The sequence below is a fragment of the Macrotis lagotis genome, chromosome 4, assembly GCF_037893015.1.
Source record: "Macrotis lagotis isolate mMagLag1 chromosome 4, bilby.v1.9.chrom.fasta, whole genome shotgun sequence".
In the NCBI taxonomy this organism is placed as follows: domain Eukaryota; kingdom Metazoa; phylum Chordata; class Mammalia; order Peramelemorphia; family Peramelidae; genus Macrotis; species Macrotis lagotis.
Genome location: NC_133661.1, coordinates 165,013,650 through 165,302,007, shown reverse-complemented (window position 1 = coordinate 165,302,007; position 288,358 = coordinate 165,013,650). Strand labels below are relative to the sequence as shown.

The window sequence follows — 288,358 nt, the reverse complement described above, 5'->3', positions numbered from 1 at the left end:
GCCCAGTGCTCTATCCACTGTGCTACTCAGCTGCCCCCTAAAAGGAGCTTTTGTGACAACAGCTGTTGAAGAGGATGAAGAAATAGAGAAATTCTATGGAGAAGTAGATAGGACTTTCCAAATTGAATCAACCTATATGTTAATACTTGATGGCTTTGAAGTAAAGGTAGGCATGGAGGAAGAGGAAAAATATATAAAATGTCACTCAGGATTAAAAAATGAAAAAGGTCAAGGGTTTCTAGGCTACACAAAAAAACCTCACATCTGCTTGAATATCAATTTCAAGTAAGATATAGAAATATTTAAGATATATATGTATATTTGTGTTTGTGTGTATCTAAATTTTATTAATGTCCTTTGATTTTATGTAACATTTAATTCCAAATAATTCTCCATCTAATGAGTCTTCTTTTAGTACAAGAATTTATTTTTAAAGTTCAACAACATCAATCAAAACTTTGTTTCTAAAGGCTTGTGCAAATTTCATGCCAAAAAAATTTGGGCCTCCTCTCCCTGCCCCCAACCTACATTGAAAGGAGGGATATGTATTTTTCCCAACTCTTTTCTGAAGCCCAGCTTAGTCATTGTAATTGTGCAATGTCTAGCTTTCTCAGTTCTCCTTAAGCCCTCAGTGCTTCTGAAATTATTTCCAATTTATCCAATATATTTCCTGTTTGTATTTAGTTGTTTGTATGTTGTCTCCTCCATTAGAATGTAAGTTCCTTAAGAGCAGAGACTATTTTTTCATTTCTATCTCTAGTGCTTAGCATAGTTCCTTGTTGGGTTAATTTGAGGAAGACCTTGGTTTTATACAACTTCTGATACTAAATGGTTAAAAGACTATGGACAGGGGCAGCTAGGTGGCATAGTGGATAAAGCACCGGCCCTGGAGTCAGGAGTACCTGGGTTCAAATCCCTCCTCAGACACTTAATAATTACCTAGCTGTGTGGCCTTGGGCAAGCCACTTAACCCCGTTTGCCTTGCAAAAACCTAAAAAACAAAACAAAAAGGCTATGGACAAATCAATGGACTCAATTTCCTTATCTATAAAATTAGGATAATAATAACAGTAATATTGTTCTTACCATATTTTTATGGGCTTTAAAATGAAGGCCCATAAATGAAGGAAAATACTTTGTGAACTTTAAAAAAAGATATATAAATATCAATGAATATAATTATTCTTATTTTTCTCTACTTATTAACAGACTTGCTATTGAAGCAATTCTTGAACAAGTTAGTGTTTTATGTTTGATGTTCAGCAACCTGTCACACAGGTAGGATAAATGATATTTCTTTTAGTAATTCAATTATTCAATCAATGTCATGTAAGCTCATCTTTTGCAGACTCACTGAAAGTATCTTTTTGTACAAATCCAATAGCAGATCAGATGATGAAATGTACTTCCTCTTGTTCCTATAAGGCTTCTATTTCTTCTGTTAGGTCTCTTGAGAGCTTTCCCTTCTACATATTCATCATGGTGGTGTCTATTAAAGGATTGTCCTCAAATTTAATGAGTGATCATTATTATCTCATCATTTTCATCTTTTAAAAAAGGGATTCAGATAGAAATGTTCTTGAGACAAATCACTCTACTATTGCACATTTAAATTTATTGTCCTAGAGATTGATTGCACAGGTGTATAAAATGAACTTCTCTTATTAATACATAGTGGATGCTAAATAAATGCTCATTTACTCATTTAAACCTTGAAAGAACTCTAGATACAAATCCTGTAGTAAACAGGACAGTAGGAATGATCTAGGTAGTTCATTCTCTTCTCATATATTTTTGATCTTCTCTGATAGGTCCTTATATTTTGAAGGCTTTTCATTCCATGTAGCTTGGAATTCATGCATGTTAGTTCTGGTGGCATCTATTAAACCTATTAAAACATTATTTTTAAGTTTTAAAAATGTTTTTATTTTTAATTTATGGAATACAACAAGCATTTCCATGGCTTGGTAATAAAATGATGATCTCACGTAAAAGTGCCAATCTATTATATACAACTGCTTTTCTTTTTAAATATGTAATAAAGTTATCTGGTAATTTCTTTTTTTTTCTTCCCTCCCCATCTCCAGTCTTAGAGATATCTACCATTATATGTTTATATTCATATATATTTTCATGTATATATGTATTATATATCTATATGGTATACACAAATATATGTGTAAAATTATTCTATACATATTTGTATTTAATCAGTTCTTTTTCTGGATATAGATAGTGTCTTTTTTCATATGTCCTTCAGAGTTAATTTGGGTATGATAATAGTTAAAATGACTTAGTTACTCAAAATTGTTTTAAAAATAATATTTCTGGGGCAGCTGACCTTGGAGTCAGGAGTACCTAAGTTCAAATCCGGCCTCAGACACTTAATAATTACCTAGCTGTATGACCATGGGCAAGTCAATTAACCCTTCTGCCTTGCAAAAAAACCCCAAAATAATATTGCTGCTTCTGAATATAGTGTTACCTTGGTTCTGCTCATTTCAGAGAAAAATTTTCATTATTTCATGCAAATCTTTTCTTGTTTATCTAAGATTATTGAGCTCATAACTTCCTGTAACAGAGTAGCATTCCTTCACAATTATATTACAGAACTTGGTCAGGCAATCCTCAAATTTCTAGCTCTTTGCCTCCATAAAGAGAGCTGCTATAAACAGTTATAAAGTATAAGTTCTTTTCCTTTTTCCTCAATCATCTTTGGAAATTGGCTAAATAGTAATATTGCTAGTCAAAAGGTATAGGTAGTTTAATAACTCTTTGGGCATAATTCTGGATTGCTCTTCAAAATGCTTGAATCAGTTCACATTCCACCAACAAATGAATTAGTGTCATAATCTTTCCATCTCCTCCAATATTTACACTTTCCCTTTCAATAATTTTAGCCAATTTGGTGTATATATATATATATATATACATACATATTAGGTTTTTAAATTTGCATTTCTCTAATCAATAATCAATAAGATTTGGAACACTTTATATGCTTATAAATTGTTTTGCTTCCTTCATTAGAAAGCTACCTATTCATATCCTTTGACCATTTACAGATTGGATAATACCATGTTGAAGCATAACAAATTCTACTCCAACCCTCCATTTTAATTCTATTTGTATCACATATTCTTTTTTTTGTATATTTTTTTTTAGGTTTTTGCAAGGCAAATGGGGTTAAGTAGCTTGCCCAAAGCCACACAGCTAGGTAATTATTAAGTGTCTGAGACCGGATTTGAACCCAGGTACTCCTGACTCCAAGGCCGGTGCTTTATCCACTATGCCACCTAGCTGCCCCTATGTATCACATATTCTTAAATGTGTTTGCTGTAAATAACTTATTATTGGATCCAGATTTTCAAACCAATTAGGTATCTACTTCCATTTTATGGGTGAGTTCACCCCATTCACATTCAGAGTTATAATTTTTATGGATCAATATTATGTGCAGATGTTTATGTGAAAGGATTCAGATAAGGATAATGTTCCAATTCTAGTCACTTATTGATTGAATCTTCTAAGAAATTTTGAAATCTGTGTTTTTGTCATTGGTTACTCCATGAAAAGTAGCAAGACTTGGATGTATTATTTTATCTAAGAGGTTTTGATTTAGTAGGTACTAAAGTTTTTCAGCCTGCCTTGATATATTGCATAACTTTCAATATTTCTTTGATCAGAAGAGTTGTGCTATTCAAGAATAATATCAAAAATTTCTAGTAACAACAAAGTAAATAATCTTGGTTGTCCTTACAAACTATTTCCACAAGCAAATACACAAACCTCAGATATTTGTTCTATCCTTTTTTGTTGACATATTGATGACTGCATGCCTGTGGATATTGCCCATGGATGGCTTTTGCTTAGATCTTAGTGGTTTCATGGATTTTGTTTTGAAATCATCCACTTTCCAACAAATCTAAAAGTGTGTAACTGTTATCAATCTTTTTTTTTGCTTTTTCATCAGTGTTACCTAATTCAAAGATTTTCTAAAGATTTTTGACCTTTTTATCATGTGCTCTAAAAAGGTCTACTCATTCTCTTCCTTTGGTAAGACTGCATTAATCTTTCTATATTTGTTTAGTTGATGGGACCCATGTTTCATTTTTTTATGGATTTTTATGAGGACATTTTCCATATTTATTTTACAGTTCCAAAAGAGTGTACAATAAACTTTTGCTCTTTTCAACAATCAGTGAACACAAGAACTATAAGGTTGCCCACAGAGTTATCATAATTATTTTTGTATTTTTTGCTTGTTTGTTTTTGCAGTATTCATTTGTTCATTTGTTATGATTTTTTGGATTCAAATACTTATGAGAAATAAAGAAAATAAATTCCTACAAAAAGATTGATGTTGCATACATAGTAGTTGCTTAAATATGTTCTTCCCATTTATCTTTTATTTCAGGATGTCATTAAGTCTCTTCAAGTATTCAGTCACAGCTTGTGGCCTGCTTTATGCTTCATGTGTCTTCCCTGTAGGAAACCAAAGTAGTTGTTTGGTTCATCCATTGATTCAGCATGACCTCTGGATTAAAGCTTAAACCCTTTATTCTCTATCTTTCCTTGGATATGTTCAGAATTTATACTTACCTTTGGAGAAAGTTTCCATGAGAAAAAGAAGTTGTTTCATATTTTTTTGGTGGAGTTACATAGTTTGATGACATCCACGTATATTGACTGATTAATATGTTTTGATTCCTTTATGACTTTGGAAGACATGAAATTCTGTTTAGGAGAAATGACAATCAATTTAATTTTAGATAGAACCATTATGGGCTTAAACTGACTCTGAAAAAATGTTACATTTTATATTGTTCTTGATATTGTTTTAGTGGAGTATTTTAACATGTGGACATCTAATATTCTAATATTTTCTTTATATTTGAGTCTGTTTAATATATTTTCAATATATGAATAAGCCATAAATGTGAATCAAAGCCTGTGTGAAAATCAACAAAAGTCAAATAAAAATTATAGCACTTTCAGATATTTTGTCAGTAATTACTGAATTAATAAATAATTCTTTACTTTTTACAACCCTTTGACACATTCATTTTAGTCCTGACACTATATTGTTTCCTCACAAATGTCTAGAGTCTTTATATATATATATAAAATTGCTGGTGTTCTATATATTTGTGATACTTGTTAAGAAAAGTGATTTAAGGTTTATAATTCAGGAAATCCAGTTATAGTGCTTTGCTATGAATTTGAACACCACTGTACACAAAAGCTACTGAATCAAAAATATGCATTTTATCTGGCCCTGGCACTTCCTCCTTTTGCTGAGAAGATAGAGTTTCAGTTATGAGCTTTGACAAAACTACTCTGTTAGTCATTTATACTGATAGTTGTCTGAACCAACTTTGTAATGGATCAAATATTTAGTTGGACTTTTTGTGATCATATAGATGATTAGAAATTTTCCACATCCTCCTTCTTTGATAATTTTCTTTTGTCTCTGATTTCTATCCTTTTTAGTTTTTTGTATCAAAGTTTCTTATTGATGTTGAATTACTTCAATATCTTCAATATCTTCAAAATCTTCAATAATTGAAAAACTTCTGCCATGGTAGTTTTGATAGGTTTAATTTTCTATTCTCTTTTTCTCCAACAATATCAATGGGTCTCATAAATCTTTCTTTCTTTCTTTCTTTCTTTCTTTCTTTCTTTCTTTCTTTCTTTCTTTCTTTCTTAAGGTTTTTGCAAGCCATTGGGATTAAGTGGCTTGCCCAAGGCCACACAGCTAGGTAATTATTAAGTGTCTGAGGCTGGATTTGAACTCAGGTAATCTGAGACATTAATTCACTGTTGGTGGAGTTGTGAACTGACCCAATCTTTTTGGAAAGCAATTTGGAACTATGCTCAAAGGACAACCAAACTGTGCATACCTTTTGATCCAGAAATACCACTACTGTGTTCCAAAGTTATCATATAAAAGGGAAAAGGACCCATTTATCTATCTATCTATCTATCTATCTATCTATCTATCTATCTATCATCTATCTATATATTTGTGGTAGCTCTTTTTGTGGTGGGAAAGAAACAGAAATTAGGGAGATGCCCATCAATTGTGAAATAGTGGAACAAATTGTGGTATATGGATGCAATGGAAAACTATTGTTTTATAGGAAATGATGAGTAGATGGATTTTAGAAAAACCTGTAAAGACTTATATGAACTGATTTTGAGAGAAGTAAGCAGAAGCGGAACAATTTTATACAATAGCATCAATATTGTATGATGATCTAGTCTAATAGCTTTAGTTCTTCTCAGCAATGCAGGTGATTAAGGACAATTCTATAAGACTTGTGATGGGAAATCCAGAGAAAAAACTTTGGAGTCTGAATACAAACCAAGGCATACTATTTTCACTTAATTTTTTTTCTTTCTCATGGTTTCTCCCTTTTGTTCTGATTTTTCTTTTACATGACAAATATGGAAACAAATTCATATCAAATTATTATGCTGTCTTGGGGAGGACAGAATGAAGGGAGGTAGGGAGAAAAATTTGGAACTCAAAATCTTACTAAAATGAAAGTTGAAAACTATGTATATAAATGAAAAATACTATTAAGTAAATAAATCAATCCACATAGAAATAATAAAATAGAAGAATTCTTGAGTTAGTCTATCAATAAATTTCCATGCCTTGGGCAAGCATCTCAAATAGACAATGATGTGATATCAGAACCCAATAGGAGGAAGAGATTAGACTTGCTTGAATTTAGAAAACTGCACAATACTTTAAATCATTCTGACATAATATCTCAGTCTTTTAATATCTGTATTTTTCTCATGATGCTATATGGCTATGAATCATAAATATCACTGTTGCCAGAGGATCAATACTGTGGGTCATACAAATGTCGGTAAGATTATATTTATGGTGACTATAGATAATCTGTAGCATTCTATCAACTAGGGTTCCCAAATAGAAGGTGGAATAGCAAAAAAAGATTATCCTCCAAGAGGAAAATCAACAATCAAGTGCTTCATTCATGCCAATGTAATGGTCAAAGATCCAAGGAATAGTTCTCATGTTATCAGTAATTTCAGTTATGTCCAATTCTTTGGGACCCCATTTTTTTGGCAAACATAATGGAGTGCTTTACCTTTTCCTTCTCTAATTCATTTTACAGATAAGAAATTGAGACAGACAGGGTTAAATAACTTTCCCAGGGTCACACAGATATAAAGTTTCTGAGGTTAAATGTGAACTCATGAAGGTGAATCTTCCTGAAGTATTTCCCTATTCTCTTAAAGTAGGAAGATATTGCTTACCCTGTCAAACTTAAACTGCTTGGGTAATGAATTCTTCAAAGTCGTAATATGTTCTCCCCTCTCAGATAATAAGTGTGCTTTCCAATAATACCTAGACTCAAAGAATAGTTTCAGTGAAAAGAATTTTAGACATTATAGCAGGTGAGTAGGAGAGATAATTTTGGGCATGATAAATAATGATAACTTTGGCATTGGCATTACCATGCTAGTAGTCACCATTCCTGTATATGAAACAGGAAAGGCAGAGACCATATGATATAATCCCAGAGACAGCATGGTACAGTGTAAAGAACTTTGAATTTGTAGTCAGATAACTTGGATTCCAATCTTCATTGTGCTATCTGGGTGACTTTGGGCAAATCATTTAAATGACTTTTTTGTATCTGTTTCTTTGTCTGTAAAATTATAGAGGTATGGGATAAATTATACTATAATTAAACTATACTATTTTCCAGCTCTAAATTCTCTGATTGCTAGGTAGTGTTGGAAGTCAAGTTCTAGACCCTTGATTCATGGTTTTATTTCCCATGATAAGCAGTAAGTATGATATTTTCAGGAGTAAATAACAGGCCCAAAAATGCAAGTTCCAATTCCTAGATTTTAGATACATCATTCTGAGATGGAGAAGTAGAGGCATATCCTTAGACCCTGAGTAACCTAACAATTTCATTTCCTTATCTTCATAAAGAACAAAAGTGTTCAGATCATCCTATTAACACGGAAAGTCAGTGCTGAAAGGGACCTTAGAGATCTTCTAGTCTGACTTCCTCATCTTATAGATGCAGAAGCCTAAGTGGTACTTTGGTTTTTAACTATAGAACATATATAAAGCATAATGATAGTATGCTTTCAACTATAATTTTATAAACATTTAAATTCCTACATTTGCATTTAAATCTAAATTGCCCCTACCTTATAAGAAAGAACTCATTCTTTGGATCTAGATAACTCTATATCTCAGTATGAAGGGGTTCCCTAGAAATCCACAATGGAGATGAAGACAATGGAGAAAAGAGGGAAAACTAAAATGTTTTGTAACTTTTATTTGTGCCATATCTACTATAAATTCATTAACAGATTGATTGGCAATAGGAGACTGGCAGCAGAGCATGATAACTGAAAAATCTGAAACAATTATAGAGGCATTGCTGACACCTTGTGCATTCTATAACTTGGCATGTTCCTCTTCTTGCTGAGAGCTTTCCCAAAGTATAGGCAAATGATCACCTTTTCTCTCATTCTTAGTGCTAACATATTTTTTTCATAGTAGTCAGTTGAGAAACTGATTCAACTGTCAAAATCATAAAGAACTCCCCTTAGAATTAATAACTCCATTCTTCTAGGCTAGAATCAAATGTATGAAAAGTAAAGAGCAAGAGTGTGTTTGTTATCCTTTATATTTTGCTGCCAGAATATTAGTGTCCCAGAAGGAAATTAGGTAATGGCCATATTGGTTTGGTGGCTCATTTAACAATGATAATTCACCATATTCTGTATGAAAAAATGATGAATTTAAACCATGTTAAAATGGATTATGTGACAGGAAGGTGAGCAGTATAGATCTTCAATCATTTTAATTCCCAAAGTGATTTTTATAACTTACCCTAAAAAACCAGATCTCTGAAGCATTAGTGAAGCAATAGTCCTGGATAGAGTGTTGGCTCTGGAGTTCAGAAGAGCTGGATTCAAATTGTTTCTCTGTCACTTACTAGCTATATGACCCTTGGGTAATTGCTTAACTTTGCTAATCCTCAGTTTCTTCATAAATAAACAAAAGAGATTAGACTAGATGGTCTCTAAATTCCTTCCATCTCTTATGATCCAATTAAGACATGGGAAAGTTTCCACCCAATAGAATCCTAAATGTCCTTTAATTTAAAGAATTTCTGATCAAAGATATAAAGGCATTCCCCCATGAAATTTCTCCTGTCAAAAACAAGACAAAAACAAAAATAGCCACACTATTTTTCCAAACTAGTTGGCATTGTCACCAAGTATTTTGAGTTTAAAGTAAGGTTCATCTTGGAGTTTTCAGTATCTAAGTATAACCTTGGCTTTTTCTTTTGAAGCATGTCCTTTGAAGTTCAAGGTAAAGGGACCATGTTTACTCAAGAAGATTGCTAATCCATGGAAGGATGCTTCTCTGTTCCATCACACATTTGTAATGTTAACATGAAGTTAACAAAACAAATGGTTTTGACTGTCTAACTCAGACCTTCCAGCTGAACATCACTCAAAAATGAGAGGAAACCCAACAGGGTTTGAGATTATGCCCCATGGAGGGGTCTTTATGATATAGTGATTCAGAGTCAGGGTTGATGGTCTCCATTTGGTTGATACATTTTAACATCCAGGGTTTTTTTCTATTTTCACAGAGATTACTCTCTGGAATTTCTGTCATATGACTATTTTCTGAAATTTTTTTCCTTCTTTTAATATATGAGGCCAACTATATAGAGGAAAACACAGGCCATCCCAACAGAATATTATATAATCCATATGAGGGAAGAAATACTGCAAATGAAGACTTTGAATTTAAAGTGATTTCCAAATTTATTTATTGCATAATGTTTTATCTTTTGAAATATATTGATGAGTTTCATAAATGCTAGGGTGGAGTTCCAAGAATTTAAAATAGTTCTCAAAAAGAAAGTGGTTACAGAAATGTTGGAGCACATAGAGGAAACCAAGTGAATTTTCACATCCCAAATTGCTGCCTGTAATGACTATTCTTAATACATATTAAATTTAATTTGTTAATATTCCTAAGAGAAAATATCACTGGCGTCAACATTTCCTCATGGAATTTACTGATACATGAAAGACAATTTGAAAACCATTGCTTTAAACAGAAAATGGGTAGAAAATCCAACTTTCTCTGAGTGATTTCTACTCTTAGAAGTATAGAAATAAAGGTGGGAGTTCAATCTCTAAATACTATATTGAATCTAAAACAGTCTCAGCACTCATCCCACTTGAAATCTTGATATATGGATAATTTCCAAGTGAAAGAGTAACTAGACCATCCCTCAAGTAGCAAATGACAGTGTATGAAAGGCAATCAATGCAAATGTCCATCCAATTCTTCTGTACACTTAAAAAACATTCACAAAGGAAAGCTAAGGCACTAAGAAAATGAACATCTAGTGGGAAGAGATAGTCAATATCTTTTTGGTTTTCTCCTCACAGGCTCACTTAAGTGGTAAAATAAATACCAGAGAAATATCTTTTATAATTTTCCATTTATATATAAATTCATTTATGTAAAGTTTTTTCTCTCCAACCCTTTCCTCCCCCTACCCTAGGAAAGCATCCTGGGTTACCCTAGGATAACCTGATATAGGCTATGTATGTATGTATAATCATGTTACACATATTTCCATATGCCACACTCACATTTGATTTCAAAAACTTTTTTCTACTTGGAAAGAATGACATGATCAGTTCCTTGTAAAACTGAAAATACAAGTTTAATCAAGACAGTTTAGTCAAATACTTTGTGTTTGCTCTTTGAGTGACCCTCACACAGATCTTCTTCATTGTAATCAATTATATCATGGGTCTTTGAATAGATGTTGCATATGCTCGCCACCAAATGGCCTTTCTCTGAGCACTGAAGGTCACTTGTTTGGTTAAAGTCCTTCTAACCTCTGTTGATGTTTATCTCTTGTCCTAATGCAGTGGGCTGTGTCTGCTTCACTTTCTTTCAAAGACTTACCACCCAGAGTTAGGAGATCACTAATGAGTTTGGGTGGGGGGTAGTGGAAGAAAAGGAAAAGCTTTTATTATTTCAGCAAAATAAAGAAATAGACTCTTCTGAGACTAAAATCAGAGAGATTATGGAAATTTGCTCCTCCTCCACTTAAAATCATAGTTTTCAAGCCCTCTTTAACCTGGTTTGTGTTGTTCAGGTTATGTAAGTATGAGTAACAAGAGGAGTCAAGAGGGATCCTAAATAATAATATGTGTGTTGCATTTTATACCTATTGGAGCAGCTTCATGTACAATATCTCTTGATAGATCCTGGCAAAAAATCCTAACAGGAAGAGAGGTCTAGGGATCCTTCCAATTCAATAGTTACTTAGATACCTTTAGTGATTTGGGTTCATTTTGATACTGAAATCAGTTGGGACTTTATACTTATCCTGGAATGGGAGTGACCCAAGATTAGATGAAATTCAGGGTTCAGTTCTCAGCTGAAAGGAGTGGGGAATTCCTTTTGTCCCCTTGCCCAGATGTTTCCCCAGCTGGTTTTGTGGACTTGTCACACCAAAGTCCTTCTGGCCTCCTCACCCTTCATGTGAATGAATGTTCTTCAACTAATATTTCAAAAAATCTGTCAAGGGAAAGGAATTGATAATCAGGGCTGAGCCTGGGTGTGCAAATGATGTGTTCACCATTTGGCTGCTTCAAAAGATGTTGGTTCAGCTGTTTTGAGAAGTAAGGGAGTGATATGTGGAGTGATATAGGGTCAAAGTTTTCCATTATTTGTGAAGTTGGATAGTGGTCCTCCTCCTAATAGCTTGATTTTTGTGACAGAAAGAAAGTGAGAGAGGGGAAAAGAATGAGAGAATAGATTTTTTGGAGATGTTTAATCTAAATCAAACAAAAAATGACCAAAGAAGATCCCAACCACAAAAACTTTCAGCAGAACTATTGGCTCTTTAATTCAGGCATCCACTTGATGAGAAAAATGTCTAATATCAGAATTTCAAGAACAAGTGATTCTTAAAGTCATCATTGTATTGCCCAGAATTGTGTTTCAATGGATCTGCAGGAAGGTTGTGTTGGATCCATTCCTATGAAGATCAACCCTTTGTATTTGAAGAATTGATTTCAAAGACTCCATGAAAAAATTTAAATTATAGATAATGGAATTTTGACAATTCTGTATCTCTTGTTTGTTAGCTCAGGACAGGTTTCATTTCATTTATTTAAATATTTTATGTTAATCTTGCACAAGAGCATGGTCCAATTGCACTTCTATTATTGTTTGTTTACTTTGTTTGTCTTGACTCAAAAAGCCAATGAGACAGACACTAGTATCATTAATGGGTCATAAATGTAGAACAGAAAGGAACCTCAAAGGTCATCTTATCCAAACCCTTCTCTTTATATTATTACATAGAGAGTTGGCCCTAGAGTCAGGAAAATCTGGATTCATGCTCATACAGCAACACAGCCTGACTTCGTGTCCTTGGGAAATAATTATAACTCTTGGTGTCCCCTGCACTCAAAAAAAAAGTTGCATAACAGGTGCACATTTGAAAAAAAAGGAAAACATTCTCACCTCAGATTTAGTGCTAGTACCTCCTGTCAAAATTATTTCCAATTTTCCATGAATTTATCTTGTTAATACTATTTTGCTTACATATTACCTCCTTCATTAGATTGTGAGCTCCCTGAAATCAAGAACTATTTTTCTTTACATATATATATATATATATATATATATATATATATATCCCTACCAACACAATGTACATAGAGGTTGTTAATAAATTCTCATTGCTTGACTAGAACTCCCTACATGGATAAAATTTCAGATCCATTTTTTAAAAAAAGGATAAAAACATATCTTGAAAGTATCTTGAGAAGGTCCTCCAATGATTAAAATGACTCAAATGTGGGCAAATCAACAGATGGGGATTTTTCTGCTTCTGTAGAATAACAAAGAAGAACTTAAAAATTTCCCTAACATGAGGAAGGTGATGTATGGAATAAATATAAAATTTAAGACTGTTTTGGGTAGGGAGAGGGAAGAAATGCAAATATGCATTTAAGATGAGCTTAATAGAAGTAAACACACATGCATATCAGATAGTTAAACATTTGGAATGTGTTACTCTGAGGAGAGGGGAAGATGCTAGATGGTATAGTGGATAGAGTCTTCAGTCTTGACTCAGAAGACTGGTCTTCCTGAAATCAACTCTGGTTTCAAATACTTACTGTGTGACCCTGGGTAAGTCGTTTAACTCTGTTTGTCTCACTTTCCTCATCTGCAAAATGAATTGAAGAAAAAAAAATGAAAAATCATTACAGTATCTCTACCAAGAAAATTGGGATCACAAAGAATTGGACACAACAGAAACAACTGAACACCATGCCCTAGAATATGGTATGATGATCCAGTCAAATGAACCTCTCTATTCCTTATCCTTAGTATTCCATCTCTCTGACCAGAATACTTTCTTCTTTACAGAAATCCTCTTTGCCTTTAAGGTGCACCTCAGAAAAAGGTGTACCCCCCCATTACTAGTACCTACCCAAACAGCCTTATATTGTTCTATTTTTCATTTATGTTTACTTAATCTTCAAAAGCACCTAAGTGACATGGATAGTATGTTGCCCTTGGCAGCTGGAAGAGCTGAGTTCAAATCAAAGTTGTTTAACAACAAGTTTAACAAATAGTTCTCTGAAAGTTCAGTTTGCTTTTAAGTTTATCTGCATTAACATTTTCCCCATCACATTCTTAAGTCTCTAGAAAATCAAGAAATAGATCAAGCCCTGATTTATAACATTTTCTGATTTCCAAGGTATAAATATCCACTCTGAAAATTTAACAATTAGTTCTTGAAGATAATATGAGCTGGTTCCAGCACACCACTGTTTCAAATCCTGCCTAAAATACTAGCTGTGTGGACAAATCACTTAACTTCTTCCAGCCTCAGGTTCTTTATCTGTAAAACAGGGTTAATAATAGCCCTAAAATGAGACTGTTGCAAGGAATATATGAGATTATATATGTAAAGAGTTTTGTTAATCTTAAGGTGTGCTGCAGGATCTCCTAAAAGTCTTGTAAAATGCTTGCCATTATTGTCTTTTTAAAAATTTATTCTGTATTTAATAATAAGAATTGTCTCTCTCATAAGAATGTAAGCTCCTAACAAGTATGGATAATTTCACTCATTGTATTTGTAATTTACTTTTAATACCTGGCTAAGTTAGGTAGTTAATATATACTTGTTTATTGGTAGTGGAAACAATGCTAGAGTTAAGAGGGACCTGAGTCAAAATCCCAATTCTGACCCTCATTCTATGATATTAGTCAAGTCATTTCAGTAAAGCAGATCTCAGTTTCCTCATCTGTAAGATGAGTAAAATAATATTTGCAATGCTTGTCTCAGAGACAGTTATGAGTAAAGTATTTTGCAAACTCTACAATGTAATATAAATGTGATTTGTTAATAATAGTCATGATAATGATGTTGAAGCAACTCCTAAAACTTCAATATAATATTTTGAAAGAGGATTTATATACTCAATTTACTTTATGAAAGGAAGAGTTGTAGAATATATTACCCAGACATCCATCTGATATAACCAACAGAGTAGCCACTTGTACTTAAAGAATATTCATCAGTTGCTGGATGCCATTTTAGGGCAAACACTGGTTATGTGACATTATCATGAATGAGAAATGTGAATAATGCTTTCCTACAGTCCCCCTTTCCATTGGAGAATCTATTTTAAATGCGGCTCAGATACAAAATGCTTCATATGTTACACTCATATCAGCTCCGCAGTTCCAAGAAAACAATTCCACATGTTATATCTGTCATTTGTCACAGCATAATGATTCTGTAATATGGCATGGCATAAGTTTTTTTTAATGTTTTGCCAAGCCATTTCCCAATGACAGAAGTTAGACTGGACAGGCATGTAGGGGAAAGAGCTCCACACCATGGTTTCTGTTTTGGGAATAATGTGAAAAGCCATTGTCTCTGTTGCAAAGTGAGAATTTATAGAGGAGACAAGATCCATGCTTCTTCAGTATTGAAACTGTATCCTCAATAGCAATTTACCAAAACACTTTCTCTGAGGCAAAGGAAATTCAACAAAAAGATGGAAGGGTATATTCCCAAATAATGCTTAAAATCTTTAAACCCTTTCTAGATGCCAGATAAAAGGAATGCACAATCAATGCTTTTCATTAATAAAATAAAGATCTAAGCTTGGCTTTAGAGATTGGCAAATAATATTGCAGTGAATCAGTAGAGCTGATTTTAGAATTAGGAAGTCCTAGGTTCAAGCACCATCTCTGACACATACTGGCTTTATTCTTGATAAATTACATGAACTCTTAATACCCCCAGGGAATTCTTTAAGACTATAAATGGTAAAAAAAAGTTGCCAGGCTTTATTGTTAGAGTATATTGCCTCACTTGAGAATTCCCTACATGAATGAAATCACAGAACTGGACTTCCCCCAAAAACTGAATGTCTGTAAAGAACAAACTTAAAAAAATGGGCAAATTAATTTATTAATTTATCTCACTGTCTGAAATTCATTTGTAAAATAAGAAGAGTAGACTATTAATCTATAGATTAAAATATTGATCCTTCCTATCTACAATGGTTATTTCTACTACTAATTTACCCAAAAGAGGGGAAATGTAGTAGAATACAAAGTAAGCTGATCTTGGAATCAGGAAGAACTGAATTCACTTTCTGCCCCTGACTGTGTGACCCTGAACAAGTCACTTAAACTTAAGTGCCTTAAAAGGAACTCTGTAGAATAGTGCCCTAAATCAATATAATCAAAGTCCAAAAAAAATAACATTTTGTAATTTGAAATGATCCAACAAACATAAGCATGTCCATATCCCTAGCAGAACAAGAGATTATACATGAAACTGTGAGTCTCTTATGTTGATCTTGTTTTTCAAGTTTATGATATTCAGTATCAGGATAAGTCCCTCTGAGGTGACAGCTTGCTGAACCCTTTTGGGGGCTATTCAGCTACCTTTGGTATTCACCTTCACCCAACTCTTCCCTGCAGCAGCAGCAAGAAGCTGTAGGATGTGCTGTTGTCACACCTGAGATGGGCAAACCCATTGATGAGTTAGGGGGATGTCTACCCCAAGCTTGTGAAAGCTTCTGGTAGAATGAGCAGATGAGAACAATTTGTCCCAAAAGCCATGAAAATGGCTGAAGCAAGCTCTGTGGAGTGCTTAGAGCTCGGTAAGACTTGGAAGACATCAAGATCACCCACTGAATCTGAACCATCACAAATAATTCTGAATTTTGGCCTACCCACTGAGTGAGGCTGACAATTTTATGCAACTCTGCCTCACTTAAATCCAATTCACTTGCAAATCAAGATATCACTCCATGATTTCATTGGTCTTCTTCAAAAAGGAGGGACAAAGAATAACATATTTATTTAACATGTAACCTTCCAAACTATTCTTTTTATTTATGACTCCTTTTGTAAAGGTTTTGGTCCCCTGCACCCTGGTATGGTATCTACTCCAAGTTCTGACCAGAGTTGACACTACTTAGCTTTTTAGATTAAAGGAGATCCAGCTAGTATTACTGGAGACTAGTAGGTTTTTAGTTGATACAGTAGATAGAGTTCTGGGCTTTGAGTCTGGAAGACCTAAGTTCAAATCCAACCTCAAAAACCTCCCTAGCTTTGTGACCTTGGGCAAGTCATTTAACATCTGTTTGCCACAGCAGGATGAAAAGGCAAATAATTCTAATATCTTTGCCAAGAAAATTCCATTAACAGAGGTCCATGGTAAGCTTATCATATGGTTTAAAGAGCAAGATGGAAGAATTTTATAGACAACAGAAATAGGTCAGGAATCCCAGATAAAAGCAATTGTACTGGTACTGTGGAGGCGGCTTGGCTAGACCACAGTTGATCTGAAAGCAATCTGGGAATTTTAGGGGATGCTAAGCTGAATGTGGGTCAGTAAGTAGTATGATATGGCAGCCAAAAAAGCTAATGTGCTCTTGGACTGCATTATGAGAGGAATAGCTTCCAGGAATAGGGAAGTGATGGTCACATTATGCCAAGGATTCTTAATCTTTTTTGTATCAATGATTCATTTATAAGTCAGGACCCCTTCTCAGAAGAATATTTTTAAATACAAAAATAAAATATATGGAATTACAAAGGAAGCAATTATGCTAAAATATAATTATCATAGCATTTAAAAACAAATTAATGATAAAATAAAATTGAATTAAAAGCACAATCAATGAAAGCACAGTTCTAGAAGACTCATGCCATCCACTCCAGGTAGAGAGGTAATGGACTTAGAGGGAAGACTGAAACATTCTTTTTGGGGGGGATGTGACCAAAGTAAGAGTTAGTTTGGAGTGGTTATACATAGTTGTAACAGGACTTGTTTGTTTTATTGCTTTCTCACAGAGTTGGGGAGGATATAGGGGAGAGAGAATATGAAAATCAACTAAATTAAATTTTTTTAAAAAATTAAGATGAAAGAAAAGTTAAACACACAGAACACTAGTCTTTCTTTATCCTCATCAGATCTGATCTAGAGTATTATGTTGAATTTTGGCAGTGAAAATTTAAGAAGAGCATTGTTAAGTTGGAGAGTGTACAAAAAGACAGTTGGCACATATGGTAAAGGGCCTTTAACCTTTATTTAGCAAATAAACATCAGTTGAAGAAATTGTAAATATTTAGCCTAAAGAAGAGAAGCTTTGGGAGGAGCTGAGGGTTAGAGGGACATTATAGCTGCCTTTAAATAGCAGAAGGGCTATCACATGAAGATGGGGTTTGACTTGTTTTGGGGGCCTCAGATTCCAGGCCCAGAAGGAGTTAAAAGTTTCAATAAGACCAGTTTAAACTTGTTATCAGGAAGAAAACTTTCCAACAATTTGATCGGTCTAGAAGTGGAATTGGGCTGCTATGTGGCACAGTGAATAGAATGCCAGGCCTGGAGGCAGGAAGACTGATCTTCCTGGGTTAAAATCTGGCTTCAGATACTTCTAACTGTGTGACCTTGGGCAAGTCTCTTAACTCTGCTTGTCATCCAGAGTCATCTCCAATCATCCTGTTTCATATCTGTTCATTGGACCCAGATGGCCCCAGAGGAGAAAGTGAGATTGGTTACTTAGCATAGTTCCACCTCATTTGAATCCAATTCATGTGCTTGTCATGGCATCACTTCCCTGATGTCATGGTCTTCTTCAAGAATAAAGAACAAACATTATAACCATTCCTTGAGTATATTCCTTGAGTATATGATGGTGAGGATTCCTTTTGTATTTGGCTTCTGAAGTTTCTTCCAACCCTCAAACTCTGTGATTTTCTAAATATAGAAGTAATAGTATAAGGGGTAGATTTTCACTCTTACCTTCTCTAAGCCTGAGTTATATTATCCATGGCTTCTAGGATTGCCCTCTACTCCTACTGACTCCAAATTCTCCCTCTAACAATCATTTCTCTGAGTTAGACAACACAGGGGAGAGCAGTGTCTCTTTGATGTTAAGATATACATATATAATCTTGGAAGGGATGTGAAGTAGAAAAATAGAAAGCCCCTCAAGGGATAGAACTTCAGATGTGTAAGTTCTGACAAGGAAGGAAGAAAGGCCTTGAGAATGAGTATCACCTAGATAGACAGTCAGACTATTGTGGTTAAGAGAGCATTGGATTTGGAGTCTGAAGATCTACCTTTTATGGAAACTCTGTTATTTACTCTTAATGAGACTTAGAGCAATTTACTTCAACTTTCAGACCTTCAGTTTCCTTATCTGTATTGTTTTCTGGTTACCATGGTTTAAACAAGATAAGCAAGAGATTGTCCAGAAGAGGGCAGCCTGGAAGATCAATTGAAAAACACAAACAAATTAGGAAAAGTCTCAAGGAGATGTGATATCTCTCTTCAAATATCTGAAGACCTGTCATGTGAAAAAAGGATTAGAATTATTCTGTTTAGTAAAAGACAGAAGCTGAAAAAAAGTCAAATTCAGGCTTCAAGTCAAGAAAAACTTCCTAACTTTGAAAGCTGTCCAAAGGTTGAATGTGTTGCCTAGAAAGGTAGTGACTTTGCCCTCCTTGGGAGTGTTCAAGAAGAGGCTGGATGACTACTTGAGTATGTTATACTGGGGATTCCTTTCATGTTTATGCTGAATTGTCATCAAAGTCTCTTGTATCAATTCTGTGATTTATAAAATGAGAGAGTTTGAATATTTCTCTAAGATTCTTTCTAACATTAAAAATGCATGATTCAATAATAGCAGGTGTCACTACAATGTGAGGCCTTTGGCATGGAAGGGTGAGATGGAGTGAGATTAAGGAGGTGAACATACCACCTAGAGTGGACATATAGGTGGAGGTCAGAATGGAGATGGGGGATGGGGTTTGCTTAGTGTTAGGTGGGAAAGAGAGGAATCATAATGCACCAAAAGGGAAGGAAGAGACAACCTTCTTCACAATCTATCCCTGTCTATGATCTCTGGAAACACTTGGTCTCTTTTAAAAGTATCCCCTTGAAGATTAGATTATTTAAGTAAATCTTAGAGCAAGATCCCGAAGTGATTGAAGTGGGTAGGGATCCTAAGCTCCTAGTGACTTCAGGGCTGAGAGTATTTGTGACATGCTGGGCTGAAGACTATCAAACCCAGCTGCCAGCATTGGTGGACAACTTAGATCCCCATGCCTAGTCAGCATGGAGTCTCTTGGTACCAAGGACTGTGGAGATCCCTGCTGAGGGACAAGCCAGATACCAATCTTAAGACTCACACCTCTTATCTCTGACAAGTTCATGAATATGCTAAATGGAAGCTAACAGTTGCTTAGAACAAGTATCCCCAAGAGTCCCTGCTATATAGACCAGGAAATTACCTTTTGTCCACATCAAACGAGAAAAGAAGTTATTTTGGGTATTCATTTTGGAAACTTTAGACTATAGCAGTATAGGATTGTAGATCCAGTTATGGAAGGGATTAATGGTCATCTACCCAACCCTCCTCATTTTACAGATGAGGAAATTAAGAATTTAAGTGACTTATCCAAAATCTTAAATATCCAAGTAAATATCAGTGTGGGATTTGAACCCAGATCCTATATGGATGGGCAGTCTTATTAGTCTTGGATTGGAAAAGTATAGCAGACATTTTAATATGCAATAGGATTTTTAGAAGCACTTTACTTAAATTTATAAATGGGGAAGTATGTCTGCTGAACATGGGCAGGTGGGTGAATGCTGCCATCCTCATGAGGAGTATGAGTTCATTGTGACCTGGGTTCAAATCAAAGTTGTTATGAAAAACTTATCTCTGGATTCTAAAGAAAGGAATAGAGGTGCAGCTCCCTGCACCCCTCACTAGTAGCTGCAGATAGACTGTCATGGAACTTTGGAAGAGGACAAAAATGTGCAATAAGGACAAGGCACCTTGAGGAAGGGTAGAGGAAAAAATCTCTTGTTTCCTACAAGAGGTCAAAAGGGATGATATCTGGAAGACTGAGCAAAAGTTTTGGTGAAAAGGGTTGGTGGGGGTGGCTAGGTGGTGTAGTAGGGGCGGCTAGGTGGCATAGTGGATAAAACACCAGCCCTGGAGTCAGGAGTACCTGGGTTCAAATCTGGTCTCAGACACTTAATAATTACCTAGTTGTGTGGCCTTGGGCAAGCCACTTAACCCCATATGCCTTGCAAAAACCTAAAAATAAAAGGGTTGGTAGCCCACACACCTAAAAGAATAAGGTTATTTTCTCTTATGTTTTTCTTTCCTATCTCATGGTTTTATTTCTTTCCCCTTAGTCCTAATTCCTCATGCAGAAAATGACTAATCTGTAAACATGTTTAACACAAATGTATATGTACAATGCTCATCAGACTGTTTGCTGTTGGGGGAGGTGGGTGGGAAGGGAGGGTAGAAGGAAATTGTCTAATTTATAAATATGCATATGCATGTGAATGAATGAATGTTGAAAAACTTTCATAACATGTAATTGGAAAAATAAAATACCAATTATGAGAACAAGGTTGGTCTCTGAGTTTGGCTCCACCTGCACTAGCCTGGGTACCATTGGACAGAAATGTATAGGTTCATAATCTCATTCTTCTTTGCAACCAGGGAACAAACATTATATCTATGGTGTCCAACATAGTCAAAGAAGCATGATAAAGAGCTGAAGGCTTATCCCTTAATGCTGAGGCTAACTCTTACATCCCAAGAATCTTTAGACACCAAAGAGTTAGACAAATAAAGTAAACAAATATGAAGTAAATAACAACAGATTGAAAGAGAAGCACTGAACAAGTGATAGATTCACGTGAATTTGCCTATGGAAATAGAATAGTTTAAGATGGTAATTTAGGACAAAGTCATTACCAATACAATTTACAGAAAGGTTATCTTTAAGGAACCTGGACTTAGTGAACTGAGTAACTTATTGAAGAAATGGTTGAAAGAATGCAAAAATTTAACACCTACTGAATATTTAGTAATATGACATGGTAGCTAGCATCATATATCAGAAACTTGCTAGCTATCATGAACTGACAGATGACAGCTCTCCATTATATAAATATAGATCTCCTAGAAAACTCAACAATTAAACTCCTAAAACCAGAACATTTTCACAGACTGAATTGTTCCCAACAATTGTCCAGATATGATGTTTATCCACTAAAAACTTAATGAAAAAATGTTTTAAATATGTCAATGTACCAAACATTTATAATTTCCAAGCTATGTGAAATGAAAAACTTTTAAAAATAGAGACATAGCAGGAGCCAACAAATGCATGAGAAACCAAAATGAGAAATATTTCATCTCAACCATTCTCTTTAGAGTTTCAAAAAAGCCTTCAGAGAGCCTACAGATGATGAGCATATACCGTACTATCTTTTTCAGCTACAAAAACTTATTTTATCCACCTGTACAATAGTTCCTAAAATATTAAATACAAAGGAAATAACTTTTCCCTTATAATCTTTCTATCTACTCTTCATAAAACTAGACAAACTAAAGAAGGTGGCGGAGGAGGAGGAGGAGGAGAACAAGAACAATTGTTGGGTTTTGTATATTTAAAGTTATACCCTTTAGAACTACTTCACTTGATGATTAAATTAGATTAATTGTTGAATAAGGATGAGTTTGGGGATATATCTTGAATGACTATCTAGAGCAGGGGTGCCCATGGGATACATGTAACCCACAATACTTACAAGTGCTACTCATATCAGATTAAAATGTAATAGGGAAATATTTAACAAAATAAATAAAAATATAATAAAACATATATGTTACCTATGATATTATATTTTTTAAAACTCAATATATTCCCACTCTGGTGGATTACATTTACTACCTAGTCTAAGATATCCTGTGGTCAAGGAGCCAGTATAACTGCTGTCACAATGCTCAGCTTTGATTGCTAACCTCATAATTTTTATAACAACTTTCAGGAAGTTATATTGTGTTATGGTACCCTGAGAAGTTAATCAAATTTTACCTTTAAAATATATGCCTTTATGGGGCGGCTAGGTGGCGTATTGGATAAAGCACCGGCTTTGGAGTCAAGAATACCTGGGTTCAAATCTGATCTCAGACACTTAATAATTACCTAGCTGTGTGGCCTTGGGCAAGCCACTTAACCCCATTTGCCTTGCAAAAACCTAAAGAAAAAATTTTTAAATAAAATATATGCCTTTAAAAATAAATAGGCCCATGCTACCCTCTGTGACACACACACACACACACACACACACACACACACACACAAATGTATATGGAGAGGGGGGGGCTATATGGACTTAAAAATGCTTTTAAATAGTAATATGTATGGGTTTTGTGGCTCCATTGATCTAAAGTATAGTGGCACCCAGAAATGAATCACTTATACCTTCTCCTAAATTGATTTAATGTAAGACCAATTAACTTATCAAAGTTCATGCTACTGAATAATTTCTCATTATCAACTCTTGCCTGTGGAATTTTTCAGTATTTTCAATTTAAGGGAAAAAATCCATTTTGGAGAAGGAGACTATGACAATAATGGTCTTTTTTTGAGAGGTGGCAGAAAGAGGGAACCAAATTATAAAACATTTGTGAAAAAAATCAGTTTGAAATAAATTATAAAAACTCATCACTATACAATCATTTATATCCTTTCAACAATGTTGCAAAGTCACTAGTGCAAATATTATTATCCTTAATTTTACAGATGAAAACCTGAGACTCAGTGAATTAATTGACTGGTTGAGGATCATACAGCTATTAAATGTCAGCACTAAAATTCAAATCTAGAACTCACATTTCTGAGCCTAGTGCTCATTTAGCTAGAAGATATCTGTCTCTAAAAATAAAATTTATCTGTGGAAAGTTGTTTTCCTTAAAAAAACACAACTCTAGTATATAATTCAAACACACAGCCTTACTTAAAGTAGTGTATGGGAATCTCCTTCTCTTCTCCATTTCCCCCTTCGCCCCCTTCCCCCACCCCGGGAAGGACTATTGATCCACTAGGAGGAAGACACAAAATTAATAAGATGGGGGGTGGCTAGAGGGGGGAAGAAACCAAGAGACTAGGTAAATTCTGAATGACTGCTTTAATTTGAAGTATTATAGAACCTTGAAATTTTAGACGTTACTCATTTTACAGATAAAGAACATGAATCTTAGAGGTTAAGTGACTTGTCCAAAGTCACATATTTATTTAGTGGAAGAGTTAGATCACAGAATCCAGGTTGCCTTCTTCAAAAATCCACTGTTTCCACTGCACCATGACCTGAACAAATTTCTCTGGTCACATGTTGCTATTGACTTGAGCTATTGGCATCAGATGAAGTTATCATGCCTTTTGAAATTACATTTAGAACATTCCTTTCCTCATTGCCTTGTCTGCTTTTGTTTTCAACCTTCAAATTTTATTTTTGAAGCAGAGGTTTATTTTCTCCCAGAATTCCCATGGAATGTCTGTGGAAGAATAACTTAGGTTTTAAAAATTTATTCTGGATTTTTGGTGTGGTCAGTCAATTTACTGGCTGACATATTCTAAATGCCCCATTGGTTGTCAAAAGCTGTTTTTAGCGTTTATTCTTTGATAGGATTTGCAATGTTGGAAAGCTACATTAGACACTCAGAATATGTATCATTGTTCTTAGTCCTTTTCTCTTCAGCAATGAAACTGGGATGGGGATAGGAAATGTAGGAGGGGAGTGGAGAGAGAAAGATTTAACTGGGCTCTGGTGGGGATAATATAGCTGTCATTTATATATCAATTTAAGGTTTTCAAAACACTGTATACATGCTATTTCATTTAATATCATAGGGGACAGGAACTGGAATTATAATTTCATTGGTTGAAGGAACTCCCATATGAGGAAATTCCTTCTACCAGAGCAGGTTGGCATCTTCTCTGAAACGTCTAGCCTTAGAGAGTTACCTAGGGGACAATGAAGAGTTTACGTGATTTGTTTGACTATCAACACAGTCAATATTGTGTCTAGAAGCAGAACTCACACCCTGATCTTTCTGGTTTCAGAGGCAGCTTTTAGATAACCCTGGTGGGGGGGGGGGGCAGAGAAAGAGGGTAATATAGCTGGAAGAAATCTCAAAACACACCTGAAAACCCTTCTGAAAGAAATGAGTTAATCCCAATTTTCACTTCAACTGCTCTTATTGAGCATTAAGCAAATTGGCTCTGATATGGTTACACATAGTAGCTTACAGAATTAAAAACTATTCTGTATTAGCTAGGAGTATATTTTTTCACATATTTTTTGATTGTGGGAAATGGTTTTAGAACTTTTGCCTGGTTGTCTATTACACAACAGAATGTTTGCTTCTAAGTAATGCATTTCCATCAGATTTTTTAAAAATTCAAAATGATTGTTATGGCTATATTAAATGTCTTAATGTAGGATGGTGAAGCAGACAAGTGTTTTTCAAATTCTTCACTCATGACTATTCAGTAGGCGTTGCATACCTGATGAAAAAGTTTAAAAATATTTTTATAACAAATTCTTATTGTAAATCTATGGCATGTATTTCAAAATCTTCCTGTGCCATGACACTTCTCACAGCAGCGAGGTAGTACAATGGCTAGTCTAGAGTTGGAGTCAGGAGAAACAGAGTTTGAATTCTGACTCAGAAACTAGCTGTGTGACCCTGAACAAGTCACTTAACTTCTCATGATCCTATGAGACCCCACCTCAGAGACAGGGAAAAACTTGGGTTTAGGTGTCCCCACTGACATAAATTCTGGGAGAGTCACTGAATATCTCAGTGCCTAGGCAACTCTCTAAAGACTACATATTGCTTATAGTGACCCAAGACAATGCTGAAGGACTTATGAAGAATGCTGTCCTTCTTCAGAGAAAGAGCTGATTGTGTCTGAATACAGATTGAAGCATACTTTTATTATTCCTGAGGTTTCTTTTTTTGAGAAGGGGAATCTGCTTTCTTTCATGACTATTATGAAAATGTTTTAAAAAAATGACTATACATTGCAGAGAAGGTGCCAACTTGAATTGGTTGAGGAAATTTCTCTTCACCATTTGCCCATATGTCCCTGATAACACTGATCATATTTAATGATCAATTTTCTTGGAATTTAGAGAAGATAAAAACCTGCTAATGGTGTTGCATATCTATGAGAAAATATAATAGGAATTTCTTTCTATACTGTTCACATAAGAAAACTCTTCTTTACTTATGTCTACTATATCTGACCTTCCCCCATCCCTTGTTTTTTAGTTCTCCCCAATCTGAAATTTTACTTTTTTATTATCTTGTGTGTATATATATATATATATAACTACAATTTGGAATCGGGTCTTTTGATTCTAAATCAAGTCCATTTTCCAATTAACCTTGAAAAGTAGGGAAACAGAAGAAACTTCAGAGATATTCTCTTCTTTCTATCTAAAAACATGAAGAGAGTATATGCTTAAGACAAAAAGTTGAAATATAGGGGGTTTTTTTTGTTTAACTAAACATTGTAAAGTCAATTTCTTGGAAACTCTGATAATACACACTTATCAGAACCCAAAGAAATACAATGAGATAATTATAATCTCACTATGATCTTTTAAAAATCCCTGTCATATATCATGCATGCATTTGTTTTATTTTGTTTGGTTTATTTATTCTCTTGTTTATTTTTGGTATTAATAGTTAAGGTAGTTTGAGAAATTGTGATCATAGGCCAATGCTGGCTAATATGTCTTCTCATACTCCATGGTTAAGATCTCCTGGCTTGTTGCCCATGACATATTGCCTTTGTTACTGAAGAATAAAAATATGCAAGAGCATTTCCTCCAACAATCAGAGCTTTGGTGCAAAAGTAGTGACCCAAGTGAACTGTGAGGAAGGAAAAGGTGAAGGGTATATTAGAAATGCATTCCTGAGCAGAATGAAATAAATCAACAAATTTCATCCACACATCCCCTCACCCAAGGCCACAATCAGCAATAATTTCATAGAAATAAAACAAATATATTGCTGCATTCCTACATGTCTATTATACTTTACTCTTCATTGAAAGAGTTACTCAGAACCAAAAAATTGGATAACAAGTTGGCAGGCTCTGGTGTCTTTATTGTTTTTTTCTGCTGCAGCTGCCAAAAAAAGAGAAGGAATGGCGATGGGAAGGGAAAGGAAGGGAGAAGGGAAGGGAGGAAAAAGAAAGAGAAAGGAAGGAAAGGGAAGGGAATTTCCTAAAGACAAATTCTGAAAATTTCCATATTTCTTTTTAAAATGTGTAGCTATAGTAAGGGTAACTATTTTTAAAGTTATAGAAGCTTAGCATAAAGAATCATAATATAAATTCAAATATAGGATTATGAACCTAAAATTAAAAGGAACCTTTAAATCACCTTACATAATGCTCTCGTTTCCAGATAAGACCTAGAGAATTAAATAACTTGCCCAAGTCACAAGCAGTAATACACACACACACACACACACACACACACACACACACACACACACACATATATATATACATAGCTGGAATTCTAAACCAGGCCCTGCAGATCATCTAGTCTAGCTCTCTGTTTAATAGATAGATAGAAAGATAGATATCTTTTTCAAAGATCAAGCATTTACTCTCTCTCTCCTTCCCACCCCCACCCCCAACTGAAAAGGAATAAAAACAAACCCTTGTAACAAATATGCATAGTGGGGAAAAGTCTCATATTGGTTATATTCAAAAGTGTGTTTCTAATTCTTCATATTTATTTCATCATCTCTCTGTCAGATGGATAGTATCCTCCATTACTGGTCCTCTAGAGTCATGTTGATCATCATGTTTGATTATTTTTACAATGTTGTTATTACAATATATAGTCCTCCTGATTCACTTCTCTCTGTATCAGTTCATGAGTATGCATTGTTCTTACATGTTTCCCTAAAACTATTTCTTTCATAATTTAATAGCACAATATATATAGCCATTCCCCAATTGATAGGTTTTATTCCACACTCCACCTACCCTACAAAACAGTTTGAGGACCTTTAATACTCCAAATAGAATTACTATAAATATTTTGTACATATTAGACCTCTTCCAATCCTCTGTCTACCAGAGTAAGAAATTGAGTTCTTTTTTTTTTTTTTGCAAGGCAAATGGTGTTAAGTGGCTTGCCCAAGGCCACACAGCTAGGTAATTATTAAGTGTCTGAGACCAGATTTGAACCCAGGTACTCCTGACTCCAGGGCCGGTGCTTTATCCACTGTGCCACCTAGCCACCCTAGAAATTGAGTTCTTGAAGAGGAAAATGACTAACAGGAGGTCACTCATGATCTTCACAAGTTCATTTTTCTTAAATTCACATTTCTTGAATCCTCAATACCTGAATTGTGGTTTCATGTCTAGGGCAATGAATCACTCAGAAATGAGGATTCTGGGAGAAGGATGTATGTGTGTGTATAAATTCCTTTAATAAAAATATATTCTTTAACTTTCAGGTAAAAGCAGTCTACAAAGAGGTAAAAACAGTCCATAAGAAGGTTAAGGTAGGTAAAATTCATGGGCAAGGAAATAAAACAATTGGCAAGGAGTTTCCTGAGTTCTCATTGAGTTCCATCTGCTAAAGTCCTAAAATTGTCTTTATAGTCTTCTTGGCAAAAGGACCCACAGCTGGGTCTGAGATCGATCTACCTGGGGACAAAGTTACTCAAATTGCCTCAGGTCTGTTCCAGAGTCTTGGCTTACAACTGCTGGTTGGTGGTGTGGAAGTGTGGGAGTTCATTCAGGCTGCCCCAATTCCACTGATGTCCTGGCCCCATAACACAAGCCTAGTCACAGAGTGCTTTTTCCACCACACCGGCTGTTTTCCTGTATGCATTTACATATGCTGTACATTTAACTAATTCCCTGAGGGTTTTTGTTTGGTTTTGATTTGAGATTTAGAATTGTTTCCTGGAGGAAAAACCATGGTCTCTGAATTGGTTCTAACTCTGTTTAATTATTTTTCTCCTTCAGTATTTATTTAGCATTAACCAAATGCTAAAACACTAGCAATCTGCTTGTTTTCTTGTAGTCTGTTCCCACGTGGGATAATAAATGTACATTAATATTGCCTGTGACAAACAAAACCTTTTCCACAATCCTTGACTTTATACATAATATATAAAATCTTGGCCTGAGTTTCAGTGTAGATAATTTGCAAACTCTGGCAAATATTAGCAAGTTTTGGGATATAGACATGTTAAATATGTCACTATATTCAAAGGTATGACCAGGAATTTTTTTCAAGTGAGGCAAAAAGAGTTGGGAGTGGGAATGAGAACTACTGATAGTAGCAGTAAGGAGAACAGAAAAGGTGATGGGTGCAGGACAGGTGCTCAGGAAAAGGTGTTTCTTTACTATATCTTGACACATACACCCTCTTATTCTCCATTATTCCAGGAAGGACATTGTGGTATCACTCTCTCCTAGAGTTCACCTTATGCCAACAGATCTCCAATGTGAAAGGCATAAATGTGGCAGTCTTTGGGTCATCCAAGGTCCAGAGCAGAGCCCCAGGTGATCCATTCAAGTTAGTGCTTTGTCTAATACTGTTTTAAAATTTTGCTTTGCAAAAAGATTTGTTTTTAATCCATGTCTTAAAGACCAGATTTTCTTGGTGGAGTATAGAGAACATCAGTAGTGAAGACTTGAGAAGCTGCTGTCACACTGTTGGCACAGGCACAAAAAAAAAAAATTCTACAGGAGTCATAAATGAAAATGTTCTGTCCAAAGTCACCATTGTAATCTAATTACCAAACCTATTCTTTTTTAGTCTTCATTCTTCTTGACCTCTCTGTTTCACTTTGACACTGGTGAACCATCATCTTTTTTTGAATATTCTCCTTCTGGGTTTCCATGACTCTATACTCTGAGCTTTCCTCCTAATTGTCTGATCCTTCTTTTTCTGTTTTACTTACTGGCTCATCATTTACATAACACAGGACTGTCCTAGATCCTCTTCTCCTCTCTCTGCACTATCTCTCTTGACAAATTCATCAGTTCCCTTGTATTTAACATTCATATCTATGCAGATGACTCCTATTTCTATATATATCCAGATATGTAGAAATGTATATATCTACATGGGAGTGTGCATGTATTTTCTCTGAGCTTCAGTCCTATATTGTATTTTTCCTTTTTGGCATTCAGATTATGTATTCATCTTAAATTCACTATGAATAAAATGGAACTCATTATCTTGCTTTGCTATTTATTTTTATATGCTTACATAATATGTACATATTGTCTCCCCATGTAGAATGTAAGCTCCCTGAGGGTAAAATTGCCTAATCTTTCATCTTTGTATCTCTACTACCATTCCTTTAGCAGATATTTAATAAATGGTTGTTGTTTGATCAATTGATTGATATGATCTCCTCCTTAGCCCAGCCTACAATATGATCCTTTTTTCTAACATCTGTTTCTATTTCTAGAACTACATTCTCCTACTGAAATGGACTAGAAAACTGAGCTATCCCTGATTCTTCCCAATTCCCTCAATAGTTTCCTCATCTATAAAATGAGTTGGAGAAAGAAATGGTAAACTACTATAGTATCTCTGTCAAGAAAACTCCATGGGGTTGTAAAAGAAGAACCTATATTAGATTGCTTTCTGTCAGGGGAGGGGACAGCAAAGGGAGGGAGGGAGAAAAAATGTAAAACTCAAAACCTTGCAAAAATAATTGGCAAAAGTTATTGTTGCATGTTGTTGGAAAAACAAATAAATAAAACATTTAAATTAAAAGAAAATGAAAAGAGGAGGGGAAGAGGAGGAGTGGGGAAAGAGCATTTCTATTCATTATATTTATAAGAAATGAGAATTTGGAGTGGCTAGGTGGTACAGTGGATAGAGCACTGGCCCTGGAGTCAGGAGTACCTGAGTTCAAATCCAGCCTCTCAGACACTTAATATTTACCTAGCTGTGTGGCCTTGGGCAAAGCACTTAACCCCATTTGCCTTGGGGAAAAAAAAAAACCTTAAAAAAAAGAAATGAGAATTAATGTAATGTTTATGAAGGCTGTTCCTGGTGGGAAAATTGCAAAATATCCCTACTCTATACATCCTTTTATAATTAAAAAAGGGGTTACTAAGAAAAAAGAAAAAAGGAAATCCCAAGAAAAGAATTGATAGACTATGATCCATGAGTTCATGAAGAGTCAAACATGACAACAATTGACAAACATCAAGGACTTTCTTTTTAACAATCAACAATTCACATTAAACTACTTCAGAATTCATCCCTTTCTTCCTACTCTCAATGCTAGGTTTTTACCTCTCACTTAGATTATCCCCCATACTTCTTCAACATATTTTCTTAATGCACAAGTCTTTTTGAATTGCCTCTTTTTCTCTCTTCTTAAAAACCTTCCATAATCCCCCCCTAATTAATACTGAATAAAACACAAATTCTTTAACCAGGCTTGCTAGGTATACCAGAACAAGATATCATCTAACTTACTCTATAAAATAGCTTTATCATAATGCCTTTCACGATTCTATGCTCCGGCTAAAGTAGATGATTTGCTCTTCCTCAAACTCATCCTTTCCTCTCTTGGTTTGATCCTTCAAGTCTGAGAATAGATGCCTCTCTAACCCATAATTTTGTATTATTGATGGTTCTTCTAGGTCCAGCTTGGATGCCAGTTCCTCCATGACACTTCCTTTGGCCATCTCTAGTTAGAAATGATCTTCCCATTTTTTGAAAGTCACATGCCCTGTAAAATCAAGTAATCCTTATTCAGTACAATATTTCAAGTACTAATAACTTGGAATACAAAGTCTAAAATGGAACAGTCTCTACCATCAAGAAACTTGTCATCTAACTTGGGGTGACAATAAGCACATTTGGAGAATCTCCTTCTTTGTTGAAGCAATTGGAGTTAAGTGACTTGCCCCAGGGTCACCCAGCTAGTAAGTATCAAGTGTATGGGGTTAGATTTGAGCTAAGTTCCTCCTGATTCCAGGACTAGTGCTCTATCTGCTGTGCCACTTTGTTATCCCACATGTGGAGTTGTGTACAAGATGTATACAAAGTGATCTTGGATGAAAGACTAATAACTTGTGGGAATTGGAAAAGGATGAGATGGCATTTGAGCTGAGACTGGAAGAAAACTGGGGGTTCTAAAAGACAGATGTAAGGATGGAGAACATTCCAGATATGGGTGACAGCCCACATAGCAACATGGAAAGAGGGTCATCTATAAGAGGCAGCAAAAAGCCTAGTTGGAATGGACTGTACTTTATTTGAAGGGAAGCAATGTAATGAAGCTGGAAAGGTAGGCTGGGTCAAGTTGTGAAGGGATTAAAATTCAATCAGACTTTTAATTAACACTTGAAGTACTAGGGAAGTCTCTGGAGGTAGGGTAAATTGAGTACTTTAGGAAAATTACTTTGACTGCTTTGAGAAAGAACTAGAAAGGGAAACCATTAAAGAAGTTATTGCCAGTGTCCAGGAGAGAGGTAAGGAGTGTCTGAATCACATTCTGATTTGCATCACATTTATTTACATACCAATGGTACCCTTTATTAGAGTGATATTAGAGTGGTGACTCCTCATGCATGCATTCAAATCTCACCTCAGACCCTTACTAGTTGTGTGAACCTGGGCAAATCACTTAACCCTGTTTGCCTTAGTTTCCTCATGTGTAAAATGAACTAGAGAAGGAAATGACAAACCAAGAAAACCCAAATGGGATTACATTGGATTTGATTGAAAATGACTGAACAAGTAATAAAGGGTAAGGATTATATCCTTTTATCTTAATATAACTAATGCCAAGCCAGTAAGTGGTATGTGAGTAACAGATGTTTATTTTATTATATTGAATTGAATTTTTATTTAAGAGAATCAGAATTTCATTTAATTACTTTTTGTATTAGCAATAACTACTCTGCTCTCAAGGAGGTTAATTATTTGACCTAAGATTCATAAAACCTGAAAGCTGGAAGAGATTCTAGTGTGCAATTTAATTTTATTTTGCAAATGAAGTATCTGACTCATAGAGGTTAAATAAGTCTCTTACAGCTACCTGGTGGAAGATCCTTGCCTAGACTAGAACACAGATTCTCTCTTAGACAACGTTTCTTAAGATTACCTAATTCATTCTCCAATATCACATCAGTCTCTTAGCCTAGGGTGTATTTAGATTTGGACACAACTAGCCCTTGTAATGCAGGAATACCTGAGTTCAAAACCTGCTACAGATACTAGCTATGGGACCCTGGGCAGGCCACTTATTTCTTTTTGCCTCAGTTTCCTCATCTGTAAAATGAGCTAGAGAAAGAAATAGTAAACTACTCCAGTATCTCTGTCAAGAAAATCCCATGGACAGCATTGATATACTTTGGTCCATGAAGTCTTGAAGTCAGACATAACAACTGAAAAAACCACAAGTCACTTAAATACTTTTCTCCTTTATTCATGTGCAGTGGTTGTGATCTATACTAATAGATGTTGTCCCTGACATCATAGAGAATATGGCTCAGCAGAAAGAGTACTGAATTTGGAGCCAGAGAACCTGTATTTAAATTCCGATTCTACCTATGCAAACTAGACAAGTTATTTAACCTCTCTGGGCCTCTATTTCCCTAAGTGGCCCTAATAAAGAGATTCTACTAGATGACTTTTAAGATCCTTTTTTCACTCCTGATTTATGATCCTTTATTTATTGAGAAGGTGATAACATGACAATGCTTAGAAGTTATAGCTATCAGGGGCAGCTAGGTGGCATAGTGGATAGCACTCTGGCCTTGGAGTCAGGAGAATCTGAGTTCAAATCTGCCCTCAGACACTTGATAATTACTTAGCTGTGTGACCTTGGGCAAGTCACTTCATCCCATTGCCTTGGAAAAAACAAAAAAAAGTTATAGCCATCAGGAGAAATGTTTCCTCTAGCACAGAAATTCTATCTACAAAAGAGAAATCAAGCATTTTTGTTGAATAAAGATATTATTATTATATAAACAAAAATGTCCTTTATAAGTAGAGTTTTCCTATTAGAAAAATTTTTTTCTGATAGAAATAATTAGAAATTCACTGGATAAGTCATTGATTTTTAGAATTAATATTCAATTCTAATATCATTACTAAAGTCACCTTAGACAAAAATAACATGGCAGTTATTCAAGATTTCCCATATGATTCCAGGCCATATTTCTTAGGGACATCTTTCTCATAAAGATATTTTTAGGGGCCATAAAATTAGTTATTGCTTTTATTAATTTAGAGGCAGTTGATCTTACATTCTCCAAAAATGCTATTTCTACGGCTTTTTATTCTCTCTTTTCTTGGAGTCCTGGTATGTTAACTATGTTAACTGATATATCATTTATATCACCAGTATTCAGAGGAAATGCTTCACCTCAAGGCACTAGGTTTTTTTTCAGCCCTTATAGCATTTTTCTTTGGTTTCCTACCATTTCTATGTCATATATTCGTGTCATGATCCAGTAATATTTCCATGTTGTCATTTTAATAATTGAATAGCTGGTTTAATGACTAGTCAGCAACATTCTCTCTTATGACTTGGAATTCAATTGATCCCAGAGATTTAAAGGTCATAAAGTCATTCTGAATGACAACTTTGGAATCTTCCCAGGATGCCATTTTCTCTATGTCTACTACCTAAACAGTAGACTGCAAAGGGGTTTTCATATGATTAAAAGAATAATTTTTTAAAAAATAATCTAGCCTCAAATCCTTATGAGGAAATTGAGTCCCAGAGAAGGGAAATGATTTGCCCAATATTTTCAAATTGCCAAATTAGGATTAAGACTCTTTGAGGACTTGGATCTCTTCCCACCTGATGTAGGAAACATGCTTTTTGGAACTATAGAACAGTAATACCCACTCCCATTGTACCTACACTTTCTGAATGACTGGTGGTAGTGTTAGAGGGTGACAGAAAGACAATATAGAACTGATTAACGAAGGGAAATGTAAAAACACAGATCAGAAGCTGGTAAATGTTTAGTCACCAGACATATCACCCATCTAGGACTTGACTTCTGTCCTTCAGTTTTAGGGATCATGTAAATTATCCTCTCTTCTTCCAAGAAACATGCTGTGAAGGAACAATGTTCATAGTCCAGATCTGTGTCTCAAAGGGTCTGATGTTCAAACTCTTGAATTTAGGAACCCTTGAAACCATTAGGCAACCCTCAAGTTTGGCACTCCCCAGGAAAATCTTCCTTTTCTGTCAAGAAGTATGAATTAAGGGATTACAATGTAGTTAAAAGCTCCCTCTCTTCATCTTTCTCTACATAGGAGGTGAGATTCACAAACACTGTCAATGAATTATGCTTTCAGAAGAAGTGAATAAGAATATCTAGTTTTGACATATGTATCTGCAAGAACTCTTTCAATGGTTTTCATGCTGATATCTCTTGTGCTAAGCAAGTCAACTCTTAGAAATTTTAGTCTCTGACCTGTACTTGAGCTATGGGAGAGAACATGCAATGATATACTTCTTCCCTTTGGCAGTCTTTTCTGGTTTTGATGGGTTGAAGGGTGACCATGAACAGTTCCTCACTTCTCAACTCAAAAGGAAGATCTGCTATGATCTATGTGCTCAACAGAGAAAAAGAAGAGAAGGAGAGAAGGAGGAAGGGGAGGAGGAAGAGGAGGAGGAGGAGGAGGAGGAGGAGGAGAAAGAAGAGTTAGCTCTTTGGAAAACAGAGATTAGTTTTGGAAAAGTAATCCACTGCTGATACCTAGATTTTCCTTTTACCTATTCATCTTTTAATCTCTTGACATCTTTCTTTCATACTGAAACACTCTCCCAAAGATCACTAATGACTTTCTAATCGCCAAATATTGAAAGTACTTTCCCCCTTTGTTAGTCCCTATTCCTCTGAATCTTTCTTTCTTCCTTTTCCTTCCTTCCTTCCTTCCTTCCTTCCTTCCTTCCTTCCTTCCTTCCTTCCTTCCCTCCTTTCCTTCTTTCTTTTTCTTTTCTTTTTCTCTTTTTCTTTCTTCCTCTCTTTAATAATTAATTAAAATAGGAAGCTAGAAGATGAAACTTTATTCCCTGGGCATCCAAATTTAGACCTGCTTGATCTTATGGTGATTTTCCTCTCTTGCCCTGGGCTCTTTCCTATACTTTCATCAATTAATTTAATATTTCATATTGCTTGATTCTAGGGCAAAATGACTAGTTATGGTTTTTCTGCTAATTATCCTTTCTTCTTACTAGTTCATAACTTGGAATGCCTTATATTCTACCTTTTTTTAGGAGGGATAAATTTAACACCAAGATTTTAACTAAAGATTGGAGATAATAAATAGGTGGGTGGTTGAAGGTAAAGGGTCTTAGAGACCTAAGTAGATCTTTCATTTACATGTACAGGTGCTATGTTTACATGATTATTTGCAAATTGTCTCCTCTATTTGAATGTGAGCTTGTTGAGGGCTGAGACCTAGTTTTTGCCTTTCTTTGTATCCTTGGAACTTAGCACAGTTCAATAAATGCCTTTCATTATGATAAATGATGATGATTAAAAATTCTGAATTCTGGTGAGATACTCCAAGAACTCATTAAATAAGACTTACTTTCACCTGCCCCATTCAGAAAAATATCTCTCTGGATGTCAAATAAAAATATGCCTGACATTCTCTCAACAATCCATTTCATATAAATGAACTACAATTCAAGGCGATATATATATTATCTTAGCACCATTTAGATGCTGAAGGGATCTCAGAGATCATTTAGTCCAAGTCAATGCTCCCTTCCAGCACTATTCCAGACAATCTAATAGTGTGGAAAGAGAAGGGAAGAGGATAGCAATTCTGTGACCATATTTGAAAAGGAAGAGGAGAAGGGAAATGTAGGTTTGAAAGACAATATAGAACTGATTAGAGAATGGAAATATAAAACAAAAATAGAAAAAAGGGAGAATAGGAGTATGCTGGTAAATATTTAGTCACCAATCTTGAATGTATACATATATATATATATATATATATATATATATATATATAAAATATATTTATGTGTGTGAACATATACACACACAAATATATAAAAAATGTACACTTTTAAGTTTAATCTGCATTATAAACATTTCTCCTTCACTTTTTTAGGTGTATTTTTTTTGCAAGGCAATAGGGTTAAGTGATTTGCCCAAGGTCACATGGCTAGGTAATTATTAAGTGTCTGAGGTCACATTTGAACTCAGGTCCTCCTGACTCCAGGACTGGTACTCTATTCACTGTGCCACCTAGCTCTTCCTTTTCCTGTACTTTCTAAAGTCTAAATAACCAACAAAACAATAAATCAAGTACTTATTTGTAGCATTTGATGATTTCTGAGGCATAAATATTCACATTGAAAATTTAACAATTGCTTCTCATAATCTGGTTGGAGTTGGTTCCAGTATATCCCTGAAAATGGAGTATGAAAGTATTTGTTAAGAAAAAAGGAAATGTAGAATTGTGGTGGGTTGAAGGAGTAGCTAGATGAAAAGGTTGATAGAATTCTGGGTCTGGACTCAGGAAAACTCACCTTCTTGAATTCAAAATTGACCTCAGATAGTTACTAGATGTGTGACCTTGGGCAAGTCACTTAACTTTGTTTGCCTCGGTTTCCTCATTTGTAAAATGAGATAGAGAAGGAAATGGGAAAGCTATCCAGTATCTTTACCTAGAAAACCCCAAATGGGGTCATGAAGAGTCAGACACACTCCAACCTGGTCAAATTATTATTGTAGTTATCTCTGAATCTTCAAGTTGCTGTTCTTCTTTTGTAGTAGTTCAAGATCTGGCTTACAGTTTTCTTCTCCACCCCACCCTGTAGCTCCATCAACCATCTTCATATCCCACGTCTTTGACATTCTTAACTTCCAAGATTTTTCTATCCAGTCTACTTCACAATTGCCCATGGACATAGTGATTTTTTTAAAAAAAATTATTTTTAACAATCATTTTTTCAAATTTTGAGTTCCAAATTCTCTCCCTTCCTCAAACCTTCCCCTACTCATTGAGATGGCAAGCAACACAACATTCATTACACATGAGAAGTCATGCAAAGCATATTTACATAGAATAGTCAGACTTTAGACTGATCCTACTCTATACCACTCCTACATTTTAAGTTGTCACAAGGGGCAGAATTTCTCCTTTTAGTTCTGTTAAGAAAAGACTTGAATTTCAAATTATAGAAATTCAAAATAGGAAGGGTACTCTGAGTCTAGTCCAAACCATACCCAGGTTTGGGTACTGTTGCTATATATAGGATACACTCTAAAATTTTATCTGCATTATTAACATTTTTCTCCATCACTTTCTTAAGTCTAGGAATTCAACCAAACAATACATGAACAGTATGTCTGATTTGAATGTAGCCTTTACCAATTTCTAAAGTGTAAATACTCACACTGAAAGTTTAACAACTGGCTGTCATAAATTGATTCAGGCTCAATTCAACTCCTGCCTATTCCCAAATAAGAAACACTTTTAATACATCCCCTGGCTCACTTAGCCTCTGCTTAAGGACTTATAGTGATGAGGAACCCTCATTTCATCAAGGCAAGTCATTCCACTTTGGACAACTCCAATTGTTAATTCCAGGCAAAATATTTTTCTCTGTCACTACCATATATTACTCCTAATTTTCATGCCTACAGGCCAAAGAGATTAATACAGCTTCTTCATAAGTTTCTTACAATCGAAGTTGGTCAATGCAAGCCCTTCTAAGTCTTCAGATTAAAGATCCCTAGATTAAGACTAAAGGAATAGTTTGTCAATGAGAAATGGCAAATTTATTAGAAAGATCAAAAGGTTATAGGTTTAGAGTGGGAAGAGACTTTAGAGACCATGTAAAATATTTTCCTCATACAGACAGATGAAGAAACTGGGGCTTACAGGGGTCATGTGAATTGTCCCAGTCCACATAGGTAGTTAGTAACAGAGGCAAGAATTAAGCTCAGGTCCTCTGATTCCAAAGTCAGTATATTTTCCATGGTACCATGATTGTTTTTGTCTTAGTCACTACCTTGCTCCTTCTGCTGAAAGAGTTTTAAATGTTATTTAGCACAGAGACAAGCAAAAAAACAAAGACTGGTCACAAGACATTTTAAAACAGGGCCCCATGTGTTAAGAATGTATTTTAAAGAAACAGATATCATCAAAGTGGGTAAAAGACAATCCTCACCATCAGTGAAGTTCTTTATCAAGTTAACACCTAGTTAAAACATATAATAGAGGCTACATAAATACAAAATACAGACTCTCAGTAAACTTTCCTCCCACCAGATGTGGTTTGAGATATACCAGTCTAGAAAACTGAGTACCATAAACCCTCTGGGAATCATTGAGAAGTCATATAACCATTCTATTCTCAACAGTCACTTGTCTTTTGCATTATCCTACTGGCTTCCGCCTGGCTACAGGTATTAACATTAATCTATGCCTAGCTAGCAGAATGAATTTTTCTAATTTTCCTCTAGTCACTTTTGGAAATGGGGATCAATACACTTATCTTTCAGAAATAATCTGAGAGCCAAAAAATGCCTTAGCATGATAAATTGCAGGCTCACCACGAGTACCTAAAAGCTTCTACTCTCTTAAGGTTATTACAGCAAATACCAAGGGAAGTAATAAAGATTTGTCGTTTATTGTAAAGTGAGGGCCAGTGCATTAACTGAACATCCTTTTAATCTCTCTCCTTTTGACTTCCTCTGCATCCTCCATTCCAAGTGCTCTGAGTCAAAGAAATGAAATCAAATGTGAGATGCCCTTGTCTCAGACTCTCAGAAAGTGACATTTTATCTGAGTGAAGTAAGAAGGGGCCAAAATGCTGTGGTCTCCTCTTAAGTCAATGGAATGAACAGAATTCAACTGAGGCTGTGCATTATTTGGACCAGAGAGAGTTGGCCAAGCTTACACATAGGAAATTCAATTGTATTGTTTATGTCAGTGATGCACTGTGAAATATAATGATCAAATCTGGTTTGGAAAATAAAAGTGAGTAAAATAGACTGTGAAATACAATTGCCAAGCTAGACTGGGAAAAAAAGCAAAGGAAGCAAAAGAAACTGTGAAACTATATGCATTGGGAAATGTTTGTATATGTGACCGAATGGATCATATCTAGATTATTGTTAGTTCCAGACTTCTTTCTATGTTGTTTTCTTGATCTCAGACAGACTAGGTGTTCCTTAACTTGGTGATGGGGAAGAGAAGCAGGATCCCTTCAACATCTGGCCAGAGCATGTTTACACATAATTAGGAGAATCAATCTCCTCTCTTGCACAGGTGGCTGTCTGGCCACAGAATATATGTGGTGCCTCCTGAACCTAACCCAGAAAGGCATCTCCAAATTCTGTACTGCTCTGCTCTGTCTTGGAGAGAATAGGGAGAATTGGAAAGTCAGTTCCTTCCTTTCTGTTGGATAGAAATTTGGGTGAAAGTAAAAACTAGAGCTAGTCTCACTAATCAAACCTTGTTTTCAATGTATGCACATCTGTCTATCCATCTATCTCTCTGTGTATCATCTATCATCTGTTTATCCAGAAGACATACACATATCTGAATTGGAAATGTGAAACAGAGATCTAGGTAAACTAATTTGTGAATTTCATCCACAAGGCCAATCTAGCTTGTTCAGACCAAACACTCTTTTTTTTCTTTAAAGGCAGGTCTTTAGTATTAGGATTATCTGTGTTATTAATTTAACTGTCCAATCAGTTGTGTGTGTGTGTGTATGTGTGTGTGTGAGGGAGAGAGAGAGAGAGAGAGAGAGAGAGACAGAGAGAGAGAGAGAGAGACAGAGAGAGAGAGGGAGAGAGAGACAGAGAGACAGAGAGACAGAGAGACAGAGAGACAGAGAGATTTTGTTTCTTAATCACTTCACCTCTTATTTCTTTATTACTATAACCAATGAGAAACACGTTGCTGAGATTTCTGTCATGGGTATCAAAACTACCTGGAATTTTCTGTTTTTGAGTTTTCAGATTAAAAAACACTTATCTATAAATTCTTCTCTTTTTCCTTCTCTTTCTCCTATTTTGCTCTTTTATCCTTCTCCTTTTATTTCTTCCCTTTTATCTCCCCCTTTTCCCTTTTCCCTTTCTCCTCCTTTTTTTGTTCTTGTGTCTTCTTCTTGATTCTGTTCTTGTTACTATTTTTCTTTTTTTCTCTTCTTTTGCATTCTTCATGAATTTATAAAAAAAACAGAGACACATAGAGATACATGTATACTTTTTTAAAATAACGAGTTTTTATGCTTAAAATCTGATCTCTTGGTTACCTCTGATTCATTCTCCGAAGTTAGAGATAGTCAGAATAGCATTACATGCCAAAAAAAATCACTCTGGAGGAGATTAGTACATCTTTTGACAAAAGGAACTTGAGAGTTAACATTTTTCTCTATCAAAGAGAGACTCCTTCCAAGATCTAAATTCAAGTTATCTATCACAAGTAGTATCCTATCATAATAGTTGCTTGTTGCTCTCGATTATGAAATATATTTCTCTAATTCAAGTTTATCAGACATCCTCATGTTCCTAAGACTTTTCTGATTTTTTTGATGCCCATATCAAGTGGGCAGATTTCCCTGGGGAAGGTTTGGAAGCTCTTTTTTGGGACAATAAGGATTCTATATGCTGCCATAGATAAACTGAGAAATGTTTTCTTTTTATTCTATAAATTGCAAATTTAATAAAAGTTATAGTGAGGGAGTTGGCAAAATATGATGCCTAAACGAATTGGCAAGATGGTAGTTCAATGTGCTGAGAATCTTGTCTGTAGAATGATTTTAGAATTTTTACCCTTGGGAAAACATTCCCTCTGGTCTTGCTCTTAGCATAGAAGAACATAGGGGACTAATCTCAACTGGAATTGGTACTTTTTTTTGCTACCATAGTTCTAGATCTTCTGGCCAAAGTTGCAATGGCCATTTGTTCCCAATTTGTCTCATCAGAAAACAATATTTTCCAAGGCCAATGGTCTTTGACTTTCTCTTACTCCAAGGAAAGGAGGAAAGAAAACCAGGAAAAATGAGAGGAAAAAAGTTAAGAATAGAGTGAGGAGGGGTGGCTAGGTGGCACAGTGGATAAAGCATCGGCCCTGGAGTCAGGAGTACCTGGGTTCAAAACCGATCTCAGACACTTAATAATTACCTAGCTGTGTGGCCTTGGGCAAGCTAATTAACCCCATTTGCCTTGCAAAAACCTAAAAAAAATTTTTAAAAAGGGTAGAATGAGGAAATCCTTCTCTTTTCTGCTACATTTTGCTTCTCCTTAAAATGTTATTGAAAGACCCATATGTTCAATATATTCCTTTCCTTGTGGTTTCCATGCCCCTCCTTTGTTCCCTGACATTTCCTTCTTAACAAGAGATGTTGGTTAATCCCCAGTGTTAGCAATAATACTTTGTAACTCTTTGTGATCATTACAAACTTTGATTGTTGTATTTCTAGTTATTTGTTAAAAGTGGTCTTTCTTCTCTCTTTCTTCTGGAACTGACTGGGAATAATAACTATCTTCTTCTTCCTTCTGTATTAGCCCATAATTCTCCAAATGATGCTTTAAAGGAATCCTTAAGAGAATTCACCATTCTTTGGAATCCAGACCCCACTCTAATAATGAATGATCTCTCTAGGGAGGTGACATTTACCTTTATATTATGATTATAATGTATTTTAAGATATTTATAAAATTATATATATGTATATATATATATATATATATATATATATATATATATATATATATATATATAACTTATAAAGTTAGCCCTATAAAGGCTGAACTGCTACCAAAGAAATGGTGATACTTGATTTGTATTCAGTAGTTGAGATTTATAAAGTGATTTCCACACAATGGATAAAAGATTGAAATGCTTTGAATGAGATTTGAATTTCTTCAACCATGGATTAAATGTCTTCATCTGTAAAATGAGCTGGAGAAGGAAATGTCAAATCACTCTGGCATATTTGCCATGAAAACCCCAACTGGGATCACTAAGAGTTGAACATGATTGATTCAACTTGCCAATACCACCACCATCAACAATAAGGTTTAAAACATAGGCTCTTGTCTAAACATAGAACATATTTAACAAATATAAGGATTGTTATGAGTCTGATCAAGAGATCTTTAAATTGAAAATGGGACAAGGAGAGAATTCTGGATCCACTGCATTAAGCTGACTGAAGAAGGAAAAGAAGTTTATGAATAAAGGAAGACAACTGCCAACAAAGGAAAGCCTAACTCTGATCTAACTGTCCAGCTGACATGGAATTTGGGGGGACAGCATAGAGATGAGGTTTAATGTAACAAAGGCTATTCAGCAGTCTCCTAATATGCTTTGTATTCTGACAAGATTTAAAATGTTAACTTCTGGGGTGAGTCTAACAACAACTACATATTCCTCAGTGAAAATGGAAATTACCCTAGCTAGGTCCAGCAGCAGTTTTGATTGTTACAGTCACATAAGCAAACACTTTTTTTTTAACAACTAAGAATTATTCAAAGGGAAATGGAGTGCCTTGGGAATTTATGGATTCTTTTTTACATGGAAGAATTCAGTGACCATTGGTAGTCTCTTGCCAAAGTTGAGGCAGTTAGATAGCACAGTGGATAGAGTGGTGGTCCTAGATTCAGGAAAACTGGAACTCAAATTCAATCTTATACATTTTCTAGTGGCATGTCAAGGGACAAGTCACTTAGACTCTGCCTCAGTTTTGTCAACTGTAAAATGGGGATCAGAGCACCTACCTCCAAGGATTGTTTTGAGGATCAAATGAGATAATATAATTGTAAAGTGCTTACTTAGCACAGTGTCTTAAGGGTTCTAGTTCAGGAACATGTTTTGTTAGATCATCTTTGAAATCTCTTCCAATTCCAATTCTGATAACTTTCTTGGAATTGAAATTGATTTTTCCTCACCTCATATCTTCCTGGATAATATTTCTCCTCATTCTTGCACATCAATCTCCATAACCTTCCTTTGACTCCAAATAGATTTGTGCTTCTCTTTGGATTTAACCTTTTATATTTTATTAGCACATGAGTCATCTCCTCTGCTAGCCTGTAAATTCCCTTAGACCAGGGATGAAATCCAGAATATTGTCGTGTAGTAAGAACTTAATTCAGTTCAATTAATTTCAAATTAATTGGAAGAGAAAACAAGTAAGAATCTAGACACTAAACAGGAAAGGAGAAGAGGAAGTATGTATGGAATTTATATGACTGAGGCTGTCCTTACTCATAATGGGAATAAATGATCAGTCCAGAACTGGATGTTGTATAATTTGGAAAGATACCTTAATTTTTGCTTATAATCTAAAATTTTTTATTTAATAATTTTAATTTAAAATTTTTTAAATTGAGATTGATAGATCTTTTGATCACTTATTTAGCAGCTCCTCCAAAGCTTTGTACCTTCTCAAGTCTCCCCCTGCTTTCACCCTTTCAGCTAAGTATCTTACTTCATGTCACCAAAAAAATTGAGACCATTTGCCCAGAGCATTTTCTCTTTTCTTCATTACACATCACTAAGAATTTTTTTCCCCACTATCTCCTCCTTCCCTTTGTCTTTCATGCAAAGATGACTCATTTATTGCCCAGGCCAAGTGTCCTTGACCTCATCCTCTCTGGTCTTCTCCAGCAGATTGTCTCCATCATCTCCACTCCAATCTGCAGTTCTTCCCTCTTAGTGCCTTCTTTGCTGCCTATGAACACTCATTTTTTTTCCTACCAGTTGAAAAGAATATCTTGATCCAGCCATCCCTCATAGATCTCATGCTATGTTTCTACCTCCTTTCTTAGCTAATATTATTGAGAAAGTAATTTATACTAAGTGCCTCCAACTCCATTCCTTTCAATCTCTTCTAACTCTTCCGCTAATTTCCAACCTCATCATTCAGTAGAAACTCCTCTCTCCAAAGTTCCCCCGATCTCTTAATTGCAAATCTAACAGGTTTTGCCAACTCCTCATCCTTCTTAAGTTCTTTTCTGCCTTTGATATTGTTGATCATCTTTATCTCTTGGTTTACCAGGCTTCCTTCAAGACTATGTTTAAATTTCACTCTGTGAACGAATGTCCTTTCTACTGCTCATTCTTTCCCTCTGTTATTACTTTCCATTGACACTCTGTATATGTTGAATGCATACAATTATTTGCATGTGATTTCTTCCTTAGAACTAATTTTTGGTTTGGTTTTTTTTTCGCCCTTTTGGAAATTCAACCCATAGCAAATAGCCCTTCCTGGAAACAAACCAAAAAAATATCTCAAGATCTTCATTTTCTTTCAGCCAAGAAGTTCAAGGATTGAGTGAACTCTTATCTTTTGTGGATAATTGATAAATTACTAATTGCAATTTCACAGTGACCTAGGAAGAAATTTTACTTTTTTTTTGTTTATTTCAAGTCCTGGGACAAATTCACATGGGAAGGGAAGATGTTCTAAGCATAGATGTACAGAGGGAAGAAAATGCAAAACTTACTATTGTCTGGAACCTAAAATTTATGGAATTTGACCAAATAGTCTCTAGGAAGAAGTCATAAAAAAGCAGAGCAGTTGAACTTTTCCCTCAGGTGCTTCATAGAAACAACTAATCTTACTGTTTTTCCCAGAAAATAAGAATGGCTTTTATGTTCATTTTTGCTCCAAAAGATACTTAGCTGAAAGGGTGAAAGCAGGGGGAGACTTGAGAAGGTACAAAGCTTTGGAGGAGCTGCTAAATAAGTGATCAAAAGATCTATCAATCTCAATTTAAAAATTTTTAAATTAAAATTCTTAAATAAAAATTTTAGATTATAAGCAAAAATTAAGGTATCTTTTGTCTTATTTTTCCATGTATAACAATCTACATTTATTCATTTATTCATATCATCATTTAAATTATTATGGCAATAGTATTATTTATTTATATTTAATTATATATTAATATTATTATTTTATACTTCAATACATATAATGTATTGTATTTTGCAATGGACATACCAAATTCATCTGTCTGGCTGATAATCTTAACTGGGTTTATTTTAGGGGTAGGGTTTATATTATGAATATCCTGAAAAAATCAGTAGGACTTAATTTCAGGGAAATATGGCAATACCTGGTTTTAGAACTAAGAATAATTCATTTAAAAAAGAAATTATCAGATAAAGTTGCAGTACCCTAGGTAAGTTCCCTCTAGGTAAGGCCCTGCTCCCATACTTTCCTGTGTCTTCCAGTAAGACCCCAAGGTCTCTACATATTTTCATGCCACTTGTCTCTGGTCTCTGTTTTGATCTTTGTGCCCCCCCCATTCCTTCAATATCTCTATGCCCAGGTTTTTTGGTAGCTCCAATACTGGATGTTTGTGATGCTAATGTATTAATATATTATACTGTTATGTACAATATAATAATTTTATGTCTCTCTATAAATTACATTGATGTCCTATTATATACCATTCTATGAACAAAAATTAGGTCTTTATCCTGGCTACCCATATTATTTTGATTCACAAAATTATGGGTTGTACCCAAAGAATACAACTGAATTTTGCTATTACAAAATTGCAGAACCCTAGCTCTAAGTTTGTGAATTTAACTCCAGCTGTTTGTATGCAGCATCAAATGTGTGTCTGTTGGGGAAAGAGAGAGTTTGGCACTTTGGGTTTATTAATATGCTTTTCACAAGGGAACACACCAGCTGGAAGAAGCAAAAAAAAAATCTCTGTGAAAGAGAAAGGAAGGATGGATGGCAACACCCTACAGCCAGAGGTGGGGGAACAATAAGAGGAAATGCTTCTATCAGGTCAGCATCCCAATAGGGTTTCTCAGCTTTCACCTTCAGGCTTCTCAAAGCATCCCTGCCTACCTCCTGCTCCCTAGGACTTACTTTTTTGGGTATATCTGGCTCCAGGCCACTAGCATGAAAAAGAACATTAAAAAAAAAACCCAAAATCTTCAACAGGTGCAACAGCCCAGAGAGTATCTTCTATTCAAGACCACAGACACTGGCCTCTACTGAGCAGATGCAGGAGAGATATAACCCACATCATCCTGATGCACAGATGTGGAGTAAGACAATAGCAGAACTCATAAAAATGCTGCAGAATTCATTTGCTGGAGATGAACTTTCCATGATCTCATGGGATACAACAGACGTAAAACATATTTCATGGGGCAAAGTTTGCTTTAGAGTAAAGTAAGCCAGCATCATTAGGATAATGATATTTTAATAGATTCTTGGCACTGATACAATTGTGGCCCTATTCAAATGTCTAGACTTTTTTGCATCTTTCACTTCTCCTGTGGAAGAAATCTCCACTAATCCAACTTTGCTAAAGATTATTAGAAACTCATAAGAAGTTCTCTGAGAAGGGGAAGGATAATTTGGGAAATGTAGGTGATATAAAAACAAAAAAAATAGTAATTAAGTTTTTTAAATTCACAATTAAAAATAATCAAAACACTCTCTTTTGCTCCTACAATGATGTTGAATATACCACTGTGACAATTAGATCTTTCCCAATTTATGCTCTCTAATCCCAACCAGGATTTCACTGCAGCAAGACTTTTATTCTTTATTGATTAACTCTCTCACTTCCCTCAACAACTGTTCCCAATTCTCTTTCCACTTAAGTTTCCTCTATTTCCTGATCCCTCCCTCTAAGCTCATCAGTTTCCATTTTATTGAAAAAACAGAAGCCATGTACTGTAAACTCCTCTCCTCTTTTGTTGCATATCTTAAAACTCCTCTACATCTTGATCTGTTCTTACCTTCTTTATTCTGTGAAGTAAACAGTTCAAGACAAGACCAACTCCATTTCTTCCATTCTTTTCTTTAGATTTCACCTTTGACTATTGCTCCCCCCCCCCCTTTTGTGTTTGCTTTTCTACTATCTAGGGCTGCCTACAAATTTGTCTAGGTCTCTCCCATAATCTCCCAAACAAACAAAAAGTTCTTCACATGATCTTGTCATCCTCCAGTCTCTTGCAAATTTACCATTCTATTTCTCTCTTCTCCAACATTACCAGCTAACTCCTAAAAATCATTTATTCTCATTACCTCCACTTTCTTATTATCTGATATCATTCAAGTAAAGTTGCAATTCTCACAGTGATGTCTTAACTATTAAATCTAATGACCTTTCTCAGTCCTCATGCTTCTAGATATTTTGAGGTCACTTTTGATATTCTTGATCATATTCTCTTCATGTACATTATTTCCTCTAACATGACACTATTTTCTGATTATTCTAGCTATTGAACCACTTCTTTTCAGGCTCCTTATTGCTTCATAATTCTTATGTTGCCCCTTAAGTATGAGTATCCCTTAAGGAGTCTATTTTTTCACTCTATATTCTCTCTCATATTGATTTCACCACCATCCATGTTCAATTGTTGACTTTATGTCTCTCAAATCTGGTTCTAGTTTCTCTACTGGATTTTAGATTCACGATGCCATTTTAATGTTTTGTCAGCCTCTCAATCTCAACATGCCCCAAACAGAAACAGCAAACTCAAAGAACCTTCTACATTTGATTGGGAAGGCAGTCTCTTAAAAAAATGAAGAAATAAATAAAAAAATTAGCCTTGTTGTAGTTTAGAATTTGGAATTTAAGCAGAGAACCATAAGGACTTTCTAATTTTAAGTCAGAGTGAAACCTTTTAGAGATGCTCTTGGTGATTGGGAAGTAGAGTTTTAAAAAGTGATTAAACCTGAAGGCATTACTTAATGTTGTCTAATGTTCTAACAGGAAATGACCATTCTAGATAGTCAGGGTCAGAGAAACAAACAGACCATCTTTGTCACCATTAATATTTGGAGGAAAAAAACAAAGCAGGTGAGGTTTTCCCCTCCCCAAATCTCATGACTGTGTGTGTTAAGATTTTGCTTTCCTTAAAAAACAAGACAAAATTAAAAAAAAACCCATAGCAAAAGGCTTCTGCATGTTTAGCTAGAAGAGTAAAGGCAAGACTCACCCCTCCTTTCCCAGTGAAGTACATCAGCTGGGGATTCAAGTAGAAGCCAGAAGCTGAAAGTGAGGAGAAGCTCTATTTCTTCACGCCCAGTGGAACCATGCCTGGCAGGGAATTGGCAGCAACTGTCAGACCAGCAAAGCAACATTACAATGTCAAGAAATTCCCATGTCTGTTTTAGACTACATGCTGCATCCACATGTCCACAAGAGAATGAACGTTATGTGAAATACGCAGGAAGCAGGTTCAGGGACAGCAGCCTGATGACATCACCAGAAAATTGGGCTCTAACATCAGAGGTTTAAGTTGCCCCTAAGTTTATATCCACTATCTGTATGCTCCACCGTACAATTTATGTGTCCTTTTTTCTAAATTATGTTATGATTCTTTATGGAAAAGTGTGTCCCAGGTTCATGGGGACCTATTTCTTCTAAGAAACTAAGCAATTTCTTTAAATGCCTTTGTTTTAAATTAATATAATCTCTGTCTGACTAGCAAAAGTAAAGACATTAGTAGGGGTTCATGAACTATGGTTTTGAGTAGATGTGGTCCTACATAATACATTGAAGTGGGATGGACTGTGTAGGTTGGATAGAGTGTCCTCAGGTTCCATATATGAGAAAGTGAACATCTTGAGCTCAGAGACTACTGTTTTGGTCTTTGTATTGCTGATACTCTTAATGGTGCTTTATACTTTTATATAACAGTGCTTAGTAAACTTTATGAATTGATTTTTGCTGGCCATTCAGAAATGGAAAGAAGAGGAGTAAAATGAAATATAAGAAAGGTGACCTTCCCTGTTAGACTGATAAATTTGTTGTTATCTTCTCTTCAAACTCATTTTTCTTAGGCATTTGAGGAAGAAAAAGTATAAAAACCAGAGATGCTGGGGTCATCAAAAATGAACTTTACATACTTCATCATTTTGTCCAGGGCTATACCTGTTATTTCATTTTCCAGAAACTTAACAGAGAATGATTTTTTTCACTTACATTAAAAACAGTTGAATAGAAGTCTATCATAGTAGTTACATAGAGGACAGTCCAGTCTGATCATGGGCAGAGTTGAGTAAGGAGAGGGGGTAGCCAATCTCCCACAAGATCTGACCTACCAGGAGTCTTGAGGGAGAAGGCAGGTAGGATGAAAAGAGGGGTGCCATGGTGATGGAATCTGGAGAGTGGTATCCTAGAGTTAGAGAGGAAGCAGGATCAATACATAAGCTGAAAGGTTGATTGTGAGGCAGAGAGATAACAGTCTCTGGACCACTTCAGAGAGAAAGTCTGACACTGCCCCCCCCCAGTAAAGTATATTTCCCTGATGTTGGTACCCTGATGCAAAGATCCAGCTGTGCCTCCTTAATTATATCTCTTTTTGCTACTAAGGCACTATCCCCAAAGTTCTACCCCCAGGCTTTGTATGTTGCCCTTGTTAGATCCATATGTTTGGCATTTATCCTTGAGTTGTGCCCCACCTCTAACCATGGAAGTGTTTTCCCCCATGTTCCTGGAATGAAAGACAATAGTGATTTCATCAGAGCTCCCAGGGAAGGAGGTCCCTCAGGCTTACGGCCTTTTATTTCCTCCTGCTGCTCCTGCCTTTCTTCTGATTTGGTTCTCATTGTCATATCCACTTTCTCAGTCCAGAGTCCCATGTCCTGCACTCCCCCATCCCCCCCCCAAATCTGGCCTCCTCTAATTCTCTCCAAAACAGAAATCATTTTGCACATTTTCTTTCCAAGTCCAAAAATAGGAAAGGAGAAGGAACAGCTAATCTAGTACAGCTGCTGGTTTTGCCACTTAACAGAAATGTTTTTTTTTTTAAATAGTATTTTTCTCTCTGGCTTCTCTTCACAACTGCCCTCAGAGGCTCCCCTCCTCTAAGAATTCATTTCATCCATAGTCTAAGATCTTCTTCATTATCTGTTTGTGTCTTGTGCTACCCCACCCAGAGTCCTACTCAGAAGTACATGCTCAGACTTTTGACTCCTTCCCACTCATTGAACACAAGGACCTTTGTTTGCAATTTTTCTCTTCAATTCAATTCAATAAGCATTTATAAACTGCCTACTATGTGCCATCTCCAGTCATCCTGATCTGTAACTTGCCACTGAACCCAAAGGCTCTGGAGGAGAAAATGAGACTGGTGACTTTTGCTTAAATCCACTTCACTTGCATGTCATGACATTACCTCCCTGATGTTATAGTTTGTTGAGAATGAAAGATAAACAAGAAGAAGAAGAAGAAGAAGTCAGACACTGTGCTAGACACTAGGGATATATGACAAAAGACAGTCCCTGTCCTCTAGGAGTTTATACTGGGGAATAAAACACACACATACACACACACACATATACACACAAACACACACACCAGGCTACATACAAGATAAGATGGAAATAATATATAGAGAGAAGACATTGAATTTAAGAATTAAGAGGGATTGGGGAAAGCTTCCTGTAAGAGGTGGGATTTTAGTTGAGATTAAGGTAAACTAGGGAAGTAAGTAGTTGAAATGGAAGGGGAGAGCATTCTAGGTAAGGCAGACAGTCAGAGAACCTGTCTAGAGCTGAGAGTTGGAAAGGCCAATGCCACTGGACTCATGATTATAAATAGGGGAATAAGGTGTAAGAAGACTAGAAAGGTAGGAGGAGGTTTGGTCATGAAGGGCTTTAGCTGCCAAACAGAGCATTTTATATTTGGTCTTAGAGGCTATAGGTAATAACACAGGGACAAGTAATTCTTTGCTCTCAGGCTTTAACAAGAATATTGACAATAAGAAGAGTGAAATACAATGAGCTACTTCCTTTGGTCTAAACAAAATCTAGTTATAGGGAATATTATTTCTTTAGTATACAGATGACTTATGTGGTTTTCTTTCCCCTCTCTTTTTTGACTTTTGCTACCTAGAAGTAAAGAAAGAAGACTTCTGAAAAAAAAAAAGTGGAAGGGATTTATGTAAATAGCAGGCTATGAAAGTGTACAGCATAGACATAAAATACCTCTATCAATAGAGAGAACTACAAGAGCTTCTATTGCCAGTGACCAGAAGTCCCAGAGCTGTGTATAGCATTATTGTTTGATTCCAAGATTCACTTTAGGTTACAATGAAGTGTCCTAGCTAAGGGTTAAATTAAATTGTAATTGATATATTTTTTTTAATTTTTGGAGACAATATGGTTAAAGTGACTTACCCAGGGGTCACACAGCTAGTAAGTATCTGAAGTCAAATTTGAACTCAGGTCCTCCTGAGCCCAGGGCTGTACCACCACCTAGTTACCTTTCTGTGATCCATGCATTTATATAGTACTTTAAAGTTTCTAAAACATGTTAGAAACATTACCTTTTAAAATCTTTAACATTTTTGAAGATAAAAGCTAATATCTCCACTTTACAAATGAGGCAATGAGGTTTAGAATATTGACTAGGGTTCCACAGGTAGTAAGTATCAGAGGTAGGATTTTGAACTCAGGTCTTCATGGTTCCAGGCCTTGTGTTCCATCTACTTTGGTACTTTACTGTTTTTATGTAAGTATATATATAAATGCAAAATAGTTAAATAATAGGTAATTTGAGTGAAAGAAGAGCTGAGGTTAGTGTGATTGTTCAAATAAGAATAAAAATTAACAATAACAATTTAGGACAATGGGGGAAATACATCACAAAGCAATATAAAATTAATTGTAAAATGATGAATATAAAAATAATAATTGCTATTGAAGTTAAATGGTCATTTAAATCCATGAATTTAAAGAAAATCGAGTTTGTGCTAAGGCTTAAAATTGGATTTGATATGGATAGGCAGAGAGGAGGGGGAATGATAATTCAAAGTGGGTGGAATGATGACCCAAATCAGGGGGCAGAGAAAGAACAATGTTGATATGGAAAAAAAATCAAGTTTGGTGGAAAAAAGAGGGTTCACTTAGAGGTACAAAAAGAAAGAAAAAGCTGAAAAGATAACAGACAGTTGTATGTCTTAAATGCCAGGCTAAAAAGTATGAACCTTATCTACAAGCCATTGGAACTCAGGAAAGGGACAATGAAAATTACTGAGTAGGTGATTTAAATGATCAAAGCAGAATTTTAGGAAGATTTAATCTGGCAGTTAGAATGTGCTATTTAACTAAATGAAACAAATGGTGTGGCCTGGTGGCTAGACCAACAGATTTGAAGACAGGATGATTTGCTTTCAAATCCTCCCTCAGACTGCTGACTGGTGTATGACACCCCCCCCTCCCACCCCAGGGAAGTCACTTAATCTCTCTCTCTCTTTCAGTTTCACTTTCCTCTTGTAAAATGGGGATACTTGTGGCACCTTCTTGAAAGTTATTGTGAAAATCAAATGAGATAATATATGTATCATATATTTACAAACTTTAAAAAGCTATATAAATGTTAACTTTCATTATCACTATATAGCTTGGTTTGTATTTATGTTTGTATGTTTCTCTCCCTCTTCCCAAAAGAGTGTAATACAGCTTCTTGAAGGTTGGAGTTATCTTTTGTCAATTTTTATACTCCTTTAAGGTCTGCAAAATACTCTACAAATATCTTTTTTGAATCAGTATGTTTTTAAAGTTCTTAAAAAAATCTTTGCAAAATAGCACAGTACCTGGCTCATATTAGATGCTAATAAATGTTTATCAAATGAATATTCCAGTAAAAAGATCATATTTTCATTTTTTTAAAGATGGAAAAGTCTCAAGCAAAACATCCCTGTGGCATAAGCAAAATTATCAAAGACTACATCATTAGGATGGAGACATTACTGTCTCTTGGTGGCAGCGTACTCTAATTGTTACTAAAAAGTTTTATATTTTTAGGGGGAAAAAATAACAGCCTCTTAGGGGCAGAAACTATAAATTAACATCCTGAAATGAGATTAAATGTTACAGTTATATGATGGAAAGGGACCTCCCCTAGGAGATGAGGAGTAAGAGTCATGATATTATGCTATTCCAACTTATTCCTTTAAGGCAGAGGTGGGGAACCTTTTTTTTCCGCCAAGGACCATTTGGATGTTTATAACATCATTTGCAGGCCATACAAAATTATCAGCTTCAAAATTATTCTGCTATATTTGGTCAAACATTTAATTAATTCACCCCTAAAAAGTTCCTAGACTTATTGAATTTCAAGTTCCAAAGTATTAGGCCCTCAGGCTATGAAGTTCTCCAGCCCTGTTTCAAGGCATGGCAGTCTACTCTTTTCACTTCCTTCTTGTGTACTTAGATGGTAAAAGATTCTAAATATCAGAATTTGAAAATACAGAATTATCTTGCTAAACTAGGGAATGAAGTAGAAACCTGGAATCAAAAAATCTGTCATTAGATAAATATTATCTGCATGATAATAAACAAAGTTAAGTCACTTAACCTTCTTAAGGGCTCAGTTTCTGCATCTACAAAATGAGAGCAAGAATAGTGCCTACTTTATAGGGTTATTCTTCTCAAATCAAGTGAATTTCCTTATGTAAAGTGCTTTGCAAATCTTAAAACATTATATATAATTGTTATTGTTATTACTCAGTCCAGCCTCATTTCAAATGTCAGAATCTCCTCTACATTGTCCCCTAGCAGATAGCCATTGAGTCTTGTTTATATATTTTCATGACAGAGAACTCACTAATTAATGAGGCCATACATTATTAAATTAATAAACAGACCCTCCTTTGAACTTCTTAATTGAGTTTTATGGATACTCTTAGATCATCTGTAAAACAGATTTATAAAAATTTATAAAAATCCAATATGATCCGATTCAGTTCCGTTCATTTGAATTCATCAAGTAACTGTTAAATGCCACATTCGATTCCAATTTTTTTATGAGTTTGTCTATGAGAATCTTTGATCCTACTGAGTGACTCAATAAATTATTTATCTCCGTAACAGTTCTTTAACCTTTTTTCCTTGATCTTGCTCGATCATTCCTACTCTACCTTGAGAGCTGAATGAACTGCAAGCATTCTAAAGTAAACTCAAGAGTACCATGTCTCCATGGAAGACTGGGGAAAAGTTCTGCCCAGGTTATTTTTTTCCTTGTAACAAATGGATCTAAATTTGTATTTCTTTAAATGCCAGTCTTTAATAAGAGAGAGAAGCTGGGTCAGCTGATGAGGGTGAGGAATTCTTAGTGAGAATTACAATCTTTGAAATTCTTTCTGAGATAAATTCTCCAGGAATTTAACAGTAATTAAAAAAAAATCTCCCAGGCTGTTTTAAAGAAATTATTGATGGAAAGAGTTGATTCTTGTCTTCGCTTCAATGACCTTTCACTTGAGGAATCCAAACTTGATGAAGGTCATCAAGATAATATTGTAACTGGACCTTTTTTTTTTAAAGACCTTGATTATTTTTAAATTTTACCGTGTGCATCTGGCAAGCCAGCTGAAATCCAGAAAAGGGTTATCCAAACCTAAATTCAGCGTGGACTCTCAAAACAAAGGTGGCAACTATTTTCTGTTGTGAAGTATCCTTGGGCTGTTGTGAAGCCCTTGGGCTGCCATTGGTCCAATTAAGTCAGGGGGTCATGCTGAAGGATCCCAACTCCAAAGGTTCAGGCTTCTATAACTCTACCTCTTATCTCTTCACTCTATTACTTCTTTCTCTTCCCTCTCTTTCCCCTTCCCTTTTCCCCTCTTCATCTCTCTCTCTCCTCAACTATCTCCTCCCTCTCCCCTCCTCTCTCTCCCCCCTCTACTTCTGTCCCTTCTCACTCCATCTCTTCCCTCTCTTTTCCTTCTTCCTTCTCTCTCTATCTCTTTATCTCCTCTTTCTCTCTCTCCTCTTCTCCTCTTCTTCTCCTCCCCTCCTCTTTCTATCTCTAGCATTCTTTCTGCTTCATTTAACAGTGGCACTCTTTTCTTACAAGTTAACTCATGGCAGCTGATACCCAAGTTCGAAATTTTTCAGCCTATTAGCTTACCACTAAAGTTAGAAAGATCATTTCTCAGAATTGCTGGTTTATCATCTGTGCTCTGAGGAGGAAATATAAAATTTTATCCAAGTTCACATAATCAAGCAGGTAGTATAACTAATTGTGCTTCTGACTGCCATTAGCATTGGTCAAGGTGGAGGGTAGAAAAGAAATACCCCACTCACCACCCTACTGTAAATCCAAGAAAAGGACTCGAAAAGGACACTTTCTTACTCTTCTCATGGGCCACAGAATGGTTGACTTAGGCACCAAACATCTTCAATATAACCTATCCACTACCAAGTCCCACTTTCAGTCACAGAGACTAAAAATGAGTTTCCATGATATTGCAGAAAATTCAGATCCTTCAGCAAGGGACCAGGACACATGTCTAACTGAATTTAGGCCCAGGTCCTGAAATATCTTCAACTGGGATTCCCTGATAAGCATCCTATTATTTGGTCCTAGATGATCAGTTCTCAAATTTTGTTCAGTTGTTTCCAGTAGTGCCTGACCCTTTATGACACCATTTGGAGGTTTTTTGGGCAAACATAGAGTGGTTTGCCATTTCCTTTTCCAGCTCATTCTACAGATGAAGAAACTGAGGCAAACAGGGTTCAAGGACTTACCTAGGATCACACAGCTAGTAAATGTCTGAGATCAGAGTTGAACTCAGGAAGAGCCTTCTGACTCCAGATCCAGCATTCCATCCATCGTACCACCTAATTGGTATACCTTCATACAAATGCATAGATGAAGACAGGAGTAAATTAATAGGCAAATGATAGAGTTATTATGAATAATGTTTTAGAATTACTATGAAAATTACTATTACTTGACCCTGTAGACCTCACCTCTCATCCTCACCCAGGAGTCCTTGTACCATATTTTGAGAACCACTTATCTAGATCCATTGTCCTCCTGTCTTCATTACCTGTTCCCTCCCTCCCAATCTTTTCTCAATGCACTGTTCTCTGTCAGACATTTATATGGTATTTTGTCTGTGTTCATAGATCTAGAACCTAACATACATACTGGCATACTGTACTCAATAAATAGTGATGAGTTAATTAAGAAGAAAACCACTGTTCTATCTAGTGGCACATATTCTTTTTGAAGAACTTTTATAGCCATTATCTTAGTGGTTCCTCACATTACTTCTGCGAATTAAAGGGATCTGGCAGATCTAGAAGATTGTGGATGATAGAGTGAAAAGAGTTGAGGTGACTCTAGGTCATTGAAAGTTAGCAAAGAGTTTTAGAGAGATGATCTCTTTGAACCACCCCCCAGCCACCCTATAACTTCAATACTAGAGTTTTATCATCCCATTAAAAATTTAGAAAACTGAAGCTCTTAGAGGTAAATTGACTCCCCCCACCAAAGTTCCACAACCACAAATAGCAAAGCTGATATGATAACTGCTCAGATTGTTCATTCTGCTTCCTAGGTTCTGTTTACTGTGATCTTGAGAATCAGAGAGAACTCTAGCGGTCAGGTGAGTACAGACATACAGTTCACTCCCCCATACTAGTGAGAAGCAAGTTTGGGTTTAAAGACTCCCTGATAAGATGACTCTATGGACTAGTCTCTGATAAATCAAAGTATCAAAAAGTCATCTTTCTCTACAACCAAAATTTGTCCTATTAAAATTTAAGGCCATTCCTTTAAACTTGGGTGGTTACTGGGCCATCCTCTGTGGAGATGGAAAATAAACCTTCCCCATAAGCCTCATAAGAGGCTTTAATGTAACTTTGAAAAACAACAATTTTTTTTAAGTGGAAAAGTCAGACAGCAATGGTAAAAATGTAAACTTTAAAACTGCCCACGAATAAAAGGCACCATCACTCTAAGTATCTGAAAATAATGTGGAAATTATTTATAGAAGACACAAACCTGACTGGCTTTCCTAAATTATGTAACTGGGTAATAATAGCCATTGTGTGTGTGTTTTGCACTTTATAAATTCTAAGGGGGTGGCTAGGTGGCGCAGTGGATAGAGCACCACCACTGGAGTCAGGAGTACCTGAGTTCAAATCCGGCCTCAAACACTTAATAATTACCTAGCTGCGTGGCTTTGGGCAAGCCACTTAACCCTGTTTGCCTTGCAAAAACCTAAAAATAAACAAATAAATACATTCTAGTCATCAGTTTATTTGATCCTTTTTACAATACTATGAGACTTGACCAAGACTCTACTGCCTTCCCAAGCTTCAGTTCTCTTAACTATAAAACTGGTATAAGATGTTTGCCTTCTTTTTCTCACTGAAGAGAAGAGACTAAAATAAAGAGGAGCTGGAAGGCAGCTAGTTAGTGGCAGAATCAAGGGTAATCCATGTTTCCTAACTCTATAAATCCTCCCCACTGAGCTAATTTCAGCTTGGCATAATGCTTACAAGAATCTCAGTGAAGACTACAGACATGAAGGCAAGGCTGCCAACCAGTGGTATTCAACTGTTTGGGGCATTATTTTATTCATTTTCTTCCTTTTCATACCTTCTGCACTCCAAACTAATTTATTTGATGTTGCCAATAAATAACCTTTCATTTCCCATCTCCAAATCTTTGAACAGGCTGGATTGCATAATTTTCTCACCTCCATCTCTTAGAATTCTTATCCTTCTTTAAAGAAAATCTCTGCAGATGTCTCTTACGTAAGGGCTTTCCTATGCTATTCAGGCTTTTCCCCTCTCTCTTTTTAGCTGAAAGATCTGATTTCATTGGTATAAGGAGTGAGAAGTATGGAAATTCCCTCCACCAATATAGATCAGCCACTCATCTGAAACTGTATTAGTTTCCTTCAGAAAAGAGAGATCAAATGACTTGTTTAGGGTCACACAGATTTACTCTATCCAGTGTACTACATTGCTTTCCTATTGTTCTTGACTCCTTGACTTTAATTTGTATCACATTATGTACTTATGTCTCTGTGAACATGAAAAGTTTATGAAACTCAGAATAAGATGATCTATTAGTGATCTACTATTATGTTTCCTTAAGTGGGAAAATGCTTGCACTTTTCTTTATCTGTAAACTGAGAGAAATGAGCTAAATGATCTCTGAAGTCATTTCTAGTTCTAGATTAATTCATTCATGTATCCACACTTCCACAGGTTATATGATTCTTAGCCATGAAAAAGGTAAAGGCTAATTCTTACCCATCCATGGGAGCAAAACAAAGATGGGGGTGTGTGGAGAATGTAATATGTAAGCAGGTAAGTTTATAACATGATAAAGAGGCAAAATGAATAGATAAGCCTTGGAGTCAGAAGTCCTGAGTGCAAGTCCTAGACTCTTCTGAGAACATCCCTGGCATTCTTTGACCATTAGAAACATTCTGATAAGGGGCGGCTAGGTGGCACAGTGGAGTCAGGAGTACCTGAGTTCAAATGTGGCCTCAGACACTTAATAATTACCTAGCTGTATGGCCTTGGGCAAGCTACTTAACCCCATTGCCATGCAAAAAAAAAAAAAACAATTCTAATGAACCACACAATCTGTCAGCTATTAAATACTTTTACTTCTTAACGAGTCTTCTTTTTATTTTTTAATAATAGTTTATTTCCCCAATTACATGTAAAAACAATTTTAGCATTTGTTTTAAAAAAGTGTTACATTCTAAATAATATCCTTTCCTCCCTCTCTCCTCTCCCTCATCCCTTAGATGGTAAGCAATCTGATATATATTACATATGTACAATCATGTAAAATGTATTCCTATATTAGTCATTTTGTGGAAGAAAACTTGAGGGAAGGAAGGAAGGGAGGAAGGAAGGTTAAAAAGAAAGAGACAAATTCAGTCTATATCCAGACTCCATCAGTTCTTCCTCTGAAGGCAAATAGCATTTTTCATTTTGAGTCCTTTGGGATTGTTTCAGATTATTATACTGCTGAAATAAATCATTTCATGATATTTCTGTCACTGGTATAGTGCTCTCCTGGTTCTACCTACTTTACTCTGTATCAGTTCATGTTTTCACAGGTTTTTTTTGAAATCATCTTATTCATCATTTCTGATAGCACAATAGTATTCCAATGCATCTTCTTTTTAATTCATAATTTCTTTGATTACATTCCTTGGTCTTCCTCTCCTTTGTTAATGTATAAACTACTTCCTCACACCCACCATGACTTCTCCATTGCCCTCTTGGGCATCCTAACTTTCATTTTTTTTTTTTTTAAATAGGAGTGGTCTGTGCCTCCAAACCATACTAGACATGAAAGAATATTTTCTGAAACAAAAGCTCTAAAGTATTATACTATTTTAAGGTTCTAGGCATTTTTCAGAGTATAATAACTATAGTTCCTTGAATGACAGTTATCAAATAATTTTACTTTCTTGTCTACATTATCTTATCTTTATAATAAATCTGAGAAACTGGGGATCAGTATTTCATCTTATAGATCAAATTTAAGTCTCAGAAAGCGAAAGTCTTATCAGGTTATCTTTCTAGTAAATGAAAAAGGGATCAGAACATAAGAATCATGCTACCCCCTTTAAAATGAATTTACTTAGGGGCGGCTAGGTGGCACAGTGTATAGAGCACCGGCCCTGGAGTCAGGAAAATCTGAGTTCAAATCCAACCTCAGGCACTTAATAATTACCTAGCTGTGTGGCCTTGGGCAAACCACTTAACCCCATTTGCCTTGAAAAAACCTAAAAAATGAATTTATTATGAATTCATATTTAATATGAATTTACTTGAGTTCTTGTTGACTCTGCCTCTTAGACCCTATATGAACTTGGGCAAAGCTATATACTTTCATTCTGAGACTCAGGGTACTCATCTATAAAATAGAGTAAAATGGGAAATAGGTATTTCTAAGGTCTCCTCTAACTCTATATTTTATGACCCTATACTTCTACCTAGGGGCAGAAAGGTTGTACAGTGAATAGAGTGCTGGATCTGGAGGGAAGAAGACTCATCTTCATGAGTTCAAATCTTCCTTCCAACATTTACTAGCTGTGTGACCTTGGCAAATCACTTAACCTGTTACCTCAGTTTCCTTGTCTGTAAAACGAGCTGGAGAAGGAAATGACAAATCACTCTAATATCACTACCAAGAAAATACCAAATAGGTCCTCAAAGAGTGAGACACAACTAAAAACGACTGAAACACTGACAGAATGTGTGTGTGTGTGTGTGTGTGTGTGTGTGTGTATCTGTATGTGTGTTTCCCACCTAACTAAGCTGCTGTTGATATTGAAAAAGGTTCTTCCATCTAGTAGGGAAAAAATGAATCATGAATATTGGACAATTTTTTTGTTCTGTCTGCATTCTTTACTTCCAACACTGGTAGCATTTTTTCTATCCATGGGAAATGCATAACACATTGGAATGGGTTTCCTTTTTCATACAAGATGTAGACTTAAAAGCAGGAATGTAAAACAGGTTCCATAAAGGGTATTAAAAGATATTTACCACCTGGTTGCAACCTACCTTTCCAGCTTCATTGCACATTATTCCCTTCCATGCACTCTCTAACCCAGCCAATCTGGCCTTCTTGTTGCTCTTAACACAGAACATTCCATCTCTTTTCTCCATGCTGTTTCATGGACTAGAGAGCAGTCCAACCTCACTTCTGCCTCTTTAGAATCTCATTTCCTCCAAAGTTCAGTTCAAAAGGCTCATTCTACTTGAAGTCTTTCTTGATCCTCTAAGTTGTTAGTGCCTCCCCCTTCCACCCAATTGTCTTGTATTTCTATGGTATCAACTTAAATGCATATATGGTATTCCTCCTTCTCCCAACTACCTAATACAACTCTTAGCTCTTTGAGGACAAGAACTATTTTCTATTTTTCTCCTTATATTCTTAGTCCCTTGCACTTGTTGGCAAATGTAAAGCAGTAATACATTGCTTGATGATAGATTAGATGACCCATATCTACAACTTTTTCTCATCAAAGACAACCAAAAATGTAGCTGAAATATTGAGAATTTTTGTAATGCTGTGGTCTAGACAGAGATGAGCAAACTAAAGTTATTTTTTTGTGGTAAAAACACATGGAAAATATTTTTTTCTTCAGAAGTCACATTGCCATGTAACTTGAATCTCCTATTTCATTGCCCATAAACATATGAAATTATGACAGGAATTGTAAGAAAACTAAACTACCTGTGCTTATCCTATTACCATGGTGACAGTATATCATTTTAGGTGAAGGAGAACCCTAGCTCCACCATTAGCAAAGTTGTTAAACCGAGTCAATCAAATTCCTTGAGTCACAGTTTTATCTGTCTAATGAAAGGTTATTTAATAATTGGAGCATAAATATGGATGTGAAAGAAATCTTAGAGGCCATTGATTACATTTTGCAGATAGGAAAACTGAGGCACAAAGAGGTTAAATAGCTTTCCTAAAGCTGTACAGCTTTAAGTATCTGAGACCCTGTTATAAAGCCAGTCCTTTCTGATGCCCAGTCTAGTCCTCTATTCACTAGGCAATGGTATTAGGGAAATTAGGTGGCACAATGAATAGAGTACTGTACTTGAAATCAGGAGGATGGGAGTTTGAATCCAAGCTCTTGATGTTTACTAGCTGTGTGACCTTGTGCAAGTCACTTAACCCTGACTGCCTCACATCCAGGGCCATCTCCAGTCAACCTGATCCATATCTGGCCACTGGACCCAGATGGGTCTGGAAAAGAAAGTGAGACTGGTGACTTAGCACAGCATCCATTTCATGTGCTTGTTGTGGAATCAAATCCCTGATGTCATGGTCTTCTTCGAGAACAAAGGAGAAACATCATCATCATCATCATCATCATAGTCATCATTAGGCAATAGTATTAAACTGAAAGACTGGGTGCAGAATCAAAGTATCATAGATTGTTTCTACTGGAAGAACAAATGCCAGATTGCCAAATAGTTCCATAAAACAAAAACTTTCAGATCCCTATTCTAGTCTAATTCCTTCATTTTAGAGTTGGAGTAATTGAGGGATAAGAGAGCCATAGTCTTATGTCCAGTAATGTCAGAGCCAAGACTAGAATCTAGGTCGATGGTCTTTCCTCACTGCTCCTTCAGAAAATGTTCAGTTGAATTGAATTAAATATCTTTTCTTAAAAAGTAGAAAAGTAGGGGTGGCTAGGTGGTGCAGTGGATAGAGCACCAGCCTTGGAGTCAGGAGTACCTGAGTTCAAATCCAGCCTCAGACACATAATAATTGCCTAGCTGTGTGGCCTTGGGCAAGTCACTTAACCCCATTGCCTTGAAAAAATCTAAAAAAACAAGTACAAAAGTAGGGAGTACATGATATATTGAAGATTACTAATAAAAGTGTTCAAATTAAGTCCAGGTACCCACAGGGAGTTAGAGTCTGGAAAAGACACCTGTGTGAAACCAATTCTCTTCAATGATGTCAAATGAATGAATGATTACTATCTGCTGAAACATTATGGCAAATCTTTGAACATAAAAGCATATAGCACTTAAACCTGCTGTGAGAAAAGAAAGGAAAACTATAACCATGGGGCTAGGTTTCAAGATGTGAACTTTTCCAATATGTCTCATTTAGATGATGATGATGATGATGATGATGATGATTATATTTAACTAATGAAGGTCAACAACTTTTCTGCTTCTTATGACTAGAATTGCATGGTGGGGTGGGGGGATTCTTTAAGCAGTAAAATGATTTTCTCAGGGTCACATAACCAGGGTAACATATCTGGAATGTGGGACTTGAACCTAGGGCTTCCTGACTCCAAGGCTATTTATCCATTCTGTCTCTTTATTATATATGTGTGTGTATGAATATGTATATATACATATTATCTAAATCTAAATATGATTATCTGTTTACATATTAAATTCTCTACTTCTTTCCCAAGTATAGTGTAGTGTAGATTTTTGGAGGGCAAAAGCCAATTTCCATTTTGTCTTTGCATATTTACTTCTTTGCATACTTACTGCTTAGTTTGTTGAATTGGACTGTACTGTATTAAATTGGAAACAAACAGTTGATCCATGAGATGATCTATGCCACATGTCATTGAGGTGATGTTGCATCCTGTGTTCCAACTTGCCCCACCTAAAATGAGCGTGTCTATAGGGGCAGCAGGGTAGAATGGAATTCAGAGGATCTGGGTTCAAATTCTCACTTTGTTTCTTTTTATCTATTGAACTATGAGAAGTTTTTCTAATCTCTTTGAGGCTGTTAAATGAGGGGATAAGATGAGATGGCCTTAAAGATTCCTTCTAAATCCTTTCTGCTTCTAGCCTCAGGAATAAAAATTCCTTTGTATAGTTCCAATGATTAATTAATAGAAATTTATTAAGCTCCTACTATGTGCAAATAATTGTACTGAGTAGCCGGAAGGCACATTTTAAACTTTTTACATCATCTAAGTAATTTGGAGAAAATGCAAAACCATATTGACTCCCAGAGTGGGAATTAGAAGTGGGCTCCACCTGGGCAAAGAGAGTATGCATGGGACCTATTTACTGCTTTCATCACATGGCTCCATGGGACGCAGTCACATCTGGACCCCATTACCATTATGAAAGGTGCAGGCTTGTGCTTGCTCCAAAGCTGGACTCCTATTTCACAACAGGCTTGGAGGAGCAGGGCTCAAGTACAGACTTCCTGTCCCATTTGTAATCAATGTGCACTTGACATCAATAAACTAAGATAATTACATTATCATTATCATTACCATCATCATTATTATCAGCCACGAGTGAGGAAACATTAATAGAGAATTCTGCAGACGACTCTGGAGGGATTTGGGACTGAAAACCAAAAAAAGGAGGGGGGAAATGCCATTGTTTTTTCTTTCTAAGTCCACAGAGATGATGGAGTGTTTTTGAAACTTACTCTCTGACAGATGGAGGAAGTTCATCTGATGAGTTAATAGTTGATTTATCTCACTTGTTTCTTCTATAAGGCAATGCTTTTACCTCAGTTTCCCAGATCACAGAATGTTAAAGTAGGCAGCAACTTGATCTGATGCAACACTCTCAGTTTACACTGAAGTGACCTGAAATATAGAGTTAACCTGACTAGTCCAAAGTCACAAAGTTAATTAACAATGGAGCTGGAACTAGAACTAGGTCTTTCTCTTGACTTCCTTCACAGGCTCTTTCTTTTTCCTTCCTTCCTTCCTTCCTTCCTTCCTTCCTTCCTTCCTTCCTTCCTTCCTTCCTTCCTTCCTTTCCTTTTCCCCTCTTTCTTCCTTTTCCTTTCCTCTTCTTCACTCTCCCCTTCTCTTTTCTCCTTCCTTCCACCCTCTCTTGCTTCCTCCCTACTTTTTCCTTCCTTCCTCTTCCCTTCTTTCTCCCTTTCCTCTCTTTGTTTCCTCTTCTCTCTTCTCTTCTCCTCCTCCTTTTCCATCTTCTTCTTCTTCTCCTCGCTCCTCTTCTCACTTCCCCCTTATTTTCTTCCATGTGTCAGTATACATATTAATGTACCTTTAAAATATACTGTCTTCCCACTTTACCAATCTCATCTTGGTTGTCCCCTCATAGCTGTGCATGCACCTTTTAATTATTTACCAATTCTCTTTCCATTAAGAAAATACAATTCAATTCAACATACATTTAAGATATGTCCACTTTGAGCAAGGGTGGCTAGATGGCAGAATGAATAGAACCCCAGACTTAGAGTTAGGAAGACCTGAGTTCAAATCCAGCCTTGGGCACTTACTTAGCTAATTGTTTCCTCACCTATAAAACGAGCTGAAGAAGGAAAAGGAAAACTACTCCAGGATCTTTGTCAAGAAAACTCCAAATGGACTCATAAAGAGGTAGAAAAGATTGAACAGTAAAGGCCTTACACAGAATTTTGAGATTGCAAAGCACTTTTCATGACAATTCATGAGGTAAGTGAGACACAAAGAAATTAAATAACTTGCCCAAGATCACACAGCTAATAAGTGTTTGAGATAGGATTTGAATTCAAATCTTTTGGACTCTAAGCCACAATTCTAACTTTCTAGGTGATTAAGACACACAAAAGAAGACTTAAGAAGGATGTATTAACAAATAAAGAAACAAAATGATAACTCATTTCTCATTTTGTGGGGCTGTTGAACAGATCCTGGATTGGATTTTCTTCCTCTAAGTATAGGATTTTCCTGAAGGTGGTCATTCTTTCTTCTGAGAGGAAGTACTGTTTTCAATGCTAGACACTTGTTACCCAATGAGAACCTTTCAAACTTAGAAAATAGAAGCCATTGATAGAAAAGTCTATTTCTCAGGGCTATTCTCTTGCCTGTACACAGGGAAGAAAATAGAAGGCCTGAAGGAAAATCCAGAGACTTGAAATTCAATCTTGGTTTCAATTAGGATTATAATACTTCACACACTTTTGCCATGCTTGTGGGGAGATAAATCCCTTCCTCCAGTGATCTGAATCAATGTCCAAGGGGGAGAAAAATCTGGAAGAGTTTCCAAAAGTAAAACTCTCAAAAGAATAAGAAAGATGGAGTCATTTCCATATTTCTCATGCTATTGCTGTTCTTCATTCTTGAAGAAGACCATGACATCAAAGGAGGTGATATCATGACTTGCAAGTGAATTGTATTTAAGTGAGGGAGGGCCAAGTAAAAACCCTAGTCTCTCTCTCTCTTCTGGAGTCATCTGAGTTTAGTGGTCAGATATGGATTAGGAATCCTGGAGATGGCCCTGAATTCAGGTCTTTGACAGGTCTTAGTTTGACTGAGGCAAAGCCCATTCAATGATTAAAGAAAGAAAAAGATGATGCAAAGAACAGCCTCATGTCTTCAAGGTGTTTGCTGACTTCTTATGGGAGCAGAATAGATCCTGTAAACAGATAAATTTGTATTTCTCATGGGCAACCAAAGAGAGAAGATTGGAGTGAGTTTATTCTTATTCAATTGCTAATCATCACCAAAACTTCACTGCCCTCCTCTCATCATTGTGTCTCCTCAGTAAGGTGCTTCTGATTTAGCAGAGGGCTTAAGACTGTGTCCCATACCAAGAATCTCCTCTATTATAATCATTGAGTACTGTCTACCCCATATATAGTTATATACCCCAGTGTTGTCAAACTTAACCAGAAACAAGGGCCTGTATATAAGGATTCCTATGGGCTGCATATTGACTTAGAAAATCACACATTAACATTATCTATATTCTATTCTAATTTAATTTATTTTATTAAAAATTTCCTACCATGAGGATTCTGCATGCTATATCTGTTGACCCTTCCTGATTAGCCAGAAGAGTCAGATCAATCTGTCATCTTCTCATATTGTCCATTTTCTAGATGTTCATAATTTCCATTGAGTTCATATCCTTCATTTTGGTCTGCGAGCTTCTGTGATTTCATTATGTGATATTAATATATGCATGTGTGTGTATGTATGTATGTAAAGAAATTGCTTGGTAAAAGTTGACTTTCATACTCTTCCCAAAATGCAGAAAAATTGGAAAGTGTTTTAAATGGCAGTGGGGGGACTCAGATCTGTTCTAAAGAAAAATTTTCCTAAAGAGGGGTTGATGGGGCAGCTAGGTGGCACAGTGGATAAAGTACTGGCCCTGGAGTCAGGAGTACCTGGGTTCAAATCCAGTCTGAGACACTTGATAATTACCTAGCTGTGTGGCCATGGGCAAGCCACTTAAACCCATTGCCTTGCAAAAAAAAGGGGGTTGATAGACATTTAAGTAAACTACGATCAGAATTATTGTTGTAATTTATTTTATGGGAAGTCTTAAACATTAAATTATGTTTTCATCTGTCTTAAATAAAGGTAGCAAGATCCAAGGTGTGGACTAATCAATGTTTTCTGACCTTTTCTAGTCAGTGGCACTTTGATTGTTTAGTTATGTTTAGATTTTTTGTTTAGTTATGCCTGACACTTTGTGAACCCATTTGGAGTTTTCTTGGCAAAGATATTGGAGTGATTTGCCATTTCTCTCTTCAACTTATTTTATAGATGAGGTAACTGAGGCAGACAGGGTTAAGTGTCTTGCCCAGGATCACTCAGCTGGTGTCTGAGGCCAGATTTGAACTCAAGAAGATGAGTTTTCAGGGCAGCTAGGTGGAGCAGTGGATAGAGCACTGGCCCTGGAGTCAGGAGGACCTGAGTTCAAAATCAGCTTCAGACGCTTAATAATTTCCTAGTTGTGTGACCTTGGGTAAGTCACTTAACCCCCCAACCCCCCCCAAACCAAACCTAACCCCCCCAAAACCCCAAGAAGATGAGTTTTCCTGACTCTAGGCCCAGCACTCTATCCATTGCATGACCTAACTGCCCCCATAAAACTCATAGGAAGTTTATTTTTCACATTGGAGAAAAGGATAAGGTGAGAGGGGAAAGGGAAGTGGGAATGGAACTTTTGTTCCTTCCAATCCTAGGTACATTTATTCCCCATACTCTTTCCAAATATCATGTCTTCTTTCCCATCACGATTCCCACCAATCAACTCTATCTTCCAGGGGGAAAAAATCAACTAAGGACAAAAAAAGAAAACCTCTTTGACTTCATGGAGCAACTAACAATAAAAGCTAGATATATTTAATACTTTAAGGTCAGTAATGAGCTATTAGCTCATTTAATCTTCAAAAATACTCTGTGAACTAAGTTCTGGTATCATCACCATCACTGACAGGTAAGGAAATAGAGGTTAAATCACTTTCTCAAGGTTGGTAATATCTAAAAGGATTTGACCTCAGTTCAATCCTGACCCTAAGGCAAACGTTCTAAACAATTTACCACCTAGTTACCTAAAGAAATTTCCTATCTAACTGAAGGTCTTGAGCAGGTCAGTGACATAACCTTTGTCTGCTTCAGTTTCCTTAACTGGAAAATTAGGAGAGTAATATCATTTATGTCCCAGGGTTGCTATGAGGATCAAACAAGAAAATATTTGTAAAATGCTTGGCACACTCTACAACACACAGCTGTAATCAGTGTAGCATGACTGGGCATCAGACATATTTGAGAATACAACAGAAACCAGTTAAAAATGCAATTAGGAAATACTCAATAAAATAAATAGTAGAACAAAAATCATGTTGTAATAATATGTGCTGTTCTAAGTCAATATAGGACCTGCAGGGATCCTTATTTACACTTTAGTAATCAGCTAAGTAGCAGAGTTGGCATGATAGCATGATGCAGTCAGACACAAGTGAACAACATTTTTATTTGAGTTTGATAATTGGACCAGATAATCTCTTCAGACAACTTCCAATCTTGTTTTTTTAGGATTATTTCTTGAAGGGGATTGTTGACAAACAAATCTTTACATTGAGACATCTTCATTTAAAAAAATATTTATTTACTTTCATCCATATGCACATGTATATTTTTAAGTTACAAAATTTCCTTCCACCCTCCTTTCCCACCCCTTCCCCTCAGTGGCAAATAGTCGGGTTGGCATTGAACATACATATTTTTGATAAACATGTTTGCAGATTAGTTATTTTCAGTATGAGGAATTAGGATTATGGGAAAGAGATACATAAGAGATAATTTTTATAAAGTGTTCATCAGATTCTGATTGTGTGTGTGTGTGTGTGTGTGTGTTTTGTTTTGTTTTGTTTTGTTTTTCTTCCTCTGGAGGGGATACCTTTGCCCAGTACAGTTGTCCTAGCTCTCTGAACTGCTGAGAGGAGCTACTTCTGTCAAGGTTGTTCATCTCACAATGTTGTTAATGTGTACATTGTTCTCTTGGTTCTACTCCTCTCACTCAGATCCCATAAGTCATTCCATGCTTCTCTAGAGTCTGACTATTTATGGTTTCTTATGGAGCAATAGTATTCCATAATATTCATGTACCATAACTTGTTTTAACTATTCCCCAATTGATGGGCATTCCTTCAATTTCCAATTCTTTGCCCCAACAAAAATTGCTGTTACGAATATTTTGGAACATGTAGGATTTTTCCCTTTTTTTATAATTTCTTCTGGATATAGACCTAGAATTGGAATGTCTGGGTCAATGGGCATGATTCCATATTGCTCTCCAGAAAGGGTGGATCTGTTCACAACTCCACCAACAATGTATCAATATCCCAATCCTCCCACAACCTCTCCAACTTTGATCATTTTCCCTTTTTCTCATCTTGGCCAGTCTTCTCAGTCATTTCTCACTTGGGCATTGTCTTGGAGAGCTCCTTAACTTGTGAGAAAAGACAGCATTTTTATTTAGGATAAGGAACCAAAAAAGCAGACAGACCCAGACAGACCCCCTGCTCAGCAGAATTGGTTTTTAGAAAAAGAGAGGTCTGTCCTCCAAATTCAGCCCCAGGCACATTTCATTCAATTTGTTCACCTCTTTTGTATGAAATGACCTCCTGATTTTATTTAAGGATATTGTAAATACGGGATATTTATAAGAAATTCTCCAGGAGGGATAGAAGAATTGTGTAATAGCCTCCCCAGAGACAAGGCTTAGTACTTTAACCCTTCTCCCCTCCAAGTCGCAGCAGAAACAAAGAATAAAATCTCATTTAACTGTTTACTCAGTCCAAGTAAACTTGACTTCAGGGCCTGCCAAGTTTTTATTGTGCCAGCATCCAGGGAAAGGGAAATCCAAAAGGGAAAGGATGAAGGAGATTTGTAGAGTGCAGGCTGAAGAATGAATGGAAGGATTTTAGCCCCTGGAGCTTCCTGCCTCCTTGAGAACTTCTTTGTTGAAACCAGAGCTGCTGGCACCACCACCCCCCTTCCCTACTAAACATAGCCTAGATGCAAAACCAACATTAAAAGAAATACCATCAGGCAATTTCCTTAAAATCTCAACTGTTACCAGGAAGAACAGGTGCAAGTGAAGCCATAGGTTTCTACTTTTCCATTTTCTATAAAATTAATTTCATAAAAGTCTTGTATTGAATAGGAACATGAAGAAGTCATTTGATGGAATTTATCTCCCAAAGGAATTGTTTCCTGGTGTTGTCTTGGAAGATTCTAAGGACAGAAGTGATTTCATCTCCCTTTCTTATCATATGTTTCCTGGATGATATCCTTTGTGTAACTTCTTGCAGACCAACTTATTGTTAATATTACTCATAATAACACACTAAACTCTACCATGGATTTCTTTATTGGCCTTTGGGCTATCTATAGTTTCATTTCTTTGAAATTGTGGTATTCCATTCCAACCCCCGCCCCATGCAGTTTTATCTAAAGAATATCCCAGTCCTCCATTGGACCTATGATTTCATAAATGTGGATTTGCCCTCCAATAGTGAAGATAGCAACCAAACTGCCCATCTTGTATGACTTTCTTCAATTAGTCAGTTATTAAGCAATCATCTTCCATAAGTCTATTTATCATTTTAGGCTTATTTAATGCTAACTTTTTTCAATTAATCCAAATCAATTTTCTTTTCCTCATACCTTCTCCTGCCCTCTACAACAAATGTCATTGAATATCCACTGAAGCATTAAAACATATAGATATCATAAAGCTAGACACTGTTTAGTACAAATACTGAATCCCAAGAAGTGATCACATATACTCAAGTTTGCATAATTCAAAATTAATAAAATTATATAATATGAAAAATTGGTTCCAACTCATGGAGCTACATAGTACAGATTCAAATAATGCTACTCCATCACAGGATTCATGATTAGTATAAATAGGAAGACAGCTGTAATCATAAATAGTAGGTTAGAAGCATGTAGATAATGAATTCACTTAATTCTTCAGTGAAAGCCCAGGAGAACTAGATGTCAACAAGGACCTTCTAACTTCCTCCTTTGTGGACCCCTTTGTTCTTGGTCTGATTTACCACAAGTCTATCTCAGTGAGTTTAGGGATTACCAATCCCATCCCTCCTGAGGCTGTATGCTTCATATACTTTCATATACTTCCTCCTGTCGACAGAGAATGAGCTAGTGAAATCTATCCTGGGCTTCAAACCAAGTCAATGAGTGGTTTGCAAAGTTAAGGACCAGATGGGAGTTGTTTTTTTTTTTTAATGCTATCAAAGTTAAAAAGAAAAATGTACCTGTCTAAAAGCAAACCTATTAAAAATGATTATGTATTTAAACACACCATCTTTTTCTTCTATTTTACAACATTAATGATACTGTACTTTTCTATCAAGATTTATAGTTTCCATGGAGTGTTCACACATAATGGTCTTCACAGCAAAGATACAAAATAGTTTGAGCAAATATTGTCCCCATTTTAAAGATAAGGAAACTGAAGTTGAAGAGTTTGGGGTGAACATGGGCAAGATATTTAATTTCTCTGGGTCTCAGTTTTCTCAAATATAAAATAGGGGTATTGGACTAGATTACTTTGAAGTCCCCTCTGACTATCAATCAATGATCCCATGATCTTTGTATTATCCTGAAAATGGCATGGTTTAAGCTTCTGTTATGTTATACATCATTGAGCATACTTCCTCTTTCTTCCAACCCCAAACCTTCAGAAAAATTTTATTATGATGTCTAATTGTGGAACAATCTTAGCCTGGGTTTTCGAAGGTTTTACCAGCAAAATTACAAGCTCTTGTGGGTTCTGTCAAGTTGGGATGTCTTTGAGTAGGTGACAAACTACCAGTAGTCCAGGATCAGTTTAGTTAAAATGAAGAAATCAGTAGTGTGGCCATATAACAATGCACTTTTTTTAAAGCTAAAATAACCCCCCAAACAAAAGAAAAAGTAAGTTTTCAGTCTTAGGATACTTTTTTGCTCTACAGTGCCTATAAAGGAAGCAGAGGATTCTAAGTCACATTTTAGACTATCTATAAACCTAAATTTAACTGTTGTTACTCAGAATAGGGAAAGTAGCCTGATATGGTAGATAAAACACTTGCCATAGAATTAAGAAGACATGGCTTCAAGATCTGCTCCTGACACAAACTACATGCGGCAATTTACTTATTTTCTCAATATCCCTCAAAAATTCTGACTATAAGCTACAGACTAATTGTATATATGCATTGATGGAAGGAATTTGAATACTGGGAGTTTCTGGGGTGGCTAGGTGGTGTAGTGGATAAAGCACCGGCCCTGGAGTCAGGAGTACCTGGGTTCAAATCTGGTCTCAGACACTTAATAATTACCTAGTTATGTGGCCTTGGGCAAGCTGCTTGCAGAAACCTAAAAAAAACTACTGGGAGTTTCTACTCTGATGAAATCACGGTTTTATTCCAGACTCTATATGTAAGATCTTGTCCAAGGGTCATCAAGCTGACATTCTGATAGAGGAAATAATATATAGCAACATTGACATTCTTGCTACAAATGAAGCCAGACAACATAAGGAAATTACAGTTAAGTGACAGAATGCTTTACAGATTCTTTACGGAGAGACAAATAAAAAGAGCTGGCAAATTTGATTTCATTGTGAGCCAAGAGGCAACTAGAACCATCATTTCATGGGACATTTGGTCATTTTGCCTTGTAGCGTTCAGGATGGACATAAACAAATAGACCACCATGAAGATAATTGCAGGTTATGGGCCAACATCTGTTGCAAAGGAGAACAAGGTAGGAAAAAAAGTGTATGTATGTGTCCACTTTATATTACATTTCGTGTGTGTGTGTATATATATATATATATATATATATATATATATATATGATTACAGCCACATAACATAATCTTACATTACATATGTGTATGTGTGTGTGTGTGTGTGTGTGTGTGTGTGTGTGTGCGCGCACATTAATCCCACCCTCTATAGAGAATTCTTTTCTCTTTGGACTCTACAAAGGGTGCCCTTAAAGACAATGATAAATGCTTCTAGCAAGCATATAGTTTCCTATTTTGTGCTTTACTTCATGTTGATCATCAGAGGACAACTGAACAAACTAATATTTAAGGTTATACCTATCAGAGAATCTTGGATTATGTAAATAGGAAACACCTTGTTAGAGAAAAGTCTTTAAGTATGGGTTTTTTCTCAATTTTTATTTATTGTAATTAATGAACAATAAACATGGCAAAATCTTGAGTTCATTGTACCACTTGGCCAATTATATGACTATTGGAGGAGTCTGCTACAGAAATCCATTTGTGAAAACCTGTTTTCTTCTACTTTCATTAAGGCTACACTTAACACAGGTATAGATCATGCTGGTAAAGAATTTATGAAGATGTGAAAGTAGGTATACAGAGTGGTAAGTAGTGATTCCCTCAATAATTTTAAGGTAATAATATGATTTGTAATTTTTCCCTAGTAATTTGATATCATTTCCTCTTTTGATATCTTGCCTACAAGAGCCCTCAGTGTTTTCAGCTAGAGACCTGATTGCTGTTCCTCACCTATATCATTCCATTTCCCATCTGTGTGTCTGTTTGCTGACCCAGGTCGGCACTTCTTCTCCCTTTTAGAATTTCTGTCTGTTTTCAAAACTCCATTCAAGGTCTATGGTCCATAGAAAGTTTTTCTGCTCCCCTTATCTGTTAATGCATTTCTCTTTTATGTCACTTTCCACCTCATTTGTATGTTTGTATATATGTGTGACTATATTATGTGACCTTATATATTATGTATAAAGGTGTATCTATGTAAGGGTTTATGTATTATGACTATACATGCATATATATGTAAATATAAATATGTATATATGTACATGTATATATATTTATGTGTGTGTACATATGTATGTACATATATATATGTATGTATGTATATATATATATATGTATATATACTCCCTGAGGACAGGGACTATTTTTACTTTTCTTTGTATTTCCAGAACCAGCATATAAAAGGTACTTTAATAAATGTTAGCTGATTGTTTAGCTCTGAGACTGTGATGCTCTATGGTTCAGAATCAAATAGGACTCATGGAAAATACTGATTTTTTTAAAAGATTTTATTTATTTTGAGTTTTACAGTTTTCCCCCAATCCTATTTCCCTCCCCCACCCCCGACCCCCTACAGAAGGCAATTTGCCAGTCTTTACATTGTTTTCATGGTATGCATTGATCCAAATTGAATGTGATGAGAGAGAAATCATATTCTTAAGGAAAAAACATAAAGTATAAGAGATAGTAAGATCAGACAGTAAAATATCAGGTTTTCTTTCTAAATTAAAGGTAATAGTCCTTGGTCTTTGTTCAAACTCCACAGTCCTTTCTCTGGATACAGATGGTATTCTCCACTGCAGAGAGCCCCAAATTGTCCTTGATTGTTGCACTGATGGAATGAACAAGTCCATCAGGGTTGATCATCACCCCCATGTCACTGTTAGGGTGTACAATGTTTTTCTGGTTCTGCTCATCTCGCTCACCATCAGTTCATGCAAATCCCTTCAGGTTTCCCTGAATTCCCATCTCTCCTGGTTTCTAATAGAACAATAGTGTTCCATGACATACATATACCACAGTTTGCTAAGCCATTCCCCAATTGAAGGACTTTACGTGATTTCCAGTTCTTTGACACCACAAACAGGGCTGCTATGAATATTTTTGTACAAGTGATGTTTTTACCCTTTCTCATCATCTCTTCAGGGTATAAGACCAGTAATGGTATTGTTGGATCAAAGGCTATGCACATTTTTGTTGCCCTTTGGGTATAGTTCCAGACTGCTCTCCAGAAAGGCTGGATGAGTTCACAGCTCCACCAACAATGTATTAGTGTCCCAGATTTCCCACAACACTTCCAGCAATGATTGTCCTTTCTGGTCATATTGGCCAGTCTAAGAGGTGTAAGGTGGTACCTAAGAGATGCTTTAATTTGCATTTCTCTAATAAGTAATGATTTAGAGCAATTTTTCATATGACTATTGATTGCTTTGATCTCATCTGTAAATTGCCTTTGTAGATCCTTTGACCATTTGTCAATTGGAGAATGGCATTTTTTTTTAAATTGACCCAGTTTTCTGTATATTTTGGAAATGAATCCTTTTACAAAAAGGTCGTTTCCCAATTTGCTCCATTTCTTTTGCTCTTGGTTACAGTGGTTCTGTCTGTGCAAAAGCTTTTTTAATTTAATGTAATCAAAATCATCTAGTCATAAACTGCTTCCTTTTCCATATATCTGACAGGTAAACTAGTCCTTGATCTTCTAGTTTGCTTATAATATTGTTTTTTATGTCTCAATACTGTATCCATTTTGATGTTATCTTGGTATAAGGTATGAGGTGTTGGTCTAATCTAAGTTTCTCCCATACTAACTTCCAATTTTCCCAGCAGTTTTTATCGAAGAGTGAGTTTTTATCCCAATAGCTGGACTCTTTGGGTTTATCAAACAGCAGATTACTATAATCATTTCCTGCTATTGCACCTAATCTATTCCACAGGTCCACCACTCTATTTCTTAGCCAATACTAGATTATTTTGATGACTGATGCTTTATAATATAATTTTAGATCTGGTAGGGCTAAGCCACTTTCTTTTGCACTTTTTTAAATTGAATCCCTGGAAATCCTTGACTTATTTCTTTGTATGAATTTACTTACCACTTTTTCTAACTCATTAAAGTAAGTTTTTGGAAATATGATTGGCAGGACACTAAACAGGTAGGTTAGTTTTAGTAGAATTTTCATTTTAATTATATTAGCTTGACCTATCCATGAACAGTTGATGTTTTCCCAGTTATTTAAATATGTTTTTATTTGTGTGAGAAGTGTTTTGTAATTGTTTCCAAAACGTTTTTGAGTCTGCTTTGGCAGGTAGACTCCTAGGTATTTTGTATGTCTGAGATTACTTTGAATGGGATTTCTCTTTCTAGCTCTTCCTGCTAGTTATTTATATATATATATATATATATATATATATATATATATATATATGAAGAGAGGGGGGGGGATAAAAGTTGAGGGTTTATGAGGGTTTATTTAACATTCTGCTACTTTGCTAAAGTTGCTAGTTGTCTCCAGTAGCTTTTTGGATGGTTTCTTGGGATTCTCTAGGTATACCATCATGTCATCTGCAAAGAGTGAGAGTTTTGTCTCTTCCTTCCCAATTCTAATTCCTTCAATTTCTTTTTCTTCTGTTATTGCTGAAGCTAACATTTCTAATACAATATTGAATAGTAGTGGTGATAATGGGCATCCTTGTTTCACCCCTGATCTTATTGGGAATGCCTCTGGACTATCCCCATTGCATATAATGCTTGTTGATGGTTTCAGAAAAATACTGCTTATTATTCTAAGGAATAGTCCATTTATTCCTACACTCTCTAGTGTTTTTAGAAGGAATGGTTGCTGTATTTTGGTCAGCAGCCTTTTCAGCATCTATTGATATAATCATATGATTTCTGATAGGTTTGTTGTTGACTTAATTATACTAATAGTTTTCCTAATATTGAACCAACCCTGCATTCCTGGGATAAATCCTACTTGGTCATAATGTATTATCCTAGTGATAACTTGTTGTAATTGTTTTGCTAAAATTTTATTTAATATTTTTGCATCTACTCATCAGGGAGATAGGTCTATAATTTTCTTTCTCTGTTTTAGCTCTTCCTGGTCTAAGTATCAGCACCATATTGATATCATAGAAAGAGTTAGGCAGAGTTCTCTTTCCCTATTTTTCCAAAGAGTTTATATGGAATTGGAACCAGTTGTTCCTTAAAGGTTTGGTAGAATTCACTTGTGAATCCATCAGGCCCTGGAGATTTTTTCTTAGGGAGTTCAATGATGGCTAATTGAATTTCTTTTTCAGAGATAGGGGTTTTTTAGGTATTTAATCTCCTCTTCATTTAACCTGGGCAACTTATATTTTTTTGTAAATATTCATCCATTTCACTTATATTGTCAAATTTATTGGCATAGAGTTGGGCATTATTGGGAATTATTACTTTAATTTCCTCCTCAATGGTGGTGAGTTCACCTTTTTCATTTACGATACTAGCAATTTGGTTTTCTTCTTTCTTTTTTTAATCAAATTGACCAGAGGTTTATCAGTTTAATTGCTTTTTTTCATAAAACCATATCTTGGTTTAATTTATTAATTCAATAGCTTTTTGCTTTTGCTTTTATTAATTTCTCCTTTAATTTTTAGAATTTCTAATTTGGTATTTAATTAGGGGAGTTTTAATTTGTTCTTTCTCTAATTTTTTAGTTGCATATTTAGTTCATTGATTTCTTCTTTCTCTAATGTATTCATGCAACCATTTAAAGATATAATATATCCCCTAACAGCTGCTTTGAGTGAATCCCATAGGTATTGGTATGTTGTTTCATTATTGTAATTATATAGGTTAAAATATTTAATTCTTTCTATAATTTGTTGTTTGATCCACTCATTCTTTTTTTTTAGGTTTTTGCAAGGCAATGGGGTTAAATGGCTTGCCCAGGACCACACAGCTAGGTAATTATTAAGTGTCTGAGGCCAGATTTGAACTCAGGTACTTCTGACTCCAGGGCCGATGCTCTATCTACTGCACCACCTAGCTGCCCCCATCCTCTCATTCTTCAAAATGAAGTTATTCAGTTTACAATTAGTTCTGGGTCTATATCTCCTTGGCCCAATATTGCATATGATTTTTATTGCATTATGATCTGAGAAAGATGATCACTACTTCTGCCTTTCTTCAATTGATTATTAGAGTTTTATGCCCTAGTACACGGTCAGTTTTTGTGTAAGTGCCATGTACTGAAGAAAAAAATCCTTTCTATCCCCATTCAATTTCCTCCATGAGTCAATCATATCTAGGTTTTCTAACAATCTATTTACCTCCTTAACTTCTTTCTTGTTTATTTTATGATTCAATTTATCTAAATCTGAGAGGGTGAGGTTGAGGTCTCCCACTAGTAGAGTTTTGCTGTCTATGTCTTCCTGTAGTTCTTTCAGCTTCTCCTCTAAGAATTTGGATGCTATCCCATTGGGTGCATATATATTCAGTATTGAAATCACTTTATTATCTATAGTACCTTTTAGGAGAATATAGTTTCCTTCCTTATCTCTTTTAACTCTATCTATTTTTGCAGCTGCTTTGTCTGAGCTAAGGTTTGCTACCCCTGGTTTTTTCACTTCAGCTGTAGCAAAATATATTTTGCTCCAACCTTTTGCCTTACTCTTTATGTATCTCTCTACTTCAGATGAGTTTCTTGTAATCAGCATATTGTAGGATTCTGGTTTTTAATCCAGTCTGCTATTCGCTTATGTTTTAAGGGGGAATTCATCCCATTCACATTCAAAGTTATAATTACTAATTTTTTTTATTGCCTTCCATGCTATCTTCCCTCTGTTTGTATTTTTCCCCTTTCCCTCCATTTTCCATATTCTCCAGTATTTTGTTTCTGAATACCACCACCTTCAGTGTTTGCCCTCCTATATCCACCCCCTCCCTTTCTTTCCCCTTTCCCTTTTTCCCTTTTCCCTTCCTTTCCTTCTGTTAGTTCCTTTTCTCTCTCCCTGTCTCCATCCCCCAACCCCTTTTCCCCTTTTAATACTTAAAAGGTAAGATGTTTTTTAAGTTAATTGTGTGTGTGTGTGTGTGTGTGTGTGTGTGTGTGTGTGTGTGTGTAAGATAACTTTAAGCCAGGCATAATGAGAGGAAGATTCAGGTGTTTCTCATCTCCTTGCTTCTTCCTCTTTATTACAAAAGGTCTTTTGTACCTCTTAATGTAATGAGATTTACCCCCATTCAATCCCCTCCCTGCTCCTGTCTCCTTCCTGTCCCCCTTTTTAAGGAGGAAGTGTTTTTAAATTATTCTATCTAAATCATAGAAAATCCTGAGTATCCATCACTTCTGGCTAAGTATATTTTCTCTAATAGAGTTACAATTTTTGAGAGTTATTAGAGTCTTTCTCCCAAATAGGGATATAGCCAGTTTCATCCCATTGGGTAGCAGTCTCATGGATAAGTCATCACTTCTGGTTAAGTATATTCTCTCTGATAGAGTTACAATTTTCAAGAGTTGTGGGAATCCTTTTTTTTCCATGTTGGGATATAGTCAGTTTCATCTTATTGGATAGCAGTTTTTTTCATTACCCCTCCCCCCTTTTTTACCTTTTTATGTGTCTATTGAACCTCCTGTCCAAATTTTCTATTTAGCTCTGATTTTTTCATCAGGAATTGTTGGAAGTCTTCCATTTCATTAAATGTCCATCTTTTCCTCTGAAACAGAAGGCTCAACCTTGCCAGATAGTGGATTCTTGGCTGCATTCCAAGCTCCCTTGCTCTTCAGAATATCTTGTTCCAGGCCCTTCGATCCCTTAATGTTTATGTAGCCAGGTCCTGTGTAATCCTTATTGTGGCTCCTTGGTATTTAAATTTTTACTTTCTGGCTGCTTGCAGGGTTTTCTCTTTTTATCTGATAGTTCTGGAATTTGGCCACAACATTCCTTGGTGTTTTCATTTTAGGATCTCTTTCTGGAGGTGATCCATGTATTCTTTCAATAACTATTTTGCCTTTTGGTTCCATGATATTAGGGCAATTTTCCATCACTAAATCCTGTAATATTAAGTTCAGGCTTTTTTTTTCACTTCAATGTTTTCAGAAAGGCCTATAATTCTCAGGTTGTCCCTCTTTGATCTATTCTTGAGGTCAGTGGTTTTGCTGATGAGGTATTTTACATTTTCTTCTGGTTTTTTTTTTTTTGATTTTCTGGTTTTGTTTAAGACTCTTGCTGTCTCATGAAGTCATTAGTTTCCACAGACTCCATTCTTTTTTTAAGAGAAGAATTTTCTTCATTTACCTTTTGCAACCCCTTTTCCAATTGGTCAGTTCTATTTTTGTAAGAGTTTTCCATTTGACCAATTGAGGTTTTGAGATAATTTGAGATAATTTTTTTTCTTGTTGCAAGGTGTTCATTTTCTCTTCCAAATTTTCCAATTGATTTTTAAATCCTTCCTTATTTCTTCAAGGAAGTCTTTCTGTGCTGGAGACCAGATCATATTCTCCTCAAAGGTTCTAAGTCTCTCTGAGATAGTGTCTTTTCTTTCCATGAATTTTTCTATAGACCCTCCTTTGCACTGGCTTTCTTCATTAACCTAAAACCTTGTGTTGGGTTGGGGCTGGTTCACAGGGGTTTGGTGTTGGGATCCCTAGAGGCTTTACTCACTGAGTGTAATACCTCCAGCTGACCAGTAGGGGGTGCTGATTGCTTTCTCTGGAGTGTCTGTGACCTTGATTGAGGTCCTCCCCTTTGGCCTGGAGGGAGTGGTTGAAGCTGTTAAATACTTTTATCTTTGATCAAGGGTGGGTTCTACCCTGGGGTGAAGGTGATCACTCTCCCTATTGTCAGTTGAGGTGGTTCTGCTGCTGGGCCTTAGCCTGGGGAGAAGTGGTCTGTAATTGTGTTTGTTCTGGAAAGAGGATTCAGCTGAAATGGAGGTGTGGACTCTGAATTCCTCCTGACCAAAGGAGCATAGGGAGGATGTCTGCAGCTCTCCTACTCAGGAACTCTCCCTCCAGCCCTTCTGGCAAGCTCTGGAGGGTCAGCCCCACCACCTATGCCTCTGCTCCCTAGTTGACCCAAGCCCTCATGTTTGATGGCCGCTAATCAGGTTAATCCACGGCTGATTCAGGCTTCCAAGCTCTCACCAGTCTATGCTCCCACCAGAGTCTGCCCTCTGTGCCTGGACTCACGCACGCTTTTCTTTCTGGGTTTTGTCAATTGGATTTCTGTTAAGAGGTTTGTTTCATATTATTGATGAAGGAAAATAAGGAGACTTTAGAACTGTGCCTGTCTGGGGGCAACTGGATGGCGCAGTAGATAGGGCACTGGCCCTGGAGTCAGGAGTACCTGAATTCAAATCTGGCCTCAGACAATTAATAATTGCCTAGCTCTGTGGCTTGGACAAGTCACTTAACCCCCCCACTGCCTTAAATAAAAAAAAATTTTAAAAGAACTGTGCCTGTCTTCTCTCTGCCATCTTGCCCAAAAGTAAAAAATACTGATTTTTTTAAAACAAGCTTTGTTGTTGTTCCATCATTCTAACTCTCTGTGACCCCATTTGGAGTTTTCTTGAGAAAGATACTGGAGTGGATTGCCATTTTTTTTCTCCATCTTATTTTGCAGATGAGGAAACTGAGGCAAGCAGGGTTAGGGGACTTAGGTCACCAATAGTAAGGAAATTCGTCTTGCTGAGAGTTTTACACTCTATTCACTGTATCACCTAGGTGCTTTTGAAAAGTCAGGCTTTCCCAATTTTTTTTTTTCCTTAAAGCAGAAATATATCCTGTGTAAACCTGGCCTGATCTAACTTCTCACCTTTATACATGCTAGTCTATTTTCTACTCTGCCATCAAAGTGATCTTCCTTAAAGCAGTTCTGGTCATTTTGGACTTCTAATTGTAGAGTTCATGGAGGGAAGTAAGTGTAAGAAGATTTAAAATGTACCTACTGGGCAGTGGAGAGTTCTATGAGAGGAGTAAGTAGATGACAGCTGTTTGCCAATCATAACCTATGTGCAAAAAAGTGACCTATAAAATGTTATTTTTCCATATAAAGGTGCAGAGAAGGAAGTGGAACATTTTTGTAGTGAAAGTAAAGAAAAATACATGATCATCCCAAGTACTGTACTAGTCCCCAAGGAATAATAAAAGATTTAGAGGAAAGTTTATCAATCAATCAACAGATAGCATGTTGGATAGATCCCTTGCAGAAGATTTAAGGGAGAAAATGGAGGAATTTCCCTACATGCATCTTTAGAAATAGAACCCACTTTGATGAGGTAAGGTATTGGAATACACAAACCATGTGCTCAAGCCTACATGCACATTCCCACAAATCTAGTGCAAACTTTTCTGGGGAGATTCCCTATCAGCTAAAGAGATGATTTCTAGTAGAATGAAATGATCATTGTCATAGATAGCAAAGAAGTCAAGAATGATGGAAGATCCCTCAATAAATAACAAATTTGGGGATATGTAATTCCAGTATATTGGAGGGGACTTACATCTAATCTGTAAGATTTAAGAGAGGAATATGATAAGTGATTTGCTTTCTGAAAATGAACATTACATTTTTTATGTTTAATTTGTAATCTTAACATTTTCCCCAATCCTTATGTCTAGAAATCAACAAAATAATCTCATCAAGTTCTAATTCAAAGCATTTGTCAATTTCCAAAAATATAATTGCTCACAATAAAAATTTGACAACTGGCCCTCGTGAACCAATATGAGCTACTGTCAGCATACCCTTGACTTAAGAAGATGGGATAGTGAAGTGGATGCAGCAACTTTAGATAAATTATTCAAGAAGTTTTTCAGTGGAAGCAAGAGGAGCATAGTAATTACTGGGGTAGGAGAGTCTAATGAAGGATTTTTTTGTTTTGTTTCATTTTGTTTTTAAGTGGATAAAAGTTGAGATAGCTAGGAGCAGAGGGGATGAAGCTGGGGAGATTAAAGGAATAATTTAGCAACAAGAAAATAAAACAAAACAAAATAGAAACATCAGCTTATGACAGAGAAAGAAGGTCTGCTCCTTCGACACAGGTAGATACTGATAAGTTTTGTTTGTCTTCCTATTCTGCCTAAATGGGAAATGTACCAACCAACCACTCATGTACCCACTGTTGATCCACATAAAATCTTTGTCCTGCTCCATGGTTCACCTATACTTAGATAGCTTGGTGGATTCCTGGTTCTACATCATATTGGTACTGGTCTAAGTGCCAATTATTATTAATATTATCAATTTAGCCCTCCTGCAGGTCAGAGAGATGCACAGTCTCAGCCTCCTCTAGCAAAATGGATTTTAAAAACAGACTGCTATACCCACAGCAAAAGAGAAATTTAGAAGTGGAAGTGGAAGGAATTCAAGGGAGCACACACCTGAGAATTTTTCTACTCAGCAAGGCAAAGAGATTTGTCACTCAGTAATAGGAGAGAGAGTAGAGAGTAGAGAAAAGGCAAGAAAGATTAGACAATGAAATAATAATACTTATTATAATAATAATTATAATTATTGAACTCACACTAGCACTAACATAGGTAATACAGACAGTAAAGTGGCAGTGGATAGAGTTCTAGCCTCAGATACTACTAGCTATGTGATTTTAGGCAAGCCACTTTAACGTATGTTTGCCTCAGTTTGCTCAACTGCCAAATAAGATTTGTTATATTTGAAGAGGGCCAAAATGACATAATTTTATTGGGCTTAATTTATGGTATTTCCAAATGTAGCTGATCAGATAAATACGAGCTAGGAAGATTCTACTATAGATCAGAAACAAAGTCCCTAAGAACATTTAGAATCGAATGAGGACAATAACAGCACCTACTTTCCAGGACTGTTTTGTGGAATAAAATATTATTTGTAAAGTTTTTAGCACAGTGTCCAAATACAGTAGGAGTTTAATAAATGCTTATTGATTGAATTAATCCATCTAATCCTGTCTAGGCTAAGTAAGGTGTATAATGTTAATTACATTTCTAAGGTAAAATTTGAAAAGTGTCACAAATCCTATTGTCTTCCAATGTCTCATCTAGCCCTTTGCCAAAAGGCAGAAATCACCATTTTCTTAAAATAAAAACATTCTAACTCCAGAAATCAGTAGTTAATATGAAAATACATTTCTTGGGAGAGATTAGCATCAGCATGGATTAATTTATTGGAATAGGTAAAAGAGATCAGAATACTGAGGGAAAAGGAAAAAAGACAGACAAAGTTTGAAAGGAGAAAGAGGTTGGAAAAGAACTATACAGCAGAAATAAATGGAAAAAGAACATGTGGATTGAGTTTAGCCACAAAAAAAAAAAAAACAAGCCAAAACAAAACAAAAATTATGCCATTAGCACAAAGGTAACAGGGTCCTTAAGTAGAGATTAGAGAAGAAAAGGGGGAGATTCCCCAAGAGGAAAAAGGGTAGCTCCCCAAGACAGACCTGGTCTGCTTCACAATTGGTCTGGGTCCACCTTCTGTGAATGTTCTTTTATGTTCTGGTAAACACTCAGGAAACTATGGGAAGCTAGCTGCTGTTTAGAAGTATTCCTTTCATGGGGAAATAAAACTAAGACAGTCAATTAGAAATGTCCTAGACAAGTGCCTAAATCCAAAAACTTCTACCCTGTGATCAAAATATGCTACTGAGGCCAGAGAAATGGAGATTTGAATGTACTCTGTCATGTCCTATTCAATTCAGTGAGCATCTACAGTGATATATTCTAGATTAAAGAAGGTGGGAGGAGGAGAGGAAGTTTGTCATTTATCTAAGTTGTCTGTGATTCTTGGATAGTTTTTTCTCATTTTTAGGCAATGAGGTTGTTGTGTTTAGTTTTTATTGCCTCCCCAATCAGAGCTCTTCAAGATGAGGTGAAATAAGAGAACTCTACAATCTTGGGTTCATTTTGTTGTTTTTGTTGTTGTTATCTAGAGTCAGGTTTCCTGTTGAATTTGAAATTAGAGGACAGAGACACATATTAAGGAAATGGTGGTCATCACTCTCAGCTGGAGATTTAGGTATTTGAGAGAAGATTTTCTCTAGACATTAGTTTATCTGAATCAACTTTGGGTACAGAGCAACTTTACTGAGAAATATAATATCATCCAAAACAAGGAAAATGATTTGAGGGAGTGGAATTTCATTGGTAAGGGGAACTCTTAATGAGTAAAATCCCTCCACCAAAGCTAATAGGCATCTGCTCTACAACTTAAAACGATTAAAAATAAGAGATATATACTTCAAATACTTCAAAAATGTAGTTCATGTCAAGTTCACCTTTTTAGCTACTTGAAAGAAAAAAGGGTGGATGGGATAGATATGTACCACTTCATGTGGTGACTGCCCACCAGAAGCCTGGATTCCTTCAGATTGTTAATGCTTTCTCTATCTGGATATTTCTTTGCAATGCTCTTTATATAATTTGTGTTAACTTACCTGGGTTCATTTCAGATCCTCTGTGACCCTGGATAACTCATTCAATCTCCCTGGGCCTCAGTTTTCTCTTTCACAAAATGAGGGCATTGGACTTGTCAAAAGTTATGATTTTATATTGATTAGTATGATAGTATGATGAATTTAATAATAATAATTTAGTTTCTAGAGGTTATTTTTACAGGCAGTCTCTGGGACCGGAAAAACAGTGAAAATAAAGTAACAGAAGTTATATGTCAATCATGACAGGTCCTGCCCTAAACTGTTTTTGTCTGTGTTAAGTGAAGTGTATCAGTAAAATTTGTATTGGACTATAACCCCCAAACTATACTATTAACCCAGTTGTTCCCATAGAACTCCTACTTAGATGGTCACAAGTGATATAATTGTTGTATTGCTCTGCATGGTGGGTTTGTCCTGGGAAGAGTACTCAAGCCTCAAATTTCATTATTCTATGATCCACCTTCCCACTTATGATCATGTCTAAGATATCTGATTCCACAAAAGCAAGGTAGAGCTCCAAGGGATGGAGTTATCCCATGCTTTACAAGTTGCTTTCTTATAAAGAAAATAATTATTAAACTGCTATCTCATTTACTGGTACTCTGTCTCTGGCCTATTTTGTCATGCCCAATTTAGAGACTGCTCAGTAAAATCCTGGTTAACAGACTGGATGGTCTTTGAAGTGATTTTCAACTTTAAAATCTATGATCTTATTATCCTAAGTGACTTGTGAATTGAATTGAATGAACTTTCCATTGATTTAATAGAATCATAGCATATTAGAGCCATGTACATTAGAGATGGATACTTCTTTTACAGCTGAAGAAACTGAGTCTCAAAGAGAAGAAATTACTTGACAATGATCAGTCAGTGTGCACTGTCAACTAGGTCTATCAGTCCAACCTCAATTTAGGGAGTAATTTATATTATTGGGCACATAGCCCAACCCTGTGTTAAGCATTGGGGAGTATAAATGAAATAAAAAACCTTGTCCCTGACCTAGGAGATCTTACAATCCTGTTGGGGAGCTGGAACTCAAGCACAAGGAAATAGAGTATAATAAAAGTCAATCTATAATTAAGTGCGGGAGTGCTTGCTACAACCAGTTAGCAGGCTGGGTGGTTTAGAAGGGGAGAAATCAGTGCTGGCTAGAGTGGTGATATAAGGTTTCCTGGAGGAGAGCATGAAGTGAATCTTCAAGATAGAATAAGATTTGAATAGGATAGAGTTGTGAGACAGGTATAAGAGTTTAACAGGTCTGTGAAGACTCTGTCAGGGGAATAAGCATGAACCATATGTAGTAGGGAGATGTGAAAAATAAGATGGAACTTAGATGATTAGATGGTGAGAGCTTTGGATGCTAAAATGGGGAATTTGAACTAAGTTGAAGAGGAAATGGGGAGTCACTTTTTGTCCTTTTTAATATATTTTAGTGGATATCTTTTGTTTTTATATTACCTAGATATCCTTTTCTATTCTTCCCCCCTCCCATCTCAGAGAAAAAAAATTTCTTAAATAAAGGATGTTTTTAAAGAAAAAGAGAAGAGGGAGAAAAATCTGCAAAACTGATCAATATATCTCAAATAATCTTATAGTATATGTAATATTTCATACCCGTAGGTCCCCACATCCCCAAACATTGCAAAGGAGTTAGAAGACTCATTTCTCTTCTTTGGAGCCAAGCTTATTTTTTATTTTTTCTTAACATTCATTTTTAATTGATTTTTCATTTACAATGCTATAGTTATTCTATATGTTATTTTCCTGGTTCTGCAGATAGACTGTACAGTGGAGGGCACTGAGTATAGAGTCAGGAAGATCTGAATTCAAATGTGACCTCAGATGCTGACCAACTGGATGTCACTTAACCTGTTTGTCTCAGTTTCTTCAACTGTAAAATGGGGATAATAATAGTCCCTACTTCCCAGAGTTGTGAGGATCAAATGAAAAAATAAATAAAATGCTTAGAAATTGCTTTATTTTGGGTATACAATAAATATTTGTTTCCTTCCTTCTTTTCTCTCTCTATTTCACTTTTTAACAATTCATGTAGGTCTTTCCAAGCATTCTATTTTCATCAAGTTTATAATTTTATATCACATTTTTTTTTACTCAATCAATAGGCATCTACATTGCTTCTTGTTCATCACAATCACCAAAGTGTTTAATTATATATTATGGTGTATGTGGATCCATTCTTCTTAATAATGACTCCCTTGAGGTATGTGCCTAGCAGTGAAATCTTTAGATCAAGAATATAAGCATGTTAGCCTCTTCATTTGCATAATTCCAAATTATTTTCTAGGATGATTATACAAATTCAAACCACATTATACAGATTCATAACTCCTTCAACAATGGATTACTGTGCTTGAATTTCCATAACTCCTCCAATATTGACCATCTTTTGTCATCTTTGTCAATTCTCTGGACATAAAGTGAAACTACAGGGTGGTTTTAATTTTCATTTCTCTTATTATTAATGATTTGAAGCATTCTTTCTTGTGGTATTATTATTTGTTCTTGATTGGGTAAGTGTAGGCAATCTGGTCACACTAAACTGATTATTGGGCTAGGAGTGTGCAAGTTGGATTTTGGAAAAAATCAAAATGAGAGAGACTAGATCCAAGACTATATTATTATTATAGTCCAGATGTGAAGTAATGACCAAGCTGTATGGTGAATAAAATGGAGAACTTGACGAATACAAGATATATTGTAAAGGAAGAAATGGTAAGACAATGATAGATTAGTTAACAGGTATAAAGAGGGAAGAGATGAAAAATAATATGCTTTATTATTCCAATAACTAGAGACTGGACAACTGGGAAATAATAGTATCATTAACAGGCACAGGGAAGTGGAGTTTTGGGAAAGAAAATGAATTCATGAGAAGGAGACATCCACATGGAGAATTCCTGATCAAAACTAGAAATACAAAGCTGGCATCTGGATGAAACATAAAAATTAAAAATTGAGACTTTGAGTTAGGAAGGAGAGAAGGAAGGAAATAAACATTTATTAAGAGCCTACTATGTACACAATGCAAAATAGGAACTAAAACCATACCAGTGGATCAACTCTTCAAGGGAAAGAGGATTTAGAGACATCAGAGAAACAAGCACCTGGAGAGATGTAAAGAGTGGTGAATAATACAGAGTCTAAGTTCATTTGCCAATCTACTTTAACAATGATGCAAAATCATCAATATTAAAATTTGGCTTTTAAAATCAAATTGCATTGAAACTTTAAAAACAAACTAACAAATACAAAAATTTGGTTAAGCTTGAATCTAGTTTTGCCAGGCAGTCCAGATCTAGGCAGGATCATTCAAATATTTAAAGATAGCATGGGGGCGGAGCCAAGATGGCAGGGATTGAGTCTTAGGAGCTCTCTGATAAAAACTCATAAACTAAGGACTCTAACTAAACTTTCGAGAGACAGAACCCACAAAGGGACCCAGTGAGGCAGTTCTCCTACACAAGGTAACCTGGAAAAGAGCAGAAAGGCTCTGCTCCCCTGGCCGTAGGGGTGGCCCACCAGAGGGGTGGCTCGCCAGAGCCAAAGAACTTCAGCCTCCTGGAGGCAGCCCCAGGGCTCTGGGAGCCTCAGCTCACAGCAGCGTGGGAGTCTCCTGAGCTGCACTCCGGGGAGCACTGGCACAAAGTGGGGGAACAGCGGGGGACCTCTGCCAGAGCAAGCAGGCGGAGCCCAGCCCTCAGGGCACACAGCCAGCAGCCTGGTCTTTCAGCTGCCTAGACCTGGAAACAGAAGCAGGTGGAGCCTGTAAACAGGAGCCCCCAGGGCATGAGCCCATTGAGCTGAGGGAGGGGAGTGAAGAGAGACTGCAGAGCTCTGTCCTCTGCCCCTGGAACAGGACTCTGGGGCTCTGACCACATTCAGATCCTGATCTCAGTCTAGGCCCCCCCATAGAACAGCAGGGCCCCCCCCCCACCTCAGCCCTGTGGCAGAGGGGCGCTTATGGTCATTCACAGACCAGGAGGGAGGACAGAACCTCACACACTGAGACCCTTGTGGGAGTGTCCCCCCCAAAACAGGCTTAGGCTGGGAAAATGAACAAAGAAACAAGAGGAAGACCATTGAGAAATATTTTTCAAATGAGCCCAAGAAGGATAAAAATACTCAGTCTGAAGATGAGGAAGCACAAGCTCCTGCATCTAAAGACTCCAAGAAAAACAGAAATTGGGCTCAGGCTATGATAAAGCTCAAAAAAGACTTTGAAAATCAAATGAGGGAGTTAGAAGAAAAACTGGGAAAAGAAAGGAGAAAGATGCAGGAAAAACATGAAAATGAAGTCAGCAGCTTAGTCAAGGAAATCCAAAAAAATGCTGAAGAAAATAGCATGCTAAAAAACAGCTTAGGTCAAATGGATAAAACAGTTCAAAAAGTTATGGAGGAGAAGAATGCTTTAAAAAGCAAAATTGGCCAGATGGAAAAAGAGATAAGAAAACTCTCTGAGGAGAATAAATCCTTTAGACAAAGAATAGAATTCAGGGAGATTGATGAATTTACCAGAAATCAGGAATCAATACTTCAAAACCAAAAAAATGAAAAATTAGAAGAAAATGTGAAATATCTCATTGAAAAAACAACTGATATGGAAAACAGACTTAGGAAAGATAATTTGAAAATTATTGGAATGCCTGAAAGTCATGATCAGGAAAAGAGACTTGACATCATTTTCAGAGAATTACTACAGAAAAATTGCCCTGATATTCTAGAAGCAGAGGGCAAAATAGAAATGGAGAGAATCCACCAATCCCCCCCAAGAAAGAGATGCCAAAAAACCAACCCCCAGGAATATTATAGCCACGTTCCAGAACTCCCAAGTCAAAGAGAAAATATTACAAGCAGCCAGAAGGACACAGTTCAAATATCGTGGAGCTGCAGTCAGGATCACACAGGACTTAGCAGCAGCTAAATTGGAAGTTTGTAGAGCTTAGAATGCAATATACTGGAAGGCAAAAGAGCTTAGAATGCAGCCAAGAATGAACTACCCAGCAAGACTGAATGTCCTCTTCCAGGGAAAAAGATGGACTTTCAATGAACCAGGGGAATTTCAAAGGTTCCTTTTGGAATGGCCAGAGCTGAACAGAAGGTTTGATCTTCAGATACAGGACTCAGGTGAAGCATGGAGATTGGAGGAGAGGGGGGAAATATGAGGGACTTAATGAGGATGAACTGCATGTATAGAAAAATGATACTGATAACATTCATATGAACCATCTCAGTTAATAGAGCAGGTAGAGGGAGCTTTTATAGTTGAAGCACAGGAGAAAGCTGAATTCGAAGATAAAATATGGTGTAAAAATGGAGTCAATAAGAAAAAAAGGGAAATGGAATGGGAGAAAGAAAAAGGAGAGGGGGAATAGTCCAAGCTATTTCACATAATAAGATTTTTTTTTTTATTACAATGAGCTATTGCAATGATATGGAAGGGGGGAGGCAAGGGGGAATGAGAGAACCTTTGCTCTCATCAGAGATGGCTAGGAGAGGAAACAGCAAATACACTCAATGGGGTATAGACAACTAGAGTAAGAAGGAGGGGGGAGCAGGAGGAAGGTGTGGGGATGTGAATAAAGGAGGGGAGGATGGACCATGGGGGGACAGTGGTCAGATATAACACATTTTCTTTTTTTTGCTTCTTGCAAGGGGCTGGGATTGGATGGCCTGCCCAGGACCATAGGGCCAGGTGGATTCTGGGCCTAAGGAGTGGTATGGGGGCTCAGGGCTTCTTGGCCCCAGGACCAGGGATCTGTCTGCTGCACCACTCAGCAACCCTACAGCAGAGTCAGAGTGAAAGTAGAGAGAAAATATAGTACATAGTAGTAGAGAAATAAGAAAGGAGGTAGTTGCGATCAGCAATGGCAACGTTGGAAAAATATGGAAGTAACTTTTGTGATGGACTTATCATAAAGAATGTGATCCACTCACGACAGAGTTGTTGGTGTTGGAACAAAGACTGAAACACATTTTTTGTTATTATTATTTGGGGGAGGGTACAGGGCAAGTGGGGCTGGGTGGCCTGCCTGGGGCCACATAGCAGGGTAATCATTGGGTGCCTGGGGCTGGATTCGGACCCAGGTGCTCCTGGCTTGAGGGCCATTGCTCTGTCTGCCACCCAGCCACCCCTACTATTATTACTATTTTATTTTATTTTGGGTCTTTTTTTTTTCTTCTTTTTGGTTTTTGCAGGACAGTGGGGATCGGGTGGCTTGCATGTCACATGGCTGGGTGATTATTGGGTTTACGAGGCTGGATGTGGACTCGGGTGCTCGTGGCTCCAGGGCTGGTGCTTCGTCCATTGCACCACCTGGCCATACCTACAATTATTACTATTATTTTTTAATTTTAATTTTTTTCTTCCCCCCCTTTACTTTTTTGCCCAAGCAAGTCTATCTATATTCATGGGGGGAGGGGTATTTTGTTTACTTGTAAACAAGTATATTTTATTAATGTAAAGAAAAACATTTGTACAAAATGAGAATAAAAAATAAATTAAAAAAAAGAAAATAAAAAAATAAAAAAGATAGCATGGCATAAATCTGTTGGAAAGATTCAGATACATTTTTAGCTGAAATGTTTAGTGAAAACATGTGTGTAGATGGCTCTTCTCTAGGTTGGTGCAAGCCAACTCATCACAAGCTACATAGCTGGTTAAATCGATCAACTGGCACTTTAAACTCTTGAGAGGTTTCCAGGATCCACAATACCACCCTCAGAGGTGGCGGTTGGTCAGTGTCTCTAATATGGAAATCATAAAAGTTTCTGAGCTTTCTGATCAGCTAATAATATTTTCCCTCCATTGGACATCACGTAACACTTTTTCTTGTACTTCTTATATAGCCTATAGATATTATTTCATAGTGTCTGTTGTTTAGTTGTTCAATAATATCTAGTTCTTTGTGACCCCATTTGGGGTTTTCTTGGCAAAGATATTAGAGTGGTTTGCCGTTTTCCTCTCCAGTTCATTTTACAGATGAGGGAACAGGTTCTCTATCCACTATTACAACTAGCTGTCCCCCTTTTACAATACAGATATCTCTATCTCTATCTCTATCTCTATCTCTATCTCTATCTCTATCTCTATCTCTATCTCTATCTCTATCTCTATCTCTATCTCTATCTCTATATCTATATATATATATGCTGTTTTCTTACTATTTTGTAAACTCTTTGAAGTCAGGAACCCTGTGGCATACAATAAAGAAAATTCTATGAGGGAAAAAGCCTGTTTCATTTTTTGTTATTGTACCATAGCATATAGTGCCTTAAAGTTTTTTTTAAAACCATGTCAGTCCTTTCATTGGCTTAGAAAACTACTATTAAAGAAATTTATAATGCTAATAACAATGTCCCACATCCAGTGATGGGGATCAGCCAGTTCACACCAATTCCATACAACCGATACCTAATTTTATGTTAAGTTCGCCGAACTGGTTGTTAATTTATTTGAATCCTGCTACTGCCCAAAACCATTACAAGAAAATCTAAATTTGTGAATGACTCAAATAACAACAGAAAGATGCTTGGTGGACATAATTAAGAAACAATAGGCTTTGAATAATAACATACACTGACTGAGAATCAAAAAATGTCATCCCTGACATGTATGACCAGAAAAGAGTCACATGTATAGTGGGTATATGGCTGGTAAAATTGCTGGTTGTATAGAAAGGGAGAGAAATGATAACTCAAGTGCTAGATAACTTGTTATCCATGAAATATTAGAAGATTCAAAGGGAATTCTCCAATGCATTGGAGAAATCCTTTGTGGAAGATTTATGGAAGAACATATAGAAGAATCATACTGGGTAAGAAGGTACAGACAGATTATGATTTCCAGCAATAGGGGGAATATCTAGAGTATATTGGAAAATATTTAACAACTAAAAGATAACGAGCGAGAGAGAGAGAGACAGAGAGAGAGAAATAGAGAAATAGAGAGATAGATGATAGATATTGATATTTATGTTTAATCTGAATTATTGATATATTCTCCATCACTTTTTAAAATTGCAACAATCAAAACATTAAATCAAGTCCTGACTTGTATTATTTGCTTATATTTGGAGTGCAAATACTTACACTGAAAACTTAACGATCTATAGCCAGTATGAACCAGCTCAAGTTCACTAGCAAGGGAGACTTAATCATTTATTCATTAAAAGTATCAAGATGTAAGGCTCATCCTGCCACTCCAGAAGAAAACATACTCCAGTTTGAGGTCACCTAGATGGCATCTGTAAGATACTTGGGACTAATCCAAAAAACATCTTGAGAGTCCCATGTCAAATTAAAACTCAGAATCCCTAAAGTGAGTTCAGAAGCAGTTTCTGTCTGTCAAGTTAGTTTTCTTATTATCCCAACATTCCATGATCTTCATAAATTTGACATTGCTTATGCTATACCCACCCCACCCTCCACATTGCAATCTTCTCCCTCTTCTCTGCCCCTATCTAAATTGAACAACCTAAAGCAGGTCACATCTTCTCTAAGAGAACTTCTCAACAATTCCATTATAGACTTCTCTTTTCACTTTCCTGAACTCACACATTACTTAGAAGTCTTTAATGCATTTTGCAACCTTCTCAGATTTTTATCATTACCAAATTTATTCAAATTTGTGACAGACTTCTGCAACTAGCCACCTCAGACTCCATAGCCAGAGCCATAGGTAAAGTGCCTATCTGTAGACTTATGGAAACAGACAGGTATTAACAGTGGTTATAGAAGTCAGTGGCCTAGGTTGTGTAATGTGAAGGGCCCCAGGAAGCACCTCCCTCTGCCTTGGTCCATTTCTCCAGACTATTTCTCTAAAACCTACAATTCTTTCTCAAAAAGTCCATTCTTTTAAATTGTGAACCTTCTTTGGTCTTCACCAGACGGCTATTAAAGTGTAAACATCCCTCAAAGTACAAAGGCCATGCGCTCTTATCAGCTAATATTTTTAGTTGGGGATTAGTTTAATAGAGCAATAAGAGCAAGAGAATGGGACCCTGGAGAGGGATGGGTGGTAGGAATGAACTCCTGGAAGGGGAAACAAGCCAATTACCAAAGACAAACTTTCCTAACAACAATTATTCTCTGGGTTGATTTACCTTAGAGCTATCAACATTTACTACCAAAATGTGAGTTTCCACTGTGAAGAGACTGAGTCTGGATTTTGGGAACATTTGATAAAGCTGATCCCTTTGAGTGACAGTCCAAAAGCCAAGGTTCTTGTACTTACAAAGTACAAGAGCACGTTGTAGCCCACAGCAGAAAATGGGAAATGGAAAACAGAAATTGTTGTGATAGGCACAGAATGGAGAGGACCCAGGGGAACAGACCTGGTGAGCAGGGTCACCTCATTTCATGAGGGCCAGTCCCAAAGGACACTCCTAAGGCCTAATTAAAGCCAGCAGGAGTATGTTTGAAGTGAGATGTGCAAAACAACTAGAGAGGCCTATGCCAAAACTAGCTCCACCCTGTTGAAAACTGAACTCCAACAAGGGTTTAAACCCAAGCAAGACCGGGATGAGGAATAAAGCAAGGGAAAGATGGGAGACCAGGTGTGCATTATCACAGTAGGTAAGATGAAGGATCATGGGGAAGAATGAAAGGACAACAACCATAAGGGGAAACTGCCCTCCAGGGTACAGATCTTGGTGATTTTATGCTTCACTAACTTGTAGAGAAAATCCAGTTTAGAAATAGAATGAAACATGTGAAAGTAAGCTTTCATTATTAAGGGGAGTAGGGAATAAGAAGTTATTGAGCACTTTCTATTTGCCAAGTGCTTTATAAATATGATTTCATATGATTCTCACAACAACCCTATGAGGTAGGTTTATGATTATCCACATTTTACAATTGAAGAAACAGAGTCAAATAGTTTAAGTGACTCATCCAAGGTCACACAACTATTGTGTCTGAAGTCAAAGTTGAACTCAAGTCCTCCCAACTTCAAGGTCCAGGGCACTACCTACTGTGTCTTTGAGGTGCCCCTATATAATTGTATATTAACACAACAGACTATTTGCAAATTAGTATTGAGTATGAGCATACAAAAATATATTTATTAAATACTGCACAGTGGAAAAAAAAGCAGAATCAGAAAAGTAAAGCCCATACTATCTACAATCCTACAACTAGAGCTATCTCCAGTCTCCATGATTCATATATGGACAATGGACCCAAATGGCTCTGGAGGAGAAAGTGAGTCTGATGACTTAACATAGCACTCCCTCACTCAAATCCAATTCATGTGCTTACTGTGGCATCACCTCCCTGATGTCATGGTCTTTGAAAATGAAGAGCAAAACACCATCATAATATCACTATCTATTCCCATTATGAAATATTGAAATTGCTTCTATTTTAATGCAATTACAAATAAAGACTGCTGTGGAAAAAAATTGAAAAGAAAGATTTTATTTGTTTTATTTCAAAATTTCAAAAATGGAATCCTTGAGTCAAATACTATAATTACCTTTGTAACTTTTGTTTGTTAAGTTCTACTAGATTGGTCTCTTAAAAGACTCAACTAGTTTAAACTTAATTTGCAAAGAAATAGTGCGTCTGTTTCTCCTCAACGTCACCATCATTAAGTTTGTTGCTTATTTCATTTTTCTCAATTTTATGGGTGTGAGGGCAGATACTATCTCTGCATCAAACCTAGAATACATGCCCTGGGTAAGGGATGGACTTTGGAAAGCCAGGTCAAGTTGCATTCTTCATGAAATATTGCCCTTCTGCTTCAGTTCATAGTACTCTCTCCTCCCTCTAAATTTCTGCAATATATCTTATCTTTATTTTACCACTTAAAACATAATGTTTTATTTAACTATTGAGGATAGCAAGTCAAGTCAAAGTGTTTGAAGAATGGGGGAGATCCTAGAATGTTTATAGACTGCAATAAAGGTTAAGGAGAAAATGAAAAAAGTAGAAAACTATCAACTGATGAAGATCTGGGAAAAGAAAGGTAAGGAAAAGTTGTGTCATGGTCAAGATGATCACTCCAGGTAGAAGATATACCTTTTTTGTAAGAAAGGAAGGATGGAAAGAAGGAAAGAAGGAAAGAAGGAAGGGAGGAAGAGAGGGAGGGAATGGGGGAGAGAAGGGAAATGAAGTGAAAAGAAGATTCATAGGCTCATAGATTTAGAGATACTTTGCATAGAGTCTATTGAGTTTAAAAGAAGGAAACTGTTCCTTAAAAAGAAATATTCTTTCCCTCTTTTCTGAGGTGTGGAGTAGAGGAAAAGAGAATTCAGAGCAGATAATTTTGGTTTCTGTCGAGGGAAAGCTGGGAAAGGGAGACGTTAAACACTAAGATAAAAGAAAATAGCTAATGCTGAAAAATAATTCCTCTTTCCTTCCCTTTTTTTCTAAGATTCTCCTTTCTTCCCTCTGCTTTTCTAAGTTTAAATCTAAATCCCTTTCCTCAAATTCCACCCCCCCAGACTAGTTGAGAAGGTATTTAAATATTTATCTGTGTTTTTATGTTACTTGATACTGCTAATAAATTATATGTTCATTAATAGTTATTTACCCTAAGCCGATAAGTTTGCTGTTTAACATTGTGAGAGAGAAATATATCCCTTGAGAGGAAATATTTTCCTTGTGCTATTCCAGTGTCAGGGCTGAGTAAATTAGAGCAAAAATTTCTGCAATTGTGGTAAGGTACTGATTAATATTCCAGAGTATCCTCACAAGACTGCCCCTGAACCAAGAGAGAAAGAATGAATACGGAGAAGAACCAGTCAGTAGCAGAAAGGAATGGGCGATGTTACAGTGGCACCTGAGTGCTTTCAAAAAACACTACATCATCCACCCCCCCAGAAAGTTATGCTTCCTTAATTCATCTCCTCTTTTCTCCTCTCCTTTCCTTCCTTTCTTTCTTCTCCTCCCTTTCCTTGCCACCTAAACCTTGATCAGGAGTTCTAGTTTTCAATGGATTGTATTCATCACTTTTTTTTTAGCAATTCATATTTCTATTTTCTTTCTCTTTTGAGAAACTCCCTTCGAAAACAATATCTTGCCTTTGAGAGCCTCTTGTCCCTGAATAATCTTCTTTAAGATAGCCACTCTAGCTTCTCCACCTGTAAAATGGGGTTAAAGCATAAATGTAGCAAGACTATTTCTCCTTTGATTCTAAGGCTTTCCACTTCCCTAGGTGAGGGATGGACAGATTTTTTGCTTCCTTCTCTCAAATGAGCAAACCTGCCAGTATTTCTTACTTGTATTTTTTTAAGGCCCTGAGTTAAAAATTCAGCTCATTAGAAATAAGAAAGAGTCCTGAATAGTTTTTCAGCATTTTTGGAGGTAAATTACAGACATAATGAATTTTTATTTCTAGAGAAGTTTTCTTTTTAATTGCATAATTTTCATATCCTTTCCTAGAAACACAATATTCTTCTTTTAATCAATTCAGGGACATGATTAGGATTTTTTTCACTTGGGACATATACAAGAGAGACAGAGACAGAGACAGACACACACACACACACACAGAGAGAGAGAGAGAGAGAGAGAGAGAGAGAGAGAGAGAGAGAGAGAGAGACAGGACAAAGACAGAGACAGAAAGACAGAGTGACAGAAAGACAGAGTGACAGAAAGACAGAGAGAGACAGTGACAGAGATAGAGACAAAGAGTGACAGAAACAGAGACAGAGACAAAGACAGAGAGAGAGAGAGAGAGAGAGAGAGAGAGACAGAAATAGAGAGATAGACAGAGACAGGGAGAGATTTGATAGGAGAGGAAGTTAGTGATAACAGCCATACAAAGTAGTTCTACAATGAATAATTGTATCAAAAGAGTGAGATGCAGGCCCAAAAGAAGGGTACTGTGGAAATGGTGGTAATGTGGAAATGCCCAATTGCAGGCATCCACAAAGGAGAACCTCAAGGTAAGAGTTTGGTGGTCACTAAGCAGAAAGAGAAAGAGTATCCATCCCTGAGAAGGAAGCACAAGTCATCTTCCCTTTCCCAAATCTTGACGTTGCAAAATTCCTTCTGGCATATGCAAACTAAGACCAAATCTACTAACTGTATACTTTTAAATACCTGAAATTTGCAGGTGGTCCAGATTCTGAAACCATGTGTGCCTTTTTTTTAAGTAAGATTACTTCATGGACATCAATGAGATGTTGCTTTCTGGTCAAACACAAACGAACCCCCAGCATCTGGGGACTTGGCTTGAAATTTTAAATCTCTTAATACTGCATATTTTCCATTTATAAACTATGAGACATTAGACTGAAGGAACCCAGATTGTAGAGGAATGGATTTTATTTTCATCGCCCATACTGAGGTGCTAGAAAGTCTTGGCGATGACCCACTTTCTAAATATCAGTTAACCCATCTGTGAAATAGTTAGAGGAAACTATGTGTATCTCTCACAATAAGGCTATGATAAATAATTAAACAAACATTGCAAAGTGTTTGTATGTGTAAGTTCATCTGAAAACCCATTTAAATGGTTCTCTCGGGAGCAACAACCAGACTTTTACAAGTTCACAGTTACTTAACTAAGATCAGGTGATGATATTTTGTTTTAGGAAAAAAACACACCATGTGTTAGCATGGTGACCCATGTGATGCACTAGGTTAGAGATGATATAGTGAAGTAGTAATACTGGCCTTGCATTCACTAAGCACTCTAGGCAGAGCATTAACCCCTTAAGGTTCCATCCTGAGGTCTCTGGATTGAAAGACCATCAATGGAATTGGACCTAATATTTTTCTAAGTATTGTCCAGCTTCAACATTCTATGTTTGGCTTTATAGGCTAAACAATATCCTTATTGGTATTTTCATTTTCTTACAGCACTCTGTTCTACATGATTTCCTATTCTATTTTTTCCATTTTTTTGAGTTCCCCCCCCTTTCCTTCATTTTTTTTAAATTCATTTCCTCTTTGTCTTCCTTTTGTTTAATAAGAAGTTGCATAGGGTTTAGGAGAGTAAGTTGGGCTTGAAGCCATGAAGACCCAGTTTCAAGTCCCACCTTGACTATTCTCACTGTAATACCTGGACAAATCACAGAGCCTCTCCATGATCTAGGTCAGGGATGGGGAAAGTTCAGACTAAAAAGGCCTCCCAAAATTATTTGGTCTGGCACTGTCGAGGCAACAACAGGTGGGACTCGAAAATCTATGAGCTTTTAGGGGTGAATTGATTCAATGTTTGACAAAATACAGGAGGCTAAGCTGTATTTTGACAGAAAAAAAGGTTCCCCACCCCTGCTCTGGGCAGTGCTCTAAGATTCAATAACAGAGAAGGTCTGGATCTTCTTTAGCAAAGTCGGTTCTCTGCTCCAGGTGTTTCCAAAATCAGTAAAATCACAGATTCAGTTCCTATCCTTAACAAGTTTTAAAAGAAAAATATCTGAAAATTCTCAAAATATCAAAATATTCAATTTTAAGTGGCTTCAACACCAAGCAGGAAGTGACCCAGACAATACTAATAGGTCAACTCTTGCTCCCTGATTTTACTCCATTTCTATAAAATATGTCCCTAGAATACTGTGAGAAGATATACTCTGAACTTTGTAAAGCCCTTAGCACAATATGAAAAAAAGGTCACAAGCCTCGCTATAAATTCTGATTCAGTGTTAGAATGTATTAAATGGGCAGATATTTCCAGGCAAAGTATCAGCAGATTTTTGCTATGTATTTTCTTTTCTTTCTTTTCTTTTCTTTTTTTTGCAAGGCAATGGAGTCAAGTGCCTTGCCCAAGGCCACACAGCTAGGTAATTATTAAGTGTCTGAGGTCGGATTTTAACTCAGGTCCTCCTGACTCCAGGGCCGGTGCTCTATCCACTGCACCACCTAGCTGCCCTGCTATGTATTTTCTACATGTAGATTTAGACAAATTATGAAGTCCTAGAGATTGTTTTGTGAATCACTCCAGTTGCATGCAAATTGATAACAGTACTTTCTACATTTCTTTGTAATATAGATAGATGATAGATAGATAGATAGATATAGATATAGATATATAGATATATAGATATACATGTAATTTATTTCGCTTTGCAATTGTTCTATGGCTTGGTCCTGAGAAAATGTACCTACTAGTTTAATTGCTTCAGAGACTAAGGGACAGATTTTTGGTGTTAGATATGAAACTAAGATTATGTAAAGTGGGGAACCACATAGTGTATTATATGTTTAGGGATGCAGTAGGGGACTCTTCTAATACTACCAACTTCAAAAGATCTGTGATCTCATTGAGGTAGGTACTTCCTCCAATGGTATAATTCCAAACTCTCAATGGCATTTCATCCTGAGTGACTGTTGTGTATATTGCCTCATACATGCTAGTGGCATCCCAAAAGATCTCTGGTCATTGAATGAATTCCATGAATATGCATTCTTTCCATTGTTTATCCCTCACTTTCACAATAGGATTGATCTACTGAAGTCCTTAATGTTATTTCTCTTGGACTCTTCTTCACTGGTAATTTTATTGACTTCTTGTAGCTCACCCTACTTCTCTCCATTGCCTTTTGGGTGACCTGCAGCTTAAATTCTCAGAGATTACATTTGTAGTCAATTTGTATCACCAGAATATTAATGTTAAAAGATAGATCTTTGTTATAGAGAGGAGTTTGAGGTCATTAAAAGCATTAAACCATTTACTAAAGACAATCCAACTCATTATTGTCCTGATCAATTCTATATCTAGCTTTATGGACACACAGATAAATGTACACACACACATATATATCTGTATCTATTTATACATCCAGATATAAATATACAAGGTGCCCATCTGCTGTTTATATATACTTCAATAATTACATTCACATACAATGGATCAGGTCTTTGAGTTGTCCATGAACTGAATATCATAGTTTTGAAAATAGAGATTATTCATCTACTTGGTTTTTCCATTATGGATAGTTTATTTGCATCATTTTGAGTGATCAAAGATTTCATTTAAAAGGTTCTTCAAGATTTTAAGAATTACAAGCAACAGCATGAGAAGGACTTCATCATTTATAAAAGGAATAATATTTTCTATTTGTACCTGCATGGGTCATACTCCATAAGGTCAGCAAACATTTTTGCCTGCCTTGCTTGATATTAATAGGTTATTAAGTAAAGTTAACTTTGTTGTCATATCTGTTAAGGAATCTTCAATGATTTTGATATTTGCTCAGAAGATATTTTGTTTAAGGGAATTTTGTATTGTAATTAAATCAGTTATTAAATTTTTAAAAATATAGAATAAAACTAATAAGTTTAGTGGAATCTTGTAGTCTATACTTTTCAGGGTTTTGTATAACTGAATATGAGGTTGGTTAAAGAAAATTACTTGTTGAAGTCAGCCTATTCCTTTTTCATGACTTAATTAAGGATGCAGCAGTGTTGATTTTTAATATTGTATTTTATAAAATAAGGGCAGCATAGAATAGTGGATAGAGAATCAGCTTTAGGACTAAGAAAAATTAATCCTACCTTTCCAAGCATCTACTATGGAACTCTTAGTAAAATCATTTAAAATTTCAGGATTCTAGGCTAGTGGTGTCAAGTTCAAATAGAAATGAGGTCACTAAACTTTACATAAGGATCCATGCAGGCAGCATATTGACTTCAAAAACCACAGACTAATATTATGTACATTCTATTGCATTTTTATTTAATTAATTATCTCCTAATTACATTTTAATCTGATTCCTGTGACACTCATTAGTGTTGTGAACTGACTATTTGACATGTCTGCTCTAGACAACTAAGATTATAAGTTGCAGAAGGAATTTTCTCATCTAAGAATTTCCTATAGTAATAAAATTATAACTTTTATTCCTATATTCAATATACTCATTTACACATATATGCATATGTACATACAAATATTCATACAACTATGTGTGTTGATATATGCATATGTATATATGTCAAAAATATTGTTCTTGTGCATATAACCATTTAGTTGCAGTAAGTGAATTCCTGTGTCAAGGAAACTTAATTTTCCAGTGGACAGTAATTCACAGAGTAGATATTGAGTTCATGTTAATGTCTTTACCACCTCTACCTGTTGCTACTCCTGTGCATGGATATGGGGATTATGAGGAAAGAATAAGTATAAGTAGTTCCAAAAAGCCATTGTGCTGTCCTTGGCAATACCCTTCCTCTTGCTCAGGCACCTCCAGGAAAAGAGGAAGTGGCAAGAATAAGTATTGATATACTTTTACCATAAGATACTGATCCTCCTGTTCCACAATAGTTACTTATAGAACTTTGGCTAATTAACTACAGAATAATAACTATAGAATAAAAGATTGATCCACTAGCATTTCCCTTTGTATCCCTGCTGAAAAATGTCCACTTGGGTTTCTTGGAATCATTTGTAGATATGAAGACTGCCATTGATCTAAGAGAAAGGACTGGTACTCCAATACTCTGATGGGTCTTTATATGGATACTTCCCTGCACCCCTAACCCATGCAGATAACAAACCATTCATACTTTCCTAACTTATCCCAACAAAGTAATGACTTTTATTCTTGTCTTCCTAAATGTCTGCCACTGAGTGTTCACCAAACCTGGTGAAGGCTATTGTGTAGATTTCTCAATGTTATGTGGATACCAAAAGAATATGCTAATAGTTCAATGGTTATTTCTAACTCTTACTAAATAACCAGACCCTCCTTTTTTTCCATTTATATGTTAATATGCTCACATCCTTTACATGCTTCTTCACTGTCCTTTGTATGTAATTGTTTATTCACAGACCCCATTCCCTTTTCTGATGCCCTTTCTGTGACCCTCATTTTCTTCTCTTTTGAAGATTGTGTATTCCATGACTGATAATTATACAATATTTCTGGAAGAGTATTATTGTTAAAACAAGACTATAAGAAGCATGATGAAAAAGAAATGGAGATAAGAGTTTTTATGTGAAATTTAGATGAAGGATGAACTTTAGGAACAGAGAATGTGTCAGAATGGCTTAGGAAGAGAAGGATCAAACATGTTTCATAATGAAAAAAACTGGTTATATTTCTATTCTCTCACATATAGCTTTTGTTTTAAGCTTTAATTTTTTTTAAAAAGGGAGATTGGTCATGTCCCAGGAAATGTGATCTAAATGAATCACTTTTATCTACTGGTCCAGAAAATGGAACCATGATAAATAATAAATATCAGAAGGGCAAGTGACTCTGACAAAGGGGTATTACTGATTTCTCTCTGGATTCCAGGCTCCACTTAATCTCTCTCACATAAAGTTATGAGGTAATTTGTTAAAAGGAGCAATACCCAGTCAAAACCCCGGTTATTTTCTTTCTTTTATCCACATCTCCATCCTGTACTTTTCCCCCACTTTCAGAGTCTTTAGAGGAATTTTTGATTTCTCAACACACCCTTTCTCCCCACAGACCACACTTCATTTCTCACATTCCACCCCAAAGTCTAGGTTTGAAGATCCCAGCTGCCCCAGTTAACCTAGGTGAGATATTGAACTACACCCACCCTGGGGATCACCCACCATCTTCTCCCAGGCGTTTGTTCTCTCCCTGATGAAACAGTGGTGATAAGAGTCCTCATAGTATTTCCAATTAAAAATTCCTGAAATGTTTCCAACATCAGCTAGCCAAAAAGGAGGGTGATGGAGAACAAATGGTGACAAGGAGAGAAACAAAGTGAGGAGAAGAAAGAGGGGAGAGGGGAAAATATATATATATATATATATATATATATATGTATGTATATTAACCAAAACCTAAAAACTCTAACTGCAAAAGAAACAAATCTAAGAAATCATAAAGAAAATAATGGAGAAATAAAAATATAAAGAGAAAGAAGTAAAGGACAAAAGAATTATAAGCAAGAGCCACACAAGGATGGAATTGTGTATGGGGGGGGGAAAAGGGAAAAAAAGACAAAGGATTGTGATTATGAGCCAAAGAAACACAACTAGGTTAGAGCAGTATTTATTTAGCATTAATAAGGAAAGCATTTCACTGATTTTCTTTATTTTTTTTTCCCTCACTACTATCAAAGGTTCTCTTTCTTCTAAAACTTACAAGAGTCTATTGTGGCCGAAGCCACAAAGATCTGAACCTTTGGGAAGAAGGAGGATTTCAGTGCCCCAAATTCCTTTCCTAGCTTTTGAAGTCCAAGCTCCATTAAAGGAAACCAAGTCCAGATTTGCCCCCAGTGCAAAGGCAGGTACTTGGAAGGTTCATTTTGCTGAATCTGATCTGGTCACTCGCTACACACCCATCCTGTTGGAGAGGGAGAATCCACAGGCAAAAATAAATATGTGTCTCAGGGCAAGAGTCAAGGAAGGGCTCTTATGTAACATTCCCAAACATCCCACTTCAGAGAGGATGCCGATGGGGAAATGAGAACCACTTACTTCAAAAAACTGAAAGCATCCCAGAGATCCTGTGGAGACAGGGCTCAAACAGAAAAAAAGATCTTCATTTAGCTATGTGGAGGGGAGAAGCCACTGGGTTTTTAACCTAGAGATATTACCATTTGAATCTGTTTTTGAATTCCCCTGGGGAAGCAATTAATGTACCAGTTTCCCCAAACTGAGAATTAATGAATCAAGGAATGCAAAAGCATTTAATAAAGGTTTGCTAAGCATTGTAATAAGTACTTGGTATACAAATACAAAATTGAGACAATCTATAAAGGGGAATGGTGGACAGGTAAAGAAATTTGGGGACCTTTGGATGGTGCAAAGGATAGAATGCCAGATCTAGAGTAACTTGAAAGACTTCTCTTTTTGAGTGCAAATCTAGCCTTAGACAATAATTAACTGTTTGATCCTGGGCAAGTCACTTAACCTTGTTTGTCTTAGTTTCTTTATCACTAAAATGAGTTCAGAAAGGAAATAGCAAAGCACTTCAGTATATTTGCCAAGAAAACCCCAAATGAACTCACAAAGAGACAGATACAACTGTAAATGACTGAACAAAGGAATTCTGGTTTGGAGAATTACAGTGATGATGAATTGATATACAGAGCATTAAGCTACATACCCTTTCCAAGAACTCTTTTGGGCCTAATTTCCACCCTCCCTCTCTCCAACTGCATTCAAAATGGAACTACTTTGTGGTTGCAATGATCTCCAACACTATTCCTCCCACCCCCAACAAACATTGTGTTTGGGGAACAAGTGAAAAAAATTCTCATCATATCTCTAAGTTTATTAAAAATACTAGAATGTCTTGGATTACTGTGTCCAGAGCTGAAGATGGGAGTATATATGAGGAAGGCAGAGTATATTTCCCAAGTGAATGGCTGATGGGATGTGAAGCATAGTAACACCAATTTTCTCAAGCTTGTAAGCTAGGGGTAAATCATAAATAGATTTAAGTCTCCATGTACATTGGAAAAAATGTCCTTAACTTAGTTTCTCTTGTCACACCATATCTTTTGCTAACCTTCTAGTCTCTGGGCATATTCAGAGTGCTATCTAGGGGTTCTAGAATTAAATAAGATTCTCTCTATAACCCCATTCTCACCCAAAACTAGGTAGGCAACTAAGTCACAGTGAGATCATTGAAATCATTTCTAAAGAAATTATATAAATCTCTGTACTACCTATTTGCAGAGTTGTGTGAAAAGTGCTTTATGAACTCTAAAATATGCAGTGGATAGATAATCAGTTTCAGAATCAGAAAGTCTATGGCATATCCTGTCTGTGTGACGATGGTTAAGTTATTGGACTTTTCAGGTCGCTAGTCAACCTCGAAGTTGTAGAGAAGGTGCTAATATAAATTATTAGAAGGATTGTCCTTATTTAAAGTTCTCTATGCCAATGAAATTACATGTTCAAGGAAAAAAATAGTTTTTTTTTAAGTTCTATTTAAATGCCATATCATGACAAGGAGATGACCATGGATTCTTAACGCACACACACACATACACACATGCAGCACAAAAAAAACCCTTTATTTTGTTTTCACTTAATAAGTAATTTTCTCCCTCTCACCCCACCCTCAATTGAAAAGAACAGCAAAATTCTTATAACAAATATGCATAATCAAACAAAACACATTCCTGCATTAACCATGTTCAAAATACAAAGTGTCCCCAAATCCTTTGTATACTTTTAAGCTTTAATAGATGAAACTGCATGAAGACTTTGAGGATAACCTTTTTTATGTCTGATTCTTCATTTTAAGACTATCACTTCTCTGTCAGGAGCAAATAGCATGCTTCATCCTAAGACCCCTGAATTATGGATAATCATCGCACTGATTAGCAATCTCCTAGTTCTAATCATTTCACAGAAGAAAACTAGGACAAACAGAATCATAATGGGGGGGGAATGTCTTCACAAAACTATCAACTTCAAGAAAGATATTTCCTAATGTGAATATTAATACATCAGAATCCAGTAAAACCTAAAATCTTCCTGACTGAAAGGAAGAGAGACATACCATTCTTCATTCTCTTTCTGTCATTCTTCTGGTCTAATTAGCCTGCAGAAAAAGGAGAATAACACCATTTCATTAATTTCTATTATCATACCTGGCCTGAAAGACCAGTCCCTTAGGGATGCCTTGATAATCCTCATTAAAGACCTCATACCCTCACCATCACAGAGAGTGAAGCTCCCACAAATCATTAGGGATATGATTACATTGTAAACTCCTTGAAGGCAGGGACTGGCTTTTGTCTCTTTTTGACTCCCCAGTCTTTGCACAGCATCTGTCCCATAGTAGGTGCTCAATAAATGTTGATTCATTTATCTTTTCACTTCTCGCTCTTTCCATCTTCTGACACAATCTGAGACTTGGCTCCTTCCTGATGACACACAGTCTCCTTGACCACTCTTTCTAGAACTGGTTGTACTTTTACTCATTTCCCCTGACTCATTGGCCAAGATGGGAGAGTTGGAATAATTCTTGCCTCCCACTGACACTTCCAAATTCTCCCCCTTCCACCATCACTCAAGAATCCTCCTCTTCTAAAGTTCACTCAATCCATATCTAGCATCCAATCAAAATTCTGGTAACTATTGTCAGTTGCTTTTAGGACACTCCTTTCTTTGCTCAATGAGTTGTATCTGGCTCAGGTTTTCTCTCCTTTCCAACTCTTGCCCTTATAGTAGAGGATTTCAGCATATATTTATTGACACTCCTTCAAACACACTAATCTCCCAATTTTTCAGTTTACTCATTTCCCATGACCTACATTTCCATCCCACTTTAGCTACACACTGAGATGGTCATATTCTAATAACAGACACAAATGCACAATTTCAGTGTTCTTGAACTCTGAAATTCCCTTCTCTATTACAATCTGTTGTCATCCCACCTATCCCTCTTCTTTGCAACCCAAAACTCCCTGCGATCCCCATCCCTTAACCACTCAGTTCTTTAATAGACCAGTTCCTACCATGTATTGACTATTTCCTCCTTTTACAATCTTGATCATTTGGTAAATTAGTTCACTTCTATACTGTCCTCTTCTCTCTGGTTCTTTATTGAAGACCTTGCCTTGCCAGGATTACTTTGAATTGCTTCCATCATTTACTGCCTTCATTCCTATTCACAAGCTGCTGAACAAAGCTGGAGAAAATTATGAAATCTGCATATTCCATGCAAATGGAATCTGCAAATCATACAAATTTCTATTCTATAATCTCAAATGGGCCTTCATTGCTTCAAGGCAATTCTTTTATACCTCCCTAGTTGACTCATTGCCTCACTCACCATACAAGTTTTTCCAAACTTCTCTATCCCTTCTCAAGCCTCCCATACCCCACCCATCTCCTTGCCCTCACCCCCAAAACCATTTCCACTGAAAACTTTGCCTCATCTTTCACTGAAAAAAATTGAGGCTATTTTGCCAAGAGTTGTCTTTTCCTCCTCAACTTGCATCATTCTTATAACTTCTGCAACTATCTCCTCTTTCAGTTCTGTCTCATATGAAGAATTGTCCATTTACCCTGGCCAATGCAAATCCTTCTATATTCACAAATGACCCTATCCCACCCATATTCTCCAGAAGATTGTCCCCTCTGCTATCCCCATTCTCACTTATCTTCAATTTCTGCCTATTTATTGACTGCTTCCTTACTACCTACAAATAAGACCATATCTCCCCATCCTGATGAAACCCTTGCTTGATCCATTTATCCCAGCTAGCTAGCATTCTACATCTCTCTTCCCATTTGTGGCCAAACCCCTAGGGAGGGCAAGTTACACATAATAGTTTCATTCCCTCTCTTCTCACTTTCTTCTTAACTCTATGCAATCTTACATTTGGCTTAATCATTTAACCAAAATTTTTCTCTCCAAAGTTTCCACTGATCTCATACTTTACTAATTAATTAAAAATCTTCATCCTTGACTTTTCTGCAGCCTTTGACATTGCTTATCATTCTTTTTTGTCTTTCTGATTTTATTCCTATCTTTCTGTCTTCTCTTTTTTCAGTCTTCTTTGCTGGGTCTTCATCCAGGTGGTTGACCAGAGCAGTTCTAGGCCTGTTGAGTTGGTTTCCATGGGGAGGCAACATTGTCTGAATTGAATCCAAGAGAAAGTCAACTCCGTGAGAACAAGCTCTATTTCAAGGTGCTTTTTGTTCATTTCTTTGTTTTGTTTTTTTGGTCTTTGCATCATTACCAATTGATCCATGCCTGTACTCAATAGATGCTTTATTATTGATTGTTGAATTACATTGAAATCCTAAAAGTTATTATTCTTCATTCTCAAATGTAATCACACTCAAAAAAATTTTAAGGGAGAGAAGGGGAAATCCTTTAAAGACAAGATAGAACAGCATCTTCCATTGAGGGAACAGGGATTTCCCCAAACAACCCAGCTGTCCTGGCAGTGACTACTACTTTGTTCCCTATCCCTTAGAGATATTTTTCCTGATTTTATGAATGACATCTTGTGACCTGACTAATTCCTAAGTTTCTTGCCTACAAAGTCTGTAATTCAGAATTTTATAAAGAGTTGGAGAGTCAGCACTGAACATGGAAGTAGCAAGTTCTCATTTTGATTTTTCCTTTAATAGGTCATTATCTTGGGCATCAACTTTGCTTCTCAGGAATTAGGTCTCATAATCTGAAAAATAAAATGGTTAGGTTAGATAATACTAAAGATGACTTTCCAGCCTTAACACCCTACTGCTTCTTTGAATGGAAGGAAGGACCAAGACAAAACTTGAGGGTAACTTTAAGAAGTTCTGTTATCTTTCAGATCCCTGAGGCACAGTTTGCTAAGCCTACTTCACATATGGATATGACTAAAAGGTGCTTTACCTTCAATTTAGCTCAGCTGCAGTTGTGATTTCAGGGGTTGGGTTCAATCTGTGTTGTGTTCTCCAAGGAGAATGCAAGTTGAAAGCAACTGGGGGTAGGCCTGGAGGGTTGGAGAAAGTGGGGAAAGAAGGAGGAAGCAGGGCTGCATCCTGGAGAGAGGAAACATTTTGATTTTTGGAGTGTAAATGGTGCATATAAGTTCTGCAGATTGTACTCCAGGGACCTTAGGCTGTGCTTCCAGGAAATACTGAAGCATCCTCTATGGCTGCAGATGGTTCTGGGAGAAGAGCAGGTGCCCAACACCTGACTGTTTGAGTTGGGAATTGACAATGGTCAAGAGAAATGATGATGAGAGCTTAACAGGTAGTCTGATGTCTGAGCTCAGACTCAATGAAGATAAATTTATTGATACCCTCAAATTTATTTCAAATTTAAAGAAAAAAAAGATTATGAGCAAGTGTGTGCCAAATAGCAGACAGCAGTTCAAAAAGAATTGATGGGTATTTTTGAAGGGTCATTATAAAGTAATACTATTGTTTCCAAATCAGTCTTTTTAACCCTTTTTGTTGCTTGGATTAAAAATACCTTTAAAATGATCCTAGAACCAATATTGCCATTGTTTTCCCTGTTTATATCAATTTTACAGCTGTTGCTTTCCTAGGATTAATTTGTCTCTGAGGGGTTTCAACACTATCCTCCCTTGTGTATTTTCAGAGCTTGTAATGTCATGTAATCGGGACCATATTATTTTTGTCTGAATCTCTCAGAGTGATGTAAGAGGAAAAAGGAAACTAGCTAACTCCCAACCATTTGACCAAAGGTTAAATTAGTCTTGGCCTTTTCCCAGCTGGGCTTCAAGCTGCTCAGCCAAACATTTATTCCACTCCACTCCACAGAATTGAAATACTTTTCCTTTCTGCTTCCTTTAAGTTATTCTTCCCATCTCTTCCTCAGTAAAGTGCAAATATTTCCTTCCATTCTCCAAAAAGAAAAGCAAGAAAATGCTCACAATAGGATCAGTGACTTTGGGAAAGCAATGTTGGGTAGAAGGAGAGTTTAAAGTGGGAACTAGAATCCTGCTTATGTGCCAAGGAATCAGATTTGTTTCCAGCTGCTAAGTGGGAGAACCACATGGCTTTTAAAATGCAATGGTTGGTCCCTCTCATTTGTACACAAACACACTAGTTCATGGGCATATCAGAGCTCAGGGCTGCCAGGAAGATGCCAGAAGTCCCCAGATGACCTTCTTACTGCATTTTCACATTCTATTATATATCACAATTATTTGTGTACATGTCTTATTTCTCCATCTAGGAGATAAAGACCATAGAGTTAGAGATAATGTCTTAATCCTTCCCCTCAATAACTAACACAATGTCTTGCACAGAAGAGAGGCTCAAAAAATGTTAATGATCGAATTATAGCTGTCTTGGTGTCTTGACCATTAATGTAGATCATGTCACCAGTAATACAAAGGTACTATACAGAACATGCCCTCTATATTTCACACCTAGAATTGATAGGATACTTGCCTTTATCTATACATTCTATTGTACACATACTATTCTTCCAAATATAGGAAACATTTCATAGATGCTTTGAGTGGATATTAAGTAATGCATATTTCTGTCTTGACATTTTCAGTGTGACAACCAAAATATTCCTCTCCAATGTGAGGTTTGTCATCCTAAAGCTTGGTTTAAATATTCAGGGAAGGTAATTTTTCTCCAGAGCAAGCTCTGTTCACAAGCTAATAACAAAAATTAAATCATAAAGTGTTTAATTCACTCACTCTCAAGTCAGAAACCTGGGGGTTCAAATTAATCCTTTTACCCTTACTACCTGTGTGACCTTAGATAAGCCAATTAACTTCCCCAGGCCTCATTTTCCTTTTTTGTGAAATGAGAGATCGCTAAAACCCCCTTCCCTAGATCTCTAATTAGGGATGTGCTGGTAAATGTTTAACAACTAGCTAGTTGAATGAAAACACACAATACACTTGTATATTTAAACTGTCTCCATCACTTTCTTAAGTCTAGAAATCAATAAACCAATAAATTAAGCTGTCATCTGAACCATGTGACAATTTCTGAAATGTAAATGCTTACAATGACAATTTAATGATCAGTTCATGTGGCTTTAGGACATCCCTGTCTATTATCCTACGAGATCATACTAATGAAACATAATTTACAGAAAAAATTCTTGCAATAAAACTATTCTTAACTTTTCATAAAATAGGAGAATACCATAGCTCTTCCCTGTCTCCCCAAAAGGCATTAATCCCCAAGTACACAATGGGCATAAATTCATACTTCAAAGACACTGGAGGAAGAGCTGCCTTGAGTTAAAATTGAAACACATATCTCCAGAACTTCTTTTCTGCTCAGCTCCTATTTTTGCAAGGTTCAATCTCAATCACTCTTACCTGGTTGAGGTGTGTTCTTCGTGACTCCAAGTCATAGTAGGTATCACTTCTTGAACATTATTTGCTTCCTCTCTACCTCTAACCTTCATCACCATTATTCCCTTGGAATCATTCCACTATCTTTCATTGCCATTTTGTTCCACTGTCATTCATTACTTCTATCTGCTACTTCTAACCTTTTGACTTCAGATTTCTTAGGAAACTGATAAAGTTCTTTTATAATTTGCTATTATGGGATCCCATGATATGGGAACCAATCAATGCATTTCTTTAAAATACAAAATGCATGTAAATTTTTAATTTCAAGAAAAATTCAAAATCACTTATAATTGGGAAAAAATAAACCAAAGCAATTCCAAGGTATCTTATTTAATTCAGTTAAAATAGTTTTTTTAAAGAAGTATGATAAATTATTTAATTTGGGATTCAGGAGAAATCTAAACATTGTCATATTTGTGCTAAAAATGTAAATAGTTGATGCCAAAATGGTCTGTTAAGCAGTTTTGTTTTGTTTTGTTTTTAAATGAGAAACTTCAGTGAACACTACTAACTTAGTGATTCCCAAAAGGTCTCCTGAGATAATTGCTATGAGATACTTCCTCACTCCTCTTAACAGAGATGTTCAACTCTGACTTCTATCTGGATTAGGGTGTCATTTTCTTTTGCCTTTTCCCACCTCAAGGGGAAGCAATGGCTGCATATTTCTGGGAGAAAGACAAAGACACTCATGCCTCTTTGTTGATTCTTTTGATTACAATCATATTATGCCAAGCAAATATTTCTGAATCTTTGCTAAACCTCAAGGAGATGCCCAAGTGCTAATGTAGCACTAAGAGATGCAGTGAGTCTACTATTGTCATTTCTGCAAGCACAGCATGACCCTTGTTCCCCTTCTATAAATCTATTATAGATGTTGAACTACTTATAAAGCCTAGTACACTGTCTTCTCAAAGCACATATTATTAGGATCACTTTACAAAAAAAGAAACCAAAATCAGAGTTTTTTTCAGGGTTACACAAATGATAAATGGTAGATCAGAAAGCAAATCCAAAACACCTGATTCCCTTTAAAAATACTCCTTCCCCCAAGTACATGGAATAAGTGGGTGCTAATAGGCTGATATTTGAAAGTTTTATAGCAAATCATTGTCATTTATGATCATTAATAACAATAACCAGTCCAACAGATATATATATATATATATATATATATATACATCATCTTTTAGCAAACATATTTTATTAACTCTGGACCTATATCATTTCTCTATACTTAACCCAAATTTGACTACTGACCCTCTTTTCCTGCTAGACAGGTCCCAGATTTCAAGAAAGAGAAAATTTTACCTCACTAAATAACCTAACTATTGAAGTTAATGAATGATATGCAAACCAAATAAACTTACTCACTGTATATGAGTAAAGTACATTAATAGAACAAAGGAATATGTACATCTTGCCTCACTCTTAAGTTCTAGGTATTGATCTTTATCTTTTTCAGTTCCCAAGTACTTGGTTTTATCCAGGCCTGGCCTAATCACTAGATCAGAGATTTTTATACTAAGTTTTATACTAAGGTAGACAAAGGAATCTGGGTCTTCTTACAAATGCACCACTCATGGTTGAGTCAGATAAGATAAGTCAGATAAGATAGAGAGTTGGAAGAATTTCTTTGGAGGCAAGGGCTACACTATCAGATATTTCTCATTATTTGCAATTGTCACCATCTGCAATTTGGCCTTTATCTTCTGTAAGAAGGGGCCCAGCATAACTATCCTTCATCAGTGTCTTTGCTCATATTATTTCCCCTGCCTAAAATGACCTTCTTCCTGACTGTCAAATTCCTAATAATTCTCTAAATACCAACACAAATACCAACACCTCCATAAAACCTTCACTGACCCTCTCCCTAGTCAGCAATTAAATTTTCTTCCATCAGATTTCACATGGTTCTGTGCTTTCACCTTTTATATACACTTAGCATATATTATTGGTAGTTATCATCACATTTCCCAGACTAACAGCTCCATAAGGAAAGGTACTAGCTTTTAATTAATCTTTTATCTTCCTTAAGTCCAAGCAGAGAAATATGTACATGGTAGGACTTTGATAAATATTTCTTGAATTATAAACAAATTATACTCAAATGAAATGAAAGAAGTCTTTCTATATTGCTTAAATATTGATGATTTGTTTTGGCAAGGTACTTTAAATCCTAGTCTATTCCATATCTTTGTTTTTGACATTTTCTCTTATCTCTACCCCCAGAAGAATATCAAGTTTTCCAATATCTTGTGATTATTGTATGACCATGTAGGGCCTGCCTTCTTTGTTTGGAAATGTGGTATAGCTATTTCCTATCCTAGCTGAGCAGGGGAGGGAATTCAGAGTGGTATGTGAAACATCTAAAGGCAAACAAACAAACAAACAATTTTGCTGAACCCTTAAGAAACTTGGAAAGGCATTTTGGTTCACTTCAAGGTTTGAACAAAGTCTCTGCCAATTTTTAATGTAGTGGAACAGGTTTCCTCCACCCTTATCCAACTATTCTCATGGATACATAGAAAATGACTGAGTCTGGAAGGATGAAATCACATCTCCTCAGAAGAAGAGTCAGACTTAGGGCTGACTTCGCTGAAGGGAGGGTAGAAATTCTGCCTGCTGACTTGAGACTTTCTTTACTGAGAGGATTTTGGAGGATTTTCCATCTTCAGGAGTTGCCTTCATTAATTAAATCAAATCAGAGACCTAATAATACTACCATCACTGATACAAATGATAAAAATTAATGGTAATCATAACAAAAGCTATTTAAGAGTTTTCTATGAGGCTGGGAATTATTCTTAGTCCTGGAGACACAAATACACAAAGCAAGAGGTTGCATTCCAATAGGGAAATGAGCATAGTAGGGCCAGAATGGCTAGGGTTGGTGAATGAAATCACAGAGCAATCGATTGCCATATCACTTCAAGGAACTTTGATGACTGTTCTCAGAGATAATGGTGAAAAGGGAAAGGGAGTGAAGGGTACATATTTAGAGGTATAGTATTAAGATGGTTGGTGAGCAGCAATGTGATAGATGTTGGTAAAGTGTATATATGTGTGAGCAATTGAAAGTCTAGAATTTCAGAACTAGAGTTAGAATAATAAGTGGCAGATGGAAAGTAGAGGATAGAAGCATGGTATCTTGAAGATAATATTAATAATAAGTATGAAAAATTTCAGATGGGATGAATAAAGAGACATTCTTCTTCTTGGCTTCTAGCAGGACTACAATACTGATTGAAGGCAGTTGACTGGTGAATGGGAAAAAAAATAATTAAACCACTAGAGTCACCAATATTAAAAACCCAGGAAGCTAGACAAGAATTGTACATGTGAGATCAGAGTTGCAACTGAGTCAGAAGTTTGGAGGAATCAGCTTCTGACAATAATAAGGTAGTAGTCCTAGGTAGTAGTTGTCTCCATTTGAGACAACTTCCCCTTCTTTTGGGAATGCTAGCCATACCTCCATCCCTTTCTCAGATATATCAGTGACACTATGGACATGGACACCAAGCACCTAAACTTGATGTGATATTGGGTCACATAGTTGCCATTCCTTTAATGGAAATAATCCCTATTGACCTACAAATGTGTGTGGCCAATTCCTGGCTAAAGTCAATGCATCACTCAGGAGTAAGAGTTCTCCTGGCAGGTTCACAAGCTTGAAAAAATGTGTTTGCCACTCTTAAAACTCGGGTTTGGCATTCATGGGTAGGCAATGGACTTTGTGTATATAACTGATTTGTTACAGATTACTCCAAAGTTATTCTATTGTGCAAGTGTTGTGGAATGACATAAGTAAAACCATCCCTCTGGATGCTCTACTCTCACGAATTTGAAAGACTCAAATCCTGAAAACCTCCATTCTGGCTGGGAGAAAATGAAGGAAATCAAATCTCTTTTTCAGATGAACAATTCTTGCAACCATAGGTCAGAATGTCTCCATCAGACCTGGAAATCTTCTAGATCTTCTAGAAATTATATCCCCCTTTAATGGGGTATTAGGGAAAAGAGATTTCAGTTCGGTTCTTCACTCTGAGGGTTGGTTCAGGCTATTGCAGGTCTTTGTCCTAAACCCCATGGGTTTGTTGTTAGAAAGCTTACTGATAATTGTTGTTGTTTTTCAATTTTCCAAAATCAAATGAAGCTGAAACTTATTGGTAAGTGAGCCACTCCTAATTCAAAGGATCAACCACTGTTTCCAAATCTTCTGTTGAAATACCTTGTGAAATATACTTTCCCTTCTTTGAACTTTAGCTTATTCATCTACAAAATGAGGGGGTTAGTCTAGTCTCTAGGTGACTTACATAGTGCTTACTCACTAAAAAGTCTCATGATATTTTTAGATATCTAATGCATTATAAAAGTAATAGCCATCACCCCCAAAATGAACATTTATATTATATTATTTAACTACGATACAAAGAAAGGCCAGGAAAAAGGAAAACTAATTATTGATGTCAATTCGGCTGCTAACTAATTCATAGAATGACCTTGGACAAAACAATTTCCCTTCTCTGGACCTCAGTTTCCTCATCTGGAATGATATTTCTAGGAGAGTAAGCTATTTCTCCCCCCTCATTCCTCACCTCTACCAAAGTAGAATGTAAGACTCTGGAGGGCAGGGAATTTTTTTAATAGACTCCCTCCACTCTCAAAGTCTAACACAATAGCTAATGAAGAATACATGCTTAATAAATGCTTTTAAAATTGAATTAAATTGAAATGAGGGATTAGACAAAATGATCTCTACTTTATCTTCTCACACTGATATATATATGTTAGTTTTTGCAAGGCAATGGGGTTAAGTGGATTGCCCAAGGCCACACAGCTAGGTAATTATTAAGTGCCTGAGGCTGGAATTGAACTCAGGTACTCCTGACTCCAGGGCTCGTGCTCTATCCACTTCACCACCTAGCCACCCCCACACTGATATTCTATGACTCTCTCATACATGAATCTTTTTCAGTAATAATTACTGAATGAGATACTGAGTTCTGAAATACAGATGGCCCATTGCTAAAGACCTTAGAAAAAAATGATTATTTCATTAGTTTTGTTCATCCTACAAAATAATTTGACATCATCTATTTCTATTTACAAAATTTTACATGGTTCCTCCTAACTTTCAGGGATTTTGGTTAAAAAACAAACAACTAATTTCCCAGCAGTTTAGTTTGTAAGGTCTTAAGAAAGTCTGCATATGTTCCACATTTCTCTTTGGCCCAACATTGAGGTTGCTGGCTTTGTTGGTCCACTCTCTTTGGTCACCATTTTGTTTGCACATTACAGCAGGATTAGTCCACCTCCCCCAGCAGCCTTTAAACACAGCCTACTCCTGAGTTCCATTGCACATCCCAAGGGAGAGTTAGTTTGTTTCTTCCTGCCTTTCTTAGAACTGCTGTTATGAAGTGGGCATTATGGAATTTTTTCTTTTGCAATTTCTTTCTGGAACCCTGATGTCTTTGGTACCAGGTGCATGAAATGAAGACAGCAACTGCATGACCTTAGACCTTCTCCTAGGTTTCCTCTCAAGCAGCAACATTTTACACTATTGATTCATTGAGTAGTTTCCAAAATTCCAACTTAACAAATATTTATTAATCATATTATGTGAGAACTCTTGAATCAAGCATGGGAGAATTTTAGATTAGGCATGATAACTGTACCCATGAAGCTTCCATTTTAATAAAACACCGATTGATACAAATACTGATAACCATAATGTGCTATTTCTTAAAAAAAAGTCCAGGAAAAATATTAACAGGGCAAATTATTCACTCAACAAATATTCTTATTATCCAATCTAATCACCATTTTATTAAGAGCCTGGACAATTGCACTAAGCCCTGAGAATACAATTTAAAAAAAAATGTCCCTGCCCTCAAGGACCTTACAACCTAAAGTGGGAGACAACAAATGAAAGGAAGGAAGAAAAGGGAAAGGAAGAATAGGAAGTATCGAGGCAGTAGTAGCTTGTTCTGTGAAATTGAAACCAGTCAGAGCAGCAGCAGGAAAGTGGAGTGAGGGTATCTTACTTAAGTATAAGGTATTAGTTAGGCTCTGCAGTGGATTTCAATTGAAGATTTTGGTTCTGAACTCTGATTTCACAGGTATGAGGGAATTCTTAGCATGGAAACTCCTTTCACCAGAGAAAGTTGACATTTTGTTTGTAACTTAAAGAACTGTTGAGAGACAATGAAAGGTCAGAAGTTCAAAAAATGTTGAGCAGAAGAGAAACTTAGGAGAAATTTCATCCAATATCCTCACTAGACAGATGAAGTCATTGAGGCCCAGAAAAGTGAATTGATTTGGGATGATTCAGTTATATGTGACAGAGAAGGGATTTAAATCTATGTCTTCTGATTCCTACAAAGAAGAAAAAGACCCAATCTCTGTCTTCTCGGATTTATAATAAATACTGCCTGAAGGACAGTTAGATTTTGAAATTGAATTGTCACTCAAACTGAAATTTGAATTTCTTTTCACAATTTATTAACTTTTATTACTACCTCTTATTAATTACAGTCTCAAGTACAATGTTTATCTCTTGGCTTTTTACACTCTGTTTTTAATTTCTTTTCTATTCATTTTATTGAGTGATTTGCCTATGATAATCTGCTTTGCTTGTTGAACAGTATACTGGTTGTTCTGAAGAATAATGGCTCTCATTTATAAAATGGAGAGTCCCCTGCCCCCAACAACCTTATTAGGTGATTAGTGCACATGTTACTTATCCCTGTTCTCCAGGTGAGGAAGCCAAGACTCAGAAAAGTTAAGTGTGTGAACTCCTCAAATACAGGGCGTGCCAGACTGACCTCGTTTCCTTTTTCGACAGGGTTACCAGACTGGCAAATAAGGAGGAAGTTTAGACATAATATACTTGGATTTAAGCAAAGCCTATTACGTGGGAAAGGAGAAATGTAGGCTGATGGATACTAGAGTTCTTTTGGATTTGGTACTGAGGGAATGACAAAATGCAAAAATGGTAAAAGTGACTGTACATCATGCCCTGTGAAGATTGGTTTGAAAGAATTGTGGCTGTTCAGTCTGTAAAAAAAAAAAAAAAAAAAAAGTTTGGGGGAGATATGATAGCTGTCTTCAAATAGTGGAAGATCCATGGTATAGTAGAGAAATAAGTCTTATTCTGCCTGACACAAGAAGAATTTGCACCAGAGAAATAAATTAAGACTGGAAAAACACTTTTTAGCAATTAGAACTATTTTTAATGGAAGAGTATACCTCAAGTCTTAATAGATCCCATTTACTGGAAGCATTACTGAAAGTATTCAAGCAGAGTCTGGGTGACTTTATTTTTTTTAATTAATTTATGTAATTAAAAAAGCATTTCCTTAACATTGTGTAATTTAAAAAATGATTATACATGAAACTGCAGATCTCTTATGCACAATTTGCTGTTCCTTGATCTCATTATTTATTGTTATACATTTTTCTTTTCCATGAACTCAATGGCCCAGTCAAACTGATCTTGATGTTCCTTACACAATACAATCCATATCTCATCTCTGCATCTCTGTACTAGCTGTCCCCCATGCAAGTAATACATTCTCTCCTCACCTTTGCTTCCTGGAATTCCTGGTTTTCTTCAAGAAATTAGCTCAAGTATCAATTTCTGCAGAAGACTCTTCCTGGTTCTTTTAGCTGCTTGTGAATGCTCCCTGGCCAGTTATTTTGTATCTTCTTTGTATGTTTTCTATATACATATACAAATATGTGTATGGATAGATAGATATAGGTAGATAGATGTATATAGATACACAATATATGTGCATACATTTTGTATGTCCATGTGTTGTTTCCATCTTATCTATTTTTGGGTTGTTTTTTGTTTTTTGTTTTTTTTGCAAGGCAATGAGATTTATGACTTCTCAAGGTCACACAGCTAGGTAATTATTAACTGAGGTCAGACTTGAACTCAGGTCCTCCTGACTCCAGAGCTGGTGCTATATCCATTGCGCTACCTAATTGCCCCTCTCCCCCTCACTTTATTTTGTATGTTTTCTATAGGCCTATCTGTATTTGTTGTCTCAACCTTTAGGTTTAACCTCCTTGAGGCTAGAATGATTTAATTTATTTACTTCTATCTTCAGCATTTAATACAATGCCTGACTTGTAATAGTTGCTTAAGAAATTGTTGATTGATTGATATGGAGAAGAGTCCTTTTCAAATATATATTGAATGAGTCAACCTCTGACTTCCCTTCCAATCTGAGATTCTGTGGTTTTGGGTTTTTTTGTGACTAGCCCAAGGTCAATGGATTTATAAGTGACAGAGCCTTTGAATCTATGGATCCTGATTCTAAATCTAGTGTTCTTTCCAATATCTAGTGTCACTTTTCATAATGAATGAACTTTGTCAATGAAGTGCGTGTTTGAAAACATGTGGAAAGAATTTGTTTCATCAGCAAATGTCATTTTTTTGTGTTGCTGATTTTTTAATCATTTCCTTCTTACCACAATCTGCTAATTAGTATTACAAACTAATTGGGGGCCTTTTCTGTAAGATAGCCTCCTTTTATTCCAGGATATTGTAACTGACACATGTTGCCCTCCATTGAGGGCTCCCAAACTTCATCACATAATAGGAGTAGATGCTAAAAAAGGCTATGCCAGCAGAAATATCAGCTTAGAACTGTCCTACCAAACTCAAAAAGATTTTAGGATAGGTTCAGTGATGTTTGGTATATCTGTTGGCTCAAACTAACTTGTTTAAATTTAGAGAGTACAGGTTGTATGCAAAATGATAAACTTTTCAGGCATAGACATTCTTAAAGACCAACTATTGACCCTGTAGAAAAACTGTGTTGGGGAAGGAGCCCCCTACATGGAAAAAAAAAAAGTAAACTCTGAATAATTACAGCTTTAAATAAATGAATGCAGGTCTCATTATTTAATGCTGGGTTGGAAAATTAAAGGTCATTTGTTGAAGCTAACTCCTCATTGACAAAGTCAATTCAAGTGCCAGTCCTGTTCATTTGACATTACCTGTAATATGTATTCAGGCAGTTCTGATACTTCAGAACTAGTTTCAATGTCTCTTTTAGGTAGAACATTCCTATTTCAACATACAAAATGGTATATATGTGTGGTGAGGATGAGAAGGGCATGAACAATGGACTAAATGAATGTCAGAGTTCAAGAGTCTCACATCTACCACTTACTAGTCATAGGATTTCAGAAAATCACTTGATCTCTCTCTGTGTCTCAGTTTTCTAAGGCTTAGCTACACACAGGCCCATTTGCCGTTCCTCATATAACAATCTCCATCTCCTACCTGTATGCCTTTGTACTAGCTCTCTGTCCCCCATGTTTGGAATACTCTGATCCCTTGACATCTCCATCTTAGAAGCCTTGGGTTTTTTTAAATAGTTCAAAAGACACCCTCTCCAGGCAGCGTCTTCCCTACTCTCAAATGCCAGTTAGTCAGTCAACAAACATTTATTAAACATTTATCATGTGTCCATTTCTAGGCCTGGGGGGGGGGGGATACAACAGTGCCTGCCCTCAAGGAGCTTACATACTAATGGAGGAAATTATATAAAAGGGAACTGAAAAGGGTTACAGTAGAGAAGGTATGGAGTCAGAAATGCACTGAATGAAGACATAGTTGACCTAGGACTTCTCCTTAAAATAGAAGTTTGTTGAAGAAACAGACAATGATAAGAAAAGGCCATGGAAGCAAAGGGGACTTCCAATATTCAGGGACTGAGTAAATTCTTAGGATTAAAGAGGTTCTCAATGCAAGGACTGTTGTTGCTCTTGTTCAGTTGTGTCGGATTCTTTATGGCCCATTTGGGGTTTTCTTGGCAAAGATACTGGAGTAGTTTGTCATTTCTTTCTCCAGTTTCATTCACAGATGAGGAAATTGAGGGAAATAGTAATGAATAGCTTTGCTATATATACACACACACACACAATCAGATGCATGTATGTTTATGTGTTTACATGGATATGTACACACATGTACACGTGTATGTGTGTTGTGGCATGCATGTGATATTTGTGATGATATGTATGTGTGTGTGTGTGTGTGTGTGTATATATATATATATATATATATATATGCACAAAACATTCACTTTTCCCCATTAAAATGTAAACTCTTTGAGGGCAGGGGCTATTTTCATTTTTTCTTTGAATCACTAATGCAGACCATAGTATCTGGAATAAAATAAGTGCTTAGTAAATATTTGTTGATCGATTGGTAAATGGTAGATATTATTATAATATTTATTATTAAAATTATATTGAAGAGAGATTGAAATAGGAAATAGAAGTTTTGCCTTGAAAGTCTGGATTCAAGTCCTTCCTCTGATACTTTCTGTGTTGTTATATGATCATGGGCAAACCACCAAAATTCTGCCAACTCTTTTTTTTTTCCCTTGGTATTTGCAAGGCAAAGGGGTTGAGTGATATGCTCAAGACACACAGCTAGGTAATTATTAAGTATCTGAGGTGGATTTTTGAACTTAAGTCTTCCTGGCTCCAGGGCTGGTGCTCTGTTCACTTACCATCTAGCCAATTCTTTAAGACTGTAAAGTACAGAGTTGTGATCTACATTGATAATGGGAACTTCTACATCAAAAACCTGGTCTCCACCTAGAGGAAGAGAGGAAGCATTTATTAGGCACCTACTGTTTACCAGATCCTGCACTAAGTGCTTTACAAATATTATCTCATATGATAGAAGGGACTTCAGAGGCCAGCTAATCCATTCTTTTCATTTTATAAATAAGGAAACTGAGGCCTAGGGAGGGTAAGTGACATGAGGGTCACACACACATACTTCTCACATCAAAGGTGAGATTTGGATGCAGGATTTCAGACTAAAGTTGGTGGTTTTTTCACTGTGTCAAGCTACATCCCCTATGCCTTCCGATATATTATTGATATATTGTTGTACTAGGGTTGCTTTACACTCTAGATTTCAAAACTCTAAAAAGTGAAAATAACAAATGTTTTTAATATAACATTTTAATATATTTTTAATCTAATTGCTACTATAGCATTCAAAACATCTTGGAAGGCCCACAAATAGATAGCAGACAAATCCTGCTTTTATAGAGTTTATAAGCTAATGAGAAAGAGACAGCTAGAGATACTAGAGAGATAATAAATGCTCTCTCCCCTTCCCATCTCACAGGGGTGCTAGGAGGAGTTTAAGACTTAATGTGTGTAAAAGTGCCTTATAATCTATGAAAGTCTATGCATATATAAGGTCATAAGAGGCCAGCCTCATACATCAAACATGCACTTGGGCCATGTCGTAGCAGCTATATATTTTTTTTGACCAGACATTTTAATGAGAACTTAAGTCCTCCCAGAAATCCCTCCAAAAGTTACAGTGAAGAAAACTCAGTTAACATTCCGGATGAGGTAGAAAATTAGAAAGTTTGGTGACCTAGAGATCCTGCCTATTCAGACATGCTCCATTCATCATCTTCAAAGCAGCTTCCTCCTGAGCAGAAGCACTTCCCATGCTGGTGTTTCATTTGGGCAGCCAGGCCTGTCATTTGCATTGCTTTGATGTAGTGTTTGCATTTTGCACATGACCACCTGTCTTACCCTCAGGTAGTTGAACTTCATTAAAATATTCCTCAACAGGAGCTCTTTCCCACTGCCTAAATAGGAATTTCCTTCTCCCACAGCATTCCTTCCTCATTAGGAGTGGATGTTACTCAACTATGCCTAAGAAGATGCTACAAGACTTTGGGAACTCAAGCTTCATTTTTTTCTCTCTTGCTCCTCTAACCTTGAGAGATATTTCCAGTATTTTCCTCACTCCAGGCCTATGCTGTTCCCTACAGTATTCAGTTTACAGAATTACAGTTTTGGAATGGTCTCAGAAGTCACTTAATTCAACCCACCTGGATAAGACAACAATGAACCAACCAACCAATCAATAAACATTCATTAAGAGTTCACTACATACCAGACCCTGTACTAAGTATTAGGGATGTAAAAAGGGACAAAAGATGATACTGTGAGCATTAAAATTTGATTACACCCTAATCAAATGGTTATTCAGCTCTCCCCAACCACCCAGACCCTTGTTCAGAAAGCCCATGATATTTTGAGATAGCACCAGTTAGAATGTTTACTTTCTTCATTAAATGGGGGGGGGGGGGATTCCTTCCCCCACTCATCACTCCTTCCTTCGTTTACTCATTCAAGTGTGAGTTCCTTGAGGACAGGAACAGTCTTTTGCCTTTATGTATCTCAAGCCCTTAGCAGGGTGCATGTCACATAGTAGGTACTTAATGTTTATTTATTGATTAATTGATTATTTCTTGAAAATGTGAAATTTTGTGAAAAAGAAATGTGAAATAGAAAGGTTAAAAGTCTGACTCTGTTTTACAATCCCATAGACAGAGTAGAGTTTCTTAACCTCTTTCTTTCATGTTCTGGACTTCCTCAGGCAATCTATTGGAAACTATGTACCATTTTGTCAGACTAATGCTTTTAAATACCTAAAATAAAATGCATAGGATTACAAAAGAAACCAATTTAAGTGTAGTTTTCAAAATATTAAAAGCATAAGTTCATGGACCTGGATTAACAACCTCAAGAAGGACTAGGACAGAAAAGGACTATTATTCTTCATCTACTTTTATTGTTGCTAAGTATTTAATCTTTGAAAAAAAACCCTTCAATATGAGAATTAGAAATAAGTACAATATCTCTTGGATGTTAAGTGGCATCAAGAGTGACTGAACCCTAATTCCTAATGAGTGGATGGATTTCTAATATGATTGAAACATCTTTGCAATCAGGTGATTTGTTTGAATCTTGGTTCTTTGCTACCTTATCAATGAGACCTTAGACAACTGAATTAATTTCTATAAGTCTCAGTCACCCCATCTTTAAAATAAGAGGATTGGACTCTGACTTTTCAGGTCCCTACAGATCTGAATCTATAAGCCTTCAGTCAGTGAGGAAGTCTCTGGAGGCCCAGGAATGTGATCTCAGTAAACTAGATTGAATTATATTGACATTATTTTGGATAAATTGATTCAAGAACATGCTGAATACTAAATTTTGTTTCCTAAGCTGTTTTGGGCAGGGGGAGGGCAGAAGGGGGTATGGTTTGACTTTAAATTAGGTCTCCATTATTTTGCCCAGGCCAGAAGTGTAGTGGCCACTTATAAGACAAATTCCACTAAACACAGAAATCGGAGGATCCTGCTGCCCAGTTTGGAAATAGAGAAGGTCAAAATTATCTGTACACATAGACCTGCACTATTGGGCAGGTTCAATCTAGGTGCTAGCTCCTACAAAAGTCCTTCTTGGGGTCTAAATTGTTAATGGAATCTTATTCCACAAATTAGGGATGAGGAACAAGATTTGTGACTTCACTGACAAGGAACTTCCAGATGAGTAAAGTTCCTCTATTAATAATAGTTTATACTTTCTCTGTCTCTGATAATCTTAGAAGTTGTTAAGAGCACTGAGAGTTTGAATGACTTGCCTTGAGTCATACAGTCAATATGACTTAGAGTCAAGACTTAAACCCAGAGTAGGGTAGTACAGTGGAAAGAAAAGTCTCTGGAGTCAGAGGACCTAGGCTCAATCCCATCCCTGAGGTTTGTTACTTATGTGACCTTGGGAGAAAAAACCCACTTAATTTCCCCAAACCTGAGTTTCCTCATCTGTAAAATAAAGAGATTGGACTAGATGGACTCTGTCACCTCTTCCAGATCTACAGTCCTCAAGGCTAGTTAGCTACTAAATCCACACTGTCTCTCCAAATTTACTGATCTTTTCTTTTTACAAGTGGTTGCTTCCCACTATAAATGTAAGCCTCTTGAGGGCAAGGGCCATCTTTCATTTTTTCTTTGTATCTTGGGTACCTAGAATGATAGACTATAAGACTGCATACAATTTGATTGCTTCAACCATTGCTCAAGCTCTAATTTCTTTTCCATTAGGTTGCCAGATGGGTTAGACCTTAGTTGACAGACAGGCATTTTGTGGTTTCTTTGAAGTCGACTGACTTTTCTGTTCTAGGGTTCTTTGGTGATGTTTCTGAAGCATCTGTGCTTATCTCCCTCCTTTTGGGTTTCTTTGTGGGGAAGCTAAAGCTCCCCATCAATGTGGTTGGTTTGAAAGAACGAGTGAACCATTTCCTCAAGTTGATCCATTCATTTGTTATTGTGCCAGCAAGTTCCAAACAATGGACTCAATGTTTATGGTTCAATTACATAAGAAGCATTTCTCCAAGTCTTTAAATACTTTTGGAGGATAGCCACCTTGTACTTAGAGTTTAGGAAGGCTGGAATCTGTCCAAGGCAAAATTAAAAAAAATAAATAAAAATAAATAAAAAACACCAGCAAACAAATTTGCCAAAAGAGAAGTGGGAGGTAGGCTTTGGAGGGAGAGTAGACAACCTCATATGAGTACACTGTGAAAGAGACTAGGAGAAAAGGAGTGGGAAAGGGAACATGAGTGTGAAGGAGGAAGAAGAAATAGGAGTGTTACTGAAGAAGTGGGAATGGGGAATAACGTTTATGGGTGGGAAGGGAGTCTGAGTGTGATGGAGAGAGTGTGAGTGAAGGGAGGAAGGAGAAGATAAAATTAGAGATGGAGGGGAGAGGAGTGTAAAATATTGAGTGTAATGAGAAGGAGGGAGTGTTAGTACTAAGAGGTACCAAAGTGAATGCAAAGGGAAGATGCGGCTCAGCTCTTCCTTTATACAAAACAGGCAATATTTTAGAAAGGCAGAGTCAAACTGCCTCTTCAGAGGATTTCCAAGGAGGTGGGACAGAGAGAACATAATTTGCCATTAAACCCTTCATACATATAACCTCCTCCACCCACCCATAAAAATCTGCATGTCCTGTTCTGAAGGGTTAGTTCAAATCTGCTGTTTTGAAATACTGTAAATTTCCCATAAAGGAAGAGTTTAATTTTGATTATAGGCTGGGCAAATATTCCAAAGAGCTATGGAAAGAGTCACATACTTACCAAGGTTATTGGCAGCAAAGGAATCATGAAATATTAGAGCTGTAATAGACCTTTGGGATCATCCAGTCCAATCCCCTCATTTTACAGGTGACAAGAATGGGGCCCAGAAAGGTTAAGTGCCTTGGGCCAAGGTCATACAGCTAGTTAGTAAAACATCTGGCCCTAAGAGTAAACTCAGTTTATTTACTATCTAACAATAAAGCAATACATAGGTGTTTGCTATAATGTATTCATGCCAGGAGTCTTAACCTACTGTACCCCCATGCTTTCTCCCATGGAAGATCTTAAATGAAGAAGGTAAGATTTTAGGGAATATAAAAGGATTAAGTATATGTGTGAGTGTGTTCACACACAAAAAAGCACACCATCATTTCCAGCCCATGAAACAAACCAATGGGAGTCTGAGAAGCCGGAAATGACTGAGTGAGGAAGTAAACTGATCCAAGTGTTGAAAAGATAATTTGTCCAAAAATAGAATCTTGGTAAAGTTTCATTGTATTATTTATTAGCTAAGAGTATTAGCATGTAGAGAGGAAGACTTAGTCTGAAGTTTTAAGGCAATTACTGACTAAAATATAAAAAAATGAGGATAGTTTTTCAGATTTTTTTTAACTTCTTCAGAATTTTCAGATTTGGGAGGATAGATTTTCCCAAGAATTAAATTAATCAAACATGCTAAAAAAATTCCTGTGTCAACTGTCTACTTTTGCTATAAGATGCTACAAAAGAATTGCAAGGGAAAAAGGAATGAGGTGACACAGGTGCTAAAAGATATGCCTGCCAAGGAAAAACATGGCATATTCCCTCTTTCCACCCCACCCCCATCCCCATCCACTTGAATGCTAGATTCAAGTGACACTTGAAATCATGCATTTGTTCGTTCAGTCAAGAATTCCAATAAGTATGTGGAATTCTTGAATGAATGAATAAATTAATGATTTCAATGTGTGTGTGTATATATATATATATATATATATATATATGTAGAGAGAAGATATATCATTATATGTATGTATGTATGGACACACTTTATCCAAAACCATATTAATATATTTATTTATAGCCATATATAAATATGCATATTTATAAATGTAAACTCTATTAATAAAACATGTTTTACATGCATATTTATTTACTCACATATATATTCATCTATAAATAAGTTTGCATTTATAGCACAGTCATTTTCAAATATGCACCTCTTTGACTAACCTATCCAGGAAGGAATGAGAGATTAGAACACACTAGTTTAAATCACAGCTCTAGTCATTAATACTTGTATGACCTTGGACAAATCATTCAATCCCTCTAGAACCAAGTTTCCTCATATGTAAAATGAGTGAATCATAATAAATTACCTGTAAAGTTCCTTCTATCAGTCTAAGATCCTATGAATTTTTAAGCCACTCTGCTTTTCCAAGGAAAACACTGTAAAGCTCTACATAAAACTTCTATTAAGAATTCTGTTTATATCATACTTTTAAATTATGTGATCTGAAGCTGACATGAGGCCTTTTTGAAAACAATTTCTAATGTAAACTGAGATTTTTGTCACTCTAAAATCTTGATAAGAACTAAGCCTAAATTGGATCCTTAACTAGATTGAGAGCTTAAGGGAATCAATGGATGGAAATTTCACTGTACTATAGACCTGGGTAAGGCTTTGATCAGATTGGAGGGCATTAATTTGAAGTCCTTTGAAAGGGGAAACTCAAAAAATAAATAAAGATGGAGCAGCAGTCAGCTAGGGTAACAAATCTGGGAACAAAAAGAGTAATTTTAGAAGTAGCACAGAGATGTCCTTCATGGCATGGCTGTAATCAATCTCTGTCTCTCTCTGTCTCTCTTTCTGTGTGTGTGTGTGTGTGTGTGTGTGTGTGTGTGTGTGTGTGTGTCTCTCTCTCCCCAGTTTTGCCATTCAAAAAAAAATGGCATAGTAGGAGGACAATATTACAATGAAGAAAGGAGTTAGCATTTATATTGGTCTCCTATTTGCCAAACTGGACTAAACACTTTTTTAAAATTAATGTTTCATTTTATCCTCACAGCAACTCTACAAGATAGATGTTGTTATTCACCTTGTTTTACAGTTGAGGAAACTGAGGCAGCCACAAAGGTTAACTGGATTGTCTGAAACAGAGTTGTGTTTCGGGCATGGTGTCTGAGGCCAAATTTAAACTCAAGTCTTCCTGACCTGCACTGGTGCTGCACTCTGTCTACTCAAACACCAGCTGCCTAAATGAAAAGCCTGGAAAGAGTCTCTGGTTCTAGAATCAGAGAATTCAAATCTCCTCTCTAATCCTACCTGTGTGACCTTAGACAAGACACTCTCTCTCCTTTGACTTCAGGTTCATCTATAAAATGAAGGGGTTGGGTTCCATGACTTTTAAGGACCCTAACAACTTTCAATCTTTCATCAAGTAATATCTTTTTCACTTGTTAGCTATATCTTGGGAAACCCATTTAAACTCTCTAAACTTCAGTTTCTTCATCTGTAACATGGGAATGGTAATACTTATAGTACATTATCTCCCAGGGTGGTTCTAAAGTTAATGCTTTGTGTACTGTAAAGCATGATATGAATTATTAATAAAGAAAAGGATACTAACATGCTATTTGTACCAGACTGCAGAATTCTTGAAATTAATTATGAAAATCTCTGTGTCTATATAATTTTCCTAGGAAGTTTAATTTCTTTATTCTGGGCTTTCAAAAGATCTTTTAATTCCCAGCAGCCAGGCCAAATATCTGGTGCCTATGCATTAAATAATAAGCATTTTGGTAAAGAACATCAAACTTAAGCCAATGAGACATTTGAAGAAAGGGGGAAGCTAGAAAAATATGCTTTCAGGGTTTTTCTTAATCCTATTCAATATTGTTTTCTTAAAAAGTCTTAACTTTTTAAACTTCTAGAGAAGAGAATTTCCTATCTTCCCCATTCCTAATGCTAGTTAGGATTGAATCTAGAATATGTTCTCACAAGAATGAATCAGGAATAAGTTTCAGTATTTCAGTCATCTAGGCAACTGGCAAGAGGCTATTGAAGAGAATATAGGCATCAAATTTCTGTCCTCAAGGAATTCCCAATCTAATATCCTATTTGATGAGAGAGACTGCTCAAAAAACATCCAAATTATATATAATTTCTTCAGGGCTCTTCTTAAAAATATGTTGAGATAGATATAAATTATGGAAAGAAGTCATAGTTACGTATATATGTATGCATATGTTGTATTTTATGTATGTGTGTATATGGATCTATATTTGTATATGTATCTAGCTTCTGACATTAGCTGCATGACTTTGGGCAAGTTACTTAACCCTGATTGCCTTGCATCCAATTGTACTGATACATATGTGGCCACTGGACCCAGATAGCTCTGGAGGAGAAAGTGAAGTTGGTGACTTAGCTTAACATCCCTCACTCAAATCTAATTCATGTGCATGTCATGCCATCACCTCCTCTTCTTCAAGAATGAGGTACAAACAGCATTATGATGATGATGATGATGATGATGATGATGATGATGATGGTGACTATCCTAGAATCTAGTAGATAAGATGGAAAGTGGTAGAATGGGAAAATAAATCTTCATATCATATTTCTGATAAGGGTTTGATATCTAAGATATATATAATTGGAAAAGTGATGTTGGGAAAGGTTGAAGACAAAAGGAAAAGGGGACAGCAGAGGATGAGATGGACAGATAGTGTCATGGAAACAAGAGACAGTGTAGAGAAAGATAGACTTCCATGATCCATGGAGTCACTAAGAGTTAGACATGACTGAATGACTGAAAAAATCTATGATATACATAAGTAACACATATATGCAGTCAAGAAAATATGTGCACAATATGCATATACATATAACTAAGAGTCATTCCTCAATAGAAAAGTCAAAGATATGAATAGACTATCGTGCAAAATATTCACCACTACATAAAAATGTTTCATATTACTACTAATAAAAAGAAATGCACATCAAACTAACCTTGACATTTTATGCAAATTGACAAAAACATTAAAGGAAAAATTGCCACAGTCAGTTTTGGAAGAAAGATAGGGTTATTGGTAGAATAAATAGTACCACCATTTTTGGTGGTACCATTGGTGTGGTAAATAGTACCAACATTTTTGAAAGCAATTTAGATTTATGTAAATAAAGTGACTAAAAGTTCATACTCTTTGAACCAGAAATGCCTTTACTAGACATATACTTCAAGAAAGTTATTGTTTATTAAAGAAAAAAATCCCCCTTATGCTCCAAAATAATTATAGTAACACTTTTTATGTTAGAAATTGCAAACAAAGTAGATACCTATCAATTGGGGAATGACTAAAAAACCTGCAGATATGAATGTAATGTAATACTATTGTGTTAGAAGAAATGATGTGTATTTTACATATAGAGAGAACCATGGAAAGAGCTATGTGAACTGATCCAAAGTAAGAAGAGCCAAGAAAACATTCCTATTACACAATAACTAAAACAATTTAAATTAAAAGAACAGCAAAGCAATACATAAATAAAGTAAATAACAAAATTACAAAAATCAAGTGGGATTCAGATGGAGAGATATGAGGTGTTAACATTGCACATTGTCTTTAAATTTTTCCAACATATCCATCGTGAGATGACTTTTTTCCTCTTTAAAAAATATTATTTATCATTTGGAATGGATCTTTGGAAGGTGGGAGAAGGATTCATGAGATATTATGGTGCTGTTAGAAACAGAAAATATGAATAAAAATTATTTTTAAAATTTTAGAGGAAATTAACATTGCCAAATTATTATGTAAAACGAGAAGATTTATAGACTAGAGAGAAAGGAAGGAAGCAAACTAGCTTTTTAAAAATAGTTCCAACTTTGTACCAGGGACTTTTACAATCTCATTTGAATGCCACAGTTATTCTTGAAAGTAGATCCTATTATTATCCCTACTTTACAGTTGAGAAAACTGAGACAGATTGACATTAAGTGACTTACCCAGGGTCACAGAGCTAAATAAATGTCTGAGACCAGTTTTGAGTCAGGAAGAGCCTAGGTCCTACTCATGAAGAGTTTAACTATTATGACAATAGTTTCCTGAAGAAAGTAGGTCCATTGGGGAGGGTTGGTCTTCTGTGAAGGTTGAATATAGGGCATGAATAAAAATTGGACTAGATGAGCACGTGAAAGTGCTCACATGCACGTGATTTTGGATGCAACCACTAAAGTGAACTTGGCTTCAGAAGACCTGAGTTCTATTACTTCTGAACTGTATGATTTTGGATATTTCTCCTCTCTGGGCCTCAGTTTTCTCATCTATAAAATGAGCAGGTAGGATCCAATGATTTCTAAGGTTCCATCCAGTTCTAAATCTAAGATGATTCTATGAGATGAGAGATCCAAAAACAGTGTAAGAGAACATGCTCTCTAGTATCATCACCCTGCAGCACCTCTTATCTTTATCCTTACTCTAGAAAATCATGGTATATAGACTTACTCCAGAGGCCCTTTGACTTTATTTTAAGTCAAATTAGGAATCCGGTGAACTTCATTATCTGATTTAACACAGCAAAGAGATGACTCCTCCCCAGAGGCAGGTGGAAGCTCTTCACTATGATCAGTAGTTGAGTGCCCAGAATAAATAGTGAATCAAGATCTTTAATATGTTTTTGAGAGGCAGTCAGGATTAAGTCACTTGCCCACAGTCACACAGCTATAAATGCCTGAGTTCAGATTTAAACTCAGATCACTTTGACTTCAGTGCTGATACTTTAGCCACTGCACCAACCAGTTGCCCCATTCTTGATTATTTCTCCCTGACCTCTGGAAGGCAGAGAACCAGGGAGAGGAGACCTGACCATTCATTCATTAACTGGCCGTGTATTTATTAACTGTTACATTGGTTAAGGACAAGACTGGGAAGAAAACTGAGAATTACCCTGGGAAAAATATTAGATTTCTCTGTATCTTACCTCATTTGTAAAAATGAAGAGGCAGAATAATATCATTTCTTTTGTTTTTTTGTTTTTGCAAGGCAATAGGGTTAAATGACTTGCCCATGGTCATGCAGCTAAGTGAATTTGAATTCAGGTCCTCCTGACTCCAGGACCAGTGCTCTATCCACCAGAATTATATCATCTCTAAGATCCCTGATCATTCTAAAGCCAAAAAGCCTAAAAAAAAGGTGGGAATAGGTCTAAAGAGGAGTGTGGAGAAGAGATGATGCGTTTTCCTCTCCTCTGTGGAGATGCATAAAGGACTTATTTACACCCTTGTGCTAGAAGAGAAGGAAAAAAAAGAACTTTTCATTTTTTACAAATGAGGTAGAAATTCTGAAAGAATAATCAAGATGGTTTCACTATCTACTCTGGGTGCAAAACTAAGTAGAGTTTGACTACATGGAAGTAGTTATGAGTAAATTTAGGAAAATTATTATAATCAAGTTTGATGAGAAAACTAGAATTTAATTAAAAAATAATTGATAAAGAAAGATATTAAAAAGAAAGATATCAAAATTTACCTAAATGTACATTTCTAGGTATTGTGGAAAGTAATGGTGCTATAGAAACAGTTCAGATTTAGAAGATCTGGGTTCAAGAACTGTTTTTGATATTTAATGTGTGATTTCAATTGTGTGATTTAAAATTTTTGAGTCTCAGTTTGCTAGTAGGTAAAGTAGAGCCATATAATAATAGGATCTTTCAGGGGCAGTTAGGTGGCACAGTGGATAGAGCACCAGCCCTGGAGTCAGGAGTATCTGGGTTCAAATCCGATCTCAGACACTTAATAATTACCTAGCTGTGTGGCCTTGGGCAAGCCACCCATTTGCCTTGCAGAAACCTAAAAAAATGATAATAATAGGATTTTTCTCCTAGGGCTTTAGTGAGAAACAAATGAGATCATAGTTGTCAAGTACTTAGCACTGCTTGGCTCATGATAAATGCTATATAAATGTCAGTTATTATCATTCTAATCATTATTATCATTATTATTCAACACTTGTGAGATATGAGTATATGGAGCCAATGATATACAATGATTAGTCATACCCCTCTACTACTAGCATATCTCCTTATTAATTACCTCCAAATTTAAAAGCCTGATCTAGTATGCCACAAAATATTAATAGAAATTATTAAAAGTGCAGAAACTTTCTCTAATCAACTCAGTTCCAACCCTGGAATAATCTAGGGAAATCTCTTCTCCCATGAGTCCACTTCCCCTCTTCAATTTCAAACCCCAAACTTATAGACTTAGACAAAATCATGGTTAATGGCCACATAATTTATTAGCGTATCAAGTAACAAAAAACAAAGATAAATATTAAAAGAAAGTGTAAAGGTTGTGATGGGGTTCACAGCTAGGGTCACCTCATTCTCCCCCCCCTCCATGCTTTTCCCAGTGGATCTGAGTTGGGTAATGGAAGAAAGGGAATGTGATTTTAACTTTCAGTGGATGTTTTCTCAACTGTGTTTTGGAAAAGGGAAGGAATGGGAGGAGTTAATTGACTCTCATGAGTTACCATAACTGTCCATTTGACCTAGTCTTAGCTCTGGTCCACAACTGTTATAATTATTAATCTTGTCTAATCTTGACTCCAAACCATTCCTACCACATATTGACCTGCTTTCCTTCTTCCCTCCCATCTATACACTCAACTGTTCAGTTCTCATTCTTGACTTTCTTTTAATAAGACCTGAAATTTGGGGGGCAGCTAGGTGGCGCAGTGGATAAAGCACCGGCACTGGAGTCAGGAGTACCTGGGTTCAAATCCAGTTCCAGACACTTAATAATTACCTAGCTGTGTGGCCTTGGGCAAGCCACTTAAACCCATTTGTCTTTCAAAAACCAAAAACAAAAAAATAAGACCTGAAACTTGGGGACACTTCAAGGCCACTTGAACCCCAAACAAAACCCCAAATTACAAGCAGTCTAGGTCCTAAGATTTTTCATCTTTGGAATATCCTCCAAAGCTTCTACCATACTGAGGAAGTCTTCCATAGTCATTGTGATCCTGCATCCAAGCAACCTAGTTATAATCATACTTACTCTATCTAGCTACCAAATTGTTGTAAGGAGCAAATGACTACACCAGGCATTGTATCAGCTATTTTATTATTAAATATATATGATTTTAAATAAATGTTATTTAATATTGTTCTATTTAGCTATTTCTAGTTGACATTTATATGTATTTATACATACACACACACACACACACACACACACAAGTGTGGAAACATACAAATTTCACTCCCCTACTGCTGAAGTCCAAAGAGTTCAGAGGTAATAATCCATGTTATAATTATGGTGTACCAACTTGCTGACAATAAACCATAATTGCAAATGAAATCACTAAGAAGAAAGCCATTTGAGAGTTGAGTTTTAAAAATATTTTTTAAAAAATGAGAGTTGAAAAATAATTACAGATGTATGTACAAATCTAACTTTCTTACTTCTATCTTTCCTTCTCTGGCCATTTCTTTGTTCCCATTTGTCACTCAGGCACCTGGTTCCTAAAGAATTTTCTTGCTTCTCCTATTCTCCTCTCCCTGGTGCTAACTTGGTGAATGGGCTGAGTGGGTTACCACCTATGTAGACTTTAAAATAAAAAGATATATACTGTGACTATTGGCTAATGCATGGAATTAGCATAATTAGAAATATATTCTAATATTAAACTTTACCATATTTAAAAAAAGATATTCATCACCAATCTTTTATATTTCTGTGTGAATGTTTAGCAAGTTCTTTCCCCAAAATATGTCTAGATAAGAAAGAAAGGGTCAGAGATGGAAGGTGTGGACCATATAAATTTGCCAGTTTCCTGATTTTTTTCTGTCATAATGTCAAGTCCCCATCTCTAATTCCAGCATAAATGTTATTAGTTCCATTCAACCAAGCCCTGTACAATGTTCATTAATAGTGCCATAATAAACAGTTGATAGTTATCATGGTTGCATGCGATAGCTAATTTTATATACATATAAATAATCTGTGCATATGTTTATATATAATATGCATACATACACATGTGTGTATGTATACATATATATCCTCCCTGCTATATCATAAATTCCATGAAAGCAAAGACAGTATCTTCTCTACATTTAATAACTACTCTAAACTAGCACATAGTATTATTCACTCAGTAGGCATTTTAATAAATGTTTGTCTAATTGAATTAAAAATATCTTATCCACTTGGAATTTTGCTAAGAAAGTGACTAAAATGTCTATCCCAGTGACAAAAATTTCTTTGATGCTGAGTTCCTGCCTCTCACTATATATCTTAAAGAAGTTAATAAAAGATAAAAGCACCTACATATTCCAAGTTATTGATAGTGATAATTTTTGTAGTAGCAAAAAATGGAAGCAAAGTTGATGCCCACCTATTGGGAAGCATCTAAACATTTTTTGGAATATGAAAATAATAGAATAATATTGTACCATCATAAATGGTGAATAATGGAGAATTCAGAGAAAAATAAATTATACATGATTTACATGACCTGATACAAAGTGAAGTAAACAGAACCACAAAAGCATAAAAGTGTGATTATAACAATGTAAACAGAAAGAGCAACAACCAAACACAAACTAAATGCTGCTGTGGTAGGAATGGTTCAGTTGGGCTAGTTTTCCTTTAAGAGTATGGAAGGTCATTCTCATTATTTCTTATTTGATTTTCCTGGGGTCTTCTGTGGGTATCTGATTTTTTTCCTTTGATTTCCAACTTTTGTGACTCCTTTTGGGTTTTTCTTGGCAATAAAAAAAAATGCTGGAGTGGTTTTCCATGTCCATGGCCCATTTTGCAAATGAGAAAACTGAGTCAGAGTTAAGTGACTTTCACTTTTTCATATAGCTAGTAAGCATCTGAGGCCAGATTTGAATACAAGAAGATGAGTCTTTCTGATTCCAAGCACTTAACCACTTAGCATTCTTGTGGGTAATTGGTGTCAGAAATAATTCCCATTACCTCATAGGAACATCTTTCTGTCCTATCCTAGCATGGTTAACTGAAGAGGCAAAGGGAAGTGTCATTTTATTTGATTTTAACTAGGAATTCCATTCTTCCTCATTTTATTTTATGTGAAATTGATTTTATTGTATTTTATGGTCTATGAAGGTCTCATTGAATTCTATTCCTGAGCCTGAGTCTCTGATTTGTTCTATAATAGCTAGATAATTATAATGTTCAAATCTGGCTCTGTCAAAGAAAGGAGAAAATGCACCTGTGTCTCTTTTAAGAGTGGGTATAGATGTAAAATGTAGCATAATACTCAGACTCCATTACAATGCATCTCCTCCATGTTTCTGTCTCTTTTTATTCTTTGTTATAGAGGATGACTTTAGGTATAGAGAAAGGAGGAGAAATATACTTTTTAAAATAATGTTTTTATATTTGAAATTTATATTTATTTATATATAAATATTTTTATATTTGGAAATGTGGGTGGCATAAAGCTAGAGATATTAATAATTTTTAAGAAATAGTCTTTAGAACTAGAGTTTAAACAAAGACCAAAGTTTATTATCTTCAGTTTTTAAAAGTTAACTTATGTATTATGTAATTTTACCATCTCTAATTTTTTTTCTTCCTTTTAGATATGATTCTTTTCTCACAATACATTCAATTTCCATCTATGCTTATCATGGATGCAAATATAAAGCCTATATATCAGGTTGCCTTCTGTTGGAGGGAAGGGGGAGGGAAGGAAGGGAGGAGAAAAACTGTAAAGCTCAAAACCTTGCAAAAAAATGACTGGTAGAAACTAATGTAATTGGAAAACAAATAAAATATTTATATAATTTTTAAAATAGCCCTTTGTATTGCTAGCTCTGGTTTTCTTTCAAAAGATAGTCTTTCCTTGAAGAGATCAACAGAGCAGTCCATCATTTTACGGATGAGGAAACTGAGGTCTAATGAGGTCAAGACTAAACAACTAATGTCTAAGTCAGAATTTGAACTCAGGTTTTCCTGACTTCCAAGTCTTCAATCTTGATTCTTGGAATCCTTCTCTTCCTCCAAGACCCAAATCAGATGTCACTTCCCAATGGAAGTATTTCCTAATACCCCCCCAGTTGTTAGCATTGCCCTGCCCCATCACCTTATATTTCTGTACATTTCCACATTTTATATTATTATCTAGTAGAATGAAAGTTCTTTGTAGATAGACATTAATGCATTGCCTTTGTCTTTGTATCTTCAATGCCTAGAACCATGCTAATGCATAATAGTAACTTAGTAAAAGATAAAAAAAAAATCACTATAATAGATTTGAATTTGCTTCTCCCATAGAGCCAACCCACCCTTCTGCATTGCACACAGCCAGTTTTTCATCATGTGGATTTTGGTTTCCTGAGCTATCACACCTCCATTCACAGCAGGGGATATGATTGTATGACTCAACCCATGTAAATTAGCCTATCTTTCAATGCCTAAATGACCTTCTGAATGGGAAAGAATTGAATTGTGTATGGGAATCTCTTCTTTGGACAGGCTTTGAAAGGTTACCAAAACATTTCTGAACAATGTGTTGAATATAGAGGACCAAAATCATGGCTTAGTTTCCTGAAAAAATTCCTGACATGTTTATTTGTTACAGAGACCTTGATATCAACTAGGACCAGTGGAAAATATGACAGGGATTTCCAATATGCTGCTTTGGGCATTCGTTTATTTGTTATCTTAAAAAAAAAGAGTTGAATCATAATCTAGGGTCATTGCACACTCAAGCTGAGCCCTCAGGACTTAAAAGATCTATTACGGCTGTTTATTTTTCTTTATTTCTTAAAGTGATCAAATCATCATGTAGACCAACTTACTAACTTTAGTTTTTAAATGTAATAGGTTCTACTAAAAAGAAAACTGAAGTCTGAGTAATTGTAAAAGCCAATCCTAGTCTCAGAGAGCAATTAATGAAATTCCCCTCTTTCTTGCAAAGCTGAGGGAAGGACTACAGAAACAGAATGTCACATGCTTTATCAGATAAGAACACCTTGTCATTCGGTTGTTTCACTTATGTCCAACTCTCTGTGGCCACATTTGAGGTTTTCTTGGCAAAGATACTGGAATGATTTGACATTTCCTTCTCCAGTTGATTTTATAGCTGACAACTACAATAATTAGAGCTGAGGAAACTGAGGCAAACAGAGTTGAGTGACTTGTCCAAGGTCACAGTTCATAAATGTCTGAGACCTCATCTGAACCTAGAAAGGTGAGTCTTCCAGATTCTAAGCTCAGTGTTCCAACCACTGTGACACCTAGCTGTGCACTGATCTTCTCAATGTTTATCCTTAAATGTTTTTCCTTGTTAAGAAGGGCTGTTCACATCCAACTTTTCTGGAGAGAAATTTGGAACTATGCCCAAAGGGCAACAAAAATGTGCATACCCTTTGATACAGCAATACCACTACTGGGTCTGTTCCCAAAAATATTCATAGCAGCCCTGTTTGTGGTGGCAAAGAATTGGAAATCAAGTAAATGTCCTTCAAATGGGTAATGATTTAGCAAACTGTGTTACATGTATGTCATGGAACAATATTGTTCTATTAGAAACCAGGAGGGATGGCAATTCAGAGAAGCCTGGAGGGATTTGCATGAACTGATGCTGAGTGAGATGAGCAGAACCAGAAAAACACCGTACACCCTAACAGCAACATAGGGGTGATGATCAACTTTGATGGACTTGCTCATTTCCTCAGTGCAACAATCAGGGACAATTTGGGGCTGTCTGCAATGGAGAATACCATCTGTATCTAGATAAAGAACTGTGGAATTTGAACAAAGTCCAAGGACTATTTCCTTTGATTTAGAAAAAAACTGATATCTTATTGTCTGATCTTGTTATCTCTTATACTTTATGTTTCTTCCTTAAGGATATGATTTCTTTCTCATCACACTCAATTTGGATCAATGTACAACATGGAAACAATGTGAAGACTAACAAATTGTGTTCTGTGGGGGGTGGGGGGGAGGGAGGTAAGATTAGGGGAAAAATTGTAAAACTAAAATAATAAAATCTTTAATAAAAAAAAAGAAGGGCTGTTCAGTTCCATTGCATGAGAGTTGTAATACAGAGGGGAATAAAGTATAACCAGAAATGACAGATGTAAAACCAAAAAAGCAGCAATGAAAATTCTTTAAAAAAAAAAACCCAAAGAAAATAGTTTCCATGGGAATTTAAAAAAAAAGGAGGGTAATTAAAGAAAATGTTAAGAGTACCCCCTTTTTTGTTTTTGTTTTTTTTTCAAGGCAATGGGGTTAAGTGGCTTGTCCAAGGTCACACAACTAGGTAATTTTAGTGTCTGAGCCCGGATTTGAACTCAGGTACTCCTGTCTCCAGGGCCAGTGCTCTATCCACTGTGCCACCTAGCCGCCCTGACCCCTTTTTTTTCAATCACTGTCTAAACTCTTTCTAAATCTTCTGATTACTTAATATCATTTAGGTTTAGTTTTATTTTTGTTTAGGTTCATCTTGTGAAAATATAGACTTACCTTCTGCCATTACTTATAAATTCTTACAACAGTTGCACATTATAACTCTTGGTAAAATAAATATTTTTTGAGTATTTTACTCTTTCAAGCACATTCACTGGAAGCCTCCATTGGACGATAGTCTGATGATTTATTCTTTTTAAACTTAAATTTCATTCTATAGTCAGATTCACATTGTCCCTTCTCATGCTAATCTCTAAATCTCCCACTAATTGATACAGCAAGAAAAATAAAATCCTTGCTACGTACAGTATAATTAAACAAAACAAATTTCTTGTTTAAAAAAAAGTCTCAGTCTAGACTCCGAGTTCATCTCCTATCAGGAAGTGAACAAATTTTTTTTTAACTTGAGTCCTCTGGAATTGTAGTTGGTCACTGGGTTGATCAGAGCTTCTAAATCTTTCAAAATTGTTTGTTTTTACAATATTGATGTGTAAAAATTGTTCTCTTGGTTCAATAAACTTTACCCTGTGTAAGTTCTTCCTAAATTTCTCAGCAACCATAATCTTCATCATAGTATTCATCACAATACTATTCTTTCACACCTTGTATACTATAAGTTCCTGATTCTTTCTTATACTTCTAATCAAAGGGAACATGTATTTATATTTAAAAGAACTTTCAGCCTCAGAACATTTTCAGATATAATCTGAGAAATAAAAATGTATATTCTACTATATATGTTCTTAATGTCTTATGAATATAGGGCATACATACATAATACATATAAATATATAAATATGTAAATATATATATTGCATCAATTGATACAACTTGGTTCTTTGATGTATTCTTAAATTCTTGTCCTTCTAGTGTTATAGGAGCTTTCTTTGTATCTTAAAAATGGCAATCAATGAATAAAAACATTTTTTAAAAACATTTTAAAAATTTATTTAATGATTTAATTATCAGTTTAGGGAGTTGTTAATGAGGAATTCTCTCTACCAGTGCAGATGGAAATCTATACTGTAGCTTCTAATCTTAGAAAATTGCCTGGGAGACCCAAGAAAAGATACTGATATCTTGGGAATTACAAAACTAGTCAATGTCAAAGGTGATACTTGATACCAATCTTCCCAATTTTGAGGCTATCTCTTTAACTCCTTATGAAACATTGCCTCTGGATGAAGACAAAACAATCAGTAAGATTTCTTTGTCAAAGTCTTCCTTAAATCAGAGAACTTTAGGGTCAGCACTGAGGACTTTATCCAGAGGACCTTAGCACTGGGTGATAGATCCTGGAAGCTCCTTGCCCACCCTCAGGCTCAGGATGTAATAGAGCATAGCAAAGTCCAGAGTGGACATGGCCCCAAGCTCCTGGGAGAGTTGGTAAGCATTACACCTACCCCAGGGCCACCAGGGAGAATGAGCTAATTGTGTTTAACAAGTGGCATCTGGATTTTATTCAACTTTACACGAATGCAGCATTGTTTATGAACAAACCTGGGTTGTCAACAGGGAGAAAGGAACCTCAACTGTTTAATAAATAGACCTTCCCCTTGCTCCTACAGCACTCTTGGCAAGATCAGATCTTGCTCAGGGTTCTTCAAGCAGCATTTAGAAAGAAAAAAAATAGTTCTCCTATGGTCCCAGGTTTTGTGTGTGTTAGTGTGTCTGTGTGTCTGTGTGTCTGTGGTATGTGTGTGTCTGTGGTGTGTATTTGCGCTGTATATGTGTGTCTGTATTGTATGTGTGTTGTGTGTGTATCATATTATTGTGTGTATGTGCGTCTGTGATGTATGTGTATGTCTGTGATGTGTGTTGTATCTGTGTGCCTGTGGTATGTGTGTGTATGTATCTGTGTGTGTATGTATCTGTGTGTGTGTGTGTGTGTGTGTGTGTGTGTGTAAGAGAGAGAGAGAGAGAGATGGGGTTACAGAGTGGTCTTTGATCCAGGTCTCCCCCAACTCCCAAACCCCGTCCCTCTGTTTGAATCTTCATGCTACTCATAAGCAGGTTTCTGTGTTGATGTGAGTATAAAATAAGAAACTGTGTACCTTTGCACACCAACTGGGAAAACTTTGTTAAAAAAATTATCTGGCACAAAACCACTTGATAACCCCCCCATTCCCTGAGAAAAGAGGAGGACAGTGACTAAGCTTTGCCCTTGAAAAAAAATCACAAGGCCGGACAACAAGTCCCAGCAAAGACCTTGAATGCATTAAGAAGGGCTCTCGCTCTTTCATTTGAGAGAGCTGGGCTGCCGTGGTTTTAGGTTCCTTCTTGCTACATAGATAAATGACCAAAGGAAACATTATCCATGCAGTTTCACTTCAAAGGCCAAATGGCAACCTTGCATGCCTTTCAATCTGGCCAATAACCAAGTGAAAAGTCTAAAATGTACGTGCTTAGGAAGACGGCTTCATGTCGTTTCAGGCAGGCCTTTCCCAGGCTCTCTTACCAGCCCCGTTCCATTTGATGTGCAAATGTTGTATATATGGGAGCCTGTGTGGCACAGACTGCCTGCCAGCAGCCTGCAAATTTCTCATAAATCCCTCCTCCCCCCACCCCCCACCCCAGGGTCTCTAGGAAGGGCCTGGGCAAAGCTGAATACTGAACTCAAGGAAGGGGGAGTCAAGGTTTTTGAAGATGAACACTGATTTGCTAACTTGGGACCCTGGGATGACCTGGCTAGCTGTGATGTACATACAGTCCCAAAGCAAGGGAAGAGGGGAATTGGGGGGTGAGATGGACAAACATAAGCTCTTACTACTCAAGAAATGCTAGAGACCTAATAGATCACCTTGTCCAACTTCATCATGAGGAAAAAAAGACCTACAGAGATCATTTAACCAATCACATCCATTCAATCATTCTGCAGTCTTATCCCTTTACTTGTTTTTTCGTAATGAACTACCATATCCATCTTCCTTTTGACTTCTATTGACTACCTCAACTTGAAAAGGTCACAGGAAAGAATCAGATTAGCTACAAAACTTCTTTTTGAGAGAATGTTTTTGTGTACAGTTGTAGGCTACCAAGTGGAACCTAACTTACAAACTCTTGCACCTCTTCAATACACACATGTAATGTGCCCTTATCCTATGTATCTTCTCTTCCTATTGGGTCATAAATTCCATGGGGACAGGAATTGTTTCTTACCTAAATTTTGTATTTCCCTCTATTTAACACAGTCCTCTGTACAAAACAAGGACCACTAAAGAGTTATTGAATGAAAATTAAAAATCTATCCAGACATATTGAAAAGGATTTTAAATGTTTTCTGACCCTACAGGACTGCAAATAGAAACTGAATGATAATTTGTTAGAGGTGTCTTAGTTGGTATTCCTGCTCTTATTTGGGTTGGACCAGATAACCTCTGGGGATTCTTTCAGTTTTGAGATTCTGGATCTTGTCTGCAAGGTGTCATCATGACCGATTGGAAAGTGAATATTTCAGACAAATAATTTCACTGAAAGAACATCAAGTCATCAGCTTATGTATCAAATTTAGAATCATTGGTTTATATCTCAACCTAACTCATTCTCTTTTGCTACTAATGAATATCTATGATGGGAAAGGGGATGTTGTCTGGAAACCTAATCAGTGCTCTTTTGACTCTTCCACTCCACAATTAGGACTTACCAATACAGCAATAGATAGAATCTCATAGATAGAAGAAATCTCCAAGGCCATTGAATACAGTCCGTACCTGAACAAAAAGCCCTTCTATCACCTTCCTGATAAGTGCTCATCCAGTCTTCACTAGAAGGCTACCACAATAAGGAATTCACTATTTTCCAAGTTAGCCCCTACAACTTTTGTACTACTTTAATCATTAGAGTATTTTTTCTTTTATAATGATGAAATATACCTCACTATAACTTGCACCCATGGGTTCCAATTTTATAACCTGAGAACAAGATCAAGTATAAATCCTTTTATCCATATGCCAGCTCTTCAAGTTCTTGAAGGCTATTATCATATTTCCTCTTAAGTTTTCTCTTCTCCAAGCTAAATAGTCCTAATCCCTTCCATTCATCCTTATATGGCATACTCTTTATTTATCTCAATAACCTGGCTAGTTTTTTTTTTTCAGACACATTCCTCTTTGTCAGAGTACTTAAAAAGTGGCATTCAGAACTGAACACAATAATCCAGCTGAGGGCCTGACCAAAACAGGGGAGTTTAGTGAGATATATATGTATGCAAATTGCGAAAGACAATGAGTTCTTTTGTTCTAGGTTTATCACTTTGAAGCATACTTAGGCTAGCAGAGTCAATAATGCTTTGATCCTCAGTTCATCCGAAGCGCCATCCCACTGTGGTCAGATGGACAAATTATTTGATAGAGATACAGAGATGTCACCATTTTCAATTAGTATTTCTGACCCAGGATGACCTAGGGACAACAGATAAAGGCCAAATGAACTGTTCCCTGGAAATTCATTCTGCCCACTTCAACCCTACAGGAATGACCTGGTCCTTGTTTCCCATTTATTCAAATTCCAATCTTCTTTCAAGACTTTAATCAAAGCCCTGCCTCCTTCATGAAATCTACCCATGAGATTTACCCTGATCCTGCCAATAACTACTTCTTTCTCATTTTTCTGAGCACCTCTAAGAAGGTTCATTGTTGGGGTGGCTAGGTGGTATAGTGGATAGAGCACTGGCCCTGGAGTCAGGAGTCCCTGAGTTCAAATCTGGCCTCAGACACTTAATAATTATCTAGCTGTGTGGCCTTGGGCAAGGCACTTAACCCCATTGCCCTGCAAAAACCTAAAAATGAAAAGGAGGTTCACTGTTGTTGAGTTGATCAGTTGTATCGGACTCCAGACCAGACTTCTACCCTTTGGGCCATTTAGCTGCCTTATGAAGTATTTCGTTTCTCTTCAGTTGTTTCAGTCATCTCGACTCTTTATGATCTTCTTTAGCGTGTTCTTGGCAAAAGATACTGGAGTGGTTTGCCACTCCTTCTCCAGGTCATCTTATAGATGGGGAAACTGAAGTTAAGTGACTTGTCTAAGATCACACAGTTAGGAAGTATCTGAGGTTAGATTTGATTCACATCTTCCTGACTGTAGACCCAGAGTTCCATTTATTGCAAACATCTCAACTGCCAGTCTTCACTCCAAATTAAACTAGAAGCCCTTTGAAGGCAAGATCCATGCCTTAGGCTTTTCTTTATTTATTTTTCTTTTTATTTTTGTTGCAAGTCAATGGGATTAAGTGGCTTGCCCCAGGCCAAATAACTAGGTAATTATTAAGTGTTTGAGGTTGGATTTGAACTCAGGTAATCCTGACTCCAGGGCCAGCGCTCTATCCACTGTGCCACCTAACCACCCTGGCTTTTCTTTATTTTGCAGAGTGTTTTCACAGTACTGAGCACAGACAAGGAACTCAGTAAATGCTTTTATGCTTCAGTCTTTTATGTCATTATGCTTTTCCACTGAAGTAACCTTCCTCATCTCAAGGTACTATGGTAGGTAGAGAAGCAATTAAAATGGATTCATTGAAGTCCATATTACAAATATGTGTGGTAAAGGGAAAATTGATATTACTGACATGGGTAGGCATGGCTACTGCTGGTATCCATCCTTAGCCAGGGGTCTAGATTTAAATTCTGAGTCCTCAAACTCTCCAATGAAGAATCTTAGAGTTCCTTACAATGAGTGGTGTGGACTTTGGCAGTGGATAGAATGCCCAAATTAGAGTCAGAAAGGCTTGGGCTCATATGCTACCTCTGATACAGTGCAGCTAGACAAGTCACTTAATCATTCTTAACCCAAGTTGCCTCATCTGTAAAATGAGGGTGGTTAACTATATGGACTATAAGTCTCTGTCCTATTCTAAATATATAATCTTGTGGCATACAAAAGATTCAAGAGTCATAATTTCTGGGCAATCATTTTATTAATCATGTTAGCATATAATTAATAAAGGGGTCAGTGGCACTCTCAAATGTCAAAGACCCCACCATGGAATCCCACTCACTCCTTATATGCCCTTGGAAGAGTAGATATCAACTCTGATTGGTAAACAAATAATGAGAAGAATGAATATTATAATAAAAAGTGTATCTATTCTGATGAGGGGCTGGGGCATGTTATAATCATTTAGTTTTTGGAAAAAGACTTTTTTCTTAGTCAGACTACTCATACCTATAGAAATCTAGGCAAAAAGCAGTCCATTTCTGCTCATTCCTATAAACTCCATTCTCTTCAACTCCTCTTTTACATTTGAAAGCAATGACCATCTCCTTAATATGTATAGTTTATGCCTCTGTACACTTTAGGATTTATAATGTACTTTGCATAGATTATCTTATTTAATTTTTCTGAGAATCCCCCACAGAATAGAAATGCAAGTATTACTTTGCTAATGTAAATGAGAAAACTGAGTCTTTGAGAAGTAAAGTAACTGGTTTAAGGTCACTCAGCAAATAAGTAACAGAATCAGGACTCCTGATGCCAGATCTTTTGCTCTCTCCATTGTACCATATTCTCTCATTCTCTCATTGTTTTATCAAACCTCTCTCTTTTATTATCTCCTGTTACACAATTCTCTTATTTTCTTTTACCACATCCTCTCTGGGTTGTTTTTTTATTTTTTGCTCATTCTACTTTCTTTTAACTCCTCAATGGCAGAGTTTCTCAAGGCTCAGTTCTTGGTTCTTTTTCTCTCTGTATATATTCCCTCCTTCAAAGACTTCATCTATTCTTATGATTCCAACAATTATCTTTTGAATAATGATGCTCAGATTTGATCTGTCTCCAATTCTATCCTCCCTTTTGAACTTCAGTCATGTAGCTTCAGCTTGCTTACTTAGACATTTCCAATTGGAAATCTCTTCTTAGCCTTAAATTTCACATAGCCAAAATCAAACTCATCCGTCTTGACAAAGATCCTGGAATGTTTTTTTTTTAATTTCCTTCTCCAGTTCATTTTACAGATGAGAAAATTGAGGCAGAATTAAATGACTTTTTTCCAGGGTCACATAGCTAGTGTCTGAGTCCAGATTCAAACTTGGGTAGATTAATCTTTCTGACCTTGGGTCTGGCACTCTATCCACTTGCTAATGCTATATAGGCATATTCTATATAGCTCTGTATTCTCCTAATTTAACACTGAGTCATGTTATTTTTTTTAAAGATGAGCAACAGAAAATTAAAACATTCAAGGAATGGTTTAACTTCATTTTTGCTAACACTAAACTGCATTGTTTTGCTTGGTTTTCTACTGTTCAGATTGCGCTAGGAGGTACTGTGTCCTGTTGCTTGGAACACTAGGAGAGTGTTGGTTTAAATCTTGATTCCGTCAGTACCTTGCAATATCATTTGTAATCACTGAACTTCTCTGTTCTGTTGTTTCTATATAGTTAAAGTTTGGGGATAATTATCTTTTGGCCCCTCAATTTTTCAAGGATATCTGAATATTGTGTGAATAGAAGTGAAACACTCTCAACATGAAAACACTCTGGGACTCTCAGAAAAAAGGCACAGGTATAGACATTTTAGGAGTTGAGCAAGTCTCAGATGGTAGGATGCTGTGATTATAGTAGTTATGTGTTAGCCATTAGTGACTACAGTAATGTTTCCATCATTATTTTGACAAGTGACATCTCAGTATCTCAGAATCAATATGGATCTTGGGTGAGCTCAGGGAAAAAAGTACATCTTTGATTAGTTTAAAGAAATAAGATGGTCTGGTGGTATCATTTAAAAAAGGAACCAGCAAACTTCTTCATCACCTAAGAATTAGATAGTGAAAGTGAAACAATTTTTTAAAATTATGACATTTTCTAAAGAGCTTCAAAATGGCAGCTAGGAGGGTTTAGTCTTCTGAATACAGGCAGACTGCAGGGTAGTGCCAATTTCTCTAGACTCTAGTGAACTTTTCTTTACACCTGTTCTATTCAACTTTGCACCATCTCAAGTCTTGCACTCATTGACAACTTAACTTATTAACAGCTCAAGGACAGGCAGAAAAACCCCAATGAAAAGCATCAAGACTCTTTTCTACAGTGTTATTCACTCAAAAGTCAAGTCATCAAACATTTCTATCATTTGACCAGAACTTGAATTAGGATGGTGCAGGTTGAAAGGGCATGCCGTGAAGGACTAAGAGTTAGGAACTTTCCTAACAATTAGACTCTGAGACCACAGAGTGAGAAGATGAGTTCTAGCTGAGAAGCACAGTCACATTTCTTCATACAGCTGCAATAATATTACAACACATCTCTGGCCGTTTTTTTCTCCATTCACTTTGGTACGTTTAAAAAAAAAATCTTCTGCAAAAGGCCTTTATGAGTACAACTCTACTCTTTTCGACTAGGCCATGTTTACAGAAACTTGGCAGTTCTAGGGCCTGATCCACTGCTAATTGTATTCCCATATATAGTGAGTTGAGGTTGAATTCTGATAGAAAAATTCATAGGAAATATGTCACACACTATTTTCTTGTTTTGTCTCATATTGCCATGCAAACAGGAACATATACTGTAGATAGACAAAGATAGTACTCATACACACCTATATAAATATACATAAACACACACAAACATACAAAGGTACATGCAGAAAAGTGTATATACACATATACACAGAAACCTTCAAGTTCATATATATAAATGCACCAAGATACATATACCCAGGGACATAAATATGCACATGTAAGTATAATAGAGGTGCATTGTACAGATATAGATATATATATACATGTATATACACATATGTATAATAGAGGTGTATTATACAGCTATATATATAAATGTACACTTGTACACATACATATAATAGATTGTATTATACAGATATATTTATATTGTGTATAGACACACATATTTAATAAGTGGGTATTATACAGATGTACACGCATGTGTGTCTACACACATATACTGCATAACTTTAAATGAAGTCAAGAAAGATAGAATCTTGGCAACACTCATATGTTTCTGTAAAAAACAATATTTTCTCAAACTTAGGTGATGGTGATTGCAAAGACAGCTGCTGAGTGAGAAATCAAGTAATGACCCAAACCAACTCAGAACATCACACAGGCACACAAACACAGCCAAATGATCCCAAGGAGTACACAATATAAATGCTTTATTGCTAGCACAGAAGTTTTCTTTTTAAGTAAATTAAAAGAAATAAATCTCCCTTTTCACATTCTCTATTGCAGTTCAAAGACAACAAGTCAGTTAGTGGATGTTTTTGCTCAGACATATACTACAGTAGTAGGAGAGCATGACTTTCCATTGAAAACTCAGAAATAGTGTTTTGTCTTGGTACCAGAGTTAGTGAATGTACCATCATCTGCAAAGAATAGCAAATATAGATGGTTTGAAAACATTCACAAAAAGACAAGAGATATAAATAGAAGACTGGTATGGTTAGGAAGCAGAAAACTGTTACATAGAAGGATTATATATATATATATATATATATATATATATATATATATATATATATATATATATAAACATATACACTTTGCCCATTATTCCACATACTCTAGGCTAGGCTTGGCACTTTTAAATAAATGTTCTTCATCAAAATGAGAGGTGGGAATGGATGTTGCAGATGATGAAGAAGGGGAAAAGAAAAGGGGGAGTGGCAGCTAACACTGTCCATGCAGAACCTGCTATTCCATTGGGAAGCAGGAGGGGAATGGGTGTTTCAGAGGGGACAGGAGCAGGGCCTTTTCAATACTTCCCAAATCGCAGATCTAGCCTTACTGGAGTGAAAGGTCAAGGGGAAAATATTAGGGCACAAATCCATTGGGAGTGGTGGGGGTAACAATAAATTGATAAGGGTGGTCTCTATGGCATGCTGGAATGTTCAGAAGGGAAACTTTAAGGTTTGGTCATAAAACTTGCGAGGTCTGTCTTCCTCCTGTGAATCCAGAGTATGGGTGGCCTCAATGGATTAAAGTCACACTGAGCTGAGGAGCACATAGACTCCAAATTTATAGATTGTTCATTTCTAAAAGTCATTGATACAAAGTGGGAACTGAATTATTTCTGCTAAGTGTCATTGTTTGTCTTACCCCCAGACCTGATCATCATTATTTTTTGGTCTGGCTAAAAAAGAAAAAAAAATTTCTTAAAACATCTTAGCCCTCTATGGAAAATAGTATCCCTCTCTTCTCTCTCTAGAAAGAAACACAGAAGGCATTTTAAAACACAAATTCAATGACAGCAAGAAATAAAAAATAAAAAACACCAGAAGCTCAGAAGGTTGTGAACTATATAGCCATGCTGCCTTCCCGATTGACATCTCCCTGATTTCTATCTCCTATTGCATGATGGTTAGGAGGAAAACCAGGCAAAGTCAGCAAGATCATGATTTCTGACTTCTTAATACATCTGCATTGTACCAGCTCTTGGCGTTTCTAGTCTGGTCTGGCTCTAACTAAAACCATTTCATGTTTTGCTTTGAAGAAATGGATAACATGAAACGGTAATTTGGCTGCAAAACCTTGGAAAATTGTTCCCGGCCCAAACATCTGCCCCAAATGAGCTCAGTTAAAGAGCTCTTTTTGGGGGGAGGGGAAGGTAGTTGGGGAGGAAAGAAGAGAAGAAAAAGAATGAAGGAAATGAAAAAGGTCACCATTCCTCAAGAAAAAACCCTTTGGACATCAAATGAAACAGCTCCCTAACTTGACCCCAGGTTCTAGGAAGGGAAACTGAATGTGTTCAATGGCCTCAGGTCTTAACCCTTGTTCTATTTCCCCTCATTATTTGGTAATACTAAAGTGGTTTCTCACAGAGTGCCAGTCAACCTGGCACAGTTGGTTTGCTTTACGTATTGCCTGACATATAGGTTATCATTTAAATTCTTAAATAAAGACTGTGTATCACTTTGTATTCCTGAGTGCTGGGCCCCACAGAGAACAATGAGGGGGCTTGACGCAGGCTGGTTGGCCCCCTTTCTTCCTTGCCCTTCTTAGGAGTTCTTTTGGGGAATCTTTATTGTCACTGTCTTGATTTCTGAGTACTCTCGCAAACCGCATTCTCCCCTAAAAGAGAGGGGAAAAGAAAACAGAAAAGAGAGGTCAGATACTGGTGTTCAACCATTCCAAAAGGTCTGATTGTGAGAGAAGATATTATTAGTCCTCCCTAGAACCCATATGTCATTAACCTTGATATTTCTATTTGATGGTTCCTTAGGTATCATCATCATACTTTTCCTCTCTGTCAGGAATTCTTAACCTGGGGTCCATGAACCCTGGAGACCTAAAAGATCCATGAATGGATTTCTAGATATTTGTGAACTCAGATAAGGGGGAAAAAGTGGCATCTTATTTTTACTAACCTCTTTCTAGAGTTTAGAACTTCCTTCAGTTGCAAATTTTTTAAAAAAATTATCCTGAAAAGGGATCTATAAGTTTCACTAGACTCTCAAAGGGGCCCATGACTCAAAAACTATGTTAAAATTTCTGCCTGAGGGCAACTCCAATGATTTCATTGATCTTCATGGAGTCTTAGTTTTTTGTGTGTTTTTATCCTTAATTTAAAAAAAAATTACAGAATCATTTATATCTCTATACTTCAATGAAGAAATGAAGGACAGAGTGCCTAACCTCTTATCTAGAAACTAAGGCCCAGGGAATGAATAATTAGCTGAGTGTCATATCAGTCATCATGGGACCTCCAGATATCCAGTTAACTGCTCTCTTCTTTGCAGATAATGGTCTATTTTTCATACTAAAATACTTTTCCTCTTACTACATTCCATATCCTGAGAAACCTACCTTTCAAGTTGAAAAGATATTTTTATTTGCTTCTGTCAATTATTGTATAAAATGCTTTTGATTAAAAAAAAAGTTGCCCAAGACAAAATTGACAAAACAGAAGCAGTTTTCTACTCCTATTGTTTCATAAAGTAAGCCTTAATAAATTCTTGTTAATTGTTTGATCATTGTGATACTTGGGGAGATCTGACTTCATCAGTGTATGTGCTCTTAACATTGAGGAAGATGAAGACTCCACTGCATTGTGTTAGTTGGGGGGATGGGGAGAGGGGGGGTCAAATAAACTGAACAAAAAACGTTATAGGTAACTTTTTTAAGGAGGAGTCCTTCTGCTCTGTGTTCTCTTGGTTCTTGGATAAGGGACCTACTGGATCTCATCAGGCTGAAGTCTTTCCAGCTTGGTGTGATCAATCAGAGCATGGCTAGAGCCCTCAAAAACCCAAGAGTATCCTCCATAGCACAATGAGGCATCTGAGCATATGCTGAGTTACCTGGAATTAAAGGAATAAGAATGAACCCTTGAAAGCACAGCTTAGAAGAGTATGAACTTGGGGCCCAAGTCATCTGAAAATTCAGTTTGTTGAGCAGATTACTCCATTATTTTATTAATTCATTCAGATTACTCAATGGAAGGACAAATGTTGAATCTCAAGTTTAAATATTTTGGTCACATAATGAGAAGACAAGACTCACTGGAAAAGACTCTGTATTGGGAAGGATTGAAGGCAAAAGGAGAGGATGAGATGGTTGGATAGTGTTATGGAAACAATAAACATGAGCTTGGACAGACTTTAGGAGATAGTAAAAGATAGAAGAGACTGGTGTGCAATGGTCCATGGGAGCACCAAGAGTCAGACGTGACTGAATGAATGAACAACAACAAAAGACATCAGCCTCAATGTGTTCCTGAGGAGTCAATAAAAAGAGTGAGCAAATAAAGAAATCAAATATTGTAACTCCCTGAGAGTGTCTGGGTTTCCTTTCCCTTTTCTCTACTATCCAGGTCATATAGAGCTATAATATCAATCAACAAGTATTTATCAAGTTCCTATTAGGTGCCAGCTAGGAGGCACAGTGGAAAGAGTGCTAGGTCTAGAGTTAGGAAGACTCATCTTTATTATAGAGTTCACATATGATCTCAAATACTTGCTAACTGTGTGGTCCCAGCCAAGTCATTTAACCCTGTTTGGCTTAGTTTCCATATCGGTAAAATGAGCTATTGAAGGAAAGGGTAAACCACTACAATATCTTTGCCAAGAAAACCCCAAAATGAGTCACAAAGAGTCAGCTGTGACTGAAAAATTGAACAATATTTGTCAGGACCTATGCTAGATGCTGGAAATATAAATACAAAGAATGAAATAATCCTTATTTACAAATATAGACAGAGACAGACAGATGGATAGATGGAGAAGTGAATGTGAATGTGGATGTGGATATGGATGTGGATGTGGAAATAGTTATAGATGTTCACTTGTCTCCCTGTCTACTTGTGAGTAGAGATTATTTCATCCTATGTATTTGTAACTACATATGTTTATATATGTAACTATAAATGTTTATAGCATAATTATAAAATTCATAGACAAAAATATACAAAATAGTTAAATACAAGGTAGTTTGAGAGGAGAAATATTAGTAGTTGGGATCAGGTAAGCTTTCCCAGAGAATCAGCTCCATATGATGACCATTTCTAGAAGAAGTACAGATGACAAACTTTCCAGAAAGGAAAATATGCCCTTCTTAGGAGTTCTTTATGAGAAAATTTGTTGTTATGGCCTTTACTTCTGAGAACTAAGTCTCTTCTGAGTATCCTGCAGCAACATGTTGTAACCAGTATATAGGCTGGTTGTTGTATATTTTTTTTGCTTACTTCTCTTCTTCTCTTCTCTTCTCTTTTGCTTAATTCATCTTATATTATTTTCTTCCTCTCTCTTTCCATTATGTTAGGTAAGCATGGCCCAATGTTTAGGTCACTGGGACTTGAAATCAAAAGACTTGGATCCAAATCCCACCCCAGTTACTTACTAGCTCTATGACCTTGAACAATTAACTTTATCACTGTATGCCTCATACAACTATAAAATAAGGGGACTGGACTCTAAGGGCCCTGCCTGCTCTAAATCTGTGGTTCTATATTCTTTAGAAGGCTCATTCATTCTTCCTTCCCTATGATGGAGCTCCTATCTCCTTAGCAGTCATAGCTACTGAACTTGTGAAAATTCTCAACACCAAAGTCCTTGACCTTTTCAAATGGTTCAACATCATAAATAGATATGGTTTTACCAATGGAAACAATACTATCTTCTGCTTTGTTGCTGCATCTCTAAGGACTACTGGTCCCTTATACTTGACTTGTAGCCAAGATCAACTACCTACATGTGTTATAGCCTGCATGAGAATAAGATCTCCTTGTCAGAAGAGAATCTCTTTTCAAATTTTCTGTTTATTATATCCAGTGTTTTGCACATGGAAAATACTTAATAAGAGGGTGTTTTAATACTCATTCATTTATTTGTATCTTGACTAAAGTGGGGCATTTACTTTAGGCAGTCTATTTGAGTGAACAGTCATACTACCTGCATTCTCTCTAGCAGAATCCATTACCCATGCAAACTCAAGTGTCTGAAGCTCTGTATTTCTTTGGATACTATGGATAACTGAGTTGAGTAAACCTCTTTAGGATATCAGACCATGGACAACTGTCTGGTCCTATGTTTCTTTAATAGAAAACTAGGTCCTTGAATAGGTTGATTTCTAAAGTTTTCTCAACTTCCTTTAAAATAGGGTTAGAATCCTTATTTGTACCTCTTGTCCTTGGCATAATAGGTGATTAATAAATACTTCTTAAGTGACTGACATTCTAGGATTCTATGAATTTTTCTAAAGAAAACTGATGGAAGAGACTTGAATTAAAATGGCATTGCTTATCCAAGTCCCTGTCTATTGTCTTAGAAGTGGACAGTGAAAATTTAGGGCAGACTTATTCATTTAAACTGCTCACTCATTAGTGCTGTCCAGGCTTTGAGACAGATTATTACGAGCTCAGCTCTGGCTCCCTTTGGACTTTTTTCCTGCCTTCAGGCCATTGTGAATATGCCTCACCATCATGGACATCATGTGCCTGTTTAGAGCGAGGTCACTCCCTTCTTATTTCCTGAGCTTTGCACGCACTCCTTGCAGATCCCTGCACTAGGCTTTCCTCTCCCTGTCTCTCCTTGCCATCAAGTATAAAGGAGGCTAATAAGGTCCTTTGTCTTGCTAAAAATTTGGTTTTGAGCTTGACCATTACATTCCCATCACATGTGTACTGTATCAAAGCAAACCCAAACCAAACAAAAACATTCACCTCAGAGAACAGTGCTGTGTTCTTCAGAGTTCCTTAGGCTGTTATCTCTGGCATGGTTTAGATACAGTCTTGTTTAGAGAAAAGGGAATGGACTAACATCTAATGTTAAAATAATCACTGGTCCAAGTATCTAGATATAAGGAAATCACACAGTAGATTTGAATCAAGGGTTCTTGACCTAGGGTCTATGAACTTTTAAAACTACATATATACATACACACACACACACACACACACACACACATATATATATATGTATATGCATATATATGTGTATGACTACATTTCAATATAATTGATTTCCTTCTTTATTTTATGTATTTAAAACCATTATTCTGTGGCTCTCTCAGTCTGTTAAAAGGATTTATGTCACAAAATAAGTTAAGCATACCTGAACCAAACATATACAAATAACAATTATAATAATAGTTACTGTAGCTAGATATTTAGAACATTTGTAGTACTTTAAAGCTTTGCATAGCTTAAAATATAGCTATACATAGCTAAATTTCATTTGATCTTTTTGAAATTAAAAACAACCTGTATAGTGTAGCAGAAGGAACACTGGATTCGTTATCAGGAGACTTGGGTGAAATGTGGTTCTTTTTCTAACTGTGATTTTACTGAAGTTATTTTAACTTTTCTGGGTTTCAGTTTCCTTCTCCTTAAAATGTATGGATTGAAATAGAGCTTCTCCCTAAGGTCTCTCATGCTTCTAGTATTCTATGATTATAGGACTAATTTATTGTGCGGTTTCTTCATTTCATTCTAAGCTCTGTATCTTTCAGATACATTTTGATTCTAATTCTAATTATTTCTAATTCTAATATTTCAAGAATCTGTGATGTCAATGCAACTTCAAACTTCAGTAGACAGTTTTCAAGAGTTGTTGAGGAGAAAACAAAATTCTTTATGGCCAGATTTCTAGGTAATGAGCCTCTAGGAATTTAGCTAGGCAGGTTTTTGTCTATAAGACACACAGTCAGTCAACAGACAGGTCATACTCAAAGTCTTTCTAGCTAGAAAGAAAGGGATTCTTATTAGATCTGTATTGCCACAGAATTTAACCAGACAATGTATTTTTCCCAAGAAATTCTAGCTTTATTTTTTAAAAACAAGATTTTGGTCAGAAATGGTAGCTCATACTGCATGGTCACAGCACTTGTGTACCTCAGTATGTTAAATACTCGCTGACATCTTCACAACATGAATGAAACACTGGAGGAAGATGTCAGAGGGGTAAACTCCATTGATCCATGAAAGATAGGAGAGATAAGAGAAAGTGTTCAAAATGACCATTGAATTGACAGTATTTAGGACTTTGATATCATAGTACAATAATATATAAACTCACATTCATATGGTGTTTTAAGGTTTACAAAACACTGGCCTAACAACACAGAGCTTTTGAAGTTGCTGAAGTTAGAAGTATAATATTTTATATCCTTATTTTGCATATGAGGATATTAAGGCAAACAAAAGTTATGTGACTTTCCCAGGGTCACACCAGCAAGTATCTGTGGTCACATTTGAACTCGGGTCTTTCTGAGTCCAGGTACAATGCTCTATCCATTGTGGCTGCTCTATCCACTGTGTCACATTACAGCCTTCTATTTATTATCCTATCTATTTCACAGAGGAGGAGCAGCTAGATGGTGTGGTGGATAGAGCACTGGCCTTGGAGTAAGGAGGACAGGAGTTCAAATCCAGCCCCAGACATTTACTAGCTGTGTGACCTTAGGCAAGTCATTTAATCCCTAATTGCCTCTCATCCAGAGCCATTTCCAGTCATCCTGATTCTTATCTGGCCAGGGGACCCAGATGGCTCTGGAGGAGCCACACACACTCAAATCCAACTCATGAAGGGCAACCATTCACAGAAGCTCAGAAAAATGAAGCAACCTGCTCAAGGTCCCATAATTATAATGTGATAATCAGAATTCAGATTAATGAATTCTTTTAACTCCATGTTCAGTACTTATTCCACTATAGTCTAGGGGTTCTTAACCTGGAGTCTGTGATCTTACAAAAAATTTTTTTGATAATTGTATTTCAGAATAATTGACTTCCTTCATAGCTCTATGTATGTTATTTTATGAATTTAGTAACATCATCTTGAGGAGTACATAGGTTTTCCTAACTTGTCAAGGGATTCCAGGACATAAAAAAGTTAAGAAATCTTGTACTACACTGTATCTTTGTAAGTCAAATGAAGTGGAAGTCTTAGGCAATTAAACAAAATTAACCAATTTTAAAAGCCGCAGACACAAACTCTCTCTCTCTCTCTCTCTCTTATGTAATTGTCTCTCTGAGTGTCTCTCTTTCTTAATATCTCTATCTGGCTCTCTCTGTGTCTGTGTTTGTCTTTCTGTCTCTGACTTTTTTATGTGTGTGTCTCCCTCTTTTGCTCTCTGTGTGTCTCTCTATCTCTCTTTACTCTCTGTCTCTACATGTATCTGAATCTCTGTCTCTGTATGTCTCTCTCTTTACTCTGTCTCTATGTGTATCTCTGAATCTCTGCTTCTGTCAGTGTCTTTCTCTCTTTTTCTCGTCTCTCTGTCTCTCTGTTTCTCTCTTTGTATCTCCGTCTCTCTCCTATCAACTATAGCCTTACTACAACTCAAAACTCCTAATTTCAAACAATCTACTCATTCCAGGATCCCCGGATAAGAAACAACAGGGACAAGCTTCCATTCCTGACCAAAACCTTGTTTTTAAGGGAATATTTTCTTAGGAGAAATCCATTGTCCAGTAAAATCTTGTAGCAATACAGATCTAGCAGGATTCTACCCCATAAGAAGGCAGACATGTGGCTAATGACCTTCCCCAAAAGGGAAGTCTTCATGATTATTCAAAAGGCAAAACTCTTCTCAGAGCCTGTGTTCTGCTTCTCACCCCAGTCCTGGTTGCATTCACAATCTTGGTGTTAGTTACCAAAGACCTGGATAAAACCCCATAGGTTTGTGATGTGCCAATTTAGGATTTTTTCAGACAATGTTGTTTTCACATCTATAGACTTGAAGCAAATATCCAATTCCCTTTTGTGTGTATTTGCTGTTCTCTTTTATCTCCACTAAAAATACTTTCAAATGCATCTCATTTTCAAACCATGCCTCATTAGTTTTTAAAATGTCAAGACATTTTTCCAGTATGGCATGGTGGGTAAAAAAACAAAGCAAAACATCAGAGTTAGAATCACAAGATCTTGTTTAGAAGCCTGATTCTGTGACTTTCTTCAAATTACTCTACACCAATGGGTCTCAGTTTCTTCATCTGTAAAATAAAGGGTTCAGACTAGATCAAAGGTGTCAAGCATCAGCCTGTAGCTCATGCGGCCTGAACCAGATTAAAATATGATTGAGAAATACCCAACAAAATAAATAAAAACCACAATAAAACTTTTTAAATTACATTTTAAAATTAAATCAATATGAGTTAATAGGGATCCTTATGTATGGTTAAATTGTCCATGTTTCTATTTATTTGAACACCAATGGTCTAATATACCTAGAAGGCTCCTTCTGATTCTATATTCTATGCTCATAAGATGTCTCTCTCCCTTAGACCATGGTAAAAATTCTGCAATATTTTCCTTCTCCAGTATGCATCTGCGATTGTGTTTATAGAAGTAAAGGAGGGTTGAGAGCTAAATAACAAGCAATGGTTCATCAGGTTGACAACTCTGTAGGAAAACTATGTCTAATTTAGACTGCTAAAGCTAGGAGCCAAGTTGTCAGAAAGCTGTAGGGAAGAAGTCTCAATAGGTTTATGTTGTGTGGGGAAAATTCATTGCTTCTCTGCCACCAATCTTGTGTAGGAGTAAAATAGTTTTTTAAGCAAGAAAATCAGAAGTAGAGGAAAGCACACTGAATTTGGCATCAGAGGGACTGAGTTTGAATCCCAAAACTTCTACTCACTACCGATATGACTTAATTTCTCTGCATCTGTTTCCTTTTTTGTCAAATAAAAGGGTTGGTTTGGATGACTTTTAAGGTCCCTTCCATCTCTAAATCCTATAGCACATTAGTATATTACATCTTAGAGAAGGACACAGGATAGAGTTCCACCCTAGAAATGTGGTGGTAGGCTCAGTTCAGGACCTGCATGTCAGAGAGATGGCCAGATAGGATTCTTTCTTGGGAGTGCTTCCTACCACTCTGAGTAGAACCAGGTTCATTTTCCCACTCTGGGGAAGTGGGGGGTGGGGGTGGGGTGGGAACACAACAAAAGATTTAAGCTTTAACAATGAAAAAAATTCCTACCAACTTCTTTCTAACAAGGTTTTGATTTTTTTTAAGTTGAATTATCTAGATAATTGCCTCAACCTTCCCCTCCATTTCGCTTGTATAAACATAGTCTTGGATTGTTTCTACATGATGTCAAAACAAAAATTTTAGTCAATTAAATGGTTGTTTTGTTGACATGGTACCAAAAAACCTGAGCCAATTGGTTTATTTATTTATTTATGTTACTTAATCAACTGATTTCAACTGCAAGATGTGATACAATAACAACCCTTGGCTGCTATGACCTCATAAGAAGGCTACCTGGAGTCTGTGAATTTGCTTTTTTTCTTTTCTTTTGTTTTTATTATTTTTATAACTGTATTCAGTATAATTGGTTTCATTTCTAAACCTACAAATTACATTATAGGCATTTAGAAATCTTATTCCTGGGTCCATTAGCTTCACCAGAAAGAGTCTCAAGAATGGTCTTTGGACCACACTGAAAATCACTGGAATAGTAATGGATATATTGAGTGGAATAAGAAAGAAGTTCAGATACTTAACTGTGTGACTAGGTAAGTCATTTAAATTCTCTGTGATCCATGATTAAACATGGAAATATATTTAACATAGCTCTATATGTACAACTGGTATTAGATTATTGTGCTGTCAAGAGGGATGGAGGGAATGGAGGGAGGTAGAAACATGTGGAACTCAAAACTTACTAAAAAATGAATGCTGGAAATTATCTTTGCATGTAGTTGGGAAAAAATAAATATTTTGTTTTGAAAATGAATAAATTCTCTATGACCAGTGACCTTGGGATATATATATATATATATGTATATATGTATATATATACATATATATATATATATGTATGTATATGGAGAGAGAGAGAGAGAGAGAGAGAGAGAGAGAGAGAGAGAGAGAGAGAGAGAGAGAGAGGAGAGAGAGAGAGAAAATGCTAGGTGGCTTGATGGTTAAAGATCTGGGCAAGGAATTAAGAAGATTTGAATTCAGATCTATGTGACTCCTACATGACTGGACTAAACAATAGCAAAAGATGATGAAAATGACCATGAGAATTATAATTAAAGAATTATATGAATAGCTGAGACTTTCTTGGTATTGATAGTCAAAAAATTCCTATCTTTTAAATTTTGAAAGTGTATAGCAGTATACTCACATTTCCCGCCCATTTCCAGACATCTTGAATCCCCCAAAGGGACTTTGGGCATTTAAGGCATTGTAACAATTGATCCTGAATGAAAAAAATTTGGGAAATTATCAGTGAAATTTCCTTAATAGGACAAAAAGGCAATGGACTAGTTACTCTTATCAAAAGAAAATTCATTTTTTATAAAGAAAGAAAAATTATATAATTTAAGTTTAATTAGATTTCCTGATTTAATCCAATTTAATTAAATCTAAATTAGTGTAACAAATATTTACTAAATGCCTATTAGATACTTAAAAACAGGGACAGCTATGTGGTCCACTGTTTAGAGTTCTTGGCTTGAAGTCAGAAAGACTCATCTTCCTGAGTTCAAATCTGACCCCAGACATTGACTAGCTGAGTGACCCTAGGTAAGTCATTTAACCTTGTTTGCCTCAGTTTCCTTATGACAAAATATGCTACTATCTTTTCCAAGAAAACCCCAAATGAACTCACAAAAAGTTGGACAGAAATGAACAACATGGGGATAAAAAGACAAAAGTTTAAAAATCCTTACCCTCAGGGAACTTATATTCTATTAGGGGTATACAATCTGTATATACATATATAGAGAGAGATATATAATAATTTCAAGATGGAAAAAAATTAAAAGCTGGAGAAATTAAAGAAGGTATGTAGACTTGAGCTATGAGATGAAATTGCAAACACAGGGTACAGGGGGCATTTTGATTGAAAGGGAAAGTTCATGAAAGCATAATAATATGAAATAAGACTGGAAATGTAGGTGGAGAGATTGAAATGATAATCTAAGAATATTATTTTATCTTAGAAGCAACAGGGAACTACTGAATATTGACAAGGAAGAACTACACATATATAAAAAGGAACAGAAGTTGAAGGTGGGCTGTTCCTTTCCACCCTATCTGGGAGGTCAGTGTATCCGGGTAACTTCCACCTGTAGTTAGTGCTAGTTCCATCCCACTAAAGAAGTGACTTTGAGCCAGAAAAAAAAAGACTCACCAAACAGTTCCAGCCTGCATTGCAGATGACACTGTGAGTGCTTTGTTAATATCATTTGTAAAAACGGCAGCAACGAGCCCAAGGTCAGAATTGTTGGCTCGCTCTATAACTTCATCCACAGTCTTAAACCTCAGGATTTCCTGAACTGGCCCAAAAATCTACAACAAAGATGAAATGTTTGTAATTAGCCACATGAGAGTAGTTTTGTGATTACTTGGCCACTATTTTCATCTTGCCCCTTCCCCCATTTATTGACAATATGTAGATTTGTATGTATATAGATATATATATATTATATATTCAGATAATCAATAATATAAGGATATAATAAATACCTTTTATTTATTCCCTTAATAAAATTTATTTCAGCAGTACCATATCACAATATATTCTAAACTTTCCAAGAACAAAATCAGATTAAGTGATTGCCTCTGAGATTTGTATAATGGAGTTTTGTTCACTCAAGTACTGAAGGGCACTTGTGTCTTAGCACACGTATGAGTGTGTTTCTGTGCCTTCATTAAGAATAAACTTTCCAGCTCTAAAATTCTAGTGTTTCCAAGCTGGGAAATCTATTACATCTCTGAAAGAGGAGCAGGTGACCAAAACGAAGAAATAGTTTATTCATTCCTGACTAGAGAGATATGTGCATTTTTTGCTTCCCCTTCATACATAAAGAGGGGTATTTTTATTTTTAATTTTTAAACTGTTCATGACATCTTGATTCCTGACCTACAAGCTGGAAAATTAAGTCTTCAATGTAATGTCAGGGTAGACTAGTATACAAGAAAGCATGATGGTCTTAGAGCCAAGAAAACATCACAGCTATTCTTGGAATCTCTGTGACCATGAACATAACCTCTATAATTCTGTTTCCTCATCTATAATATGGGGAAAGTAATAACTGTAGTGAGGTACAAATGAGATAATGCAAAGCATCTTGAAACATTAAAGCATTATATTCATTTCTGTTGTTATGAAAATGGGCATAAGAACATTATATTATAAATTTTGGCAAAGCTATGAAAAGTGGAAAATCAAAGTGTTTATGTAAATATGAGTTATTATTAAAAGTTAACTACCATATGAAGATTATTTTGGAAAACAAAGACCCTGATCATTCAGTTTGTTCCATTGTATTCTATTTCATCTACCCTTCTCACAGCTAATTCCTTTTCTTTGGTGCCCAAATTATTTGTATTTGAAATGGTGGAGCATTTGTATTTGGATTACACAAGTTATTTAAAAAAAATAATAAATCCAGGAAATACAATTTCTGCTAAAGAACTCCAGAATGCAACTCAAGGAAAATTTCTTGACTCTCTTAATATTGATTTGGTACCTCTTCCTTGGCAATCCGCATATCATCAGTAACATTGGAAAACACAGTGGGTTCAATGAAAAAGCCTTTTCGGCCTAACCCTTTGCCACCACATTCCAGTTTGGCCCCCTCTGCCACACCGCTCTGGATAAGCTCAAGAATCTTATTGTACTGTTTCTTGTCGATCTACAAAAAGAAATCATAAGCAAGAGAATCTGCTGTGAAGATGGAAACGGATAAATGAGAGTGATATCAATCAATCAACAAGTATGGATTAAACACATTCTATCTGCTAAACACTGCTGAATTCTAGAGATAAGAAGACAAAAATAAAACAGTCCTTATCTTCAAGTAGCTTCTATTCCATTGAGAAAAATAAATGTGTTCATATAAATATGTACATATATGCATCTATGTATGTGAGTATATACTATAAATATATATTTATATCTGCATACTCACTCACAGATTGCATTTTATATACATGCATGTTTATAACTATAGATACATGTTTGTCTATTTCTATATGTATGTATGTGTGTGTATTTGTGCGTGTATCTATAGTAAGTAGTATCACTCAGACAGTGTAGTCCTGAAGTAAATTTGAAATATCTATTCCTTAATTTCACAAGTCTCCCTGGAGTCTTTATCCCCAGGGAGAGTGTACTAGAAATGCTAGGTTATCATTTATATTTTAATTATATGTTAATGAGTTCTCATAAGTCTTGTGTTTTGAGCATTTCTTTTTTTGAAATGAATAAAGTTAGAAAGAATAAATAGTTGCCTTGTGCCTGATATCTACTACTTGCATGCTGAATAAGCTCTCTAGAAAGGACCCTGTTTATCCCTTTTGGAGAGACCCTTCACAAGTCAAATTGGTATTTTATTTAAGAGTTTATTCTTAATTCTCAAGTGTAAGCATAATGACAGGGGGGGAAGGTCTAAAACCCCCTATTTTGAGTTTGGTTCCCCCCAAAATGGATCTGGGTCAATTTGGGTCTGAAGCTAGGATCCCTTTGAGGAGAGGGGTCAGGACTATAATTCAAGCAAAGTATAACCAAAATAAATACAAAGGGTTTTTTTTTTTGGGGGGGGGGGGAGTGATGAGGAGATATTGGCAGCTGGAGGATCAGGAAAGGCATCCTGTGGAAAATTCCTTCATTTGTACTTTTTTAAGTTCCTGGCTTTACTACTAGGAACTGAGGGACTGTATGGCCTTGAAAATAGTGGCCATCAGAAACATTCCTTATAATCATAGGCAGAGTTCCTAAATGGGCTGGGCTGATTTGTATGAAGTATAAGAAATCAAAATAAAATCAATCATCTGGAAAACATTGCTTGTTAAAGTGGCTGAAGACTTATACAATGCTTTATATATTACAAAGTGTTATTTAACTATGTGCTATTGTTATCAAGGTATGCTTATTTGTGTGTATGAAAAGGGCTTTGGGGTTTTATGCTTTTAAACTGTAATTTTTTATTAAAAACAAATATAAACCTTGGAAAGGCATATTTTCTGTAAGTTATTATAATAGGTAGAGGGGATAGTATGAAAAGTTCACTTTTAAAGGTTAGTCACTAATTACCAGTCAGCTGATGATGATTCTGATAAGATGACAAATCATTTATCTTAACAATTCAGATAAAAACTTTCTTTCATTTGAAGGGGGTTTTTTCCCAAATTTTTTCTTCTTAGTTTTTGATTGAATTGCCCTGGTAAAAGCCTAGATCTCCATTTTTCTTTTCCAGTAAAGACATAGTCTAAGCAAATTATCTCTGTCCAAACTTAAACAGACATTGATCCTCTTTAGGATTTTCATGAGAGAACTGGTCCATATATTCTCAGGGATGCTTCTTGGTTGTCTATAAAAATCAGTTCTCCATTTGGAAAAACTTCACAGAGCAACACAAGAAAGCTCAGGTCAAAGGACTCTACTCCCTAAAAAGGACATTTCTTTTTTTCCTCCTTCTCCTACCCCACCCCCACCTATTGAAGGAATTATTTTAGATGGGAGTTATCAAACAGGGAAGTTGAGAAGCTGTATAGAAGACACAGGTTCAAGTCTCACCTCTGATACCTGCTGACTACATGACTCTGGAAACTATTTTTAAGTTGTTAAAAATATAGAGAGTAATCTCCCTATCAGCAAAATCTCAGGTTCAGTCCCTATACCCATCCCTTTTTATAGAATGCTATCATCATTCTCTGCATTGCAGTAGACCCAGTTGACATGCCTACCAACATAGGTCATCCATATCTGATTAACATTATCTTCTATTGGGCTGTAAATAACCTCATCCCTCAAACAATATTTAGGCTGAAGTAGACTACACTTAGAGAAACATTCCAAGGAATAGATCAATATAAATCCCCTATAGATCAAGGACTTGAACACTTAGCAACTTATTCCTCTTTGACACTGGGACAGGTATTCTTGTAGATGAGCTATTGTTTCAATTCCTAAAAGTCCATAGTGTTCTTAAGCAATTCTTAACCCTTGTTTAAATGGTCGAAAAGACAAATAGATGGAATGATGCCCTTGGTTTTTTTTTTAAGAAACAAAAACAATGTTGAAGAAATTGCTAGAAATGAAAGACTATGCAAAACAAATCTGAAAGAGAAAGACCTCTTCAACACTGAAATCCCAGTCATATATATGAAAACAAAGTTTTTTGTATGTTCCTAGGAAGGGAGGAAGTAAAGAAAAAGAGACTTAGCATGGAGTGCCCCCTTTAGAGTCAACAGAGGCTCTGTGGAGGTAAGTAAAGAAATGAAAGACTTCTTATTACTTACCTGAGGGCCTTGTTCAGTGGTTGGGTCAAAAGGACTCCCTACTATTCTCCTCTTGGCACGCTCCACACTTCTTCGAACAAACTCCTCATAGATGGACTCTTCCACAAAAATGCGGGATCCTGCTGTACAGCATTGACCTTGGTTGAAGAACACACCCTGGTGGGCCTGCTCCACAGCATAGTCCACTGCAAGATGAAAGGCACCATTTTATCGGTTTTGCTCTCACCCACTAGGTTCCCCATTAGTAAAGTCAACACCTGTGCCTTATTCTCAAAACACCCAGTACAATACTATATTTGAGAAAAATGGACAGAAAATGCAACTGAAGTGAGATGTCGATGAAATTGGTTTTTGGTGTTCAATTAGTATCAGAGTAGTTTTCTTATTTTTTTTAGGTTTTTGCAGGGCAAATGGGGTTAAGTGGCTTGCCCAAGGCCACACAGCTAGGTAATTATTATGTGTCTGAGACCGGATTTGAACCTAGGTACTCCTGACTCCAGGGCCGGTGCTTTACCCACTGCACCACCTAGCCACCCCTAGTTTTCTTATTTTTAATAGGAAAAGGAAAAAGAATAGACCCTTCATTTTTCTGATGAAAATGTATCATATAATGCCACCCTTAATAATGATAGCTCTGTCCTTTTTTCATTCCTTATGTCTTAGCTGCTAAAGGAATAATGTATCAAAGTCTCTATTAAATGGATGATTATCCAATAATTAAAATAGAGGGTGAACTTAACTGTGGAATCCTATTTAAGTCATTTAACCTTGATTGCCTCCCATCCCACCCCACCCCAGAGAGACAAAGACTGAGAGAGAGGGAGACAGAGACTGAGAGGGAGACAGAGACTGAGAGAAAGAGACAGAAAAACAGAGACAGAGTAAGAGGGAAAGGGGTCAAGAAAGAGTGGGGTAGAGAGACAGTGAGGAAGACAGAGGAGGAAGAAGAGGGAAAAACTGCAAGATGAGTAAAATGAAGATATACCCATAAGCATTCTGTAAATTATTCAATACTTTTTTCAAGGCAAAGGAACAATGGAGTGAAAAGCTGAAAATGTTTTACTTACTTTACTAGACTGTATAAATTAAAGGAGAAAACAAAACTTGGAATTCCAGCTTCATAGAACCACAGAAATTGAGATAATCAAAATCTATTTCAGTTTCTTTATTATATAATTTTTATACTATAGGCAATGTGGTATAGTGAATAGAACCAAGTTCAAATCCCAGCTGACAGATTGGCTATGAGAACCTGCGTCAGTCACTTGAATTCCTCAGTGCCCTAGCATGTTCTTTAAGGCCATACACTGAAGAGAATATGCTGACTTGCATTGCTAGAGGAAGTTCCCTCATCTGGACTTCCATACATCACTGAGATCACAGATACATCTCCTTTTATGATTTGAGGAACTAATGCTTGGGAAGATGACAATAGTTCAAAGTTGCACTGATTAGGGTCACCCAACAAGGTAAGGATAAGGCTGAGAACTAGACCCTAGGTCTTCTGACTCCCATCCTAGTATTCTAGCCTCATCTACTCCACAACTTCTCCTCAATCCTATCCAGCAACATCATAGAATCTCAAAGATTTATTAATATATCCCTAGAATTAAAGGCAACCTCTTTTTTATTCATCTCTTAATTCATAATGGTTCTCTCCTCTGCCTCCAATATAAAGTCATTTTTCTCCCCAAGACAACTGGGATCCAAAATGCTTAGCTTCAAAGACCAGGTTCTTGGTATCTTTTTTAAAAAAAATAGACATAACAAAGAAGAGAAGAGAGGAATGGAGAAAAGAGGAGAGAAAAGGAGAAGAGATGGGAAGGGAGAGGAAGGAAGAATAGAGGAGGGAGGGAGGGAGAGAGAGAGAGAGAGAGTCAGTCTATATGTAACTGTCCCAGGAAATGTGTAGAAAGCTCTGCAGATAACTTACAATCAGCATCTGCAAAAATAATATTGGGACTCTTCCCTCCAAGCTCCAGAGTTACTCTCTTCAGATTGCTCCTTCCAGCTGCTTCTTGGATCAGTTTTCCAATCTGAAAGGAAAGGAAATAGAGAAGGGTTTTATATGTACTATCATCAGAGACTGTAGGTTGTAGCCAAATAATTCACAGGACCTTGCCCAGAAGAGTTAAGTGGTCAAGATACTAAATTTGTCAATGAAGGGTGTGCTTTAAGCTCTGCAGAAATATCTAGGAGGGTTGTTTTACAATCATAGTTGAAATGAATAGGAAAAAATAGAGGAGGGGAGGGCATTCTAATCTGGTACCTTGAACACTGAATGATCTTCTAAATAATTGGCAGGCATGCTATGACCTAGATTAGCATAGAAAGATTTCTGAACTTGGATCATGGCCTTGGAATTCAGATTTTGACCTTTAAAAAAAAGTAAAAAACTGCTCTCCATTTTATATCAAAAAGAACTACATGTACTTCTATTGATGGATGTAAAACACACTATTCAAGTATTCTTTTAAAAATATCAGGTATTATAATAAACTAATGAAAAAGATAGCACAACGTTTATAATTAAAGTGAACAATCCTAGACCAGGGAAGAAATAAGAAAATGAACTCTTCCTTTCCTTAGGGATTGGAGGTAGAATACTAGAGTATATAATGTTGCATAAATAATCATAAGGTCTCTAAAACCAGTTTAACCTGGCCTCCTTAATGATCCTCTCATAAGTTACTCTATCTCACCAATTTATGAATGTGTACTTACACACACACACACACACACACACACACACACACCCATATTTGAAATGCTCTCTCTCTTTAACTCCACCTCTTGGCCTCCTTCTCCCAGTTAAAATCCTCTCTTTTATAAAATCCCAACTTTTTCTCAATCTCCCTCAATCTTCCCTCTGAAGTTACTTCCAATATGTCCTTTGTTTGTACATAGCTATTTGCAAATTCTCTCCCACTAAGCCATAAGCCCCATGAAGGCAAGAACTGGTTTGTTTGGTTTTGCCTTTCTTTTTATCCTCAACTCAAGGATGAGTGATTAACAAATGCTTATTGATTGACAGTAACAAAAGATGACTTATGACAGTTACAAAAATGACTACTGGACATAAAAATTAAAGATTTATTTTTAAAGTCAAGTATTGGGGTGTGATTCCTTTAATATAATCTTAGGACTGAAAAATGGTCATGAAATATAGCTAGCTCCTGCCTCTAGGGAGGACTGCTTAAAAGTACTCCAAGGCCATGTGGCTACTTCTAATATTAAACTATAGCCCTGCACTGCTTATCTAGAATCTAACCCAAGTAACTGGAATTGGATTTGAAGGTGAAAAGAGTTGGTGAAATAGTAGAAGATGAGAGAATCAAGAAAAAATGAAAGCATCAAGTTGTTGGTGATGGTGGAGACTTAGGGAAAAGGAAGCAAATGGACAGAACTACAAAGAGAAATGGGGTAGAGGTAAACTAAGGTAAATAGAGGCAATGTGTCAGTCAGCTAACACTTATTTAGCACCTACAGTCCAAAATTGGTGGGGCTCAAAAAAAAGGCAAAAACAATTCCCTATTCTCAAAGAACACCCTCTTTAATGGGGAAGACAACATGCAGATGACTATGTAAAAGCAATATATATATAAAATATGCTGGAAACATCTGAAAGATAAGAGCATTGGTTTTTCATTCAGAGAATCTGGGTTCTGCAGCTTATTTTGCTAATTGCCATCTCAAGTGAAATGATGCATGTAAAATTTTACAAAGTTGAATAGACTGGGTGAATGGCAGCTATTGTTATTGCTTTTGTGACCTTGAATAAGTTGTTTAACTTCTATGGTCTTGAGTTTCATTATCTATAATATGAGGAGGCTGGAAATAAACTCCTTTTTTAGCTCTAAATTCCATGATGGCATGGGCAGAGACAAAAAGGCAGTAATATATCATTAGGCATGCAATCTATTATAAAGTGTGTTATCTTATAAATTATATTAGCATACCAATTAGTCAGCAAGTATTTACACGTCTAGCACTTTTATAACAGGGCTTCCAAAATACTAGTTGTAAAAGGGGAGGGTGAGTGGAGAAGGGAGGAAGGAAGATGAGGAGGAGAGAGGAATTATGCTAATATTAAAAGACAAACAGATGACAGAACACATTAAGGAAAAGAAAGGAAAATATGATGCTATAGTACATGTGTTTTGTTTGCATTATATTCAATTCAGCCTCAGAATCTTTATCAGAATTATTCTGATCCAAATAAAGTCATCAAATAATAACTATTCTGCATATGCTTATATCAAAATTTTTAGATCAATAAATCTATTAACAAAAAGTTAATAAGATCCATTACAATCCGATATTGTCCTGGATCCTAGGGATACAAAGATAAAAATTAACATTCTTCAAGGTAGAAAGCAGAATATTCTATGGGGAGCCATGAAGTACCTATGGAATATATACAAATACAACACAAATTGACACCCATTAAGTACCAGCATTGTTCTAGATGTTATGGGAAGACAAAAGATGCTTGCAATCTTCTAGAGTAAAGAGAATTTATAAATGTGAAATAATTGGAATAGAAAACAAGATTATATATATAATCAGGTACCAATAGGTGTGATGGACCAGAATATTATTTAAAAAGTGAAAAGTAGTCACTGAAGGGATTTCATGAGAAAATAAGTCCTCTTATAAGATCTTTTTTATGTGGTACCATAAGACATGTTGCTTGTGCCAGAAATTCTGCCAAAGATGAAATACTGAGGAAGACCTAGGGAGAAGAAATGAAGAACTTCTGTCTCAACCCTTATCCTTACTGATGTTCTTGATTAGCTCTGCAGCTTAGTTTTGTAAATTCTCTCTGTTCTAAGAAGCTAGAGGCCTTCAGTTATTACTTCTCATTTCTCATTTTAAAGAAATCAGAATTTGACATAATTCTTAGGAATGACAATTCTCAGGTCTTTTTGGAACATTTTCACTGCATCATCCCCAAATACTCAGACAAGTAAAACTGTCCAAGGAAGTTCAAGAAAAGATCATTCACTTTATAATCTGATCTCAGTAGCTTATTAGCATTGAATATTGAATTACAGATTTCATTAAATGTGCATATTAGAGCTGGCTTTGAATTTAAGAATTATTAGCCTTGGTAAAAAAAAAAAAAAAAACAATTGTTCTAAAAAAGGAAAAAAACCAGGAGTTTTCAAATTCAGTAAGCTAAGTGGATATAGTTCTGGGCAAGATTCATCTTCTTGAGTTCAAATGTAACCTCAGACACTTAGAAGCTATAGGAATCTGGGCAAGTTACTTAACTCTGTTTGCCTAAGTTTCCTCATCTGTAAAATGAGCTGGAATAGGAAATGACAAATCACTCCAGTATCTTTACCAAGAAAATCCCAAATGGAGTCATTAGGAGTCAGATCTTTTTAGAGAGGGAAAAATCAGCACAATTGGTCACTACACTGAAAAAATCTGAAAACATGTACAGGAACCTCCTGTCTTCATGCACTGTTGCCACTTCCTCCATGAAGTCATCCCTGACTTCCCTTAACTGAAAGTGATCCCTTCTTAGGCATTTTGCCAAGATCTCACCTTTGCATTTAAAAAACAAACCAACCAAATATTTAGTAAGGAGAAAAGGTGGTGGGAGTTGGGGGGCGGGGATAGATTTGAACTCAGGAAGATGAATTTTTCTGACTTCAAGCCCATGTAGTTACCTTCCAGAAAAAAAATTCTCTGGAAGGGAAAGCGGGAAAAATACTTAAGATAAAAATGGTGGTATAAGAAAAGAAAGGGATCTCTCTGTGCCTTGAAAGATGGCACTTTTAAAGAAAGATTCAAGTAGCCAAAGTCAATTCAGAATAGCTGTAAGTAACAGTCTAATGAGTGAATAATAGAAAAATATCACTCTTGGATGTCAGAAATTAATGGGGAAACTCCAGTTCTCTAGTCAGATTCCTCTTTCCCGAAATAGTGTTCCTCTTATCTCTTCTGCCTTGCTGCTAACTCCTTTGAAAGTCAAATGCTGCTGCCCAGGAGTGGGGTTTCCTGATATGGAAGATATCAATGGGCATGTGTGCCAAGAGAAAGGAAGATAGACATAAATGGAGAAGTCCTTCTGCTTTGCAGCTGCAGAATAATCTGGCTTGAAATTATATTGGATGAAAGCTATAACAGTCAATAAAAGGAAAAAAGTTTCCAAAGGGCAACTAGGAAGACATCAAGAGCTCCATTCTATGCCAGCTGGAAGTAGAAGCAGAGATAGCCCTATCAGCTGTGAGAGCTGGTCCTTCTATCTGTGTGCTGAGAAAGGTCAGTGATCAGAGCTGGGAAGTGACTTTAGGGTTCATGTAGAAAGAATAGCCAAGCCTGTTCTCAAACTTTGACTTTCAAAGCAGGGACCTGATCATGCTTCAAACCCTGTCCAGTCATTTCAGCACCATCCTAGATGCTACCTTGTCATCTATTCAATCAATCAATAATTCAATCAATCAATTTAATCAATTATTAGGCATCTTCTTTATGCTTCACAATGGGATAGTAGATGGGAATACTCACAGGGAACTTTCATTCTAATGGGGAGATACTTGTCTGTGTATGTGTGTGAGTGTCATACCTAAATATAGTTATAGTGTGTATATATGTTTATGTATGTATATGTATTTGTTTTTGTTTAGTTATAAAATGAAAATATATTTGTATTTATCCACTTTATATTTTTGCTATCAACATATGTACACATATACACCTATAACACTATATTATGTCATGTATACATTTAACAAAATATTTTTAAAAATATTAAGTGAATATACATATATGACAATTTAGAATGATATATACGAATATAGCAAAAATATAAGGTGGAAATATATATATATATATAATGTTTGTGTTGGTATATGTATATTTATACAACAATGTGAATTGGAAGAACAACTATACAACAAAAAATAAAAACTAAATGTAACAAAATTATAAAGATCAAACAGAATGAAGTGATTTGAGAAGATCAATCTATCCTTAACAGAGGTAGAAGGTCAGGTATTTCACATTGCTAGTGTTTTTAAAAGGTTCTTTCAATGTATAAGTCAATATTGCTAATTTCTTCTTGTAAACTTTTTTATGTAAAAATTGCTACTTGTCATATGAAATGCCTCTTTGGGAGGAGGAGTGGGAGGGATATTTACCATACCTATGGTGATTTAAGAAACAAAAGATCTCAATAAAAACTTAGTTTTTAACAATTAAAAATTTTTAAAAAATTTAAAGAGAATAAATACAAAATAGTTAAACACAAGGAAGTTTGGGAGGGAGGGCACTAGGAATTTGGAAGGTCAGAAAAGGCAGAATATGGGAGATCATAAAAGGCAGAATATGGTATATGAGCTACATTTTAGCACTTTGACACATCTGGTCCTTATACATAGAACCACATGTTTTAGTTCTTCCATTATTTGAAAAAGCCTTTAGAATAATAAGGAATGTTGATAACAAAGATGTAAGAAAAAAATAATGAAATGGAAAGTAGAAATACTATTTGAGTTTAAAATGTCTCAAAAATTGTTGTTGTTACTTCTGATCCTACTGGTGGAAGGACTCCAGAGTGTGGAAGAGAAATGCCAGAAATGGCAGATGGAATGTGAGGAGCCAAGAGAAGGCCAGTTTGACTGGATTAAAAAGTGCCAAACACCCCTGCACCTCCTTCATCCTTCCCTTTCTACTTATGAGTTTAAGGAACTTTGAATCATTGCTTCTAGAAAGGGCTCATCAAGCAAAACTTGCTTCACCATCCTTGTTACTTTCTAGACCAAAATATACTTCCTTGTCTTCCCTGGCTGCCACTTTCCCCTATTAGAATATAAGTGCCTTGAGGGCAGGAACTGTTTTGCTTATTTATTATATCCCCATCATTTAGTATGGTTATTGGCACATATCAAATCAAAATATTTTACTTCAAAGTGACTCAAAAATGATCAGGAGCATGACCCCTCATTGATGTCAAATGATTTTATGCATCTGAACAGCCAAGGGAGCTAGGTGGTCCAATGTATAGAGTGATGGACTGGGAGTTAGGGAGACCTAAATTCAAATGCTAGCTAACTTGTGCAACTCTGGGCAAGTCACTTCACTTACATCTATCTCATGTGTAAACTGGGGATAATATTAGCATCTACCTCCCAGGAAAAGGTTAAGCTGAGTTCATATTTGTGAAGCATTCAAAGCACTATGTAAATGCTAGCTGATATTATTATCTACACCTGGAAGACTTACAATATTATCAAACTCATCATTACTCAATATTGAATTCATTCAGGTCATGAGGGTTTTAAAAATAGATTTTGTCTTTGAATCTTTCACTTGTCTTGTCCAATGAGTTGCTGAGTACTTTTGATTTCATTTCTACAATATCTTTCATAATATCTCTTCCTCTACATTCACATTACTTCCTGTTTTTACTTTTGTAGCCACCTTTTAAATGATATCTGCTTACAATTTATACTCTCTTTTTTATAAATCCCCCAAATATACATCAAAATAATCTAAGGCATATATAGCTGATCTTGTTGCACCAATTCATTTTATTGTCTCTAAAAAAAATAAAACTTTGTTAAATTAAGACCTTCCTTCTATAAGCTTAGTCCACAGGACTCCTACACTCTGTTTTGTAGGCAAATTAAATGCATGAGGACAAGAAATTGGACTTGAAAGACAGACTGAGTAAAAATTTGAAGGGTTTTTAATTCCAAAAAGAGGCATTTGTATTTCCTAAGCTAGGAAATGGGGAGACATTAAAACTTGAGTCCTAGGAACTGATGAGGACAAACCTAACTTAAGAAATATCATTTTCATGGGTTTTTTGGAAAATAAATTGGAGAAATATATAGAGACATCAACTAGGACTCATGATAATCCAGGGAAGAGATGAGAGCATGAATTTAAGAAATTATGATTTGAGTAGAGAAAAGGGGATGTTGGGAGGAATGTTAAGGAGGTAGAGCAACAAGATTTGTTAATTATTGCCTCAGTTTTCCTCATCTATAAAATGAAATGGAAAAGGAAATGGCAATGTAGGCAAATTGGATTGTTGAGTTCATGAGGAAGAAGATAGATATTAAGTGATTTGCCCAAGTCACAGAGGTATCTAGTATAGTGCCTTGTATAAACAGTAGGGACTTAAAAAATGTTTACTGTTGATTATGATAATTTTAAATTTCTCTTTAAGGTCTTGCCACTGTTTGATTTCCATTATGAACTGATTTATTTTAGGCATTAGGAATGTAGGCCAGGGCTTATTTGTGGCTGTGATAGCCATGCAAAAAGCTTGCTCAGCTCCTGTTAATCAGAGAATGGAGAACAATACCAAAGAATAGTTTTTCCTGGCTTAGTGATCTGCCAGACTTTCCTTGGAAGCTGACTTTTTAGTAAACATGGGAGAGTTGGGGGGCGGGTTATATTTTAGGTGAATAATGCAATAGTTTTTAGAAAGGACTATAAATTTTTTATATCATAGGACCCAGTAATCCAAAAACCATAAATACAATTTGAGGATTATATTAAAAGGGAGTGGGTGATTAAGATAGGAAGACTTATCAGTACAAAAATATTCCTAGTTATTAGACTCTTAATACCCCCAAAAGGAGAGAACCCTTATTCTCAATTATAATGAATTACTGAATAAATGATATTTTGAAGTTATTGCTTTAACATATTTTTAAAATAATATTTATTTAAAATTTTGTTTTTGTTGATTAATAAGTGTAGACTAAAATATATATTTTAAAAAATAACATGCAACTTTGTAAGGCAAATTCTAGCCCCAGTCTAAGAGAGATTATGGATGGGGCAAGTCATTACCATCAGATGTGGTCCTGGGAAGCCTTGACCAATTCAGGTCATTCCCAATCTGAGTAACACTTTGCTAGTCCCAGGTTACCCTCTGGTTTTTAACCAGATATGAATTAAAACAGAACTAACTTTCATGGATAAAGGGATAAGGTACCATGAAACCTAACCAAAGGGATCCAAGTTTCCAGATATCTCAGGTCAAGACTTTCTTGGGAAAAAACTATCATCATCCACAAAATTTTGCTGCTTGGGATAAACTAGGGAAATGAATGGTCCAAAATTCAACTCACCCCAGAGTTTCCTGTCATCTATCATGCCAGGACAGAGGAAAGGGATATTCAAAGGGCCTTAATTGAAATCCCAAAGGTTATGAGTCTTTCAAGGAAAAAAGTCATCTTTCAAAAATGGAAAAAAAACCCCAACCAATAAAACAAAAGGATATGATAGGATATAAACAAGAAAATAGTTTAAAAATTTGTCAAAAAGCAAATTGAAGAGTGCCTTACAAAGGACTCCAAAACTAATAAAAGATTCTTTTCAAACACCAAAGTAAGGAATCTATCTAGACAATAAGCATGATATTTTGATGATCCTGGTGCCAAAAATATGATCTGAAATGAAAGAATGAGAGAAAAAAACTGGGAGGCAGCCCAGTCACATGGAAATAGTGTTGGATTTATAGTCAGGGAATCTGGGTTTGAATCCTGCCTCTGCTGTTTATTATCTAGGCAAATCACATAATGTCTCTTGTCTTCTTGTCTTGTCTTCATCTATGAGAGGTCTGGGTTGGAAGACATCTAAAGTCCACTCTGCCTCCAAACCTAGAATTCTATGAATGAAGTTATTGTCTTGTTCTCTCAGTCAATTTATTATTTGCCAACTATTTGCTTAGCATAGCAAAGTGTTAAGTGCTGGGATTTCAAAGAAAGACAAAACACAGTCCTTATTCTCAAGGGGCTCATTGTCTAATTGAGGAAACAACATGGCAAAGCTATATACCAATAAGATATAAAGAGGATAAATTAGGGATAATTTCAGAGAGAATATACATTAATGAGGACTAAAAAAAGGAGAGATGGGACCTGGATTATATGGGACTTTAACTAAGACTTAAAGGAAGTTAGAAGGCAGAGATGAAGAGGGACAGAGCTCTGACAGGGACACTCAGCTGAATGATAGGTGAGGAAAGGAAGAAAGTCTGTATCACTGCATCTAACATGGCTGTGTGTAAAGTAAAAGAAAATTGAAATGACAGGCAGAGATCAGATTATGGAGGGCTTCAAAAGCCAAAAGATTTTTATATTTTATCTTAGAGGTATTAAAGAGACTGAGATAGACTGAATGGACAGGGTATAACATAGTCAAACTTGTGCTTTAGGAAGATCAATCTGACAGCTGAGCAGAGAATAAATTGGAATGGGGAGAGATTGGCAGAAGGTGAAACCACCAGCAGGCTATTCCAATAGTCTAGGTATGAGATGATAAAGGTCTGCATCAGGATAGTGGCAATGTTAAGAGAGGTGAAGGTGTGTATGTGTATGTGTATGTGTATGTATATGTATATGTATATGTATATGTATATGTATGTGTATATGTATATATATATATTAGGTAAGTTACAAAGAAATAGAAACAATAGAAAACCATTGATTGGATATAAGGTAAGATAGAGTGAATTGTCAAGGATGATACCTGGGAAGACGTTGGTCATTTTTTTAAAATCAGGAATGTTGTCAGGAATACTCTGATTCTCAACTGCCATTCCCCAAGTGACAAGCTGGTGGTATTTGATGAAGCAGTCATCAATGGGGTCATATGTTTTTCTCCGTCATTCAAATTATAATATGATATGGGAAAGTCATTCTCCATATGGTAGAGTATATCACCTTAAATAGTTAGTAAAAGGAACCTGGGGGGACATATATATAGCATCCTAAATTGGAAAATCATGGAATTGAGAGTTGAAGGTACCTTGGAGCATTTGCCATTCACCCCCATTCATTTTTCTAATGACAAAAGAGAGGCTGAGAGCAGTTATAATACTTATCCATGCTCACATAGAAAACAAATGACAGAGATGGAATTTGAATCTAAGCCTTGTGACTCTTATTTTTGTTTGGTAATGGGGTTAAGTGACTTGCCCGATGTCATACAGCCATGAAATTAAGTGTCTGAGGCCAGATTTTAACTCAACTGATTTGATGGTCAATGCTTTATCCACTGCACCACCTAGTTGCCCCAAGCCTTAGGACTCTAAATCCTTAATTGTGTCATAGTATGATTATTCACTGAATTCAGGCAATGTCCATCTACCCAGTTAATGAATGACAGCTAGAATTGTTCTATAGGCCTGAGGCAAGAATTAAGTAGGGGAGTTAACAAAAAAAAATCCAGATTTTTGAAGCCAGAAGAAGAGAAAGTTTGTTCCTAGTCTTGGAAGACAGCTCATATAATACTCCAGGGATGCTGACATCTCTTTTTGAGATCATATGGCTGCGGAGTCCAGGAACAGGAGATGAGGAAGTTGAGTTTCACTGAGGAAAGAAATCTTTAGGGATAGGAAAGTTTCAACTTGAATCATTTCTCCCAGAGGGAACCAAAAAATAGGGACTGGATAAGCTGTGTTGGCCAATCCAATCAATCACTAGTCTGTAATTAGCTTAGAATAAGAAATCTATGCCTTGTAAATGCATTCCTATGGCAACAATTATTGCACTAATTCGCAATGTGATGGCTTTTGGGAAGCAAGTGCTTTCTAGGTCATGAAGAATTATATAAAGTAGTAGTTGTTATTGCTGTTGGTCTTATTATTATCACTCTTTCATTATACTCAGTGACCTAGTAAAGCAATTTTTGAAAAATCCCAAGTTTGCCTCAGTTTGAACTAAGAGCAAAAGATATTTTTCTTTGAACCTAGACTGAGGCTTAGGAGATAAAAGTGTCTCAAGAGGTCATGTTGTGTTGTAGGGGTATTAGCTGACTCCTACCTTATCTCTTCCTTCATTGTTCCCTTTCCTAAGGACAAATCTAGAACTCTGGAACCATCATATAGGTGAGAATTAGGACAGGAAGTGATTAGACACCTGCTATTCTTGTTCTCCTCCTGCCTGGGTTGTTCCCTGGGCATCCTGGGATTAGGAACTTTGTCATGGTTAGGGGATTGTATTATAGAGAAGAGCACAATGAGTAAAAATAAATTGACACTTCTCTAGGTTGAGAGGCTAATAATTGAGATTAGCACTCATCAGTTTTAGGACAGGTCTTCTTTAGCTGCTTTTATAAATGATTCAAACAAAGATGCTAAGAAAATTCTTCTATGTTGATAAAAGCTAAGCCAATGGGGATAAAATGAAGGAATAGCCAACAAGGTCAGTTAATGTGTTATGGGGTTTTGTTTGGTTTTGTTTAAAGACAAGATGATTTTTAATGAGGACAAGTGAACAGACTGGCTCATCTTCCTATTTTAAAGCCATATGACCTCAGGGAAAATGTCATTCATCTTCCCTAGAGAATAATATTAGCTCCCTCTCATGACCAGGCACTTTTTCTTCCCATTTCAAAAGGAATAAAGATGGTAACTAAATTTTTGAGTTCATAGTTTTGGCTCAGGAAAGAGCTTTGGGTATCACTAGAGATATCACACAAAGACCCTGGAAGGGTATGCTACTGCCAAAAGAGGCCAACAAATATTGGGGAACAAGAAGGAAAGTGAAGACTTTATTTTACCATTATAGAAATCATGGTCCACTGGAATCTATACTGCAATTTGAGGCTTTTGCATGATATATCTAGATATGAATGTGCCTAAGTATATATTCATATATAAATATGTATCTAGATATTATATATATATATAAGTCTATATCTGTACATGTGTATATATGGTAGATATATACATCCAAAGATACATAAATAGATGCATAGATGCATAAGTATAAGAACTTAAGATGTTTCAGTGAGAGGGAACTAAATTATAGATGTTATTTTACAAAGAAAGGATGAAAATATCAGAATCCTTTGGTCTGGAAAAAACTAATATTGGAGTCTAAGAGTAAAAAGTCATAAATGATATGGATAAAGTAAATGAATTGGCTCAATAAATTTAGTAATAGAATGAGCATTCACCCTTCAGTTTAACTGCATTTAACTCATTAACTATCTAATGCCTTCTAGGTTCCTAGCTTTATGCAATAATTTGAATAAGGAGGGGTTTGAGGTATATATGAAAATAACTACTGATAACACAGCAAGTGGTTGTGGACCACCACACTCAAAGAGATCTATTCAGTCTTTTAAGACTCCTCATAACCCATTTGGGGTTTTCTTGGCAAAGATACTGGGAGAGTTTGCCATTTCCTTCTCCAGCTCATTTTACAGATGAGGAAACTGAGGCAAACAGGTTATGTGATTTACTCAGAGTCAAACAGTTGACTGAGTTCAAGTTTTAACTCAGGAAGATGAGTCTAATTGACTCCAGGCCTGGTACTCTACTATGCCACCTAGTTGTCCTAAGAGTTATATAGGTCAAAAAAAAAAATACAGCCTCAAGATAGGTTTCATATAAATTCATGGGTAAAAGGGTTTAAGAGTTGGACTACTTAAGGAAAGGAAGATATTTAAGCTCCTCTTTGAGGAAATTTCTTCTAAAACATTCTAGGAAATTCAATAAGGAGAAACCTTTTTCAACTTGTCACTTGATCTCTGCATGATACTGGGTCTGATGGAACAAGAGTACCCAATATGGAGCTATCTCTGTGTTCACATTCTCCCTACTCTTGCAGAGAAGAGTGGCCTCTGGCAATGGCCCCAAAGCTGCAATGAATTGTGAAAGAAACTGACCTTTTCTAGACTCCCCCAGTCCCCATACACAGCTCATTATGAAGGAATAAGTGATAGTGTTCCTATCATGTGGCCCCTTTACTTTGCACTCCCTGCAGAGTCTCTCATCAGTATCTGTGTACCCCTTGCAGGCAAGGGAGATGAGCTGGGGGCACCCCCCACACATAATGGAACTGGGCTGATTCTCAGCAGGAATGTTGGCACTGGCTAACTCTGACTCCCATCCTTGTTTTGAATAGGCGGTAAGATTGATATCAGGAGTATTCGTGGATAAACCCTGAAGTACCATCACACTGTACAATGCAATAGAGCATCTGGAGGAAATGTAATTTGGGCCTTCTCAAAGAAAATAATTTGTTATTTTGAACAATAAAGACTCAGAAAAGCTTTCCATGACTCCTCTATTCAAAGCCTCTGCTCACAGAACAGTATTTCCAAAATGGAGTGCAATTTTCTGTTTTATTAATTAGTTAATTGCCCAGGTTTGGGGAAGTTTCCTTTTCAGGACTCTCCAACTTTCTTAGACAAAAAAAGAAATCAACAGTAGGGATCCAAAGAGGAGGGGGCTATACTGGCTAAAATACAGAAGAACAGATTCACTGGTTAGCCCACATTTTGAAACATACCTTCATTTCTGAGACTCACACAAAAAAGAGACTGATTAATTCTCACCCTCTACTCTTCTCTCTTTGTCTCCCTCCTTATTTTTCATTTTTTTTGTGTGTGTGTTTCTTGGTTTTGGCTCTGCCTAGAGAGATGTCAAAAATCCTCATACTGGATGGTTTTTGTCATACTAAAATGATCAGGAATAAGCTACAGACCAATATGCCTCATTTGGATTCCCACTAGGATGTGGCAGAAACAATGGATTTAGGAAAGATAAAGGAATCTCAATTTTTAGGGAGTACCTGAAATTTCAAACTTTATTTTTAGATAACTGGAGACCCTGAGACAAATTGGTTGCATAACAGAGCTTGAAATATACTTAATTTCTCAAAGAATCCTAGACTATTCTATCTCAGGAGAATATTAGATTAGCCACTAATATGTAGGTAAAGTTAACCTGAACCATCTTTATACTAAATAAACTTTATTTTCAATTATAGATTTACAGAGTTGGAGATTCTGTGACTTCCTCCAGTATCCTGACATCATTATTACTGGGAAATTCTTCAAATCTAATCTTTCACTGAAATTCCAGGCCATTCCCTTGGGTTCTATCTTCTATGTAGATAAAAAAAACAACTAATCAGTAAAAAGTCTCCTTATAAATAGCCCTCTGAATAATAGTTATTAAGTTGTCCTTCAGCCTTCTCACTTTTTTTTTCTTGACCTGAATATCCCTGACTGCTTTAACCATTTCTCATGTGTTATATTTTTTAAAGCACTTACTAATTTTGGCTCTTTTTCTTTAGACTTTTTCTCTGATGCTACAGGTTTGCTCTAATTATTATGATACATTATCCATAGACTCTTGACAGAACAATTGAGCTCAAATGATATAGGAATTCAGAATTCTGCTTTATATAATTACTTAGCATTTTAAATACTTATATACCTAGTCACACCTAGGTTACAGATGATATTTTAATAGCATGGGTAGGTAGGTGACTCAGTGGATAGTGCACTGAACTTGGATTAAGGAAGACTCATCTCAAGAGTTCTAGTCTCAGATACTAATTGTGTGATCTTGGAAAAGTCACAATGCATTTCCAGATCCAAATTCAAACTTTCAATTTCCTGATATTGGAAACAAATATAATCACTCAAATCCAGAAAATGAAATACCTACAAATGTAAGCATCTAGTATGGGACCTACCGTAGGTGGCAAGCAGACAGTGAATGCATTCTGAATCTGACTGCCAAGGAGAGTTCTTCTCTAATTCAGCACAGTAACAGGGATTCAACCTAAACAGTGCTTTATACTTCTTTTGAATGCTTTTCAATACTAAGTAAAAAGTTGATAAACTTTGATATAGTTGGCAACTATACTTGCCAAATGTGAATATAAAAACAGAGGAAGAAAAGTAATCTGATATTCCAAGTCCTTGCTTCCAAAAACCTTATCAATGCCAAAGTGACTCTTTAATACTCAAACTCTATGGGACTCACAACTAAGCTGAGAAGACATCTAACAACATACTGGAGAGAAATACACTTTCCAATAAAAGGAATGTGAAGAAATATTATTTATGTATATGTATATGTATATGTATATGTATATGTATATGTATATGTATATGTATATGTATATGTATATGTATATGTATATGTATATGTATATGTATATGTATATGTATAACCTGAAATTTCCTTTGGCTATAAGAAGAGGCTAAACATACAACAGAGTTGACACAACTCATTACTCAGGCAGTAGACATGCTGTCTATATCATGCAATGTGACATTCATCTCACTTAGAAAATGAAAGGAGAACCCCGGCTGAGTAAATTAGAATCAGTGGTAATACAGCTGTTAGGTACAAACATTTGTTTGGCATGAAACAATCTGGACTCTCCTGTAGTGTGCTTTGATGGTCTTTCTACTATCTTGTTGACCAATGATGAGATCATGGTTTGTTAATCTAACTGAATAAAGAAAACACTCCACCAAGCAAAATGCAGGCCTCCTCCTTGAAGTTGTTTGTTGACTTTGTGTTTACAGCAGGCTTTTCATAACCATTTATTAAATATTTATTTTCACTGCTTGTTCATTTAACTGCATGAAGAAGGGAATTAAATTTATCTTTAATCAGAGTGACTGCTTACTTTTTTAATGGGGCTAGGGCTTTAAGATGGAAATCAGCCATCATAAATAATGCTTCATCTTGGTGAGTGTTCCAGATACTGGATATGATATAACAAAATTCTCATCTCCTCATTTCAGTCATAGTTTGGAAGTATGCAAAATTCAGAATCCGAAGATCAAGATTCATTTTGGAAGACTATTGATTACATTTCCACAAATGAACACACACACACACATACACACACACAATAGTAAAAGGTAGCTGGATGGTGCAGTGGATAGAACGCCAGACCTGGAGTCTGGAAGGTATGAGTTCAAATCCAGGCTCAGACATTCACTAGCTAGGTAATCCTAGGCAAGTGACTTGAACCTGTGTGCCTTGGTTTCCTCATCTGTAAAATGCGCTGGAAAAATAGAATGGCAAATCACTTCAGTATCTTTGTCAAAGGAAACCACAGATGGAATCACAAAGAATCAGATATGACTAAAATGACTGAATAACAATTATTAAACCATGCATCTTCTGATAAAGCAAAGGATATAAACTCTTCCCAGATTGGCTACAACTCTATAAAAGTCAGATGTGAAAGATGGTCAATATGCCTAATAAATATAAAGCCTAGATGAAGTTGTGGCCCTTTCTTTGATCCATTTTCATTTTCTCCTTCATGGCATGGATACCTCATCTTTCATACATAAACTTTTGCCCTTGGATAACCTATTCTGTTACCAGCTCCAATCCAATATCAGAAAGAATTAGTCTTGCCTAAATAAGCTGATTCAGTGTCAAGAGTTTCTTAATCAATAAGACAGATGATTATCTCACAGGGAACAAAGAGGGGGAAAAAAATCACAATTTAGAAAAACTTTAATGAATAAAAATATATGTATCTAAACTCAGATGCTTCCTATAAGGTCAACATTTCTAATATTGTCCTGCACAAAAACAACTTCTTGATTTGTTGCTGAAATCATTGAATCATAGATATGTAGCTTGAAGGGATCCCGTAGCCTATCTAAATCTATCTTCTCATTTTTCAATTGAGAAAATGGAGGACCAGAGAAGTCAAACCATTTGCCCATCATCACAGAGTAGTAACAGATCTAACATGGGAACCTTACTCTTCTAACTTTAAACCCTTTCTACTGCAACATGCTACCTCTCCAGGTTCAGGTTATACTTCCTGACTGATTATGTAAATAAATTTAATTTGGATCAAACCTGCTTTTTAGAAAAAAAATCAAATTTCAATGTGAATTAAATATGAATGTGAAGTTCTATAAAGGCAGGAGCTAGTTTTCATTTTGTCCCCAAAGTCCCTTTGAGAAGTATAGTGCCTAGCACATAAGGTGGGAACTGGATAACAAAAGCATCAAGCATTTAAGAGCTTACTATTTGCAGACACTGTATTAAATGTAGAGGGTACAAAGAAAGCAAAAAAAAAAGCTCCCTGCCCTCAGGGAGCTCACATTCTAATAGAATAGGGACTAGGCTTGTGATTTCATTAATAAAGAGAACAGAGGAATGAAGATTTCCCTTCTTGGCAATGAATAATCTTGAAAACTTGCCTAGAGTACTGATAGAGAGGATACCAAATTTGCCCATCAAGAGTCAAAGAACCCTTATGTGTCACAGCTTCAGAACCAGTGCTATTTGGATTAGATTAGAAAAGGAGATTACCCAAAGACCATTGAATTTAAACCTAATTTAACTTAAACTTGTTAGTTGTGAGCAAGTCATTTAACCTTTCTGAATCTCATAGGAGAAAACAGGGATCTTAAGTCATTGCTTAAGTTTAGGTTAAATTAGGAGTTAGATCTGGATGGATAATCATAAAGGACCCCTTGAATAATCACATTTCAAATACTTTAAACTTTATCCCATACTCAGAATAAAGAATTTCAAGGTTAGGAGGAACTTTAATTATAAGCACTTTAAGGGCAAGGATTGTATAGTTTTTCATCTTTGCATAGCCAGTGCCTAACAAGGACAGCTGGGTGTTGCAGAGGATAGAGGGCCAGTCCTCTAAGGAAATCAGGAGCTTCCTTAGTTCAAATCTGGCCTCATACATTTAACAAGTCACTTAGCCTTTTTTCCTTCAATTTCCTTATCTATAAAATGAGCTGAAGAAAGAAATAGCAAACTACTCTAGTACCTTTGCCAAGAAAACCCCAAATTGGGTCATGAAGAGTCAGATACAACCAAAATGATTCAACAATACAACAATAGCAACAACAAAGCAAGATATTTTGTACATATAGAGGATATTTCCTAAGTATTTGTTGAGTTTTAATTATGTAGTTCAGTATTCATTTTACTGAGACTCAGAGGGCAGAGTATTTAAAAAGAATACATAGTAAATCTTTTCAGATTCTAATAACTCTTCAGAAATGGATTTCTAAATAACGGTGTCTCTTTAATCCCATTTCAGCTTGAGTTCATAAATGGCTCCATTTTTCTTTCATTTTGAATCTATTTTTTTAAATAAAGGTTCTTCCATGTGATGCTGAAAGCTTAACCTATGAGTAAAATATCAACTTGACCTTTTAAAAATTTATTTTAGACTCATTTAATTAGACCTGGAGATTTCTTAAATTTGATTATTAATCTCCAGATGTCTTTTACTATTCAGGTTGTTTTTATATTTCTCAGAGGAGATAAGGGAGGGGGAGTGTTTTTTTGTTTTGTTTTGTTTTGTTTTGTTGTTGAAGAATGACATCAAAATAGTGTGGAGCCATGGATGGAGAGCTGGCCTTGGAACACAGAAAATCCAGGTCTGAGTTCTACCTCTGACACGCCCTGGATGTGTCACCCCTGGACATATCATTTAACCTTTCACTATTTCTCTAGAGGTAGCAAACTCAAGTTACAGGCACTTCTAGACAGTAAAACTCATGAGTGTAGCCAGAAACAGATTTAAATGTAATTGAGAAATGCTTAACAAAATAAATGAAAATGTAACACAACATTGATAATTTTAATTGGTATTTTTCTAAGTCAGAATGAAGGGCTACATTTCTGTTTGGGTTTAGCATCACTATTCCAGGCCAAGAGTATCAAAAATAGAATGAAGTACCCAGAACTCCCAAATGCAGTCATAACCAGATTAAAATGTAATTGGAAAATATTTAACAAAATAAATAAATAATAAAATAAATGCATAAATATGTGCATTTTTCTAAGTCAATATATATAGCCCATAGAGATTCTTATTGTGGTTAGTGACCTCTCTGAAGCCACTCCTTTAGGCAACCTTCTAGCATTCTAAGTTTCAGAGAGGGTACTGCCCACCAATGGTAGAGGGAGTTTCCTAAATCTACAAAATCACAAGTCTAATCCTTATTCATTTGGAGAAGGGGCTGTTGACCTGAGTAGAACAGAATATGGCTGACTGTTATTGTTGTTGTGGTGGTGGTGGTGGTTGTTTGTCCTTTGTTCTTAAAGAAGACCATGACATCAAGGATGTGATGCAGTGACATGCAAGTGAATTGGATTTAAGGGAGGGATGGGGGTCTGTCCAAAGTCACCAGCCTCACTTTCTCCTTCTCTGGTTCAGTGGCAAGATATGGATCCTGATGACTATAGATGGTCCTGGATGTAGAGGGAGACCTACTAAGGTCTTCCTTAAGCTAAGGTCTTTAATAGGTCCCAATTTGACTGAAGCAGCACTCTTTCAGAGATTAAGGCTAGGGAAGTATTGGGACACTTCTGTGGAAAGAAAAAGCAATAGCCAAAAAATCAAAAAAGTCTCTATGCTAGAGTAAGATTTTTTAGTCTGGATTAATGACTCAACAATGTGACATAGTAGTCAAGCAGGCCATATTGGTTAGTATTACTTTGAGGTGTATACATCATCCAAAGATGAATGAGTTGGGTAGGTCTCTTGTGCCCTATCCTAGGATCAATCCCTCCTGGAGTGCTGTGCAGCATAATTTAGAAAGGACATATATATATATGTATATATATATATACATATATATATATAATATGTATATAATCTGGAGCATATTCATAAGTAGACAAACCAGATGTTAAGAGGACTGAAGACTAATATCTAAAAGGATTGATTGAAGAAGTTAGAAATGTTTAGCCTGGAGGCAGGATGATTATTTTAAATATCTGAAAGGTTATTTATTATGTGTAAAGAGAAATAGATTTATTCAATCTGACCCCATAAGACAAAACTAGAACAAATTTCTACTTGACATAAGGAAAATTGTCCTAACAATTAGATTTGTCCAAGAATAGAATGAGATAATTTGAGGAGTAATGAGTTCTCCTTCTTTAGAGATCTAATACAGAGGATGATGATTTGGCAATGATGTTATATGTATAGGATTCTTTTTCAGTTATGGTTTAAACTAGTTGACCTCCAAGGTATCTTCCAACTCTTCAGTTTTATGAATCTGTAAACTGAATCCCTGGAACTCCTGTTGGTTTTGTTTTGGGAGGTTTGGGTTTTTTTTGGCATTACATGTTTTTAAATGTTCTGAATCTTTTCATCTTAAAATGAATCCTATCCTCTAAAATACATTTATGAATGGGGAAAGGAGGACAAGGGACACTTCCATAGCTGTGATAAGAATAAGATCTGCAAGATGTCTTGTGAACAGGAAAATAGGCCCTAGTTCATGTAGCCAAAGCAGATTCTTCCTTTTCCCCATTTCTTCTACTTGATCCTCTCTTCTCCCCTTAAATCTTTTTTTTTATTTCTCTAAGGTAATAGGGTTAAGTTATTTACCCAGGATCACACAGCTAAGTAAGTATTAAGTGTCTGAAGCCAGATATGAACTCAGGTCCTCCTGATTCTAAGGTTGCACCATCTAGCTGCCCCTCCCCTTAATTCTTAATAATATTAATAGCTGATATTAGCATTTTGTGGTTTATAAGGTATATATGTATATCACATTTGATCCTCACAATAACCCTGTAAAATAAGCAAAGTAAATATTTTTAATTCCTTTTTATTGTTGAAGAATATTGATTTAGGAGAGGTAACTTTCCCAAGGTCCTGAAGCTATAAAATGAGAAATCTGGGACTAGAACAGACATTTTCTGGTTCTAGATCAAGTGTTCTTTAAAGTACCCCATAGGTGCTTCCAATATGCCTTTGTATACTCACAAGCACAACTTTATACTCCTGTAATCAATGTTCTTTCTGGGAAAATATGGGGGTTCTTCTTTTTTATGGTATATGCAATCTGCAGTAGCAGAAAGCTACAAAATAGCACTGATCAGCTTTACCTGTTGGCTAAAATTTTTACTACTGAACCCTTAGATAGACTGATTTCGATTAAGAGAAAGATATTTTGTTCACTTTAAAAGGATAAACTTATACAAGTTGTAATAGAATAGTAAGAGCCGAGGTATAAAGACAACAGAAGAACAATTTATTGATGTTTTCTTTTTTTTGTAAAGTTATAACCAGTAAGCGGTGAATAAGAATTCATACTAGAGGGTGAATCCATATGATGGGCATATACATGCACTTCTGCCCCTGAGAGCATGCTTTCCTATTTCTTCTCCTAGGCAATCACCAGCTCTATAGATTATTTCTCATTTTCCAGAAGTGTGAAATCCAACTTTCCTTTCCTAGTACAACCACTCTAATGATGGGAATGTCCTCCAAGTTGCCCACCACCCATTCACTAAACTCTAACTAAAAGACTAATTTCAATTGGTTATGATGCTGCTAATGAGATTTGATCCTTACCTTTTCCCTTTAATTCCAGACTCTTCTAGGTGAATTTTGACCTCATCCTGTCCAGAACCCAGGTCACCACACCAACTTCCCAGCCACATCATAATCCTTTATAGGATATCTTCCTCCATTAGAAGGTAGATTTTTGAGGGAAGAAGCCTTCTTGCTAACTTATATCTGTATTGCCAGCATTCATCATAGTGTTTAACAAAAATTTAGTTTAAATTTACCTATCAAACAGATGCTTAGTGTCAATTGTCAAGTTATGGATTTTGGTCTCTAGACCAAAGTCTTCATAAAAGCAGTCTATGGAGAGAAGTAGTAGACTTGCTCAGCTACTCTCTTTGGGAAAGTTTGTATACAGAGGTAAATCCTATACTCCTCTCTCACATTTTCAAGAAGGCCAATAAAAAAAGGTTATTGGGAACAGACAAGATTTGGCTAAAGCAGCTGAAGATTAATGTAAAAAGGGTGGGGGCAGTAGAAATGTTGTTAAAGACAATATTACAGAAGTGTGAATTAATCTCTATTGAAAGAAAAGAACTCCTTAATTGAATCTTCTAAAGTAATTTAAATAGCTACCCAAAAAATGCTGTGTTCACAAAATCTCAAAGATAGAAAGGACTTCAGGGAACCAATCCTAATCCATTCTGACCTAGACCTGAACAAGTATCCATACTTAGCTTCCTACAAAGAGTCTTCTAGCCTCTGATAGAAGACCTCCAATGAGGAAGACATAAAAGACTCAAGTGTTTAATGATGACTTTCATGCTGATAGTAAGAAGTAATCAAATAGAATATTGGGCACTTCATTGCAAGAAAACAAATCATTCACATAATCCTGAGAGAGAGGCCCAGTCATGGCCTGAATGAACCACCCTGTCCTAACATTAAAGTATTGCATTCATATGGGGGAAGACTAGCTATTTGAATCTTGAGGTACATTTTGGTTATATTTCAAGGACGTAGAAAATGTAATTCAGAATGGAAGACTATGAGTCAGGATTTCAAATCCTGCCTCAAAAACTTAAGAATGATATGACACTGAGCAAGTAACTTAATCTCTACCAGCCTCAGTTTCCTCGCCTTAAAATAAGGGGATTAAACCAGAGAGCAGATAATGTCTCTTTCAATTCTAAATCTGTAATGTTAAGCAATCAAGTCTATAATGGGAGAACACTACAGCAAAAGTGAGACATTGGTTAATGGAGAAGTCTGATGAATAAGGGTTAGCAACAGCAACCTAAGCAAGGGGTGGGGGAATGCTCTTCTGAATTCTCAAAAAGAGACTGCAAGGAGTAGGAATGGGGGGTGATGTAATTAATCACAAACAGATTGGAAAAGGATGTCAGAACAACTAAAGTCTCTGGATAGTAGTCAATTCAGTGCTTTACATTTATACCATTTCTAAGTTATAATCTATTTGTGAAGAAAAAAAAATTAGACAAGATGGGGGGGCATTTTTATGACATCACTGTATTATATTGTATCCTCACTTCTATAAATTTCTGGAAAGATTTTCAAATATTTACTAAAACTTTGACATTTTGGCTTTTCTTTACTATGTAGAAAGTTTAGATGGTAGAAGCTATGAGGAAAGATAATTGCACACACAAACATCTTGAATTTTTTTTTCTCCTTTAGGTGTCTGTTACTGAACCTATTGTTAAACCACTACTAAAGCTCAGTTGGCATGAAAAATATTTTATTTATCAGTTTACAAAATTCTGAGCTGGAGCTCAAGTTTGTAAGTTTACATATGGTAACTTTACTATTGGATAAGTTACTGGAAATTCTGAGAGGTTTATTTATCAACACAATCTTAATTTTGTACAAAAGTTGTTTCTGCTTGACTACAAACACTTTTCCCTAAACCATAATTCAACAGTGAAAACCAACCTTGGGCCTGTTTTGAAATAAAGTGTCCTGGGGGTGGCTAGGTGGTACAGTGGATAAAGTACCCGCCCTGGAGTCAGTAGTACCTGGGTTCAAATCAGGTCTCAGACACTTAATAATTACCTAGCTGTGTGGCCTTGGGCAAGCCACTTAACCCCATTTGCCTTGCAAAAATCTAAAAAAAAAAAAAAAAAAAGAAAAGAATAAAGTGTCCTTTTGCAAATAAGACTCCAATTGCAAACTAATTCCTGAAATTTCCTCTCAATTTTGTTTTGGATATATTTATTTTCATAATTTGTTTGGAAAGATTTCCAAATCCTAGTGTCAGATTTGCATACCAATACTTATCAAGGTAACTTTGAGTCCACAGGAAACTAAAAGATGAGTCCCCCATCTGTGCTACCCAACATAGTCACCCTTTCTCCCTCATCTTACTCTCAAAGTAAAATAATTAAATCTGATTTAGGAAAGCAAACATCCAACCCAAAACTTTCCCAAACTTCCAGATAGAAAGGCAAACAAAATAACAAACACTGATATACAAAACTTTTACTAGAAGTTGAAAATCTTTCCAAAATATTTTTAAAAACAAACAGATCCAACTCAAACCTGACAGTAGGCAGCAGTGACTAGTTTGCTGTTGGCATCTGATTTTCAAATGGACACTTTCTTCCAAAACAGGCCCATAATGGGCCAGCAAGATGCCTTCAAGCACATACATACAAACACAGCAGTTCCTAGGAAAGTGATTTACATGCCACTACCATGACTGGGCTTATGATACATTTTATTTTAATTCCTGATTGTGAAAGGTTTGGTTTGATTTGTTTACAGATTTTTGGCGATGGTGCTTTGGGTGTTTTGTTTTTTTAAAGGGAGAGGATAAAGAAGGAAGAGGATTTTGTTAACTCCTTCCACCACCACTCCTACTCTATCAAAGATTTCCTCTTTGAAAAAAAGATAAAATACCAGCTAGGCCACTACTTTTCTAAGTGAGTTTAATTAAGCTGCTCTTTTTCTAAAGATAGTGTGGACTTTGTTTTTCATTCTGGAGACTGTGAAAACAAAGATGGAAAGAAATCAATTCAAATTGAACTAATGTCTCTTAAGACCAAAGACTCTAATGCTTCTTTAACTTGTCCTTTCTTCTAATCAGATTTTATGATTAATTTGTTCAATTCAAGAAATAGCTCTCCAATTGACAAGTCACTGACAAGGTTGAGTGGAAGGGAATTAACTTGGTCTGGATAAGGTTGAGGGAAATCTGGCCTCTGCAGGAAAAATGTGACATGGGAAATAACCATAGAGGAAAACCAAGTTATTTCCCTGTTGTTTGGGGATATGTTTATGCTCTTCAAATACTAACACTTTTACTGCAAGGTTGAAATTACGAGTTCAACAATCACTGCTAAAAGTCCTGCATGTTTTTACTGTGTTGATGTGATCAAACAAGCTTTCAGTGTAATAGAAAATCAAAAACAATATGGAACAGCTTACACTAACACTGCATTAAAATAGCCCATCTGCTCTTGGTTTAAGTTCTTGGAGCTCGCTTTTTCATCTCTGTAGGGTTTTTTCACTTCCTATTAAGTAAGCCTTTAAAGATAGACATTGAATTGGTATAAAATCTACAACTCTGAGCATAAACTCTCCTCCCCCCAAAAGGCCTATTTACTTGACTGGGAGAGACAACTGTGAAGCCTAACACTTTCTGTAGTATCATAGGTTCTAGAGCTATAAAGGATCTCAGAGACCCAACTAATCCTATCTTCTCGAGGAAACTGAGGACCAGAGAGGTTAAGTGACCTGTCTAAAGGCATACAGGTAATAAGCAAGAGAGGTGCAATTTAGACCTAGATTCTTTAATCCAGACTCAGTGCTCTTTTCATGGTACCAAAGCACCTCTTTATTTTATATTCAAATGACAGTTTGGTCAGACTTTCTGAATCTCGATATCAACAATGTAAAAGAACCCACAAATTGAATAATAATGGTGTTCATTGCATTTTTGAAAATAGGAAATAGTTAAGTACAAATTGGGGTAATTATTGCCATTTCCCCCCATCTTTTAGTTACCAAAGTACTATTGTGTCAACTCCAACAAAGCAGATTTATAACAATAAAGATAGTATGGAAATTGGCTTCATTTCTCCTATATCTGACTATAAAATGTTTAGAATCACGTTGTGGAACTATTATTTTTTTCCCAATGATGATTACAAGCTATGAGGTGTTATGATAAAGTAGAAAGAATATTAGATTTTGAAAGAGGATCTGGGTTCAATCCTATATTTGCCACCTGCCAATTATGTGACCCCCAGGTCATTTTATCTCTCTGTTATCTCAATATCCTCAACTACAAAGATGAGTGTGTTGGGTTAGATGGCCTCCAAATCTATGATCCTATGAATGAACTTTTTCAAATTTATAAATCTTAGACCCATGTAATCTCTTCTTAAAGTCTGGTAACTGGCTCTGGAAGGGGTAAGACCTTGGGAAGGAATCATAGGGATCATCTAATCCAACCTTTACATTATAAATGAGAGAATGGGTTAAGAGACATAATGTGATATGCATAGAGAATAGAGAATAGATTCTGAATCCAGGTCTTCTGACTTAAAATTTAGTATTTATTAAAACATTTGGAACTACTTAGCAATTAATGACCTAACAGTCTTATAGCCTACATTTCTTAAGCTATCTTACTAACATTTAACCTTTTACATATATCTCAAAGTTACTTGGAGACTAAGCAACTTAAGTGAAATGTAAAAAAAATGTTGAAAATGTGAAGGAAAACAATTAAGATGATTAAAAGACTAGAAAATAGCATTTAATCCTGCTCTTAAGTGTTTGGTATTTGACAATTTTAATCACCTCCTTGAAACCCCATATTTCTTTAGCTTCTGTGAATTAACATTGGACTGGTTTTCCTTCTTCTGCTCTAGTCCTTTCTTCTCTGTCTTAGTTGTTGAATCCCCCTTCCCTTCTCTAAATATGACTATACAAAGGCTCAGACCTCATCCCCATTTTACTCCCACTACCATCTTTCCTGGAAATGCTATTTACTCTTATAGCTTTAACTCTTTCCTTTTCTCAGATGATTTTTCAGATCTCCAATGATAGACCTTATTATGTAGCAGTTACAAATCTGAAACTTCCTATACAATAACCTCCACCAAAACAAGACAAAATCCAAGCTCTTCATTTTTTTCCCAGATTCTAATATCTATCAATATTTTTCTATGTCTGACAGTGCTACTATCATTCTCTCAGTCTCCCAGGCTTCAAACAATAGAGTGATTGATGACTTTCCACTTAAACCTCATTAACCTTATGCTTACAACACCAAGTTAGTCACTGTGTTCCAAATTCTTCCATCCAGAATGTCTTTCACATCCATCTCTTCCTTTACATTTCTATTACCACTGAAATCCTAACTCATGCTCATTACATATATCCAATCAGTTGCTAGATCCTTCTATGTTCTTTTTTTTCTCCACAGTATGTCTCATACAAGTCACTTCCTCTTCATTCACAGTCATTGCACTAGTATATCACCTCTTATCTGGACAAGTTCCATGGCCTCCTAATTAGTTTCTCTACCTCTAATCTCTTCCTGATCCGATTCATCTTCCACTTAGCTACCAGTCATTTGAGGTAACTAAGTGGCATAGTGAATAGAGTGCTGGGTCTGGAGTCAGAATTCAAATTCAGTTCAAATTCAACTTCAGACTTAACTGTATAAGCTGGTGTGACTCTGGGTAAATAGATTAAACTCTGTCTCAGTTTCTTTGACTCTAAAATGGGGATTATAACAGCACTTTACCTCCCAGGGTTGTTGTGAGGCTCAAATGAGATAATATTTATAAAGTGTATAATATTGATACAGTGCCTGGAACATTATACAACTGCTTTATTCCCCATTCCCTTCCTGAAGCACAGCTCTGACCATGTCACCACCATCCCTCCCATACCAGCCATACATTCAGTAAACTCAAATGTTTCCATATATATTCTAGGCACAAATTTAAACTCCTCAGTTTGAAATGTAAAGCTCTTCACAAAGCCTCTTCCCATTTGTCTAGTCTTCTTACAATATATTCTCATCCACTCACTCTCCAATCAACCATACTTACTAGCCATCTCCCACAAAACCTTCCCTGTTCTATTTCTATGCTGGTGCACAAACTCTCCCTCATGTCTGAAATGCTTTTTCTCCTCATCTCCCCTTCTTAAAATCACTGACTTCCTGCAAGACTCAGCTCAAATATCACCTTCTTCAGGGGACTTGTCTTGATTCCTCTAGTTGCTAATCTTTCTCTCTAAGGCTACTTACCATTTATTTTGTATGGATGCTGGATGTACTTATTAATATATATACTATTTCTCCCATTATAATGTGAACATCTTAAGGGAAGGCATTGATGCTGTTTTTTAATCTCTAGAACTTAATACCATGCTTTACATGTAGTAAGTAGTTAGTAAATATGCATTATTGATTGATCATATACCTAAATTACTACATAACTAATTGATAGCCCCAGGGCAATTCTGGGATTTCCTGGAGTCATTCTAGGTCCATATGTAGATCATCATTAATAGCCATCAACTTCTTATCCTATAATCACCTCTGGTACATTAATCTTCTTAAAGCATAAGTTTTTCCTAAATTACTGCTCCTCAAATATTTTGTAGTGGATTACCATTTTCAAGTTGTGGTTAGAAAAAGAATGATTTTTCATCTAAAAGACATGGGAGTCAGACCTCTAACAATTACAAGCTTTGGGAACCAAGATAAATCACTACTTCTTTGAGTCTTAGTTTTCTTATCTCCTTCCATAGTCTGTAATCCAGTGAACATCATCTTTCCTCTATTCCTCATATGACATCCCATCTCCCACCTCAGGGCCTATGCACTAATCATCTTCTATGCCTGGAATAGTCTCCTTCTTCTCCTAGGCCACAAGCTGTAACTCAAATACCACCTCCTACATGAAGGTCCCTAATCCCCCGACAGTTGTTAAGGTACTTCCTTCCTTCCTTCCCAAATTAACTTGCTAACTTACTTTTAGCTACTCTCTCTCTCTCTCTCTCTCTCTCTCTCTCTCTCTCTCTCTCTCTCTCTATTTATATATATATATATATATATATATATATATATATATATCTTGTATTTTTATATATTGTATATATATAGCATACAAATATTCATATCATGGGTATATTTATATTTATTCTTTATATTTACATTCATATATATATACATACATACATACATGCATATATATGTGTTTGTGTGTATGTGTGTGTGTGTGTATGTGTGCGTGTGTATGTCTTTACCATTAGAATGTAAGCTCCTTACTTTGCTGGACAGTATGTCTAGGAGATACTTAATAAATATTTGATCTGTAAAATGAGGAAGGTAAAGAATAACACCTTATAGATACAGATCACAAAATTTCAAGTTGTAAATGATCTCAGTAGCCACTTAATCCCCAAAAAGAGTTTGCACTGCAAAACACCTAAGAAGTACTTTTCCAATATTCATTTGCAAACCACTTTGGAGGAAGAAAGTCACTATGCCTTCAGGCCATTTCTTTCCAACTTTTGGAAACTGCTCCTTTTAAAGAAGTTTTTCCTTAAATATGGCCCAAATATAACTTTCTGCAGCTTCAACCCATGACTCCTAGTTCTGCCTTTGTTGCCCAACAGAACAGATCTGCCTACCTCAAATGGTTTCTGTAAGGGAAATGCTTTGTAAACCATCAACCATTATAAATGTGAACTTCTGTTGTTATTACAGAGGGGATGAATTCCTTAGCCTGGCATTCAAAGTCTCCTATGATCTGGCTGCCACTAACTTCTCCAACCTTCTTATGCTTTTCTACCACGAGAGTTGCTTCCATCTAGTTGAATGATTTTTCTTCCTGACATAGCATGAGCATTTCTGTTTCACCAAACAAGACATAATGATGATGAATAAGGAGCCTCCCAGATGAATATTCACTGTACCTGATTCCCATGACATGATTAAAATTCTTGCAATGATTACAGCACTATTGGATACTCCTTTTGAGCGGGATTTCTTCTTGTTTGGGTTTTGCTGTTCTCCATGTCATCCTATCTGGTGACCCCAACCCAACTCCCAGCCATGGATCAAACTGAGAACAATGGGTATTAGCACAATGAGGTCACACCTCTTTTCTTACCCACTAATTCACCTATTTCCTAACTTTGATTCAAGGTCCAGCTCACATTTAATTTTTTCCATAAGATCACCCCTGACAATCTCAGACTTTTGTGGCTTCATTTGGCCTTAAGTATATTCCAATATAGTTATCTATTCATTTGGTCTTCTGTATATACTAGCAATAAGGAAAGGATTTCTATCTCTTTCTGTGAAATCTAATATAGTTACTTGCATACAATAGGCATTCACTATATATTTGATGATTATAATGATGATGGTGATATAAGAATATAAATTCCTTTTAGAGTGTGAGTTTCTTAAGGGTAAGGGACTGTTTCATTTTTATCTTTGTATCTATCCTTTGCAGCTAGCACCAGTGCCTAACTCATAGTAAATTAATAATTAACAATCATAATAATTAATAAATACTACTGAGTGACTGATTGATGGTGGTGGTTAAGGTTGTAGTAGTACTGATGATGATGATGAATTAAAGTTGCCTGGTAAAGAGAAAGTTAAAGAGGTAAGTGAGGGCCTGGTAACTCCAATTCACCTTAAGATTACAGATTTAGAGCTGGAAAGGACTTTCTAGATCATCTAGTTTTACCTCCTCATTTTACATATAGGAATTGAGAAATGAAGATAATAAATTTCTTCCCAAGGGTGATATAATTCGTAAGTGACTGAGGCTGAATTTGAAACCAGGTCATCTCTTCCTAACTTCAACTCCAGGACCTTATCATTACACCACATTGCTACTATTAGTTTTCCTTAGATGAAGTCTCGATTTTTCTCCTTACAACTTCCACCCACTTCTTCAAGTTCTGTACTACAGACTTAAACAAAACAAATCTAAATCCTCTTCCATGTGACTATTAGAAATAACACTGAATAAGAGACATTACTGTTCATTTTGCCATTATACACAAAGAACCATGAGACTTTCCATCTGACTTGCAGTTGAAATCTTTCATATGTGTTGTTTTCAGGCACACTAAAGTCAGCTTGGATGGGCTCCTGAGAGCCCATTTTAAAATTTTCATTGTAAGCATCTCAGAAACAAGCAATTGCTACAAATCAGAATAATCAATAATTTTGTTGATTTAGGAAAGTGTTAACAAAATCGATAAAACTTGAAAGTTTGTGCACATGTAAGAAATGAAAAGTCCAATAGTTTCAGAAAAACCTGAGAAGACCTATATGAACTGATACAAAGTGAACAGAACCAGGAGAACATTGTACACAGTAACAGCAATATTGGGCAATGATCAACTGAATCACTTAGCTATTCTCAGCAATACAAAGATCTAAGACAATGTCCAAGAATGAATAATGAAAAATGCTATCTCCGTCCAGAGATAGAATTGATGAAGTCTGACTGCAGATTGAAGTATAGTTTTAACTTTATTTTATGAAGTTTTTTTTTTTTTGGTCTATGTTTTCTTTTATAGCATGACTAATATGGAAATATGCTTTACATGACTACACACATATAATCTATATCAAATTGCATGCCTTCTCAAGTAGTGGGGAAGAGATGTAAGAAGGGAAAGAATTTGGAACTCAAAATTTTGAAAAGCAAATGTTAAAAACATTTTTACATGTAACTGAAAGAATAAAACAAAATATAAAAAATTAATTAAAAAAATTCATGCACAAACACTTTCCCAAAAAGAATCCAATTGTTAAAACCTGCTTGAGTCAGTACATGTGTAATAGAAGGCTCTGGAAAGTTAGTACAACATTGGAAGCTAAAGATAATAACAATAATAATAATAATAATAATAACTGGCATTTGTAAAGCACTTTACAGTTTGCATTAGTGCTTCATATCCATTATCACATTTGAGCCTCATAACATCCATTGCTATTTTAGAGTTCCTTGAGAGCAGGGAGTATTACTTTTTTTTAGTTGTTTTTTTTTTTGCAAGGCAATGAGGTTAAGTGGCTTGCCCAAGGCCACACAGCTAGGTAATTATTAAGTGTCTGAGGCCGGATTTGAACCCAGGTACTCTTGACTCCAGGGCTGGTGATGTATCCACTGCATGAGTATTACTTTTCTAATTGTAATTCCAGGGCTTTAAACATGGTAAGTACTTCATAAATACTTCATTCATTCATTTTTTTAACAGTCTTTCAAGGATTTGAAGATAGTTATGTCCCATTCCCCTCCCCACCCCCATTCCCTAATCTCTCTCTCCAGTCTAAACTATGCATCTTATTTCCTTTACCCAATCAACTATTCCATGAATTTCAGGTTCTTCTGATCACCCTTATTTAGCTATTCTCCAGTTTAACAATGTCCTTCATAAACTATGGTACACTGAAATGAAACAATATTCCAGATCTGGCAAAGGTAAAAGGACCACTGCTTTCTTATTCCTGGAGGCTGTGCTCCTTGCAGGATAGCTCAATTTTGCTTTAAATTTCTTGGCTGCCACACACTATTGATTTATTTTGATCTTGCAGCCCACAAATCCCCTCAATTTTCTTTTGTTTTTTTCCCTTCTATTTATATATTCATTTATTCAGTCATTGACTTATTTTAACATTTATTTAAAAAAATTTTAGCTCCAAATTCTCTTTAGAGTTATTTATAGTTTCATGTCCCTTATCATCACTGATTTGGTACAATCTTTTATGTGGCTATTAATAATTGTGGTTATTCTTTTAAGAATTCTATGTATTCTTAGGGGCGGCTAGGTGGCGTAGTGGATAAAGCACCAGCCCTGAAGTCAGGAGTACCTGGGTTCAAATCCGGTCTCAGACACTTAATAATTACCTAGCTGTGTGGCCTTGGGCAAGCCACTTAACCCCGTTTGCCTTGCCAAAAAAAAAAACCTAAAAAAAATAATTCTATGTATTCTTTGACCATTTATCCTTTTGGGGAGAGGCTCTTGGTTTCTTTCTTCTTCTAATAACATTCTCCAGTTCATTTTTTTCCTCAAGAGATTTTTTTTTTCATACAAGATACTATATAACTATGTTTTTCCCCCTAATGTGATTTAAAAAAATATAATTGCATGACTTTTTTTTTTCCTATTGAATACCACTCTCTTAGATTTAGTTCCATTTTCTGAGTGGGGTTGATAACATTACAAAGATCAGCTCCAAAGCCTAGCTTCTTAAAAGTTTGACCTAATCCATTTTAGGCCTTAAGCATATATGCTGGTATTCCTTTATAGGTCTATTTTTCGACTGATGGTTCTTCATGGTACTCACCTCGGTAGACCCCGTGAAGGCAATCTTGTCTATGCCATCATGAGCTGCAATTGCTGCCCCAGCTGTTGGTCCATATCCTGGCAAGATATTGATGACGCCTGGCGGGAAACCAGCCTAACAAAATACAATTGGAGGAAACACATTTTGTGGACATTGAGCAATGACACACAGAATCTAGGTTCTCGAAGAGCCATTTTCAATGTTAGTTTCTCTTACTTCCTTGATGAGGGCTCCCATGTAAAGCGCGCTGAGAGGTGTTTGTTCTGCAGGCTTGATGACTACTGTATTGCCACAGCACAGAGCAGGAGCAATTTTCCAAGCAAACATCAGCAGGGGGAAGTTCCACTGAGAGAGAGGAAAAAAACCCTCAAGATTGATAGAAGGAAAAAAACCATTTTGTTTTCAAACTGTGACTTCTCAGATTTCTTATCATAAATCTTGTCTAGTATAAAGTATGGGTATTTTTGTTTTTAAATCACCCCTATTAAATATAGAGCAGTGCTGATCTCTTTTCTTCATAGATTCACCAGTCTTAACAACCATCACCAACCCCTTTCCCCAAAGCAATGATATGATGCAGGATTCATTTGTTTGTTGAGAAACCTCAGGTTTTTGGCTTTAGTAAGCATTTTTATCAGCTGGTATATTTTCCCCCCAGTACTTGGAATTTTGGTACAGATAATACCTTTTCATTTTCCCCTTTAGATTGAGTTCCCTGAAGGTAGGAAATGTGTCATTGCCTTTATATGTATTCTCAGGGTCTAACAGAGTCTGGAAAGTAGTAGGCACTTAATAAATGCTTGTTGACTTGACTTGACTTGGGAAAACTTCAAACTCTCCCAGCTTGTGAGGATCAGACCTAAGGACTCCTGATGAGAACCATAGTTGAGTCAACATTTGTTTCAAAGACAGATTTTTTTTTCCCTTTGTACCTATATGTTATAGTAGAAGTAGCAACTGTATAACAAAGTTATACATGTCACCTTCATTATAAAGTTGCATCCTGCTATCTACCTCCACACAAAGATAGAAAACTGAAATACATGAGTAAGCACACAGATGCATACATGGGGAAACCAGTTTAAGTTGTTCTAAAAAAGATCATGAAGATTATACTGTCATCAGTCAGGCATGTATACTGGTGGTATCAGATGTCATTGATAATTTCATTAAGAAAGAAAACAGAAATCTTGGTCACCTAGACTTCAGCCCCTGAATGTCTGAAGCTTCTCAGCTGCCATGCTTGGAGTCTTCTTCCCAGTCCTGGCAAGCTTGCAAAAATATACAAGTGTCTTGCCTTCATCAAACACTCAATTTCTTTTCCCCACATTTGTTTATAAACTTGAGAGCCCACAGTGATGTTTTAATTCCATCCACAGTATATAAATCTTGGCGCCCAGCACTTGAGCTAGAGTGCAATGGTGAGCAGTACTTGGTCTGTCAGGGACAGCTACAATTTGGGGGAGGATTAAAGGACAGAAGGAGCAGCTTTGGACTCAGTGATTCAGATGACCGATTTTGTATCATTGTGTACTGCTCTAGAAAAATTTCCCTAAGTGGGTTAAAAGCAAAAGAACTCTATTCTGTCTTTCCTTGTTTTTTGATATGTAGCAAATTTAATAGCAGTTAGAAGCTTGGGAGGAGAGGAAGTCAACACTAAAGACAAATTAATTTTATCCAATGAAAGGAATTCTCGATAAGGGAACTCCCTACACTAACATTGCAACCTTCTATGAATTAGTAATTAGTAATTAAGTCATAAGTCATAAGGAATTACCTTAAGTAGGCAATGATGAAGCAACTTACCATGGGTCACTGGCTACTAACTATCAGAGATAATGTTTAAATTCAGGTCTTCCTTATTCCAAGTCTAACACTCTAAAGTACTTCTTCACAGGAATTGACCAGAGAGGTAGTATGATTTAGTGCAAAGAATATTGAATTGGTCAGCAAAGAAGTTGCCACTAACTTAGCAGTGTGACCTTAGCTAAATCACTTGCCTTCCAGAGGCTCAATTTTCTCAGTTCCAAAAATTTAGGAATTAGATCAGTTAGTTTTTAATGCCCCTTTTTTACTTCTAATGTTTCAAGAGACTTTGAGAATCAAAACAATTCCCATTTCCTACAAAATCAGCAAACATTTCAATCTGCTCCCCTATGGTTTGTAAAGGAAAACTTCTTACACCATAGGGTAATCATTTCATTTGAGCCTCCCCTTGAAATCACTGCCAGAAATTATTAGCCAGTACTTTTAAAAGACAGATTATTCAGTGATGTCCCAGGCTATGCCAAGGGCGTGTATGGGAGAAAGAGGGAGAAAAAAAAAGGACAATGGGCCAACCCAAACACTGAAGCACTACACTCATTTCCCTTTAAAAGACACACAACAGCTCGGCATGGTTTCAATTATGTCCATGACGTTAATTGCGCTGCTGTGTCTTGTGGAGTGTCTTCTAGCTAAATTCCTGTGAAAAGAAACAGTGGGAAAGAATGGGATTAAAATTCCATATAAAATAATATAATCTGCCTGGAAAGACGGTGAGTCAGAGTTCTAAAAAATAAATAAGCAAACATTACAAAGCATTCATTTTCCATAAGCTGCTTGGGCATCCATAACCAGAGGCAGGTTATTAATACTCTGTGTCTCACTTTGCTTATTTTAATCATGAGAATTCCATGACTTGAGAACTCAACTCCTGGTAACAGAGCTGAAACCCTATTAACCTGTTCAAATAAGCATTTGCAGGGAGGCTGTTAAAGATATGTCAACAACATGATCTCAGCCCTTTTTTTCCCCCCTCTGTAATGGAAAACACACATTGCTGAGGTCCATGTTTTATGTGTCTTTAAAGAGAACTCAATTCAAATGAAAATAAATATAAGGCGTGAGGAGGAGATACACTCACCGGGATGATCTGTCCACACACTCCAATGGGTTCATGTCTTGTAAATGTGAAATAATCTCCATCTGAAACAGATGAACATGGTCACTCCTTAGGAGAGTTTGAACTTAAAGAACCAAGCCCACAATGCAGAAGGACAGTAGGGAAAGCTGGGCAGCAGCCAGAAACAGTGAGAGAGATGAAAATGTCCACACAGCCATTCCTGGAAGCTCTTGCAGAAGCAATGGTTACAAGATAGTCAAATCTAAGCATAAAAAGAAAAGTAAGACAATAAAGGCGGAAATGGAGGACATGAGTGACTATATCTTACAACAATCAAAAGAAGTTAGTATGTTCAGACAGTTTTTAAAGTTAGATACTGGGGGGGGAAGGAAAACAATTGGAGTAAAATTGGAGTATCATATAATTTAAAATAATTGAATATGAAGCTGGTTCCTATAAGGAAAGTAACATAAAACAGTGGAGAGCAATTGGGCTTGGAAAGTCAAAATCTGGGTTCAAATCATAATTTTCCCTTTTATTTCCCTGTTTGGACAGAAATTAGACCTGTGATTTTATTGGTATAAGGATACTCTCAGGTGAGAGTAAAGTTCTTTTGCCAAAGCAAATGCTGTGATTGTTTATTTGCATCCTAGTCTTAAAGAATTTTGAATGGGGCGGCTAGGTGGCATAGTGGATAAAGCACCGGCCTTGGAGTCTGGAGTACCTGGGTTCAAATCCGGTCTCAGACACTTAATAATTACCTAGCTGTGTGGCCTTGGGCAAGCCATTTAACCCCTTTTGCCAAAAAAAAAAAAAGAAGAAGAATTTTGAAGAGTATTAAGAGGATAAATGAGTTACTCAGATTCTCATAGTTAATATGTCAACATATCTGAGATAGCACTTGAGGTCAGGTCTTCTTGGCCAGATCAAGCCTAACTCTCTTAACCACTGTGCACTCTCTAACTTTCTTTCATATGTGATAGATGAAAATTCATTTACTTGTGAGACCTGAAATCATAGAATTTGAGTTCAAATTTTATTTCTGTCATTTGTTTTCCTTTTCCACATATAACTTAACCTGAGTCGTCTCCCTAATTTTTAAATTACTTCTAATATACCTTTCATTTCTAAGTTATGATATGTCAAAGTGTTCAGTGTTTGTCTTTCTACTGTTAATCAACCAAGGAGGGAGGGAGGGAGGGCAGGAGAGAGAGAGAATGAGGGAAGGAGGGAGGGAGGGAGGGAAGGAAGGAAGGAAGGAGGGAAGGAAGGAAGGAAGGAAGGAAGGAAGGAAGGAAGGAAGGAAGGAAGGAAGGAAGGAAGGAAGGAAGGAAGGAAGGAAGGAAGGAAGGAAAGAAGGAAGGGAAGAAGGAAGGGAAGAAGGAAGGGAAGGAAGGACAAAAGGGAGTTTAGTTAAAGAAAACAAGAAATTGATATAATTGTCCAGATTATGTAGTCTCCTAAAATCCAAACCACACTAAGACAAAAAAGAAAGTTCCAATGTCTGTCTACTGAGAAAAAAAGAAATTTATTTGATTCAAATTATGAGATTGACTGTCTACATTGTTCACACTGATGACCAAAAATAGTGGAAATAATACAAAGTTAATTTTGTGATCTTGTTTATGTCAAAACAAATTGAAAAGTAAAAAAATAACAATCAACTATTTAGCAAAATAAATTAAAAAAACAGATCAAGGATGATTGTTTTTTATTAGATTGACTGATAGTTTTGTGTTAATTTAGACATGGCCAAACATCTCAGGAATGACTAGTCTCTCAGGGAAAAGAAAAGAATAATCAAACAAATTTGTTCATGTTATCGAGCAATATAGAGGCAACCATGGTATAACGGATAGAGAAAGTAGCCTGGAAGCTAGGAAGAAGGGTTTAAATCTCACCTCTTGACCCATACTGACTTTGTGACCCTGGGTCACTTAACCTCTCAGTATTGCAGGCAAATTTCTAAGACTGAAGGTTGCAGGAGGGTTGCCAGACTACATTTGTAAAGATAGTTTTCTCAATGAGACTTCCCTATTGCAAAAGAAATCACAGGTACTACCCCAAACCACCAAAAACAAGTAATCAATCTTCCTTATTTTTACAGTTAAATAGAAAAATAAAATAACTTGCCCATTTTAAGAGAGAGACCAAATTCTTAGAGAATTGGAATTACCATTGGGATTTCCTAGAAAATCTCAAATCTGCAAACTCTGAAATCATCAGAAAATAAGAGATATTGGTGAGCAACCAATGATGTTAGCTTACAAATGAAAGAAATGTTGTTATCCCCTTCTGACTGCAGCTCACTCCTAATGAAATACCAAAGAACCAAGTGTTAATCTAAGAAGAAGAAAGTTGGAGTTTAGTGTATGATATCTAAGATGGGCTACAATGGAACAGGGTGGTCCATCAAGAAAGAAATGAGACTAACAAGTTGAAAAGAAGGCAAAAGAAAATTAAGACAAACATTTAAAAATAGGCTCTCAAGAATGTGAGTCAGCAGAGCATCACAAAGCATTTTAATTCAGAATGCTGTGTGAGATATACAGTGAGGATCAGGGACAGATAATCAGAATAAGGAATTTTTTTGTTGTTTTGTTTGTTTTTAGTTTTTTTTTGCAAGGCAATGGGGTTAAGGGGCTTGCCCAAGGCCACACAGCTAGGTAATTATTAAGTGTCTGAGGTTGAATTTGAACTCAGATACTCCTGATTCCAGGGCCGGTGCTCTATCCACTATGCCAACTAGCTGCTCCCAGAATAAGGTTTTAAAATGCATAAGATTATAAAGAAAATTGATTATTTTGAAAATAGCTATCATATTTTTTTAAGTTCATAGACCCCTGATTTAGGTTAAATGTTCCTGGCTATGTGAAATAGGACATTCTGCATCTCCTCTTTAGCCCAAAGGATACAGAAAGTCTTTTATGCTGGTAGGGCAAAACAAAAACTAGTGATTTTCTTTCATCTTTTATTTACAATATTTGATAACTATCTTTATACTACAAGAGAAGTAGAAAGAATGTGTTATTCTTGCTCTAAGCTTATCCACTTGGCATAGATAAAACTCTCCCCCTCAGTTCAGAGCCATAGTTTTAGGCTAAATAGTTTCATGTCTTTCTATAAAACCCTGGACTTCATAGACCGGCTCCATGACTCAGCAACCTCAATTCGCATTTACCAGAGAGATATAGAGAGAACGTTTCAGATAACATCTGTTTTTGACCAACAAGTAAGAATGAAAGCCTGGCTCAGAGGGCTAAGAGGAAAAAAAAGGTGAGGCATCAGAACTGGAAATGCTATACAATGCTTTAATAACACTTCTTACTCTATTTAGTCTCTTTTCTCATTGATAAAATGGACAGAACAAAGTAAACATCTCTCACCAAGCTTTTTGTGATGAGTACCTCTTAAAAGTGGTTCCATTTAAAGCTGACTCAAAAACAACAACAACAAAAATTTCCTAAATATGGTTTTCCTTACAAAGCAGATATGTTTATATCTTAGTGTGTCCTGGGGAAATAACCATCTGTTTCATGTAAAATGCCTCATTATACCAAGAGTCAAGGAATAGTGCCATGGCAACCTGGAAAAAGGATGGATTCTGAGTCAGAGGATCTGAATTCAAATCCTGCCTCTGATACTTACTATTTTTCTATGAGACTTGGCACAAGTCAATTAACTTTTCTGGATCGCAGCTATTCAATTTGTAAAATGAAAGTGATGTAAAACAGGTTCTCTCTAGCTCTAAATGATATTGATTTTACTATATATATGGGTTGTCATGTTCTCTGGTACATGGTGAAATGGTGTGAAGTCACTCATCTGTGTTGATTGAGCCACAGGACAAGTCAAATTAGCTTAAAAAACAATGTAGAGGGCGGCTAGGTGGCATAGTGGATAGAGCACCGGCCCTAGAATCAGGAGTACCTGGGTTCAAATCTGGTCTCAGACATTTAATAATTACCTAGCTGTGTGGCCTTGGGCAAGTCACTTAACCCCATTTGCCTTGCAAAAACAAAACAAAAAAACAAAAAACAATGTAGACCAAGAGGGATGACTATAACACAGGTATTTTAGTAATCTCCTACTCTTTCCTAAATTATCTGGTTTCTTAATGTTAGTTTTTTAGAAAAATCCAGATAAGTATTTGATTTTTCTGGCATGAACCCATAAAGTCCATGTATCTATTCATTTCTAGCTAATGTCAATGGAATCAAAATAACCAGATCAAATCTCTAGCTTCTTTCCTAGTAGAAAATTGGTCTCTATCCCCTAGAACCACTTTGGACTTTGAGAGATCTTATATGCTTCAGACCTTCATAGAACTTCCTGACCATCTCTATTCCTTGTCTCTGCAGGCATAGCCTTCTACCCATCCCCCAACTCCCCTTTATATATTGTCTTTTCCTGTAAAAATGCAAGTTACCTGAGAGCAGGGATTGTCTTTTCTTTGTCAATATTAACTTAGCAAAGTTTATATTAATTTAGCAAAGTGATTTAAAGTTAACACTTAATGTTCTCTTTCTTTCTCCTCTCTCTCTCTCTCTCTCTCTCTCACACACACACACACACACACACACACACACACACACACACACCTGAAAAATAGAAAAAACTGATGAGAAACCCAGAAAAGGCTGTAACTGAAATTGCAACACTGATCACATATAAAAACCAACTATTAAGTGTTAATGGATGTGGAAATAATAAATGGGTTGATCTTGAAAGTTTCTTATGTTATAAAAATATTAATAAATGTTAATAAAATAAAAGCTACAGCATCACTTTGATGAGAACATAATTTTGTTCAGGTTTTAATTCATTTGCCTTAATAAGAGATTAAATGTAACTTATAATGTCTGCTTTCTTCATTTTAAATGAAATAGATGAATGGAAAAAATCTGGATTTATGGCAAGTAAAGTAAGTGGTAATTATTCATTTACAGAAGTATTGACAAAGCTTAATTTAAGTAGAAAGTACCCTTTAAGCATGATTTTACTTATAAAAATAATTAATTTGTTTTTTTCAGGAAAATATTTACTAAACAAATTGAAGTACTACTGCACAGTCAAGTCATCATGGAGTCCAGGCTATATGGTTGTATCTATAAGGAAAGAAATGCCGTTTCTTTCACCCAGAAGCCTTAATGGGTCAACCTGTTTGGTCTGAAGTAATAGTAATAGTAGTAGTAGTAGTAGTAGTAGTAGTAGTAGTAGGAGGAGGAGGAGGAGGAGGAGGAGGAGGAGGAGGAGGAGGACTGGTGGTAGTAGTAGTACTGGTGATAGTAGTTATGGTGGTGGTGGTGGTGGTGGTGGTAGTGGTGATGGTGGTGGTGGAAGTGGTAGTAGTAGTGGTAGAAGTGGTAATAGTAGTGGTAGTAGTAATTATTATTACTATCATAGCTAACATAACTATCATAGCTATCATAGCTAACATTTTATCTAGCACCTACAATGGATCAAACACTGTGTTAAGTATTTCACAAATATTATTTTTTACTTGATCCTCACAACAATCCTGAAAGGTAGGTAGATTAGTCGTTGTTGCCCAACTCTTCACCACCCTGTGGACTATATTGTCTAAGGAGTTTTCTTGATACAAGTAATCGAGAGGTTCTCCATTTCCTTCAACAGAGTTAAGTGACTTGCTCAGGTCATACAGGGTCATATAGCTAGAAAATTTCAGAATCCAGATTTGAACTCAGGTCTTCCAGACTCCTGACCCAGTTCTATATCCACTGAGTCACCCCTAACTCATTTTATGGTTGAGGAAATTGAGTCAAAAAAGAATTTAGGTGATTTGATTAAGATCACCCAGTTAATGTCCGAGGCTGCATTTGAATTCCAGCTCTCTATCTACTACACTAAATATGGCAATATTGATAGAGTTGACTGAGAATTTGCAAGGCCAGTTTCAAGTAGTAATTCTGATACATACTGAATATGTGAATTTGAAAAAGTGTTCAAATCTCTCAGTATCCCAGTAAATTGAAAAGTTCAAGTAATTGAGCATAGGTACCTATTTAAACAGGTGAGGGAAAAGGAAGGAGTTCCCTCTACCAATAATTTTAAGAAATTTGTCTGGGAGGAAAGAAAATAGACTCTAATTTTTTTAAATAGAGAAGCAGAGGATTGTTATGTATGTGAAATAAGGAAAGTGCTTTCAGATGAAGTCACTGTTGTACTCAGTTACAAGAGATCTCTAAAGAAGTGAGAGTAATCTGTAAATGTTGGTAAAATAAAAACAAAACATATCCACAAAATTTATTTTAAAAAGCAAGGAAAAAAATCTGGAAATGACTAAGGATGGAGCTAGTTGAGAGAAAAGAGGAGAATCAAGGTGTTTTAGAAGCCCATTTTTTTCTGGGTTTCCATATGATCTTTATACTCAATAAGTATTTGCCATTGACTATGGAAGTCAAATTCATCTCTTTGTCTACTATGATACTGCCTGGGAGCTAAGAATAAGTTTAATACTTATAAAATAAAGTCAAAGTTTGCCAACCCCCAAATTAAATGAAGGGGTGGATCAAAAATATGATCCTCATGATGATTTGTCTTGACTGTTAGTTATAGAATAAATAAGCTAGGAAATGGAAAAATTATAAAAGATTCCAGAAATTACATAATATTAATCTCATTGCATTATAGTAATCAATTAAATGATGTTAATAAATACACAATATCATTATTATATAATATTACACAGATATGGTATAACACCCTGTTACATCATCTCCCATGAACCTCCAGACTCTGAAGGTCTGACAGTATAAAAAAAGGAAGCATTCACCACTCTATCAGGATTTATTCCATTGCCAAAATCAATTTATAATATGATACACAAGCTGAGGTAACCACTGAACCTCATATTCTTCTAATCAGTCAATTAACAGTAAGTTGATATTCATTTATATTCCTCCACTATAAACTCATCACACTGCAGAATTTTTTAAGTACTGTTTCCTTCTAAATGTAGGAGCTGCCTGTATTTCAAAGGTTAAGGGAAAAGTCTTCATTCTTCAATCCAAGCAAAGAACCATCTACCCGGGACTGGAAGCCTTGTTTTCATGATTCTAATACTGTCCGCTAAAGACATCCTAGATTGCTAAATAAAAACTATGAAAATATCTCCTGCCCCACCCCACTTCACACTCCACCCCCACTTCAGGAAAGTCATATCTTCTGATACTAAACAGAGTATAATGAAAACTTTACAGTTGTAGTGAGAAATACTAAAAATGCCAACACAAACACTATAATTTTAAGTTACATTAAAAAGGTACTAATTCTTTTGTTGGTGTTATAAGGATTCTCACTTCATCTTCCCAGAAGTCACCTGGCAGCTGCCTACAAGCTTTTTACATTCTGAAGTTTGACCTAAAGCACAGGACTCTAAAAAATTCTATCTAAACCTTAAACCATGATGCTTTCCAAACAAGGTCCTCAGAACCCTCACTCTCAGATGGATAAAACTGGACATTTATTTTTTGTCTAAATTATGCTGGTACTGGTCAAAACTTGGGGTTTAGATCATGGGGCAGTATGATACATAAGGAGAACCATATTTGGAGTCAGAAAAGACCTGGATTAAAATTTTTCACTAGTTTTATGACTGTGATCCTAGGCATTTTTTCATCTTCAGGTAAAATGGGGATTGCCTTGGTTGTTAGCACATAGGATTATTGGAAGTTCAAAAGAGATAATTTTTACAAAGTGCCTTCTCTGTAACTATCTTCATAAATGTGAATATGATTATTATTGTGAAATTGGGGCAAAAGAGAGTCACAATTAATTTTAAAGCAATCTGAGAATCTCAACCATATCATTTTCATCAATTTTTTAGATTTTTTTATTTGCTATTTATCTATGACCTCTTTAAATTGTGGCATCCTGGAATAAACCTAGGATCAGAGAAATATTGCTTTAATGCAGTCACCCAACTGGTACAAACAGTGTGTACTCAGTTTAGGGAGAGAGGATAAACCCTGTTACTCCACATCAGGGCAATGCATCAGGTCCAATGTAGAGTCACATGTGGGCAGAAATGTGGGTGAGGTCCAGGGTGTGTTAGCAAATTAAATCACAGAGCCTACTCTTCCTGAATTGTCTATCTTCTAGACATCCCCTAAATAGAGCCTCTGCAATGCAGCTGTTTCTAAAATAGGGCAGAAGAACTCATCTATTGACAACTTCTATGTTCACTAATACCTAGGCAGTGATCTTACCCTTTTAAAGAAGGTTGAAAGAAGAAATATTTATGGGACACTGCTAAAATATGAATGGGAGAGAATCAAGCATATCACATAGGACCCAAAATCTAGACAAGGAACTTCAGATGCCATCTAGTTCAATGCTCCTTATCTGACATATGAGGAAACTGAGATCCAAAGAAATTAAGTGACTAGCCCAGGGACACATGTAGGAGGGGTGAGGGTTGAGATCTGAACCTAGTCCTCTGACTAAAGGAGCAGCCTCTGTTGTATTTCCCCTAATTTTTGTGTGATTCTTACCCCTTGGTGCCACTATGAGAGAAAGAATATTGGTGGAAGAAACTGTGAGCATAATTCAATGATTTTCCTTTAAGAGATCATTCCTGATTTCCTCTCCAAATCACTACTGATTTGATTTGTATAACCTAGACTAATACACTTATCTATAAATATGTTGTATCCTCTTAGTAGAATGCATGTTCCTGGAGAATAGGGATTATCTCATTTTTATATTTTATCCTCAGTACCTAATAGTGTTGAGTAGACAGTAAGCACCTAATAAATGATTGCTAATTGACATTCTGATTTTTTTCCTATTTAAAAATGTTAAAAACATATCTATACCTGGACCTCATAGAACCTTAACTGGGCCCTGTCTGATTATGTATCTATTATTTTCATCAGTGACTCCAGGAAGTTGTAGTTTGTACGGTGGTGACAAAATGGTAAAGCATCTCAGCAGATGGGCTAAACCAGGTTGAGAGTAACCTGACAAACCTCAATCCTATTGGAGAGTTAGAGAAGTGTCTACCCTAAGCATGTGAAGATTCCCCCCAGTTGAATGGGAAGATAAGAATATTTGTTCCAATGGTCATGAGGGCAGAAGAAGCAGGTACCGTGGAATGTTTAAAGCTTGGTCATCCACTACACCCCAGGTCATCATCCTGCCATTGAACTTCAATGGCTCAGTAAAAGAGAATAAAGCTAATAACTTAGTGCAACTCTGCCTCACTTAAATCCAATTTACTTGCAAGTCAAAATATCACCCCATGACATCACTGGTCCTCTTTGAAATGAAGGACAAGCAATGATATTGATACTGGCTCTGAAAGTTTATTTATATAGTCTAGACTGAGAGGTAGGAAAAGATGCTCCAGAACAGAACCAGTCTTCTGAGAGATCAATCAGCCAACATACATATTGCATTCCAGACACTATGTAAGGGCACTGGTTATAAACACAAAAATGAAACATTCTTGTCCTTAAGGAGTTAACATTATAGCAGAATATAAGAAGGTAGGATACAGAGGGAGTCCAGGAGGCAATCCTAGTGAGCTCAGGTTCTCTGGAGTGATCCACAGGTTTTAATCTCTTATGTTCAAAAGATTTATACATTGCAAAATGGTGACCGGTTTATCTCTCCTTTTGTTTTAGTTGATACTATAACCCTTTCAGGACATAATCAGAAATAACTAAATTAAGATTATACTTTAGGAGCAGCTAGGTGGAGTAGTAGATAAAGCACTGGCCCTGGAGTCAGGAGTACCTGGGTTCAAATCTGATCTCAGACACTTAATAATTACCTAGCTGTGTGGCCTTGGGCAAGCCACTTTGACCCCATTTGCCTTGCAAAAAAAAAAAAAAAAAAACTAAAAAAAATATTATACTTCAGAATGGGTTCTATGAGTCAGTTCCTCTGTCTTTCTGTAGTCTCCTAATATACTACAATTTTGCTAAGGAAAAAAAAGAAAAATAGATGTAAAATCAGATGGATCCAGGAGAGTCATAACAGGATGATACTAAATTAATGAATGAATTTATGGAATGAATGAGTTAGTGACTAAATTCCTACTCCCCTCCATCCTTGGTGTCTGACTGACTTAACTAGATTCACCAAACCTTGTATTTAATTTAATTTCAGAGAAAGAAAAGTGAAGAAAACATAATTGGTCTGTATCCCTGACTTGTCTCTGCCTCAGTCCCTAACCTCAGCATCCCAACAACATCACCTTCTGGAAATTGTAGACTCTCTAGACTGCCCAGTGGCCTGGCACCATTGAAATTTGCTTAATTTCTTTTTTTGAACCTGGTCTGACTCTACAAGTCCCTTAGGCAGAATTTCAGCAGGGAAAAAAAGGAATTTTCCAAAATTAAATTATCTTATTTTTACATTGTTGGTTATAGGACTGGGGGGGTGAAGGACTAAGGCAAAAGGTTATTAGCAGTGCTACTCCCCAAGTGAAAGAATTTCCCAAAGATATGCTATGCTCCCTTACTGTGATTCTCAGGGATAATAGGTTCAAAGAACCCATAGTGATACAATTCACAATCATGCTTGTCAAATAGCCAGTTTCTTTTGAAGATAAAATGGGATTGAAAAGCGTTTTAGTTCCTCCAAAATTTCTCCCTTTTTAAAATTTCAGAAAGAAGATAAAGCTTTCTTGGAGATTCCCAGCACAACTTGATCAAATCAGGGTCTCCCAGATTGAATTTCCTGCAGTAAGAGGAAAACTCTTCCATGATAGAAACCTAGCCAGTGATTACAACATTCTATCTCTTGGTCAACTTTCCCTCTAGTTCCAAAAATTTTTAAATGTAAATCACTTGTAAAAGGTAAGACATTGTGATGTTCCAGGAGTGTCTAGGGATTGAAGGTCCCTATTCCTTTGATCTGTTCCCCATGAAGGCCTGCAGAGTTTAGAATCACAGCATGTGCCTGCATATGGAACTTCCCAAAATGAAGGAGAGGCCAACACAATATATATGCAAAAGTCCTGTCACCCCAGAGCACTATCCTCTCATAGAACCATCATGAGATATAGCCACACAAAACTAAAAACTCCAGCTCATTAAATGAGTCCCTACAATTCTACTACCTCTTTGGAATCCTCAGAGATGAAATCAGGAAACAAGACTTGGTCTTGTTTAAGTCAAATTTTATGCACTTGGGAATCTGCTTCATGAAGGAATCTTATTTCTGTAAAGGGTAGGAGCTAGCTTAGAGTCTGAAATTTAACACACAGCATGTTACCATTCACTAAAGTTATTAAAAATATTTGAAGAAATGTCTATTTATTCATCCCTTCTTCTCTATTCCCATCTCCCTTCATACTGAATTGTGTCACCAGGGTCTTGGCTATAGCTAAGTATGAGCCACATAATTATAAATTAGCTTCTATTGTTCTCTAATTGTTTAATGTGTGTTAATTTTGTCTCCTTCACCAGATTACAAATTACCCGAGAGCAGGGACCTGTGACTTACATTTCTTTATTCTCACAATCCCTAATACTATGCTGTACACACACACACACATACACACACACACACACACACACACACACACACACAAATTAAATGCTACCTGATGGATTCAATTAATAAGGTATTCTGTTTTGTTGCTACTTTGGTCATTTTTTTTACCATGTTTGACTCTTCCTGATCCCTTTTGGGATTTTCTTGGCAAAGATATTGGAGTGGTTTTCCATTTCCTTCTCCAGTTTTTTTTTACAGATGAAGAAACTAAGGTATCAGGTTTAAGTGACTTGCTCAGGGTCACCCAGTTATTAAGTGTTTGAGGCTGGATTTGAACTCAGGTAGGTTTTTCCTGACTTCAGGCATGGTTCTCTATCCACTATGTCACCTAGTGGCCTCAAAATATTAAAAGAAAATTGAGAATTGAGTTCATAACTTTCAGATTATGAGACTGATGTTGTTCAGTCATGTCTGACTCTACATGACTCTTTTGGGGTCTTCATGGTAAAGATACTAGAGTCATTTACTATAACTTTCTTTGGCTCATTTTACAGATGAAGAAACTGAGACAAATAGGATTAAACAAAACATCCAGGGTCATACATTAGTAAATATGTGAGAACAAATTTGAGCTCATGAAGATAAGTCTTCCTGATTCTAGTCCTGGTCTCTAACCACTGCACCATCAAGCTGCTCAGCCTAAAGTAATCAATGCTAGCATTAATAATTCCTATTGACATTTTAAGAATGCATTAAAGTTCGGAAAGCATTTAACACATACTTTCCCATTAATACCTCTTTATCAGTCTGTGAAGCTCAGATTACAGGTGCGCATTATCCCTATTTTATAAAAAATGAAATTGAGATAGAGAGCAACTAAGAGTTTTATACACAGCTAATACTGGAGAAAGTATTTGAATTCGAATCATCCTAATATCTGTCTTCAGGTTCCACCCTCTACAATGTAGCATGATGATATATGTAAAGTCACCAAATGGGTAAAGAAATACCTGGCTGGTGTTCATGAAGAAATTATGTAAGTTTCTTGTTCAAAATGTTCCTGGAAACAGCATGCATTAAATAAATGGGTGTGTACTTTTATATTTTGTGTGAATGTCACTTTATTTAGGAACAGAAATATGGGCTGCATATTGAATATGCAAGTACTTTTAAATATCATAAAATCACTTTCATCCTTAAGATTCTTAAGTTCAACATACCTACAGGAATGGTCATCCCATGAATTTTATCTGCCCAGCCTGCATAGTATCGAAGGGTTTTGATGACACCCTGCAAATCCACATAAAAAGCTTGAAGGAAAGGTTTGCCACCATTTAATGATTCCATGGTCTGTAGTGGGGGGAAGAAATGAAAGAAAAATCAGGCTCCTCAACTCAATATTCCTACATTATATACATCATTCAGTGTCACATGGAAGTAAAAAACAGAACAAGATAAAGACTCTGACAGCAAAAAATTATATCATATCTGGTAAACCAAACTTCCAAATATCTTTTTGTAACTTCTAATTTGTTTTCTATTAGATATTACATTTCTATATTAGACATTACATTAGATATGAAAAGTTCCATAATTTCCCACCCCCCAAAAATGGACATAAATGAGTTTTCTCCTTTTCCTGAAAAAAAAATGTTCATATTCCTTTGACCAAAGCTAACAAGTGTTTGAGTGTGAACCTAATTTTTAAGACTCCGGATCACTACTATTCTGATATACAGACATAACATTTCTATAATCAATAGGATAATGTTATTTAAAGTAGGTTCTGTTTTGTTAATGATGATAGCTAGTAGGGGATGGGGGCTCAAAGACCCCATAAACAAATTGAATCTATTTAAAAACATGAGAACATGGAACTTTTAGGGATAAAAGAAGAATATAAAATTTTCTCTATGGTTGCCAAGGCTCCTGCTGTGAACAGAATTATCTATAGCTATTTTATTTATTAAAATCAAATAAACAAGACTTCCTCTAGGGGAGCACATACACTAACAACCAAGGGGCCTAAGTTTCCCTCTGTCCACCATCAAATTACTAACAATCATTTTTAGTAATTCTAATCCTTTATCTGCTGAATGAAAATAGTCCTGTGAAACAATTTCAAGTGATTATCCCTTTATTTAATGGAAATGGTTGCAAGCTGGGTTAAACAGACAACAAAAGACAGAATTTTTTAAAAAAAGACTTTCAGACAAGAAATATGAGATTTCAAGTCCAACCTTAATGTAAGGCAAAACATGTCAGACTGACAGATTAGGTAGCAAATAGGCCAAAAATACATGCATCTGCACATACACACAATTTCTTCTTAAGAATATTTTTATAGTAAACATTATTGGGAAAGTTATTTTAGTGCTGACCAAGATATAAAGAAAATGTGTTCTGTCTTCATGTTCTCTCATTGAAATGAAAAATGCTATTACTGACACAGAAATTTATCCATTTACAATGTGGACAAGATGGTATTCATTTTATATATCATATTACCTAGCTCTGCATGTGTTAGCTCACGAGAATTACAAGGATCAGGAGAAACCATATCCCACTGCTTATTAGTACTTTTTCATGTAGCCCTTGGGATGGGTTTAACATACTCCAAGAATTAGCATGCTAATAACTAAGATCCACATAGTAAAGTGGAGAGCCAGCAATTACATAGAATTTGTGAAGTCTTTATTGACTATTGACACCATCCAAACTCATTTGTATAATTGCTAAGTTTGCAAAACAAATTTAGGTAGAATCTTGGACCTTGCCACAACTCAAGGACAGAGAAGTCAATCACAATCTCTTGTACTTCAATGGTTGTGAAATCTACTTCTGCGGAAGACTGATCAAAAACTTTGTATCTCTATTGCATTAGTTCCAAATCCTACAATCCACAAGGAATTAGGTAACATTTGAAAAAATATTTGAAAAAAAGGAAGGATACAAGTTAGGAGGGAAATGACATTTCAGCTCTACACTAAAAAATCTAGTAATCAAGTATAATCTTGGCTATAAACTTATCACATGTGTAATTAACCTAATGTCAGTTAGCCAGTCTACTCAAGATTTACTTCTTACTTTTATGGAATGAGAAGATCTCAAAGTGGTTGTTGAAGGAATAGAGGAATTGAAGGTACTGAGGAATGAGCAATACTCATAATGTGAGTGTGAGAAACTAATAGTCCTGAAAGAAATAGAGATTCTGATATCCTATTGTAGATAATTCATCCTCACAATTTTCCTCTCACCCCTATTGCTGTTCAGTCATTTTTCCAGTCATGTCTTCCTCTTCATAAGCCCATTTAAGGGTGTTCTTGGCAAGATACTGAAGTAGTTTGCCATTTCCTTCTCCAGATCACTTTACATTTTATGTCTTTGATCATACCAAAATGGGATCTGAAATGACCTTTGACAAGCTTCATCAGTAGACTGAGGCAATTAGATGAACATTAGTACAGATAAATATAAAATATGCACTTGGGTTCAAATAATCAACTGTATAAATGAAGAGGGGGTAAGACATAAAGACATAAAGCAATATGTGTTGAAAAAGACTGAAAATAAAATGAAAAAGGTAATGCGTGTGTGTGTGTGTGTGTGTGTGTGTGTATGTGTGTGTGTGTACACCACAAGTGCACTTTGGTCACACCATATTTAAAATATACCCTAAACTGAGGAAAAGTGAAGGGCTGGACTGGATCCAGAAGATAATAATTGGATCCAGAGGATAATACATTAGATGGAAAAGGGACTTAAAATCATGTCCTATGAGGACTAGTTGAAGAAATTGAGAATAGTTAACCTAGAGGGGGTGGGGGAAAGGCTTAGTGGGAATCATAATGGTTATTTTTAAATATATAAAGAGAACTTAGTGTAATGGCTAGAAATCTTTGTTTCATATACTGGAAGATTTCTTATTAATTAGGGCTTTACAAATAACTGGAGAGAAAGTCAATGCTCTATACTTGGGGAACAGCAAAACAAATTGTGGTTTATTATTATAATAAAAAAAATCACTGTACTGTAAGAAATGATGACTATGGAGAACAAAGAGAAGCATGGGAAGACTGGTATGAACTGATGAGCAGTCAAGAAAGCAGAATGAGGAATTTAGGAATTTTTTTTTCTTTGATGAGAAAAGAAAGTCAGTATCAAAGAAAGTATGAACTGATCTCACAAATTTATTTTCTCTCCATGAAATGTCCCCAGGTGGTTGATTATGATTGACTCTACATTTTTAAGGTCATTTCAGATAATCATATTGGAATGAAAAAATGATATTACTGACAGCAATTTGTCTATTTACAAAGTGAACAAGATGGAAATCATTTGAAATATCATATTATGATGACTTTCTTCACAATTCAAAGGCAGCATCAGCATTCTAAAATCTTAGAGTTGGAAAGAATCTCAGAGTTCATCTAATCGAATCCCTGACCAAATTGTGAGTCTTATCTCAGCATATCTGGAAAGTATCCATTCAAACTCTTGATGACCTCTATTAATGAGAGGTTCACTACCTTTTAAGGAAGTTCATTCCATTTTTATATAGCACTGATTATAATTTTTTTATAGTCTTTACATGGATCTAGGGTATAAGTGGATCCAGAGGATAATAAACTCTCTTGATCCTCCTTGAGGGTCTGAAATTGGAACTTGGTACCTTATAATTAAATGAGAAAAGAATTAGTAATCTGACCCCTCCTTCATCACCTGATTGTACACAGCCTCATTCACCTCAGGGGAATACCCCTTTTCCCCTATGATCACCTAACACTCATTGCTTTTGTCCCAGGCCTCTAGTTCCTTATCAGATTTTTGAAAAGGCAGAAAAACTTTCAAGGAAATGTGAGAATAGAAATATCCCTAGTGGATTTCAATATAAATGGGCATAGGATATTTTAAGGCTGCTTACTGCAAGAACTGCCCTGTCTCTTTCCACCAAGTCTGCTAGTTTGTCCAGGAGACGTCCTCTCTCTGAAGCATCCATTCGTCTCCACACAGAGCCAAGAGAAAAAGCCAGGCGTGCAGCTCTCACGGCTTTGTCTATGTCAGCCTGTCAGAGAGGAAGAGAAACAATTGCACTGAAGTTCCCCTTTATAATATGTATATGTGTATCTATATCTATATCTATATCTATCTATCTGAATAGAACATCCCACAATATAAAAGAATAATCTAGTTCCTAAGAAATATATTGTCTGCTAGCAAAGGCATTACCCAGAGATTCTAGAACAGTGTTTATAAATTGCTAGTATATAAATGGGCATTGATTCTTATATTTAATTCCCAAAACTTTTAATTCCATAAACTCAAACCACTAACTCTTTCTATATTGGACTCTTCTCACACCCAGCTCCCTTCTTCTCTCTAGCCCTTCTTCCCTAGCCCTGACCCATGGGATGATAAAAGTCAGGGTTTAGAGGGTGAATTTATCTGTAGTAGATTATTTTAGCTGATCAGTCCACAGTGTAATATATATTGGCAAACACTATTTTGGGGAACATGATTGATCCTCTCTTTTTTAGGGGTAGTTATCTCACAGGAAGTATTCTTTCAGCAAAGTCATTACCTTATCTGCTTCTTGAACTTCACACAACTGCTCTCCAGTGGCTGGATTGTAGACTGGAAATACACGCCCACTTTCTGAGTTCTGCCATTCATTGTTAATGAAAATCTAATAGGACAAATATTTAAAAAACATTTGTGAAACAACTATTAGGCTGGTTGCTTAGTGTGCAGTGGTACAGAAGTCATAAAACCAAAACATCTATGAGTTAGAAGGGATTTCTTAAGTCATCTGAATAAGCCTCTCAAGAAATTCAGAAAACCCACCATGTACAGCAATCCTGTCCTTTTAGTCTACCCACACAAAAAACAAAAATTAGAAGAGATGTTAAATGTAAGTACACAGTTAATAGTGAGAAGCTTATAGTGAAGAAGCAGACAAGGGGGAGGGATTATAAAAATCCTTCAGAAGAACCCCAAAAACTTGGGGACTCATAGAAGCTACCATGACAAGGAAAAAGACAAAATGGTAATATCTGATCAGTTACTGGAAGGAGAGAAGAGAAAGGTGAGATGTAGTTTGATTTCATTGGAAGACCCCTCAGATAACAGTTGAGCACAGCTGTTTGCAATAGGAAGCTGGCAAGAGCATACTAACTACAGGTGAAAGACATTTGAACATGTAGTACCTATGCCAGGTGAGAAAGAGAGAAAGGTAGGAAAGTTCACTTTGAATCCCTGTACCAAAATACTTGAAAGTTAGAGTGTGTGTGTGTGTGTGGGGGGGGATTAAGAAATAAAAGAGTTTCATTTTAAGCAAATATGAAGGGCAAAAGTTGTTACTTGCCAAGACTGCTAGGTTTATGTGACTTCCAATGACAAATTACCTATGTTCAGAATGTAAATTGGTTGCCCTGCTAGAGACAATGAAGAGGAACAATCCCTGGGGAAAGTTCTTCTTGAGCCTATGAGGGAAAAGTGAAGTGTTCTTTTAAGGAATGGAAGAAATACTTAAGGAAGAACACAAAAGAAACTTGAAAAGGTGGAAAAAGGAGGAAGAGAGGAAGGAAAAGGAGAAAGAGGAGAACAAGGAGGAAGGAAAGAGGAGAAGGAAGAGAGAAGACAAGAAAGAAAGAAGAAAGGAGAAGGAAGAAAGAGGAGGAGGAGGAAGACATGAAGGAGGAGATGAGGGAGGGAGGGAAGAAGGTTGGGAGGAAGGAAGGGAGGAAAGGAGAGATGGAAGGAGGGAGGGAGTGAGGAAGGAAGGGAAGGAGAGATGGAGGGAAGGAAGGAGAGAGGCGGTGAGGAAGGGAGGGAAAGAGAAAGTGCGTATTAAGTACTTTCAACACTGCTAAGAACAGGCAATACAAATTTAAAACCAAGACATTTCAAGTTCTCAAGGAACTACCTCGTGCTATAATTGGGGGAATAACACATAAAACTAGGTTCAGCTAAAGACAGGAGTGTGCTGGTAAATATTTATCAACCTTGCTAGGAGGGGGTGGGGGAGTTGGGGAAATGTAGACACTCTTTTAAATTTAATCTACATTATTAACACTTTCTTAAGTCTAGTCAATCAACAAAACAATAAATCAAACCGTAATCTGTAGCATGATTTCTGAGGTGTAAATGCTGACACTAAAAATTTAACAACCAGCTCTCACCAGCCCATTACAGTGGGATCTAGCACACCCCCGTTGCTGAGGAGAGGGGAAAGCACAAAAGGCCTGGGTGTATAGTAGTGGGGAGAAAGGCTAGGTGACCTTATAATATGTCAATAGAGTAATCTTGTGCAAAAGAAAAGAGGTAACAATTCCACTATATTCTTCTCTATTCAAACAGCATTTCCAGTATTATATAAATTTCTAGTGTCATATTTTAGACAGACATTGATGAGCTGAAGAATATACAGGGAGAAGACCCCAGAATGGTAAAAGATTTGAAAACGCTGACTATACAATTGTCTGTGGCTGCTCAGTATGGAGAAAAATTTTCAGAGGAAATGGAGAAGAAAAACCATCTTAAAGGATGAGCTAAAGGAATTCAAGGATGTTTTAGCCCTTTTGATCATTGATTTTATTATTAGCAAATATGGCTTTATTCATCTATAAAATGGAGGCAAATAATAAATTGGGGTGGGGAAGCAGAGCAAAGAGATAACAGTTAATGGAATTACTTAATGTGGCTATGTCAAACTCTTCATATATTTAGCAATGGGTAGAGTACTGAGTTTGGAACTAGGAAGATTCATTCCAATCCAGACTCAGACACTTATTAGTTGTATGACCCTGGGCAAGTCACTTAATCCAGTTTACCTCAGTTCCTGGGACTGGAAAAGGAAATGGCAAAGACTCCAGATTTTTGCCAAGAAAACTCCAAGAGATGGGCATGACTCAAACAATTGAACAACAACTCCAATCAAGTGAAAGGACTGGTAGTTGCATTTAAAATTGATTGATGGATCATATTCAAAGAACAGTGTGATTAAAAGATCAATTTAACTCTGGAAAGAAGGTTAAATCTCTGAGAATTTCTGAACAGGTCTTGTCCAGACAAAACTATCTTCAGACACCAGTGAGCCAGACTGACATTTTTGGTATGTGAAATGATGCCAGATGTCAGAAGACCTGTTTTCAAATTTTGCCTCTGACAAACAAGGGTTGTGTGATCCTATGCATCTCTGACTCAGGCAACACTACAGAAGAATTCTGAAGCTACTTTTTTTTATAACAGTGGATAAATCCTCCAAACTGAAATTTCCCCCACACCAATCAAATCATATGTCTAGACTGCAAAACACACAAGGTTTAAATCATGAAGAACCCCCTTAGATTTTTAGCAAGGAAAATACTAGACCAAATCTTTATTTTATTCACTGGCAATCTAAAGCCTTCTGAAAATATTTTGATATTTTTGGCTGTGCCATTGACTAGCTCCCTTAAAGACAACATTTCCCAAATCTGTACTGACATCTAATTTTCTTGGCATGCTGGTGAGCAAATATTTCCACGACACTTGAAACATCTCAGCTTGTCTGAACAATCTCAAAAGTATCCCCCCCCCCAAAAAAAAAAGGTTTTCTATCATATTTCAACAGATCATCTTAGTCTAGAAAAAGAGAATTCTCAACTTGACTTTCCTCAAAAACTAAATGAAACAGGTTAAAAAAATACAATTGTTTAATTTTGGTATCATAACAGAGAACTAACCTACCAAATTTGTTGCCATTTGAAATAGCACAGAAAATGAAATATATCTGAATTTTTAATTCAATTCAGTAAATGTTTATTAATTAATAAATACCTCCCAGGGTTGTTCTGAGGATCAAATGAGATAACAATTACAAAGGGCTTATGGCACATGGCAAACATTATAAAAAACTCAGGAAGACTCTTCTCCCAGAGTTCAACAATGGCCTGAGAAACTTAATACCTTTGTGGCCCAGGCCAAGTTACTTAACCCTGTTTTCCTTGGTTTCTGATGCTTCAAATATTGCTAAGCTATATGAAGAACCAATCAAGGACTCTAATAATGCTCTCCCTGCTTTGAAAGTAAACTTTCCTACAGAAGTCAGAATATTTAAGATTTTAAAATCTGGCTTCTCCCTTCCTTTCCCCTACATTTTGTGTTATCTTTTTTTGTTTACACAATATCTTATGGACAAACTGGTTATTTCTTTCTTCTGGAAGAGTCAGAGAAGAGTTCATGAATTAAGCCCTAAAGAAGGAATGGATTCTGAGAAGGGAAGGTAAGAAGCCAACACCTATATGGGAGGTAATACATAGTTGAAAGGTTGGCCTTTTTGCCCAAAGGATAGAAAGACTGATCCCCATAGCCAATAGTTAAAAGTTCCCTGCTCCGGATCAATTACTTTCATATAAAAGTCAATACCCTATAATCTTATCAGGTTGCTTGTAGTACTTTAGTCAGCAATTGGCAATAGTCAGCTCTCTTCTGTCTAGTAAAATTTCTTCACCAAACTTCCTAATTTGAACATGAACTTTGTCACATCCACCTCATTTACCTTAAAAAAAAATGACATCTCCTATTTGTCTAGGGTGATTTGTTTCCTCTTGCCTAAAGACTAAATGATAGACCAAATGATCTATTAGGGTTCTCTGTCCTAGGTTTCTAAAAGTCCATGACTCTGTTATAAGCAAACTATAGCATAGTTAGCTCCTAAACCAAGACTTCTGGCCATGGGATGTTTATGGATATTTGCTCAGTTTTTTTTCCATGTCACCAGTTAGGTAGAAAAGAATTTCTGTTAAGAAGGAAGGAAGGAATGATGATGACTGAGTAGCATGCTTCCTGAGAAGGATAGAAACACAAGAACTTCCTCAATCATGACAGGCTATGACAGACAAATGGAAGGTAGTGAATGGGCAGGGGTATAAAGCAGAAATGCTGTCATTGTGAGATATTCTTTTCATAAAATACAAAATAGTCTTGACCTGAAGTGGAATTGTAGCCCCTCTCCCAACCCCCAAATATCTTGATAATTGCCTTAGGATTTGTCTTGAGAGAAGACCAGGTGTTCTTTAGAACACAAACTTACAGTAAAATCCCATGAAAACATAGACTTCAGAAAAATCTCAAAACATAGTGAAGTAGAAGAAGAAGAAAATATAAAAGGAATCAAAAGACCTGGAGGAGATAAATGGAATTAAAAGGGCAAGATATTAAAAAGAAAAATGAACTTTAGAGCAATCACAGATTGAAGGTAGAGAAAAAAAGTTTGGACAAAAGACACTGAAAATAAAGTAAGATAGGAATAACTTAGAAAAGATTAATAATGTGGAAACAAAAAGTCATGTCAAGGACTGAAATGATATTAATATGTTAAAATAGATTTGAGACTGAATATGTTAAACTTAATATGTTAAAATAGATTTGAGACTGAAAAAATAGGTCATATATAAGAGACCAAATGCTATTAAAAAGATTGACAATGATCTCAAAATTGGGGTACAGGGACAGAAAGAAAGTGGAGGAAGTAAGAGGGAAAAATGAGAATTATTATGCATCCATACAAATATTGAAAAGTGAAAAATTCAGGCAATTGGTTGTTTGTCCATACAACTTATATAGGCAGTTAAAATTTTCACCCCCCTACTAAATGGCATTAGTCTCTAACATGATGTAAGCACCACCAAACTAGAGAATGAGTGAAAGACAAAAAAGGGAAGGGGGGGGGAGGAAGCAATAAAGACAGAAGAACAGCAAGAAGAATTTGAAATATGAGTATGGACTCATACTAATATTTAATGGGAAAATGGAAGGAATTGCACTACAGTTATAGTTTTCTTATAATCTGGTTGTGATCAATTCCTACATTTTGTTGTATCTCCAAACAATTAGAAAGGGCACAAAAAGAAGAATGTGGTTCTCTCCCTGACAAAGGCAGTCAGTCTTAATATCAAAAAAGGAAAGAATGCTTACCACAAGGGACTCACAAAACCCAAAGTTGTCTGGGGTTAGTGGTACCATTATTTGTTCCCTTTCCCATCAAATTACTTTAAAAGAAATTGAGAAAGAAAGAATCCAAGAATTTACTATCAATGCATTTAAAAAGTTACATTTTTGCCATTTATAAATTGTCTGTTTATCTTCCTCTCTGTTTGTCTGACTGCTTCTGCTCCTGTCCTTATCTCTCTTTTGTTCTCCAAGTTTCTGTCTCCTGAGGCTCTTTTTTGCATTGGTGTCTTTTCTGAAGCATGACATGCATCTCTTCCAGACCGGTTCTGGTCCTTGGATCTGCGCAAATCTCTTTCTTCCTCTCCCTGTGTCCTTAAGCCTAGACCTATCTCTGCCTCCTTTGACATGCCTTCCATAAGTACAGGGGAACTAAAGAGCTAATTGATCTAAGTAAGCATCCAGAGGAATTCTGAAGTCCCTTTGCAAATTTAAGTCCTAGGAAAGTCCTGTGAGAGGAGTTTACTGCTTGCATCTGCAGCAGTGAAACTTATCCCAAAAGTGTCTAAAAAATTCTATTTAGTAAATGGTCCACTGCCAAAATGCCTGCCTTGGCTAAAATGTTCTCCAGAGTTTCTGGTATACTCAGTGCCTATCATTGTCCCTTCTATTCCTCTCTTCCCCTTCCCTCATCTCACTATTGATCCCAATGTTTCCTTTGAATGTCCAGAATCCGGGTCCATCTGCTGCCTTGTCCTTGAATAGCCCAACCAAAGCAGAGGAGCTGCCTGCCTCTGCAGTGGCATTTAAGCCACATATACCCCCAGATGGTTGGGTCAGAGCCCCCTACATCGAAAGAACATTGCTTGGCATCATCTTGGGGTAGAAGGTAAGGGGAACTTGCTACTGGTAATGGTTAATGTCCGTTTCTTCCTGTTCCACTTTCTATAAACAAGGTAATGCCTATACAAGCTCATTACTGTAAACTGAGCACATTTAAATTGGCAGTAAAACCTGAGTATTTACTCTCGTGCACATATAAAGAGCCTCATCCAATGTTTTGGAAATGTTTCAACTCTTGAAACCAAGCAGCTGGCAGCTTTACAAGCCAAACCTTACACTTTAAATAACTCACTTTGGAAAGTTTTTTGGTGTCCCGTGTCAGGTAGTACCACTCAACAGACATTCTCTCCACCACCGCTCAGATTCTTGGGCAATAAATTTGCATTCACAGGGGTTTTTATTACTCGTCCAGCACCAGAGACTCCAATGGCTGTTGATTAAATGTATATATCCTGTGCATTTAATCTGACTTTCTTTATGGCCACTTCGTAAAAATGCCACAGGTTGGACAAGCGATGACGCATCACGAGGACCTGGAATCCCTGCAAAGCCTCAAATTAGGTTTTTTTTCCTCCTCCTTTATTAATAGTGACCACTGCGTGGCCTTGCTCTAAATCAGCGAAACTATTTGACAGCAAATGCTCCTATCTATGGATTATATATAACCCATCCTGAACACCAGATGAAAAAAGGGATAACCCCAGGAAAGGAAGGGCTTGCTTCCATGTAAATCATGTTACAAATTGGACAACACCCAGAGAGTTCATTGTTCAACCTCAATTGTGAAGGCCATTCCCATTTACAATTCCCCTGGAATCAATGTTAATTAAGGCAGACTGAGACCATAAATCAGCCCTGGGGTTTTACAACTTAATTCAGCATTAAGCGTATATATTTAAATAAAAGGTAACTGATTAACCAGTGAGTTTTCCAGAAGTTGTTGAAGCTGTTTCTTTAAAACAGAATCATGTTACCTACCATTTTGTGACTGAAAAGAGGAAAGGGGGGGAAAAAGGTGTCTTATATAAAGGATGTATTAAAATCAGCAACCTACCAGCTCTGTTAGGGTGGGTGGATGGGTGGGTGGAGGGGAGCTAAATAATATCCAAAAAAATGGAAGAAAATGAAAAAGGAGTCATTTAGCATTTTCTCAAAATGACAAAACATCTTAACTCCCTAGAAATCATTCCTGTGATTCTCAACCTAAAGGAAAGCATGTGATACACACCCTCATTTTGTAAAGTACATGACAGGTAGCTTGAGGAGAGCAGCAGATCGCCCATTAACCTGGCCTGGAGAAGTCAAACCTTGGAGGATAACACCTAGTTATAGAGGAGTGAGAGTCTAATCTACCCAGGCTTAAATCTCCTCCCACACACACATACTCCCTGGACCCCCAAAGGAAATATCTTGAGCTTTCAAAACCTCCCTCTCCAAGAACTGAGCCAGGAATTTCACATCTACAGAGGCAAATTGAAGTAGGAAATGAAAAAAAGAAAAAATAGGGAAAGGAGACATGTGGACTGCTAATTTAATAATGTATTTTTTTAAACTTTAATTACATAGATTCAGCCTGCTTTCTTCCATCTGCTGTACTTGTCCTAGATGGATGTGGATGAACTGGCCACTGATCCAACTTAATGTTAGTTTTCACAAAAGGGATCCTGAATCCATCTGTATTTTTCTGAATTGATAGAATTCTTTCTTTTAAGTGACCATGGATATCATTGAGAAATTGCTATACTGTTCTAAAGGTTGATACAGTCATCATGTCATCTGCAAACAGCACCAACAGGACCTCACTATCTATAGGGAAATGCGTCTAATACTTGAATGTGCTCAAAATAACCCCCATAACCTCCATAACCTGGAAAACCATAGTCAGTGCTTGTCACTGGACTCTGATGACTGGAGGAGTACAGCTCAACATCACCCTCATGATGTCATTGGTTTGGGGGCAGCTAGGTGGCTCAGTGGATAGAGCACCAGCCCTGGAGTCAGGAGGACCTGAGTTAAATCTGGCCTCAGACACTTAATAATTGCCTAGCTGTGTGACCTTGGATAAATCACTTAACCCAATGCCTTGCAAAAACCTAAAGAAAAGTCACATGACATTATTGGTTTCTTCAACATGAAACACGCAAAAAAATTTATACCTTGCTTAATATTAATGATCAAAAGTTGTCACTGTTGTCACATGTCTGTAGTTACATATACTAAGGGATGTCATATGATTCTAACATCTATTTGACATCAAAAATTTCCTATTGATGTTCTCTAAGCTACAAATTATGGAATATTTTAATTTATAAAGAATCAAAATTATGTATGACCTAAAGGATGATGGGAAATATATATTAAATATAATTAAACCATAACATAATACCATTGATAATTTACAAGTAAGAATTATGAATGGAGCTGATCAGAAAATAAACCAACACACTGAATACTGCATTACTACCTACAAAAGAAAACTTGGTTGTTTTGTTTTTGTTTTTACAAGACAATGCAGTTAAGTGAATTGCCCAAGGTCATACAGCTAAGTATTAAGTGACTGAGGTCATATTTGAATTCCTGATTCCAGAGTCAGTGCTCTATCCACTGCACCATCTACCTGCCCCAACTTGGTTATTTTTTTATTTCATTAAGACTACTTCATTGTAATAGTCTTTCTTTGTAATCCATCTAATTTATTTTATGCATGTAAAAAATTATTCTGAAAAGGCATCAATAGACTACCAGACTGCCACAGAAATGGTTAAGAGCTCCCCATAACTTAAAAGAAGTCTTTAAATCTCTTATGGAGGATTCAAGGACACAGACAAGAAATAGGCAAGGTAAGGTGTATATAGGACATGATCTACACCACCTCTAAAGCAAATGCCACATGGATGAGGTCACAGATCCATTGAAGAGGATGAGGTCACAGATCCATTGAAGTATGGATACCTAAGCATTCAAGTGATCTATTTCCAAAATTGTTTTTCTCTCCACTTTGCACAGACTATGCCAACTTGAAGCTATGGGTTTTGCAGTTGGTCAAACTGCTATGACAGTATTACTCTTGGTCTGATTGCTATAGGATTAATCTATTGGAGCAAATGTGGTGGGGGAGCAATATTAATGGTTTTGGAAGATGTAGAGTTTTAAGCAAATATCAGAAACTGAGTCCATCATCAAAGAAAGAGAAAAATTCTATAATGACATATATACATATACATAGTCCTTCATGCAGCTATCTGCCTACACTAGTTTTGAATATTCCACTATTTCCTTACCACTTAGGAGAATGTGGCATTTCAAATCTATCAGAAATTGAAGATATTTGAATCTCCAAGATTTTGAGGAGATTACATTCATGTAATGATCAATGCAAAAGTATGCCTATGTCTGTATCAAAAAAAGTTATCATTTTAATGGGGCAGCTAGGTGACTCAGTGGATAGAGTTCCTGACCTGGAGCCAGAAAGACTGAGTTCAAATCCACCTCAGACATTTACTAGCTGCGTGGCCCTGGTGAATTCACCCTGTTTGCCTCAGTTTCCAAATCTATAAAATGAACTGGAAAAGGAAAAAAGCAAACTACTCCAGTCCCAAAATGGGGTCACAGAAAGTCAATCATGATTGAAAAACACAATATCCAGGTTTACTTTCTCTTCCCTGAGAGAAGAATCATGCCTTTTTTAAAAATAATTAAAACTAAAGTAAATAAGCTTCCTCCAAAACAAGACTGAAACTGATCACAGTAGAAATATCTCTGACTCTATTTATTAGATCTCAGAAGACATTTTGCCTCTAATGCTTATTCCTTATGTGACTTTAGAGAAATCACTCTCCTCTCTGGTCCTCAGTTTCTTCATCTTTAAAATCAATGGTTATTATTGAATGACTTCTGAGATCTCCTCAAACTCTATTCCTCTGATCTCTTGTCCAACATCTGTTATAGACACATTATTTCATTGGTCTAAAAAGGCTTTGAACACTGTCAGTTTCTTCCAAAAACATTCTTGAATGTTTTAGATTGAAAATTAGCTACACACACACACACAAATAGAAAGGACCTCTTTACTCTAGGACCACTTCTTATCTCTCATAAATGGCAACTAGTTGGAATGGAGAGAGCATTGAACTTGTAGTCAGAAAGAATTGAGTTCAAAATCCAGCCTCAGATCCTTACTAGCTGGGAGATCCTGGGCAAGTTTGTTCATCTCTAAAATGGTGATAACACAATTATGACTATCTTGGATATCAGAAATTTTTGCTGCAAAGTTTTCTATCTTTCCCCTCCCTGCAGTTAATATTTTAGTTTAAGAATATGGTATCTAAAATCTGTTTTTTTGAAAAATATTTATCCAATTGATTTATTTTCAGTTTTGTTGGTTTTATAACTAGTTACTATAGTTTCTAATAGATTCTTTTATTTTCTCTTTTGACCATTATCAATTCACCTTTTTATTTTTCATGTTGTAATTTGGTTATCCCATCTAATAAAAATAAAGTAAATTGACTAATGTCTAAAAAAATAACTAATAAAAATAAAATAGTGAGAATAATGTCTACCTCCAAATGTTGTTATAAGGATAAAATGAGATAATAATTGTAAAGCACTGTGCAAACCTTAAATACAAATGTGAGTTATTACTATTTGGTACTCAGCATACTTTATTTCAGATTGTCTGTTTATTTGCTTATTTCCACACTGGATCGAAAACTCCTTAGAAGCAGGGCTAGATAGCTTATACACAGTTGTTTAAGATGTATTGTTGTCTATTTCTGTCTCTTCATCATCCCCATTTGGGGTTTCCTTAGCAAAGATATTGGAGTGATTTGCTGTTTCCTTCTCCAGCTCATTTTCTTTGCCAACTCATTTTACACATGAAGAAACTGAGATAAACAGATTAAATGACACAGCAAGCAAGTGTCTGAGGACAAATTTGAACTTGGGTCTTCCTGACTCCAGACCTAGTACTCTATCCATTGCATCTCTGAGCTGCCTCAATTGCTTAAGAAAAATATTAATTTGACTCAATTCAATGAGCTTCACTTCAATGATCTATGAACTCATGAAAGAAACTAGAACTATATTTCCTTTACCTGTCTACCAATAATCCTTTAACTTTATATAATTTTGAAGAATTGATATAAAGAAATTGGTCTTTTGGGTAGGAACATCCCCCTGAAAACCATATTTTGTTCTAAAGATTGAGAAAACTGCATCCTACCATCAATGGCTACTTGATAAACTGATGTTAACATAATAGGAATACTTTGAGGTTGTGGGAATCATGTTTATTAATTTAAGAGAGTGTTCTTTTAGCCATAGAATATATTCTGAATTCAAAAGTGACTTGTCTCTTTTCAAGTGTTTCACACTCAAAGCCACTAGACATTTTTACCCAGTATTTATCTTTATGTGTTTACCATTCCAGTTAAAACTACCTGATAGCTATTACCCAAACAAAAAGTTTTGAGCTGTCACCTCTGGGCCTTTATTCTACAAGTTTATAAATGTACTCTCTCTTCATCTCTGCTCTTTCAAACCATAACTTGGGTACCACCTTCAACATGAAGTCTTTCCTGATTACACAGTCATTAGCGTTCCCTCACCTTTGAAATTACTTAGTATAAGTCACTGGAAAACCACTGATAAAAATGAAATAGTCCTTTCTACCCTAAAGAGCTTTATTGGGGGGAATATATATTCACAAGTAAACCAACAAGTCTATCTGTAGGAAAGTAAGGATTCAACCAATGATTATCAAGCCAGGGAGGTCAATGGGCCACATGGGGCTACCACAAAAGAAGCTGACTTTGTAGCCCTTTCCCATATATTTATTTAAACAAATCGCTACAAATTTCCAGGGAGTAAACTTTTTTTTTTAAGCAGTGTAGGTCAGAATATTTTCTACAACTTCTGATCTCAGAAGTTGTAATAATTTTATTTCAATAATATAATATTCAATAATATAAAGTATTTTTAAAGTGGGAAATCTTTTAAAGGATTTACATGAAGAACAGAGACTATGTTAAAAAAAAAGTTGAATTCTGTCAAGTTTGCCCCCAAATTGCCTTGTGATCCTTAGAAAATGATCAGATGGCAAACCAGCTGCCAATGTGATTTTAACTGTATTGAAAATTAATTATTTTTAATTAAGCACTCAAAGCTTAAATATCTTATGCAAGATTACCCAGATAGTAAATGTAAGGGATGGGACTTGAACTCACATTTTCCCATCTTTAAGGTCAGCACTCTATCCATTTGGTCATCCTATGGATACCTCACATTTCACCACTCACCACAGTAGAATACACATGCCTTTGGAGTAAGTAGAACTCTTTCATTTTGGTCTGTGTGTCCCCAGTGTGTCTTGCTCTTATTAGATACTCAAAAATCTTTTTGGAATTGCATAGAAAGAGCTAACTCAATATGTACAATTTCTTTCAGTGAAGAAAAATCAGGTGGGACAGTGGTGACTCCAACCACAAACATTTTATAATCTATATTCTGGTCCTACCAGATACAGCTGGCCATCTCCCTGACCTTTATACACACAAACAGACGCAAACACACAAACACACAAACACACACAAACACACACACACACACACACACACACACACACACACACACAAACACCCCTAACAACTGTTTTTAGTTTCCTGTTGTGGCAGCATGTTCTGAGCCAGGACCAAATTTAACAGCCAAGAACTATTAGAGCAGTATTTTAAAATCCATTATTGAATGAATATCTTTTTTGCTTGATCCAAATAGAAAGAGGGTTGTTTTGGCTTCACAAAGAATTGGAAGTTACCCTGGAGGAGGTCTGTAGTCTATCTTTACAGATAACTATAGTCCTGAGACTGGTCTCTGCTTACATAGCTAGTTAGTAGGAAAACTACGGCTAGAATTCATGTCCTCCTGGTTTTTCAGTCCAAGCTCTTTCCATATTTAGACTCCTTGCTATTCTCTACCCAGATAGTGAAGCTGGACCAGGAGATTAGTCTTAACTTGGGGGAAAGGGAGTTCTCCAGAAAACATGACTAATGCTCAGTGAATCTAGTTCTCATTGCCTCCCCTATCCCTACCAAGCTATGCAGCAGGAGGAATTTGGCTAGTCATTTTATTTCTGTAGAACAATCAATGCAGGTGACAACAATGTAACTTTTCATTTCCTTTCTTGAAGCCATGATGTGTTAGTGAAACAGTGGTGATTTACATTCCTAATGTGATATTGCTTAGTGATGGGATCCCTTGGACATTTTTGCAACCTCCCCAGGTGCAGAAGCAAGAATCCTGCCAGAAGACAGACAGCAGCCAGGCTGTTGCAATCCTTAGAGATGGAATTATTTTCCCTAGAACTTAATAAAGAATAGATTTTTGCTCTTGTGACACCAGAAATATATTTCTAATCCAGGAAGAGGATTTTAAAACCTATCCAAATCATAATGGTTTCCCCCCCAGGAACACAGGTTCTGGGTGAAGGGAGAAATGGATGGTAATTTCTAAACAGTTGATTTAGTAGCTGGTTACAGTTTCATTCTATCAAAGTGATCCCTTTATCATTTGTCACTTTGACTTTAAAGTCTTGGGATGAAAAAGAAGGAAAGGAGGGAGGAAGGAAAAGGAAGGGCATCAAGTGCCAAAGTCTTTTTTATGAAGCAGCCACAGCTGTTTGGCTCTGAGCATCTTCTCCTGACTAAAAGAATGAAGAAACATGTAATGGCACTTTGCTGGGGACACTCTACAGAGGCATCTGAAAAATCTGGCAGTGTAATTTCCTTTTGTAAATATTTCATAATGTCCCAGATTCTGGGCACCTGGGCCTGCTCAGGAAATGTCATATCCTTTCCTATCTCAGGAACTTAATTTCCTTTCCTCTGGAATGTTCTCAAGAGCCCTAATGATTATGCTAACTTAATGAGAATGAGGGAGTTAGTTTGCCAGTTCCCATTTTGGTTACTTCCTAGCTGGGTGTCCTTCAGCAAGTCATAGAAACTTTCTGGGTCTCAGCTTCCTTCTCTGTAAAACGAGAGGTTAAACCAAATAGCCTCTGAGGGCCCTTCCCACTCTGGCTCCATGATTTCCAAGCCTTGATGGAAGAAGACTGGACTCTGCAGAGAAAGGCCAGGAATGCAAAGTGGATAGTTTTAATACATAGTGGTTTAAGAAAGATATTTTGAAGAATGACTAAAGTGGGCTTACTTCAAAGACCAATCAAAATTGAACCAAGTAGTATATGTAAACTTTGAATTTCATAAAAGCCTGTCAGCATGAGAAGATAATATCTGGATCACTTTCACCAAGACAAAAGTAAGGACCATGAGATTTTTTTATTAATAAAAGTCAGTTATTGATGATTTTCTATCTTTACTGAATATTTGACATGAATTTGCCAAATTTTATTTCAATAATATAAAGTTAAAAAAAAGTTGAATTCTGTCAAGTTTGCCCCCAAATTGCCTTGTGATCCTTAGAAAATGATCAGATGGCAAACCAGCTGCCAATGTGATTTTAACTGTATTGAAAATTAATTATTTTTAAATAAAAAAATGGAAGAGAATTATCAAATATGTCCATGAACCATAGGTCATAAGCTATACTAAGCAGGATTGATCAAATGGCTTCATGCATCTTCCCTCTAAAGAGGAATGCCCTTCACAATCCAAACAGAACAACAACAAAAGGATTTTATGATGCTCCTGAGGGTGATACAGCACTTATTACTCACTCAGAAACTTGTAATTCATGGTATAGTAGATGGAGAAAGTTTTAAGTTAGGAAAACCTCAGTCACTTATTACCCTTCCTAGATTTCAATTTTCTCATCTGTAAAATGAAAGGTACTAGTTGAACTCTAAGGCTCTAATTGAACTCAAAATGCTATTATTCTCATATTAATTATAATATTATCCTAATGATAATGAGCTTTTATAAAAGGTAATAAAAATTATCTCTTAATATGTTTCATGAAATTCAATTCAACAAATATTTATAAAATTTCTCCCGTGGAGAAAGTCCCATGCTAGGAATTGGTAAAGATTCCTTTAAAAGTATAGTATTTACTTTCAAAGAACTCTTGGTTTCATTTACATCTATAAAACCTCTAAGTATCCAAGGACTGTGTTTCTGGGTACCCCTAATACCCAGCCCAGTGGCTTCCATGACACTTATTAAATACTTGACTGAGTGAATGAAAATGAGAGAACCATTTAATCCAGAGATTCTGCTGCCAAACACTAAGAAAATCATTGACCAAAAAAAAAAACCTTCCTTGGATTCCATAATCACCAAAGTATCTATAGTAGCACTTTTGGTGGGAACAAAAAACAGGGCACAAAGTAGAGGTCCATTGATTGGGAAATAGCTAAGCAAAAGGTGATGCATATATTACTGTAACATAAGAAATGATGAACATGATGAATATAGAGAAACATGGGAAGATTTATATGAATTAGTATTAAGTGAAATAACCAGGTCTGGAGTGGCTAGGTGGCTTACTGGATAAAGCACTGGCCCTGGAGTCAGGAGTATCTGAGTTCAAATCCAGCCTCAGACACTTAATAAATACCTAGCTGTGTGGTCTTGGGCAAGCCACTTAACCCCATTTGCTTTGCAAAAACCTAAAAAAAAATCTTAAAAAATAATAACTAGGGCCCAGAAAACAATATGTACAATGACTACCTCAATGTCAATAAATTTCTGTTCACACAATGATCCCACATGCAGAAATGTAAAATGAATGGTGCAAAATCATAAGGAAAAATAAGAGAAATGAAAAGATATACCCCTCACTCCTTTCCAGAAAATGAAACATTGTCAGATTTTTTTTAGTGTACTGATGTTTTGAAGAATTTTTTCTCCTTTTCCTCTTTCTTTTAAAGAATATTTTAAGTCTGGGGAAAAGGAAAGATATAGGAGGAAATCTAAGTGATGCAAAAAATAGAGATTCCCTTAAAATCTACCTTAAAATGAAATGAAGAACTGAGACAAAAGATACACAAAATATGTGTCAAATGTGTTTGTTTGCTTAAACATTATGTTGAAACTTTTTTGTATACATAGCCATAACTTTAGTTATAGTAGAAATCATAATTCTATTGCCTTTGTGAAGAATTTTTAAATAAAATTTTAATCAGTTAACATTTTAAAACTCCCCAGTCCAGTGCTGTGTGGCCCAAATTCCACTTCATCCTAGGCTACTACAATTGACAAACAGGACAAAACCTTCCTCTATGAGATGGCAAATGAACTGGCTTTCAAATCACAAAGTTAACAAAATGTCCAAGGATATCTAAACATCTTACATAACATCCAAAACTCTAAATCCTCAGAATTTGAATCTAAAACTGCAAAAAGAAATTTAAACATGTAATATAATTTCTCAAGAAAAACAAACAAAAAGTCTTGAAATTCAAATCTGAGATATTTGCAGTAAAAGTTGATTTGAAGTGTTGTTTCAATTTTAACATTTTTTAAAACCTCTGCCTTTAACAGAGAAAAAAGTAGCATTCTGATTTTTGTTGCTGTTGTTTGGTTGTTGCTTTTAGAAAACAGCTTTTCTATACAGATTCCACAAGGAAATAACCCTAAGGTATTACAAGATCTCTCTACCTCTGGAACATATCCACTGAAGCCCAAGGTTTCTCAGAGTGACACAGTACTAAAGACACCAATGACCATTAGCCAATTTTCCACCCATCTGTCTCTCTCCCTAGTCTGATTTGGTCAGACCATGTAGTCCTGGATCAGAGAGAACTTGGCTGAACAGTGGGGAAGAATTTGATCCTGGTCCTTAGAGACTTGAGCTAGACAGTCTAGTCTTGAGTCATATAGTTAGAACAGGAACTGGACCTGTGATTTCATTGAAATAGGGAACATTAGGATGAGGAAACTCCCTCTGTAATGTAGATTGGCATCTCCTATGGGATTTATTGCCCAGCCTAGAGCACTGGAGAGTAACTTACCTAGGCAAAGACATCCTTTGGTAAAGTTTGAAATAAGTTTTTTTTTCTAGCTATCTATCCACTATCCCAGGTTACATATCTTGAAGCATGCTTACTCAATAGAAGTTAGATAAAATACATTGGAAACCTGGACTATCTATGCACAAAGCCAAGATTTATATACTTCAGAACTATCCTTGAGTTTACCTATTCTCCTAAATTTATTCTAAATTTGCTCAGTCCTCCAAGAATCCCCTTGATCTTAAGGCTAAGACTTCTTTGGGGCTGCCTCAGTCATTTTAGGGGTCTTTGTCAAGTAAGAAAAGATGGAGGCTTTTCAGATACAGTCTTAACTTCTTTCTCATTATTTCTCACTACAATTTTTTTCATGGGTATTAAACAGTTATGAAATATTACTTATATAATACATAAGTGTTGTGTATTTCTTTTCTTCCTTGAAAAATATGAAATAGTAAGGTAACAAAGAGGCCCAATTTACCACTTTCACACAGCTGGTATTATAGAATTTATGCTCAAATACTTTTGAAGTCAAATGCCTTCACTGCTTTTCTGAAAATTTATTTTTGGAATTTTTTTCTCTATAATCTTTCAAAGGAAAGAATAGCTAGATAGACAGATAGATATGGCATGTATCTATCTATATACATATATACATATATATATATATATATATATATACAAATATATATTTAGTAGGTATTTATCTGTGAATATGTTGTTTCTTTCCAATGGTCCCTGTGGGCATGGACTATTTTCTTTCAAAAGAAAGAATATAGATAGATAGCTATAGATACACATAAATATATTTGTATAGAAATATACAGAGATACAAATATATATATTTAGTATGTATTTACATGTGAATATGTTGCTTCTGCCAGTAGTCCCTGAGGGTAGTGATTATTTCATTTTTGTTTCTTTATCTCCAGTACTTAGCACATGTGTTGCACAAAGAAGAAATTGAAGTTCTTGCCCTAATTTTAGTCCTGTTTCCCTCTGTGCACTCAAGAATCTAGCTACACTCACTCCATCTTCTACCTGGACCTTTGTACTCACTGACCCTCATGCCTAGAATTCTCTGCTCCCTACATCTCTCCATCCATCTCTTAATTTCCATGACTTCAGTAAAGAACTCAAATCCTACCTTCTACAAGACTTCTGTCCCTTAACTGCTAAAACCTTCCCCTCTCCGATTCCCTTCCATCTACTCTTTTTAAAATTATTTGTTTTCAATAATCATGTATAAATTTTTCTCTTCCACCTTCCTTTATCCTAAAGACAGGGAAAAAAAAGGAAGAAACAATTATAAAAGTCCTGGAATAACATGAGTCATAAGAAAGATGATGGACTTATATGAAGAATTAGAAATGCATTGCTTGACTGTCCTACCCTTTATGTTTTTTGTAGGTACCTAGTTACATATTGTGTCCTCTGGTAGAATGTAAGTCAGTTCCCTGTAGTCAGAGGGACTATGCCTTTGCTTTTATTTCTTCCACACTAAGCTCAACCAATGCCTGGCACAAATAGTGTTATAAATTCTCATTGACTGCCTAATTGATGAATGGAACACAAAGGAACACATTTATTTAAAAGGGAGTAGGGGAAGTTGATGAAGAAAGTGAAGGTGACCTAAAATCTAAGCCAGGCTATTAGGGTCTCTAGGTCAGAGTTTGGGGAAACAGTTCTGGCTCTTTTCCGGAAGTCATAGAAGCTAAGTCTTGTTCAAACATCCCAATAGGCCATCAGACTCTCAAAGAGAGAGAGTATTATGTGGGAAATCCAACTGCTTTTAGAAAGGAAAAACCCAGGGAAAGGGCTTTGACTCCCTCCCATCAGTCTTTTGAGAAAGTAGAATCTAACATGATTTCTTTTTGTCTTCTGCTCTGAAGCAAATGTTCCTTTGCCTATCTTCTCTGGCTTTAATTAGTCCTGAGTCTTTCTAGGACCTGGATCTATTCATTTGCAAATAGAGAGGCATCGGAAAGGCTTGTGGGTGGGGGGGAGCAAGGGAAGACTAGAGGTGTTTATTTTCTAAACCACAGGGGTCCCCATTTGAAAAAGCAACCAGTTTATCTCAATGTTTTTGTTTGTATGATTTCAAATTAGGAGGTTTGAGCAATTCCTTTAGGAGATTAGGGGAGTCTTTACAATGGGCCTCTAGCCTGCTTACTTCACCAGCAAGACTAGGACAAAACCCAATCTTTCTGTTGCATTTCTTGGTATTGTAGCTAGCATCTATATTCCTTATTATTAGGTTTCATTGATTTTCCAGGGTCCTTTAGCCTTTATTTCTATTGGGTATTTAATACCTTTTTAATTAAAATTTCTTCTATGTTTTGATCACTGATAAAAATTGTAAAAACAGGTCGTTTTTTAAATCTCAGGGGAAAATGGAATACATCTGACTTAATGTGCTTAAATTCATTCAGTGTGACCCCCTAGAGCCTCTAAGACTTTAATTTTTATCAGCTTACATAATGACTCCTATGTTATAGACAAAGAAACTGAGGCAACAAGAATTTAAATGCCTAGATGATTAGAACCTGATACTAACTACATAATAGGACAGTTGATTATGTTGTAAAACCCCAGCTCTAACCATTATACCAGTGATTCTAAACCATCTTTGGTGTCATGTACCCCTTTGGCAACCTGCTGAAATCTATGAACCCCTTCTCAGAAAGTTTTTAAATGCATAAAATATTTAAGATGACAAGGGAAATCAATTATTTGGAAATACAATTGTCAGAATATTTTAAAAAACAAATCCACAGGCCCTGGCAAGAATTCCTATGTCTAAACAATGTTCCTTTTTCACCTGTAGAGAGAGTTCTAATATCCAAGAAATAAAGGGAACAAAATTTAGAGTCAGAAGACCAGAGAATAAATCTTGACTTTGTGACATTGGGCAAGTCCCTCAAACTTTTAATACTTGTTTGATCATCTGGAAAATGGAATTGAATGAGATTATTTTAATTATTAGATATTATCATTTTAGGATCTTAAAAAACAATGTGGAAGCAAGTTATAACCTCAGATCTTGAGTCAAATTAAGAAATAATGTCCTGATTATTTTCATTTATACCTTAGAATCACTTTTCATTTCTTATACAAAGCAAATCAATCAGAAGCTCCATAGCATAGGTCATATGATAGAGGAGATCATTAACTTTGCCTTTCAAATAAAAAAAATTTTTTTCTCTACAGGGGCTTAAACATTTGTTTGGTGACAGTAAATACAAACTGAACCCTGAGTAGGGTGACATCTCTAGAATCAGTGTTGCTCTCAAGAAGCTGGGAAATAATGAAGGATTACCAAAAACCATAGTATGTGAGTTGGCTGGGTTTTGCTTTGCTGCCATTAGAAAATCAAAGACAATTAGACAATACTAGACACTTGACTTCAAATTGATCCTCTTTAGCCATACTTAAAAAAAGTAAACGGTTTTCCTTCATTGCCATCTTCCTATCCTGGGCGCTTATCATGTAGTAGGTGTGCTATAAATGGTAGTTGATCTACTTTTAAAGTTATAAGAATATTTAGTATTTTTATTAGCAAAATGAAGGCATTTACCCCCCATCCCCACTAGAATTATTGCTGTAATAAAGCCCTTCAAATGTCAAATCTCCTGAAATTAATGAAGTAATGAGTCTAATTATATCTGACTAGTGAATTCAGCCTTGTTACTCAGTGGTAGTATCTCCAATTAGGAAGAGATTCTGCTTTGCAGGTCTTAAAGCACAAAGTAAACCAAAATTCACAGATAGATGTTCCCAATGAATAGGGGGAAAGGAAGAATGAGAACTAGAATGAACAGAACTAAAATGATCTTTAGATATTTTGCCAAGTCTCAAGTCAAATGAAGTGCTAGATTCTTTTCTTTTTTTTCTTTTTATCTTACTGGTTTTATCTTTCTGCTCTAGGCAGTCCTGCTATGAAACAGGAGCTATAAGTAGAATTCTTCTATGAGAAAAATCTGGTTATAACTACATGAGAAGCTTATATGAAAAACTGCTGGAATGTCAACTTCATTTGCAGTGGCCCCATATGGCCTGATCACCCTCTCTGGCATGATAAATCACTGGTAGAATCTTTACCTTCCTACGTTTGATCTCTGCTCAGCAAGATGTGGTTTTGATGTGAAGAACTCCAGATCTCTTAGGTCAGAGACAAATAGCAGTGGCACTGACCTGCAAAGTGCCTATATTAGACTTGAGCAAATGAACAGTCATAAGCTTCTGGAAGGTTCACTCACCATAGAGCTTCTCTAACCCATTAAAGTATTCATAAGCTTACTCTAGAGCAGAAACTTCTTAAATGGTGTAGGACAAATCTTTCCTTCCCACAAACTCTATCAAGTGTACATTTAAAGAGGAATTTTCTCAGCTTCATTGTTCATTCATCTACAGCTTTCAAAAAACACTGTCATTAGTTCTGAATCTTTAGAAAAGAAGCAAAAATTTTACTTAAGAATGAAACCTTTATAAAGTTGAAATCAGTCCTAGAAAACTAAGGAATGGTATAGTTCAAAGAGAAAATGTATGGTATTTTCTGTGATATATAAGTTATATAAAATGAGTTATTTCTAATGTGGAAGATATATTTGATCATTGATACACTCAAATTTCAGGGCAATTTTGCAAATGTAAAAACTAATCATATGCTATATATGGAAATTATAACACTTTATCCATATAAGAACGTTATTAATAAATTAAATATTTATTAAGCCACCATTAAGCCATCAAGAAATATTTATTAAGTGATTAATAACAAGTTAGCATTTATATACCACTTACACAGCTTTACAAATACTTTCTAATTTTATCCTCACAGTAACCTTGATGGGTACATAGTATTATTCCCAGGAGGCACAGTGGAAAGAATCCTAGACCTAGAATTAGGAAGAATCATCTTCCTGAGTTCAAATCTAGCCTCAAACTATTAAATCATCTGTGTGAACCTGGACAAGTCACTTAACCTTATTTGTTTCAGTTTCATTTGTAAAATGAACTGAAGAAGGAAACAGCAAGCCACTCCAGTATTTGTTCCCCAAGAAAATTCCAAATGGGATTGTGAAGGTTTGGACATGGTTGAAAAGTGATAACAACTCAATAATTCTTATTCCCATTTTACATATGAGAAAACTGAGGCAGACAGAGGTAAATTTCCTTCTCAGGTTCACATAGGTAAGTTTCTGAAACAGGATTTGAACTCAAGATCTTCCTGCCTCCGGGTCCAGCATTCTTTCGACTGTGCCATCTAGTTGCACTATATTGCTCAGCACTGGGCTCTCCTCTTGGGATAATGAAAGACAAAGATGAAACTGCCCCTACCTTTACAGACCTTACATGTTATTAGTGGAAACAACAAATATACCTAGTATTTATCTATAATTTGTGGATAGCTGAAAAATCATATGTTCCCAATTGGCTTCATCTGATCTTCATTGGGAGACTGTCACTGATGATTTTCCTGACAAGACAGGAATGTCTGCCTGTGGCACTTAAGCAAGATTTCTTGGTGAGTATATGGAAACCCTCAGAGAACATATTTTTAACAAGGTTTCTTTGATTATAGAAATCTGGTACCAAGAAAAAATTCAACAAGATGTGTGAGATATCCCCCTTCCCACTTTCTTCAGATTTCAAATCCTCATGCTTTCTGGTTAGAAGGAAAGAAGGGATCAAATAGATCATATAGTCTAACCCCTTCTTCCTTTCATTTGAAAAATGAAGAAAATGGAGCCCAAAGAGAAAATTATTTGCCGAAAAAGCATATAGTTAGTTTGGTAGAGCTGGGACTAGAACCAGATATTTCAGTTCTTATTTCTCTGAAGAGATTCATGGGGTATGGGGGGGGGGAGGGGGGAGGAAGAGACAGAAAACTTCAATTGAGTTAAGGAAAATAATTCATTTGAAAAGTATGTATTAAGCCCTTACTTGCTGCATTCAGAGAAGTGTTCTAGACTCCAGAGGAGCCAAAAGCTTTAGATAAATATAGAAAATTATAAGGGTAGATCCTTCAATCTTACAACCCTTTGAGGGTGAAGGGACGCAATAACAATTTGTTTCCAAAATACTTTATTGTTGAGATTACAATTTTCTCTTATTTCTAAGACTTGGTTCTGACTTTACTAACAGTATATAAGAAAAATATTACTATTCATTATTCATTAAAAACTCAGGAAAATAAAGTCATATTTAGCAAAAGCAAGATAAGTTTTTTTTTAAGTATTTGGGTATATAACAAATAGACATATTAGGAATGTTCTGGAGAAAAAAAATTAAAAGGTCTCCAGAAAAGTAGGATAAGAGGCTATAAAATTTCATCTCACCATAACTACCTTCACTAATTTTTTAAAAGCTATCCCTTGTTCTTCATACTACATTTTTCTTACAAAGACATATATGAAAATGAGCTCATCATATCTCTCAAGTAAGCCAGTTAAGTTCATAAATGTTTATTAAAAGTATACTTTTCCCTCCTCACCTTTTTTGTCCAAACTGTAAATCCAGAAAGGACGTGTGTGTGTGTGTGTGTGTGTGTGTGTGTGTGTGTGTGTGTGTTTAGATACATACAGACCTACTCCCAGTACTAATTCCTCCTCCTCAATAAGACAGATCCTAGAATTCTCATTCTCATCCTTTCTTTCTACGTTACGCTTCTCTCTCAAATGGTCTCCTCTTTTTCTCTGCTGGAACTCCAAGTAATGACACCAGAATGTGGGCAAATCTCCTTAGTCTCCCTGCTGTTTACAAGACAGGATTTATGCTCAATGTGCTTCACACAATGGTACACACCACTAAATGGCTCAAACTACCACCCAGGCTTTAATCTGAGAAATTTTTCACTCAGACAGTGCAAATACCCATCAGCATGGAGAAGCATGGAAGAGCAATTATGGCCAACACATGTAGTCTTTTAAGAGTACACCAATAAATACCCATTTGTGAAGGTTAATTTAATGTAACCCAAGCTGTTATCTGGAATAGTAGATGTCGCCAATTCAATCCATTAAGTAATTACTAAATTCTCAAGAGGGCTCCCTGAAGTCAAATGTGGTTATTCCAGGTTCATTGCTTTTAGCCTCCCTAAGGAGCATTTTAGGCAAACAGCTGGAAGAGCTGATGGCCACAAAGGTTCCCAGGCTCAGCCTCCTCTATGAAAACAGGTAAAGACTTTCCTCTAACCTAGAAATGAGATTTCAGAGGCACAGTTTGAGAAATGCATCTCGTTAGAGGGAGATAGAAGAGGGCACAAAGTGAAGAAAAGAGAGAAAATGTTTGTATTGGTGAAGTGAAAAGACAAAGGGATAGAGTAATAAGTTCTTTCTGAAGGTATGAGGTGAAAAATCTGGAAAATATAAGGTCAGATTTCTAGGGAAAGCAACTTCTGGCAGATTCATTAGAAAAAGAGAGAGTCCACTGCTCCCTGAGGAAAATGTTAATTTTTACATACCACCACCACCTCCCAAAAGTAATTGAAAAGATATTAGAGGTTTGATATAGCCAAGAAATTCAGTTCATTTTTATCCCATTTGGTCATTTCTCTGATATAGCTATTTCTACTGAGGAACAAAGAAGATGGTAGATTTCATAGTTAAGTCTCAATAAGAGACGTGCTCAGAAAAGACAAGATGGAATCCATCCACCCTTTCTAGGAAATTCTAGATTAGACTCTATTGCCTACTTTTATAAACTACATCTCTCATATGAGTTTGAATACAAACTGAAAGGATATAGGTATATAGGTAAAAGGAAATGTGGGGAAATGATGAAATGAGTTTGTGTGAAATGTACCAACTTCCAATAGCTTCAGAAATCCAAACTTATAGAATTGGACAGATGGCTGGTATCATGAATGGGCAGAAGCCTAGCCTTAAATTCAGGAAGACCCGAGTTCAAATCCTAATATTAAAATCTGGAAAAGTCACTCAAACGTTTCTCATGTTTAAAATGAGGGAGGTAGGATTTGATGTCCTCCAAAGTCTCTTTCAGGTCCAAATCTCTGATCCTATGATACCACATACAAAATTGTTCCTTTACATAATTATAGCCAAGTTCAACAATTGTAATAATTCACATTTGGATGTCACTTGAAGGTTTCCAATGGAGTTTTCCTCATAACATACCTGAAGGTATGTAGTTACACATTATTCTCATTTTACAAATGAAAGAACAAGGCACAGAGGAAAGAATCCTGACTTGGAAGTAAGAAGAACTAAGTTCAGGTCCTGCCTCTGACACACTTATTACCTGTGTAACCTGAAACAAGAAACTTAACTTCTCCAGGCTTCAGTTTCTCATCTGTAAAATGGAGAGGTTGGGCACTTTCTACTCCCAATTTATGACCCTTCTGAAGGAAAGGTAACTTGCCTGAGGTCGTTGCTGGACTAAGTAAGAAGTTGAGACTCAAGTCTAATCAAAGAGGAGGAAAGTCAGAAACAGTTATGCTCAAAAATAATAAATAACATTTATATAATGGATTATGGTGTGCACTTTATAATTATCTTATTTGATCCTCACAAAAAAACCTGCAAGGGGCTACTTTTATTTCTGCTTTACAAATGAGGAAACTGAAGCAAACAGGGATTAAATGACTTGCCCAGGGTCTTGTCAGGGTCAAATTTGAACTCAAATCTTCTGGACTACAGGTCTGGTGCTTTATCCATTTTGCTACCTTGCTGACTAAAAGGGATGTGGGAAAGTAGAAATTGGAAATATTGATGATTGTTGATAATTTAATTATCAAAATGTAGATATTGAGTGCCTAACTGTTGTACTGAGTTAGAGTCTGAAAAGCAATGTATATACAATGAATCAGTTTAGACTTTCCAAGTCAGAATAACAGTAGCATGTAAACTCAAGAAAGGGGAAATCTGTCCCTTTGTCACTTCATATGATATTTTGCATATAGTAAGAAATACTTGCTGAATTGAAGTAAACAGTAAAGCATTCGAATATTAGCACATAGTGGGAAGGCTAGGTGATAAGGAATAATTTGATTGTTATTTTACCTGACAAAACAATATTCCATTAATAGTTTTAAGAGCCAATTTTGTTGAGTCATTTTCAGTCATGTCCAACTTTCTGTGACCTCATTTGGAGTTTTCTTGGCAAAGATACTGAATTAGTTTGCCATTTCCTTCTTCAGCTCATTTTCCAGATGAGGAAAGTAAGGCAAACTGGGTTAAGTGAATTTCCCCAGGGTCACATTGCTTCTAAGTGTTTGAGAATGGAATTGAGTCTTCTGATTCCAGGGCCAATGTTCTACCCACTAGGCCACCTAGCTGCCTCAATTATCTCTGACCAATTATCTGAGGAACAATAGTCACATAGTCATAATTTTAGAATTAGAAGAAACTTTGGGAGTTCATCTACCTCCCAAACCTCATGGTTTAAAACTGAGGAAATTGGCCCCCAAATGTCACAAAGGTAACAGAGAAAGGATTTGAACCCAGATGTCTAACTCCCAATCTAACACTATTTCCATGATTCCAAGCTAGGTATATTGGAAAAAAGAATTACTTTATGATTCAATTTAATTTAAATGTTCAATAATAGCAGAGGCAGGACTAGAATCCAGAACCCTAGACTCCTGGGTTAATTCTCTTTCCATTACCATTTATTTCCTCAGTGAAACAGAGTAGACAACTACTACTGAATGTAATACAACTGAAACGAGGAAAGAAAACGGGTGATTCCCTAAAGGAATGTTGAATCACAAACATTCATTTTTATCATTTCCTAGGAAAAAAAAAACAATAAATTTCCATGTCCAGCTCCGGGGGAAAACTCTTGAGAGCAAAGCAAACTAGCACAGGGAAAAAAGAATAAAGAAACTCTTCAATTATCTTTCAAACTAGAGTTTCTTCACGGTTGGTAATCTTTCCATATCATATAAGCCAAGAGAGTGTACCCAGGCAGTGAAACTAACTCACAAGGGCTAAGTGAAAAGAAAACAAGTTAACATCTATGTAACCAAGAATTTGCCTCACTGGGCATCCCCTGCCTTTTTGTTTGTTTGTTTATTTTTATAAGGCAATGGGGTTAAGTGACTTGCCCAAGTTCACACAGCTAGGTAATTATTAAGTGTCTGAGGCTGGATTTGAACTCAAATCCTCCTGACTCCAGGGCCAGTGTTCTATCCACTGCACCATTTAGCTGTCCTCCCACCTTTTTGGTTTTTTTAAGAAATGAACAAAGAATAGTTTACTAAGTGAAGTAATCAATTTGGTACAGTAGCTAGAATGCTAGACCTGGAGTCAGAAAGACCTGAGTTTAAGTCTGGCCTCAAACACTGACCCTGGGCAAATCATTTAATCCTTTTTGCCTCTGTCTCCTCTTCTGCAAAATATGGATAATAATAACAGAACCTATCCTTAAGTATTGTTGTAAGGATCATACCAGTTAATTATAAAAGCACTTATACATATAGAGTAGGCACTATATAAATGTTAGATATTATTAGTAATTACCTGTGTCATTCCCCCATCAAAGCATTTCACCTCTCTGGGTCTCAGTTTCTTCAACTTTATAAAATAAGGGCTTTGAACTAGATGACATCCAAGCTCCCTTCCAGGACTAAATTTATGCACATTATGACTATACACCAAAATCTCATGAAGATGGGTTAACTATCTTTTCTTATTTTGAAGACTTATTAGGAAAAAAAGTCACTTGAATTTTTTTTAAAGAAAAGAATAGGTATAGCACCACAAGGTCTTGAAGATGTCCATAACTGAGTAGCAATATACTTTACTAAACTAGATATCTTGGCTCAAGAGAAATGGATTTTAGTTCCCCAATTCATTTATGATCTTGGGCAAGTAATTTATTCATTCTCTTGAAGTCTCAATTCTCTTATCCATCATGTAACTATTATAATACCAGTTCTAGAGAGGCAGTGTGAATGACCTAGAGACTAGAGGGCAAGTCCAAGCCTTTGACACATGCTGGTTATATGAGCATGGAGTAAGTTATGACTTGATAGTGTACCAGAAATCCCCTAATGTTATAAATGGCACAGGGGTTATAGTTTGTTGAGGGTAGCTCCCACAGTAGGGTGAAACAACCAATCAGACCCCCCCCTTACATGACCCCATTCCCTATAAACAAGACAAAAACCCTATCCTTACCCTACCAGCCTCATTGGGCTGGTGTGAAATTACAAAAACCAAAGTAAAACAACAAAAATAAAACTGTTTTAAATTATATTACATGCATATATTTAAATATGAAATTATATGAGTAATTTATCACTAAAACATTCATTCTAGGACTATAAGGTCCTGTAGAATGCATATTATCTATTAGCCATTAAAGAAACTTACATGATGGATATTTAGCCCTAGGAGTTTCTGCACAGATGCATCAAAGATAAGAGTATTAATAAGTGGTAATTTTAAAAAGGAAAGTCATAATTGCCAATGCTTTAGCTCTAAAATAGATAAAGGGGTTTATAATTTTTACTTATTGATTTTTGTAGCAAGGAGGATGTTTTGTCATAAAAAAGGACTTCCTGAAACTTCAAAGTTTTTTTTTTTCTCCTTTAGTTAGAGACTATAGTCACATAGATTACAGATACAGACCTGGAGGGGATGCTAAAGCAATTTGACCAATTTCATTTTTTTTAGATTTTAATATATGGTTATTTATTTCATTATATATTTCCCAATTACATGTTAAAAATAAAAATTCATTTTTAAAAAATTTTGAGTTCCATATTCTCTCCCACCCTCCCCATTTTACTGATGCAGAAACTAAGATTCAGTTAAGGAAGGCAAAACCAACTACTCCTTTGGACCCAACTTCAGTTTCCCCAGTTTTTCATCCACACTGCATTTTGAACCAGAATTCTTCTAATCAGAATGCATACTCCTTAAAAACAAGTTACAATGTCTTAATTTTCTTCTGTTTCCCATCCAAGACTGGACAAAAGATCCTTTTGTGGTTTTTTTACCCATGCTAACAGAGGTCAATGAGCACTATAACTCAATATAAAACTCACTGAACTGAAATAAAAGAAATTATTCTTTATTATAACACTCCTAGAAAAATGTCTATGGGAAAATTCCACCTGTAACTTAAACATTTCAAAGTCCCAGGTTAAACCCAAGGGCTACATTCATGTATGTTGAACACATTGGTATGCTGACATTTATATAGGCTTTAAAGGTTTACAGAGAACTTTACATGCAGGATCTCATTTGATCCTCACAGTCACCTTGTGTGGCCTAGATTCTAAAGGTAAATTCAGATGTCTACCAGCAAAGTCCCAACAAGAATCTTGCTAAGTTACTTTTGGATCCTTAGATCAAGCCCTTAGAACAAGTTTTCCCTCCTCCTTCTTCTTCCTCTTTCTTCTTCCTCTTCCTTCCCTTTTTTCAATGGCTTCCACTTTTACCATTTTTCTCTTTTCTCTTCAATTCAATTCCACAAAATTCCAGTCAAATTGATGGATGGTATAAGAACATTTGAAGAAGGGCAGATCACTTCCCTTCTTAAGGGAAAGCTTCATAGAGGAATTGTCACTCAAACTAGGCCTGGTACAAAGAGATAGATTTTAAGAGGAGAGATGGAAAAAAGTACATTTGAACCAATAGCCTGGTCTGTGAAAAATCCAAGGAGGTGGGAGAATGCATGAATGGTAAGAGAACAGATAATTAATTAAATATAATATAATGCAATTTATTGTAACACTATATATGTGTTATATAATATAACATAACTCAATACAACATAATATGGCTTAACATATAACATAACAAATTTGCTATAGTAGGATAATATAATGTGGAGGGTCTGAAAATACTAAACAAAGGAGTTTCCATTTTTTCCCCAAATCTATAGGTAGTCACTTAGGGTTTGGGATCAAGGAATGACTTGGCAAGGCCTACCTATTGATCTTGTTGCTGAAATTCAATGCAATTCAACACAGTTTACACTTTGATGGTGGTTGTCAATAAAAATATTTCACACAATGCAACAATAACTTCAATCCCCTGTACTTATTTTTTAAAGGATTAATTATTTTATGGGTCTTTAAACTGTTCTATCAGCTGTTCTAAGAAGGATGCACAGCAATTCAAATAATTTTTTTAGTATAAAACAAATGTAGTATCAATCTTGGCTTATTAAACCTTTTAAGAGATTCTAAATAATCTAGATGATAAAACAGCAAGTTAAATTTATCACATATATGTCAACACATGTTGGAACAATTTAAACAACATATCGACAGAAATAGATTCTGAATTCATGTGTTTTCAGGAGAAAAAAATTATATAGAGGTCATTAGTTTAATGAGAAAAGCTATTAATGCTCAGCAATGGCCATAATGAAAGAGAAAGTATAAGGAAGATAAGGATGAGTTTCCCAAAAACCAACTATTAGAATCTGGAAGAAATTGTCTTAGTGGCACAAATTAGTGACAAGCAAACACCAATCAATGATCATTTAGTATAACTTTTATATTAAGAGTTCTTAACATGGGGTCTATGACCCCCCCAGAGGGATATAGAGAGGCTGTGAATTTGGATGGGAAAAAAAACCCTAGATCTTCATTTTCACTAATCTCAAACTGAAATTTAGCATTCCTTTATCTTATTAATTAAAAAAAATTGAAAGCCAATCATAGACTTCTCCATACTATCAAAGAGGTCCTTGACACAAAAAAGATTAAGAACCCACATCTTTAGCAATGAGTGCCCAACATATTTTTGTCCCCATATCTCTTAATCTCAATAAACCTCCCATTATCCCCTATTCATTATGAAAATAAATACACTAGTTTATAAGACATATAGATACAAATCAAATGAAATGAAGAAATTAATTTTATAAAAACATTTGAGGAATATATAAAACATTTCTTTTCATCCAACTTTTTAAATATTTCAATAAGATAATATAATTATTTACCAAACAATTTTCACACCCTCTTGAAAGGTTTCTAGTAATTCCAAACAAGGTGGGGAAAGGGGTATGTGTACTTAAGATTGGGTACCACTACCCTGTATGTTTAACTATAACAGTCTATAATCAAGCCAATTAAATATAGGATTTTATTAATAGTGATAACAAATACAGTATAGCACAAAAGAAAATGGATTAGAGCACAGAGGTTCTGAGTTCAAAGCCCTCTGCTATATACCAACTATGTGATGTTGGTTAAATATACTAGATAACTTCTCCAGATCACATTTTTCTTCACCTGAAAAATGAGAGCATTAAACTAGAAAATTTCTAAGGTCCCTTCCTGCCCTAAATTCTGAATTTAGCAAGTTTTAGTTAAAGTTGACTAAAACTCCATACTAATTGCTGAGACGTCCCTATGGGAAATAGATGACTTTTCTCCTCAAACTGATTCTTTACTATTACTACTGCATCTGGGGTCTTCCTTCTCTAGTGGCTCCTCTCTCATCTGTGCACACCCCCCCCTCTTTAAAATGATTTTATACACATTCACACACACACACAAACTCCTAGACCCTAAGTAATTCTATTATGGAACTAAGAGGTGATCTTAGATAAGAATAGATATCCCTTTCAAAAAGAGATAGGGCCATTGAATATCATTCTTCCTAGAGATAATGGAGCTTAAGGTGACATACTCTGATTTGAGATCTTCTTAAGGCCAATGAAAAGCTTTAGAGGTTTCCTTGCATTGATATAAGTAAAGACAAGTTTGATTTGGGGGCAAAAAGTGCAGAACTTTGGTTCTTGTAAGTACTCCTAAACTGAAATTTTAATGTCTGTTGAGATTGAGATTAGGAGATGATACATAGATAGATTGATGGATGGATGGATGGATGGATGGATGGATGGATGGATGACAGATGAGAGAGAGGGAAACTGTCCTAAACTAGAAGAATTGCCTTAGCCTAGTCATCTTAAACCCTCATGAATAAACTTTTGAATAAAAGGTTCTAACAGGGAAAAAAATCAAAATCTTATTTTTAGAAAGAAAAATGAATGCCTTTTGAGAAATGAAAAGCACTCTAAATGCATACTGAAATTTCCAGCTATTTTTACCTAGTCATTTATTTATATACAGTGACATATGACAGTCCTAAAGGGTAGAGTAAATTATAGGTAATATCACTTACAAAAGACTCATTCAATTCAATCAGGATGCCAAAATTATCCTAACAGACTTTTCAATATAATGTACTGTCTCAAAATAATAACAATCTAAGACCTGTCATATATATATATATATGTATATATATAATATAAATATACATGTTATTTTGATGAACCCTAAAAATTTGAAACTTTAAATTTGTACCCTATCTGAGAGGTGCCCAAGGATGTCACCACTTCCTAATTATCCATTTTATATTGGATAATTTTTTTGAAACAAATATTTTCAAATTGAATGTATTTTTTTAAAATCCAGGACATCACTACAATGATTATTTTTTTCTTTTCCTTGTTTTTACCCTAGGGTAAGGAACTACAATCCTCAATTATCAGGAGAGAAGAAAAAACAAGTTTCCCTGTAGCTTGTGCTCAGAATTTTAAGAAGTGCTTTGCCCCATTGCTTGGAATATGTGCAAGTTTAGGGGTCCAGGCTTAAAGACCAGAGGATAAAGCTGTTGGGAATGTTCACAGATATCTGATTTTACAAGTTTGGGGAAAAGTGTTTTCCTTTGGATTAGTGTTAGTGTTTATGGGGGCTGTTTGTCACACAAGAAATGAAGTGCCTCCTCCCCACAAATTAAAGAATCAGGTTGCAATCCATTCTTTCATTTCTAATTGTTTTTCTTTGTAATAAGTGGGAAAGTGGATACTAGATAAAAGTCTTCTCCAGCCAAGACTTCACATTAAAGGCTCCAATTAGCTATAAATCAGTTGTCTTTCCTACAGAAGCGGGCAGGGGGGAGGAAAAGGGAGGAGGGAGAAGGGGGGGGAGCGTGGAGAGTTCAGTTGAACAAGAGAACCCTAGGAGTCTCAAAATTAAAACCTGAGACAGATACCTGCTCCAATCCTAACTTTAGCTCTCTGGGGAGGCCGGGCAGAAACCGTGGTCAAAAGTAGAACAGTAAAGCCAAACCCTAAAAGGCTGATAAGAGATCTTTTTCTATGTGCCATTAAAGTCATCATTATTTTTCTCTAGTCTAAAATTACTGAAAATTGTTAGATGTTAATTTGTATTTTTAATTAAAATGTTGTCTTAATATTGAGTAAACTAGGGACTAAGATTCATTGCAGCTTTCACGTTTGGAAATCTTTCTCCCTCCCCTACCTTATTCCCTATTTGCAAAATTTGAGAAAAGTTTGGCATGATTATTATGCAAAGCTGATTAAATAACTGCAACCATTAATAACTTTTCATTCTACCCCTCTGCCCAGATTTTTCACACCTCCATAAACCTAATAGGTAGATGAAATCCATTTGTCATTCATAATATCAATTATTCTCATTTAGTCCTAAAACACAATACAAGTGAAACATTTTCAATTTAACACTTCTATTCAGTCCCTATATTTAATGTAGACTATAACAGCTGATTTTCCTAATAAAGAGAGCTTCACCGTCAAAAGCTTGCTAGAAAACACTTTCCAGTATTGACTCTTTAAAAAAAAGTAAAAGGTGAAACTCTTTTAAAGAAGAAAAAATCAATAAACAAAATAGAAAAACGCAGGAAGATGGGAGTAATTTAAAAATCAACTACAAGAAATTTGTCATAGTATTTCTTAGCTCTATTTTATTTTTTAAATATTAATTAACAAACTTCTCGGATAGTATGGTTTAATTTTTAGCTAACAATTTTCGATGAAGAAAAATGGTAGAAATTCTAAGGAAAATTGATAGGTTAAAAGAAGGAGAAAGTGTATTCTTTTTTATGTTAGAAATCAAAGTTGGTTTTAAAAAGTTTGCACTCCAAAGTGAACCTGATAACATACTTAAACGCTTAATTTCTAAGGTTCCTAAGAGCAGAATTACTTTCTGCAAAATTCAGATGAAATGTTGGTGGGCGTCAGAGTTGTGTTATAAAAGTAGTAGTTTTCTTGCAATTCTTGGAATAAGCAATAATATTTTTCCATCTTCACAATTTTTCTACCAAAAAAAAAAAAGAGGCACCCACAACAATGTCAATTCAAGGGCAAAATTAGTCCAGAGACTTAGTCTAAGGTATAACAATCTGGCAGAAAGAAGCACCCTTGTATCCCTTAAAACTGTGAAGATCCAAGAAGCCCCATGGGGCAAATAAGTTAAGCTTTGCCCTTTGAAAAGTTGTAGTTGGCCATATAACTTTCTCTGAGCAGTCAGGAGCAAGAGAAATCAATGTATGAGGATTACTCTACACCAGCAAAAAAGTAGAGAAGGGTTGAATGAAAAAACCTACCCTGCAGCCACCAGTTTGGAGCTTTCCAAGATCTCTGCGGATCTGTTAAGCGTCCTCGTGGTGTAAAGCTGCTTCTTTGGGATTTCACTCGCAGTGTCTGGGAGGTCAGCCTAGAATAGACTTCTCGCCTCCTTCAGCTCTTTACTCCCTCCCCCCCCCCTCAAAACATGATCAATTATAAAACAAAAGCTCCTCCAAAAAGGAACTGGTGCTGAAGAGGACTATGATGTCTACTTACCTTAGTATATTTGATCTCAAGGTTGAGTGTTGGCGAAGGTAAAAGGTGCAGTGATGCCATCAGGGCGGTGGGATCTGCCTTCACCTCTCCAGGCATCTCAATTTTACTTGAAGTCATGGTCTTGGAATTTCCTAGCACACACCTCTTTTTCCTAGCCTTGAAGTTTCTCTAGCTCTCATAGAGAGAGAGAGAGAGAGAGAGAGAGAGAGAGAGAGAGAGAGAGAGAGAGAGGGGGGTGTATATGTGTAATATATAATTAGTATATATATATATATTATATATATATATAATATATATACATATAATGTGTCCCGAGGATCAGTGTGGAAGATTTAGCTCTCGCTCTGTATATAGGCAGGTGTCAAGCTGGGTCTCTTCTTATTGGACATGAGGGCAGAGGCAAGGGGGGCTGGTCCATCCTACCTAGGACGAAAGGATTAAAATCCTCTATTTACATAAACCACTCAGCTCTGGTGGAGAAAGGCTTAAGTCAATCAGCAGGCAACAGGTCACGGGCGCTCGCTTGGTCAAGCCCACCACGCCCATCCTCCAGCACCACTGCCCCCTCCCCCGCGTCCTCTACCCCCGCATCCTTCACGTCTTCCAGGGACCGCTCACCGAAGCCTAAGGACCCCCTCCTCGGATCCCCAGCCCCCAATCCTGCCTGGAAGGTGGGGAGAAGAGGCGTTGAGCCAGGGGTCCTAGATGCTTGGGAGGGAGGAGAAAGGAGAGGGGCGGGACGAGTAGAGAGGTTTATCCCCTCATCCTTTAAGCAGAAAGAATTAGCACCTCGGGACGAGGCGCACCTGGGCAGAAATCTTAGGGGGTGCGTGAGCGGGGACCCGGGTCTTCGCGTAAGAGAGCAGAGTTGACTAGTTTGGGAGAAACGAATTAACAGCCAAGTGCTCCACTTGGGGTGAGGGGGCCGGGAGGGGGGCCGCGGGGAGCTGTGGAAGTCATGCGGCTCCTTCGCCCCCGGCCACCGGAGCCTAGGAGCGGTCGCGCCCCCAGCTGCTCCCCGGGCGCTCGCGGGGGTCCGGGGGAGACAGCGCACTGGGCGCCCCCCGGGTCCCTGGAGCGGTCCGGGACCGGGCTCCAACCTGTTCTTGGCGTGCGGACAGAGCGCGGGACGCGATGCCCGCGCCGACTCCCGGGCGGGGGGCACTTCCCTGCGCGCCCCTGGCTCGGGGTGCCCATCCCCAACTCGGCCGGGGCTAACGGCTTCGGAGAGAAAGCTAGACTGGGCGTCGAGGGTCCGGCGGACACAGTTCTGAGATGAATTGGTTTCTCCCTGGTGGGAGATGAGTGGGAAAGGCATTACCCCCTCTCATCGGTGGCCTAGGTCCCCCACACACCCCCTAGCCTCGGTCGCTCCATTCCTTTGCCTGTCCCCAAAGTGACGGGGGGGGATAGGAGTAGGATTGGGCAGGGCTCAGAGTTGGGGGAACTCCCTCCCCAAAGTATCTAGCGCTCCTGAAGAACCCAACATTTGAGGCGGCCGGAGCCGGGCAAGCTTCAGCGTCGGATGAAAACTTTCTCCCTCCTCTTCCCCTCTCCCTCTAAGGTGCACACGCCCCTCTGTTCACCCGGTCCCCCATCTCTGTCCCGGGCCCCAGGCAGCTCTAAGCATCTTCTGTTGAGCTGCTGCCCTCTGCCGGACCCTGAGTTCACTGAAGGGGGAGCTAGGGCTGTACGCAGTCCTGGGACTGGGGTGGGGGTGGGGGTCCCCGCTGGAAGAGGTCCCTTCCCTAGCTAGTCCAACTTTCCTCTTTCTCTTCAATTTCCTGCTTATTCTTCGATCTTTTCTCCTCTACCCTCCTTTCCATTCACTTTCCTTTTCTTAAGTAAAGAGATGGTCTACTCCCTCTTCATGACTAGAGCCCTTCTTCATGCTTTTTATTTGTATCACCATCACCAGGACTGGATGAGGCAAACAGTAGGCCCTTAATAAATGCTTGTTAGTTCATTCTAATTCTAAATTCAATGATTTTCTGACCCCACTCTCTTTCCATCTTCTCCCCTCCATTAATCTTTCGCTTCATTTACTTTTACAGTAAATGTCTGCCTGAAAAAAATCTGCCCCATCAGATCTAGGGAACACCACAACTTCTCATGGCTCCAGTCCTTAAATTTGGAGCAGAAAGTATTGGGACAAAAAAAGCTTTTCCTTGCCCCAAATCATAGCTCCCAATCCAAATCAGACAAGAAGAATCTTGGGATTATGCTTTCTACTTTACTATTGTGGAAAGCACAGCATCCTCCCTGCTGCTACTTCAGAAGCAATTGAAATTATAATTCTATTGGTTTCAGAAAGTAATTGAGTTCCCTTTCTTATTTGTACTTTCTATATCAAACCTGGAAGGAATATCAAGTCTCATTATGGAAGTCTAATTTGCCCCCAACCCTCAAGAAAGAGAGGGTAAAAATGAAAAAGAAAATTTGATTTTTTTGTAGCCCATTCATAATAAAGTTCCAGTGTCATAAAGTCTAGATGATGTTTCTTACTCAAGGGAGCATTTACAGCCTGTAGGGAGGTGGGAAAGTCCTTAGGGTTTAGCTAATAGGTAAGACCTTGGGCACACAGTAAATAATTAACATTAAATGAATGAGTGAGGATGTAGATAAAGAATTATTTTCTTTTTTTTAATCTTTGAAGTTTTTACATTTTTTCTTTAATTTATTTACACATTACTAAAATATTCTTGTTTAAGAGTAAACATAATACCCCTCCCCCACAAAAATATAAAACCTCATGAGAAATAAAGTAAAAGAAAGAGAAAAAAATGTGTTTCAGTCTGTTCTGATACCATCAACTCTGACTCAGGTGGATCACTTTATCATAAGTCCATCATAGAAGTTACTTCCATATTTTTCCACAATTGCTGTTGCCGATTTTAATTCCCTCCATCCATTCCTCCCCCACTACCATCTATTATATTTTCTCTCTCCTTTCACTCTGTCCCAAAGAAGGGATTTTTTTTAAGTTGGGGGAAAAAACAGGGTTGGTTGGGGAACAAGGGGATAATGAGGAGGGAGAGACATAAATAAGAGGGGGAAAAAGGAACATTGATCATGGAATAATTTGAAAATATTTATTAAGCATTTTCTGTGTTAGATAGAGAGGACAATTCAGAAGAATTTACAATCTGGAAGTAAAGGGAATTATTAACATAAATTGAAAATGAGTCCATTATCTAATCAGATGGTTATATTAACATAATAAAATAAAGTGTTTTCAAGGACTAGCCAGTATACTTTTACATTACATTACATTACATCAAAAACTAGCACTATAAAGAGAAGAAAGATTCATTTTTGTCTCACCACAGTGCTAAAATTAAAAAAAAAAAGAGAAAAGTCACATGGCTTAGTAATTTGGGCATAGGACTCCAAATCAAAAATAATGGCATTGAAATATAACTTCAGTGACTAGCTACTTGAGTGATGGGGTAAGTCATTTAACCACTCTGTGCCTTAGTTTCTTCAGCTAATCTCTAAAATTCCTGCTAGCTCTAAATCTATGAATTTATGAATCCTCACTGGAGGGGCATGGTAATTACTTAATTAATCATTGTTAATCAATTCAAACAAATATTTAATATATTCTCCATTTAATTTAATTCAACAATTAAATGCTGATGTAATCAGAGGTCTATGTTAAAAAAAAGAGGAGAGAGATTCCCTTTCATTCCATATCCCCAAGGCCTACCGTGATATCTGGCACATATAAGTTTTTCATAAATGTTTGTTGATTGATTGCTAGAAAAGGGGGTACATCTCATTTTCTGAAGTACTCCAAAAAAGTGCTAATTCTGAAAAGATCTTTCTAAAAGGCCTAGTATACTAACCTTGCACTTTCTGACTGTTTCTTGGTAATAACTGATACTTAGATAATATGTTAGCATTTGCAAAACACTTTATATACATATTCCTTTTCAGTCTCACAACATTATGAGATTCCCTGTCCTGTTTTTATCTTTATTTTTGTGGTTCTTTTCAATCATGTCAAACTCTTTATTCTCCATTTGTGGTTTGCCATTTTCTTCACCAACTCATTTTATAGATTAGGAAAGTAAGGAAAATAGGGTTAAATGATTTGCCCAGATAATTCACTTACTAAGTGTCTGAGGCCAGATTTGACTCACAAAAATGAGTCTTCTTAAATCTAAGCATGATACACTAAAATATACTTAGGTTAAATTATTTGTCCATAACTAGTCCTATGTTATAGGCAAGATTCATAGGTTTCTCATTAGATAGTAAAAACTGTAGAACAAGATGGTGTCTCATATTTATTTTATACTTATATATTCTAATATATGCTTTTATATTATATATCTCCTAATATTGTTTTGGGCAGATACTATAGTGACTACTTGTTAATGGATTCAAGCAAATATTTAATATATTTCTCATTTAATCTAATTCAAAAACATTTATTAAGTGCTTACTCTATTCAATAAAGGGAAGCTAGTACAGTGGATAATACACAGGGTCTGAAATCAGAAAGACTCAACTTGATGAATTCAAATCTGGTTTGCTAGATGTGTGACCCTTGGACAAGTCATTGAACTCTGCCTCAGTTTCCTTATCTGTAAAATGAACTGGAAAATGAAATGGAAAACTACAACAGTATCTTTGCCAAGAAAATCCCAAGGGTCAAACACAACTGAAAAATGACTGAATAACAACACATTCAACAAATTCTTCATTGTGAGTGTGAAAATTTCAGTGTTCCATCACTTTATCTATAATCTTATCCATAATATTGCTCATTCATTTATGATTTACATATCCCAGTTTAGAGGCAACTAGTTTTGTTTTTTTCTTTTCTCTTCTTTTTTTTAGTGGTTAACCAGTGGTCAGAAATCCCTATATGTGAGGACTACATGGATTTATTTCTTTCCAGTGTTCTTTCTATTATCCTAGACATATAATATTCCAGAAAATAGAGTGGGCGGAAACCATACCTTTCTAAGTTTTGTATCCTATCCAGCACCTCATCCAGAGCTTTGTGTTGTGTAAGGACTTAATAAATGTTTATAGATTTAACTAACATCAATCAAATGTTAATTAAATTGGATGACTGCACAACAGGGATATGATAGTTTCCCTCAACCTCTTCCCAAAACAAAACAAAACAAAAAAGGTTTTGTGAAAAGAGGATCATAACTTCTGGGACTTGTACTCCACCAGGGTTAGACTGTGTTATTTTCCATTCTTGGTACTACATTTTAGGAATAATCTTGAAAACCTGAGGAGTATCCAGAGGAGGGCACCCACAGAGGTGAAGGGCCTCAAGATCATGCCCCAGAAAAATCAGCTAGATGAACTGAATGTGGTTAGTTTGGAAAGGGGAAAGCTAATAAGAGGGACATAATAGCTGTCTAGCTTGAGAGTCTGAAATGAGCAAGAGGTTAGAATTGTTCCCTTTGACCCCGGGTACAAGAGCAATATTGGATGCAAATTGTAGAGGTAGATAAATCTGATTTAAGGAAAAACTAATAATTAGAACTATCCAAAAGTGGAATGGACAGCTTGATAAAGGAAGGACCACTTTTCTCATGAAGTGTAGAAAATATCTTTATCAGATAAAAGCTGGATAAAATTGTCTCTGAAACTCTTTCCAACCCTAAGATTTTCTATTTCAAGACTATAGCATGACACCTAGTGGTCATCTGATGGATCAGGGAAGAAGGTGTGGTGAGGGATCAGTGACCTAAATAGAAACCAATAACTAATCGAAAAAAATGAATAACTAACTTATTAAAACTTTTTTTGCTGAAAATCTGAGGCATGCCATATCCTAGAGGTCATGTAGGCTACACTTTGTGCTTTGTACATGAAACCCTATTGATTTTTGCTTGACTTTATAGCAAACAGAGAATAGCTTTTAGTCAAACCACTGTTTAAATGTTCAAAAACGTGAAAATAATGCTAATCCTATTTTTCTTTATTCCAATAGTAAATTTTATTTTATTACAATTAAGTACCATTTAATTTTAACTTTATCCCATTGACTTTCATCAGTGGGAAAGTTTGACCCTATTAACAAATAACAAATAAAGTCCATCTTTTCACTCTATTAACTAATATTCTTCTTCACCTCCTCTTTTTTCTGATCTCATCTCTAATCTTGGGTTTTCCCATTTCTCACATCTGTAAGCATCTCTTCCTCAACTCCTCTTCTTCAAAAACTCACACTCCCTACCCTTTAATCTGTAGCCCATCACAACAGCCAGTTTCTATGAGATGTACCTGCTCCATCTAAACTCTTAATTTGCAAAGTCAGAGCAATATCCCTTGATAAATTCATTCCTATGTGGTCAATTTTCTCCTACCATATCCTTGTTTTCTGTGCATTTCAGTATTTCATTTATAGGTTCATAGATTAAGAACTTGATAGGACCTCAGAAATCATCTTGCACAACCTTCTTATTTTACAAATGTGGAAAAAAGAGTCCTGGGGAGATTAAATAATTTACTTAAAAGTCACCTAGATTGTGAAGCAGTAGAGACAGTATTTGAACCCATGTCCTTGACTCTCCAAATTCAGTGCTTCCTCCCCCCATTTCATTATTCTACCCCAGCTTAGGGTCTTAATACATCTTTTTGCTTACATTCTCTCTCTCCCTCCCCTCCATCTAACACCTTCTATGCAGAAATTCTCAAAATCTTGAGACAACATTGTGCTTGACTTTAAGAACCCTGGCTTTAATCTGTACATGTGGGATTGAATCCCAGATCTGCCCCTTACTATTTATGTTATTTTGCTTCTCTGAGTCCCAATTTTCTCATCGTAATATGGGGGCTTGAGTTACCCAAACTCAAAAATCCTTTGCAGCTCTCCATCTCAAAGCCAGAAAAAAAAAATGTGTCCTCATCCTTGTGTTTCTGTCTTCTATCCTCTTGAGTCATAACTGCTTATTGTTGAGAATACATCTTATGTGAAAGCCCCTCTCTAAGTCAACTAGAGTATATTCTTTATTTCTTTGTGTAAAATTATTGGGCTATATGGAGCCATATAGTAACATAAAAGAAAGTAACATAAAAGAAAAATAAATTCTTGTCTTATGTTTCCTTAGCTAAATGATAGCAGACAAGATTATAATTTAAAAATATCTGTTTTCTGCCACTTTAGACTTTGAAGAAGGATGCTTGTACACTTAGAGGCCTATATTTCGAAAGCAGCTATAGGGAAAAGACAGGGAAATGCCTTAGAAATCACTGTGGCAAACAAAATTTGGAGCAGAAAGATTTCTCTTTTAGATGGCATTTTATATTTTTTTAAATTTAAATTTTTTTTTTAGCAATAACAGAATGTCCACCTCTAATTTTCAGCTCTAGTGTGCAGGAGTTATTTCAGTCTCAGGTGGTCCAGCCTAATTGCCTTTGTGTTCTTATTACTAGACATGACAGCCCACCTTTTCCAACAGATATTCACATTTTAATTTATCTGCAAAAAATAAATCACACATTATAGCATTTTTCCCTCTCTGGGTTAATTGAATCAGTTCCTTAAATGTCTCTAAGTCTAATGATTTGAAAGAGACTCATTATTTTGAATATTTTAAAAATTACAGCCCCTAGGTTGTGTGCTGAATGATCTCAGTCCTTATTTCTGATATGAATGTTTCCTAATGATCTCATTCATCTCAAATAGGGATAGGCTAGGTCACTTTATTTGAAATGTTTCCTGAAAAATCTAACAAGGAAGCTTAGTGCAAGGTATATTTATAGAGAAATGGCATTTAATTCATTATAAAAAGGTTATAAAGAACTTTATATATTTATATTCATAAATGCTTAATGAAGTATTTTGGACCCATTATAACAGATGCTATAAAAATAAATGCATTTTTTAAATTTAATGTGAATATTAACTTTTTATAAGAAATCCAAAAGGTCAGTTAATATTCTTCAGCCTTCCAAAGTCCAGAAGAGACCAATGAAGGAGGCTGGAATGGTAACATTTATTAACTATAAAAATGTACCACAAATTCAGTATTTCTATCCTTGATATGGTATATAGTCACCATTTCCCATGGTAGTGAATATTTTGTGGTTATGTAGAGGAAAGAGAAAATTCCTAATTGTTCATGACTCAAGAAACATGATTTGAATAAAAACATAATGCAATTTTTAAGAAAAAGAAATCATTCTCTAGATACTGGAATCCCTAAGAGGTGGTTTTGAAATTCAACTTGATTTGCATTCATAATAAAACCCCATTTCTTCTGGATATATGTCTTAGAGGCTTCCAATTAAGTGTTAGGATGTGCCCAGTGTCCTACTTAGAGTAAAATACTAATAGTGAATCTAGAGAAATTGTCACATTTTAGTTCTTGGGGAGAGATAGAAGAAAAGGGCATTACTATTCCTCCCTCTACAACTCCTCTTTCTCAATTCACCCTCCCCACCTCCTCCACCTTGACTTAATGTGCATACTATATATTGAATTTAGTATGGTGACTTGAATAGAGAATTGGAGAGAAAAGCCACTAAATTATCCATACCCTTTGACCCAATGGTACCATCACTAGTCATAAACCACCAGAATGACAGTGATTAAACAAAAAAGGTTTCATATATAAAAATATTTTTCATGATTGTTTTCCTGGCTTCTTTGAAGACCTAACTGAAATCTTATCCTTTACTGGAAGCCTTCTTCAATTCTAATTCTGTTAATTTTCCTCTGTTAATTTTTTCCTACTTATTTTTATGTCTCTTGTATATATTTGTTTGTATGCTTAACAAATACTTATTGATTGATTTTTGGTAGCAAATGAAGGTATCTGAATCATTTCAAATATTACTTTAATGGAATAAAGGACAGAATGAATTCAGAGAAACATGTAAAAGTTGTATAAAGTAATTCAGGATAAAAAAAAAGCAGAATCAGAACAATTTGTACAGTAATATAAGGGTGCAATGAACAAGCATCATCCCATAATGGAGAAGATAAATACAACCCTCCTCTTGCTCAGAGCCCTAGGAAACTCCCAGGGCAGAGTGATACACAAACTTAGATGTGGTTATCTCTTCAGGTTTTCTTTCTTGTTTTAAAAAAAAACAAGGAAGGGTTTAAAGGATGGATAGAAACTAGAAATGTTTTCTCTTTCTTCTCTGCTTTTTCCTTTTTAAGGAAAAAATATGCTGGAAGTCTCAAGGTAGGATAAGAGCTTCAGGACTTACCCTCCCCACTTGGGTTTGTGTGGGTTCTGAGAATAGAGCCTTTGTTCTTGCCTCTTTGGATTTGTTCTTTCATTCTCTTAGGTAGCAGACTAGGCTGAGACTGTTATCAAAAAGTGGAAAGAGTAAGTTGCCAGAGATCTTGGATACAGATTCTGTCAGGTTTTTTTTTTTTAAACAGTTTATCCTAATAAGAAACAAAGTAATGAGTGACCAACCTGGCCTAGCACAGAAGTGGATTGAAGACAGCTAAGCTGCAATGACAGTGAACCATCAAATTGCCTCTGCTTCTTTCAGAATGAGCTGCTTTAAGGTGAAGCCAACTTTCCCCAGGAAAGTAAAATGGTTTAAGGGGAAGTATTTCCTGGGATATTGAGAGAAATGTTTGTGATTTTGGTATTTTTTAAAGACATCAATTAAAAAGTGTTAGAATAGGGACAGCTAGGTGGCGTTGTGGATAAAGCACCGGCCTTGGAGTCAGGAGGACCTGAGTTCAAATTTGACCTCAGACACTTAATTACCTAGCTTTGTGGCCTTGGGCAAGTCACTTAACCCCATTGCTTTGCAAAAAAAAAAGTGTTAGAATTAAAGATCTAGATATGAATCCTAGCTCCAACAATTACTTATGTGATTTTAAGCAAGTCATTTAATTTTACTAAGTCTCAATTTCCCTATTTTTAAAAGGGGAATAATACTATTTATATTACATCACAGGACTTTTTTAAATCTTATGCTATTTTAATAATATTGATGATAGAATATATTGATATAAAACTCTTAGATTTGCAAAGCATTTTACTTTCATTACTTCATTTGAAACTCTTCACATCACCCCGAGGTAGAGTTTATAAGTATCCTTGTCACAATTTTATAGATGAAAAACCTGAGGTAGTTTCAGAGGAGTTAATAGATTTATCCAAGGACACAACTATTTTTAATTTAATTTAATTTAATTTTTTTAATTACATGCAAATATAGTTTTCAACATTCATCTTTTTGAAAGCTTTTGAGTTCCATGTTTTTCTGCCTCTCTCTCTCTTTCCTTCCCTCTCCCCATGACAGCATGTAATCTGATATAGGTTATATATGTACAATCATATTTAACATATTTCCATATTAATCATGTTGTGAAAAAAAGAAAAAGAAAAAACATAAAATAAATTTTAAAAAGTGAACATAGTACACTTTGGTCTGCATTTTTACGCTGGATGTTGGCAACAAGTCTTTTTGAATTGTCCATGATCATTGAAATACTGAGAGAAGGAGCTTCCATTGTAGTTGATCTTCACACTATGTTGCTGTTAATGTTCTCCTGGTTCTGCTCTCTTCAACAGTGTCAGGTTCATGCAATCCTTTCCAGGATTTCTGAAGTCTACCCATTCATAATTTCATATGGAACAACAATACTCCATATCATTCATATAATTTGTTCATTCCCCAATTGCTGGCTATCCCCTCAATTTCCAATTCTTTGCCACTACAGAAAGAACTGCTATAAATATTTTTGTACATGTGGATATTTCCCCTTTTTCTGATCCCTTTGAGATACAGACCTAGTAGTGGTAGTAATAGATCTAAGGGTATCTACAGTTTAATTGCCCTTAGTTCCAAATTGCTTTTCAGAATGGTTGGATCAGTTTACAACGCTACTAACAATTCATTAGTGTCCCAGTTTTCCCACATCCCCTCCAACATTGGCTAAATCAATCTAATACATATGAGGTGGTACCTCAGAGTTGTTTTAGTTTTCATTTCTTTAATCATTAATGATGTGGAGCCTTTCTTCTTATAACTATAGATGGGGTTCAAATAATTTACAATCAGTTTTCTGCCCCACTGACCATTTTAAATATACAAAACTAGTATTCCTTTTCAATTGGGGAATGACTTGCAACCTTATAAATTTGATACAATTTTCTATATATTTTACAATGAGATCTTAATCAGAACCCCTATCTGTGAAAATTCTTTCCCAGCTTTCTGTCTTCCTTCCTGGCAGCATTGGTTTTATTAGTGTAAAAAACTTTTTTAATTTAACTTAGTCAAAACCATCCATTTTGCAATTTATAATGTATTCTATTTGTTTAGTCATAAATTTCTCCCCTTTCCATAGATCTGACAATTTCTTGATCTGTTAATTGGTCTATAGATCACCCTTTATGTCAAAATGCTGTACTCATTTTCATCTTATTTAAGTTTAGGGAGTGAGATGTGGGTCTATGCCTAGTTTATGACATATTTCAGTTTTCTCAACAATTTTTCTTGAATTGTGATTTCTTATTCCAGAAGCTAGTGTCTTTGGGTTTACTAAACAATAGATTACAATAGTCATTTACTACTGTTTCTTTTGTACTTCTCCTAATTCACTGGTCCATTACTCTATTTCTTAACCAGTACCATTGACTTGTATTTTTATAACTTTGACTCAGTTCTCCGTATGTTTTAGAAATGAAGAACATACAATCATTAAGTCTTAGTGATAAGATTCAAAGCCAGATCTCTCTGATTTCAAGTATTTTGATGATGATGAAACATTTAGCATCTATAAATGAGAAGTTTTTGGAGCAATAGTATAATTATAATTAAAATTAGTTTTAAGGAAAAACTATGACTTAAAATTACTTCCAAGATTTGAAAAAACTTCTTAATATAGCTAAGTTTGGAGAGGCAGGTGTACTTGACACTTCAGTCAATCTCTATGAGGAATTAAATGCTTAAATAAGCATTTATTAACAACTGCTACTTGCTAAGTACTGGCTTAAGTGCTCAAGATCCAAAGAAAGGCAAAAACACCAAAATAATCCTTGACTTGAAGGAGTTTAAAAGCTAATGAAGGAGGCATTACAAAAAGAATAGAAGGAGGGTCACTTTAGAAACAAAAACTCAAAAGAGCTCCTGCTTTGAGTCAAGTTTTGAAAGAAGCCAGGGATACCAAGAAATCAAGAGGCAAAGAAGTGCAGGTAAGGACAGATATAGAAGAGACTGGAATATCCTGTATGACAAAGAGAAGATAGCAATGACTGTGAAGTGTGTGAAGGGGAGAAAAGTGTGAAAAGATTGAAAGGATAGGAGTGAACATTGTAAAAAGTTTTAAAATGCCAAGCATTTGATCCTGAAAGAAACAAAGATCTTGATCTTGGAAAGTGACTGTATGAATGGAGAGATAAACATATAATGTATATTTAAAATATACATATTGAATTAATAAATAATATTACCATCAATACCATCGATAAATAACCAACAAGTATTTTTTTCAATATCCTTATCTCACACTAACACTCAAATGTCTGTAGTTTGCTCTGATTGGTCTCCTTGTTTTCAATTCACATCTTTCCAATTCACTCTCCACATAGGGACCATATTAAGATTCCTACTGGGTAAGTCTGACCAAGCCACTCCTCTGATTGAAGTTCTTCCTTGGCTCCCTATTTCCTCTAAGAAAAAATACAAACTAGTTTGTAATGCCCTTTACATCTTCCCAAACTGATTACTCCCTTTAAGACTATATATTAAATAAAATTGGCTACTCCCCAGATTCCACATTCTACTCACTGTGACTTCACACAGGCTGTCGTTCATATATGGAAACAATTCTTCCTCACTTCTGACTCTTTGAATAACTAGTTTCTATCTGTTGGGGAAATCCCAGAAAAACTCTGGAATGGGGACCCAAAGGGGCTCTTGGAAATAGCCCCCCAAAACTCTCTCCCCTAAAGTCTCTGGTTACCCTAGTTGATTGTAGGTTTTGTAAAAGAACACACAAGGTTAACAAAAGATCCTGTTCCAGCCAGGCTTTTATTGACATGAAAAACCAAAGCAGAGCCAATCAGTGATTCAAACTAACTGACTGACTATTAGAGCTAAGGGAAAAGATCATATATGAGAATTTGGGGAATGTAGCCAGCTGATGATTAGGTTCTCCTAGAAAGGTAGTAGGGACAGGCAAGGGAAATTTCTGTTTCTCCAGCTGAAGAAGTATACAACAGGTGTTGTAGATACAGAGTAAGGATTGCACTGTCCAAAGTTTTCTAATGCTGGGTTCTACTAGCCAAGGGTCAAGAAGAAGGATGTGCCCTATCAGTTTCCCAGGCTGAGGTAAACTTGTGCACATGTCTATGTTATTTTCCCCCTGAAGTTCTCTTCCCTCTCAAGGTCCAAGATAAATTCTTATAATATCAAAGCTAATCCTGTCATTTATCCACCTCACTGTCCACAAGACACAGGGTGCCCAGATGTTAGTTCTCTGTTTCAGGGAGGCAGTTTTCTTAGGGGTGATAAAAAATCTCTACCCATGCTAACAAAATATTTTTTTTCTAGAATCTATTCTTCACAAAGTCAGCATGGCTAGAGCACCAAGTTTAACAGATTACTTCAGAAAGGCACAGAATTTTATCTATATGTTGTCTACTATACAAAGTCCAAGCTAAGCATTTATAACCCCATCATTTTCTCACTCCTTTTATTTGGGAAGCTAGTGGCAAAGGGGCAGAGGTCTCCTCTTCTAAGGTTGTTTCAAACTGAAAATGAGCATAGAACTATTGAGGGTAGATGTCTGAGACAGCATCTGTGGTTCACTTATGTCTAGATTGTGCATATGATGGTATCTGATTCCAATCACTAGTTGGAAATATATGACCTGTAGCCTGAAGAAGACAGACTCTACAAAAAGTTTAAACAGACAAGTGTTTTTTAAAAAAGTAATTAAGATACTTCCAGAATGGAACTGAGATGGTGATGTAAAACTAGGAAGCTCCTGGAGCTTTTCCTGAAATAACTTTGAATGAAGCTTCTAAACATAGTCTAAAATTGATAGAACAGTGAAACAACTTTTCAGATAGATATCATACAGGAACTTCAGGAAAATATCTGTCTCTAGTACAGCATCCAGATTCCTAGAGGAAGCTAAGTGAATTACAAGGAGAAATAGACAGCAAAACTTTAATAAGGGGAGACTTCAATCTCTATCTCTCAGAACTAGATAAATATAACAACAAAATAAACAAGAAGGAAGTTAAGAAAGTGAATGAAATCTTAGAAAATTTATATATGATAGACCTCTGGAGAAAACTTAATGGAGATAGAAAAGAATAAACCTTTTTCTTGGCAGTACACGGCACCTTCACCAAAACTGACCAAGTACTGGGACACAAAAACCTTAAAATCAAATGCAGAAAGGCTAAAATAATAAATACACATTTATCAGACTATGATGCAATAAAAATTACATGTAATAAAGGGTCAGGGAAAGATAAACCAAGAACTAATTGGAAATTAAATAACTTTATCTTAAATAATAGGTGTATCAAACAGCAAATAATACAAATAATCTAAATTATATCCAAGAAAATGATAATAATGAGACATCATAGCAAAGTTTATGGGATGCAGGAAAGGCAGTTTTGAGGACAAACTTTATATCACTAAAAGCCTATATGAATAGAATAAAGAAGAGATCAATGAATTGGGTATGCAACTAAAAAATGTTAGAAAAAACAAATTAAACAATACCAATTAAATACCAAATTAAAAATTCTGAAAATCAAGGGAGTGATTAATAAAATGGAAAGCAAGAAAACCATTGATCCCGTTAATAAAACTAAGAGTTGGTTTTATGAAAAAGCCAATAAAATTGACAAATCTCTGGTTAATCTGATTTTTAAAAAAACCAATTATAAGCATCAAAAATGAAAAAAGGTGAACTAACCACTAATGAGAAGGAAATTAAAGAAATAATTTGGAGCTACTTTGTTGGACTATATACCAATAAATTGGACAACTTGAGTTAAATGGATGAATATTTATAAAAATACAAACTGCCCAGATTAACAGAAGAGGAAATGCTTAACCCCATCTCAGAAAAAGAAATTGAAGAAACCATCAATAAACTCCCTAAGAAAAAGTCTTAAGGTCCAGATGGATTTACAAGTGAATTCTACCAAACATTTAAGAAGCAATTAATTCCTATTCTACGTAAACTATTTAAAAGAATAAGAGAGGAAGAAATTCTGCCAAACTCCTTTTATGACACCAACATGGTACGATACCTAAACCAGGAAGAACCAAAACAAAGAAAATTATAGACTAATCTCCCTAATGAATATTGATACAAAAATCTTGAATAAAATTTTAGCAATGATACTATAGCAAGTTATTACCATCATAATGTAGGTTGGATTTATACCAGGCAGGCAGAGATGATTCAACATTAGGGAAACACTCAACATAATTAAACATCTCAATAATAAAACCAACAGAAATCATATGATTATCTCAAAAGAAGCTGAAAAAGTCTTTGATAAAAATACAACATCCATTCCAATTAAAAACACTAGAAAGTTTAGGAATAAATGGAGTTTTCCTTAAAATAATAAATAATATCTGTCTAAAAACTATCAACAAATATTAAACTTACTGGGAGTAAACTCAGAACATTTCCAACAAATTCAGGGGTGAAACAAGAATGCCCATTATCACCTTACTATTCAATATAGTATTAGAAATGCTAGCAATAGCAATAAGTGAAGAAAAAGAAATTGAAGGAATCAGAATGACAATGAAGAGGCAAAACTTTCACTCTTTGAAGATGATATGATGGTATACCAAGAGAACCCAAGAAAATCATCTAAAAAAGTCCTTGAACAATGAACAAATTCAGCAAAGTAACAGGATATAAAATAACACACATAAATCATCAGCATTTCTATATAAAAACAACAAAGACCTAGAACAAGAGAAAGATAGAGCAAGAGAAATTTCATTTAAAATAACTGTAAGGGCAGCTAGGTGGCACAGTGGATAGAGCACTGGCCCTGGAGTCAGGAGGTCCTGAGTTCAAATGTGACCTTAGACACTTCATAATTACCTAGCTGTGTGGCCTTGAGCAAGTCACTTAACCCCACACAACATTAAATACTTGGCAATCTAATTCCCAAGACAAACCCAGAAACTGTATGAACACAATTAATAGAGCTCTACTCAACCAAATAAAGTCAGATCTAAATAATTGTGAAAATGTCAAATGCCCATGGTTAAGTCAAGCTAATATAATAAAAATGACAATTCTACCCAAATTAAATTACTTATTCAGTGCCATACCAATCAAACTACCAAATAACTACTTTAATGAACTAGAAAAAATTGTAATAAAATTCATGAGCAACAAAAGGGCAAGAATAGCAAGGGAGCTAATGAAAAAAAAATTAAAGGAAGGTGGCTTAGTTCTACCAGATTGCAAACTATACTATAAAGCATCAGTCATCAAAATTGCCTGGTACTGGTTAGGAAACAGAATAATGGATCAGTGGATTAGGATGGGTTCAAAAGAAACTACAGTAACTGACTACAGCAATCTACTATTTGACAAACCCAAAGACATCAGTTTCTGGGATAAGAACTCATTATTTGACAAAAATTTTTGGAAAAACTGGAAGATAGTATGGCAGAAACAAGGCATAGATCCACATCTCACACCCTATGCTAAAATAAGGTCAAAATGAGTACAGGATTTAGACATAAAGAGCGATACCATAGATAAATTAATAGACCAAAAAGTATTCTATCTGATTTATGGAAAAGGGATAAATTTATGACCAAACAAGAATCAGAGCACATTATAAACTGCAAATTGAATAATTTTGACATTATTAAATTAAAAAGGTTTTGCACTAATAAAATCAATGCTGCCAAAATTAGAAGAAAAGCAGAAAGTTGTAAAACAGTCTTCACAATCAGGAGTTCTGATAAAGGTCTCATTTCTAAAATACATACAGAATTTGACATCAAATTTATAAGGTCGCAAGTCATTCCCCAATTGCTAAATGATCAAAGCATATGAACAGACAGTTTTAAAATGAAGAAATTAAAGCTATATATAATCATATGAAAAAAATGCTCCAAATCACTATTAATTAGAGAAATGCAAATTAAAACAACAATGAGGTATCATTTCACACCTATTAGATTAGCCCAGATGAGAAAAAGAGAAGATCATAAATGTTGGAGAGGTGGTGGGAGGATTGGGGCATTATTGCATTGCTGGTGGAGCTGTGAATGAATATAAAGTTTGGATCCAACCTTTCTGGAGAGCAACATGGAACTATGTCCAAAGAGCAATAAAACTGTTCATACCCTTTGACCCAGCAATTCCAATTCTAGGACTATATCCAGAAGAAATTGGAAAACATGGAGAGTCATGCATGTTCCAAAATATTCATAGCAGCTTTTTCTAGTGACAAAGAATTGGAAATTGAGGGGATGCCCATCAATCGGGGAATGGCTAAACAAGTACATGGTACATGAATACTATGGAATATTTGTCCTATAAGAAATCATAAATGGCTGGACTGTAGAGAAGCATGAAATGACTTACAGCATCTGATGCTGAGTGAAGGGAGTAGAGTCAACAGAGCAATATACACATGAACAACATTATGACATGAACAACCTTGATGGAAAGCAACTTCTCTCAACAATCCAGAGAGCTAGGACAACTGTATTAGACTGGTTATGGACTATATTATCCCCAAGCAGAGGAAGAAAAACAAAACAAAACATAACACACAGGAGAAAAAAAACACCTTTATTGAATCTGATGAACACTTTATAAAATGTATCTCTTATGTATCTCTTTCTTTTAATCCTAATTCCTCATGCCCAAAATTACTAATTTGTAAATATATTTAACAAAATATATATGTAAAATGCTAACCTGGCTGTTCCCTACTGAGGGGAAGACGGTAGGTAGGTAGGAAGGAAGGGTGGAGGGAAATTTTGTAACTTGGAAATATGCATGTACAAATGGTTGAAAATTAAAAAAAATTTTTTTAAGGGAAAAGGTCTGTCTCTTGGGTAAAAGGGGAGTATAGCTCAGTGTAGGTGGATGAGCTAGGAAACCAATGGGAGTCTTTTAGCCACATCAAAGCTAAGGTCCCAGCATTGCTCAGCCAGCCATGAGGGAGCCAATTCAGGGAGCAAGGCTTCATGACGTTTGGAAGCTGGTGTAGTGTTTGGCTACTGTAGCACAGGGAGCAAACTGGGAATACCAGAAATGCTGGAGCAGAAAACATGGAACCAGAACCTCAGCCCCAGCAAAAACTTTTGGGACTATACATTCTATGCCACAGGAACAGAACCCAATTGACAAAATGACCAAAAAAAAAAAAGTTCTAATCATTGACAATTGTTATTCTAATAGGGGTAATTAAAAACATCATTTTAGAAGAGGAAAGCAGTGACAAAAGGCCTACAGGTGAAGTTTCTAAGGAGCTGATGAACTGATCTGAATTCCAAAGAGATCTCTTGGAAGAACTCAAAAAAGAATTTTAAAAACCAAAGAAGAAAAATAGAGAAAAGAAATGAGAGTCATGCAAGAAAATAATGAAAAATTAACTGAAGAAAACAATAATTTTAAAAGTAAAATTGACCAACTGGAAAATAAAATTAATCAACTAGAAAAAGAAACAAAAAAGCTAACTGAAGAAAATAATACATTAAAAACTAGAATTGGACAAATGGAAATGAGTGACTGTGAGACACCAAGATTCCATCAAAGAAAACTAAAAGGCTGAAAAAAATATAATAAAAATGTAAGGTATTTCTTAAGAAAAATGAAAAAGCTGGAAAAACTGATCCAGGAGAGATAATTTATGAATTATTGGTCTACTTGAAAGCCACAATCAGAACAGTTTGGACAATATTATGCAGGAAATTTTCATAGAAAAGTGACCTAATATCCTAGAACAGGGATGACCACAGTGTGATTTTATGTGGCCCATCTGTGGGTTTTAATTTTCATGAGCAAAATAATAAAATAATAATTTGCATGGAATGCATATTAGATTTTTTTAATTCCATCACTAATAAATAATCTCATTGCTGTTAATTCTGTTTGGTGTTTTTAAGCAGTATTATAGATGGAACATATCGCATTGGAATTTTCAATCAATCTGTGGAATAGTTCCAACTGTACTATGCAGATTAGTCAGTATGCACCTACCTTTATATTGTTGTGTTGTTGCTTTGTTGCTTTGTGTTTGCTTTCACACTTTGCACCTTCACCTATTGTATTGATGATGTATGTTCTCCCATTTTCCTAGAAGTTATGAGGTAACCTTTATACTATTATATTAGTGTCTTGTATTATTTATTCTGGGTGCAGTCCTCAAATAATAATTTTATTTTAATGTGGCCCTAAAATAACTTAAGGTTGGACAGCCCTGTTCTAGAACAAGAAGATAAAATAGTCCTTGAAAGAATTCATTGAACATACCTATACATATCTCAAAATAAAAACTCCAATGCATATTGTAGCCAAATTTCAAAATTCTCAGCCAAATACCAGGGAACAGTCAGGATTACACAGGATTTATCGGTTTCAATATTAAAGGATCAGAGGGCCTGGAATATGATATTACAGAGGGCAAAGGAGTTCAGATTACAACCAAGAATCAGCTAACCTACAAATTTCAGCATATTCTTTCAGGGGGTAAAGATGAATTTTCAACTACACAGAGAACTGAACAGAAAAATTGATCTTCAAATACAAGACTCAAGAGATGCATAAACAGAAGGGGAAAATTTTTAGTTAATTCTTGAGAGCTGTATTTCCTTTTGGGACTATTGAAAAGAATATATTTAGTCACAGGATATGGATATAAGTTGACTATAATGTGATCAAACCTTTAGTTCTTGAGGGTTGTGCTCCTATTGGGCCAGTGGAAAGAAGGGTATTTGAAAAGGGTGTGTGGGTATAAATTGAATGTGATATGATCAAATTCTAAGCTCTTGAGGGTTGTATTTATATTGGGACAGTTAGAAGGATTGTTCTTGAAAAGAGGAAATGAGTTTAAATTGATTATGATATGAGGATGATTATGGCTCTTGAGAATTGTACTTCTATTAGGACAGTTGAAAGGCATGTACTATGACAGAGGGTATGGGTTCAAGATAGTATAAAAATTAAGACATGAAAAACAGGACTATAGAAGGAGAAAAAGGCATTACAGGATAAATAACACATTATGAGATGCATAGGACCTATTATAGTAAAGAGAAAGAAGGGAGGGTGTGAAAACTGAATAAATCTTACTGAAAACATATTAGACTCAAAGAAGGAATAACACACACTTCCACATTGGTTTAGAAATTTATCCTACCCTACAGGGAAGTAGGAAGAAAGGGGGAAGGAAAGGCTAAGGTGAGGCTGATAAAAGGGAAAAAATAAGTAACAATAAGGGTAAAGTTAAAGTTAAAAGAAATAAACTAAAAGGGGAAAGGGAGAAGAAAAAGGAAGAGAACAGGTAGAAGGGAGAATAGATTGAGAGATACAGTAGTTAGAAGCAAAACATTGGTAAGAAGGGATAATGGGAAAGGAGAGAGAAAATACAAAGAGTTGGGAGAGGGGCGACTAGGTGGCGCAGTGGATAAAGCACCCGCCCTGAAGTCAGGAGTACCTGGGTTCAAATTCAGTCTCAGACACTTAATAATTACCTAGCTGTGTGGCTTTGGGCAAGCCACTTAACCCCATCTGCCTTGCAAAAACCGGAAAAAAAAAGAAAAAAAGAAAAGATGGGATGAAAGGAAATATAGACTTAGTAATCTTAAATGTGAATGTGAATGGGATGAACTCTCCCATAAAACAGAAGCAGAGTGTAGAGTGGATTAAAAACTAGAATACTACAGTATGTTGTTTACAAGAAACACATTTGATGCAGAGAGATACACACAGGGTTAAAGTAGAAGCCTGGAGAATATATTATGCTCCTGCTGAATTTAAAAAAAAAAAGAGGTAACAATCCTGATCTCAGACAAAAGCAAAAGCAAAAATAGATCTAACTAAATCATAAAAAGGACAAAGAAATTGTAAAACTAAGGTTAACCAATATATTTATGAAACTTTGTATACTACATCTTATATTGTCCATCAGTTGGGGAATGTCTGAATAAATTATGGTATATGAATGTTATGGCATACTGTCTCTCTGTAAGAAATATTAAGCAGTCCAACTTCAAAAAAAGGAAAGATTTGCATGAGTTAATGCCAGAGGAAGAGAACAAAACCAAGAGAACATTGTACACAACAATAACAACATTGTGATATGATCAACATAATGGAAGTAAATTTTCTCAGTAGTTCAGTAAACGAGGACAATCTTCAGAGGTTTGTTCTGGAAAATGTGTCACAGTTGACAATCAGTCATGCAGGAACAATACATTTCATCTCATAGCCAAACTCAGGAATAATCAGAAGGAAAACATTCATTTTCAAAGGAGCACAATAGGGGAAAATGAACCAGAAGAAATTCATCTTAGACCGAGACCAAAGATCATCCCTCTGGCCTTTTCCCAGGCTTAACTTCTACCTCTGTTCCCTCTGAGTATTTTACCTGTGGCATTAGCATATGACATATCTCCTGAATGGTAGATTACTGACTTAAAGATCCATCAGACAAGGCCTAAAGTCAAACTTTAAAACAAAATTAATCATAGTCCCAAAGGTTTTTTTTTACCGTAAATAACAATCTTTCATCAATCATAGCTTAAAGCTTGATGCAGTTGTTTTTCCTCTTTTGCAATAAGCAATACAAATTTACCAGTGTTCATATATATATATATATATATATATATATATATATATATATGAATTCACTTAACATTCTTCACTTGTTTTTTTCTTTTCTCCTTCTTAAGTTTAGATTTGTCTTCTTATAAAGACCAAATCATTAATGATCACTTCTGAACCAAAAGACCAATGTACATTAACAGCAACATTGTGAGATGATCAACCCTGATGGATGCAGCTACTCTCAGCAGTTCAGGGAGCTATGACAACCCTATTAGACAGTCTACAGATAATGCTATCCCCATCCAAGAGAAAAGAAAAGAAACAAAAAATTCCTTCAGAATCTGAACACTACATTCACATTTTAAAATATATCTTTTATGTATTTCTTTCCCTTAATCCCAATTCCTCATACTGAAAATGACTAATCTGTAAACATGTTTAACATAAATGTGTATATTCAGTCTTAAGCAAACTGTTTGCCACTGTGTGGAGGGAGTTGGGAAGGGAGAGTGGAAGAAAATTTTATACCTTAAAAATGTACATATACATATACATATACATATGGATGAATGTTGAAAAACTTTGATAACATGTATTTAGAAAAATAAAATAACAATTAAAAAAGAATTCATTTCTGTACTAAACAGAAACTCACAGATCTACAGCAACCAATGTTTGCTGTTAAGAAATTCCATGGGTGGAGCCAAGATGGCAACAAGAGAGGATCCTGTCTTAGGTGCGCTCTCATAAAACTTATAAATTAAGGACTCTAACAAAATTTTTGAGAGGGACAGAGCCCACAGAGGGAACCAGTGAATCAGTTCTCCTACTCAAGGTAACCTGGAAAAGAGCAGAAAGGCTCTGCTCCCTGGGGTTGGAGGTGTGGCCCACCAGAGAGAAAGAACTTCAGCCTCCTGGAGACAGTCTCAGGGTGCTGGGAGCCACAGCTCACAGCAGCGGGGGAGTTTTCTGCCCTACCCTCCATGAAACACCAGGCACAACTTGGGAGAACAGCAGGGGACCTCTGCCAGAGCGAGCATGTGAAGCCCAGCTCTCAGGGCACACAGTGAGCAGTCCAGATCCAGGAAAAAGAAGGAGGTGGAACCCATAAGCAGGAGCCCCCAGGGCATGAGAACATTGATCTTAAGGAGGGAAGAGAGAGACTGCCCAGCTCTGCCCCTGGAACAGGACTTTAGGGTTCTGACCACATGCAGATCCTGATTGCAGTCTAGGCCCCCCCCAATAGAATGGCAGGGGCCCCCCTGCACCTCGGCCCCATGGCAGAGGGGGACACTTATGGTCATTCACAGACCAGGAGGGAGGGCAGAGCCTCACACACAGAGATCCTTGTGGGAGTGTCCCAAAAGCTCAGGAAGTACCACAAAAACAGGCTTAGGCTGGGAAAATGAGCAAGCAGAGAAAAAAGAGGAACCATAGAGAAATATTTTGCCTATGAACCTAAGAAGGATCAAAATACTCAGTCTGAAGATGAGGAAGCACAAGCTCCTGCATCTAAAGACTCCAAGAAAAACAGAAATCAGGCTCAGGCTATGACAGAGCTCAAAAAAGACTTTGAAAATCAAATGAGGGAGTTAGAAGAAAAACTGGGGAAAGAAAGGAGAGAGATGCAGGAAAAAATTGAAAATGAAGTCAGCAGCTTAGTCAAGGAGATCCAAAAAAATGCTGAAGAAAATGGCATGCTAAAAACCAGCTTAGGTCAAATGGCTAAAACAGCTCAAAAAGTTATTGAGGAGAAGAATGCTTTATAAATCAGAATTGGCCAGATGGAAAAGGAGATAAGAAAGCTCTCTGAGGAAAATAAATCCTAAAGACAAAGAATAGAACTCAGGGAGATTGCTGAATTTACGAGAAATCAGGACTCAATACTTCAAAACCAAAACAATGAAAAATTAGAAGAAAATGTGAAACATCTCATTGAAAAAACAACTGATACGGAAAACAGATTTAGGAAAGATAATTTAAAAATTATTGGAATACCCGAAAGTCATGATCAGGAAAAGAGCCTTGACATCATTTTCAAAGAATTACTACAGGAAAATTGCCCTTATATCTTAGAAGCAGTGGGCAAAATAGAAATGGAGAGAATCCACCGATCCCCCCAAGAAAGAGATCCCAAAAAACCAAACCCTAGGAATATTATAGCCAAGTTCCAGAACTCCCAAGTCAAAGAGAAAATATTACAAGCAGCCCAAAGAACACAATTCAAATACCATGCAGCTGCAGTCAGGATCACACAGGACTCAGCAGCAACTACATTAAAAGCTCATAGGGCTTGGAATATAATATACCGGAAGGCAATAGAGCTTAGAATGCAACCGAGAATCAACTACCCAGCAAGGCTGAATGTGCTCTTCCAGGGAAAAAGATGGACTTTCAATGAACCAGGGGAATTTCAAATGTTCCTGTTGGAATGGCCAGAGCTGAGCAGAAGGTTTGATCTTCAAATACAGGACTCAGGTGAAGCATAGAGAGTGGAGGAGAAGGGGATAATATAAGGGACTTAATGATGATGAACTGCATGTATTCCTGTATAGAAAAATGATGCTGATAATACTCATATGAACCTTCTCAATTAACAGAGCAAGTAGAAGGAGATTTTTATAGATGAAGCACAGGAGAAAGCTGAATTTGAAGATAAAATATGTTGTAAAAAATGGAGTCAATAGAAAAAAGGGAAATGTAATGGGAGATAGAAAAAGGAGAGGGGGGATATGCTAAGATATTTCATATAATAAGATTTTTCTTTATTACAATGAGCTATTTCAATGATATGGAAGAGGGAAAGGCAAGGAGGAATGAGGGAATCTTTGCTCTCATCAGAGGTGGCTAGGAGAGGAAACAGCATATATACTCAACGGGGTATAGACATCTGGAGTAAGAAGGGGGGATGGGGGAAGGGGGAGATGTGAATGAAGGAGAAGAGGATGGACCATGGTGGGAGAGTGGTCAGATATAACTCATTTTATTTTTTACTTCTTGGAAGGGTCTGGGATTGGATGGCCTGTCCCGGACCATAGGGCCAGGTAGAAGCTGGGCCTAAGGGGTGGTATAGAGGCTTGGGACCTCTTGGCCCCAGGGCCAGGGATCTGTCTGCTGTGCCACTCAGCTACCCTACAGCAGAGTCAGCATGAAAGGAGAGAGAAAATATAGTACATGGTAGTGGAGAAATACGAAAGGAAGGAGTTGCAATCAGCAATGGCAACGGTGGAAAAATATGGAAGTAACTTTTGTGATGGACTTATCCTAAAGAATGTGATCCATCTGCAACAGAGCTGGAGGTGTTGGAACACAGACTGAAGCACATTTTTTATCATTATTTTGGGGGGGATGCAGGGCAAATGGGGCTGAGTGCCTGCCTGGGGCCACATAACGGGGTGATCTTTGGGTGTCTGAGGCTGGATTTGGACCTGGGTGCTCCTGGCTCAAGGGCCAGTGCTCTGTCCACCACCCAGATGCCCCTAATATTATTACTATTTTATTTTATTTTGGGTCTTTTGGGGGGGGGGTTGCAGGGCAGTAGGGTTGGGGTGGCTTTCATGTCACAGCTGGGTGATTGTTGGGTGTACGGGGCCAGATATGGGCTCGGGTGCTCCTGGCTCCAGGGCTGGTGCTCTGTCCACTGTGCCACATGGCTATACCTACAATTATTAATATTATTTTTTATTTTAATTTTAATTTTTTTCTCTCCTTTATTTTATTGTTCAAGTGAGTCTATATTTTTTGGGGGGAGGGGATATTTTATTTACTCTTAAATAAGAATATTTTATTAATGTATAAAAATTATTTGTACAAAATGAGAATAAATATTAACAAAATAAATATAAAAAATAAAGAATAAATAAAAGAAATTCCATGACTGGAGCAGTTAGGTGGTATAGTAGATAGAACACCAGCACTGGAGTCAGGAGGACCTGAGTTCAAATCTGACCTCAGACACTTAATAATTACCTAGCCGTGTGGCCTTGGGCAAGCCACTTAACATCATTGCCTTGCAAAAACCTAAAAAAAAATTCCATGACTTAGAGTTGATTTACTTTCCAGGGCTGGTTGACTTTTCTGAATCGATAGGAACCATAGAAAAGGGAACTGGGTTTATTGTTCCTTCCTGCCTACTTTTCCCAAGGTGAGCCATACCCTTTAACTTTAGGCTTCAACATTATGACAATAACTTCAAATAATTTACATTTACATAAGAGATAACAAATAATTGTAGATATAATACTTCTTAACTTTAGACAAAGGTGGAAAAAAAATCCAGTTTTAAAACAAGGGCTGATAACATTTTTCCATTGATTTTTCTTATAGTTTCTTTCAGCCCATACTCTATAATATCTGTTATTAAAACATAACTTGTACAAGTTGTACATTATAACTAAGAAAATTTGCATTTGTAATTTGAAATAAAACTCATCACTGATAAAGTGTTGCCTTTAAAGTTAAAAGCGTGAAAAATTAGACTTTTTTATCTCAACAGTGCAATTCTCATCTCCCAGTGTTCTTATTTATGAAAGCATTTGTCCATACTATTAATCATAACTGTTAAAAACTTGAAAATTCCATGATTTAGTTAAATATATTCTCAGAGTAGTTTACAGAAAAGAACTAAAATAGAGGAAACTTTCTATTCTTAGTTTTTTTAATTTTTAATGCTAAATAGTACAATAAATTTTGACTCATCTTAAACATCAAATTAAAAGAGATATATTTCACTTAAAATGTGACCAAAACTGAATTCAATTACACTTGAATCTATATTCCAATTGATATTATACAATATTCCAATTTTTGATTTAATACTATAGTTTAAATATTATAATATTTTACACAAAAGTGATCTATCCCAAGCATTTCATATTGTAGGATTTATCATTCCTAGCCAATTCATTGCCAGAGTTTGCAAAAGTGGCAGTGCAATGTTAAATTTTTTAATTTCCCCCAAGCATATTTAAGAGCACATCTCAATTTAGTGCAAATTTGGGGGTTGAAATCCCAGAAGAAATTCCATAGCTTATCTATTGACTCATAACTATGTATACCTTTTCTCTTTTATTTTAATATTCAAATAACTTTTCAAAACTTCTACAATTAATTCTTTTACTTACCTAAAATCAAATCTGCTCATATTCCTTCAACATGCTTTAGTCAATATTCCACAAATTTTATATTCCTCACTTATGGCTCCAAAAAATCTAATCTTTTCATATATTTTCATTTTATCTTATAATTTTTTTTGGTTTTTGCAAGGCAAATGGGGTTAAGTGTCTTGCCCAAGGTCACACAGCTAGGTAATTATTAAGTGTCTGAGACCAGATTTGAACCCAGGTACTCCTGACTCCAAGGCTGGTGCTTTATCCACTATGCCACCTAGCCGCCCCTATCTTATAATTTTTTTGATTATTTTCTCAAACCTATTACTCAGATCGTACAGGCTATTTCAGACTATATTCATCCCACTGAATATTTATCTTAACAATATTTAGTACATATTGTTCTTAAACAGATCCAATGACTTACATAAATCCTTATTTTTCCATCTATATAATATAGCTATTTTTAGTGACCATATTAATACATGACTTTAACTATCATGCCATAATTCTTTTGTTAAGTTCTCACAATTCAAATATTTTTATAGACACACCAAAAATCCTTTAACCATGCTTTTAACCCTTTACAAAAATCTGTTAGCAGCTTACAAATACAAAATTTACAAAAATAGCAAATTTTCCTCAATTGTATGATAAGTAGCAAATATTTCTTAAAGAAAATTAATAGAAGCCTTATATAACTTATAGCAAGATACATTTGCAGTGATCAGTGTTTGATATTAGCTTACATGGTTTTAAAATAACAAACTCAAATTATTTTTTTTAACCTTTTCCTATTTCTTAAGAGATAGGGAAGATTTCTGTCAGTGTAATGAATGGGTAGGACTTAAATTACACAGCAGCTGAACTGCATTTTGATAGCACCTTTCCTCTGAGAAAAAGTCATGAGAAGAAAAAAGGGATGATGGAGGGCAGAATCCCCAACAGTATTTAAGGTAAATCAAGGAATAAGAAGATGGAATATTCCCTTTCAGGAAAGTGGCTTTCAAATGAATCACTACCTTTTTGTGCTATGCCACTTGTTTGTCTTGGAAGAGGGAGCAGAAGAAAATGCTCCCCTTGATAGGGAAGAGAGGAAGAGCTAGGATGATCATCCATAATACAGAGAAACATATCTCTCTCTCTCTCACTCACACACACACACACACACACACACTTGCAGGTTTAATATTGTCTCCTGGTCCTCTAGGTAGTGCTATGGCTAAGCAAAAAGAATTCAAAAGTTGGACTAATACCCTCAAGAGTATCTAAGAATTGACTCAGCCATAGTATCTACAAACTTCTGGACTAGAGTCCAAAATCTACAAATGGAAATAAGAATGTTTATATTTTACTGAGAGTTTTCAAATTGCAAGATCTTGGACAGACTAACGTGTGGGTGCTGGAGGATGTTAAATTCAGGTCAAGGTTTTTTTTTGTTTGTTTTTTTAGTTTTTGCAAGGCAATGGGGTTAAGTGGCTTGCCCAGGGCCACATGGCTAGGTAATTATTAAGTGTCTGAGGCCGGATTTGAACTCAGGTACTCCTGACTCCAAGGCCAGTGCTCTATCCACTGTGCCACCTAGCCACCCCCTCAGGTTAAGTTTTGCTTCTGCCTAGTATACCCCAGGTCCAATGAAGGAGCATGTTGGGCAGGGAGGTTGAGTTTCCTGATAAGGAAGTCATTGAGAGGCAAGGAAAAAAGTTGTTAAATTGTATTGTAATTTAGAGATCCATTCTTTTGGTCATTTTCTCTGGGATTACAGGGGATTTTTAGGTCAGGTGATGTTATAAATGGAAGATAAATGAGTTTCCATTTGAGCTTATCTGTTCCTAATTTAGCCAAGTTGCACAAAAAGTATCCCAAAGATGAATCTTTAGGTACTGAGTATCCTTGTCCCATTCTCTCACAGCTTCCTTTCAAGTTTTGGGGTCCATCCCCCCTTTATATAGAGGCTGTTTTGTAGTGGGGTTTCACACAGTAATCATCCCCCACCCACCCACCAAACTGAAAACTGCTGTGCAAGCTGGAAAACAAAAGATTACTATTTCTCCATATATGAGACACCTGTTTTCAAAACATTTGGGGTCGAAAATCTGGGAGCTTCTTATACAGTGGTTGTAGATTTTTTTAATTTCATTTCCTGCTTTTTCATGATTGTTGTCTTTGCACTCACCGTTTTGTATTTTACTGGTATGTTAGGTTATGTTTTGCCACATTCTACCCAGAAATGGCTCAGAAAACATTTTCTTACAGTGTTGAATTCAAGTTCAAAGTGATCCAGTTTGTGAAATGGAAATCGTGTTGCTGAATATCAGTTTGGTCCTCCACCAACTGAGAAAACAATCCTAGACTGGCTATGGAAAGAAGAAACCCCCATTGAAAACACCACAGCAGAAGAAGGCCACAAATGGCAAGTCAGCCAAATGGCCTGAGTTAAAAGAGGGAATTGAAGATATGGATTGAAGAGCAAAGGGCAGTTGGAATTCCTGTGTCCACAAAGAGGGTTCAGCAGGAGGCAAGAAGAACTGCTTGAAGAAAAAGAAGTGACTGATTTCAAGGGAGGATACAATGGGTGCTTCAGGTTCATGAAATAGAATGGACTAAGTGTACATGTCCAGGCACCAGATTTGGCCAGGGAGTGCATGTGGTCAACCACAGACCAGAGCACAGGCAGGAGAACAAGCAGAGCCTCTCCTGAGACAGATGAGGACAGACTAATGGATGGGAGTTTTGACAGTGATGAGTTATATGGACTTAATAAAACTTGAGTTCAATAACTTTATGTAATTTTTTTTCAAATTTTGAGTCCCCCAAATAAGATGTGTCATATATAGGAGTGTCTTATATGTGGGGAAATATGGTATTTTTCCAGGGGACTCCGTCACTCTAGCAAATAGGAGCTCCCTATGGGGCCTTAATCATGTGGAAAAGGGATCAGAGGTAGGAGAGGGAGAGGAGAAAGGTAAAACATACCTCTATCTGGATGGAAGAGGATCCTTGAATTCACAAAGGGTCCCAAATTTCAGCATCTTATGTTGGGAAAATCCCAGGGGAAAACTCTGGAATGAAGGCCCAGAGGGGCTCTTGGGAAGCTCCCCACAAGGGTCTTTGGTTACCCTAGTTCAGTGTAGACTTCATCAGAGAAGATAGGAGACAAAGTCCTTGTTCTAGTCAGACTTTTATTGATGAAAAAAGCCAAAGTAGAGTCAATTAGTGGATCAAATTAATGGATTGACTATTGGAGTTAAGGGAGAAAGATTATACATGAGAATTTTGTAGTCAGCCGAGGGACTTCTGATAAGTTCTCATAGGCAAGGTGGGGCAGTAAGGACAAAGAGAATCTCTGTTTCTTAGGCTAAGGAGTATACACCAGGTGTTGAAGGTTACATGGGGGGGGGGGGGGGGTCAGGAAGGAGGATGTGCCCTGTTGGTTTCCCAGACTGAGGTCAGTATGTGTCATGTCTATGTTATATTCTCCCTGAAGTACCCCTTTCCTCTTCTGGTCCAAGACAAGTTCTTTTGCTATCAAAGCTAACCCTGTCATTTATCCACCTCTAGGTCCAGTCTCCAGGACACAAGGTGCCCAGATGTTAGTTATCTGTTTCAGGGAGACAGTTTACACAGGGGTGATCGACAAGCTCTTCTCATGGGAATAACATACTTTTTCTAGAGTCTATTCTTCACAAGGTCAGCATGATTAGGGCACCAAGTTTAACAGTTTACTTCAGAAAGACTCAGAATTTTAACTATTTGCTGTCTACTATACAAAGTCCAAGCTAAGTAATTATATTGCAATTAATTGCACAATCTAAACTCAAGTACTAAAGTCTTTTCTGTCCCACCTCCACTGGTTGCTAATTTCAACTAATTAATTACCTTGTAGTTATTTTTAACATATTTTGTATATTCTTACAAATGTACATTTGTTACCACTAGAAAAAAAAATGAGTTCCTAGAGAGTAGGAATTGCCACATTTTATACTTTGTTTTGCTAACAGCACTGTGCCTGTGACAAAGTAGGCATTTATTAAAGTCATGCTGACTGTCCCAGAGCCAGGAAGACCCAAATTGTTAGTAGTTGTGTAATATTGTGCAAGCTATTTAATTAACCTTTGTGAGATTCATTTTCCTTATCTTTAAAACAGGGATTGTAATATCTATTCAAAAAGTTCAAAGGATTATTCAAAGGTTTAGAAGAATCAAATGAAATAATATATGCATGTATCAATTCTTACTATTAATTTGTAAATATTGTTTTAGGTTTTTGCAAGGCCAGTGGGGTTAAGTGGCTTGCCCAAGGCACACAGCTAGGTAATTATTAAGTGTCTGAGATTGGATTTGAACCCAGGTACTCCTGATTCCAGGGCTGGTGCTTTATCCACTGTGCCACCTAGCCACCCCCATTTTCTAAGTATTATTTTGTGCTTCTTGTATACCTACTACATGCTAGGTATTATCTAGATCATGATCAGGACTAGCTTAAAGAAAAAATGGAGACAAAGAGAAGTTATTCTCCCTTCTTGTTCATTCTCCATAAAAGAAGAATTAAACCCAACACTTTATATCTTGTTCTGATATATGGCACACTTAGACCTACAGTATGCATTTTAAAACTGAATCCTCCAGTTCTCCCTTAAATACCGTAGAATGTCTTGGCAAAATGCAAAGGGAAGGGAAAAGCATCTTTTGTTCCCATCCGATTTATTTCCTTCTCAAGTAAAAGTATTGTTTATATCTAGGTACAAATCATTCTAAAAAAATGATTTCTGGAAAATGATCTGAAAAATCTCAGGGGGTAGTACTTACCAACCACATCCATGGCTGTGCATAAACCTGGATAGGAGGAAATATATTCAGGACTGCTACTAATGCACTGTAGGAAAAAAAAGACGTTCTTCAGGTCAATCAACAGTGTTAAACTCTCCATAGATCTGCCTGTATATACTATAATCATTCAATATTCTGATATATCTGACTTGCTTCAAACCTTCTCAGTGCCCCATACACTCCAAGAATTACAGAAATTGGTGGGAGGGGGAGAGCAGGTGAGGTAGTTAGGTTTGGGATTAACTTGTTCTGTAACTACCGGGTGGTTTCACTCTCTTTGAGCTCTTCTAATCTCTGGGAAGCTAGTACAATCAATTACTGGTCCAATCAATAAATTACTCTCTCACCTGCTTCTAAAAGAGGCCTGATGATTTTGGGATTGTTTAGGAATGAAAGTCTAAAAAGGTTCATACCACTACTATAAACAAATTGAACCAGAGACCTAAAGATAAGCAGATTTAACTTTTACAATCCTCCCTTCTACCAGCTGAACTATCAAAAAGAGAATCCTAGGTTGCACAATATATAGAATGTTGGCTCTAGAATCATTATTTTTTTGATGGCTAGTTGGTACAGTAGATAAATCATCAGTCCTGGAATCAGTAGGACCTGAGTTCAAATTCAGCTTTGTACACTCACTAGCTGTGTGACCTTGGACAAGTCACTTAACCCTGGTTGACTGTGCATCCAAGGCCATCTCTAGTTTTTCTGATCCTTATTGGTCTGCTAGATCCAGATGGCTCAGGAGGAGAAAGTGAGGCTGGTGACTTACAGAACCTCCTCACTCAAATCCAATTCACTTGCTTGTCATGGCATCACCTCCCTGATGTCATCATGGTCTTCAAGAATGAAAGACAATCATCATCATCTTTGAATTGAATAGGATTCCATATCTTCTCCCTTTGAATTTCTATTTGCTATTTTTTGATTTATTATTCAAAAAACACATCAACTCTCAAATGGATTGACCTTTCTGCTAATGTACACCACCTAAATTAACAGAGGCAATTAACTAATTCATATTGGAATTGTGCACTTTCCAAGTCCTATTCATCATTTCTAAATGCTGGTTCTGGTGTTATAGCTTAAATTTTTTATTATTACCCTTTAAAACTGAAGAAATGTCTTACATCTAATTAGCCAAACTTACAGATTCAATTAATAGATTCATTATGGCTTAATTAATATTGTGACAGGGCTTAGGCTTGTCTGATTGCTGGCTGAGATCCCTCAAAGATTGAAATGAATAGGCCATCACCTTACAATTTCTACAGGAAAGCATGTGAATATCATTTAAAGCACCTTGACTATATTGTAATATCTCTATATGTAATATCTCTGTTTCTTCTCAAGAAGTCTGAGATACAAACCATGTGAAAGAAAAATTTTTCTAGAGAAAGATTCCTGTTGTATAAAAATGAAAAACTTTTAAAAAGAAAAGCATATTCTAAAAGTCGCTGATCAAAATAAAAAACAAACTAGACTTGTGGCAGTTTTCTAACCCAATTTTTGTTTGTTTGGTTGCTTTTGTAACGTGACTTGAGGCAATAAAAGTAAAGAGAATGTATTATTTTTAAAAATGCAACATCATCATTAGTTTGCAGTAAAATATCTTGGGAAAATTCTTAATTTTTTGTTTATCTGGGGTTATAAGCTTTAAAAAGGAATCTCTTTGAAAAAGGCAACAAGAAACATTTCTTGGGACATTTGCTCAAATAAGATTGCAGAATTCATTAGCATGTGCACATTTGTTTTAAA

The 288,358-nt window shown here is 36.1% G+C and overlaps 1 protein-coding gene across 2 annotated transcripts; it reads right to left on the bottom strand.

The window, feature by feature from the left end:
* Positions 1–149,340: 149,340 nt before the first annotated feature.
* On the bottom strand, positions 149,341–255,449 carry ALDH1A2 (aldehyde dehydrogenase 1 family member A2). 2 transcript variants are annotated; one of them, XM_074234577.1, is made up of 13 exons: positions 254,906–255,449; positions 220,148–220,252; positions 219,491–219,631; positions 215,787–215,916; positions 203,119–203,180; positions 200,430–200,558; positions 200,214–200,327; positions 167,734–167,836; positions 165,801–165,985; positions 163,028–163,192; positions 161,686–161,843; positions 160,675–160,749; positions 149,341–151,175 (listed from the first exon to the last, which is right to left on the bottom strand). In XM_074234577.1, exons 1-13 carry the CDS (start codon positions 255,020–255,022, stop codon positions 151,103–151,105), a joined length of 1,557 nt encoding a protein of 518 aa, XP_074090678.1. In that variant the 5' UTR covers positions 255,023–255,449; the 3' UTR covers positions 149,341–151,102. The 2 variants fall into 2 exon arrangements, with proteins under 2 accessions (XP_074090678.1, XP_074090679.1); XM_074234578.1 differs by lacking the exon at positions 254,906–255,449 and adding an exon at positions 254,668–254,810.
* Between the last annotated feature and the right edge of the window lie 32,909 nt (positions 255,450–288,358).

What these genes read in the sequence shown, in the direction of transcription:
- ALDH1A2 (XM_074234577.1), bottom strand. Translation starts at nt 255,022, where the DNA reads ATGACTTCAAGTAAAATTGAGATGCCTGGAGAGGTGAAGGCAGATCCC. An exon ending in TATTTTTGCAGATGCTGATT is followed by an intron (nt 165,986 to 167,733) that starts GTAAGTTATCTG and finishes TTCATCTTGCAG; the next exon opens with TGGACTATGCTGTGGAGCAG. An exon ending in ATGCAGGCTGGAACTGTTTG is followed by an intron (nt 160,750 to 161,685) that starts GTGAGTCTTTTT and finishes TTTTTCATTCAG; the next exon opens with GATCAATTGTTACAATGCCT.